This window comes from Geotrypetes seraphini, chromosome 14 (assembly GCF_902459505.1).
Source record: "Geotrypetes seraphini chromosome 14, aGeoSer1.1, whole genome shotgun sequence".
Classification (NCBI taxonomy): Eukaryota; Metazoa; Chordata; class Amphibia; order Gymnophiona; family Dermophiidae; genus Geotrypetes; species Geotrypetes seraphini.
In genome coordinates, this window is record NC_047097.1 from 5,737,689 (window position 1) to 5,959,073 (window position 221,385).

The following is a 221,385-nucleotide window of genomic DNA, read 5'->3' on the forward strand; positions in this document are numbered from 1 at the left end:
TGGCAAGAGAGCTTACTCTATATATTGGAGTAATTACCTTTTATCAATCATACTTTGCAGCCAAAAATTAAAGTGTATGGTGCCCCATATCATTAATCTGTTCTCCGATTTCTTCATTGTATATAAAAACAAGACCAGCTTTAATAATCCCAGTACAGCACTAGGATAGTTTGTATATGGAAGCATGGAGCTGATCTAGGTGCAGCCCTATCCCATCACTGCTCTGATGCACAGGACAGCCATCATTCAGTTTAATAAAATGCTGAGGCCTTTTATATTCTTCCCTGAAACCTAGCCCTTCACTTCTCCCTCACCGCAAGGAGCTAAAAAATGGCAACTTCCACAATCAGGATAAGGATACAAGTGCAGCTGACCCCTTTCCTATTGGCTTTATGGCCTCCATGTACCTCTCCTCCGCTAAAGAGCATGAAGTGCTATATTTTCCCTTACATGTTTAACTTCTTTTGTTCATTAGCTTAAGCGCTTTGCCCCCTGGTTTTTCCTGATGCTTAATTAGCCTTAGTACTATTGGCTTGCTGCAGATCTTAGCAGCAACAGGTGACTGCACCATTGGCCATTGCCTACATCAAATCTCAGACCAGGTCCTTTCAGTGAGGGAGCAGCTCTCAGGATAGCTTGAGCTAGGGAACATAGCTAGAGCAAAGTGAATGTACATACCATGTGCCAACAGGCTAATAGGAATGGGCAAGGATGCACAGGGAACCTGCGCCCTATAAAGTGTTTAGCGCTGTCAGCTTGGGGGGCTGTGCTAATAAAAACGCTAGCACAAAGTGATGCCTTTTTGGAAGACTTGGCAGTGGTGACGGCACCAACAGGGCCTCCCATCAGTGGTTTCTCCCGTTCTATTGTTTAAGGGCAATTCGGGATTTCTGCCCTGTTGGGGGGCGATCGATATTTCAGGAGTGGACACACCAAGGCTGCCGATCTATGGTACAATTGCTGGCTTTATCGGAGGATTCCTTTCCCTCATTTCAGCAGATCCAGGCGATGTGGGCCATTCCCCATAAGTATCTTCCTTCAGCTTCAACATTACTGGACAACTGCCTGACAGGCCTTTGTGTGTGTGTGTGGGGTGGGGGTGGGGATGTGGTTGGGACTCTGGGCCCCTGGACCAGATCTTTGCAGCTACCCCACCTGTGCTCAATTGGCTATCCAACTGGTATGGTGTTTTGCGGCTTTCTTCCCGAGTCCCTGGGATGTGCAAATTCTGGGAGGGGGATTTGGGCCAGAGCCTCTCTGATCCCCAGTCCAATAGAAGCTAGATCTATCTTTAAGTTATGCATTTTTATTTTTTTAATATTTCATGTACTGGCTTCAATTTATGACAATTTTATTGTGCTACACTTCAGATCAATTGATGCTTTTTTCTGCCTTTTCATATCAAGCAGCCCTCACATGGAATTCCTTAATAGACTTAGTAGATAAAGACAGGTTGTTCACCCTCTCCAAGGTAGAGAGAACGAGACGGCATTCTCTAAAGTTAAAAGGGGATAGATTCCATACAAACGTAAGGAAGCCAGAGAGTGGTAAAAATCTGGAAAGCTCTTCCGGAGGCTGTTAGAGGGGAAAACACACTCCAGGGATTCAAGACAAGGTTAGACAAGTTCCTGCTGAACCAGAACATATGCAAGTAAGACTAGACTCAATCAGGGTACTGGTCTTTGACCTAAGGGCCGCTGCATGAGCGGACCACTGGTCTGACCCAGCAGTGGCAATTCTTATGTTCTTAATATGACATGAACCTAACTATCTTCCTCTTTTACAAAGTCCGATAGTGCAGGCCGCTGTGGTTAACTGCCCCATAGCCCATAGGGATTTAAAAGGGTTTGGGGCTTTTTGCCACGCAGCTTTGTAGAACAGGGGGTATGTAAAGTTTTGAGAAAAAAAAACTGGTCTTTTTAAATAAATTTTCTTAATTTAACGTCTAAGATTTAAATATTATAACCTCCTCAGTATAGATAGCAGTGGATTTGCCAATAGGCATTTATTACACCACATGTTGCAACACTATAGTACCTTAGTTATGGACTTCTAACTTTAAGGTAGCCTGTTGAAATGACAGCAGCACCACATAGCCGTTTCATTCTGACCATACAAGGTGGCAGAATCATCATCATTATTATTTAAGGTTTTTTTTAACCCCCTTGTCACAAAAAGATTCACCCAAAGGGGTTTACAATTCATTGAATAGTAATCAGGTAATTCAGTATTTTCCCCATCTGTCCTGGCAGTGGTGCCTGGGGCACTGGAGAGTTAAGTGACTTGCTCAGAGTCATAAGGAACAGGCTGGGGTTGAACATGTCATCTCAGGATGCTGAGGCACCAGCTCTAACCACTAGGCCACCTCCACAACCGCATGGGATAGGAGTTTGCTGTTCATATGCTTAAGAGCACTGGGTGGATAGATCTTTCTAACATGTAATTTAGACTGCACTTTGCTAATTAAATGCTATGGCAATTTTATTATTTAACAGAAATTATTAGATTTAGACAAACCAGCCCTACATATGAGTGGGAGGGCATGGTTTGGGTTTTTTTTTCTAAGTGTATGCTTATGCAGAACACCTATTATATATGCTTAGTTCTACGACTCACAGCAAACTGTAACGAAAGAGGAAACTAGGAACTTTCTCTTCCACACATATCACTGCAGGTGGGGAATGAATGGTTCACCGTTCCTTCAGCTAAATTACGTGTCACTGAAATCTATATAGAACCATAAGCCTCACATCCTTCCCCAGGTCTTGAAAGAAAATAAAATCTAGTATTTCGTGTAGAGATTTCCCAAATTCAATCGATTCTATTTTCAGCAAATGTTCATACACATTAGCACAAGCAGTGCCAATGGAAAAGGACTAGATGGTAAATGAATAATTCTCATATGAACATAGACAGTTCTTTTAGGCTAATATTGGAAAATACTGGCTGTTAACACAATATAAAGTAGGAGCCCCAAGTCAGAATTATGGCTCAAGCTGCAGCATACTATGCTATGGCAAAGTATGTTTGAAGCTCTTGTGCAAATTCCACCCAAGACAAAGGCCAGTTTCTAGCACACTAGGCCAGAGCTAGAGCCAGGTGCACAGAAGAATCATTCACTGGAATACTTAAGTGTGTTTACTGTTTAACCTGGTTTCAGTTTTCAGAGTTTAGCCACTTAAGTAATTGAAAGCGAGATTCATAAAATTAGCCCTTCTGAAAACTGACAGGTCCGAGGTCCTAAATTTAAACTTAGGATACTCAAAAGAGTCTGGCTATAAGAGAGGAAATCTAGGCAAGTGAACTGTAGACCTAAATTTAGAGGATCATCATCTGAGAACTTTGGTGTCTAAATGGAGTGTTAGTTATCAGATGTCCGGTTTTACCTAGACACGTCCTGCTTTTAGAGGAATGTCTGGAAGGATTTAGAAAACCTGGCACTTTGTCCAGGCTTTGGATGGCCTTGGCTTTGCCAGAGCTTGGGGCCACGTCTGGAGACCTCCAAGCATGCATGGATGCAACATATGCTTGGAAGCATTCCAAACATGGCCCCAAGCTCCAGGAAGAAGAGATGAGGTTTCTGTGGGGGCAGGGCTGGGTGGGGGTCACATGTCCTCTTTTTCCATCAAAAGTATGGCAACCCTACTTTTATGGCAGGTGTTCTCCATGGGCAAGTCCTGTCCTCCCATCTGGGTGACAATGTGAGACTGAACCCATGCAAGAAAAAGCTTCTTTAGCTTAGAAAAATATAACTCAAGAGCACTAACCTTATATGTGAAAAGGTAACAATAGATATTACACCAGGCTCACCAATACACCACCTAATTAGAAATCAGAACAGGTCTGCAATAAGATCTCTACATTGATTACACTTTTTGTATCATTTGTCTTTGAAAATGATCTCAATTTGGTTCTTAAACATTTTTTTCATAATTCACAGACATTGTTCTGTAGTCAGATTTGGATTTACCCTGATGTAACAAAATCTACACAAGATAGAAGGAAACTGCTCCTAGCTTTAAGCGAGGAGACTAGTGGCCTCTTTTACAAAGCCACGCTAGCGGCTGCCACGCGGCAACAGCCCCGAAGCCGTTTAAATCTCTATATGGGCTTTGGGGCCACTAATACGGCTTTGTAAGAGGCCGTAGGTCTTTGGGAACCTCATTTTTGTTAGCTCACCCATGTAAATGTGCTGTAAAATATGTAGGGTTGAAATATGTTTAAAAAAAACCCAACACATTTAAAGACCTTCCTAGATATAAAGACGACCTCCAGAGTTAAAGAGCCATCTAATAATATGTGATATTTTATTGTAGCTTGTTGAATCAGTCTATTGCTTATTCCTGTATTTCTTAATATTCTTCTGTGGATTAAATAAACCCCGTTGTTTTTAATTGAGGTCTAAGAATTAGTAGACATTTTTCTCCTTTTTTCAAGGAAAAGTTACTTATTTCTTGTTTTATCCATGTTACTGAATCAAGTTTAAATGCTTATAAATTTATTAAACTTATCAATAAGAGATATCTACATTGAAACTACCATACATGCTGGCAAAATTCTGTATCTTGGTCACATATGCAAAACAGAGATCCTCAACAAATATGAAACAAAGGACCACAGATTACTAATAGAGATACAAAGCCAAAGAACTGGAGACTTCCAAGAAGTCAGGCTCTGCCTGTATAGAAATACTACACATCCCAATTGTAACATTAGTGAAAAAGAAACCAAAATGTAAGAAATCAGAGTTGCACACCTCCCAAAGATGACATTCTAAATGAATACATTTTGAATAAAATACTTTTCTAGTTTGGTCTCTGAGCATTTATTTTTATCACTTGATTTTAGCCCCTTTTCTAAATTTTTTCTGCTCTTTCTGCGGTCTCCTGTCCATTTGACTTTTCTTGTGTCATTGTCCCCCATCTATCTTCCTTCTGCTTCCATATCCATCTGGATCAGCATCTCCCCTGTGGTTCCTTTCACTATCCTCTTCTTATAGTCAAGCATCTCCCATCTGTGTCCCTACTCCCTATCTTGCTGTCCTTCATCTGCCTTTATCCCTTCTCCTATAATCAGCATTGTCACTCTGTGCCCTTATCTTCATCTCCTGATGTCCAGCATGGTTTCTGTATTCCCATTTTCTCTCCATCCAGCACTCTGTCCCTCTGTTCCTGCCCCTATTTTCTCTCCATACAAAGTATCTCTTCTCTGCCTCCTTTATCCCACCCCTCTCTTCCCTTCCTTTTCTCTCAGCCAGTATATCTTGCCTCCCAACTCTCCCATCCAAATCTGGTCTCTCTCTACCATCCAGCATCTTTCCCTTCCCTTGTCTGGTCTCTGCTTCAATCTCCCTCATTCTGGGTCCAGGACCTCTTCCCATCTCTCATCTTCCTGCATTTAGCAGGACTTCTCTCTGTTTATCTTATTTTTTTCCCTTGGGTCCAGCAGCACCGCTGTCAATTCCTCCCTTCCCCAAATCCAGCAGACCCTTCTTGTCCCTCCCCTCCAGGTCCAGTAGTACACTCCCTGTCCATCCATTCCACCTCCTCCCCCCCCCCTAGGTTCCAATAGCACCTCTCCCTGTCCATCCCTTCTAACTCACCCCCCTGGATCCAACAGCACTTCTCCCTGTTTATCCCTCCCACCTCAGTCCAGCAGACACTTCTCCTTCCTCCTAAACCCCCCTCCACTAGGGTCCAGCAGCACGTCTCCTTGTCTATCTCTTCTAGGTTCAAAAGCACATCCCCTCCTTCATCCTGGATCCAGCAAACACTTCCTGTCCATCCCTTCCTGGGTCCAACAGCACCTCTCCTGGGTCATGCAACACATCTCAATCCTCCTGGATCTAGAGCCCACCTCTCCCCTTTATTCCTCCTCATGAAGTCCATTCTATCCTCGATCATTGTTGGTAGTAGACCACAACAATTAAAACAGGCTTTTTTTGGGCCTAACCCATGCAGAAAACAGGAAGTGACATCAAAAGAGGTGGTTCACATCACAGGGAAGGCCCCAAAGCAACCTGTTTTAATTGCTGCAATATTACTATTGGCAGCGATCAAGGTTAGGAGAATGGACTGAAGAGGGGAGGGAGTGAAGGAGAGTGAGAAATACCAGCATGTGGAGTGGGTCTTAACACTAACAGCCCAGGACAGTGGTCAGAAAGATCAGGCTTCAGGTTGGTCAAACGTTTGATTTGATTCAGTTGTTTAAGGCTAATATGGAACTGAGTAATTAGGTATATTTATGTGACATTTTGATCTGAGTTTCATGTGTATTGGCCTAATATATGACTACGTAGGTTCCATTTGTAATCCATGGAAGCACACAAAGCAACACGATGTGCCCCACGAAGACGTAGATCAAAGAAAAACAAGTGGGGAAACTAGTGATGCTTTCAAACACAAACTTTTATTAAAAGCATAGATTCAGTTCTGTAAGTTTAAAAAAAAAAAAGACTCAAAGCTGCAGGCATTTCAGTACAGAAAACTGTACCTTCTTCAGAGTTTGTGACTACTCCGCAGATGATTTTTCAATAAAACATGGTTGGGTTTCTTAAGTTTGTTTACTCAAGATGAAATTAAACAGACAGCAAAGCAATTGAAAAGCAAGTGGTGCTGGAGCAGATCAGTATGCTGTTTGGGAACCTATCATGTGCCTATTTTCCTGTATCCCAAGTCATCTAGCATTATGGCAAATGGAGATCCATAGCTGATATTCAAATCTGCAGTCAATTGAGACACAGTTATTGTTCGGTCTTCTATAATCAAGGCAGCCACCTGGTCAATGTGCTCTTGTGCGAGTGATGTTGATGGGTGACCATAATGACCTTTATCAGTTACACCTGTTCTTCCCGCTTTAAACCTTTTACCCACTCATAAACCTTTTGTTGATTCTTGGTGCTATGTCCATACTAAATTAATATCCGACAATGAATTTCTACAGGTTTCACTCTGCCCAAAGAAAATGCACTACTGCACGTTGTTTTTCGATGGTGCAATCTTGCTGCCACACAACTAAAGGCTGGTGTGCTATCCAACAAGCAATGTATGAGTACATATGTTGCATTTTGCTAGCTTTTTGATTCACCCTTGTAAATCAATAGTATCATTCGAGCAGGGACCGTCTCCTTCATGACTCTGTACAGTGCTGCGTACATCTAGTAGTGCTCTAGAAATAGTAGTAGTATAGTAAGAAATAAGGGAGAGAGGGGAATAACTACAATCTACTAGAGAATAGAAAGGATAGTGTCTGTATTGCAGATCAATCAACAGTCATAGCAAATGCGATGAAACCTATAGGAATTGAATGAGCTTTGTTGCATTTGCCATATGGGAAACACTACCACAGCTTTGTAAAAGGGATCAAGATAGCTCACATACATGCAGGACTGACAAATAATTTGAATAAATTATTATTACTGCAGTAGGGATGCTTCTAGGCAGCTTCACAAGAAGAAAACCTGAGGACCCCCATTGATGTGGAGTGTTGCACATGCAAGGCAGTACCCTAGACAAAAAATTTTCAGAAGTTAGGCTCTATTGGATAACTTCATCCAGATGTCAGTATTTGACATCTTACTTGCCCGTACCTTAAAGTCTGCTGATAGCCCAATAAACTATTTATCAAATTATGCTATTACTACCAGATGCACCACTATCATGAACCATTCTGACTTTTTTTCTGCAAACAAAAAGAGCATAGGGAAACAACAAAATGGAAACCAATAAACAGCATATTGACTGCCAGCATTTTACTTTTTTAAATATTTTATTATGTAATATTTCATGGCACTAGCAAGAGTAATACAAATACTCCATTCTTGATCCCCTGTACCACATCCTGAAAAATATACATTTTTTTATTTATACATATATATTAATAATGCCCCCTCCCCAGAAACCCACCACCTAATTGGTTTTTTTTTTTTCTTTAAAGCAATTAACTATTTCTTTAAGAAAATATATATGGAAATTAAATGAAAAATATACAGTTAGAAGAGGTGGTGATGGATGGGTAACTTGATGAGGCTAATCTTTCTCCTTTTTGGTTTAAAATCACTAAAGGTTTGGCAGTAGGCTATGTGACTAGGGTGTTAAAAGGCAAGAGGTACAGTGTATAAAAAAGGCAGGAGGAGGATGCTCTGGTTTGCTTGGTTCAGTTAGGAGATGGCCTTTGCTTCTGGAAGGAATGCTTCCCAATATTTCACTAGCTGCAGAGAAAAAGAAGAGGAGGGTAAGTATATAATACATTCATATTAAAAAGATCAAAGTGAGTTATATAAAAACAATTCGACTTTTCCTAAGATACAGTTGATGTAGAAGCTCTGTTATATAATAAGTACAAACACAAAAAAACTAAAACAGTAAACCAATTTACAAAGTCTACGTAAAAAATACATATATGGTATTTAAAATTAGCAAATGATACCTGGCTTCTCACTCAAAACTGGCAAACACACTTTCTATATTAAAAGAAACAGTCTCAAACTTTACAAGAAATATCTGCAAAAATTTACTCCAATATTCCTGCAAGTACTACTACTTCCATACCGGAGAAGCACTCACTTGACATCCTTTTTCTTAAACCCTGTAGAGTAAAACAGGCAAATGGATTTCCTGATTGTAATGGAAGGCAGAGACTATTTTTGGTAAGGACAGAACCGTGCATAACAAAAACCCTGCTTCCATAATCTTAAGGAATGGTTCCCTACAGCACAAAGCCTGCAACTTGGAGACTGTCTCATCAACGTAATCACCACCAGAAACACCATCTTAACTGCAAGATCCAGAAGGGAAGCCTCTCATAAGGGCTCATATGGAGCTTTACTGAGACCTTGCAATAAGGTGATAAAATTTCAGGATGGGCCTGAGAGACACACTGAAGGGCAAAACCAAAGAGCCCCTTTAATGAACCAGCAACATCTGGGGGAGAGGCCAGAGAGCCTCTTTCCTGAGCTTGGAAACAGTAAAGGCCTGCTATCTGCACTTTCAGCGATCCAACCAACCAACCAACTGGCTCTTCTGAAGTCCCTCTTGCAAAAAGTAAGAAAATAAGGCGGCAGCCGGTCCACTAGATCCACCATGTGACAAAACAAAGAATCATACCAAACGAAAAGTTTTTATTAAAAAAATTCCCAGAACACAGGAATGTGCCTGATGTGACCACATGTCACTCAAATGGCTGGGTAAGTTTTTATTTATTTTTTTATATACATATTATGTTTGCTTTAAGTTGTAGAAAGCATAAATGAAATTTATATCTATCTCCAATGTCTTATTATTTGAAATTATATATTATCACAGGTTTTGGAATGATATTTCATTATTAATGTCTTATTTTATGAATTGCTTTTATTTGTTGTCTTTTTAATTTTAATTTGCCATTGAAACAACCATATAAGCAAAACATGGCCATGTTTCTTGGAGTATTTTTTTTTTTTTTTTTTTAATTTTTTATTTAGATGGAGTATTTTTAATAAAGACCTCTTGCAAAAAGTCCAGGATTATTGAAATCGGAGCTTATAAGGGCTCGACATCATCCACAGTATAACAGTGCTGAAAGGACTTTCAGGCCTTAGCATAGGCTGCCACCATTGACAGCTTCTTAGCTCTAAGAAGATTGGTGACGACCATGTCTGAGCAACTTTTACTTGTCAGGGAAGCCTGTTCAAAAACCATGCTGTAAGCCCAAAGAGTTCTGGATTCTCTATAGAGACTGGTCTCAGAGTGTGAAGATCCACTTGGACTGTCAATCTAAGGCCTTCATCCCTCTGGGGCTAACTAGGTCCACATACCATGGTCTGCAGGGCCAATCGGATGCCACTAAGGACTACCAAACCCAGATGACTCGCAATATTGTGGATGACTCGACCTAGCATGGGCCACGGGGAAACATGTACAAGAGCCCTTTCTCTGGCCACGGTTGGACTAACACGTCCAACTCTGTGCTTCCAGGGTCGTATCTGTTTGTAAAAGCGAGTCGCCTTTGTGTTTACTGCTGAATGGAGACAGGCATCTGTCAAATTGAGAGAGGCAAGAAATTCCCCTGGCACCACTGCTGCTATGACCAACTGAACAGTCTCCATGCGAAAGTGCAGCATCGACTGTCTTGAGGTCTCAAAAAGGCCTCTAGTCATCTGAGCTTCTCTTTGGCATGATGAAAATCCAATAGCACTGTTGCCCAGACTCTGAGGGATCTCTCCAGCCAATCTACAAAAAAAAAAAAAAAAAAGGCTGGAAGGGAGGCATAGAACTCTAATTTCTAACCTTCTCAAACAACTTCTAGGATATAACAATCTTTGACACTCTAAGCCCAGACCGACCAATAGGCAGACAGCTTGCCCCCTATCTTGGGGGGGTGCTTTGCCCTTGTCCTTGTGCTTTCTTGGATTCTGGAAAGGGGTGAGAGCCAGAGGCTTTTAAAAAAAATATTCTTTATTTATTTTTAAAACTTACAAGTGCAACAGCATATAACATCAATTTATATTTAAATATATCACTTAATATCCTATTAAAATTTAATTCAGATCTCAGACCCTCCCTCCCCCATATACAATGACTTTCATCAAACATAAAAAGACATATAATAACCCTCCCCTCTCCACATTATTTGCACTTATAAGAAAACCAAAATACCCCTCCACCTTGAATGTGCATATTTAATGGAAAAAATGATATTCATTCATTACAATATTTGAGAGAGCCAGAGGCTTACTGTCTCCTGCCTTCACTGAACCTCATGACCCCCAAAAGGGCCTCTGTGCTGCTTGGCCTTCCACATATGAACTGAATCTTGGAGAACCTGGACCCTGAGCCATCTGGGGTCTACTGTCTTGACAAGGTCTTAGGGAAACAGTCCGTAACACTGGCAATCAGGTCCATTCAGACCCTTGCCAAATAGCATCTGCCCCTGAAAAGGGAGCCTGCTCAGTGTGGCTTTAGAGGCTGCATCTCCTGCCCACTGTGTGATCTAGAACATCCACCAGGCAGAAATAGCATAGGCCGACATCTTGCTCATGACTCAAGTGAATTATATAGCAGATGCTTTGATATCAAAGATAGGAGCATTTGGGGGTCTTCCTCCTCGAGACAGTCGGGTGTGGTAAGCATGTGTTACAAAGGAAGTTGCGGCTGCCGCCTTAATCCCTAAGACCAAAGCTTCATATTCTCTCAGGACCACATTCACTTTATGGTCCCAACATCACACCTCCTTCACTAGGCAAGGAGGTTCGTTTGGTGAACTGCACTACCAGCAAATCCACCTTTGGTTGAACAAATAGCTGCTGGAAATCCATGGCCATTGGCTTAGACAGTCTTAGCCACTCACAGGGACCCTTCTGGTGACTCCCAGTAATCCGTGACCAGCTTGTGATGTCTGGATGTGAGGGAAATGTGGTTAGAGTAACTGAACCACTCATAACTGATCATTGTGATGAGGGGGCTGGTGTAACTTCCAGCTTCAATTCTCACAACGAAGTAGATATAATGCCTGAGAGCTCAGTGGCTTTGAACAGCCAGTGCACCGTGAGGTCTTCCCCCTGGTTCAGGGCCACTACCGATTCTCAATTGCTGTTCTCATGCCGAGAACCAGTTTGCCAGAGAAACTGTATCCTGGGCCAATAATGGCATAGAAACTTGACTTTCCATCCTCCCAGTCAATGTCAGACTGAACCTCCTGGTACAGCTCTGTGTCCTTACCTGGTCAGTGCGCACGCTGAGATGATATCTCCTGTGCACCACCTCCATCATGCTTGGGACAGACATGGAGGACCCTCGGCTGATCAAATAGGCATTCCATATAAAGCTCACAAAATCCAGGCTGAAGCCTTATACTGGGGGTCTTGTTGACCCTGGCAGGGAAACCCTGCAGGTCCTCTTGGGCTCCACAGCAACCACAAGCCTGTGCTTATCCAATGCACTTGTGGTGGGCTCTGGAAATGGTCTCTTCCCTTGCAATCATGCTTCCTGCAGATCCCCAGCGCTGGAGACCCAGAGGTGGCTGAGCCCAAGGCTCCTGTCCCTCCCCCGCTGCACGTGGGACATGGATGCTCAAGGCCTGAAGGGTCCATCCCTACTAAAACCCGGAATTTCTTTGGGGCACACCACTGTGCTCTGGCACACAGTTTGAGAGACACTGGTCTGATCAGACAAACAGGACATTTTGCATATGAACTTAAATCTGCATTACAATTCAGGTAACTTGAAAAAATAAGGTTCACTCACCTGATGCTGTGAATTTAACAGCGTCTCAAGATACTTAATTATGTGGTTTCTAAAGTCCTTGGTCTTATCTTTCTGCAAAGAAACCCCCCATATAAACATAACATTTGTAAACATAACTTCACAGAAATGAGTAACAGGAAAAAAAAAGGGTCATATACATTTGTACCACTGGATTGCTATTATCAAATCCCTAGTTGGTGATTTTACTGTGGAAGGGGAATCTTCCTATTTTTTAATCCTCGAATTGATCCTGAATATACACCCACATAATGAGTAGTGGGGTATGCTCCTTCCCTCACACCAATCCTCACACACTCCCTACCCATTTACCTAGGCTGCCTCCTTTTCTGACTGCCTTTAGTTTGGTAGTCTGAACAGCAGTGCTAGCTAGTCTCAAGGTTATACAGCACCTCATGATTTAATATGCCAGTCTGAAACAGTCTAGGAAGAACTGGGGGAATGGGAAAAATGGGAAAGGAAAAGCTTTAGGATATTTTGACTCTTTTGGATCTGTAGCAGCAGATGTGGCATTGCTGCTGTTGTGTTCTAACTTCATAGCATTCCAGCACCCATCCTTGAGCAAGTGCCAGTTGTTTCATATCTTGGTCAGCAGCTGCATTTTGGGGTTCTGACAACATTTTATTTACTTTCACACCAATGTTGGGTCTTGTCTATTACTCCATTTGACAGAAAGCAGGAAAATCTGTTTACCAGTCACATCTAGTTCAATTTGCTATACCACCAATATAAAACCAAGGTTAAAATCTAAGCAGATCTAAGCAGTTTACAATATAATAAAAATGTAGGAAGGGATAAATACTAATAGACTAGCAACTACAGATATCATCGAAACATGAGAAAAAGAATAAGGAAAGATAATAAAGTCGAGGGCAAGGAAAAGAAACATGGGGTTTATTAGGGTACAATGTTCTTATGCAGTGATAAGTTCATTCATTGTGACTGAAAAACATGAAGTTTTAAACAATGTACCTGCTAGTTTGGAAGGACAACTGATAGGGAAAAGTTAAACCAGAAATTAATCTTGTGCTTCGCAACATTAACGCTAGAGAGAGGTCAACAATTTAAAAATAAAATTGTGCGTTAGGTTAAGATAGAAGGAATATGAGGAAGAAACCAACACAAAAATGGCCGAGTCTTATCAAAAAACAGAAAAATGACAGAGGAACTAAAGAACACAAGGTATCCAGAAACACGTAAGAGGCAGGCAATAGAGAAACTATGCTGGAGTATTGAAGATTTACCTCAAACCGCATCACTTCTTTGCGTACTGTTGCAGAAATTCGTTCAAAGTCCCTTTCGTACTGTGTTACTCGAGACTCCCACTAAACAAGAGGAAAAGTACAGTTAGGTTTCAGATTAAATTCTCACACAGGTTAAATCTTATGTGAAGATATCCTGCTGTCCCAATAGTCATGGATTCAAATAGTCTTACCTTACACTTTACGAATGGAATTTTTACATAATTTGTTACACACTGTAACTGTACTGTCATAGCAGCAAAATTCTTAGTGTTACACTGTATGTAGAAAATGCCACGAAAAGCAATAAAAGAATAATTTTCCCTTCATATCTCTTTAAGTATTTGTGGGGAGTATCTACCAAATCCTTTTTATGCCTCTTGATAGTGAGAATTATACTGAGCACTGGAAAAATATAGGTTTAATTATATTACCATATCACCTAAAAAAAGCGCTATTATATAAACGTGTTAAACTTTTAGAGTTCATTATCTCCCCTTCACATTACTGCTTCAGAGAAGACCAATGTTTAAAAATTTGCTTGTCCGAGTATAACTGATATTTTTCATGCTGTGACCAAGGACATAAAATCAGATAACCATGAAAGACAGAGAAAAGATATAAAGCAACAGAAAGGGGACATGTGAAAGTAGGCCCTGGGCAAATTTGGAAGTTTTAGGAAGCTGACAATTTTCATTGGACCAACATAAAAAGACAAGAAAGTGCATGAGCTTTGAAGACCAGACAATACTGTTGACGTTAGATCGATCCATCTGAAAACCACATTGCACCACCCTCTGAAGAAGCATCTTCTTGACACACTCTCTCTCTCAAGGTATAGGGAACAAGGATACACATACACACCTGCAGGTTTTTTAAATGCTAAGACCCTTACAGGACCTGGGATCTTGTTTGAAAGGCATTATGCAGAGTTTACAAATTTAATATATTATAAAACTTTTAGACTTTATAGCTTTCTATAAAACCATTTTTGTTTTTTTTTAAATCTAGTTTCTCTCCTCTGTTCATCAATATAATTTGAGATCACAGTTTACCTGGTTAATTCAGGCCTACTCTTTTTTGAATTGTATTTTATTAGCATTTTGCAAACAAAAACAAAAAAAACCAACAAACCTACTGCAACAGTCCTTGCTGGAATGATCTGGTATATAAGATGGAAATTAGATTAGATTAACATCTCTCTTGATTTTCTTTTTTTTTTTTTTAAATATTCTGGACACTTGTTGCCCTACTATTCCTTAGCTGAGAAACAAAAATTTGCACATTCAAGAATAAGAGAGATTTTAAGAACAACAGGGTAAGGTATGGCAGAAAAACGAAATTCTGCTTCGAATCTTACTAAAAAGGATGTTGGGAAAGTATCCATGCCAAAAGATGTCAAATAGATTTTACTCTAGGGGTTATCCACAGAGATGTATAGTACAAGGATATCACAAGGCTGTTATGAAACAAGTAGAACACTCTTAAGACAGAAACCATTAAAAAAAACTCCAAATATTGTTTGCATGCTACGGTTTTCAATTGCATCATCAGATCTCATTGGCATATTCTTGAAAATCATGAATGCTTTTAAAATAACAATCTGGTTGTTGCATATTCATGATATAGAAATTTCAAAGAGAAAATTATACCATTAACATTATCTGAGACTGATGACCAACGACAAGACGAATCTCTGATGGAACACCACAGTTGTGGTAGATGCAGTGTATGTTCTCTTACCGAGTACAACAGTATTCACTTATTCTCAGACTTCCAAACAATACCCTCTATGACAATAATTCAGAATGCAATATCAGCAACATTATTTATTTGATTCAATATCCGTGCCCTCTGGTTTATGTTGGAAAGACCAAAAATGGATAATCAAAACCTGGATTATTGAACACCAAAGATGCATTAACAGAAATATTATTTTATTTATTTATTTATTCAATTTTCTATACCGTTCTCCCAGAGGAGCTCAGAACGGTTTACATGAAATTATTCAGGTACTTAAGCATTTTTCCCTGTCTGTCCAGGTGGGCTCACAATCTTTATAATGTACCTGGAGCAATGGGGGGGGGGGATTAAGTGACTTACCCAGGGTCACAAGGAGCAGCGTGGGTTTGAACCCACAAACTCAGGGTGCTGAGGCTGTAGCTTTTAATCACTGCGCCACACTCTCCTTATTATTATTATAATATTACTAGTGCACCCTTGGTTAAACATTGAAATAAAGTGGGACACCAAACTGGAGAACCTTGTTTAATAACCTTAAAGACCAAAAAGGAAGAGGAGGGGACATGGATCTTATTCTTTCACAAGAACAACAAAGAGTAATTTTTTAAATGAAGTCTGTGGCACCTTTTGGTCTCAATTTGGAGGAGAATTGGAGCACCTTCCTTTAGAGCTAGATCTCATATACTAGCACATTTCAGTATATATGTTGGGATTTTATCAGTGTTTACTTATTGAGACTTAATACATCCTTTTCTTATGTTTATACTGTACTTTACTACACAAATTTTATTTCATAAAATTAATTATATTTTCTACTTAATCATGTAATTTATACATTTCAACTTTAGCATACATGCAGTATTTTGTTGCTCCCCACTTGTGTTGTGTTCTCCACAATACATCTCGTAATAGTAGGGTTGCCAGACTTGGCATTTTGTTATTTTTACTATTTTTCTAGTGGAACTTATTTTGTTTCTTTTCTACTGTTTGTCAATCTCAAGCCTTTCAGAGGATTCATAGTGGTAGGATCTCCCTGTTCTATCATCATTCTTGCTCTCTCTCTTCTAGTTTACTTTTAAGCCATCTGAGATAGTGCTTGTTCTAGATCATAGCATTGGTATGCATTTTTAGTCCTTAGCTACTAATATGGCTTTTATATTACACGCTGTTAGAAATGGTTTCCGTTATGGCACACACCATTTTAGATAGATATTAATTTTACAAATTAGTTTATTCATGGTTTTTGTTATAGCACATACTGTTTTAGATTGATATTAACATTCGAGTTTGTGTATTTGTCTTTTGATCTGAGTACAGTATATTAATGGTATGTTTTATATTCAAGATATATACAGTATATTTAATTTTTTTTAAAAAGAAATGGATGTATCACATTTTTATTTGTAGACTCCCGATGAAGACACATTGGGCTCCTTTTACGAAACCGCATTAGCAGCTTTATCGCATGCACATTTTTAGCACGTGCTAACCCCTGCGCTAGCCGAAAAACTTCTGCCTGCTCAAGAGGAGGCGGTAGCGGCTAGCGCGCGTTTAAACTGCTAACGCGGCTTCGTAAAAGGAGCCCATTGTTTCTGTGTCAAAATACTGGCCGTGTCGAGCTAAGCTATAACACTATAAGCTATGTGATTCTCTGGTAAAGATTGTATATTCCCAAAGAAGGACTATCTTTTAGTTCTCACTTTTTTCTACTTGTGCATTTACCGTATGGGGTATGACTGCCATGTTTCCATGAGTTCAGTTAGTAACATAGTAAATTATGGCAGATAATAAAGACCTGAATGGTCTATCCAGTCTGCCCTGTAATCACATGTCCTCCTTTTGAGGATATGCCCTGGGGTCCGGATAGCTTTTCAAAACCCAGCACTTTGTCCAGGTTTTGAAAAGCTTTTGACATCGGGATGTATTAAGTGAATGTGTGGATGTAACGCTGTGGCGTCGCATGTGCAGATGCCGTCCCTATGCATGAACAGGTTAAGGGGGGTGGGGCTGGGGGCGGGACAGGACAGAACTGGGCGGGCCTGGGGCATGGCCATGGGTCTGGATTTTCCTTCGGGAAAATCTGGTAATCCTAAGCCTCCAAACCATCTACTTTGCTGGATTCATACTGTGAAAGTTTGCTCATTCATATTCTAATTAACATCCCACACTTTTTTGAATTCCATCAGTTTTCCTCTCCACTACCTCCCTCAGGAGGGCATATCAGGCATCCATCACCTTCGCCATGAAAAAGAATTTCCTAACGTTACTCTTAAGTCTACCACCCCTCAACCTCAATTTAAGTCCTCTAGTTTTACCAATTTTCCTTTTGCGAAAAAAATTTGGTCCTATATTAATGCCTTTCAAATATTTAAAGGTCTGTATATCACATCCCCCCTATCCCTTCTCTCCTCCATAGTATACATGTTGAGATCTTCTAGTTGCTTCTTGTACTTCTTTTGGTTCAAAACCCCTTCCATTTTCATCGCTTTCCTCTGAACCGCTTTAAGTCTTTTTATATCCTTGGCTAGATCGGGCCTTCACCCTACCCTGCCCTTCACCCTACCTTAAGGGTCAGGGGAGACTTGTTGTTTTCGCATAAACCTACCCAAAGCATGAAAGAATAGTCATGAGTGTGCGGCAAATCCTTGCTGGGTGTTCTTTGCTCTTAGTAACTTAATCTCTTTGCATAATCTAAATTAGCATTATTATTTATGTGCATTTTCTGTGTTATTGTGTTCATCTATGAATATCTACCTATCTATGCCTATAATTAAGCTGTGCCTTGCTTTTCCTGTATTCAGGCAAGTTCGTTTTCTGTAGTAAAGAACCACATAATAAAGACAATTGCTTTTAGCACAGTATGGTCATTGTCAATAAACGAATAGACAAGCTAAAACTTGTTTACCTGGGATCATTTTATGTTAGTGCTATGAGAATAAAATAAACCCCTAGATATACAAGATTTTATTATCAGTAATTGCATAGCCCTAATCATCCTACAGCACTACCATGCAGGCCACAGATGAATCCTGAGTGAGGTGAGGATTCATGGTCATTGCAACCACAAAACCAATGGATCTACAAGAAAAAAAGTGGGAGGCAACCTGTACAGAACAATAGCTGCAACCCTAAAAGGCACCTGTACTACTCTAATAGTCTAGGTCAGTGTTCTTCAACCACCGGCCAGCACGTGCATCAGGCTCAAAACAGTGTTCTTCCACCACCGGTCCACGGTGCGATCGATGTGGCGTTATCTTCGAGCCAGCTCCCTCTTCCTAACTGATTCAGTGCACAAAACCACGGGCAGTGGCTCCTACGGGCATCCTGCGCCTGAACCGGAGGCCTTCTCTCTGATGTTGCAACGTCAGAGGGAAGGCTTCCAGATGAGGCACGGGACGTGCAAAGTGCAATTAGTACTATTAAGGGGGCGGGGTCTGGGGTGGAGATTGGGTAGAGATGGGCGGGGTCTGGCCCATGACTTCAACCGCCGGTCCACGGACCGATGCCGGTCCACAGAATAATTCTTTTATTTCTGACAGTCCATAGGTGTAAAAAGGTTGAAAAAAACTGGTCTAGGTGACAGACACAAGGAAGAAATTTAAGTATTGATTTTGTATTCAATAAGAGAATTTGCATGTGCTTATAAACAAATGGACAAATTGCTGCAGGGCAAACTGGCTGCATCCTTTTGCTCTATCTGCTATCATTTACTATTCACATCCAGTGGCTAGGGTCAGGGCACATGATTATAGGATTTCAGGAAGGAATCTTAGTTCATACCCCCTACCTCCCTACCCAGGGTTGCTGCTTCAATGTCCAGAATAGTTATGCAGGGCAGGTGAGCCAATGAAAACTCTTGGTGACAGATCCCAGCTATGGTTCCAAATGAATGGGAAGAAAACCATTCTCCATCATAAAGTGCTTACCTCTGAAATCTCATCCTTGGCCTGCTGCAGCTTGTCAGGTTTGTTGGCCCACAGTAGCCTGCCTTCATTTTCCCGTTTCTTCTGCAGTATAGTCTGGCCATCCTGCCAACGCTGCCAAGTCTTCATACGTTGATCGAAGGCAGCCTGCCAGCAACAGAGCAGAAAGACTAGTCAACAAAAAAACATCAGTCCCTTACATTTAGAATATTTTTAAATCTAGTTTTGCACTTAACATGGAAGAAAGCTCATGTTTCAGGTACCAGTTGCACAACTCATACAGCTGTTACAATTTAGGATGGACATTTAAAGAAGTGACACCACATTTCTTTAAACAGTATTTCTTGCTCTGTGGACATCTCTATGACCAAAGCTTTAATGAAAATGTCAAAAGAAAAACACTCTTATTCCGAATGATGAATGCAGTGCTCCACTTTTAATCTTTAAACATATTTGTAAAATTTAATTTTACTAAAATACTAAATACTACAAACCACCAAAATGACAAACCTTTCTATTGCTGGAGGGTTGTTTTTTTTTTTTTTTTTTTTGGGGGGGGGGGAGGTAGGCAAACAGGGCAGTTGCCCTGGGACCCTGTGTGCTGGCATGTCCTCCCCCTTCCCTCTACCCCTTTCTTGTGTTCCCCTTACTTTCCTGGTCTAACTTTAAAACGTACTTATGCTTCACAGAGGGTTGCCAGAGCTGCAGCAATTCCTAAGGGCTGCCTATGGCCTCTGCTGTATATGCCTTCAGCTGCAGGCAGCCCTTAGGAATCGCTACAGCACTGGCAACCCTCTACAAAGCACAAGTATATTTTAAAATTATACCAAGAAGGTGAGGGGGACATACTTAATCCTGGGATAAGGAAGACAATGGCTACTGCTGCTGAGCAGCCAGTGCTGGCCATAAGGAGTAGAGTTGAGGAATGGTTCTGGAGATGACTTTCCTCTAGTGATCACCCTTAGAACTTGCAAAAATTCCCAGTGCCACTGCCTTGTAAAAATAAAATGGCAAGTGTTTTAAAAAATCCCTGAGATACGAGGAAAGCTTAAATGATCTATGATCTTCTTCCTCAGACAATTGGGAGTCATTTACCACGCACTTTTATGAATCTATCAAACCATTCTGGGCAATCCCTGGAGTCAGATGAGGCAGGCTATAAATGGAAGATTAGGTTCTCACCTTTGGTAATCATCTTTCTGTTAGTCCCTGATGAAGTCAATACAATAGGTGTTTTATCTCATCCCACAAACCAGGTCTTGTAGAAAACCACACACTTTTTTCCTCTGCCCCTCCCACATGGCTGAGGAGCACAAAGCCCCCTACAGTTCAATCCAAAAGCAAATGAATAACACTGGAACAAAGCATACACACAAAGGGGGAGCATGAGGAACTTTCCAGCCACACAAAAGCATTCTGTTTTGCTCTGCAATATGTAAGAAAACAATTAACAGACAAGATGAAAAACAGGCAACATGATGGCAAAACACATGGAACCAAACTGCTGTGTGCAATGAGCACCAACTGGAACCAAGCCAGTTATAAAGATTCCCCAAAGGGCCCATCTGCTGGCTGAAAGATATTTAGACCAGAAAGGAGAAACATCCAAGGCAGAAGATACAGAGAAACAGTAGATAGAGGGCGAGTCTTATTGACTGTCAGGGACTAACAGAAAGATTACCAAAGGTAAGAACCTAACCTTCCATTCTGTTAAGTCCCCTTCATAGTCAATAGCAATGGCAATGTCTAGGATGGACAGAAGACTATATCCCAATTTGTATTTTATTGAATTTTTATATATAGTGAGGGACAAGCCTCAGATTATGGAGCAGATCTCCCCATAATGGGGTTTCTTCAATAGAAAGAAAACCAATCTTCTCTTGCTCCTCGTAATATCACCAGCTTTGTCCCAACCTCCCTGCCAAATTAATTAATGTTTAATATTATAATCTATTACCTACACTTAAAAACTATTTAATTACTGTCTAACTTTATTTCCCAGCCCTAGAGGACCCAGAGGCAGCAAAGCCTGAAACATTTGCCCCTCCCTTTGCATGCTGCAGCACATGGACACTCCTACGCTGGTAGTCCGGCACAATCCACATATGAATTAGATAGATTAGGGGCTGAAGAGTTCATCCCTATCGATTTTAAGCAAAATAGAGGGGTTTTGAGGCAGAAAAAAAGACTTTGAAAAAAAGATTGATAAAATCTAAAGATGGCCGCCAACAGGAAAAATTGCACCAAAAATGGCCCGGGGAGATAAATTGAAAAAATATATATAAAAAAAGAGAGAGATTAAAATAGGGTTTTGGAGGTGGGAGATCTAAACCCTACCACCAAAAACATTCTGGAGACCTCCCCCCATTTCTCCCTTAGCCTATAATGGAACTGTACCGTACTAACAAGTCTGTGAAGTGCCATGCCTGTCAACATTTTCACAGCAGCTGAAGTGGGAAAGAAATTTCTGCCTCAAAGTTTCTCCAAATGGTCCAATCTGCCAATTGGGCTGCTAATTGGATGGACCCCGACCAAAACCTCTGTCCACTTCAAACCTCACCACACGACCAGGGGCAGGAAAATGCAACCTGCACCCTAATACCCTGAGAGCTCTTATTCAGGGCACATACAGCCTGTGCTTAAGCCTCTGACAGTCAGATGGTAAGCTCGCTCCCAAAGGGATGAACCCCAAGCTTTGATGATGGCACACAGCAGGCTGGCTCCACAAGTGAACCCGATGCTTGCCCTGTAAAGCTGCAGTCTGTGGAAACTGCTTCCTTTCTCGGGAAAAGAACCCATCCAAAAGGGGTCTTCAAGGCACTGAAGCCACCGAGAAAAAAAGACAAACTTTTGTGTTGGGGAAGGGGGAAGGGGGAAGGGGAAAGGGTTAGGGGATGGGGATTCTGGAAGGGGAACTGAAATGTTTGTAACATGGGAGAACTAAGAGTAAAGTCTCCCATGGATCACAGAATAATTTGGAAAAGTATTGAGTTGTTCTGTTTGTATCAGTTGTGTTTGCTTTTAATAAACAGAGATTTACATATAAAAGATAAGCTTAAGCGAGAAAATAAGGAAAAGTAGCAGAGCAGACCAGAAGCACTTTTGCATGGTTCACTTGCTGAAATAAAAACTGTAGGGGGCTCTGTGTTCCTCGGCCATGTGGAAGGGACAGAGGAAAAAAGTGTGTGGCAGGGCAGGATTTTCAAAAACCCACAGTGACGGTCTGCTACCACAGCCATTTTGATACCTAATCTAAAAACCAGAGACATTCTTAAAAAATTGTGCATGCAAATAAGATTGGCGGACAGCAGCAAAGATTTCCTACATTTGCACAGAAAAATACCGTAAAAACCTCTCCTGCTGCACTATTGGACGAATGGAAGGGAGAGGAGGGGAGAAGCAATGTTGACTTTTTTTCAATCGCACATAAAACATGCATTTCTCTCTAAAAAACTACTATAATTCAGGTAAAGCTTGTAATTTGTTTTTAATGCAAAATTTAATCAAGACCCACAGTCAGAAACACACAAGACAAGGGTATCATACAAACACTCAACAAGAAATGCTGGCTTCTAACAAGTGCGCATGAAACATGCCTTTCTCTCCAAAAACTACTATAATTCAGGTAAAGCTTGTCATTTGTTTTTAATGTAAAATTTAATCAAGACCCACGCACTCAAGAGGAAACATTGATTTTCAACAAGCGCGCATGAAACATGCCCGTCTCTCCCAAAAACTCAAAAGAAGCGTGATTTTACTATCCTCCACTAAAAATATATAGATACACTTTTTTTTTTCCCATTAGCCACAGTCAAAACACAAGTGCTGGCACTCTAACAGCACCCCTGAACCAGTCGCTGCTTTTTGTTGCCAAAAGCAGATTCTGCTCTTCAAAAATGCCTCGGCAATTTTTAAGAATCCACTTGAGGGCTCATTTCAATGTTAAAGAGCCCATTTGCATGCCATTGCCAGAGACTGCTAGAAACCTCACTAACCTCAGATAATCTGCCGCTAAAATGTGTGCAGGCTAAACCGCCGGAAAACTGCTTAGCGACTGCGTTAAAGTTTTGAGAATCTTGCCCCCAGTTCGTGGGTTGAGATAAACACCTATTGTATAGACTCTGGAGGGGACATAACAGAATGCAATATAACACCTTATCTTAAATGTTTACATAGTGTAAATTCAGATGTTCATTTTCCAGCTACGTAACTAGAGGTCCTTTGCTAGAATAGAAAATTAGTGTTCACTTGTTTTCAGAGAGCAGCTACTACTAGTCTCCTTTCTGGTGAATCAAATACGTTTGCACAGCTGAGTTATCACAGAAAATGTATAAAAACAGAACGGAAGAGCCAAAGCAATCAAGCAGAGAGGTATTATGAACACATTTTTTTTTTTGCCTCAGTGGAGGTGTTTTGTTCATTAAAATCTATTATCAATATTAAAACCTTAGTGATGCCTTGAATATCATCTAACACAGGGGTAGGGAACTCCGGTCCTCAAGAGCTGTATTCCAGTCAGGTTTTTGAATTTCCCCAATGAATATGCATGAGATCTATTTGCATGAACTGCTTTCAATGCATATTCATTGGGGAAAACCTGAAAACCAACTGGAATACGGCTCTCAAGGACCGGAGTTCTCTACCCCTGATCTAACAGTAAGCTCACCACCTCACCCGGACAGTAGAGAGAAGACGAATGTAATCTGCTAGCAATTCTGCTAGGAAAAAGAAGTCACTGTTAGCCTGTTCCTGGTGCAGCTGTTCAATCTTCTCTTCTAGCTCAGCCAACTGGGAAAGAGCTCTGGATAGGGCAGTGTTGTCTTCAGAGCTCCCCAACATGGCCAAGCTTTTTGCAAACAGTGCTGTATTTACCGCCAGTTCTAAGGAAGACAGAATAATGGTTCAATTCATCAAGATCATTCTCTAGAAAGTCGTCAATATATAGGACCCAGATAACAATCTACTGGAAAACCTTTGATAATTGAAGCCAATCACCGATTTATGCAGGTAAGCAGTGTATTAATGGCATGTCTATTTAATGGACAGCAACATTATATATTCATCTACTGAAACATTCTGTAGGAGCATGCATAGCTTTATCAGGAGGAAAGTTAATTCAAGTAGTGTTAGAGCTTAAAAAAATTTGCATCTAACATTGCACTGTTGGGCATTCTAGATGGACCATGCAGGTCTTTATCTGCCGTCATTTACTATGTTACTTATGTATTCAGATGTAGAAGTCTACTATGCTATATTTTATTCTGCACTAGGATCAGTAGAGAATGCTGCCACAGAAAAAGGCCTACTAGTTTCACTCCCAGATGCAGTCAGCTAGTGCCCGACTCAGCCTCAGAGGAAGAGCAAAGATGATGTACAAGGCCATACAATGTTATTTGCTCCCAGTTAAATTCTCAGCTGAACACTAGTATTATATTTTTTGTTTTCATTTTAAGCAAATGACCAGGGGAATCGAAGTTTAGGTTCTTACCTGGATAATCTTCTTTCTGTTAATCTTCTCAGGAGTCCTTACGTTAGGTTTTTCATAACATTAGGTGTTCAACCCAAACCTGTGATCCGGGTATTGCAGAAGTGTGATAATCACAGCTTTCAGCACCTCCCACATTGTTAGTGAAGTATAGTGCCCCCTTCAGTTTTGTCTCAAAGCAAAATCAATCACCACTGGAATAAAACACAAAAGAAGGGATATGGGGGAACTTCCCCGCCAACATTATACAGTTATGTTCTGCTGCTTATAAAAGAACAATTAGTAATAAACATTCAAACATGCAAAGCATAGCAGCAATAATAAATCAACCAGCTGTATGCAACAAGCATTAACATCAAAAGAAACCAGAGGCAGAATAAAGCATTTATATAAACAGGACAATCTTATATGAGGCCAGCTGGCTCGCAGGAGAAGAATTCCAGGCCTGGAAAAGCAGGAATAATTGAGGAAAACAGAGGGCGGGCTGTACAGGCTCCTGAGATTAACAGAAAGAAGATTATCCAGCTAAGAACCTAATCTTCCATTCTGTTACATCTCCTCAGGAGTCCGTATGTTAGGTGATGTACCAAAGCAATGGCAACGTCTAGGGTGGAACAGATGTGCCTGCAACACCGAGATTCCAAAGGAGGTGACCACTTGAGCCGCCACATACACTCTGTAAAACCTCATGAAAGGTGGAGTGTGCACTGAGAGAAACCAGCAGTAGCTTAACACAGGTGATGTATGTGGAAAAAAAAGGCCATGTAAATCTATCTGGAAATAGAAGCCTTAGATGAAAGCCTTACAAGCCTGGACTGACTTGTGAGCACTAACAGATGGTCAGAGATGAAAATTATTGGTCTTTTCCAAAAAAAAAAAAAAAAGAAAGACAACTCTTCGCACATCCAGCTTCTGTAATACCCTATTCCTGCTTATTCTAACCAGTGGGTTGAAAAGCAGGTAGACGAACCTCCTGGCTGACGTGGAAGTCGGAAATAAATTTCAAAAGAAAAAAAGGAACAGCACAGATTACACCTGCCTTCATGATCCTAGAAAGTTTTACAAGACAACATGTAATTCCGAAATATATCTCGCAGAGACTGTTGTCACCAGGAACAGTCTTGACTTAAAAGGGACGAGTCTTACTACAGCTCTGTATGAGCCTTTGAAAGTTCCTTCAAAACTGTGTTGAGTTTCAGCATCGGAAAGGGATGATGAAGTAGGGGGTCTCAATCGAAGTGCACCTCATAAAAATCTGGTTACATCCAGATAAGCTGTAAGTGAAACCGAACAACTGTGTGCCTGGATACGAGAGACTCGCCACTTGATCCTTGAGGGAAGCAACCGCAAACCCCTTCTCCAGACCTGCTTGCAGAAAAGCCAGGACTACCGGAATAGGAGCTCACAGTGGTTCCATCTGGTCTCTTTCACATCATTGTTGAAAAGCCTTTCAAGCTTTGGCATAAGCCGCAATAGTAGCGGGCCTTTTAGCCCACAAAAATGTGGTAATGACCATGTCTGAAAAGCCTCTTTGTACTAGGGCCTTGCGCTCAACAGCCATGTCGTAAGACCAAAGTGCTGAGGATTCTCCATGAGAATGGCCCTTGACTGAGAAAACCACAATGAAGAAAGAGCTCAAGGCCCCTATCTCACTGAAGACCTACCAGGCCTGCATACTACAGACAGCAAAAGTTGTGATTCTGTGGACGACCTGGCCCATCATGGGCCAAGGTGGGAAGACAAAGAAGATCCTGGCTTGGTCAGGGCTGAACTAGCATGTCCAGTCATAAGCTTCCTGGTTCTACAAAGCGGCAGACTTTCAAGTTCTGATCTGAAGCCGTCAAGGCTATCACTGGTCTGGCCCCAGCAACACACAATGAGCTGGAATGCCCTTTGACATAGGGACCAATCCCTTGGATCTAGGACTTAACAACTGAAAGTCCAACTTGAACATTTTCCACTTTGGCCACATGGGCAGTAGAAAGAACCTGAAGGTACATTCCCTCCCACTGGAAGAGCATCTGTGCTTCAATGTAAGGGAATACTTCTGGTAGCCCTCTGCCTGTTCACATAAAGTACTGTCATTGCAGCATTGGAAAACACCTGTACTAAATTTCCCTTTAGAGCCTTTTCTGGAATTTTTTTTAACACTAGCTGAATGGTCCAAAGCTCTAGACTATTTATGTTAAATCTGTTTTTATTGATAGATGGGGGGAGGCGAGGGGGCTGTTGCCAATCCAAAGAAAAAAGCTGCAAACTGGAAATGCTCCTGAAGAACATGAAATCTCAGATACATCATGTTTCCCGGAAAGATGGGAATAAGTAGATATCTGTTTGTCAAATCCAGCAATGCTAGGAATTCTCCTGGAGCCACTGCCGCAATGACCGAACAGTCTGTTTCCATGTGGAAATGTGGGATCTTCAGAAATGCATTAACTGCCTTGAGATTCAAGCTGGGCCTCCTGTCCTCTGTCCCATTCTTGGACACAATGAATAAGAAGTGTCTACCCGGGCCCGATTCATCATCAGGGACCAGTTCTATGGCGTGAATGTCAACAAGTTGCTGATGTGGGGTTCAGACATTGGCCTCCTTTTCCAGCTCTTATAGAACATAGGTCTGAAGAAAGCATCTCAAAACTGTTTCCTTAAGACCATGGTCACCCTACGATCCTGCGCATCCATTAGTATCACTCCTCCTTCACTAGGAAGGTCTGTGTGCCTGTGGACTGGAGCCACCGTAGAATCCGTTTTTGGCTGATCAAACAGTTGATGAAACTCTGGGGCCATGCGTTAAAGCCTGGACGTAGCTTTTGCCACCTTTAGAGTCTTCTGGTGTCTCCCACTGCTCTATGACTAAAGCAGTGATTTCCAGGATGCACTGGAAAAAAGGAGGTCCGAGTATTGGAACGGCTCATGACTGCACACTGAGACGAGGAAAATTGTACTTGTAGTTTCAATTCCTTAACTGCAGCCGCAATAAAATGGTGGACTGAGACTTGCTTAAACAGTCGGCGTATCGAGGGCCACAAAAGCATCCTGCTGGATGGAACCAAAAGTGGAACCAGAGTCATCTAGGACTGATCCAGAGCCCTGAGATAAAGGATACATGGAATCCGACTGCCTACTCAGCCAGTCTGGGTCATAGTGGTCCCTGGCACTGGGAACCAGTTCACTTGCCCCTGGAAGTGAAGACACTCCCTGAAAACACTGTGGCGTGCTCTAACTGTGCAGCACGACATGGGTCCATTGAAAACGTTCTCCATTTGAGATTGACAAATTCTGGGGAGGACCCTTGCACAGGGGCAAAAAACCGACCCCTGATGGACCTCTGGCGTGATGTTTGTGGGTTCCATGGACTCTACACGCCTGTGCTTTGCACTGTCGCCAGTTTCGAGGGTTGAGCAGGATTTTCTCTTCATCTCCTGGACCCAGGATGGTTCTCTAGCCCTGGAAGACACAGATGGGGCTGAGCCTGAAGCTCCAACCCACTCCTCACATGTGCCATGGCACGCAGTAGATGCTTCTCTGCTGGCAATCCAGTGCAAATGACATGAATTCATGTTAGCACATCCTGAGGAGTCCATCCCTGTTGATTTTTTTGTAAAAATTGAGGGGTTTTGAGGCATATAATGGCTTCAGAAAAAAAGATCATTTAAAATCCAAGATGGCCACCACCAGAAAATTTGGGTGGCAACTTTATTGAAAATCAAAACACATGAAAATAGGGGCTTTGGAGGAAGGAGACCTGAATTCTACCCTCAGAAACCCTCAAAAATGACTTCAGACCCCTTCCCTCATTTTCCCATAGGAAATAATGGGGGTTGTATGTAACAGTTCTGTGCAGTGCCTGCCCGTCAGCTTTCCCTGCACTTGAAGTGGATGGAAAGGACTTTCTGCCTCAGAAAACTTCTCCAAAATGACTCCAAACTTTTAAATCTTCAGGCTGCCAGTCAGATTACTCTGATCAAGATCTCCTCCCCACAAAACCTCAAAGCTTACGGGGGTGGCAAATATGCAGCCAGCACCCTGATACTCCAAGGGTTCTTACTCAGGGCACCCATAACCTGCACTCAAGCCACTGAGAAATTCAGAAGGTGAGCCAGCTCCCACAGAAACAGACTCAGAGTTCTGAAGTCTCACAGCAGGCTGGCTCCCCAGGTTCACCTAAAGGCTTGTCCTGCAGAGCTGCAATCGGGTCTCATAGAACTTGCATCCTTTCCGAGGCAGAGAACCTTTAAGTAAGGGGTCTTAGGGCACCAAAGCCACTGAGAAAGTGAACTTTCAATGAAAAAAAGAAAAATTAAGCAAAGCAGAACAAACACACCGCTGCACGGTTCAATGGAAAAGGAAAAATTGAAGGAGGCAATATATTCCTCTTACAACGTGGGAGGTGCTGAAAGCTGCAAATCTCACACTTCTGCAAGACCCGGTTTGTGAGTTTGGTTTGAATACCTAATGTATGAAAAACCTAATGCACGGCTGCCTGAGATGTAACAAATTACGTTTCAAGTCATCTTCCTCTTAACTGTAAATTCCTATTTTTTAAGGTTTATATGTTAAATTTTAAGTTAAACAATACAACAATGAGAATAGCAGTGCAAATGACATGAAGGGGCATAATCGAAAGGGACGTCCAAGTCCGTTTTCATCTAGGCCGCAAGTCGTCCAAAGTAAAAAACAGCCTAGGACACATTTTCGAAAAATACATCCAAAATTTTTTTTGTTTCAAAAATCGTATAACTATACGTCCTGCTGATCTGATTGTCCAAGTCGCTAAATCGTCCATCTTTATACCACATTTTCGTCCAAGTCAAAAACGCCTAGAACAAGCCCTGTTGGACGTGGGAGGGGTCTGCAAAGTGATGGACTGAACACCCAGACATGCCACCTAAATAGTGGGGTACCTTACAAGGCACTGCTGTGAACTTCACAAAAAGGATGCCATGTCTTCTCCTCACTACAGCTCCCTTATAGGTTATGGTGAGCCCCCCCAAACCACCTCCAGAATCCCCCAAGACCCACTTATCTACCACCCTAATAGCCCTTATGGCTGCAGGAGCCACTTATATGCCAGTACAAAAGGGTTTTGGGGGTGTATAGGGGAGTGCACATGTTTAAGTATCAATGCAGTGATTACAGGGGCTTATGGGCATGGGTCCTCCTCTCTATAGGTCCCTAACCCCTCCCAAGACAACTTAAGCCGTCTCTGTGCTGGAATAGGCTTTCCTATGCCAGGCGCCCAGGTAATGATGGTCTGGAGGCTGAATTTTAAAGGTGTGATTAATATTTTTATGGGGGGGTGTCGGTGATCACTGGGGTAGTGTGCGGGTGTTTGTTTTATGTGTTTGCAGTGCTTATCTGGTGACTTTAGGTGGGTTTTTGTGACTTAGACCATGTTTTAAATGGTCTAAGTCACAACATCCAAATTCCGTTGATCGTTGGCTGTATAACTTTCGGTTATACATGCTGTACAACTAAGTCTAAGTCAGCCCACGTCCCACCCAACTCCCACCCTCGACACTCATAAGAACATAAGAACATAAGAACTGCCATCTCCGGATCAGACCTTCGGTCCATCAAGTCCGGCGATCCGCACACGCGGAGGCCCCGCCAGGTGTACACCTGGCGTAATTTATAGTCCACCATATCTTTATATGCCTCTCTTAAGGAGATATGCATCTAGTTTGCTCTTGAAGCCTAGGACGGTCGATTCCGCAATAATCTCCTCTGGGAGGGCATTCCAGGTGTCACTCCTCCCGAAACGCCCTGTTTAGCTTTGGTCGTTCAGCGGTACTATGTAGGCCTAGGTCACAAACTGCTTCAAACTTCACGGTATAGCGGTATATAAGAAATAAATTATTATTATTTAGAAATACGTCAAAAACCAGTTTTTATTATCGGCACTTGGACGTATTTGGGAAATGTTCATCTAATTGCCGACTTAGGCCGGTTTTTGGACATTTTTCTCTTTCGATTATGAGCCCCATACTATTTATTTAATTTGTTTTTAAATCCTGTTCTCCCCAATGAGTTCAGAACAGGTTAACATATATAATACATGATTAAAATGAGTTACAGTTTGACATAATTTAATACATTGTGTTCATCCTAACTTGATATTCAGTGGATCTAGTTCAACTGTGTTCCTTCAGTGCATTATTAATCCTTGGATCCCAATATCCTTCCCCATCCCATTCACACAGGGTAATCAGGTTACCAACAAGGACAAATTCCGATTTTGCAGTAAGCAAGTTCTGCTGCTTTCAGGAGCTCTGTTAAACCCCAGCTGGCAGCTGACTGCTAAAGCACTTGCTGGTATTTTATGGAGTACCTGTATTGTTCCCAGCCTTACTAAATCACAGGAACAAAAATCCCTGGCTACTCCCAAACAGATCATACACATGAGACTGTCACATTAACCATGCTATTAATCAGGACAGCTCAGTAAAACAGATCTGTATCAACATTATCTATGTATGGAGGCACTCAAACTAGTGGTTCAAGCAATAGTTCAAGCTTGTTCCCAAGGATTCCTATCTGGTAGTACTTTTAGGATATACCCAAATATGCATTAAATATTTGCTTTCACTGCAGGTCTCACATACATATTCATTTTGGATATACAGAAAAAAAATCTGACATTTTAGAGGTCCCCAAGGACCAGACTGTGAATGACTGCTAGAAGATAGCTGTCTTCACCTCTTAAGCATTAAACACACAGTATTAGATTATGGGGAATATTACCTTTTCTATGATTGACCAATGTTTCTACCACAGCATGTAATTTTCTAAGCTGCTGTTCCTCACATTCTACTTCCTGAAGTTTTTCCTCAAACCACTGAAATTGAGAAACACAAAATGGTATGAAAATGGATAAGCATCATCATATCCCCTCTTAAAATAAGAAATCAAGAATTGCGGCACATGAAGCATATATAAGCTGGCATTTAAAATTGGTAGTCTGCTTTTAACCACTAAAAATATAGTGCTCAAAATACTCAAAAAGAATACTAATAAGCAAAAGAGGAAAACTGGACATCATCATCTTACAATGTCAGATTCATTCATCTTGATGGTCATCTTACTGACGGCATCAGTGGCTTTGCTGAACATCTTGAGAAGCCCGGCTCCACTAAGTGTCTGAGTTCCCACTGCACGTGGCAACTAGAGGAAAGGGGGGGGGAGGAAAAAGGTACAAAGATTATATCTATAGTTTGCCTTGTACCATTCAGGCACACACATTTCCCTTAGGAATTATCAAGATTATCTAAGCGGTTTACAATCAGGTACTCAAGCATTTTCTCTATCTGTCCTGGAGGGCTTACAATCTATCTAATGTACCTGGGGCAATGGAGGACTGAGTGATTTACCCAATGTTACAAGGAACACAAGATTTGAACCCACAACTTCAGGTTGCTGAGGCTGTAGCTCTAACCACCAAGCCACTCCTTCTCTATTAAAGGTTATAAAATATTGTTTTGTATATAAAATACTTCTGATTACATTTAAAGTATTTATCACAGACGAAGCACCATACCTTGTATGTTTGCTGAGTCCGTACATAACTGGTAGGAATTTAAGATCTATGAATAAGCAATTGCTTGTAATTCCATCGTACAAAGAAATTGTTCATGAACACGCCAGAGAAGCAATATTTTCTGTCAATGGCCCATAGTATTGGAATTCCATGCCTTTAACACTTAAATCAATAACTTCCATTGACAAGTAAGGAAAATCTTTTTTTTTTTTTTTTTAAATAATTCTTTATTCATTTTAACACTTCCAATAAGTGAAAACAGTTTGCAAAATAAACACTTAATAATCTTACATGACATTAACAAAGTAATATCCCTCCCTCCCTCCCTACCCCATATAATCAATCAAATTATCCATTAGTTCTTAGAAGTATAAGTATCATATAACAAATAAATCCTGCCTATATAACAATCATTTTGAAATCATAAAAACAGTAAACAGAACCTTCACCCCCTCTCAAATCTTTAAGAAAGATTATTTCATTTAAACCCTTTTGTTCCCTCCCTCCCCTTGGATATGTAAAGTAATACGTAAAATAAATTTAAACTATAATAATTCTAGAAAAGACATCAATGGGCCCCATATTAAATTTGAAATTTTTTGTATTCCCTGTCAGATCAGCATTCATTTTCTCAAATTTATAAATTAAGCATAAGTTTGCCCATCAAAATGTGAAATTAAGTCGATCCCAATTTTTCCAATTTCTTGTGATTAATTGTATCGCTGTTCCCGTCATAATTTTTTTTAAAAAGTTTTCTTTTATATTTATCTAGGGGATCTTTTACATATAACAGTGTGCCACAAATCACAACTTCATAGGTCAAAGGGATCACAACTTCTAAAATATTATTTATATGTCCCCAAATTGACTTCCAAAAAATTTGAATCATAGGGCAATAAAACAGTAAGTGATCCAATGTTCCCATGTCAAGATAACAGTGCCAGCATCTATTTGACCTTGAATTATCTAATTTATTCAATTTAACCGGGGTCCAAAAAGAACGATGTAACAAAAAGAACCAAGTTTGTTTCATAGATGCTGATGCTGTACATCTCAACCTCCAAGACCAAATCCGTGGCCATCGAGATACAGAAATGTACTGTTTAATCTCGACACTCCAAATGTCTCTAAGTAAGAAAAATCTGAAAACATATTTTCTCTGCATTTTCTCAGGTTTAATGGATAGTGCTGCTGGCATCATGGAAAACAGAAGATAGTCCCCCAATGTTATTTTCCTCTCCCTCTTTTGCTATAAATTATTGTATTTCTGTCTCCTGAACCTTGATTTTAAATGTTATGTTGGTCTATTGTTTTTAGAATGTATCATTATAATTTGTTTTAGATTGTAAGCCACCCTGAAGGTCCCTCCACCCCCCCAAGGGCGGGGTAGAAAATTTTAAATAAATTTGGAAACTTGGAAATAAAGCATCTTTTTAAACTGGACTAAAAATACATTTTTTGACTAGGGAGAGGAATCAAGAGCTGAAGGGCAGAAAACTGCCTCTTCCCACAAAAAGTGGGAAGAGACACACACAACCTAATGCCCGAGGCCACTACACAATTTGATACAAGTCAGTCATCTGAAAAACAAAGGACTGAATGGAGGGCTGTAACAAGTTTAGCTTAAAATGCTCTGAGAATACATATCTACATAGAGAGATGGTGCTTTGCACACTATTTTCTATCCTGACCATCCAAAGATCTGAGCATCTTACAAAGTTACATAAACATACATCATAGACAAGAATGAGCTTGCTGAAATAAGGCTGTTTTTAAATGTTTTGGAAATCTAAAAGCTAATGCATTCCCATAAAGCACAGTTACTTACCGTAACAGGTGTTATCCAGGGACAGCAGGCAGATATTCTTGACTGATGGGTGACAGCACCGACGGAGCCCCGGTACGGACAATTTTAGAGTGATTGCACTTGATCTTGAATAAGGCTCTTTAAGTAAAAGGAAAAATGAAAAGCATAATTTCCTGATCTATTAGCCAACATAGCATTTTGATATAATCTTTTGCCGAATTTATCCATGGCCTTTCCTTCTCTGCCAGGAGAGACTGAAGCGTATACACTAGCTCCTGCAGATTTCTTAAGAGTGGATTCCACTAAAAGAGACTCGTGTGGAAGTTGAGGCTTGTCGAAGCCAGGAATGGGGATGACTTTGTACAAGGAGTCCAATTTGCGAGGAGCTCCTGGGATAGTCAGAGGCGTCTCCAGATTTTTATAAAAAGTCTCTCTCAAGATATCGTGGAGAGGCAGTTTGAGAAATTCCCTTGGAGGCTGGTCAAAGTCCAGTGCATCAAGGAACGCTTTGGATTTTTTGGACTTAGCCTCCAAGGGAATAGAAAGAGATTCACACATCTCTTTTAAGAAAGAGGTGAAAGAAGAAGAATCCGGCTTAGAGGAGGGATCTGGGACAGACAGATCCTCTTCACCAGACGAACACTCATCCTCAGAGAGAAGAGGTTCTTCGGAGTTACCCCACAGATCAGGATCCCTAATTTGTGATCTGCGATCCCGAGACTCCAGTGTGGAGGGTTCCAGGTGTCGGATTTTGTGAACCGACTTACCCGACCTCAAAGAAGCGGTACCGGGAGATGTTAAAGGCTGTATCGGAGCCGAAGTTTGGACAGCCTGATGTAGAGCTCTCGGTTCCGGTGCCAGAACTGGCATGGAGACCGAGGAAGCAGAATGTACCGGTACCGACAAAGTGGACGTGGACAATAGAGGCTGCTCCACTGTCGGTACCGGCAGCTCAGACCGGACCGGGACTGGAAGGTTCGGTGCCAATAGAGCAGGAAGGAGCTGTTGCAACTGCTCTTTAAGTTGCACCTGTAGGACGGCAGCAATTCGCTCGTCCAGCGAAGGCCCCGGTACCGCTTTTTTCTTCTGCAGTACCTGCGGTGCTGCTCGATGCCCTGAGGATGAGGAGCCCGAGGTCGAGGGACTCACCTCAATAGGGGCGGAGTGCTTCCGCGGGCGCCTCGAGGTCGGCAGGACTGGGCTCGCTGCTACAGAGACCGGAGGACGCTCCAGCGGGGAAGGCTTCTTAGCCGGCTTACCTGATGGTTGCGACGCCGGTGCGGTGTCACGCAGTGTCGAAGAGGTGGGTGCCGACTGAGACGGGGCCGATGTCGGTGTCGATGCCGCAGGATCAGACATATCGGCACCAAACAATCATTGTTGAATCTGACGGTTTTTCAAAGTCCGTTTTTTCAATGTGGCACAGCGGGTGCAGGTGGAAGCCCGATGATCTGGACCCAGGCACTGTAAGCACCAGTTGTGCGGGTCAGTCAGGGAAATGGGCCGTGCACACCGCTGGCACTTCTTAAACCCGGGCTGGGGGGGCATGAAAGTAAAAACGGCTTCTGCCAAATCGAAGGCCGAGGCCTCGATGGTGGCAACAGGCCCCGCCGGGGCGAACCGAAAAAATCAAAGTTTGTTGTTTTTTTTTTTTTTGAAAAACGAGAAAGAATAAAAGAAAAAAAGGAAATAATATTTCCTCACAGGGTTTATGCGAGCGGGAAGGATACAAAAAAATCTTTTCAACAGCCATTGAAAAGGACGCGTCTTCTTAGCTCCGCGGAAACTAAGAAACTGGGGACCGCGCGCCTCAGTCGGGCAGGAAGGCACTTGCGCGTGCGCGGTGCGGCCTGCTAGAACTTTCCAAGTTCTTAAGAGTGCAATCACTCTAAAATTGTCCTTACCGGGGCTCCGTCGGTGCCGTCACCCATCAGTCAAGAATATGCTGCCTGCTTGTCCTGGGATAAAGATAGTACTGAAACAGTGAACAAAAAATTTCTATATTCATCCAGTCTGATGTGCTTGAAGTAGGTACTTTCAAGAGGAGCTGACTCCTGGATCTTAGGGAACAGGTAGGAGTGTACATCTTTAATAAGATAGCAAGGCAAGATGTTTTAACAGAAAGCACTTTGAAAATCAAAACAGTACTTTAAAACTGATCCAACAATATACTGTACAGCCAGCATAATTGGTTTAAAAAAAACTACATAGATGTCCGAGGAAAAAACATTTTAAAATTCAAGAAAAATTCTACTGTACAGTATTCTGAAAGAATAAAGGTCTTCCAACAAATCCATGAAGGATTTATATGTCAGAGTTAGTCATATCAACCAAAGGACAGATTCTAGACAATAATGGTACCCAGGCAAAAGGTCATTATCTTGTGTTCCTTCTTAAGTGCTTGCAGGCTCACACTGATTAAGGGTGGACTGGTACCCCTACTAGATTAGTACATGGTCAGTGTGTTCTTCATTGCAAGGTCTGGACACTAGTGGCTCTCTAACTCGCTTTCAATACATATATCCTCTACCTTGCTCAGACGTTAATGCTGGCACTGCCTCCAGAGCAACAACTGTTTTCCTTCCTGTGTGGCTCTCACCGAGTTTGAGATATACATATAGTACAGTCTACAAACTTCCACACTATTATTGCAAAGACTGTGCAAACAGTGAAGGTTAGATACCATGTGGATCAATCTTACGAACAGCTGCCCTAGAGTCAATGCCTGCAGCAAGAGTCTAGGAAAGGTCAAAGGGCATTAAACTGTGTGGGTGGGGAATGCAACTTGGAGGGAATGGGGACAGGACGATAAATGACTAGGAAATTATGTTGGTAGGAGTTGAATCTGGTTGAGATAGGGCTGGGAAAAATTATATTTAGAAGAGAGTATTGACGGAAATTTGGACTGGAAGAGAAATGATAAACTGAGGGAAAAAGAGTGAGTCTGCAGAATCAAACTTCATTTTTATTTACCATCCATTGTTCTGAGCATTTGGACCAATTACATCATTAAAGAGGGAACCCCTACCCCCTTATTCATAGGGCTCTGGGACTCATCCACTTTACCTAAAACTGGCCCTGGCTCACATTGAAGTCTCTTGCCAATATTTATTTATTCAATATTTTAGCCCATCTGGAGCCAGAAGGCCTTGAGCATGCGCAGATGCTCAAGGCCCAGTCGGAGAAGAGGCACGATCTTTGGGCACCGGCACCTCCTGTGGGTTGGTGCTGCGTGCCGGTGCCACATTGGAGGGTAAGCTTTCAGTTTGGGCGGGTGTTCATGAGGGGGGGGGGGGCGATGCCAGTTCACAGGGGGGGAGAGAAGATGTGGAAGCGTATCAGTGGCCTTGGGGGTGGGGAGGGAAGAGGAATGAATCAAGCGAGTTTTCCTTACTTTCTATGGGGAAACTCGCTTTGATATACGAGTAAATTGGTTTACGAGCATGCTTCTGGAACGAATTATGCTCGTAAACCAAGGTTCCACTGTACTCACTCGAGGAACGTAGAGAGAGAGGAGACATGATTGAGACGTTTAATATATCACAGGCCGTATCAAGGTGGAAGATGATATCTTCTTTCTTAAAGGACCATCGGCCACAAGAGGGCATCCGCTGAAAATCAGAGGAGGGAAATTTCATGGCGACACCAGGAAGTATTTCTTCACCGAGAGGGTGGTTGATCATTGGAACAAACTTCCACTGCAGGTGATTCAGGCAACCAGCGTGCCAGATTTTAAAAGTAAATGGATACACATAGAAACATAGAAGATGACGGCAGAAAAGGGCTACAGCCCATCAAGTCTGCCCACTCTGCTTACCCACCCCCTGTCTATGCCCTAATGACCCAATTTCCTTATCTTGACCCTCGTAGGGATCCCACATGGGTATCCCATTTATTCTTAAAGTCTGGCACGCTGTCTGCCTCGATCACCTGCACTGGAAGCTTGTTCCAATGATCAACCACTCTCTCTGTGAAGAAATACTTTCTGGTGTCGCCATGAAATTTTCTGCCCCTGAGTTTGAGCGGGTGCCCTCTTGTGGCCGAGGGTCCCTTGAGAAAGAAAATATTATCTTCCACTTCAACACGTCCCGTGAGGTACTTAAATGTTTCGATCATGTCTCCCCTCTTCCTACGTTCCTCAAGAGTGTAGAGCTGCAATTTGTTCAGTCTCTCTTCGTACGAGAGACCCTTGAGCCCCGAGATCATCCTGGTGGCCGTCCGTTGAACCGATTCAATTCTGCGCACATCTTTACTGTAATGTGGCCTCCAGAATTGCACACAGTACTCCAGATGAGGTCTCACCATGGCCCTGTACAACGGCATTATGACTTCAGGCTTTCGGCTGACGAAACTTCTATTGATACAACCCAATATCTGCCTTGCCTTAGATGAAGCCTTCTCCACTTGATTGGCAGTTTTCATGTCTGCACTGATGATTACTCCTAAATCTCGTTCTGCTGAAGTCCTAGTTAAAGTTTCTCCGTTCAAGAAGTACGTCCTGCATGGATTTCCGCTTCCGAGGTGCATGACCTTACATTTCTTAGCATTGAAACCTAGCTGCCAGGTTGAGGACCAACTTTCCAATGTAAGCAGGTCCTGCGCCATATAATTCTGTAAACTGCATTCACTTACTATATTACATAGTTTGGCGTCATCGGCGAATAGTGTTATTTTACCTTGAAGCCCTTGAGTCAGATCCCCTATGAATATGTTGAAAAGGAGTGGACCCAGGACCGAGCCCTGCGGCACTCCACTGGTCACCTCCGATGTTTTAGAGAGGGTACCATTAACCACCACCCTCTGAAGTCTGCCACTCAGCCAATCATTGACCCATGCAGTTAGTGTCTCTCCTAACCCCATCGATTCCATCTTGCTTAGCAGCCTGCGGTGTGGGACACTGTCAAAAGCTTTCCTGAAGTCCAGGTACACGACGTCCAAAGACTCTCCCAAGTCCAACTTTCTTGTTACCCAGTCAAAGAAGCTGATGAGATTGGATTGGGAGGACCTACCCTTGGTGAATCCATGCTGACTGGGATCCCGAAGATTCCCTTCATTCAAGATCGTGTCCAATTTGCTTTTAATTAGTGTTTCCATGAGTTTGCACACTATTGATGTGAGATTCACCGGTCTATAATTCGCAGCCTCTGCCCTGCAACCCTTTTTATGCAGAGGAACGACATTAGCTAATTTCCAGTCCAGGGGAACTTTCCCCTTACTTAGGGAGAGATTGAATAGCTCAGCCAACGGTTTCGCCAGGACATCGCTCAATTCTCTGAGCATTCTTGGGTGCAAATTGTCTGGTCCCATGGCTTTGTTCACCTTGAGTCTTGCCAGTTCACTGTAAACTTCACCTGGTGTGAACTCAAAATTCTGAAACGGGTCTTCTGTGCTTTGTGTTGCCTTCAACTGGGGACCGTGTCCCGGTCCTTCACAGGTGAAGACTGAGCAGAAGTATTCATTCAGTAGTTCGGCTTTATCGGAATCTGCTTCCACGTAACTTCTGTCCGGTCTTCTAAGGCGTACTATCCCGCCTGTGTTCCTTTTTCTGTCACTAATATACCTGAAGAAGGATTTGTCCCCCTTTTTAATGTTTTTTGCCAGAATTTCTTCCACTCTAAGTTTTGCCTCCCTAACTGCCATTTTGACCGCTGTAGACCTGGTCCTATATTCTACTTTTGCCTCTCTTTTCTCCGTGCGCTTGTAGGAGAGAAACACTTTTTTCTTCTCCTTAATGAGGTGCGAGATCTCCGCGGTGAACCATTGGGGTTTATTGTTTCTTTGTCGTTTATTTACTGATTTTATGAAGCGGCTAGTTGCTTCATGTATGGTTGATTTCAGTGTTAACCACTTAGCTTCTACATCATCGGTCTCCGCTTGGTCCTGCAGCGTCTGATGGACGAAATCTCCCATGCGTGCGAAGTCTGTGCCCCGGAAATTGAGTACCTTTGTTTTCGTGTTTGATCTAGGGAAGCCTTTCCTAAGGTTGAACCATACTATATTGTGGTCGCTGGAGGCTAGCGTATCTCCTACTGAGACCTCTGAAACGCTTTCCCCGTTGGTGAGTACCAGGTCGAGGATCGCCTGGGCCCTAGTGGGCTCCGTTACCATTTGTTTGAGACGTGCTCCCTTTATGGAGGTTAAGAGCCTCCTGCTACAGCTGGTTGTCGCTGAAAATGAGTTCCAGTCTGCATCAGGCATATTGAAGTCCCCTAGCAGTACAGCTTCTCCTCGTAGAGTGATATTCTCTATGTCTCTATGATCTCACATGTGAGATCTCTAGAGGGGTAAAGTCGAGGGGGTGGGTAATTAGAGTGGGCAGACTTGATGGGCTATGGCCCTTTTCTGCCGTCATTTTTCTATGTTTCTATGTTTGATTTCTTCATTCAGTTCTTTATGGTTTACATTTACAGACAGTTGTTAACATTTTATTTATTTTCTATCCCATGCTCCCCAATGAGCTCAGAACGGATTACAGGTATAACATACATAATAGACAGTTAACATGTTACAATTTGCCATAGTTACAATACAAGTTTTTCAATACAGGTTTTTATCCTAACTCGACACATACTAGAGATTTTTTCTTACATTTATTTTCTCCCTAAATCATTCTGACCATTATGTTCTTATTTTTTAAACCAATAGGAGGAAATATTTTTTTCACTCAGAGAATAGTTGAGCTCTGGAACGCATTGCCAGAGGTTGTGGTAAAAGCAGAAAGCATAGCTGGTCTTAAGAAGGGTATGGACAATTTCCTGGAGGAAAAGTCCATTGTCTGTTATTGAGAAACACATGGAGCAAGCCACTGCTTGACCTGGATCAGTAGTATGGAATGTTGCTACTCTTTGGGTTTTATGCCAGATACTAGTGACCTGGATTGGCCACTATGAGAACGGGCTACTAGGCTTGATGGACCATTGGACTGACCTAGTAAGGTTATTCTTATGTTCTTATGACTAATATAAACCCCCCACACTACACACATTATAAGTTAAATTGAAATATGTATAATGTAATGTAAAGCAAGAACATGCAGGGCTACACCAAGGAGAAAGAAATTATGGACTCTTCCTGGAGAAACTCAAGCTCCAACTGAACCTGTCATTGCATACTCCTGTACCAACTCTAACCAGAAGCGTCCTTGGCATCCACAATAAGAAATGGTCATGATTAGAGATCTTTTCATAAAAATAATTTTCTCCTTCTCATGTCCCATATCACTTTCAGCATTAACATGCTCTCAGAGCATTTCACCTTGGTTAGCTCCAAGACAGTTGACATTCTTTAAAAATTTGGCTTCCAAGGTGCCTCTTCCTGTAGTATTTCCTAAAGTGTACTTGGCTTCTGAAACAAACAAAAAAGTATGTGTCTCTTCAGATACACTCAAAAAAGATTTCAATACAAACCTCCTCTTTTTCAAAGAACTCCCTCACATCAGGATCTTGGAGCAGGGTAGGATGCTTGACAACCCTCTGAAGGTATCTGCAGATAAAAATGCAATACATAAGCTTATTCAGATTTATACACATCACACCTGTTATTACACAGTATGATAGTATATCTTTTACAGCATATATATGAATTATTCATTACAAAGTAGTAAACTATGTCAAGCACACATGACTTAAGTTTCATTAGTTCAGCAAGTTATTTCATTGGGGGATGCATATGTTATACATGAAACCATAACACACAGCTGTTAGAATCCCCTGACATGTATTGAAAATTTGGAACGTATAGCAAGGATAGGTTGCAAAAAACAGCTATGTTTTGGCATTTTCCAGGTTCTTGTGGCCTGGACAGGCCATCTGTTAGACTTAGCATGGCTTTTCTTATTTTCTTAAATTTACTGGGGGGAGCGTTTGTTCTTTGCTCACATGGCCCTTGTGGCCTTGCCAGCTGGCTTGCTGGGCAGGGAGGCTACTATTCACCGTAAGTGGATTCCGGTGGGCCTTCGTAAGTTAGGCCAGCTTTGGGAAAATATGGCTATGTGTCCCTTTCAGAATTTACAAGAGGAATTTGGATTGGAGGATAGGGATTCTTTTTTGTATACGCGCTTGTGCATTTTTTCTCTCTCGCTGGGCTTTTTGGGGGCTATCATTGGGAGAGACCTACCTGGAGCAAGATGTCGGGGCTGGAGCAGGGAGGAGGTGAGTTTCCCGGTTGTACCGAGCTTAGTTGAAAAGAGAATCCCCTTTTGATCCCTATAAGGCTTGATGTGAGCAGGACCTTCCGGGGGGGAGGGGGGAGCGCAGCTTTCCTTGTTGAGATTCTATCTATAAGCGGTTATTTAAACCAAAATTGTCCATTAATTATATAGACAATGGCTATAAAATGTACTACAGGTGGTACTATACCCCTGAGCGACTTGTCTCCATTTTCCATGTGGGGATTGATCGTTGTTGGCGCCATTGTGGAGACTTTATGCACATATGTTGGACATGTCCGGGAGTGCACTTGTATTGGCAGCAGGTGGGTTGTTTTTTGGTTAAGATTTTACATGGAATGTTGATGGAATGTTGTTTACTAAATGTGGGAGTGCCTGGCTTCATTCTGAGCAGAAATTGGCGGCCTGTGTTTTTATGGCGGCCCGCCTTGCTTTGGCAGTGTTGGCGCACTCCCAAGATGCCTCCACTTTTCACAGTTTATTCTTGTCTGGACTATTTACAGTAGATGTCTAAACTGTACTCAATACTCTTGTGAATTATACTAAGATCTGGGAACCCTATGTACAATGGAGGAAGCACTCTACTTAATTTTGTTTTTGTTTGTATTATTTTGAGGAGGGGGAAGGGTGTTTGGAGGGAGGGGGGGTTCTGTGGGGTTTATGGATTGGTTATTGTAGCTCTTATCTGTATTGCTATGTGCATTGTTTCTTTTTTTGGTTTATTGTATTTGCTTGCATTTCTTCTGAAAACTTTAATAAACATATTATACAAAAAAAAAGTTATTTGGGGGAGGAGCACAAATACCTACATAAACATACACTGATCTCAAAAAATTTCATTAAAAACAGGCACGGTCTGATGAGGACCTGCCAACACGGTTTCAGCAAAGGCAGATCTTGTTTGACAAACTTGCTGCACTTCGAGGGAGTAAACAGGCAGATAGACAAGGGCGATCCAGTCGACATTGTATATCTGGATTTTCAGAAGGCGTTTGACAAGGTTCCACATGAATGACTACTTTGGAAAATTGCGAGCCATGGAATCGAGGGTGAAATACTCACATGGATTAAAAACTAGCTGGAGTATAGGAAACAGAGAGTGGGGGGTAAATGGACAATACTCTGACTAGGGCTCGGTGCTTGGGCCTGGGCTCTTTAACATCTTTATAAACAATCTGGACACTGGTACAATGAGTGAGGTGATTAAATTTTCGGACGATACAAGTATTCAGAGTAGTGAAGACACAGGGGAATTGTGAAAATCTGCAACGTGACATAATCAAGCTCGAGAAATGGGCATCGACATGGCAAATGAGGTTCTACGTGGATAATTGTAAAGTGATGCATGTCGGTAACAAAAATCTCATGCACAAATACAGGATGTCCGGGGCGGTGCTTGGAGAAACTTCCCAGGAAAGACACTTGAGAGTTCTGATCGACAAGTCGATGAAGCCAACCGCACAATGTGCAGCGGCAGCAAAAAGGGCGAACAGAATGCTAGGAATGATAAAGAAGGGGATCACGAACAGATCGGAGAAGGTTATCATGCCGCTGTACCAGGCTATACATGAAGCACACAGTACTACTCGAAAGGGTCCAGAGAAGAGCAACTAAAATGGTTAATGGGCTGGAGGAGTTGCCATACAGTAAGAGATTGGAGAAACTGGGCCTCTTCTCCCTTGAAAAGAGGAAACAGAGGGGACATGATCAAAACATTCAAAATACTGAAGGGAATAGACTTAGCAGATAAAGACAGGTTATTCACCCTCTCCAAGGTATGGAGAACGAGAGGGCACTCTCTAAAAAGTTGAAAGGGGATAGATTCTGTACAAACATAAGGAAGTTCTTCTTCACCCAGAGAGTGGTAGAAAACTGGAATGCTATAGGGGAAAACACCCTCCAGGGATTCAAGACAAAGTTGGACAAGTTCCTGCTAAACTGGAACATACGCAGGTGAGGCTGGACTCATTTAGAGCACTGGTCTTTGACCTGGGGGCCACTGCGTGAGCAGACTGCTGGGCATGATGGACCACTGGTGTGACCCAGCAGCGGCAATTCCTATGTCCTTATGGCATACAAAAGCAAGTCTCTTTCAGCAAGTATACTTACTAGAGAATGACATGGGGGAAAATTTGTCCCTGTCCCTGCAAGCTCGGTCCCCATTCCCATGAGCTCAGTTTCCACAAACCGTCTGATCTCATCTGCATAAGCCTCAAATAGTTATGATTTTATATTGAATACAAATACAGAGCAAAGATCAACAAAACCTCTATCTCCCCTCCCCTATCAAGAAACTTGAAGCAGCCAAATTACAGAATGCTACACAGAAAAATCATGCTAACAGAATACCACAGTCACACATGACAGGAATAGTGTTAGGGGAGTGTCCTAAGCCAGCTGGAAGCTAAAGAAACACAGCCTGGGCTTTGTAGTCCCCAGTTATGTCTAACAGCAGTGTTCAGTTATGTCTAACACCAGCTCTAGCAGGATACATATTTTAAATCCGATATATTCTAATCGCAAAATAGAAAATAAAATTCTTTCTACCTTTTGTTTCTTGTCATTTTATTCTTCAAATCATGTTAGTCTCAGGCACTGGTCTATGTTTTGTCTTCTCGTAACTCACTTGCCAGGGTCTCCTGACCATTTGACATTTCTTCTCTTTCTCCATGCTCACCGTCCATCTTCTCTCTCTTATGTATCATTCCCCATGTTCAGCATCTCCCTTCTCTCTGTCTTCTATACGTCCCTTTCTAGCATTTCCCCTGTGCTCATCTCTCTGCCTTCATCACTTCACCATTCTATGATTCCCAACTCCTGTGTACAGTATCACACCTCTTTATCCCTATGCTCCCCCCCTGTTCAGCATCTTTCTTCTGCATTATTCTCCCCCATGTCTAGCTATCTTATGTGTCCATATACACTCCCATATCTAGCATTACCCCTGTGTCCATATATCACCCCCATGCAGCATTCCCCTTTTTGTCCTTGTCCCTATGCTCTCATCCATGCCCACCATCTCCCCTCTTTTTATATATCTCTGTGTCCAGCTTCTCCCCTTACTCCAATGTGTCTCTCACCAGAAGTTACTGTTAGGATTCTTCAAACCTCTAGACCAGGGGTCCCCAAAGTCCCTCCTTCAGGGCCGAATCCAGTTGGGTTTTCAGGATTTCCCCAATGAATATGCATTGAAAGCAGTGCATGCACATAGATCTCATGCATATTCATTGGGGAAATCCTGAAAACCCGACTGGATTCGTCCCTCAAAGAGGGACTTTGGGGACCCCTGCTCTAGACAATCTCCAAATTCCTCTGCCTCATTATGTGTTCAGATCCTGGCGCAGATAACTGATCTGTGTTACAAAGATGACCCCTGCTGATGCAGAATTGGTACTGCTTGCCCTGGATCAATAGCTTGGAATATTGCTACTCCTTGGATTTTGGCCAGATACTGGTGACCTGGATTGGCCACCGTGAGAACAGGCTGCTGGGCTTGATGGACCATTGGTCTGACCCAGTAAGGCTATTCTTATGTACTGAATAGCTCTCGAAAGGAAAAGAGAGAGAGGAAAATGAGTTTGTCCTGTTCATGGAGATAGAATATTTTGTTTAATAGTGGATTATTTTCACTTTTGCTCATCACCACACAGGAAGCAAACTGGGGAAGTTCAGATGTAGGGCTGACAAGCTTCAAAGCTCAATCTCGTACTATATTAAAGCTAACAACAGCAGCAATGTTGCTATAGTAAAATAACAGCTCAACAACTACATGCCACTAACAGTGGCTACTGCATCAAAAATGAAAAACCATTAGTCCTTGTGGGTTATCAATAAGACATAAGGCACCTCAGTAAACGTGATTTTGACTAGAAGGCTCCGTTTCAAAGTTTTACGGCTTGTCTAATATATATTCACGAAATATCACCACAAATGCTGCACGTGAGTTGAGAAAATTAAAAAGCTTCACATCAGAGAAGGAGGTTATAGCACTGTCTAAAATTATCTTATGTGCGAACAGTACAGAGGCATCTCTCTACTAATTTGTGTTTTTACATATGACAAGTCAAACACCTAAAATATTATTGCTTTTCATCCGTGAAAGCAGATTTCATTTCTATTAAGAGCCTGAATTCCAGCAAAAATGGCTTAAGATTCAGAACATAAAAATAGCCAATATTCCATGCTACTGATCCAGGGCAAGCAGTGGTTTCCACCATGTCTTTCTCAATAACGAACTATGGACTTTTCCTCCAGGAAACTGTCCAAACCTCTCTTAAAACCAGTTAAGCTATCCGCTCTTACCACAACCTCTGGCAATGTGTTCCAGAGCTTAACTATTCAAGTTAAAAAAAAAAAAAAAAAAATTTCTTCCTACTGGTTTTAAAAGTATTTCCCTGTAACTTCATCACATATCCCCTAGTCTTTGTAATTTTTGACAGAGTGAAAAATTGTTCCACTTGTACCCGTTCTACTCCACTCAGGATTTTGTAGACTTCAATCATATCTCCCCTCAGCCGTCTCAAAGCTAAAGAGCCCTAACCTTTTTAGTCTTTCCTCATATGAGAGGAGTTCCATCCCCTTTATCATCTTGGTTGCTCTTCTTTGAACCTTTTCTAGCAGCACTATATCTTTCTTGAGATCAGGAAAGCAGAATTGAACACAATAGTCCAGATAAGGTCACATCATGGAGCGATACAGGGGCATTATATAACAAGTGCATTATAACATTCTTAGTCTTGTTAACCATCCCTTTTTTAACAATTCCTAGCATCCTGTTTGCTTTTTTGGCCGCCACCACACATTGGGCGGAAGGTTTCATCGTATTGTCTACAATGACACCCAGATCCTTTTCTTGGTTGCTAACTCCCAGGGTGGACCGCTAGCATCTGTTAACTGTTATTAGGGTTATTCTTCCCCATGTGTATCACTTTGCATTTGTCCACATAAAATTTCATCTGACACTTGGATGCCCAGTCTTCAAATTTCCTAAGGTCTGCCTGCAATTTTTCACAATCCGCATGCGTTTTAACAACTTTGAACAGTTTAGTTTATATTTTTGTTCAGAGAGCCACAGCAACAAAAATTTTACTTCTTGAATGCCACAAACTCCTTTTAAGGTACAAGTAATATATAGTTGGCAGAGTGGTTTGCTCTTACCTTTCTAAGGCAGCTCGCCTCTTCTCTAGAAACTCAGCTGAGGAGGAGTCTTCTTTTCCCACCTTTACTTTAGTCATGCCTTGTAGAAAGGGAAAAAGCAAATCTTACTAGGGTCATAAAGTGCTTGAACCATAGTGGGCCTGGACATCTCTCAAGACTGTACAAAATATTCACAATAAAAATGCATAACTAACCACCTATATTCTAAAAATTCATCTTGGGAAGGTTCTGAAACAAGGATGCCAGTTTGAAGCGCTCAGAACTCTTAAAATGGAATACTGAATAAATGGCACCTGCAGGACTATCTGAGTTGTCTTCTGGCCACAAAATGTTAGTGGTGATCAGTGTTCCCGCTAAGCTGCGCTGGCGTGCGCTGGCGCACAAAATATTACATCGCAGCGCACAAGTTTCTCGTCACAGCGCACGGCGTACGGCAGATGGCAGGGCGGCGAGAGGAGAATCGGGCGAGTTGGCTCATAACTTGCTGGCGCCCGATATTTTTAGCTCACAGCGAAAAAAGTTTGCTCACAACACCCGCCCGCTTAGAGGGAGCACAGGTGGTGATTACAAGGGCTCCTGTGGTAATTGATTTTATGTGGTGGTGTTTTAATGGCCATGCACTAACAGTGACAGTACATGGCCTTTAAAATAAAAATGGAAAATCTGGCCATTTTACTGCTACAGTAAAAATGGCTTTAGTGCACCAGGGAAAACTTGCAAACCTTCATAAAGGTGCACTAGGGTCACTTTCTACCACAGTTTAGTAAAAGGACCTGTAAGTCTGCAAAACAATCCTGGAAAACTTATGCTTTAAGTCACAGCCTTAAAGTGTTTGTAACAGGAAGAGAGAGAGGTAGCTGCTTCCCCCCCCTTTGCTGCATGCAACCTTCCCTATGATTTTGTACTTTTAGAGGGCATGTATTTTTGATGGCGCAGCAATAAAATGGCTGTTTATCCTACCAATACAGGAACATTAACCAGATCTTATTCCATGCACATTGCACTGAATACACCTCAGTTTGGGGGAACCTTTCCAGCTTTGTATTTGACCGGGTGCTAAAACTTTAGAGGTTACACCCACTCATTTGGTGCCTGCTTGTCTGCTTCCAAGCCAGGCCAAATGCACCAGTTAACATGAACTGCTGCAACTTTACCTGAAGTGTACCACATTTTTTCCCTATATGTAATGGAAGCAAGTGAAGGGAGTGTAATCACTTCAGACACCCCCAAAGTCCAAATCCGATAGTACTCAAGGACAGTGGGAAGAAGTCTGGGAAGAGGCCATGTGGTTAATAGCTCTTCCAGGCATCACCTGATATTAGACCCATTGGTGTGGGAACTTGGTCTCAAAGTCTGTTCCCAAAGGGAGAGAGAAATTAGCCCCACAGGACTATTGACCACAGCATCCCCCAGACTATACTCCACTAGGAATCTGGGTCTACAGCCTATGTAACCTATTTATAGCTGCCGTACCAGGTCATTATTTGCTGGAACTAGAGAAATACTAATAGCTGAAGGCACCATTGGCCCCTCTGTATGTAATTCAGCTCTCAGCTGTTTTCCTCTGGCACCATCTGCTGGCAGGGAGACAATCCATTTATCTAGACTGGTCTGGTGTTAGTCTCTCAATCATTAGGTCTTTCTTCCAAAAGAAAGCCACAGTACAAAATTAAAACAAGAGTTCAGTACATTACTAAACATACAAGTCAAAGTCATATTGGACAGAAAATATTTATACAGAAATCCGATTCAAGAGGCTTCCTGAAGAACAGTGGATGAGGAATGCAAGAAATAAGGTATACTAACCTATTAAACTTTTTTCTGGTGGTGGCGGGACAATTAATCCATTCAGCGAGTGCTTCTCTGACAACTTCTCATAGAGACCCAAGAAGTCACTGAACCTCCTCTTGACACAAAGCTGTTTACTTCGGAACATTGGTAAGCTAGTCTAGGATGGGAAGAAGAAAACTTATTTTATGAAGTAATAAACTATCACTGAAGTGCATGGCAAATTTCTTGCCAATTCATACATCTGAATATGTGCCCAAGACTGCTAGCTAACTTTAGTGGGCCATGGTGGTAATTATCAGTAATTACTTATTCACTTCAGTGCAGCTGTCAAAAGGTATCAGTATGACATGATCACCTTAACCTGCACCTTACTGAGAGCAAGGACTGAACAAGTATAGCGAACTCCTCTTCAGAGAATGAACACAATATACTTGCCACATGATGTGGAAGCATGAAATGAGGTACAATCTAGTTAACTTGATACTCAGTTTGTTTTGGGATAAATTTTATCACAAAAAAAAAAAAAAATAGCGAGGACTTGAGGGAGGGAAAAAGGTGAGAGGTGGGAAGAATGAGGTTATTGTTAATGGAATAGAAAAAAAAAAAAAGTTTGCCTCGACTTCAGCTCAATCTTGCCAAAATTCTGATTGTGAAAGGAACTATCACTGTTCAGTCTGTTATAATTTGCTGGAAGTCTAAAAAGTATTAAATAAAACATCTCAGAACACTTACATTTCCATGTACAAATTACCAAATGTCAACTGCCTCCCTAAATAGATAGGTTTTAAAATCATTTCTGAAAACTAAGACATCACTGTACTCTTCCAATCTCCTGAAGCAGAGCATTTCAAGGAGTAGGCCCTCCCATCAAAATAGAAAATTCCAGGAGTATTTTACACAAAGCATACCTCACGTTGTGTGATGACATGAATAAATACTAATGAGCCCATTTAAGGGTCTGCTTAGACACACTATCCAGCATCAAATATTGAGAGGCCAATCCAGAATTAACTTGAAACACCACTACATTAAATATAATCTGTTTCTATAAAGAAAGCCAATGTAAACTTATCAAAGACGGCATAAAATGATCTCTACGGCTTGTAGCCATGTAGCATTCTGTGCCATCTGTAAGACCTTCAAAGAACACTGGCAAGTCACTCAATCCTCCACAACCCCAGGTACTTTAGCTAGATTGTGAGCCCACCAGGACAGATAGGGAAAATGCTTGAGTACCTGATTGTAAAACCGCTTAGATAACCTTGATAGGCGGTATATAAAAACCTAAGAAACTTGAAACTTAATAAACTTGGAGAAGACAAACATTACCTTACAGTAATCTAATACCAATGCTTGTACCATGGTACAAGAGTCAAAATATTTTAGCTTTCAAGAAAAGTAACCTGAACTATTAATTTAATGTCAGCCTTTACAAGACAGGCCAGCTGCTAACACAAAACTTTGCACCTCATTTCTACACTTAGGGCCCCTTTTACAAATCTTAGTATCGAGGTTACAACCCCATATAAAACAACCATAAAAATAAAAAACAACACACTTAAAATATCTTTACACATGCGTAAGAATTCCTTTTATAGATTTTTTTTAATTTATTTATTTATTCAATTTTCTATACCGTTCTCCCAAGGGAGCTCAGAACGGTTTACATGAATTTATTCAGGTATTCAAGCATATTTCCCATCTGTCCCGGTGGGCTCACAATTTAGCTAATGTACCTGGGTCAATGGGGGGATTAAGTGACTTGCCCAGGGTCACAAGGAGCAGCGTGGGTTTGAACCCACAACCTTAGGGTGCTGAGGCTGCAGCTTTAACCACTGCACCACACACTCCCCCTACCCATGGTTTTAACTTGTGGGTTTAAAGCGTGTTCTGTTCCATAATCTGGCTGCAAACAAATTCAAATCATTCCTTTTAAAATGTCCACTCGTATGGCCAGCAAGTAAACTGCAGCCACTTCGCCCCCCCCCCCCCCTTTCTTTTGAGCTCACTTGTGTGAAGAGCAAGTGCATGCGCAAATTGCATCTATAACCAACAAGGATACTCTGCGCTGTAGGGTGTGCATCCGATCATAGTAACATAGTAGATGACGGCAGATAAAGACCCGAATGGTCCATCCAGTCTGCCCAACCTGATTCAATTTAAAAATTTTTTTTTTTTTTTTTTTTTTTTCTTTTGCATTTTTCATTTGCATGCAGAATCTATTGTGAATCAGTCGCTCGGCAAAACTCGGCCAAGAATCGCCCAACAACGATCCAGATTGGCGAGTTTAGTGAATCGGGGCCTTGGCTGCGCTGGGTTACACTATTGGGCTTTCTAAAAGGGGCTCTTAGTGTGCTTACCATTAGGACGAAACGTTTCAGAGGATGCGACAGCGCAGTCTGGGAAATGGAGATATATATAAATAAAGAGATGGTACACTACAAGTATGAAAACAAACTAGCTTTACTGAAATACAGTACCCCTGTACTGTATCACTCAAGGTGAACTTTTTGTCAGATCAGCCACTGGAGAGGGAAAGGCTTGCAGCTCCAGAATGGCAATAGAAGACAAAGATGTTGATGCAAGTGGGCATGATCAACCTCTGGTGCATGAGTTGAGACTGACAGGTCAACTTCTGACACATCAGCCTCTGGAGAGGGACAGGCGTGCAGCTCCAGAACAACAGTATCTGTAGAAGATAGAGATGTCAGCGCTGTTAGGTCAACTTCAGCCTGATCAGTCTCTAGCACATTAAGTCGAGGCTGGCAAGTTGACCTCAGTCACCTCAACCTCTGGCACGTGAGTCTTGTGACTGGACTGAAAAAACTGTCAGCCTTGTCTGCTTGGTTTTCCTTCTTAAATTCTTAAGTGTCTCAGTGTAAGGGGCAAATGCAGAGCTTGTCAAGACGCTTGAATTTTAAACTGTGCTCCAGCACGGGATCACATTCCTCCATGTCACTGAACAGTTTTTCTAATATTGATGCCCATTCTGCTATTTTTGCCAATGTGAGAGGCATGATTTTTGGAATGTTTTGATGCCTCGCCATCATCACTGTCCGATGCCTTGTCACACCATCTCATCCAGATCTTCATTGCTGGGCTCTTAACACACTTCTAAAATTTCTTCCACATGTTCATGTGTCCTCAAAGCTTTCTCTGCTGATTTTTCTAGTACAGCACAATGGTTTCCACATTTCTATTTGTATTCTCTGCAACACCTTCAAAGCCCTCAAAGTTTGTTACCCAGGTCTGGCCAAACTTTTTTTCAACAATTGTTCAAAGTAGCCTATATGCCATCCCAGACTATGCCAACATAAGTCTATTACACTGTGTATTGTCACCATCTTCTAGTAATCAAATATGGTGGTTTCCTGTCAGTATCTACAGCTTCACAGGCTTTGCTATACAGCACTGTGTGTATCTGGTAGCACTATAGAAATAAATTATTGTACAGCTCTCAGATATAGTGGCTCTTGAAAGCCTTTATTATTCCTTGATCAAGGTGCTGGATGAGGGATGTTGTGTTAGAAGCATGAAGAGAACTTCAACATCCAGGTGTGCATTTTCCAGGTCTTGCCAACAGTGTACTGCTGCATTATCCAAAATCAACAATACCTAAAATGCAAGATTTTGATGGTGGAGATAATGTTCAATTTCTGGAACGAAACACTTGTTGAACCAATGCCAGAATAATGCGGACATCAACCAAGCTTTGTAGTTACCGGATGCTAAGGTCCACCTTGGGGATTAATACCCAAGAAAAGGATCTGGGTGTCATCGTAGATAATACGATGAAATCTTCCGCCCAAGGTATAGTGGCAGCGGCCAAAAAAGCAAACAGATGCTAGCAATTACTAAAAAAGGGATGGTTAACAAGACTAAGAATGTTATAATGCCCCTCTAACACTCCATGGTACGACCTCATCTGGAGTATTGCGTTCAATTCTGGTCTCCTTATCTCAAGAAAGATATAGTGGTGCTAGAAAAGGTTCAAAGAAGAGCGACCAAGATGGTAAAGGGGATGGAACTCCTCTCCTATGAGGAAAGACTAAAACGGTTAGGGCTCTTCAGCTTGGAAAAAAGACGGCTGAGGGGAGATATGATTGAAATCTACAAAATCCTGAGTGGAGTAGAATGGGTACAAGTGGATCGATTTTTCACTGCGTCAAAAATTACAAAGACTAGGGGACACTCGAAGTTACAGGGAAATACTTTTAAAACCAATAGGAGGAAATTTTTTTTCACTCGGAGAATAGTTAAGCTCTGGAAACATTGCCAGAGGATGTGGTAAGAACAAATAACGTAGCTGGTTTTAAGAAAGGTTTGGACAAGTTCCTGGAGAAAAAGTCCATAGTCTGTTATTGAGAAAGACATGGGGGAAGCCACTGCTTGCCCTGTATCAGTAACATGGAATATTGCTACTCTTTCAGTTTTGGCCAGGTACTAGTGACCTGGATTGGCCACCGTGAGAACAGGCTACTGGGCTTGATGGACCATTGGTCTGACCCAGTAAGGCTATTCTTTTGTTCTTATGTGCCATCTGCAGTGAACTGTGTGGTGTGTAATTTGTTATAGTGTATTTTTTAAGTGTTTTGTATGATAAATGTAAATCTTTTATTTTGTATGTTAATGTGTAACTCGCCCTGGATAAAGGCGGGTGAGAAATAAACAAACAAACTGGCATACAGTTCAGGATCTTTAAGTGCACAAAGATTTTGGCCTCTGTGGACTATAAAAGAGGTTTGCATTTGAAATTACCCTTGGCATTGGCACACAGTAGCAGAGTGAAGCGATCTTTAAACGACTTGAATCCTGAAGATTTTGCTACCATTTTCATTATATATGTTCATTTTCCAGTCTTCTTATGAAACAAGCCAGTCTTATCCACATTGAAGACCTATTCTGGCACATACCCCTTTTCTTCAAGTACTCGGCAGGTAAGTTTTAAATTCTTCAGCAGCTTCATTGTCAGCTGAACCTGCCTCCTCGGAAAGGCTTACTATTTTAGTACACATCATTTTTTTTAAACGCACTAGCCAACCTGAACTTGCAGAAAAGGGTTTCACGTTTTCCTACCCCTGGGTGATGTCTGTAAAATGTCTCTGGTTTTCATCCTGACAACAATGCTGTCCAGTGTACTTTTTCTCTTTCACCAACTGCGCTATCCACAAATTTATAGCACTTATGAGGGAGAAGTTGAAAACATTGTTTTCTCATTAACTTGATTTTATTTTTAGGATAGTTATATATAAGGTTATAACTATTATGAAGGTGATTTAGCCTATTTTATTTTTCTGTTTTTTAAATGTTGACAGTTTTTTTTGTTTGTTTTAAACTTTAGCCGTTATATTTTATAAACCATTTGAATTATGTGATCAGTAAAATGGTATATAAATGTGAATAAATTAAAAGTAATTTTGGCATTCCCTCACTGTGTATATTAAATGCTCAAAAGCATTTGATTCTAGAAAGATGGAAGAGGGCTACTATAATTCAAAGACTTACCTGAGTGGATACTTGATAAGCTACATATGCGTTCATACCCTCCCCTGTGGGGAAAATGAGAGAAAAACAAGATAAGTCCTGTCAGTATGTACAGTATATAGAGATCAACATGTAGAGATAGGAGCAAACTTTTTTAAAATGGTGTTACTATAGGGGTAATTTTATAAAAACATTTTTGTTTTGTACACATGCACAACCCCCCCCTCTCCCCCAGATATAAAAGTTATATAGGGATCTATTTATTAAACATTTTTTTTTTGCAAAGACACAAACACACACCTTAGTAAATAGGTCTCATAGTTCGTTATGTAACAGTTGCACAATAGCAAGAGAAGAGAAAAATAAATTCCCTCACAAAACTTCCCTAATGAGATCTTAGAAATATACTGCCAGGTTAGCTGGGACACTGGTTTGTGAATTAATTTACAAATTGCAAAAACTGGCCAAGGGGTCATGTGTTTTTATAGTACCTGTGACATCTCTATATAGCAGGGTCTCTCTCAAACAGTGTGCCATGTCACTGTGGTGGGCCCTGAAGATATTCCTGGTGTGCCACGAGAGATTTCAGAATTTGATTTGAATTTTAAAAAATTACCTTCATAAATATACACTAGAATAGATGACATGCATAAGCAAAAGCTTGTCAATGTTGAGTGTCTCTCCGCGTAAGGATACAACCACCCATACAACCATCATTTTTTGATGTGATTGGTCCTTGAAAACTAATGGCAAGTAATTTGATTTTTTTATGCAGTATGAGTAGTTATCCTAACTTGAACAGCAAATCAATCAAAGCTTTGTTACTATTTGGATCTTATCTTTGCGAACTTGGATTTTCAACACTAATAGAAATTAAATTTAAAAAAAAAAATAAAAATGAACAACTGCAGATGGTGTTTGATGAAATGTGTGTTTGTTGACTACTGGGCCACGTTTTGAGTTCATTTGCACTCATAAACAAGCACATCTACTTCAGTTTCACTGTTGTTACAATTACCCATACATAGGGGTCCTTTAACTAAGGCGTGCTAGCCATTTTAGCGCATGTTAAATATTAGCGTGACCTAAACACGTGTCCATTATAGTCTATGGACTCAGCGTTTAGTGCACTCTAAAACGGCTAGCCTTAGTAAAAGGACCCCATAGTTTAAAGAGCTTTAAATAAATAACTCTCAAATTTAATTTTTTGTTGTTTTTGCAATTTTATAATTTCAATTATAATGTGCCACAAAAAACGTTTTCTCTGTTAAGTGTATCAGAGTTAAAAAAAAAGTTTGAGATACACTGCTATGAGAGATATTTGCTGATGTCATTTTGAATGGCAGCTGATGGAGGGGAGAAGAAAGAACTTTCAGCTTGGCCAGTCCCCTCAAGATAATGCCAGCAAAATGCTGGCATTTTCCCCAACATCTTGCACTGTTCACTGCAAACTGCTTTATTTCTATAGTAATGTGCTTTACATGCATTTGCATTTTTTACACCCCCTAAGGTACCTTGGACTGGTGTGCATTATGGAAATATGAACACATGTATTAGGGTGATAACATCTTAATAACTAAACCCTTAGATGGATCTTTCAATATTCACCATGTCCCAAAACCTCATGTTGCAATAAAAGCTTCCTCCTTCTCTGGGTTATTTTTACATAAAAGTCAGAAAAACACTATATGCCCGGACCTTTAACTAAAAATGCTGTTTAGGAAAAAATGACCGCATCACAAATTCTTATTCTCCAGTCTCCAGAGCTGAACATAGTACTTTAAGTGCTTCTACATAAATCTCTGCTAAGACCTCATTATCTCTTTTTTCCTGCTAGTCATTCCTCTGCCTAAGCATTCTTTTGACTTTGGCCACAATCACCTCTCAAGTCCCACTCATTTTTCATGCACAGAAGTATTTTACCTCTTACACTAGATAGCTTCCCTTCAGTTTTTGTGGCCCAAATGCATGACCTTGCATTTATAGCATTAAATCTTAGCTGACAAATTCTAGACTATTCTTTATGTTTCACTTTAAGTCTTCTCAGATAATCCACACCAGAGACGTCTATCTTATTTTGGTATCATCCACAAAGAGGCAAACTTTACTACACAGTCATTCTGCAATAGGGCTTACATTGCAACAGGGTCATCTACATCTGGCATATTGAAATTACCTATTAGTAGTACTTCCCCTTTCATAGTTATCATTGTAAATGTCTTCAATTAAATATTTGTCCACTTGTTCTATCTTTCATGGAGGTCCGTGTTTTAACACCAATGTATATAGAGACTTTTCATTTCTTCTTTTTAAATAAACGCAGTGCGCCATCTCCCAAGTCTTGCAATTGTGTTGCTCTAATATCTTTACCACCACTCCTCCTCGTTTTCTTCCTCCTCTGACTTTCTAAAGAAATTATAGCGCAATTTAACTATATCCCATTCATTGCTCTTCACAAACCATGTCTCCACTGCCACTAAATCCAAATCAGCCTCTTCCATCAGTGTCTCTGGATCCAAAACCTTATCTCACATACTACAGATATTAGTATATACAGCTTTCTAGATGTATACTTCCCCCCTCCCCCCATATTTCTGTAGAGAAGGGTTGTCTAATGTCAGTCCTCGAGGGCCACAATCCAGTCAGGTTTTCAGAATTTCCCCAATGAATTTGCATGAGCTCTATATGTATGCACTGTTTCCATTGCATACAAATAGATCTCATGTATATTTATTTGGGAAATCCTGAAAACCTGACCTGGCGAGGGCAGAGACTAGATGCCCCTGCTGTAGAGGAATTTAACATTACTTCTCTGAGGGATTTTACTTATCTATGGACTTTGTGCATCCATTCCCAATGATCCTAGATTGAAACCCTCTTTACTGATTAACCCCTTCACCTCTTCTTTGATAAATAGACACAAGTCTCTACTCAGTAGCTCTTGGAAAATCATCTTAAACTTCAAGAACATTTCAGCTTCCTGGACCTTATTCATGCACTCATGCATTCATGCCAAGGAGGTGAGCCTCTCTGCTTGAGCCTTTTATTCTGGATAGGCACAACAGACCACTACCTGCACATCTATCTGCCTCACCCTCTCTCCAAGAGTCTAACAAGGATGAGACAAATCAGATAGACAACAGGCTTCATGCCAAAAACTCTCCTTTGTCTGATCTTGGCACCAAGCAGACAGCATACTCTTGAGGACATTGTGTCCAGTTGGTAGATGGATGCATTTGTACTCCTCAGAAGGTAATCAACAACCACCACAACCCTTTTCTTCATATTGGTCTAATCCAACTTCTCTGAAGGGGTTTTGAGCTCCAGCTTCTCCTGTTCCTGGGATGTTCTTTCCTCCTTCACCTCTAGGGCTGAACTAAAGAATTGGTATGAAAGGGAAATTAGAGTTTTGCTCAAAGAGGACAAAGACACAGTCACTAGAATGAACTTTCTTCCCCTCTGCTGGAGGATGAAATGCTTCTCGAGGTTATCGTTGATGTTATTTCTCATTATGCATTCTTCTCAGCTTCACCACCTCCTCTCTGTTCTTCCACTTTTTCTATGAGGGATTCAACCCACAGACATCTTGTACATGAAAACAATCCTTTGCCTTGGATTATGTTTGCTGTCTGGACAGAGGCAGAAGTTGTAATTGGGGGGAGGAGAGGGAATGACATGGTGACATGGTGTTTCCCAGCCATTGTTCAGTTGTAGATTACCATCTCTTCAAAGAAAAAACAACCGACTAAAGTTCCTATCTTTTGCTCAGCTGCCCTGTAAGTCTTGTTTTGTATGATTTGTGTAAAAGTACCCAGAAATATAATTGTTCTCTTTTTTTTTTAATAAAAGGAAATAAACTAAAATTTGACCAGATAATATTCCCTTCCAACCAACACTTCTAACTAATTTAGTTCAGCTGACAAGTGGGTCTATACAGCAAGATGGGGTGGGGAAGGGAGAATAAACATTTCAGAAGTGCTGAGAATTTAGAGTATAAATTAGGTTACCTCCTCCTTTGAACTGGGATGTTAAAAAAGGGAGGTGCCTTAGAGCAAGCAGATATGCATTTTAAAAAATTCTTCTAATAAAGTAACAGAAAATAATCCCACAGCTAACAGCAATATAATATTGAAAAACAATATTTTTAAACATTTCAACAGCCAGTAACAAATTACCTCAAGTTATGTGTTTCTCAGGAATATTTTTCATAGTTTAGTATCTTTATTGAATATAAGAATTGTCACTGCTGGGTCAGACCAGTGGTCCATCGTGCCCAGCAGTCCGCTCACGCGGCGGCCCTTAGGTCAAAGACCTGTGTCCTAACTGAGACTAGCCTTACCTGCGTATGTTCTGGTTCAGCAGGAACTTGTCTAACTTTGTCTTGAATCTCTGGAGGGCGTTTTCCCCTATAACAGCCTCTGGAAGAGTGTTCTAGTTTTCTACCACTCTCTGGGTGAAGAAGAACTTCCTTACATTTATACGGAATATATTCCCTTTTAACTTTAGAGAGTGCCCTCTCGTTCTCTCTACCTTGGAGAGGGTGAACAACCTGTCTTTATCTACCTTCTGTGATATGTATTATCTTCTGTTATATGTATTATCTTCTGTGATATGTATTATCTTCTGTGATATGTATTATCTTCTGTGAAATTGAAGTACCATTATCCTTTACTGTTCCTGTAACTTACCCTTATCCTGAAATGTAATTCTACTGGAACTGCCCAGATAATTTCTATATTGTAATCCGCCTAGAACCGCAAGGCACAGGCGGAATAGAAATCCGTAATGTAATGTAATGTAATGTAATGTACTAAGTCTATTCCCTTCATTATCTTGAATGTTTCGATCATGTCCCTTCTCAGTCTCCTCTTTTCAAGAAAGAAGAGGCCCAGTTTCTCTAATCTCTCACTGTACAGCAACTCCTCCAGCCCCTTAACCATTTTAGTTGCTCTTCTCTGGACCCTTTCAAGTAGTACCATGTCCTTCTTCATGTGCGGCGACCAGTGCTGGATGCAGTATTCCAGGTGAGGGCGTACCATGGCTTGGTACAGCGGCATGATAACCTTCTCTGATCTGTTCTTGATCCCCTTCTTGATCACTCCTAGCATTCCGTTTGCCCTTTTCGTCGCCACCACACATTGCACGGACAGCTTCATTGACTTGTCGACCAGTACTTCCAAGTCTCTTTCCTGGGGGGTCTCTCCAAGTACTGCACTGGACATCCTGTATTTGTGTATAAGATTTTTGTTACTGACATGCATCACCTTATACTTCAGGTTAAACCTCATTTGCCATGTCAAGGCCCATTTCTCAAGCGTGTTTATGTCACGCTGCAGGTCTAAAAACACACTCAAGAAATGGGCAGCGACAGGGCAAATGAAGTTTAACTTGGATAAGTGTAAGGTGATGCATATCAGTAACAAAAATCTTATATATGAATACAGATGTCCGGTGAAGTACTTGGAGACCCCCCCCAGAAAAGCTTTTATCATCACATTAAAAATTTGTGCCAAAAACTGCACTCTGAATCTTTATTACATTGCTTTTTAACACTTTCATCAAATAATATACAATGTTTTCCCTCCTACCCCTTCCACAACCCCCTTGGGGTTGTATTTTTTTTTTTTTTTGGGGGGGGGGGTTAAGTCTTAGGAATGCTGTGAAGAATTTATATATCATGGAAACACATTTTTGGTATTTTGTATGTAAAAAAAAAAATAAAAAAAGACAATACCAGAAGCTGTTATAACTTTTGGTGTTTCTGCATGCAGCATCCTGCACCACTGCCGCCATTCCATCATCCCCTGCTATTACAGATTTAATAAAAAGAGGCATGGCATTCCTAAACAACCACTCACCAATTTTTTCAGGATCAGTGACTCTGATTAACAATTCAAACTGATCTTCCTGTTCCTCCTCTTCCAACTATAAAGAAAGAGGAGACATGAACAATTTCACTTGTGCAAATAGTTTAGTTTAGGATAGAAAGATACCAAAAGGCACAGAACCAGAAAATGTATACTCTTAGGTTCATCCACCACTTTCCCTATTGTAACAGTGTTTAAATCAGTTGTTTCCAAATTTCTGGGGTTTGGAAATATAATAATTATAACAACTAGTGCTTTTAAGCCCGTTACATTAACAGGTGCTAGAATAGATGTGTAGAATTTTAGCACAATGTGTGTGGGGGGTGAGGTTATTAATCTAAAAATAAAATCATTCATCACCTTTGTTTGGTGATTTTATCTTTCTAGTTTCTCAGTCCCTGACTCTGGGGTTCATAGACAACGGCGCGAAAGACAAAGGTGCGCCCGGACAATTGAGTGCAGCGCGCGCCACCGTGCCGCTCTAAATTACAGTTTTTAGGGGCTCCGACGGGGGGTTTTGTTGGGGAACCCCCCCAGTTTACTTAATAGACATCGCGCCAGCGTTATGGGGGGTTGTGACCCTCCACATTTTACTGTAAACTGAACTTTTTCCCTAAAAACAGGGAAAAAGTGAAGTTTTCAGTAAAATGGGGGGGGTTACAACCCCCCACAACACCCCCACAATGCGGCGCGATGTCTAAGTAAAGTGGGGGGGTTCCCCCCCACGCCCCCCCCCGTCAGAGCGCTAAAAACAGTAATTTAGAGCGGTGCAGCGGCGTGCGCTGCGCTCAATTGTCTGGGCACGCCTTTGTCCCGGCGCGCTTTTGACCTGACACCGACTCTGGTGCTGCTTCTCTATACATGCAGCACATTTCTGTGCTGTCAACTTTGGCCTCCTCTCTGCTCATTATTTCTTTTTTTTCTCCTCCTTCACTTCCTGCTCTTTACCAATATTTTGCATTAAACTTTCTTCCATTTTTCTTCCTCCATCTCAAATCTATCTAGTTTTCATCTATTCCATTCCCTTCTCCTCCATTTTATGTGCACTCTCTCTCTTTTCTTACCTTCCCCTCTTCTCCATGAGCATCATCTCCTCTATTCCAGCATCTTTTCATGCACTTCTGACTCTTCAACCCCACCCCATCCACGTACTCTGTCTCTCCTACCTGTCCTCCAAATGCCTGCTTCTCCACGCTGCTCAGTGGTTAAATTGCACTGTCTCAGTTTAGTTTTCAGCCCATGGCGCCATGGAGCGTTTGGAGTTGGGCCTCGCCCATTCTCGGCTGCCATTGGACAGCGTGCTCTGCGCGACACTCCAGGTTGGCCTTCTATTGGTCGCGGCTGCTGCCTGTTTTTTTCAAGCCTTCCATGCGCCTATATTGTACTGCGCATGCGGAGGCACGGCGCTAAGGGTTTTATTAGTATAGATAATTTATTTATAACCTGCAACACCTTAACAGTTCAGAGTGGTTTACAACAAAGAGAATCTGCCAGACATAGATGAAATACAAATGGAATTATATAACTTGCATGGTTGAGGTTTTTTTTACCCCAAATTGTCATACGAAAAAGATTTCACAGGTTTCCTTAAACAGTTAGTAAGGGAAAGAATTCACAAATAGAGGTTTCTCAAACAAATTTGTCATACAAATAAGATTTCATACAGTGAAGCTTATTGCAGATATCCCTTTAATAAAGGGGGGGGGGGGTTATTTGCTAAATGGTCATATTGCTTCTATTTTTATTGTTTTGTGGACTCCTGATGAAGGCTTCTGCCAAAACACTGCCTACGTTGAGTTCCAGATCTGTGTATTTTTACAATAAAAAGCTGTTAAACTTGAATCCCATATTTGTTTGCCTAGTGTTCCTCCACTGTACTTTGATGCTGTTTGCTGTGCTTTGTGGGATTCTTTTGGTTTTTTACTTTGCTTTTGGAGAGTAATTCCATAAAATCGTTATTCATTAGTTTATTATAGTTTTAGTTATGCAGACGACATCACCATTCTCATACCTTTTGATCAACCTAAAATCACCATAATAGACACACTACACCGAACACTAGAAACAGTAGTGACTTGGATAGAAGATCACAAACTGAAACTCAATCCAGACAAAACAAAATTCATCCTCCTCAAAAATAACAAAACCCCAACTATAACCAACATAGAAACCAACTCACACTGGCTCTCAATCCAGGAAAGAATACTATTCAAATTCTACTGCATACTGTTTAAAACTATAAACAGAGACAGTCCAACCTACTTGAACAACTGACTCATCCAAACTACTTCAACCAGACATAGAAAAAAAAACCCAAAAAAAACACCCCCCCCATTCACCCACCCTCCAATCAAAGAAGTTAAAGGGAAAAAAACTTTACAACAGCCTCTTAGCCACTCAAGCAACAAAACTAGATAACCAAATCTCCAATCTACTGATGGCAACCACAGACTATAAGATAATCAGAAAAGAAATAAAAACCATACTCTTCAAGAAATCACTGAAAAAGTCTTAACATCTCGAATACTTTCCCTCTTCCAGATCCCCTGATACTACCTGATCCATTCTTTACCTTCTCTAGACACGACCAATGATCCTCTTTTGTAACACACGTAGTATAAATCTTTTGTAATCTGTCTTGAACTGCAAGGTAATGGCGGAATAGAAATCTCTAATGTAATGTAATGTTTTATGTCAGATATGTTATTACTGTTCTTATTCATTCTATATACTCTAAAACTTTGGTTGAATTAAATGGTATATAAAGTTAATAAACCAAATCAAACCACATCAGACTCTCACCTCTTCATAACTCTTCTGCTGTGATTTTGAAGATGAGCTCACTGGAGCAACAAGGAGTGGGGTGGTCTTGGACACATTAGTTGATTCCTTTTTCTGGTTGTTTTGTGTGTGGTCAACAGATAACTCTACAGTGGATTCTGTAAAAACAAACAAACACAGAAACACCCAAAAAGAGGAAAACAAATTAGGATATTTAGTCCACAATATTTGAGAAAATCAACAGGAAAATGAAACTCAAATGAAATAATCATACAACAATAGAGAAAGCGGCAATATTCTGCTTTACATAAAGCTGGTGGAGCAAGTTATACATCATTTGTTAAAAAGGCTCCTCCTTCTCTTGATTCAATTAAACTTTAACAGCTGTTTGGGTTCAAAAAAACAGAAAGTTCTTAGTCTGATAAGTGACAAAACATTTTGCTGGAAATTTTAACAAAAAAGTTCCACCCAAGGCTAGGATTCTTGGCCTTAATGCCAAAAGTTTCTTTCTCTGCCTCTGGGATTTTTGAGCCATTATCAGGAAATATATGAATTTTTGCCCCACAAAACTGATCATTTAAATGCTGAAAATACAAATGCAAAATATATTCCCTGTCACTTTCCAAAGCTAATGTAACTAACAGGGTTCTCCTGTCAGATACCACCTCCAATGAGCTTTCCAAGAAGGTTGTTAAATCCACATCCACCGCTTCATCTCCTTGTATCTCATTAGGGGTAGAAGCACCCACAGGGCTTTTTAACTGTACGTAATTAACTCTAACTATAGGAGGTAAATTATCAGATGGAATACACAATATTTCTTTAAAATATTTTCTAACCATCTTAATAGGAGATATCACAGGAGATTTAGGAAAACTCAAGTCTCAGATTATTCTTCCTTAGCTGCTTTTCAAAGCTCTCCATTTTCCTAGCCATATAAGTTCTTTCTTTTAGCAATGCAAATTCTGTTTGTTTCATTTCAGAGAGCTTTGTTTCCTGTTTCTCTACTTTTTCTTTTAGTTGAGCAATATCCAAGCCCTGTTGCTTAACTTCGGAAAAGACAGTCACATAATCAGTAGATAATGCAGAAAAAGTTAATTTGAAATTGGCATCCATAACAGATATAGCTTGCCATAGTGCCTCCATGTCAACTTTTGCAGGTTTCTCCAACACACCAAATTGTATGGTGGTCCCTCTTGAAGCACCTCTCACCTCGTGCGGGGTGTTTGCTGAACTTTTCCCTGCTCTCCCTCTACAATCGGGGCCCGAGCTGAGAAGCAAAGATTCCGCTCGGGATGCCAACGCCTCCAGCTCTCCTTCCGGGTTGGGGTGGTATTATCTGCTGCTCAGGGCTCAATAACGCCCTTTTCGCAAGCACAGGTTCACCCGATGAAGCTGGGCTCTCCCCCAAGATAGGTTGTGCAGATTCACCTGATCAGGAAATCGCCTCATCTATCATTGTCTGGATTAACTACTACTGGTTTATCATTGCTGGAGGGTCAACACAGGGTGTTACCTTTCTCTTCCCCATATCCTCAGGTAGGGGAAGGCTGCTCCGCGGTTCCATCACGGCTCTTTGATTTTCCCTCTAGAGAATCTTTCATAATTATTATATCTTAACATTGGGTGACATGGTTCAATCAATATCTCTTGTAGAAAATCCAAAATCATTTCAGTAATCATCCCAAGAAGGGAAAACAGTCTTACAAGACTGGGAAGTATTTTATTTATTCTTTCAGTGTATTCACCTTTTACCTTCCTCTTCTAAATATTACTCCCCCCCCCCGAAACAAGGGATGCAAAGAGATTTATACAAAAGCAAGCTCAGTCTTTGGAGGTATTCTAATCCAAGCTAAAAGTCTACTTCTTCAAAGCTGTGTTTAGATCCTAACCCTACCAACTTGTAAAAGCACCATAATTGTGGTCATCCCCCCTTGTAGTCCACTACCCTCTCTTCCTCTTCAGCCCTGGTATTTCCTGGCATGAGCTGAGAACACCATTTCTGTCATTAGATTGTAAGCACTTTCGAGCAGTGACCATCTCTTGTATGTTTAATGTACAGCTGTGTGTGTGTCTGGTACCGCTATAGCAATAAATAGTTGTAGTAGTAACATGTGTATGTTATTGTTATTTTGATGCTTTGTTTTTTAATTTATTTATATCAGTAAGCCATCATATTTGTAGATAGGTGACTTAAGAAAATTTTAAATAAATTACATGTCATAAGAATAGCCTTACTGGGTCAGACCAATGATCCATCAAGCACATTAGCCCATCCTCCCAGTGGCCAATCCAGGTCACCAGTACCTGATCAAAATCTCAAAAAAGTAGCAACATTCCATGCTACCAATCCAGGTCAAACAGTGGCTTCCTCCATGTCTCTCTCAATAACAGACTATGAACTTTTCCTCCAGGAAATTGTCCAAACATGTCTTAAAACCAGTTATGCTATCCGCTCTTAATACAACCTTTGGCAATGCGTTCCAGAGCTTAACTATTTTCCAAGTGAAAAAATATTTCCTCCTATTGGTTTAAAAGTATTTCCCTGTAACTTCATTGAATGTCCCCTAGTCCTTGCAATTTTTTACAGTGTGAAAAATCGATCCATTTGCACCTGTTCTACTCCACTTAGGATTTTGTAGACTTCAATCATATCTCCCCCTCAGCCGTCTCTTTTCCAAGCCGAAGAGCCCTAACTTTTTCAGTCTTTCCTCATACGAGAGGAGTTCCATCCCCTTTATCATCTTGGTTGCGCTTCTTTGAACCTTTTCTAGTGCCTCTATCTATCTATCTATATCTTTCTTGAGATAAGGAGACCAGAATTGAATGCAAGACTCCAGGTGAGGTCGCACCATTGAGCGATACAGAGGCATTATAACATTCTTAGTCTTGTTAACCATCCCTAGCATATTGTTTGCTTTTTTGGCTGCCACTGCACATTGGGCAGAAGGTTTCATTATATTGTCTACATTGATACCCAAATCCTTTTCGGGTGCTAACCCCCAAGGTGGACCCTAGCATCCGGTTAACTGATTTGGGCTATTGTTCCCAGTGTGCAAAACTTTGCATTTGTCCACATTAAATTTCATCTGCCACTTCCATTTCCTAAGGTCTGCCTGCAATTTTTCACAATCTGCATGCATTTTAACAACTTTGAACAGTTTAGTATCATCTGCAAATGTAATCACCTCTCTCATCATTCCAATTTCCTGATCATTTATAAATAAGTTAAATAGCACCTGTCCCAGTACAGATCCCTGCAGCACTCCACCATTTACTCTCCTCCATTGAGAAAAATTCCTAATCCACAGCTGTACTTTGCCACTTATCCCATAACTCTTTAATTTTCTCAGGTGCCTCTCATGAGGAATTTTGTCAAAAGCCTACTGAAAATCAAGATACACTACATCAATCATCTTACCTTTATCCACATCTTCAAAGAAGTCAAGCAAATTTGTGAGGCAAGATCTCTCTCGGCTGAACCCATGCTGACTCTGTCCCATTAACTAAATTTCTTCCCCCAACTCTGAAAGCTTTAGAAAAAATTTTTCATGGCATCAACATTAAAGGCTCTAAACTTGAACCCATCCCTCCATTTTTTCTGAAACGTCATTTCACTGTCTTCGGGCCTTATATTTTACAAATTATTCAAGCTAGTCTGTTTACAGCTAGAATTCCTCTTGATTGGAAACATTCTATCACATTTCCAATCATCAAAGACCCTAAAAATAATTTCGACAATTGTTCCAATTACAGACCAATAGCAAATCTCCCTTTTCTGTGTAAATTAACGGAAAAAATCGTATTTCAACAACTGACTGATTTCGTCGACAAAACACACGTACTTCATCCGAATCAAACCGGTTTTCGCATAAACCATTCCACAGAGTACTCTTTACTCGGTCTCACAACATCCATAAATTACTATCTTGATCACCACAAATCCGTTCTTCTTGTCTCATTAGATCTCGCTTCAGCATTTGACACAATTGACCATCACCTTTTACTACAACGTCTTTTTTCTATAGGTATAGCTGACCAAGCCTTCGAATGGTTTCAATCCTATTTTTCTGATCGAGCCGTAACAGTTCAATTTAATAATTCAAAATCAAAACCCTTTCATTCAAACTTTGGTATCCCTCAAGGTTCCATCTTATCTCCACTATTATTTAATATCTATCTGTCCCCACTCCTGACTCTCTGCCAATCGATTGGGTTCACAGTATATGCTTACGCCGATGATCTCCAACTATTGCACCCAATCGAACCAACTAATCATTCCGAGATTCAGCTAATCAATAATAAATTAAGCAAAGTTCACGATTGGTTAAATTCTAACAAGCTTTCATTAAGCATCTCAAAAACTAATACTCTTCTATTCCCCGGTAAAGAGGGAGCTCAATTAATCTCTCCAATTATTATCGATAATACACCACTCATAACAACCTCAACTATAAAAATCTTAGGGGTCCTTATAGACAATAAGCTTACTTTCCGTCCACAAATAAGTGCTCTGGTTAAAAACTGTTTTTACAAACTAAGAATGATTCGATCATTGGCCCCTCTTCTTGACACCAGTTCTCTCAACATTTTGATTCACTCACTCATAATTTCAAAAATAGACTATTGCAATTCGCTTTTAAAAGGTATATATCACAAAGACTTGAAACGTCTGCAGCTAATTCAAAATACGGCCATCAAGATAATTTCCAGAGCAACAAAGTACGACCATGTTACCCCTCTGCTAAAAGACGCCCACTGGTTACCAATTTCACATAGGATAACGTATAAAATAGCCCTTTTGACATTCAAAACTATGCAGACTAATTCCCCAGCCTTCATAGATAGAGTATTGATTCCCTATGATCCACCGAGATCTTTAAGATCCATATCCCAATCTAATCTTATTATCCCCTCCTTAAAAATAATTGGCACACGCCGAACCTCCATTTTCTCTATAACAGCTCCTATGATTTGGAACGCTCTTCCGCTTTATTTAAAAACGGAAAAAACTTTAAAAACGTTCAAAAGTAACTTAAAATGTTTCCTTTTTAAAGATGCTTTTAACTGAAGTTTTATTATTCTTTTTACTCCTGCCCTTTTGTCTTTACCTTAAATGTCTCTCTCATTTACTATAGCAATTGTATTTCTTCCCTCTTTCCTTCATGTGTCTTCTGTTTGTTCGTCCTTAATAACCTAGTTTGTGTCGTAGTTTATCTTATAGTTCTTTTTTGAAAGTATGTTTTAATTGTAACTCTGTTTGTTGAAATGTCATTTTATGCTTTGTACAACGCTTTGCAGAATCGATAAAGCGTTTAATCAAAAAACTAATTAAACAATAAACAATAAACAGTCTGTCTACGTGTTCCACAATCTTGTTTTTTATAATTGTTTCCACCATATTGCCTGGCACTGAAGTCAGGCTTACTAGTCTGTAACTTCCTGGATCTCCCCTGGAACCCTTTTAAAAAATCAGCATAACATTGGTCACCCTCCAATCTTCAGCTACTTCAGACAATTTTAGCAAAAGGATACAGATCACTAACAGCAGGTCAGCAATTGCATGTTTGAGTTATTTTAGTACCCTGGGATGTATACCATCTGGTCAAGGTGATTTATCATTTTTTAACTTGACGATTTGGCTTAGTGCATCTTCCAGATTCACTAAGATTTCTTTCAGTTCATCATCACCACCCTTGTAAACCATTTCCGGTTCAGGTAGATCTCTTACATCTTCTTTTGTACAGACCGAAGCAAAGAATTCATTCAGTCTCTCCACTATGGCCTTATCCTCCCTGAGCGCTCCTTTTGCTCTTTGATCATCAATCGGTCCCACAGATTCCCTCACAGGTTTTCTGCTTCTGATGTACCTAAAAAAATTATGTGTTTTTGCTTCTTTGTCATGTTTCTCTTTATATTCTTTCTAAGCTTTATCAGTGCTTTGCATCTAACTTGCTAGTGCTTGTGTCTCTTATTTTCTTCATTCAGATCCTTTTTCCATTCTTTAAAGGATTTTTTTTGGCTCTAATAGCCTCTTTCACTTCACCTTGTAACCATGCTAGCTCTCGCTTCCTCTTCTTTCCACATTTGTTAATATGTGGAATAAAAGTAGTACAAACATTAAGGTTTGAAAAAGTGTTTGGAATGGATTACTTTAGAGACATGCTAATTGTTCAGTATTACATTTTATGCAACATTATCCAAGTAGACTTACCTGCAAATAGGTCCCGTTCCTCATCTAAGTGTAGGCCATTCTCTTTGGAAATGATCAAAGGAGGGCATTTGCTCTTCAATTGTGTAGGTTTGCTCTGAAAGGAAAATAAAGGATTTAGTTTTGGTTACAAAGTTCATATACAAAGACTAAATGAAACAAGCCATTTAATTGAATTCCTATGGTTACAAGTCCACTTAACCAAGAAAAAAGTTCAAAGTAACAGAAGAAAAAATATAAAACTTATCAGTGACGCAGCAGAGGAAAGGCCCCAGCAGGGTGAGCAACCCGTTCAGAACGATGCCACTATCGCTTTAGGAAGCTTTAAGAGGTATATCAAGTCTCACCTGGGGAAGGGGGGGTTGGTCCCTCAAATCGGTGAATCTGATTTTATCAGACAACAAATCGATTCACCAAAGTGAATTGGTAAAAATTGGGCAGCACTAATGTGTGCTACTGTTGGACACACCATATTTTTACAAGTGATAGGAAAAGGGGGGGGGGGGGCTTTACTCTCCTCCCTCCTGTGAATAGTTTTCATAGTACTATCAACAGGATCCAAAAATTCTCTTCCTCATTTTTCAACTTCTCTTTCACTCCACTATCCTTCCCCCAATCCTTCTGTGTATAATAATTTTTTTTTATTCTTACCGCTTGCCATCAAGCTCCCTCCAATTCTTCCCCCAGCCTTGAATCCGCTTCTGCCTTTCTCAATTTCTCTTGCTTCTTTTCCCAGCATTTTTCTTGCCTCTTCCTTGCTTTCCCATAGCATCTACTGCATGATCTCACTCTAGCATTTGCCCACTGCTTCTGTTCTTCCCCCTCCTTCAGCATTTACCGTACTCCTTTCCCCAGATACCCTCTTCCCTCAACCCTTTCAACATATCCTCTCCTGCACACACGGGGGGGGGGGGGGGGAATGGCTCACCAGAAGGAAAAATTATGTTCTTACCTGTTAATTTTCTTTCCCTTAGACGCAGCAGATGAATCCAGAGACCAATGGGATAGCCCACATCTACCAGCAGGCGGAGATAGAGAAACTGATTACCAGGTGGTCCTATTGGCTGGCACTCCTCCTGTTTATCCAGTATAGCTCCTTGCCCAAGCATCCGTAACCATCAATAGGCATAGCATATAAAAAAACTTCCTTCCCATAACAAATCTCAAAATGCAATAATACAGAAAACAACCCGCCATAATAACAAACTGCGAAAGTTGCAAAATAGAAAACCGAGACACAATAACCAGAAAGGGTGGGGCTCTGGATTCATCTGCTGCGTCTAAGGGAAAAAAAAATTAACAGGTAAGAACATAATTTTTCCTTCCCTAGCAACAGCAGCAGATGAATCCAGAGACCAATGGGAAGTAGCTTAGCAATCCTCAATCTGGGTGGGAAGCAAACGCTGCCTCCGCAACAACCAAAGCACAAAACACCCCTACCGCAAGCGCCCCCACATCCAAACAGAAATGCAGAGAGAAAGCACTCTCGGAAGACCAAGTAGCCGCGAGACAAATCTCCTCCAAGGAAAAAACCTCTGGGCCGAACCCAAGAAGTAGCCATCGCTCCGGTGGAATGGTCATGAAGTTCTTTCGCCAACCGCTTCCCTGCCAGCAAGCAAGCATAAAGAATGTCCTCCTGGACCCATCGAGCGATGGAGGCTTCGGACGCCGCCATACATTTGAGGCATCCCTTGAAGAATACAAAAAGGAGATATAGACAACTAAAAGTCGTTAGAAACCGAGCTCGCGGAGAATGCAACGTACGTACCAAAAAATGCAGTGAATAAAAGCACTGCTCCCAAGTTCTCCTCCCAGGAAGAAGAAAGGAAAAGTGAGCGTGACATAAAAGAAAGGATGACACCCCCCTAGAAGGAAATAGTGATACCATCCGAACTGATACCCCATATTTCGGAAATCAGAAATAGGAATCCCCACTGAACAAGGCCTGCAACATAGAAAACCGCAGAGCTGAAGCCATGGCAACAAGAAACCCCGTGTTCAACGGCACAGCCCTTCAGAGTCCCAAAAGACAAGGATGACATGAAGCCTTCGGTAAACTGAGAAGAAGTACGTGAAGATTGTACTCCAAACCGTGCTTTCCAAGAGGTGCATGAATATACCGCACTCTGTGTAGGAACTGAACCACATGAAGCTGAGAAGTAAGCGAAGAGCAATATACCTAGCCCTCGTAACAAGCCAAGAATGGCACTAGAAGCTGAAGGGAATTGAACGCTAAGCCCTCGGCAATACACTCGTGCCCAAAAAGGAACTCTGGAGTGGTTCAAACGCTAAGAAGCACCCAAGAAAGGAAAAACCTCCAAAAGGAAGCAGAAGCCACAGGAGAAGACGTCCGTAGCACCTGGATAAAAAAAGAAACAACCTGCTTCGCATAACCCTTACACGTCAGCCAAGATCTTTCCAAAAAGCTAGGTCGTAATACTAAAGTAGTACAAATATCCATGTAGATCGGACCCTAGGCAAGCAAAGCCGGAGATACCAGGAAACTTCTTAGTCCGGCTGTCGAAAGACTCATCAAATCCGCATAGTAAGGATGGCGCCGCCAATCCAGAGATTCTACAAATACTGTGCCCGGAAGGCGAACTAGAGATGGCAAATCCAAGCCATCATCAGCCAGTGGAAAACACTGAAAAGGAGAAGGCAGAGGCAAAAAAGGAGCCACGCAGCAACCCCCTCTAACTCCCACTCCCTGGGCCCGCCGAAGAAGCTAGGAAGCTTAGAATTGAGAGACAAGGCCATGAAGTCTAGTTCCAGGAAATCTCACGTCCATAAAAAGAGCTAGAACGCCTGAGCCACAAATCTCAACATCCAGGATGCAGAAGATTACACAATTACTAACATGCACACTTTCCCAAGCGCACACAGCGCTGTACACTGTAACATACAAGAAATGGGCCATGCTCAGATTCTGCGGAGAGAAAGTCTAGCCAAACTCGCATCCTGATCCATAAAAGGATCTGCCAACAGAAGATGAAGATGAGAGTACACCCATTGAAGCAGAACAACTTCACCTGCCAACTGAGTACAACACCTACTGCCCAAGCTGTAGAGAAATACCCCCATCCTAATACTGACCAAAAGGACCCTCAACGGCATTCCGGAAGAATGATCTGAAACTCCAGAAAGGTAGCCTGACCCTGCTCAAGAGTAGAAGAATGAACAAGTACTGAGTCGCCTTTGAAGACCAGACTCCTGGAGCTGAGGATAGAAGCCATCGAGCCCCCCAACCCGACAGCCAGGAATGGTCGGTGGTCATGAGCTTGTCCAGCAAAGACCGAGGCATGCCTTGAAAAGAGAAATCTCGCTGAGCCACCAAACAGTGATGCAGGAGGAGCATACCAAATAATTGGAGCCCTGAGACACCGGGAACCACCGGAACCAAAGCGACTGCAGTAGCGTTAGAAGGGGAAAGCAAGCCGAAGTTCCCACTGGAGTCAGAAATATGGATCCTAGAACCTGTACAGAATCCCATACTCTCGGTCATGGGAAACGAAGAAGAATGCCAATCTGAGACCGAGACCCCACGCCCAAGTCTCCGGAAAGAAACGCATGTCTCTCCTATATGAATAAAAACATCATCCCGATATACCTATAAATAGTACAGGAGAAAAGAGCGCTGCAAATTTGAAGATGCATGTGTAAAGAACTGAGGAAAGGAAACCACCCTTTTCGTGTCAGTCAAATGGCTCGACTGGAAGTCGTCCGAATCAAGCAGGCAGTCAAGAAGAAATTAGACGAATCACCTGGTAGCACCAAAACGGTACCACCGCCCACATCATCTAAAACGTTCGTGAATCCTTGGGTAGGCGAAATGGCATGTGCTAAAACCGAAAGCGCCACTCCAAGAGAGGCATGCAAACCTAGTGCCGATTCAGAGTCCATAGAGAAAATGTAAATATACTCCCAGGTAATGTGTAACCCTGAGAAACTAATGCAGCAGAATGGGATCCAGCCTGCCCAATGCCCCCATCTTGGCCACCATGCAGTAAGTGGTTCCCTAAGAACTACAAGAACCGTCCTGAGGACCAGTAACACTTCAAAGAGAAACACAAAACAGAGAGACTCCATGAACGAACTGGAAACCTGAGGAGGATGCAAAGGTGCAAGCATCCTGAAAAATGTGCACAGCCCCCTGACCTGACAGCATAGCGACTACTCCCTCATGAGAAAGCCTGACAAGGTCTTGGAAGAAGTCAAGATCCCCTCAGAATGAAGTGCAAAAGATCAGTAAATGGCAGGATGAGCACTGTAGGAACTGGAAGAAGAAAGAAATTCTCCTAGGTAAAAAATCAAGGTTCGTAATGTAACCCATGAAAACAGTACTAACTCCATGCAACGTGAGCGAAATACGCATGGCCTTTAAAGGGAATACGTACTAGATGCAATCAAGATGCTGTATCTACCGCCCTTTGGAAAACAACAGCAACTTAACAGGTATTAGACAAAAGCGTCGTGACCTGCCCATATGACAGCTCCCTGTCCACGAGAAAGCTGAAAGAGCTGACAGCGGAAGAAATGACCCCCACAAAGTGCAGCAGCGGTCATAAAACGTGCTGGAGGACAATCACAATTTCAGCAAAGAAGAAAGGAACACTCCTGAAAACCAAGACGGAAGACTGAAAAACAATAGGAAACTGCGGAAGCCTGCAGTAACTTAAACTGCATGCAAGGTGCTCCAAAAACCAACCGCCCCCAAAGGGCAACCTTGTTTGGGCGTTTTTGGTTTGTTTTGTTTTTCACAGTAACCAAGGCAGCTCATGCCCCTAGAACCGCTCCATAGGGACATAAAGCAGTACCGCAGCACTACCAGACACACGCAGCACTGCCCATAGGCAGAAAGATCAGGGAAACCGCCACACACACACACGGTCCCACTAGTCAGGGACCCCTAGAGAGAGAAAGAACCACCCGAATGAAACGCAGGCACTCCCTGGCCCCCCCCCCCACACACACACACTTCGCTGTGCCGCCTACCAACCCATTCTGGAGAAGAACTGAGTACAGGCGACCAACCCAGGGCAGAATCACATGTGAAAGTGCCTGGAGATAGAACAAAGCAGGCCCAAGAACAAAAGGCCGCCGCTCTGCAAGAGAAGCTGGGGGAACACACATACACACCAAACTTGACCACTGCAACATTGAACAAAGCTGTGGCAGCTGCACCGACTCAGATGACCTCGTAAAGAGATAAGTCACGGCACGCTCCGAGACAGCCAGCTACACAACACAACCCTCTGAACGATGCGGTGCAGGAGACTCAAGCGAGCAACAGTTTCGCACCAAAATAGGCCGGCACTGAAAACAGCACTGCAGAAAACAGTCCCGGAGGCCCGCGCTGACATAGCAACACACAGCCAAGGCTCACCGTGAAAAAAATACACCCCGGGGGAGGAAACGTATGAAAGGCGGTTGGGTCTCAACAGCGTTGGAGAACCCCCGAAACCACATGCCTCCACAAAGCCCCGGCTTCCGGATAGTCTCAGAAGAACACATCGGGAGCCTTCCTCACCACCCCGAGAGCCGCGCAAACATGCAGCGCCCCAAGGCAACACCGGGAGCTGTCCAAGTACGCGCCACCCCCCCCCGGCCGCTATGCTGTTGAGCAGAGTGAGCCCCAGAAACCGACAAACGCAGCAGTACCATCGCCAGGGAAGGAAAGGAAGCTCGCACCCCAAATGCGCGGGAAAGCACAGGCTCCATCAATTGAGAGTAGCCCTTCACAGATGCAACCCCGAGAAATCCAATTCCACCGCGCCAAAAAGAAAAACTCAGCGCTTAACAAAATAAGCATCCCGCAGTTCAAACACCAGAAGAAGCAAACACATACTCACAACCTCGTGATTAGTGTCAGCAGAAGCCCAAATGCCATTGCCGAGCATGTGCAGGGCAGAAAAGTAGCTGCAGTGTCCCCCCCCTTTTTTTTTTTTTATAAGGGAAAGAAGAAAAAGAAGGGAACTAAGGTAGACCCTCTATCAATGGAGGGAGGGTGAGGCAGGGACCTGGGGGGGGCCCAGGTGTAAACCCCTAAAGCCGGCACCGTTCAGCCGGACACCCCTGTCTCACTGAAGAGAAAATCTCAACAGGAGAAACAGAATCAAAATCTCACTGAAGAGAAAACCTCAACAGGAGAAAATAAGATGCCAGTCACAGCTAGAATCCAGGAGCTAGTTGAATAGCGACCGTCCCCTGCTGGGAGATAGAGCATACTGGATAAACAGGAGGAGTGCCAGCCAATAGGATCACCTGTTAATCAGTTTCTCTATCTCCACCTGCTGGTAGATGTGGGCTATCCCATTGGTCTCTGGATTCATCTGCTGCTGTTGCTAGGGAATGGTAATTGGAACCCCCGCACACTTAATGAGCTTACTATCCCTGGACCTGCTACTGTTTCATGGTTACATTTCCTGCTGGAATTCATCTCATTGCTATGTGTTGGCACTACAAGATTATTCAAAACCCACAGCCTATGTTTCCTTTGTGTTGATATTTCACAATGCACATCACAAGATCAGCACAAAGAAATGGACTGTAAAATTTTGAACAAGCTTTCAGTGCCAACCCATAGCAGCAGCAGCAGGATAAACTCCACTAACTTGTCTGCTTTCTCTACACAGTTGTGTGCAACCTGAGATGCAATTTTAATGGCTACCTAAGCAATGCTTTGACCAGGGGCCAGACTTAAAAACCTTCACTTGTAACAACTTCATGTACAACTTTCTTCTTTCCCCAAAAATTGTATGGGCTGTTCAGTTAGCTGTTCAAATTCTTATGATAGAAAGCGTCATACAAAAAGCTGATCAGATTGGTAATGGAGAATACACGCTTACACTTCAAACTGAAGAGATTAATCTGTCACACAACGGAATAAATAGTTTTAAAGTCTTAGAAGTAGGTAGATGATATTTTTATGGTAACATTTAACAGCCAAGGCAATTCTGTATATTGTAGATAGTATACTGGATTCTGGTTTAAATTTTTTCTTTTTTAAAACAGACTGCTGATTGTTTTCTTATTAGTGGAAGTGTACCACAGCTCCCAAAGATTTTGAAGTTCTGAGAAATCACTTAAGATAATGGCAGGCTATGGTGTATGCACACTAGAGAGTGACACAGGGACAAATTTCTCCCCATCCCTGCGGGAACTAATTTTGCCATCCCTGTCCCATTCCTGCAAGCTCTGTCCTCATCTGCACAAGCCTCAAACACTTTAAAATCATAAGTGTTTGAGGCTTGTGCGGTTAAGGCAGAGCTTATAGGAATGGGGCAGGGACAGCAACAAAACTCACGGGGATGGGGAAATTGAGTTCCTGTGGTAACTGGAACAAATTTGACCCTGTGTCATTCTCTCTAATACACACCTCTCAGACTTGTAGCTGAACATTCCCTAGACTTCAGGTATTTCCTTGAGGCCTTTATTTTAATGGAACTAAGCTTATTTTTTTGTTTTTTTAAAAATTTAATTTAGAACAAGATCTTCTCCAACTGACCTTTTGCCTCCTCTGCTTTCCTTGAGCACGTCTTAAAAAGCTATTAACTAGAGCAGAAATACAGCCAGACAGTAAATCCAATAACACAAAAATACCAAGTTCTCCTCCATTTGTTTTTCTTTATTCTAAAATATTGCTTACTACCAGTAATTCACTTTTTTTTTTTTAAGAACCAGGGCCATTATGTCAAAAGCAAATCATGATCATTCATTTTAATACAGTATAAAGCAATCCCATTGCTCAACTACTTTCTACACTGCATGTAGACTGCTCATGATAGCTTTCTGCATTGGCCCCATAATGATCAATCTAAAAAAAAATCTATCCAGGTATCTATGTTAAAAAAGTTATTTCACTTAGATATGTAGTCACAAAATGTTATCACCACCTACAACTTATTTGTTGTCCTTTGCTTCCTAAAGATTTGGAAAAACATCAAAAGCTGAGTCACTAAGACAAGCCTCTGAATCATTTTGTACTTACATCATTTAAATGACTTGTCTTAGCTCGAGGATGCCATTTCATTCATCTCAAGCAATTTTAAGTTCAAGTGCTAATTAATCTCCCCAGCCCTTTTTGTAGCTTGAAGAAATGCATTCCTGTTTCCTAATAGGAAGTTTTGGAGAGTGTGGTGCAGTGGTTTCAGCTATAACCTCAGCACCCTGAGGGTGTGGATTCAAACACGCGCTGCTCCTTGTGACCCTGGGCAAGTCACTTAATCCCCTCATTGGCCCAGGTGCATTACATAAATTGTGAGCCTGCCAGGACAGACAGGAAAAAATGCTTGAGTACCTGATTAAATTCATGTAAACCGTTCTGAGCTCTCTTGGGAGAACAGTATAGAAAACTGAATAAAGATGTCTATGTGGCACCCTTTTTATGAAATTCACAGCAGTACCCTGTAAGGTGCCCCACTGCTTTGTTGCCATGTCTGGGTGGCCGGTCCATCATATTGCTGGCCCCTCCCATGTCCAAAAGGTTTTGTTCTGGGCGTTTAGGACTTGGACGAATATTTGGATGAGAATGTGGTATAAAGATAGACTTACTGGCAGCCTGGACGATCAAACGCCTGGATGTACAGATGGGTGATTTTTGAAAAAAGTATACTTTAGACATTTTTCAAGAATGGACATTTGGGCCCTGCCGACTTTGGATGACTAGAATCCATATGACCAAATTGGACCTAGATGTAGTTTTTGGTTATGGCCCTCCACGTGTCCCATATTAAATGCTCCCTGGATCTTACTTTCGCTAGATGGCTTCCTTTACTTAAAATTTTTGAGAAGCAAGCTATAATGTCTTCAACCATATTATTTTTTTATCTTCCCATTATCTGATATGCTCATAGCCTCAGGGACTATGGGTGTGTTGTCTTCAAATAAAATATAACTTGCCAGGAACTTCCTTTGCATTATTATATTCAGGTTGTTTCTGGGATTCCGTGAAATCTCAAGTTTGCCTGTTCTCTAGCTTTTTTGCTAGTTCTGCTTAGACGATACTGAATGTAATCATTTTCACATCAAAATTTACTAATACTGAGTGTTGCTCATCTAGGTTCAGCACTGCCTCCTCTACTTGGGAACCCAATTTCTTAATCTCAGTTCAAAAATCTGTTGCCAGTGTGTTTAATTCACTTCAAATTGACCCCAGAACAGAGCAAATTTCCTGCATCCAAAGATGCATCTTGCCAAGTGGCTCTGAAGCTACTCTCAGTGAGATTTCCAGTTTTCCCAGAAGAATCACCACAGAGATCCACTGTCTATCCAGTTTAGCGGATGCCATTTTGGATTCTGGAGGAGATGAAGACTTCGATAAATGAAAAGCAAATTCTTGCAAATGTATACAGGTCCCTACTCTGCAGCCAAAGGTAGCACTTACTTTGCTATAGGTGGTCTAACTTTTGTTAAATACACCGTTTAAGCTGATTAAAGCCAGGTCAGCACAGAGCTTCTGTTCCAAGCAGCCAGCCCTGATGCCGACGCTTTCTCCCCCTACTGCAGTCTTTTCTAGTCACATCATGAAATAGTTTGCAATAGAGGTGAAGACCTCATAACAGCTGTATTAAATTGTTTTTTCTAGTTATTTCATTTTCAGATCATCACAAAGAAGAGACTTGTGGCCGACACCATCTCAATGAATGGTTCCAGACAGCCATGTATAACTGACAGCTGATGTACAATTGGGAATAATAGTTTACAGATCTTAGCGGAAGCTAAAATAAAGTTTTAGCAATATACGAACTTCCATTCTAGTACTCCCATAGTGCGTGTCTTTACTTTAGTAATACTGAAACTCGAGAGTCATGCTTCCAATCAGCTTTAATAGAGGAAAGAGGCTCATTATCTAAAAATAAAGTTTTAATACTAAAGAAACTTGCATAACACCTAATCCAATAGGCTGGCTTTTTCAGTACTGTTTCTCAAAAAAAAAAAAAAATTATTATTTTTTTTTATTATTATTCAATTTTCTATACCGTTCCCAGAACAGTTTACATGCATTTATTCAGGTACTCAAGCAGTTTTCCCTCTCTGTCCCGGCGGGCTCACAATCTATCTAACGTACCTGGGGCAAGGGGGGATTAAGTGACTTGCTCAGGGTCACAAGGAGCAGCGTGGATTTGAGCCAAGTATCTATCTCGGTTCTACCCGGCGGGCTCACAATCTATCTAACGTACCTGGGGCAAGGAGGGATTAAGTGACTTGCTCAGGGTCACAAGGAGCAGCGTGGATTTGAGCCAAGTATATCTATCTCGGTTCTAAATGTTAGCAACCTTTCACATGCACACAAAATGTAACAGAACACCCACTTTCAGCTTACACTTAGGAGCTTCACTTCTGTCTATAAACCCTACTTAACAAACAGAGGAAATTGTCATCTTTTGTCATACTGTATTTATATACCATCTTTTTCAAATAAAAACATGATCCAAAACATTGAAGCTCCTGTATCTTACATTATTAGATATTGCAATATCCTAAAGCAAGATTCCAGCATTGTTGATGGACAAGCACTCAAGATGCATTTGCAATTAATTTGCAATTAAAAGGGCTGAGAAGGTATCGACTACCTAGAAGTCTATCAGAGAAGGGTTTGCTGTTAACTCTCTTCATTTTGCTTTCAAAATGCTCAGTTTTTCTTTACCACTAAGGGGCCTTTTTAGTAAAGTATGGTAAGAAGTAAACTTGTGAATTAGCATATGTTACCTCATTATCATCACAGAACACACTTTCCGCATGCTGCCACAACTACAGATACACTTTTTGCCTCTTAATTACGAGGGGGGTGTCAAAGGCTGCTAATACACAGTAAAGGTTTTTTCTATGCAGTAACTGCATAATAAATTTGGACACTTAAGGCCCGATTCTGGAAACGGCATCCTGATTTTAGGTGGGGGTAGGTGCCCTACTGCTAACGGGCCAATCAGGACACACTTTAAAAGATAAAATAAAAATCCGTGTGGCAAAGGACGCCTACAATGTAGGCATCTAGGTTTATAGACACCTAAGGCCAGCGGAGGCGTGGCTTATGCTGGAAGTGGCCTTAGGCTTCTGTAGGCATGAGTCAGATGCCTTAAATGTACACCTGTAAAACGCTTGCCTACATTTAAGGTATCTATCAAAAAAAAACCCAGATACGATTGTGGACATGGTCCTTGAGAACAGGGGTAATCCCGGAGGACTGGAAGATAGCGAATGTTACACCGATCTTCAAAAAAGGATCGAGAGGCGACCCAGGAAACTACAGACCGGTGAGCTTAACCTCTGTTCCGGGGAAGATGGCCGAATCACTGATCAGGGAAGGTATAAATGAGCATATAGAAAAAAATAATCTGATGAGATCGAGCCAGCATGGTTTCTGTAAAGGCCGATCATGCCAGACAAATCTACTGCAGTTCTTTGAGGGGATAAATAAGCAATTGGACCAAGGTGACCCAGTAGACATTATATATCTAGATTTCCAAAAAGCCTTCGACAAGGTGCCCCATGAACGCTTACTGAAGAAACTGTGGAGCCACGGGGTGGAAGGGGACGTGCACAGATGGATCAAAAATTGGCTGGCGGACAGGAAACAGAGGGTAGGAGTAAAGGGGCACTACTCTGACTGGATAGGGGTCACAAGTGGTGTTCCGCAAGGGTCAGTGCTGGGACCACTGCTGTTCAATATATTTATTAATGATCTAGAAATGGGGACAAAGTGCGAAGTTATCAAGTTCGCGGATGACACAAAACTCTCCAGCAGGGTCAGAACTGTTGAGGAATGCAAAGAACTGCAGAGCGACCTGAACAAACTGAGTTGAGTGGGCAAAAAAATGGCAGATGAACTTCAATGTGGAGAAATGTAAGGTCTTGCACATAGGGAAAGGGAACTCCATGTACAGCTATACGATGGGAGGGAGGGTACTCGGGGAAAGCAGACAAGAAAAAGATCTGGGGGTATTGGTGGATAACACAATGAAGCAGGCGGCACAATGTGCAGCGGCCTCAAAAAAAGCGAACAGAATGTTGGGCATTATCAAAAAAGGTATCACTACCAGAACGAAGGAAGTTATCCTGCCACTGTATCGAGCAATGGTGCGCCCACATCTGGAATACTGCGTCCAATACTGGTCGCCATACCTCAGGAAGGACATGGCAATACTCGAGAGGGTCCAGAGGAGGGCAACGAGGATGATAAAGGGTATGGAGAACCTTTCATATGCCGAACGGTTAGACAGGCTGGGGCTCTTTACCCTGGAGAAGCGGAGACTGAGAGGGGACATGATAGAGACTTATAAAATAATGAAAGGCATAGAGAAGGTGGAGAGGGACAGATTCTTTAGACTAGCAAGGACAACTAAAACAAGAGGTCATTCAGAAAAACTGAGAGGAGACAGATTCATAACGAATGCAAGGAAGTTCTTCTTCACTCAGAGGGTGGTGGACACCTGGAACGCGCTTCCCAGAGAGGTGATAAGACAGAGTACAATTCTGGGGTTCAAAAAGGGACTGGATGACTTCCTGGAAGCAAAGAGGATTACAGGGTACAGATAGAGTTACCTTACAGGACATTGAGCGAATAGGGTATGGATATTTTAGGTTAGGTAGGGAACACTTCCAGGTCATGGACCTGGGGGGCCGCCGCGGGAGCGGACTGCCGGGCACGATGGACCCCTGGTCTGACCCAGCAGAGGCAATGCTTATGTTCTTATAAGACAAACCTTTCTATATTTGGAAAACTGAAAAGGTATTATCTTAGATCTAACATTTTCTGACTGTCGCTCCTGTTACGTTAGCACAAAAGGCTGTACCTTCTGTTTGCTCTGTTTCAGTGCAGTCTCTCACACACCTAAGCAAGGGTTCATTTTAGTAAAGCTTAGCACGTACTACAGACATTAGCCTGTGGTAAGTACAACATAGCCCACACGTATAAAAGAGAATGTGCAGCACTTACCACAGGCTAATATTTAAAAAGGCTCCCAAATGCACTATGTACCTTTTGATATCTAGAAAAATGTCAGGACCCTCAGCCACTAACTAGAAAGTCACTTCATATTAAACACAATCAACGCAAAACAAAAATTAAAAAAAGGAGGGGAAGAGAAGCAGAAACTTCCTCATACCACATTCTTCAGCAATAGATCCACTGTTATTTTACCAGAGTTGGCAACTCAACTACTCAACACAACTCTTGCAACGATTCCAGTACCAAACAGAGGTCAAACATACAAGTTCTAAAAAAAATGTTTTTATTGGATTAAATACACTTCATTTGTTGCATCAGCACAAAACTGGCTCTGTACTGTCTTGAGCAACATAGTTCTCAAAATCTAATCCATGCAAAATGTGAAATAGCAGAAAATAACCATGTATACAATTTATTTGCAGATCTCTAGTTTTGAAAAGTTTTTAAAGCTGTTCTTTTAGAACAGCATAAATGTACACATCGGCATCACACTTCAGAAGTCTAAACAAACTCGCCTCTATCATTTTAAACCCACTTCAGACACATAACATCAGGTATGTAATTACCGATTTTCCCTTCTACACTCAGATACTTGTCAGTCTTAAGGAAGTCTAATTGTTTTACAGCAAACCCATATTGTGATGTTCAGTACTGTATTAAAAACAAGGCGTTTCTTTGCCGTTTAAAGGACTACTGTGAAAACTAAACATACATTAAACTGAAAAACAAAAATTGCCCCCTTTGGGCATCGATATTACTGTATTTCCCCAAATATAAGATCGATCCCGAAAATAAGCCCTAGCAATGATTTTTAAAGATGCTCCTAATATAAGCCTTACCCCAAAAATAAGCCCTAGTTAAGATCAGCGACGCAGCGGAGGGAAGGCCCCTGCGGGGAAGGCTACAAAGCAGTCTGTTCAGAGCGCTGCCGCCGCCACCGTTTTTAGATGCCTCATAGATATGGTATGTCAGTCTCACAGTGGGAGGGTCAGTGGGGTTCTGCGGTAGAGAATGACACGGTGACAAAATTCATCACCATCCCCGCAGGAAACCATCTTCATGTCATTCTTTAAGGAGAGAGAGAAGAATCAGAGTATGAATGGCCACAACCACTGAACCGCAAGCTTTGCTTTGAAGAATGCTGGTGTAGAAGGACTGAGGTTGAAACAGACACTACAGAATGACAGTCTCTGGTATCCAGAGCAGATATTGTGATGTCATAATGCCTTATTCCACCAGTGCCTAAGAGCCAATCACATCAGTGATGTCACAATGGCTTCATTATCCTTGGCTCACATAAGAATCAGAGTATGAATGGCCACAACCACTGACCCGCAAGCTTTGCTTTGAAGAATGCTGGTGTAGAAGGACAGAGGTTAAAATAGACACTAAAATATGACATGGGATTATTTCCCGTGGTTATCCGCAGGGACGGGGACGATGATGAATTTTGTCACCGTGTCATTCTCTATTCTGCGGCACAGGGGGATGGGTGAGAGGGAGGAAAGATGTTGCACTTGGTGGGGGGGGGGGAGGGAGAAAGGAAAGAGGAAGAATGGGAGGGGAGGAGAGGAAGGGAGAGATGATTATTGTACATGAAAAAAAAATAAAAATAAAAAAGACATCCCCCGAAAATAAGCCCTAATGCATTTTTTTGGAGCCAAAATTAATATAAGACCCGGTCTTATTTTCGGGGGGGAAACACGGAAGTAACGCTAGTTTCTTTTCCTGCATGCGACAGTTTTGCAACATCTTTCCCCAAACGAAGACCGTTCAGTGGCTCCCGATAAATCGTAAATGCCAACATGCTAGAAGAGCAGGAGCCGGGCTAGGGTTCCAGCGTCTCCTCAGAGCGGCCCTGGAGGATGTTGCCCGGGCTCCAGGGACGCGCGAACAGTTAGCCAAGGCAAGGACAGGGAGGCGGCGGCAGAAGGTTATTCAGAAACGGGGGGGGGGGGGCAGCCAATGTTTACCCTGCTCCCGCGAGCCCACCCCTGCCCCGAGACCAAGTTACCGCGCTCAGCCTGGCCCCGGGGCCTCCAACCCTCCGCCCGAGCTCCGGGGACTCACGCAGCCGGTGAAGATATCCGCTCCCTCCGCGTCGCTGTCCCCTCTTCCCCCCGGCTCCTCCTCGGCCTCGGGGAAGGGCGGAGGAAGCCGCTCCAAGCTGTCACAGTCGGCCGCCATCTTTCCGTCTCGCCCACCCCCCCTACCGCGGGGCAGAGTGAGCGCGACGACCCCTCCCACGCCGCAACAAGCAGAAACTTTATTGAGAGCACAGCAAGCGAGGCGACAGCGACCCCTGCTGCACGCTCGCTGCAGCGCCAGCGGCCCGAAAACAGTGAAGGAGGCGCCCTAGATGAACCTTCAGGCCCCTTGCCTGCAGCTCCCCTACATTTTACAAGATTTCTACTACTGACTGAAAAGGTATGACGGGATATAAATAAAGCTTTATTATTATTATTACTATTTATCACTTATATAACTCTGAAAGGCGCGCTGCACATTTTGACATTTAATAGACGGTCCCTGCTCCGAAGAGCTTACAATCTAGCTTGGACAGACAGACAAGACAGTGTGAGAGACACCCGTGTAGAGAGGTACAGTGCTGAGTATCATTTGAAAGCAGAGAATCTTATGCAAGTTTAGGAAAGGAAGAGGATATTTGGACAGGAACTGCACTTGAACCTTTGTGCTAAATGGTCTGTGAATTGGGGTTGGGTGCCCTCCTGCCGTGATCGCTGGGGGGAGGGGAGACTTGCAGCCGTAGCCGCGGTCACTATGCTAATCACGGCAGGGAGATCTTTGCCGCGATTAGGTACAGCGGCCGCGTCTAATTACCATATAGGCTAACATTGTAAGCATTTAAAGTACATGTCGTGTTTGTTTTTGCATTGCTAGCCCCAGGGGTGGTGGAAGATTAGTGATTGAAAAACTGTATGAAAAATAACTATTTTAAATTTAGTGATCAAAATGTGTCAGTTTTGAGAATTTATATTAATTAATTTTTTCTCTGCGTGTTTTGTTTTTGTATAGTTATTAACTAATATTTAACTAAGTTTTAAAGTTTTAAAGTTTTAAAGAATGTTTCCTTTATACGTAAATAAAGAAAAGTGAATGGGATTGCAGTGGCGGTGACGGGGCGGTGAATGGGGTGGCAGTGGCGGTGACGGGGCGGTGAAGAGGATGGTGAGACGGGGACGGGGCGGTGACGGGGATGGTGAGACGGGGACGGGGCGGTGACGGGGATGGTGAGATGGGGACGGGGCGGTGACGGGGACCAATTTTTTCACCGTGTCATTCTCTACTGTGAAACAACAGGAATACCACCATGGTCTGAGAAGGGCCTGGCACCAGAGTTTGTTTGCACCACGCAGATGATGGTTCTGGAATGTTTTCAGACTTCTTTTGACATGACACCATGATTATGTTCTTTCACGACAGGATTTTTGCTTGAGGAAATGGAGGCAGCATCCAAAAGAGGAGGACCTAGGCAGGGAAATAACTTGCTTGCAACTCGCAGGGAGTTCAGATTTGGAACAGGAGAGTAATTAAAGATAAAATACAATTGCCGACCTGCTGGACTGCATACAGCTTCTGCACTGAATAAAAACATCATTCGCAACTATGAGAAACCTAAGACAAATTCGAAAAGTCTTCGAGAGGAAACAATTCCAACTTTTGGTAAAATCTCTTATCCTTGGACTAATAGACTACTGCAACATACTATACTTCCCTTGCCCAGCGACCATGATAAAGCAACTACAAACAATACAAAATACAGCCCTAATACTTATCTATTCCCTGAAAAAATACGACCACATCACAGAGGTATACCACGACTCACACTGAGAGAACACTTCAAATTCTATTGCCTACTATTCAAAGCTATAAACAGAGACAGCCCAACCTACTGGAACAACCAACTAACTCAATCCACCTCAACCAGACACAGGAGAACCCACTCACTATTCACACACCTGCCAACCAAAAATGTCAAATGAAGAAAACTATATGACAACCTAATGGCCACCAGAGCAGCAAAGCTAGACAGACAAATCACCAATCTGCTGTCTTCGACCACAGACTACAAAACCTTCAAAAAAGAAACTAAAACTCTACTCTTCAAAAAATACATAAAACCTATTTAACACGACCAGCTCTTTCCCAAGCTCCACCTACCACACTATCTACTCCTATCAAATCTAAAATGTTCAAATTACCCAACATGTATTACCTAACTTCACCAAAAGTACATAAGGGCTGCTGCCAAAGCCACAATTCTTACATAGGGTTAAATAAAAGAGATTTATAATGGATCTCAAGCGCTCACAGTTGTACTGCCACTAGAACACATCCCGGTGTATAACTTTCATGTGAGCTATCATCGGTCCTTTAAACTCTTTTATTATTAATATATCAAATTCTTTTTTTGTCTTTTCTTCTTTTAATCTCTATTTTTTACTGTAATTGTTATAATGATCGCCTAGTATCGTTATAATAATAGTACTTAACTCGAGAGTAGATTTACTACCCGATCATATCTCCATATCTCGACCGTTCCGCTCTCTTCTACGAATAACAGAGCTTTGGCAGCAGCCCTTATGTACTTTTGGTGATAAGAGTGTGGAGTGAAGGAGTGTTTTATTTTACCTAACTTCACGACAATTCTTATGTAATCCGCCTTGAACCGCAAGGTAATGGCGGAATAGAAATCACTAATGTAATGTAATATTCTTTTCTTCATTTTTAGAAACCTCTCCTCTGTCTCCCAGAATTCATAGAGCTGGTAGAGATGATTGTTCTTGACTGTTGGATACGTCCATCTGGCGTTAGTTCTAGCCGCGTAGCGTGAGTTTAGCGTGCGCTAAAATGCGTGCGCTAAAAACGCTAACACATTTTGCAGAAAGCCTTTTTTTTCCCACATTACGTGCGCGTTAGCACTTATTGCAGTCTAGTCAAAGGGCCCCTAAGAAAATAATAAACCTAATGAGAAATAATAAAAACGGTGTCAGGAAAGGAGAAGACTCCAGTGGAAATACTGAGAGAGCACCGCTATGGCATCTGGATGGCAGTGCAACATAAAACTGTGGAGACTGGTGCTTATGGAAAGAACTCTGTGTGCCCATAACCATACAGGATTTTATTTCTTTCATTAAGTGTATTGCAAACTGTGTGCCACGGCAAGATTCCAGGTGTACCACAAGAGGCATGTCCTGTAGGAACCAGCGCCGCTCCTTCTCTCCACGCCCCCCCCTGCTGGCGTAGTAATTTCAGGGTTAGCAAGTTCAGGACACCATCTGGAGGGCCTCCACACATCGCATCGACATCTGCATATGCCCAGGGGCCCTCCAGACGCGGCCCTGAGTTTAGTGCGCCGGGGCTTGAAAAAGTTTGTGAGACACTGATTTATTAGGTCTTATTTACCACCTTTTTGAAGAAATTCCCCCCTAGAGGGTGCACAGCAAGATCCTGGCACTGTTGGATGGCAGCGCACACATGTGTCTGATTCAGTTCTGCATGTTGGAAGAGAAGCCTATATTTTATAAAATGTGAACATAGGTGCCTATTCTCTGCCCCCAGGAATGCCAAGATCAAAGGCTCATCTTGTGTCTAGAAATTGTGTGTGTGTTTTTATTTGGCCCCAGTTTTATGGAATAGTTTGCCATTGGAGTTAAGAGTCTTTAATAAATTCTAAATCATTATATAGATTTATATATATATATACCTATATATATATATATACTACTGCTACTACTACTACTTATATAATAATAATAATAATTTTATTTCTTATATACCGCTATACCCTAAGTTCGAAGCAGTTTACAGTGAAGTCGTGTCTAGAGGGAGTACAGTTTTAACAGAGGGATACAGGATAATACAAAGTGAGCAGGTACTGGGTGGTTACAATGGTATAATGGTTATAATGGTGAAAGGTGTACACAGCACTGTACATTTTGACATTTCTAGATGGTCCCTGCTCGGAAGAGCTTACAATCTAACTTGAACAGACAGCCATGACATATAGGATTGGGGATGCAGAACCCAAGGTGAGAGGAGTTAGGAGTTGAAAGCACTCTCAGAGGTGGGCTTTTAACTGGGCCTTGAACACTGCTAGAGACGGAGACCACCGTAGGGATTTGGGCAGCTTGTTCCAAGCATACGGTGCAGCAAGGCAGAAGGGGCGGAGTATGGAGTTGGCAGTTGAAGAGAAGGGCACAGATAGGAGGGACTTACCAGCTGAGCAGAGCTCATGCAGGGGGGAGAGGGGGCGGGGATCATAGGGGGAGATAAGTGAAGAGAGATAGTGAGGGGCAACTGAGTGAATGCATTTGTAGGTCAGTTAGAGGAGTTTAAATTGTATTCGGAAACAGATGGGAAGCCAATGAAGTGACTTTAGGAGAGGGGTAACATGAGCAAAGCGGCTCTCCCGGAATATATATAGATTGTATAGATATATTATAAAGTATGCATGAGTTATGTTATTCTATATAGATTTGTGAGTGATTTTTTTCTTCTTTCTTTCCGTTCCTATTTTTAATGGATTTCTTTTCATTATTTTAACTGGATTGTTTTGTTAACCGCTTTGATCCTAACTGGCAGTATATAAAGAATTTTAATAAACATGCACATGGATGCTCCGGCAATTTTATGAGTTGACTTTGCTTCATAACATGCTGTTTTACACACTGAAGCTCCTTGTAGAACTAATCCCTAAATCCTAATGTGGCAATATTTAGGGCTCCTTTTACGAAGGTGCGTTAGGGCCTTAACGCGCGGAATAGCGTGCACTAAAATGCCACGCGCGCTAGCCGCTACCGCCTCCTCTTGAGCAGGCAGTAGTTTTTCCGGTGCGTGCGCTAAAAACGCTAGCGCACCTTAGTAAAAGGAGCCCTTAGAAACATAGAAACTGACGGCAGAAAAGGGCCATGGCCCATCTAGTCTGCCCACACTAATGACCCACCCCCTAACTAGTATTCATTAACTGGGTTCTGAATGGATCTTGATAGAAATTAACTGGGTAGTGCCACCAAATATGCTACCTGACCATCGTGACACTACCAGGTTAGAGCTGGAGCAACCCGAGGGCAGAGGCAGGAGTTACCCGGGCATCATCGCTATTCAGCAGCGATACCCAGACAGCTTATCTGGTTAATTTAGGACATCAAACAATGTCACCCAGACAACTCCTGATAGCTTCCCCAGACCAAGATTGTCACTGCCGATACCCAGAGAGCGGTCAACACTGAAGATCTGGATCTAATTTAGCCAGTGGCAGCCAGTGTTTAAAAAAAACACTAACCATTACCAGCTGAATACTGACCTCCAAAATATTTCCATGTTACAGGCAACACCCTCCTTACACTACTCCTCCCCAAGGGGGCTTCAGTGTTCATCCAGCCAAAGCTCATAGAATAACATATTTTGCCAAGTTACATCTGATCACAACAATCTGTTCATTTAATTTCTGTCATCGAAGGTGCTGCCAAGCTGTTGCTTTAATGACCTGAGCAGCTTAGGTTGAACCCGGATGTTCGTGTGACAGGAAGGAAATTTCGCAAAGCTGCTGAACCAGAAGGCTGAAGTTTGGAGTAAGGAGAGCTGCTTCTAGATTGTGTAATCGCACTGCAAAACATGGAAGCAAACACTGAGGAACAGAAATATGTTGAGTGCACAGTAGTACTAAATATTATATCATCTGCAGCAGATTTCTCACTTCACTCTGAGCTCTAAGGAGACAGCTGTATGTGATTGTGAAGGCAGTCACCGCTTTCCCTGTGCTATTTGTTTCTACAGATTTCAGTGTTACCAGGCTCATTAATATGTGCATTCATCTAAGAACATAAGAATAGCCTTACTGGGTCAGATCAATGGTCCATCAAGCCCAGTAGCCCGTTCTCACGGTGGCCAATTCAGGTCACTAGTACCTGGCCAAACCCAGGTCTCAAGTTTCAAGTTTATAAAAAATTTGATAGAACGCTAATCAGTAAAAAATTTAAAAAGGGGTCCAGTTAACAAACTATTAATGACATAACTTTACTTACATGAGACAATAGGATAGTGGGGAGAAATACAATTTGAAAGAAAGAGAGAACAATTAAGGATAATAACATGGGGAAAGGGAGAAATCAATTTAAGTGTGTAAAATGCACTAGGAAAGTCGCATAGATCAATTAACAGTCATATGCATCTTTAAATAAGAAGCTTTTGAGGCCCCCCTTGAATTTATCTAAATTCTGTTCAGACCTTAAATATGATGGTAACAAATTCTATATTGTTGGGGCTATCGTTGCAAAAGAAGAAGCCCTACGGGTACTAATGATTTTTAGGGATGGGACATGAAGAAGATGCTGTGATGCAGATCTTAAGGTCTCAAATTCTGCTTCCCAGGTTGTTGAAAAATCATGAGTCACAAACAATTGGGTCTAAGCCAGCACAGGAGGAGGAAGTGATCTGGTTCACTTCCTCCTCTACTGCCCGTGTCTGCACTGAATTCTGCACAGCATGTGCAGAATCTATGCGTCGTGAGGGGGTGAGGAATTATGCCAGGAGCAGTTGCTATTGAAATAGCTCTTTGATAGGCTTCCTTTTGTACAAGAGACCCAAGTTGTTAAGAGACACTATGGAGGTAATTCTGTAAAGTTCATCTAAAGTTAAGTGTATGCCCTAAGTGCAAATTCTATCACGGCAATTGCGCACATTCTTGCCGTTATAGAATACTGGCGTAGGTCAGCAGTTACCTAACATTTACACTAATTCAATGACTGATTTATGGTTTATTTATAAATGTCCTATACTGCTTCATTTAACACAGGCAAGTCAACGTGGTGTACAGTACTAACAGTAAGAGAAGAAAGGAACTCCAGATAATTAAAAGGAAAGAATTTCATTGATTCAGAGATACATCTAAAATTCCAATAGAAAATTAAATCAAAAACTTTAAAAAAAAAACCCAATTAAAATACTCAAAATTCTCAAAAATTATGTATTTACAAATTCTACACCTTCAGCCAACTAATCAAACCCCTGTCGGTTGTCCAAAAGCAGAAGTGAAAAATTGGGCTTTCAAAGAGATCTTAAAAGTCTAATATGTTTATTTGCACCTAACCACTGTCAGTTAGGCTTGTGACGGATGATATTCTGTAATCTTAGCACTCACCCATGCTCCTCCTGCATCCACACTCCCCCAGCAGTTGTATGCTAAGGTTGTATGTAGAATACTGATTTAAGTGCAATTAAGTGCATAACTGCAAAACAATGCCAACTAGCACCAGATTAACTCCAATTAAGAACTTAAGAGTTGCCATACTGGGACAGAACAAAGGTCCATCAAGCCCAGTATTCTGATTCCAACAGTGGTCAACCCAGGTCACAAGTACTTGGCAAGATCCCAAGAAGAAAAACAGATTTTATTCTGCTTATCCTAGGAATGAGCAGTTGACTTCCCCAAGCCATCGTAATAATGTTTTCAAGTTTCAAGTTTTTATTGGTATTTGATGGATCGCTTATTTAATTTACTAAGCGATGTACAATTTAATAAATCAAAACAAACAAACAGGGAGTGCTGACGAACAAAATAACTTCAAAGTTATTGGGTAAAACTTACATGAGTCGTGAGGAAAAGGGGGGAAAAGTTACAATTCTGAGATAGAGAAGAAGAAAAACAGTGATGGGAAGAACAAAAGGTAGGGCGAATTTGATTTAAAACTTGAGACGTCATATTATTGGATGGAAGGTAAAAGATTGAATGCGTCTTTAAAAAGGTGAGTTTTAAAAATTTTTTTAAATGATGATAAGTCTTTTTCTTCTCTGATATACTGTGGTAAAAAATTCCACAGTTGAGAAGCCATAATCGAGAACATGTCGTGTCTTCTGATGCCTATGATTTTCAGAGATGGAATGGAAAGAAGGTTATGAGAAGTCGAACGGAGAAACCAAGAGGAGTTATACAGTATTAGCATCCTAGTGATAAATTGAGGCTCATTAAATCTCAGAGATTTAAAAACTAAGAATAATATTTTAAAAGTGATGCGATGGCTGATTGGGAGCCAATGGGAATTAATCAATAAGGGCATAACGTGATCATATTTTTTAGCATTGTGGATCAGTTTAACGGCCATATTTTGTATTAATTGGAGCCTTCTTTTTTCTTTTTGTGAAATGTTAAGTAGAAGAGAATTACAATAGTCAATTTTGGATATTACCAGAGAATGAATTAAAATGTTTATGGATTTAGGCTCAAGGAATTTAGTTAATGAGCGTATCAGGCGTAATTTAAAAAAACATGATTTAACTACATTGCTAATATGGTCATGATATGTGAGTTTATCGTCGATGATGACACCTAAGATTTTTAAAGAAGGTACCAGTTCTAAGTTAATGGTATTAAGGGAAAAAGGAGTGCTAAGAATTGTGTCCTTTTTCCATGTGAAAAGCATCGATTTTGTTTTTTTGTTGTTTAGTGCTAATTTATTGGAATTAAGCCAATTTTTTATAATATTAAGTTTCTTATTGATAGCTCTAATGTCTTCTTTATTTTCTGGGTCTAGAGGATGAAGGAGCTGGATGTCGTCCGCATATGCAAAAGGTGTAAAGCCTATTGATTGAGCTATACTTAAAAGTGGGGAGAGGAAGATGTTAAAGAGAAGAGGGGACAAGATAGAACCTTGGGGGATACCATAGGTTAGAGAATAGGATTTTGATATTTCGTCATTGAATCTAACTATAGAAGAGCGGTTAGAAAGAAATGAAACAAACCAATTTAGAACTTGGTCCTCGATACCCAAAGATTCCAATCATTTGAGTAATAAATCATGATCGATTGTGTCAAAGGCCGCAGATAGATCCAGTGAGAATAGAACTACTGATTTATGGTGGTCCTGGTAGTAATGAATGTTATTTATCAACCCTATCACTGAATACTCAGTGTTATGAAATTTCCGAAAACCGGTCTGGTTTGGGTGGAGGGCGTTTGTGGATTCAATGAAATCTGAGAGCTGGTCAAAAACCAGTCTTTCAGTTAATTTGGCGAGGAAAGGTATGTTGGCGATGGGACGATAATTGGAGATTTCATCTGGACTAATTTTATGATCTTTCAGTATTGGGGTTATAGTGGCCGTTTTCCATGACGGGGGACAGAAGCAGTAAGTAGGCTTTTTTGAACGAAGGAATGAATGACCGGACCAAAGCAGGAGAAGAACTTTTTGAGATAAAATGGAGGAATGATTTCCGATCGTGAACCTTTTAAATTGATTTTCTGAAATAGGGATTTTAATTCGTTGATGATAGGAATTTTGAAATTAGTGCATTTGGCTGTAGATATGAATTCTGGTTTGCTATTATTTGCGAAATTATCTATTGGCTTATGGACTTCTTTTAGGAAACTATCCAAACCTCTTTAAAACCCTGCTAAGCTAACTGCTTTCACTATACTGCTTTGGCGGTATAATAGTGAGGAGTTATCCTTGATAAAGCTCTATAGCAAAACATGTTGGTGTTATAATCCCCTGCCAGAGACCACATGACTAAAGCTAAGTAATATGCTTCTAATTTAACGTTTAAGTCTTAAATAATTTTATTAATACACTAATACACAAAAGTTAAGAAAATCGCAAAAAAACATTTAGGAATAGTGATCCAATGACGAATTGACACGTAAAGCTTGGAGCAATGAGATTGTTTTGAGCTCCAAGTGGTGCCGCTGAGGATCGTGAAAGAATTTACATAATACATAAGGGCATTGAGGTGATAGCTAAGTCTTGTCTACTCTTTGAGATAGTCTTTATTGACTGAGTACCCTTGTGAAGTGTATGGAGTGTGCTATTACAGAAATTTATAGAATTGAGTCATAAGCGTGAAAATGGGCACACAAGATCATAGAATTAGTGTCTGACAGGGACAGATTTTTCAAATTACGGGGAACCACAAGTACAAGGGGGCACTCAGAGAAATTGAAAGGGGAAAGGTTTAGAACAAACGCCAGGAAGTTCTTTTTCACTCAGAGGGTGGTGGATATATGGAACGTGCTACCGGAGGATGTGATAAGCAGGAGCACGCTACAGGGCTTCAAAGAGGGTCTAGACAGGTACCTGGAGGACAAAGGGATTGAGGGGTACAGATAGGAGTAGAGGTAGGTAATAGGGATAGGATTAGAGGCAGTTACAAAATTAGTCAGGGACACTGTTCAGGCAATTAGGCCTGATGGGCCGCCGCGAGAGCGGACCGCTGGGCAGGATGGACCTCTGGTCTGACTCAGCGGAGGCAACTTCTTATGTTCTTATGACTCAAGTCTAAGAGAGCTTGACAGCCTTTCCAGGCTATAAAAGCCATTTTCTAATCTTAAAGTAATGTTAGCCCTTTCCCGCAAAAAAAAAACCCCTCCTAACACTAGTGTAAGTACAGTGGGACTAAGCGGAATTTATTAAATGCTGCAAGGCAGGACCTAAAAATTTAAATGTGTACCTTACCTCACCCGACATTCTTTAATCAGGTATCTGTTGACATCCATTACCAGAAGCTGTGGGGTTATAACCATAGGCTGTGGAGTCTCTTTCTGATTAATTTCTGCAGATGTGTCTCTTGCATCTGCTGATTCACTGTTCCATTCTCTGTGATGCTCTCCATTGGTCAAGGTATTTATCAAGAAAGAAGTACCGCTGACATACATACTGCTACCAGCCCAAAGGTTTGAGACTTCCTGTCATTAAGAGAGTTCAAAAAAAATCTCATCTTCATAACAGATACAGATGCAGAGATTTGCTAAACTTTTCACACTCTTGTAAGTTTTACATGTTCAGATGCCTAAAAAATACCATTTAAAAGACCATCGAAACAAGTCTTTCACTGATCTACACAAAACCAAAGAAAATTGACCCCAAAAAGTCCATAGAAAAAAATAAGGAGAAGCAAAAAGACGGAAAGGCTTCAAGGTCAGTGGCAGATGGTCCAGACCAGGGGTAAACAATTCCAGTCCGCTTGATCCACAGGCAGGTCAGGTTTTCAGGATATCCACAATGAATATAAATGAGATGGATTTGCATGCACTGCCTCCTTGAGATGCAAATCTATCTCATACATATTTATTGTGCATATCCTGAAAACCTGACCTGCCTGTGGCTCTCAAGGACCAGAACTGCCTACCCCTGGTCTAGACAAATTGCTTTCACTGCCCTCTACAGAGAAATACATGTTTTAAGGTGTGTGTGTGGTGGGGGGGATTCAGAGACAGGGAGACATGCCAGGCAGGGCTCCTAAGAGCCCATGTTCCTGTGTGGCTGCTCCATTACTTATGCTTAAGGCTGGCTCGGTCTCCCATGCAGAAACAGCAAGTGACATCAGTAGAGAGACCAAAGGTAGTCCATCCCAAAGCTGGAGATTCACTACTGTTATGCTAGAGAATGCTGGAGATTTTTCTCCTGGGCTCCAGGCTGGTGGGGGGGGGGGGGGTGATGCCAGATCAGCTGAGCATGAAGGTGAGATGCTGCAGTGCAATTAATTTTATTAGCCATGATTAATTGTGTTTTTTAAAATCAGGATTAATAAAATGTTACACTAACTGCAATTAACATGGAACCCTAATATTTATACCTGCCTTGGAAAAGGTGTAAGTTTGTGCAAGAGGGAATAGTTCTAAGATCCTATTTTGTAAAAGCACACAGTTGCCTATGTTTTCTTCATATAGGAATGTGTTGAAAATTTTTATAGGTGTCCTGTTAAGAAATTATCCTATACAAGATAAATAGAGTCAACCTGTGCCCAGTTACAGTATTTGAGCTGATTCTAATACTTCTGAATGAAAAATCAAACTGTTTCTGTTGTATGAAGTCAGTTTGAAGCAAAGGTCTAAACAGGCCACAGACAGATTTCCCAGAGGAACCCTGAGATAAAGGTACAGATTGGAGGATTGCTATACGAAAATTTCACTTTGTTTGAATATCCCTTGGAGCACTGCCAGGTCTATCATTGTCCCTCCAGAATCAGTAGCCATGAGCTAAGAAAAATGCTAAGGAAGTTATCAATGTGGGCTATCATTAAGAAGGGTTATTTTACTATTGCCCAAGTTATTAGTAACTAGATCTCATTGCATAATATGAGACATGTGCTACAATAGCATGGGTTAGTGGTAAAATAATCCATATTAATGGTAGCCTTTGTTGATAACCTACATTCCTTAATCAAGAAATATTTTCAGCTGGACCAATTTAGGCTTATAAATTTTAATCTCTTTTGCTGTTCAAATTAGATTATTGTAAACTCGGTTATATTGGAATTTCTAAACAACTATTAAAAGATTGCAGACAATGCATAATACTGTAGTACATTTGAATTACTCATGAAATAAAAATGAGAGTATTACAGGACATTATGTTAAGTTTCATTGGCCCCTGTGGAAGTCTGCCTGTTTCCTTTATAAGATTTTACAGGGAGAGTTACCAGATCTTCCGGAACTAAAATCCGGACCCATTGCAACTACATTTAAGTTCTACTAATTCTTCATTAAACCATGGCGAATAGTGTTTTTTTCCTTTTAATTCTCATTTCCCTAAGTGGCACAACCTTATTTAACACGTTTTCAATTGATCTATTCCAGTCATCAATTGTTACATATTGTGTATGTTGTTATGTAAATTGCCTAAGTTTTTAGACGGTATAAAAATTTTTTAAAAAAATAATCTAATCTGGGATATATGCATCGTGCTATGCCTACAAAGGTTCAAGGAGACTTACGGTATAGATTATGGAGAACAGTTACGTACAGTGCAAGGAAGCTTAGACATACAGTACAAGGATGCACTAGAGATACATTAAGACCTCTGGGATTCTTTGAGGTAGAGATTGTTGTACCATGCAGTTAAAGAGGTAGTTTGGTACAACTCAGCGGTACTGCAGGAAGTACATTAAATGAAGATTTAGGGGAGGAATAAATATAGCAAGAGAGTTAATATGGTTTAATGAAAGATGTCATGAAAAAGATAAAAACAGAAAATTAAAATAAAAAACCCCCACCAACATAATAATACATCATAAAAGATATTCTTGAGTAACATATCCCCTCTTTTACTAAGGCACGCTAATCTATTTAGCGCTGAATCGGTTAGCATGCCTTAGTAAAAGGACCCCATAGTTTGCAAACTTAAAAAAAAAAAAAATGAGTAAGAATATGATTGAACAATATGACTAGATACTTTTTTCTACAGTTTTGGAGCCTAATTCGCTGAAAAGTTATCAAACATTTTAAGTCTCTTTCTACCCTAGTCAAGAGAAAAGCAACTGGGGAAAAACCTTTAAAGTCTCCTATGAACAATAGAAAACTGAAAATGAGAGAGCATACAAATTGGGCACTAACCCTAGTTAGGCCACTCCATTGACCTGTACAAATCTGGGTGTTTGTGTTTTATACCTGTGTGGAATGTGGATGGGTTGACACTGTATGGGTCACTGGAGAACCTTTCAGACGAGCATTGATTCTTTCAGAATGTAATTGCGGACATCTGAACATAAAGCAGAAAAGACTCATCATACAGGGACCTGATACTCACTTGCAATGACAGAAGCTGATTAACCTTAAATCATACCAGTGATTAGACTTCTGCTCAGTCCATATCCTGACACTAAACACCCCGAGTTTACCGGATGCCCTTTGCTGAATATTTGCAAATCATCAAGCACTGCCAGTTTTGTTCATTAGATGAAGAAGGAGGGTATTGGTAAGTGGGTCAGTTGGCTGGAGCCTTGGCACCACAAGAGGCCCCCATTGGCAGAGCTATGTGAGGTAGAGCGTTATGGTGCTTGGCACTGACTGGGCCCAATCATAGTTCCTGTCTGGAGTCCTGTGTATGCAACAGTGGCCCTGTTCCAATTGTAATCATGCCTGCACTTAGGCATCCCCAGCCACTAGTCCATTAAACACACTGGACTGCTAAGAGGTGGGGGGGGGGGGGGAGGGGGGTTTGGCTTTTTTTTGTTGTTGTTTTTTTCTAGATAAACCAAATTTACAAATGTACTATATTTGTGACATCTCAGTAGTAACACCTGTCTACAAAGCCCCTAATGGCAGGCCTGTTTTTTCCCATTAAGCACCTTGGGTCAGAAGTGCTCTGCCCCTTTATGTTCAAAACAGTTTTATTATGAACGTGAGAAAAAACAAAAGCAAGAAACAGAAGAAGAACAAAGTAATCAACATCCAACAACATTCAATGTTCAGAAACAGTACAAAGAGCACATACCAACCCTCACCCCTCAACCCCACTCCCAAAACAATAATCCCCCCGGGGGTCCCCCACCAGCAAATACATAAACGACCAAAAGGTCTCCCAAACACCAAAGGCCCGTAATTCTCTGCCTCTTTAATGGGCTGGTGTGAGCTGAGGGAGGATCACTTAGAGGAAGTAGGAGATGTCGTTGACTATGGCAGGTCTTTGAAGTCCGGGACCTCATCTCTTGCCACAGTTTCTGAAAGTCTCTGATCCCCCCCTCACCAATTTTGTGCCCACAAGCATTGCAGAACTAAACCCAATCTTGCTACATGGTGACGACACTGGTAGATTTCACTGCACCGAGGAGGCTGTCGCCTATTTTCTATCAGAAAATTAAATTTGGAATCCATTATGCAGGCTCTGAATTCCACTCCTAGAAGTCATTGTGCATGATGGCTGCAACTCTTTCTCTTTGCAGCTGTGAATGCTATATCCCGCAGTATTTGTAGCCATCCAAGCAAAAGTCTTGGGGGCTCTTCTCTCTGGAAAAGAGGAGGCTCAGGGGGGATATGATAGAGACCTTCAAAATACTTAGGGGCATAGAGAGGGTGGACAGGGACAGGTTCTTCAGACTAAAAGGGACGACAGGTACGAGGGGGCACTCAGAGAAACTGAAGGGAGATAGGTTCAAATCAAATGCAAGGAAGTTTTTCTTCACCCAAAGGGTCGTGGACAAATGGAATGCGCTCCCGGAGGAAGTGATCCGGCAGAGTACAGTACAGGGATTCAAACAGGGATTGGACAGATTCCTGAGGGAAAAGGGGATTGTGGGGTACTGAGGGAGGTGCTGGGGTGTTGCATAAGTATATACAGCTCACCAGGTCGTGCAGGTGCAAGGCCGGAGGGTTAGGGCATTGATGGGAAGATAGGACTTCGATGAGAAACCTAGGGGGCAAGGGGGCCCCTTCTGGTGATTAAGGCAGGTCATGACCTGTTGGGCCGCCGCGGGGGCGGACTGCTGGGCGGGATGGACCTCTGGTCTGACCCGGCAGAGGCACTGCTTATGTTCTTATGTTCTTATCTGGGAAAGAAATCCAGGTCTCATGAACAGCAGCACCATCAAGCCACCCTGCTTTTAATTTTGTCAGTAGCCCTGCCAAACTGCTCACATATCATCAAATAATCTCTAATCCTGCTGGTAAGTACGAATGTGAGAAGAACGGACACGCTCTGAATTCACAACACATTACCCCTGAGTGTCGAAAACTAAGAGGATCTAAAGTGAATGCCAAGTCTGGATAATGTACTACTCTTGCCTCTACAGTGCAACTGCTGTTCCTGACTATTGATAGTAGGAAGAAATAGCTTGATACCTTTCAGGCCATGACAGCAGGGGTTTTATGAGAAATATCCCAGACTGCCCTCTATTTGTCTCATAAGAACATATGAATAGCCTTACTTGGTCAGACCAATGGTCCATCAAGCCCAGTAGTCCATTCTCACGGTGGCCAATCCAGGTCACTAGTACCTGGCCAAAACCCAAAAAGTAGCAACATTCCATGCTACCGATATGGGGCAAGCAGATGCTTCCCCCATGTCTTAATAACAGACTATGGACTTTTCCTCCAGGAATTTGTCCAAACATTTCTTAAAACCAGCTATGCTATCCGCTTTTACCACAACCTCTGGCGCGCTCTAGTGCTTAACTGTTCTGAGTGAGAAAATATTTCCTCCTATTCGTTTTAAAAGTATTTCCCTGTAACTTCATCGAGTGTCCCCCTAGTCTTTATAATTTTTGACGGCATGAAAAACTGATCCATTTGTACCTGTTCTACTCCACTCAGGATTATGTAGACTTCAATCATATCTCCCCTCAGCTGTCTCTTTTCCAAGCTGAAGAGCCCTAACCTTTTTAGTCCTTTCTCATACACAAGAGGAACTCCATCCCCTTTATCATCTTGGTCGCTCTTCTTTGATCCTTTTCTAGCGCCGCTATATCTTTCTTGAGATAAGGAGACTAGAATTGAACGCAATACTCCAGGTGAGGTCGCACCATGGAGCGATACAAGGGCATTATAACATTCTTAGTCTTGTTAACCATCCCTTTTTAAAATAATTCCCAGCATCTTGTTTGCTTTTTTGACCTCCACCACATATTGGGCGGAAGGTTTAATCATATTGTCTACAATGACACCAAGATCCCCTTCTTGGGCTCTAACCCCCAATGCTCTTATGAAGAAGTAGCTTGATACCTTTCAGGCCATGACAGCAGGGGTTTTATGAGAAATATCCCAGACTGGCCCTCTATTTGTCTCAGTTTGTCTTCAAGTGATACTGCCAGCTTGAGCCTGTTCTGTGAGTCCTGCAACCTCTCCTTCTTCCAGCGCTGAAATGTCTAAAGGGGATAAACAAACAAGGAGATGGAATGGAATTGAGACAGAGACCAACGACCACTTGGAAGTTAATACTAAAGGAGTTTTTTCTGAGATTGGACATTGTAAACCTGAAAACCATATTCCTTATTACATTTCTACCAGTGATGAGAATGAATAGTTCAAGATGTTCATTAACTAAACTGTTGAAGACTGGGACACTGCACTGAACATAATGTATACTTCAATTGATTGTTACATGATCATTTGCAATTGTTCAGTAAAAAAAAAATATATATTAAATATATAAATAAATAAAAGGAGGCCTATATTGGAAGCAATTCCTCCATTTTGGTGTGCCAATTCAGAGTGCTAGGCCAAAATTCCTTTATAGAATATTAGTGTAAGTTGACATGAACACATGTAAGGTGTGACCATTTATGCTATGTCAATAGCAGGTGAAAATGGGCATGCCTATATGTGTCACATGATACACACAACTGCTGGTATTCTTGAAAACATGCCCATGGCCTATCCATGCTCCAACCTCATACATAACTACCAATTATTGGCACCCATGACACATGTATGTCTAGGCGTGAGCTGAGGGAAGATCACTTAGAGGAAGTAGGAGATGTCGTTGCCTATGGCAGGTCTTTGAAGTCCAGGACCTCGCCTCTTGCTATACATAAGACTTGGTCAACCTGTCCTGGTTCAACAGGGTGAAGCAAGAAACCAAAATACCTGTTATCTTCTCAGAATTTTTAATTTTTCAACCCTGCTGGTTACGCTTTCAATATTTAGCATTTCAGGAGCATACATAGAGCAGGGCATTGACACAAAGTTGTTAAATCGCAAGAGGACCTTGTAAGACTGGGCATCAAAACACCAGATGATGTTTAAAGTGAGCAAGTGCAGAGTGATGCATTTTGGAAAGAGAAACTCAAACTATAGCTACGTGATGCTGGGTTCTATGTTAGGAGTTACTCTCCAGGGAAAAGATCTAGGCGTCATCGTTGAGGATACATTGAAAGCCTCAGTTCCATGTGCAGTGGCAGCTAAGAAAGCAAATAGAATATTAGGAATTATCAAGAAAGGAATGGAAAACAAAGATGAAAATGTTCACTGTGAGACTTAACTTGTTTATTTGCTGATACTGTCATTTCTCTGGGTGAGAGACAGCAGTCTTATGAATGATCTTAGATAGTATTTTGTTTGCTCAAGGATGGCTGCTGTTTGCAATGTCGTGGGAAATGTCAAATGCCATATTCTATGTTGCATATAATAAACTCCAAAGTGCCTAATTTCTAATTGATCTTTTTTTCAGATAATACCTTTCTAAGTACCTCTATGGTCTTCAGTTCCAGCCAACCACCAGCCAAATTATTTGAAGGCTTGTTTCTCTTTCTGGCTTTTATTCATCATGGGACCTTAGTTTTTTTTATAGTGCTTGTGCTCTATATTCTATGTTTTGTGCAAATCGATAAACTTTTCTTATACAACTTTAAAACTTTTGTACTTAGCTTTAGCTATTTCTTCATTCTTTTTTTAAACCTCAGGAAGGACCTTAAGGTTCAACCAATTTCACCCGAAGGCTATGTAAAGAACACACGTCGGGATGCTGTGGAGCAAAACAAAAAGGGGGGACCCATTCTTGAAAAAGCCTTCGGGCGAAATTGGTTGAACCTTAAGGTCCTTCCCGAGGTTTAAAAAAAGAATGAAGAAATAGCTAAAGCTAAGTACAAAAGTTTTAAAGTTGTATAAGAAAAGTTTATCGATTTGCACAAAACATAGAATATAGAGAACAAGCACTATAAAAAAAAACTAAGGTCTGATGATGAATAAAAGCCAGAAAGAGAACCAAGCCGTCAAATAATTTGGCTGGTGGTTGGCTGGAACTGAAGACCATAGAGGCACTTAGAAATGTATTATCTGAAAAAAAGATAACTTAGAAATTAGGCACTTTGAAGTTTATTATATGCCATTGTGGATTGATGGTGTATATTACATAGACAACGTCATAAACAACATTGGGCTATTTTAATACATCATATTCTATGTTGCTGCATGTTGTTAAGACCCATAAATGAGCAAAAAAAAAAACCCAACAAAATTTCAAGTGGTTTTTGTTTGCCCATAATAGTGCACATGGTTTCAAAAAAGTGCGCCTATTTGGGAAAAGGGCACAGTCTTTCCGAAAGAATGCAAACTTTTTTTCCAAATACAGCACCAATCATCACACGTGTGCGAACTGTTGTGCAAGTGCACGCTATCAGGAAAAGAGTGTGTCAAACGAATGACCAAACAAGCAGTTTAAAGAAACATTCCCATAAACAGCACAGGAAATGACATGTAATGAACATTTCCTGGCTGCCCGACCCTAAGGATGGCACTTGATCCATTTGTACCTGCTGCTTCACTCTTTGGAATTTGTGCAGTATTTGTTCCAGTTCTGGCTCGGAAAGGCTCTGCTTCTGCAAATTCTTTTCTACCCCTTTGATGGCGATGTGCTGGACGTAACCTTTGACCAGAGAGATCAGGCTGCCTCGTCTGAGCCATCGATAGCTGTCCATTGCCAGGCTAGCATCCTGTGAAGTGCCACATGGTTGTAAATGCCTAGTTCCTGCACAGTGATGAGAGACTCTGACTCTTACAATTCATTGGCAGATTCCTAACATGTCTTGGTACGTTGCTGCCTCATCGCTTTCAGGCTGAAGGCTAGAGAATGATATGGGGACACATTTTTCTCCATCCCCTGCGGGAACTAATTTTCCTGTCCCGTCCCCACAAGTTCTTTTCTTGTCCTTGCCCCATTCCTGTAAGCTCTGTCCTCATCTGCAGAAGCCTCAAACACTGAAATCTTAAGTAGCAACATTCTAGAGCTCAGGCTGTGATGTCATAATGCCTCATTCCACCAATGCCTAAGCTCCGTCCTCATCTGCAGAAGCTTCAAACACTTTAAAATCATAAGAAGCAACATTCTAGAGCTCAGGTTGTGATGTCATAATGCCTCATTCCACCAATGCCTAAGCTCCATCCTCATCTGCACAAACACTTTAAAATCATAAGAAGCAACATTCTAGAGCTCAGATTGTGATGTCTAACCTGCTGATGACCACATCAGACTATAAGACATTCAGAAAAGAAATAAAAACAATACTTTTTAAGAAATTCCTAAATCAGCCCTAACTTCACCTACTATTAACAACGCCAAAATAGACAAAAATCTACCCTCACTACACCAGCAATAACAACTATGCTACTAATGTAACCTCCATTTACACACTTCCTGTAAACTGTATTTATCCTTGCCCGAAATTATCTATTTACCACCCTAATTTATCATCGGTTCCTCCATTGTAACCCAGTTTATAAATCTTTTGTAAGCCGCCTTGAACCGCAAGGTAAGGGCGGAATAGAAATCCCTAATGTAATGTAATGTAATAATGCCTCATTCCACCAATGCCTAAGCTCTGTCCTCATCTGCAGAAGCCTCAAACACTTTAAAATCATAAGTGTTCGAGGCTTATGCGATTAAGGCAGAGCTTATAGGAATGGGGCAGGGACAGGGAGAGTGACAAACTTTGTGGGGACAGGGAAATTGAGTTCCTATGGGGACAAATTCTCTACAATAGTATAACCACCTCTGCAGTTGATTTGATCTCCAATAGATATAGGTTTGCAGACAAAGTGGATAACCCGCAGACTGTCTTATCTCAGCAAAATCTAAGGAGCACTGTTTATCAGGAAATACAGACTGTTTTTAAGAAATTGGACCATGCACTCTGAGCTGCAGATTTACAAACTAAATCACAATCACAAAGAGTCAGCACATAGGTATATATCTGTCGCACCTGTTTTTACTGAGGCAGCTTGGGGCTGATTCTATAAAGGGTACCTAAAATTAGGTGCCTAACCTAATTGGCAAAATACCATTAATAGCATCAATAATTGGGGAAAAAAATTTAATTAGGTTATAGGTGCCTATTTGATTCTATAAAAGATAGGCGTCTATTGCATGGGCTTAGCAGCACCTAACACCCAAGTGGGCATTTCGGGGGAGGGGGGGCTAAGGCGTCGCTAAACATGATTCACCAAAAACTTAGGCGCCTGAAATCTATGCCTTTAAAACCCTCACCTACATTTCAGGCGCCCAACCACCATTCTGTAAACAACACCTAGGTGTGGTTGAAACGCGTTTGGTGCCATTTTTCTAGGCGCTCGCTGATTTAGGCGCTGTTTATAGCATCAGTCCCCTTGTGCCTATGTTTATAAAACCCATACCCAATTTTCAATCACGTTGCAGGCAAACTCGTACTAGTGCCTATGGAATTTCAGACCACCAACCGAGTAGCATAACTCGCTGGGGTTCAAGCCCTCATTCTTCCCAATATGGCAAAAGCTTGTTTTTATTATTATGAATATTTGATTTTCTTTATTTCATAATTTATATAAGTTGAGGAGCAGATAAATAAATAACTTAGCTTTTCAGCATAGTTCTCCCCTCTACTAACACGTTTCGGTTTAACTTTATCAAGGTCGGGGGAAGCTGAATGTCACAATATCTCATTCAGCTTCTCAGACCTTGATAAAGTTAAAGCGAAACCCGTTGGTAGAGGGGAGAACTCTGCTGAAATGCTGAAAAGCTAAGGGCTCCTTTTACAAAGCCGCGCTAGGGCCTTAACGAGCGGAATAGCACGTGCTAAATTGCCGCATGCACTAGCCGCTACCGCCTCCTTTTGAGCAGGCGTTAGATTTTCAGCTAGCGTGCACTATAGCGTGCGCTAATCCGGTGCATGCACTAAAACGCTTTGTAAAAGGAGCCCTAAGTTATTTATTTATCAGCTCCTTAAACTTATATAAATTTATAAATTATGAAATAAAGAAAATCAAATGAACAGACAGGGAAAAATGCTTGAGTACCTGAATAAACTCATGTAAACCGTTCTGAGCTCTCCTGGGAGAACGGTATAGAAAATTGAATAAATAAATAAATAAATAAAATATTCATAATAATAGAAACAAGCTTTTGCCAAATTGGGAAGAATGAGGAATTGAACCCCAGTGAGTTATGCTACTCGGGGGGGGGGGGGGGGGGGAGGGTGTCTGAAATCCCATAGGCACTGGTATGAGTTTGCTTGCAACGTGATTGAAAATTGGTTATGGGTTATACTGACTTGAACATAATTAATTAATTATGTTCAAGTCAGTATAATTAATAAATTAATTAAGAGAGTATGATTTTAAAACATACTGAAAACTAACCTGGGCAAAGTTATACCTACTCCAAGGCAGAAGAAACCGCATATGAGCATATGAGGAATCAGGGCATATACTATGGGGCTCATAATCGAAAAAGAAAAATGTCTAAAAACCAGACTAAATCGGCACTTGGACGATCAGTGAGACAAGTCGGCCACGATTTTCGGAAAAAAAAAAAAATGTTGGACGTATTTTTCGAAAATGGACCTTTCCCAAGTCCGACTGTGGGCGACTTGCGACTTAGGCCCAAAACGGACTTAGATGTTTCTTTTGATTATGTCCCTCTATGTGTATTTTATAAAAAGTGCTGATCTTGTCCTCTGTCTGCCCCTGTAATTACATACTCGTACATGCATAAAGGCCTAGATTTGCTAACATGTGCTGCTGCATTAGTCTACTACTACTACTACTTATTATTTCTATAGCGCTACCAGACGCAAGCAGCGCTGTACATTAAACACGCAAGAAACAGTCTCTGCTCGATAGAGCTTACAATCTAATTATGACAGACAAAAAGGGTGAATCGATTTTATACACGCTACTCAGGTAGGGAATTGCAAAGGGAATGATGTGTTGGATAGGGTAGGGGGACTATAAGGGGGAATGCCAAACAGATATGGGTGCTTTATAAGTGGGTTGAGTTGGGTTAGGACAGGAGTGGGCAACTCCGGTCCTCGAGGGCCGGAATGCAGTCGGCTTTTCAGGATTTCCCCAATGGATATGCATGAGATCTATTTGCCTGCACTGCTTTCAGTGCATATTCATTGGGAAAATTCTGAAAACCCGACTGGATTCCGGCCCTCGAGGACTGGAGTTGCCCACCCCTGGGTTAGGACAAACTGATCTTCAAAAAAATTGGGCTTTCAGCATGGATTTGAATACCGCCAGAGATGGCGCCTGACTTACTGAGCCAGGCAGTTTGTTCCAGGCATATGGCACAGCAAAGTAGATGGGACGGAGTTGGGAGCTGGCAGTAGAAGAGAAGGGTACAGATAAGAGATTTACCTGATGAACAGAGTTCCCAGGGCAGAGTATAGGGAGAGATATTGAGGAGCTGCAGAGTGAATATTAGTCTGTTATTAGCAAAGAGATCCATTGCATAAAATGAGACCCTCATTTATTTATTTATTTGATTCATGAATTCAATTAGTTTTATATCCCATCTTCTCCAACGAGCTCAGAATGGGTTACAGGTTAACATACATAAAATTAAGAGGGGATTGGAGGGTTTTTTGAGGGTTTTTTTTGTTCAAGGGGATGGGAATTATTGAGGTGGATGTGTGGTTCAAAATTTGATGATATTCCTATAGTTTTTTTACAGTCCTTGTCAACGTTCTTGTTTTGCTATGTACTTTTCAACTGTTTGCATGGTTGCATTTTTGTATCATCAATAAAAACTGTTCGAATCTAATATACATAAAATTAGTCAAGATAGGTTATAGGTTGACATACATATACTACAGTTAATTTACCCCCCCCCCTTTAAAAAAAAATCAAACAATAGATTTTTAGCGCCGGCAGGCACGCTGAATGCTCTGTGCTGTTCTTACGGTCATAGAATTCCGGTGCTAAAAACCTCTTGTGTGGTTTTGTAAAAGGGGGAGGTTATACTAAAATAACATATACTGTACAGAGTAATTTAGATCCATGTATATTTAGTATACATTTGTTTGAGAGGGACTGACTGAGAGTCATTTAGACCAGAGGAGGTAGAGTATGCATGCGTGTGTGTGTGGAGGGGGGGGTGTTTGATGTCTTGTATTCGATTTAACAATGCTGAGGGACAGAAGGAGCGGGGGGAGTTGAAGGGAGCGACCTGGAGGTATTTAAGGTATTTGCAGACATGTTTCCTCCTAGGAGCGGAGCGACCTGTTTGGGATGCATGGGGGAAGCTTAGCTGAAATGTAGTCGGGCACCATGGTACGCTAGCACCAAGCCCTTACAGATGCAGCGCTAGGTTATGGGTAGTCAGGGGACTGAAGCTAGGGCTTGGAAGACAGATTGCTAAAGAACTTCAATGCCCACAATTCTAATTGATGCATTTTGTACAAGTTGGAGATGATGTAGTTTCTTTGCTGTCAGTCCGTTGAATCGTATGTTGCAGTAGTCCAGATGGGAGAGGACAAAAGCATAGAGTAGTTGGGCAAAGTCAGGTTTGGAGAAGTAGTTTTTTATTTTCCGGAGTTGTCAAAGATAGTAGAATAAAGATGAGACCACTTGAGAGATGCGGTTGGAAAGTAATAGGTTTGAATCAAGAAGTATCCCTAGGTTGCGTACATGGTCCTTTGCAATTATGGTGGTTGATTCCCAAAGAAGAGAGGGCCAGGTGTAGGAGCAGAATGTCTGCATTTATTACCATTTTCTGTTAATAAAAGAGGGACCAACTATGGTACAAATTACTACAGACCTGTTTATTACGGAGCAAATAATATTGACGGGTCATGAAAGTAGTAGCCTACAGCAGGAGTCTTTGACGCAATTGCTCTAAGAAGTTAACACTTCACACTGAGTCTACCGTGTTTCCCCGAAAATAAGACAGTGTCATATTAATTTTGTGTCCAAAAAACACACTAGGACTTACTTTCAGGGATGTCTTATTTTTTTCATGTACAACAATCATCTCTCCCTTCCTCTCCTCCACCCCAATTCTTCCTCTTTCCTTTCTCCCCCACCCCCGCCATGTGCAGCATCTTTCTATCCCTCCTTCCCATTGTGCAGCAGAACCCCACCGACCCTCCCACCTTGAGACTGACATACCTCCGTTCTGAGGCCTACTAAAGCAGTAGTTGCTGAATTGATGAGTCTGATTTTTTTCGGAAAATCAGGCAGCACTAGTATGAAAGATGGAGTCAGGGAATGTTAGGGACATTCGGGGGAGGGGGGCTTCAGGGGTCAATCTTAACTAAGGCTTATTTTTGGGGTGGGGCTTATATTAGGAGCATCTTTAAAAATCATGCTAGGGCTTATTTTCGGGATAGGTAGCTGTGTTGCTGCTCACACAGACAGTCAAGGAAAGAGGACCATAGCATAGTATGTTCAGGGGCAGAGCAGGAGTTGCATATAAGAGGGGGGGGGGGTCTCTGAAGCACTGCTCACCTGATACAAGTCTCTGGGCACCCTGCCAGTGCTCACACCTTGTTCCAGCACCCGACGGTTGTGCTTCTCATCGAGATATGTGAATAGAATCCCTGGTGGTCTATCCGTGATATGAGGACCAAGCTTCAAAGCAGACCTTAGCTCATTCTTCTCTCTCCTTTTCTGCTCTCTAGTAACCTATTGAAAACCCACAGAGATTATGTAATGAGAGGGTGAAATTAGGATGCAAATTTTATGATTTTTATTGGTGTGTCTCCCTTCTAAAGAGAAAGAGTTCCATAGTCCACCCAGGCAGTCTCATGGATTAGGGATCTGACTCATATATTCACACTTTCAAACTCATATCAACAATTTCGATGTGCTTTAAAAATGCATCTTTTTATAGCATCTTTTGGAAGTTAGTTACTGGATGTTTATTCATTTGTATTGCCCTTTTTAAAAACAATTCTTTATTCATTTTAACACTTTCATTAAGTGAAAACAGTAAAGAAGACAATTTGCACAATAAACAACACTTAATATTCTTACATGACTTTTAACAGAGTAATATCCCTCCCTACCCCATATTATCAATCAAATTATCCATTGGTTCTTAGAAGTTATAATAAGTACCCTATAACAAATATGTCCTACCTATATAATAAAATCCTGCAACAGTGAAAAATTATTCCACTGTCTCACCACACCTCATTCAAAGAGCTTCCTTATTCAATTTTTAGGTCCTCAGCGGGCCACCACACACTCAAAATTTTTTCATTGTGCGAGGCTTTATGCTCCTATTCGTCATTGGACTTTATAGAAAATACGTTTTAAATATGTGAATGCTAAAGGTACTTAGCTTAAAGTTTTGACGCTAGCCGGGAGGGTAGAAACATCCGTCACCAACATGTTTCGCCCATATTACTTAAGGGCTTTGTCAAGGCACCCTCTCCCTAGATAGAAATAAAACTAAGTGTCACAACTACCATAAAGCATATGAATAATACAGAATAAAATGCTAACCAAACTCTCTTACCGTTCTCAACTATTATGTTTCCACCATCGCGTCTCCGACGAAATGGCGGTCACGCTCATAGTAAACCTATTTATACGTCACCCAGATGTCAACGTCCCAAGAAATCAGGGACGTCAGGGGTTGACATCAAAAGTTTTTTACAATACCTCTATACACAGTTGTTTTTTACTATATATGTTATATTCTTTTATAAAGGATAACAATCAGAACCCCTATAAACATCTCATATTAGAGAAGCCCACTCCAACTCATTATTCAGTCCATAAGGGACCACTGTGTTAAGGCGGTAAATCCACCGTTGTTCAATGTAATTTAGTCTAGCCTCCCAGTCCCCTTCCATTTGTTGTTCAGATATATGCTCAATAACCCTCCATTTAATTTGTTGGATCTCATGACCCTTATCTAGCCAATGTTGAACTATTGGGGCTTGTATTGCCCTTGTGGTGATACGGGATTTATGTTCGTTCAGACGCACACTGATGGTTCTTTTGGTGCGTCCTACATATACAAGATTGCAGGGGCATACAATAATATATACCACCCTCATTGTTTTACAGGTTGTATCAGCCTTAGCTCTCACCATATAACCTGAGCAGGGGTCTGTCCATTGGGGTCCTTCGAGTGTCGAATCACACCATTGGCAATGTTGGCACTTAGTGTGTCCAGTCCCTACCCTACTATCATATTGATTTTCTAACTTCTTGAGGGCTTGGCCAATAGTCTGGCCCCTTCAATATGAAAATAGGGGGAATTCTGTAAACCCTTGGTGAAGGTTCAGTATGTGCCAGTATTGTTTTATATAGGAAATCAATACTCCTGAAGCTCTAGAAAAAGGAAGCACACATACTAATCCTTCCTCCTCTTGTATCCGGGGCCATATAATAATACCTATATAATAAACATTAATAAACCTTTAGAAACTGTTAACAGAACCTTCACCCCCTCCCAAATCCTCAAGAAAGATAAGATTTCATTTAAGATCTTTTATTCCCACCCACCCCCATCCCCTGGATATGTAAATTAATACGTCAATAAAATCAAACTATAATAATTCTACAAAAGACATCAATGGGCCCCATATTAATTTGAAATTTTTTGTGTTCCCTGACAGATCAGCATTCATTTTCTCAAATTTATAGATTAAACATAAATTTGCCCACCAGAATGTAAAGTTAAGTCGGTTCCAATTTTTCCAATTTCGTGTGATCAATTGTATAGCTGTACCCGTCATCATTAAAAAAAAAGTCTTCTTTTATATTTATCTAAGAGATCCGTTCCATATAACAGTGTGCCACAAATCACAACTTCATAAGTCAAAGGGATCGCAACTTCTAGAATATTATTTATATGTCCCCAAATTGACTTCCAAAAAATTTGAATCAGAGAGCAATAAAACAATAAGTGATCCAATGTTCCCATGTCCAGATGACAGTAATTTTCTTAAGGTTATTGATAGTGGAACATGTTAGTTCCTTCTCCTCTCTTTGTGTAGTGGTCTCTACCCCCGATTACAGTTTTGATCTTGGGGTTTGGGAGTTTTTCTAGTTCTTCAGTTTCAGATGACAGTACCAGCATCCACTTGACCTTGAATTATCTAACTTATTCAATCTAACCGGGATCCAAAAAGAACGATGTAACAAAAAGAACCAGGTTTGTTTCATAGATTCCGACGCTCTACATCTCATCCTCCAAGACCAAATTCATGGCCATGGAGATACAGAAATGTACTGTTTAATTTCAACACTCCAAATGATCCCTTAGATAAATATAAAAGAAGACATTTTTTAAATTATGACGGGTACAGCTATACAATTGATCACATGAAATTGGAAAAATTGGAACCGACTTAACTTTACATTCTGGTGGGCAAATTTATGTTTAATCTATAAATTTGAGAAAATGAATGCTGATCTGTCAGGGAACACAAAAAATTTCAAATTAATATGGGGCCCATTGATGTCTTTTGTAGAATTATTATAGTTTGATTTTATTGACGTATTAATTTACATATCCAGGGGATGGGGGGTGGGTGGGAATAAAAGATCTTAAATGAAATCTTATCTATCTTGAGGATTTGGGAAAGGGGTGAAGGTTCTGTTAACAGTTTCTAAAGGTTTATTAATGTTTATTATATAGGTAGGACATATTTGTTATAGGGTACTTATTATAACTTCTAAGAACCAATGGATAATTTGATTGATAATACGGGGTAGGGAGGGAGGGATATTACTCTGTTAAAAATCATGTAAGAATATTAAGTGTTGTTTATCGTGCAAATTGTCTTCTTTGCTGTTTTCACTTATTGAAAGTGTTAAAATGAATAAAGAATTAAAAAAAAAAAAACCCCAATTGTCAACACTTTTCCACCATTGTTCTCTGCACGTGTCTTGGACTTTGATGTTTCTGTACTTACCAGTGGGGCCCAGAAGCTGCTCTGTTCAACTTTTTCATTCTGATCCTGGGACAGAGCTCTAGAATAGACATAAAAGCAGAAAGTTCCCTTCAGTCTAAAGTACCTGTGGTGTTAATATAGGCAGTGCATGGGGATGCCATGGGTGTCTTGCTTAATGATGAATGCATGGCATGGCGCACTTAGGTGTGCCCTCTGTCGCTTGCCATTGAGTTGACATAAGTGCCTGCACCTATATTTTGGTATGCCAATGCAGCTTTCTGCCTGGATTCTCTAACAGCTTCAGCACACCTCTGGTGCCAAATTTATGGCACTTTTGCTCTCTCTGAAGATGTGAACTGAGAGCAATGAAGTTAATTGTCTGATGGTATTAGGAGTTTAGAAGAAAGTTTTTTTAACTTTTCACATTTGGGGGGAGGGGACAAGCACATATTAAGGACCCGATTTGGAAGCCGCGTCGCACTTTGATTGGAGGGCCAAGCATTTCGGATAAGTGGTTTTCACTTTTTGAACTGTAGAAACTCTGACTTTGTTTGCTATTAACATTAGGTGGGAACACAACTGTGCAATGATGGTTCCCCTCGTTTCCAATATCTGGTCCAAAGTTTTCACTTATGACCTGGGTGGAGGTGCACTAAGCGCATTGTACAAAACAAATTTTGGCATTGTTTGTTGCACTGCTTGTGGATTTAAAGTTTTAAATGATATATTTGATGACTATAACGTTATTACTATACTCAGCATTTGGAGGATATAATTTGCCAAATTTATGGCACCACCTACAGCTTTTCCTATCAGAAAAGAACTTTGTGAATCAAGCTGTAAGTGCTCTGTATTCCCCCAGACATCTATTTAAGCAAGGTTCAAGTTAACTAGGACCAGATGGACTGGTGCGTGAGGATCTAAGGTGACATAGACATAGACATAGAGTATGACGGCAGAAGAGGGCCGGCGGCCCAACAAGTCTGCCCACTCAAGAACCCTCCCTCTAAGGTGCTTCGTTATTAATGTCTATGAGAGGAAAGACCATCGATAAGACAGATACTTGTACCCCGTGTGACTGGCAGTTGCTTGCATTTCGACTCCAGCATTTTCTGTCATCACTTCCTCTAGCTTTGGTGGTACTCCATTTTTATAGGTTATTTCTTCAAGTAACCTGTTAAACACTTAAAGAACACATTTGGTGTTACTGAGCAATGTTTTGGAGGGGGTTCTAGTGTCATAACATCCTAAAACATACAAAAATTACCAGTTTGTAACTTTAGCTCTTAGTCTTTCATATTCATAGAAAGATTTAAGAAATGTCATTCTTAACAATATTATTGGGACAGTATGCTCTATTCTATCTGTCAAACAGTTTTATTTCACCACTGGTTTGTGTAGATATAAATTATTGGGTGCTATCTCTTCCTGTGGAAATAACAGCCTTTTTACTAAAATGCAATGAGTGTGATTTAGCGTGCACTGTTGGCACACATCCTTGGTAACAGTTACATCATTAACATGACAGTGCATGCTGAGTTGCGTGTTGGAAATGACTTACATGAGGGATGTGGACTGATCCTTGCATGTGACACATGGAAACTTAGGGCCTCTTCTATCAAACTGCGCTAGCAGTTTTTAGCACGGAGAGCCGCACTGAAAGTCCCGCGCTGCTCCCGACGCTCATAGGAACTCTATGAGTTTCAGGAGCAGCGCGGGCCATTCAGCGCAGCTCACCGCGCTACAAACTGCTAGCACAGTTTGATAGAAGAGGCCCTTACTGTGTGCATTCACCAACAGAAATAGTGTGGGTGCATGTACCACCTCCTAATTATAAGATAAGAACAGGGAAATTCTATAGCTGGGCACTTCCATTTGGGTGTCCTGAGAGCACCATTAGGAACCTATTCCTTCATGCAGTGGTCTCCAATGTGTGCTCCCCCCGCCCCCCCCCCAAAGCCCTCCAGTGTGGCCCTCAAACAGCTGGCTGAAATGTTCCTCAAGTAATGCAAATTCATTAAGTTCAATCTTACCTGCTCGGATAATGCATTAAGGGCTAAATTCTAAACATGGCACCCATAAAAATCGCTGCTTTAAAAAGTGCTGTTCTAAAAGCCACGCTAACAGTTAGGCACGGTTTATAGAATATTACTTATGCCTGGGAAATGCAATTAAATGTAGATACAACCATTTGCACCAATTTAAGGCACAGACGCCCACGACTCACCCATGATCCACCCATTTCCGCGTCTCCGTTTTTGAACCATGTGCGGATCCTACACCTAAATTTACACACGTAGTCTGTAATTGATTTTAATGATCACCAATAATTGATTGTTAAAATGCCAATTATCAGCGCCAATTAGCTTGTTAGTCAATTAAATTGCATGCACAATTTGGGGACATAAGAAATTTTTAGCACTTTTTATGGAATTAAGGTGTAAATGTCTAAAAAAAAAGTATTGCCGTAAGCCAGGCGTGAACGAAGTCAACATAGGGCAGGTGTTGGATCCACTATGGCTGCCCCCTTTTATCAAGCTGCATTAGGGTATTTTTATCGCCTGCTATGAGCGTCAGAGCTTTTACTGCCACAGCTGGCAATAAAAAAAACCTTAAAGCAGCTTGATAAAAGGAGGGCCAAAATAACATATCACAAAAGTAAAAATAATGGTTTGCTCTAGACCAGTGATTCCCAACCCTGTCCTGGAGGAACACCAGGCCAATCGGGTTTTCAGGCTAGCCCTAATGAATATGCATGAGAGAGATTTGCATATGATGGAAGTGATAGGCATGCAAATTTGCTTCATGCATATTCATTAGGGCAGTGATTCCCAACCCTGTCCTGGAGGAACACCAGGCCAATCGGGTTTTCAGGCTAGCCCTAATGAATATGCATGAGAGAGATTTGCATATGATGGAAGTGATAGGCATGCAAATTTGCTTCATGCATATTCATTAGGGCAGTGATTCCCAACCCTGTCCTGGAGGAACACCAGGCCAATCGGGTTTTCAGGCTAGCCCTAATGAATATGCATGAGAGAGATTTGCATATGATGGAAGTGATAGGCATGCAAATTTGCTTCATGCATATTCATTAGGGCAGTGATTCCCAAACCTGTCCTGGAGGAACACCAGACCAATTGGGTTTTCAGGCTAGCCCTAATGAATATGCATGAGAGAGATTTGCATATGATGGAAGTGATAGGCATGCAAATTTGCTTCATGCATATTCATTAGGGCAGTGATTCCCAAACCTGTCCTGGAGGAACACCAGACCAATTGGGTTTTCAGGCTAGCCCTAATGAATATGCATGAGAGAGATTTGCATATGATGGAAGTGATAGGCATGCAAATTTGCTTCATGCATATTCATTAGGGCTAGCCTGAAAACCCAATTGGCCTGGTGTTCCTCCAGGACAGGGTTGGGAACCACTGCTCTAGAAAATACCAAGCACATGAACTAATTTGTTAAAACAATCTGCTACAGAGATGCTGACCTGCAAAAAGAAAATTCAAAGGGGGCCTTGGTTTGTCTTTGAAAGAATCCATAAGTTCTATAAATTCACAAGTAGTTACTATCTTGAAAAAATATGAACAATTTTCCATGGATTAAATATTTTTTTAGCAATTAATTCTAACCTAATCTAAAGGGTCTTTTTATCAAGGCGCGGTAGGGGTATAACCGCCTGCCGCGCTAGTCGCTAATGCCTTCATTAACCAGACGATAGTTTTTTTGCTTGCCGCAGGGGTTAACGCGTGATGAAATGTCCACGCTAACCCCGCTAGCGCAGCTTGATAAAAGGAGCCCTAAACCTTTGTTGACCACTTATTCTACAAAAAAAGGTCTTAAGCAGTTTACAACTAAGAAAGCAAAAATCGAAACGTCTTTGGGAATTAAACGACATCACAGGAAAAAAAAAAAAAGCAATATAGAAATTTAAACAGCCAAAAACTTTTGAAAAAGAAAAGTCATGTTTCCTTCGAAATAAAAGATAAATTCTATGAGTGATGGTAGGATAGTAGCCAATTTGACTGCTGTTATATTTTATACCAGTCAGATTGGAAAATTGTATAAGTAGCTATAGTTGATGAAGAGAAGAAAAGGAATACAAGTTGGGGGTGGGGCTAGTCCATTTTCCTAATGGCTAATGATCTGTGGATAGTTCAAGATGTTAACACAAGAAAATACTAGAGAGAGCCATGAGCTTATGGAGAAAGAACCAGAGAGACTGAATGGGTTTCCATCAATTCCTCACCTGCTGCGGCATTACTCAGCAGTTGGAGACTCTGAGCTATTTCTGTCCTACTGATTCCCTCAGGTGAGGCCAAAATCACTTCAGGTACAGCAGCAAATGAGCCATCCAAGAGCTCAGCCAGTGAATAAAGGCCTGCAGAAATGAAATCTCAGTTTATATGCATTTCAATACCCTTCGTGCACTACTCTCTCCTTGCTGTTTGTAACTCTATGATCAACTGGATATGTAACCACTTGTAATCTCTGTTTAACTAATGTGAACCGCCTAGAACTCTTCGGGGTATGGTGGTATACAAAAATAAAGTTATTATTATTATTATTGTTCTTGTTCTCATCATCGAGTATCATGCAACTGTTGTAAGAAATTAGCATTCGGTACAGTTATTTCTCATTTTTCAACTCAACAGGTCCTGTGCTCTCAGAATGACAGTCACTCCCCAACCAGGGGCAATCTGAGGGGGATCTGGGCCCCAGCCACACCCAGTAAAGCTCCTGGGCCTCGCCCCTGCATGCTGCAGCTCCTGGCCCTCCCAGACAATAAGGTTTCTCTCTTTCTTCCCTTACCTCTACCGCCCCCAGTCCATCATTTCACTCTCACCCCTCCCCAGATACATAACTTCTTTCTTTCTTCCCCGGCCCCCAGTCTATCTTAAACAGTGTCTTCCTGAAGCAATTCAGAGATGCTGCTGGCAGCCTGCCCGGAGCCTCTCTTCTGCCGCAAACCATCCCTGCGTAAACCAGATGTTGTGTCAGAGGGGTGCCAGTGGTTCACATCAGAAGAGAGGCACATTTGGTATGGATGTGACTGATACAGGGGAGAATAGTGTGGCAGGATGATGCCATGGAATCCTACAGATGTGATGGTTGTAGCTGGGAGATCAATGGAGGTGTCTATGTAACAATATTTGTATGTCATCAAGTGATAAGTACAGTATAACTGCTGCCTGATGTCTAATGATGAAAAACAGTCACAGTACTATTAGCTAATAAGAAATGCTGAATTTTAAAACATTAACAAACTGCAGAATTGTGTTTCTTTTATACATATTTACGCAAGGTTTATGGTTTATTGATTTATAATCTGCCGGGACTAAGGCAGAGAACATCATATACCTACATAATCATATTTAAACACAATAAAAATGCAAGTATTCAAACGCAGAGTGGTGTCATCAAAGGCTGCGAGAGCTGGTACTCAGACATGGTGTCCCTGAAACTAGCCCTGGTCGAACCATTTCATGAGGTTTACTGTTCTACAGAGTAACTTCAATTACCAAAACGCCGAACTGCTTGAAAAATCAGCTAAGTGCTTTTTTTCCAAGTTTATTACATCTTATACGGAGAAGGCTGTGATTGCTTTAGAGCTCCACACTGTAAAATTTCTACATATGTTTTCTCTAAATCAGTGGTTCCCAAACCTGTCCTGGGGGGACCCCCAGCCAGTCAGGTTTTCAAAATATCCCTAATGAATATGCATGAGAGAGATTTGCATACCTGTCACTTCCATTAGATGCAAATCTCTCTCATGCATATTCATTAGAGATATCTTGAAAACCTGACTGGCTGGGGGTCCCCCAGGACAGGTTTGGGAACCACTGCTCTAAATTGCTCCTTAAATAAGTCAAATAAGTTCATCTTTATTTAAAAATATAGAGAGTTTTCGTGCACTCTTCAATATTCACATTTAATTAATGCACACGTACGTACCCTATGATGGTGTGCGGCTTTAGGCGAGTTAATTGACTTGCTTATTTAGCCATTCATAGAAGCGTTGGAATGGCGACTCTTGCCGGTTCCTGATGCTTACTTTCCCACACCGAGGGTGCGTTTCACTTAATTTATCATATATTTGGCTTAAGGGGGCAATCTAGTGATTTATGTGGTTACTCTGGGCTGGCCTATTGGCGTAGCTGCTTTCATCAGTGACTGTGAAGCTAGAATAGGGCAGGGCTGAATTTCTAGCACAGACACGCAATCTCACCGAACAGCAGCGCAGCATTAATGCCGATAAAGCACCAAACAGAAAGCTCTAAAAATAGTTAATTCATTCCATAGCTTTGCTTCTTCATTGAATGACTGAAAAGCCCTTAAAATCTTATTGCTATGAGCACATTTGGATGACTGAGTTGTAAACACGTAATAAGGTTTTGTGAATTGATCATGTACCTTGATTCATAACACCATTCCTGATGGATCCTAAGAATGCTGTAATACCCTTGGAAATCTCTTGGAGCCCTTCAACAAGTGGCATCTTGGAAAAGCCTCCATGATGTTGGTTTGTGCCATTCTCAGGTGTAACACATGGACCTTCTGGAGCACCTGTTCGTTGTGACATAAAGATGATCCTTACATCAGTGTTCCTCTAGCCAGTTCTGGGGTGCAACACCCCCCCCCTCCGGCCAGTCTAGTTTTAAGAAGATCCACAATGAATATGCATGAGATAAATCTGCATTCACTGGCTCAATTGCATGCACATTTGCCTCATGCATATTTACTGTGGCTACTCTCCAGGACGGGCTTGAGAAATACTGCCTTACATTTCTCGCTTGTGCTTGGAAAAGGAATGGATTCTACAATGGATGGATGGATGGATTCTACAATGGATGGATGGATGGATGGATTCTACAGTGGATGGTTTCTACAATGATATCCTGTAAGCTTATCGCACATGCAGACTGATTAAAGGGACTTTATCAAGGTTGGTTTAACAGGAAAGACAGTTTTGAGGAAAAAATCTTAGGCCTGATAGTCAGCCTATGGCAATCGATGATTTTTAAAGGTCAAATCTGGGCACTGGCATTGAATACATGGGTCTTATCTGGCCACCAGAAGCCATCCAAGTGCCAGATGATATTTAGGCCGGTACTACTACTATTAATTATTTCTAGAGTGCTACCAGACATACGCAGCACCTAACAGAGTCACGAAGGAGACAGTCCCTTCTCGAATGAGCTCACAATCTAATCAATCAATACATTCAAAAAGAATGCCAGGGTAGGGGTTACAGTTAGCAGGGGATAGTTAAACTGCTGGCCAGGGTGATGAGCAGAGGGCAGTGGGGAGTAGGGTTATGAGTGAGCAATCTCAAAAAGGTAGATTTTCAGCCTACTTTTGAACAAGAGAAGGGGCGTGACGCATGGACTCAGGTAGTCTATTCTAGGCATATAGGGCAGCGAGATGAAAGGAACAAAGTCTGGGATTGGCAGTAGAGGAGAAGGGTATAGATAAAAGCATCTTATCTGAGGATGGAGTTCTAGGTGAGGTGTATAAGGAGAGACAAGAGAGGAGAGATACTGAGGGGCTACAGAATGAACACAATAAGCCGGTACCCAGATAACTACCAGGAGTTAGTCCTTTTTGCTGCCAAGTGCTTACCTGGTTAGTGGATTCAAAATCACTACTAACCAGGTAAACCCTTGTTTCGTTCAGACTCCAAACTGGACTGTCCTGGAGCTAACTGGATAGTGCCAAGGTGATCTCCAGCACTATTTGGTTATGTACTGCAAAAAATCTGGGGATTAACCAGTCAATACTATTTAACTGGACAGGAGCTTTATTTTCACTATTAAACCCTGGTTTAAATTTTTAAAAAACTTTTCAAATTTTTCTTGAAATATTGTTGACAGGTGAGGAGTAGAAGAGGTAGAGGAAAGGGGGAAGAATAGAAGGAGGAAAGAAGAAAGGATAACTATCCTTGGAGTGAGGAGAAATAGGGAAGGAGGGAGGCAGAAAAGGTGGGGGAAACATAAAGAAAAAGTCTAGAGGGACGGGAGAGTATCTAGATGGGGTACAAGAGGTAAGGAAAGATAGAGAAAACCTAGAGTATGTTAAGGAAATACAAGACACCATAAGTCCTACAATGGCATTTAGTAAACTTTAAAATACATAACTCATGAGTGCAATTTAAATTATTTGTTCTACGGTCTTCAGTTCCAGCCAACCACCAGCCAAACTATTTGAAGGCTATAGTTTGGATGGTGGTTGGCTGGAACTGAAGACCGTAGAACAAATAATTTACTAACTACAAAATTGCACTCATGAGTTATGTATTTTAAAGTTTACTAAATACCTTTGTGGGACCTATGGTGTATATCATACTGACAGCTTCATAAACAACATTGGGCTATTATAACATATGAAAGGAAATACAAGAAGCAGGGAAAGGCGGGGTAAGTACAGAGAAAGCCTAGAGGGAAATGGAAGTATCTAGAAGTACAAGAAGAAGGAGAACGTGGAGTTACTACCTAGAAGTAGAGGAAAAGGCACAGTAAAGGGGGAAAAGAAAATTTCTGTTTGTTATTATAAACTATGGGCTCCTTTTACGAAGGTGCACTAGCGGTTTTAGCGCGTGCTAACCCCATGCTGCACGGAAAATACTAACGCCAGCTCTATGGAGGCGTTAGCATCTAGTGTGCATGCTAAAACCGCTAGCGCACCTTCGTAAAAGGAGCCCTATGTGGCATGTATGAGAATATTTTGTAAAACAGTTGGGGAAGGGATGTCATATTTCACTTTGTTCTCCCTCTGACTCCAATTCTCTGAGTTCATCAGCCTTCTCCAAGTAGGAGGAGAAATACCAGTTCATGAAGTCTATAGTAAAGAAATGGGTTTTGATATATGTTTTTGTTTATTAAAATTTGGTATCTCGGAATTTACAGCAGATCAACGCAGCTTACAAAACAGAATAAAATTTGTTAAAACAAGAAAAGAAGTCTTTGATCCTCCAATGCTGTCATCTTAGTTTGTATTTTTTTCTTTAAATATATTTCTTTTCTTGGGTCTAAAATATTGTGGAATAAATAATCAAATATTTTTTCCTGAGATATGTCACCGAGAGAGTGGTTGATCCTTGGAACGAGCTCCCGGTGCAGGTGATCGAGGCAAACAGCGTGCAAGAATTTAAGAGCAAATGGGATGCCCATGTGGGATCCCTTAGAGGGTTAAGCCAAGGGAACCTGTCACCAGGAGTGGGATCCCTAGGATAGTAGACTTGGGGGTGGGTCAGTAGAGTGGGCAGACCTGATGGGCTATGGCCCTTATCTGCCGTCATCTTCTATGTTTCTATATTATTATTTAGGGTATACCATTATGAATCTGAATTCAAGAATTGTATGCTTGTCTTTAATTTGTAAACTTATAAAATAAAAAATAAAAAAACAAACAAGAAAATAACACCATTATAAATGGCCTAATCTAAATATTGAAGAGAGAAAAAAAAAATCTTTTTTGTTGTGGTTTCGTGAATAAAGTCCTCTCATGTCCACTGACATGATTGCTTTGGAAAAGTACAATTAAAATGGTTTTCATATTATATACAGGAAATTATTTTGTACGAGGACAATAGAGGGTTAGGTAATGTGACCATTAATTTTTTTCATCAAAACGGGACATCTATTAATTTTCAGTCCCACCCCCAATCCTGCCGTAGCCCTGCCCCCAATCCCATCCTAGCCTTGCACCCAATCCCGCCCCAAATTTCTTCCATTCATTTTTCATGTACACATAATATCTTATTAATCCATAATGGTAAACCATAAAATTTTAAAAAACCCACAAAGCACACTGTATGCAGAGAAAATGTTAGTTAGTTATATTTGGGGGGTTTTCAAAGATGTCAAGACAGATGACTTAAAATATGCAATGTCACCTCAGTAACTATAGAAAAATAGACAAATATAGTGCAAAATATAGACAGTAGATATAAATTCTCAAAACTGACACATTTTGATCACTAAATTGAAAATAAAATCATTTTTCCTACCTTTGTTGTCTGGTGATTTCATGAGTCTCTGGTTGCACTTCCTTCTGACTGTTCATCCAATATTTCTTTCTTTCTTATTTATCCAACATTTCTTTCATAATCCAGCCCCATCCCCTTTGGGTCCAGGTCTCTCTCTCTTTTCCCTCTGTTACCCTCCCCAGATCCAGTGTCAGTTCTTCTTTGTACCTTTGTTCCAGGTCTCCCTCCTCTGTTATGATCTTGCATCTCTCTGCTCTTCCTCAAGGTCTCTCCCCCTCTGTCTGCACCTCGCATAGTCCTGCATCTGCCTCCTGTCTTTCCCCTTTGGTCCAGGCCTTTCTTTCTCTAGTCTTTCTTCTACTTACAACCCCCCCTTTCTCTGTCTCTTTCTCTCCTTCCTTGCTTCCTCCTTCCTATGTTCCCCTCACTGCCCTCCAACCTTTATTCCACTCCCCTCCCCCGAAGCCAGCCAGCCAGCCTACCTCCCTGCCGCGCCAAAGCTAGCCTGCCTGTCTGCCTCTCTCCCTCCAGTGCCAAAGCCTGGCCTACCACCTATTCAAACCCACCCCCCAGACTGGCTCCTGCTGCTGCTTCCTGCCCACTGCTGCTGCAACTGAAGGAAAGGAAGGTCTAGGCACTGGCCCACAAGCCTTCTTCCCGACGTCAATTCTGACATAGGAGAGGAAGTTCCAGGCCAGCCTGCAGGCAGCGGGCGGGAAGCAGCAGTGGGCGGCAGCGGCGGCAAACTGGTGGGGGGGGGTTGGTTGAATTGGCAGTAGGCCAGGCTTCGGTGCTGGAGGGAGGCAGACAGGCAGGTTGGCTTTGGCGCGGCAGGGAGGGAGGGGAAGCGATCGCCTGTCCCATTGTCTCTATGCACAGCTTCGGGATGCTGTCTCTGAAATGGGACATTTTGGTGTCCCGAAGCTATGCATGGGGACAACAGGACAGGGGATCTAAAAACAGGGCAGTCCTGTTCACAACGGGACGTTAGGTCACATTAGGGTTAGGTGACTTGTCCAGAGTCACCAGGAGCTGCAGAGGGACTTGAAGCCATGTCTGCCTGTTCTCAGGGCACTAAGTTAGTCCTCTACTCCAACAGAGGAGTAACACCTTCAGTAGGGATAGCTTTAGGTAAACAGAGCCAACTCTAGCTGAAAGTGCTGTAGACTTTCTGTGTAGGTATTTTTTTCATTCTTGGAAAGGGTTGGTGAACTCGGTAGGATATGTTTGATTTTATTCCTTCATTCTGCATGCTATTGCCACACCATGGAGCCAGAAGGAGATTAACGTGCGATAAGTGATCCAATCATTCTGAGAGTTTGTACTCGACTGGATTCAGTTGTGTTCAAACTGATATCTTTAGTTTTATGATGAAAAGAAATGGACCTTTCTCTTCTGTGACTCTGCTTGAATGTTTTTCTTTCAATGTTTTTTTTTTACAGAAAGATGTGTATGTCGATTCAGAGCACTGTACCCATCATATCTCCTTTAAGCCACATTGAGAAGACGTGTTCCTAAGGGTGTATTTATAGATCAGTTCTTGGAGCATGTTTATTTACATTTATATAGCTCTTCTATTTAAAAATTGGAAGGTTACAATAAAACAAAGTATTATACACACATTACAATACTATAAAAACCCAACCCAACCTTCTTTTATATAACAATTCCTTATAATTACGATCCTTACCATACAGCTTGCTTAGTTGAAACCCGACCATCCCATTCTTTAGCCTATTCAGGCTCTGACTGATACTGTGCCAGCTCAATTAACTGAATATATTTATTTGTTTATAAAACCAGGTTTTTATAACTTGCTGTTAATGCAGTTAATCTTGGCACAACTTCAGATCTTCCAGTAGGAAGTTCCACTATGCCAAAGCAATAACAGAAAAACCCCTTTTCCTTTCTCATATCTACCAGAACCCAAAATTTCTCTAACCACTTTCCTGCAGAATGAAGTTGGCATGTTGGCACATAGCCCTCTACTTTATCTTGTAAGTAAATAGGTTCAACCTGTTTCATGGACCATCTATAAAGGGTGCCAAGATGCAGCATGCTGCGTGCCACTTCTATAATGGCATCTGGGTGTTAGTTGACGTTAATATGCCAACATTTGGAAATGCTCACTTACTAGAGAATAACCAACAATGGCAGTATATGTTAAATGCTTTCTTTATCCAGCCAATAGTTTTTATGTTGTCCAAGCTAATAAATTCTGGATAAATTAAGTTTTTATAATCCTCTTGAATCTCAAGGAAGCCTCAGCCCCACCACTCCTCCGCTGTATTATCTCATAACTGCGGGAAGCATTATGTGCCTCATCATTGGCCGTCCATGTTATTAAGTTCAAAGTGTTTTTTACGTGGTTTTAATGTTGTTCAATAAATAAGGAATAAATATCCACTATATAAATGCATAAATGTAAAATGCTTAGTACTTAGCTTAGCTTAGCTTCATGTTCAGCCAAACCTGGGAGTCTGACCCGACATGTTTCGCTCCAAGAGAGCTGTATCAAGGGTCTCCCGAGGTTGCCGCTGTCATCCGACTCAATTTCCAATGTATGAGAAAGACATACATTCTCATACATTGGAAATTGAGTCGGATGACAGCGGCAACCTCGGGAGACCCTTGATACAGCTCTCTTGGAGCGAAAAATCAAAAATTAGAATGGAATGTTTTCTTTTGATTTTTCTGTCAGTTTTTGATATTTTTCTTTTCAGGATCGCACGCGGGGTCCGATAGACAGTTTCATTTTTCCTCTTATGTATGAAAAGTTATGAGAGGATTATTGTTTTCTGCTTAAAGAATATTTTTCTCAGACCGCGCTACCCTCCTCCTTTGTCAGCAGCTTAGTCGGCTGTTTTACTGCACAGGCACTTTCCGGGGTGTGACGTCACTCCCCGGGAGTTCTTAACCCGGTACAGTCATGGTGCAGCCATCTTTTTGATCAGATGAGACGTTACGGCGTCCTGCTTAAAGGTATGTCATAGTGGCTTCTGAAGATTGTCTTGAAGTCTTGCTTTATGTCCAGTATTCTGATGTATTTTTCTTTTCTGGCTTTAGTTTTGATCGGACTTTTGATCCACCCTGAGGCAGCAAGTTAGTGAAACGCTGGCCATCGTCGGTGTACCGATCAATGAGATAAGTAGAAAGTTTTTTTCTTCTATCAAGCATAGACAGCCCTGCTTACAGTTTTTTCATTTGGGAGTACAACGGAGGTTTTTGCCAGTGAGGTTATCACCCGACCACCTTTATCCACCATTGTGGTGGTGGGAGGGCCTTTATCTGAGGCTTTTCCTCCAGTTCAATCTGAACTTTCTCCTTGGAACTGAAGCAGCACTGCCTACATTCTTTATATGACATTACCATATCTTTATTCTTGGGAAAGTGTGTTTCGCCATATTATTGATTTTTCACAGATCCGAGTATCTTGTGCTATTCTCTATCACTTACGCCATGTCAATAGCAGCTGTAAGTGGATGCAAGTAAATGGAGATATTTAGCATGTAACTTACAGTATTTTGTAAATTATGTGCATAAATGCTGAACCCATCCATGCCAAGTGTATGCTTCATCCATGCCATGTCCATGCTCCTTCCATGTGTATACCCTTTGCATTTACACATTTGAGTTGTGCGTTAAAATTATAGAATACTGCTTAGCTTCTGACCAGCAGGCTTGTGCATAACTACTTATAATCTATAAAATTACGTGCGCACTCAGTAAATAAATGTAGGTTGCAGGTTATAGAATCAACTGTTCCAACATAATTCTTCAAAAACCCCTTGGACACTGGACCATAATCTGCCAAATCCCTTTTCAGCAATGGTTGTAGTTCAGTCTTGTTCAGAGAATCCAGAATGTGCCCTCATTCAATTAAGCATTTATGATTTTGTCCCTGATTTATCTATTAACAGATCTCTTAACCCTTTAAACTTACTTGCTCCACTTCATCACTGACGCTGAAACCGTGGATTGAAGACAAAGTTTTATTTTATTTTTCTTTCCAGCTTATGATTTATCTTTAATCTTATCTATTGTTTTGCCTTTTGTCTTTGTTTTGTTCTATTTTTCCAGAATTCTACTGTTCAACGGCTCCCCCTTCTGCTTCTATTCCTTTCTCTCCTCTCTTCTACCTTCCAAAGTATTTAGATCAATGCTGTCTTGTTAAAATGTTTATTTTATTTTTATTTTTCCTCTAACTCTACTTTTCACTTCTCTATTACCCTCCAGGTACTTTAGTTAGATTGTGAGCCTTCGGGACAGTAAGGGAATTTTTCAAGTACCTTTCCTATTTCTAATCTTAATGTATATTTTCTGTAAACCGCTTAGAACCTAACGGATGGAGCGGTATAGAAGAAATAAATTACATTACATTACATTACATTAATCAACCATAGTACATAGGGTGAAACTTAACCAATGCTTCTTCTACCACCTTCCCATCTCTCATTGAAAATTGCTCTCAAATAACTAATCCCTGTTCCTGAAGTCCACCTCATCTCCTGGATAATTCCTCACTGAAGGAACATCAGCAGCTTGTCTTGAACATACCTGTCTTGGGATGGGGTCTGTCCTCCAACTGGGATATTGAAATGTGGATGCCTTCATTAGTGCTGGGGATTGGTATAATTTCTGAAGAATCTCTCACTTCACATTCAGCAGTAGAGGGCTTAGAAATAAAAGCATGAGAAAGGTGAATGAATGTTAATTTTACAGTCCTGTGAGTGTGGAATCCATGATCTTGAGCATTGTCTAAAATCTTTCAGACGATTCTCCTTTAAAGTAGCTGTGCTAGAACTTCTTGGAATGTTACACGTAATTGCTTTGTGATGTCACTGAAATAAACGATATAGGGTTTTTATTTACACCACTTGTTGAGCAAAACCAGCATAGGTGAAAGAAGACATGAGAGTGCACAATAACCAACCCCTCCATCTCTCTCTCTCCCCCCTCCTTTAAGCCAACAGGTGGTGGTAAATTGGTTTTGACAGATAGATAGTGTGACCCAGTCCCTAAATTTGGGTCAGGTCCTTAGTGAAGGAATCAGTGTGGTCCATATTTTTGTGCTACTCGATGTGCTATTCAGCAGGGGAAATATTTGTCTATGTAGAGTGATGTATTAAAAGGAAAGGGTATTGTGAGTTGGGTTTTCCCACTGGGAGGTGACCAACGGTTGAATGATAGGTCTCCTATCCTTTGAGTGTCATAGTAACATTTTAGATGATGGCAGATAAAGACCCAAATGGTCCATCTAGTCTGCCCAACCTGATTCAATCTAAAAATTTGTTGGTTTATTTCTTCTTCTTAGCTATTTCTGGGCAAGAATCCAAAGCTCTGCCCAGTACTGCTCTTAGGTTCCAACTACTGAAGTCTTCGTCAAAGCTCACTCCAGTCCATCTTCACCCTCCCAGCCATTAAAGTCCTCCCCAGCACATCCTCCCCCAAACGGCCATATACAGACACAGACCGTGCAAGTCTGCCCAGTACTGGCCTTAGTTCTTCAATATTTACTATTATTTTCTGATTCTAGATCCTCTGTGTTCAACCGGGACTTCTGCATACAGGAAAAAATGTGCTTGGGGTTTTATCTCCTTTCTTCCCAGAAAAGAATGCAGAAGAGAACTGACAAAAGTAGTTTACCAGGTTGCAAGGCACAAGTCTATGAGGTGCCTTCCAAAAGTAATGTACCTTGGAATCTAACAAAGGCGAAATCTTGGAAGTAAGTGGGAAAACCTTGCAATGGAGTCATGCTTAGTTTTGGGATGACTTACCAGCCAAGAGCCCCTGGTTTCAGGGAACCTGTACTTGAGAGGGAAGTGAGGGTACAGGATTCTTCCAAGATCCCCAAAAGATTAAAAGTCTGGAGAAGATAATGATAGGAATTCAAGAACCTGATTGGAGGCCAAGGAAAAGTAAGAAGTATGATCCACTGGGTACAAAGTCCTGAGTGCAGAAAAGGAGGAGGAGAAACCGACTGAGTTCCTAGTTTTGTACTATCCTGCTTGTGTGCTCATTTGCTGTGAAGGTAACAGCGTGATTCTTTATTGACTCACCCAGTAAATATTTTTTTTGTTTGTTCATACACAGTTAAGAGTAGACAATAGCTTCTTTCAGGGCAGTGATTCCTCTTCGGTTTGTTCTACATGTACCATGACAGTAATGAACCTCGCTCCTAAGCCAAGGTATGTGAATTATGATCCTACTCTTTCAAATTGACTACTAATACTCACCATAGTACTAGTACTTGATTTACACCAAAGAGTTTCCTTCTAGAATTCATAAGATACAGTATACAGGGCCGGATTCTGCATACAGTGCCTACATAGGCAGCCACCTAAAAAATCGCCACTGATCACGTGCCAGTTACACCCAGGTACCATTTGCAGAATTGCGGCTCTAGTTAAACAAAAGCACCAGTAATGTAGGCCAGGGTTTTGAAGGCCCACATTCCCGGTGCCTATATTTGACATGACTAGCATCTACAGAGGTTGGCCACTGGATTGACTACTGTTGGATTGGCCACTGTTGGCTTGATGGACCTTTGGTCTGCCCCAACATAGCAACTCTTATGTTCTTATATTAGCCCCACTCCGTGGGTGACAGTAGAGATAAAAGTAGGAAATTAGGCTTAAAAATGCAGACGTCCAAAAAAACAGCATAAATCAGCACATGGGCATTTTAATACCCCCAAAAAACCAAGTGCTGATTTTTTAAACTAATTTTTTAGATGTCTTGCAGAGCATTCACCCTCCAGGATGTCTAAATGTTAAAGGGGGCATGCAAGAGGCATGTTTTGGGTGGGATTTGAGTGGGCTTAGTGCTTGGACTTCTTGCTGGGATAATCAAATCTTTTACAAGATGTTCAGGGCATCATTTAGATGTTCAGTTAGACCTGCTTTAAAAGTGAATAGGGGTCAAAAAGGTACCCAAACTGACCAAATGACCACTGGAGAGATGAAAGTATGGCCTCTCCACATTTCCCCAGTGGTCACTGACCTCCTCCAACCCCCTAAGTACCTGGCATGATTCCAAAGCATAAAATAGATCTTATCCTGCTTATCCTAGGAACACGCAGTAGATTTCCCTCAGTCATCTTGATAATGGCTTATGGGCTTTTGTTTTAAGAAATTTATCCAACCCTGCCAAACTAACTGCTTTCACCACATTCTCCAGCAACAAATTCCAGAGTTTAATTACACATTGGGTAAATAAATATTTTTTACAATACTTAGAAATATGAGCAGAAAATTAGCAGTAGAGGGTGGATTTTTATGCCAATCACTGGAAGAGGGAGCCTTGAAAGATCATTTAATTTTTCTATTTGGCCCCTTTATGACTGCTGAGGCTTTCCTCACCCTCTGTTTTCTGCCTCTGCTGTTTATAAACGTGCTCTGCAATTAAAGGAACCAATTAAGTATTTTGAATTATTGAAACTTTGAGTAATGAGAGGGTTTTTAAAAAGTTCTCTATAGGGGGGAGGTTGGGGGGAGGGTTCTGGTGTGTGTGTGTGTGTAGGAGGGTTGGTTTCTGTGGGTCTTCATGAAGGGCTGGCATGAAAGACCTGATTGTTTCTGCTATTCCTCTTGTTAGTGGTTGTGACTTATATTTATTTATCTGAAAAATTTAATAAAAATGATTTAAAAAAAAAAAAAAGTTCTCTATAGTAGGTAAGCTCTATTTGAATTTTTATGCATGTAGTTTGATTTAATCTACTACCCCCTATTTCTGCATTTTTATTCCCTATCTCTAAGACCATATCTGTTTATAGCAACTGAAATTCCAGGGGAGCACCTTTTCGATAAAAGCATCTGGACACTCTGATTCTATTATAGAACCCACATTGACATGCCTAAATGTAGGTGTGACAGTTTACCCCAGGTCAATGGCAGGTGTAAATAGGCATGTCTAAGTGTGCCAGGCAACAAGGTAACTTAAAGTATTCTCTCAGTTGGATGTGTAAGTTAGAGACATGCTCTGCTACTTGGAAACAAAATCCAGAGAAGAAACTTCACGACGAGAGAGTCAGGACTTTCCCCCCCCCAAAAAAGGAGAATGTTAGGAGTAAAGTATAGTATAGCTCCTTGTGACCCTGGGCAAGTCACTTAACACGCCACTGTATGTGTCGCTTTTCTGTACACATAACATCACACATCCAGTTACAGAATCGCCTTTATAGATTGTAGGTAGACAAGTTAATGAGTCTCGAATTTTTGGGAAAAGTACTTGGATCGCTCTTTGGAAGAAGTGTGCCTTTGTGGAGGTAACTGTGTGCTTGCTGACAGAAGACAGTGGAAGACAGAGACTAGGGCCTTGGAAAGTAGAGGGCAACTGAAATCTGGGTTCTTGATTTGGACTGAAACAGAATCACTGGCGAAATTTGCCATTCAGTTTTGGATGAAAACAAAACTCAAACCAAACATGATGCTCCCCCTGACAAAAGGTGGGTGCTCCTGGGCTGCCCCCACCCCAGCATAGAGCAGGTCCTCTCAGGAAGCGCCCCCCCCCCCCCCGCGGGTCTTCCTAGGCGCCCACCCCCCGAAGAGGGCAGATTCTCCCAGGCCGGTCAGCCACCTGCTCCCTGACCTCAATTCCTCTGCCCTGCCACCACCAAAGATTGCTCCTACCCATGCAAATTCCAGTCACAAAATGGCTGCCAGGATTTCCCATGGGAGTCTTGCAAGGCTGCTCCAGAAGATCCCAGGAGCAATTTCAGTTGAGAACATAAGAATAGCATTACGGGATCAGACCAATGGTCCATCAAGCCCAATAGCCTGTTCTTACGGTGGCCAATCCAGATCCCTAGTACCAGAGGGGGCAAGATTGAATGTGAATAGCTCTTGCCTAGAAGATGCCATTAGACGACCAGGGCATATATAGGTAGGCCTAGAAAGGGCCTTTGGGAGGTCGGAGGCCAGAGGGATTGTTGTTGGGGGTTGGCTGGCTCCTGATGGAGGAGTGGCATCCAGCCTCAGCAGACTTGCTTTGGCATTTGTGGGGGTGGGAATGGGGTGGGGGCAGTGGCAGTGGCAGGGGCAGGGGCAGGCAGTAAGTGGTAGTAGTGGGGAGAGTTTTGGTTGAAACTAAAGCTTGACCGAACCCGGATTTGGTTTTATTGCCGAAAGTGAAACCGAAATTCAGCTGCCCTTTATTGGAAAGGTTCTTCTTCCTCCCCCGCCTTCAGGACCCCATCCACGGATATAAGGAGAGGTTTGGTTTCTCTCTCTACCCCCTTCAAACTGTCAGACCATAAAGTTGTCTTCTCTGCAATACCTACCTTATTTCTCTTAGCTCAGTTTGCTCTTCAGTATCTAGTTCATGAAAAATGTACTTTAGTTATACAGCATGGAAGAAACAGGTTAAGAAATGTAAGAGCTGTGCAAGAGGAAGTCATAGCCACAAATGGATGTAGGAATACCATTTCCTTGTGCATATAGTACAACTTTTGGAGTTCCTCCAGGGCAAAGGCAGCCTTCCTTTCAGCCACAGCCTGCGCTCTCATCAGGTTCTGGATCTGCTGCAACAGCTCCTGCTTCTCCTGTCACAGAAGCAAACAGAGAGCAGTAAATCAGTGGATGCACAGCTTGGGGGGAATTCTCTAAAGGTTATTGCAGCTTTGAATAGCAATTATTTTTATGTACTAGCCTGGCCTCCGCCTGCTTTCCAGATTCAAAAAGGATAAATAAAGCCCACAGCAAATATACACATATATAGTATTTTGAGAGGAATTTTTCCTCAAAGGATTAGTCAAGAGCCACACAAGTAATACATAAGAGAAGGCATTTCATGCTGAAACCGCATTAATGGGTTTTCATTCCCTGAAATTACAAGCGTATTCTTATAATGCAGGTGCCTTAAATTCATTCACTCTAGCTGGACAATTCTATAAATTGGCACCTCACATTAGGCCAGTGTTTCCCAAGTCGATCCTGGAGTACCCTCTTGCCAGTTGGGTTTTAGGATATCTACAATGAATATGCATAAACTTGATTTACATACAATGGAGGAAGCATGCAAAAGAATCTCAAGAATAGTCATTGTGGACATCCTGAAAACCAGACTAGCAAGGGATACTCCAGGATCAAAGAAACATAGAAACAGAGTATGACGGCAGTAAAGGGCTAGCGGCCCAACAAGTCGGCCCACTCAAGAACCCTCCCTCCCTTGAGAAACCATCTTTTAAGCATAACTCTGTAGCAACCCCACCTGCCTGTCCCATCGACTCTTCAAGTTGAGCACGCTACTGGCCTCGACCACCTGTCATGGAAGACCATTTCATCAATCAATCACCCTTTTGGTGAAGAAGTATTTCCTGGTGTCACTATGAAATCTTCCCCCCTTAAGTTTTAGCGGATGCCCTATTGTCACTGTGGGACCCTTAAGAAAAAAGATTTCTTCCTCTACTTCAGTGCAGCCCGTGATGTATTTGAATGTTTCTATCATGTTTCTCCTTTCTCTGCACTCCTCGAGAGAATATAAGTTCAATCTAATCAGACGTTCTTCATATGGGATATCTTTAAGTCCTGAGACCGTTCTAGTGGCCATTCTCTGGATCGACTCCATTCTCTTCACATCCTTTTGATAATGTGGCCTCCAAAACTGGACACAGTACTCGAGGTGAGGTCTCACCATGGATCTGTATAACAGCAGTATGACTTCAGGCTTTCGGCTGATAAAGCTCCTTCTGATGCAACCCAGCATTTGTCTAACCTTTGCTGAAATTTTCTCCACCTGATTGGCAGCCTTCATATCTTCCCGGATGAGTACTTCCAAGTCCCTTTCTGCAGTAGTTCTTGTTAAGTTTTCACCATTCAAGGTGTATGTTCTGCATGGATTTCCGCTTCCAAGATGCATTACTTTACATTTTTTGGCATTAAAGTTCAGTTGCCAAGTACTGGACCATTGTTCCAGTAAAAGTAGGTCCTGCTCCATAGTGTTGGGCCTGGTTGCGCTGTCAGGTTCTGTTGACCTGCCCACAATGTTGCATAGTTTAGCATCATCGGCAAATAATTGTAATTTTGCCTTGAAGTCCCTGAGTCAGATCCCTTACAAAGATATTAAATAGCATTGGGCCCAAGACCGAGCCCTGTGACACTCCACTGGTCACTTTCGACATTTTTGAGGGAATACCATTTACCATTACCCTTGAAGTCTTCTGCTAAGCCAGTCTTTTACCCATGCTGTCAGTGTTTCTCCTAGTCCTAATGAGTTCATCTTGTTCAATAACCTGCGGTATGGGAGACTGCCAAAAGCCTTACTGAAGTCTAAATAAATGATGTCCAGGGACTCCCCCCCATCCAGTTTTTTTGTTACCCAGTCAAAGAAGCTTATCAGATTGGATTGACAAGACTTTCCCTTCGTAAAGCCATGCTGGTGGGGATCCCTTAATCTTTCATCATCCAGAATTGTGTCCAATCTGTTTTTAATCAACGTTTCCATGAGTTTACTCACTATTGATGTGAGACTCACCGGTCTATAATTTTTGGCCTCTAACCTGCATCCCTTTTTGTGGAGCGGGATAACGTTGGCAGTTTTCAGTTCAGGGGTACTCTTCCCTTGCTTAGGGAAAGATTGAAGAGCTCTGCTAACGGTTCTGCCAGGACATCTTTCAATTCTCGAAGTACTCTAGGGTGTAGACTATCTGGGCCCATAGCTTTGTTTACTTTTAGTTTTGATAGCTTGTGGTAGACGTCGCACTCAGTAAATTCCATGTCCCGGAATGGGTCCTCCGAGTTCCCCTTTATCTGTAGCTGGGGACCGTATCCTGGCGCTTCGCAGGTGAAGACTGAGTAGAAGTAGTTATTGAGTAGTTCTGCTTTGTCTGTGTCTGAGTCTGTAAAGTTGCCGTCAGGTTTCTTTAGGCGCCCAATACCGCTTGTGTTCTTCTTCCTGTCGCTAACATATTTGAGAAAGGATTTCTCCCTTTCTTTACCTGCCTAGCTATGTTTTCTTCCATCTAGAGTTTGGCCTCTCTGACTTGTTTTTTAACTTCTCTAGATTTTGCCAGATAAGTTTCTTTAGCTGCCGGTTGTTGTGATTGTTTGTAGGTAACGAAAGCTTTCTTCTTGTGCTTTACTAGTTCTGAGATCTCCGCGGAGAACCACTGAGGTCTATTGGGAAGCACTGGTATAGATACCCCAATGCCATGTGCTTTGTGCCAATTCTATAATGGCATCTTGGCGTCAACGACAGACATGAGGGAAGCCACTGCTTGCCCTGAGATCTTTGAGTTTCTGCCAGGTACTTGTGACCTAGATTGGCCAATGCTGGAAACAGGTTACTAGTCTAGATGGACCATTGGTCTGACCCAGTAAGGCTATATTTTTATTCTTACAGTATGTAATGTACAGTATGTAATGTACACACACATAAACAGGCATGTAAATACACATGCATACAAAGATATGTGCATATACACACACATAGATATTACACTCAGAAAAAGATGTGCTTGCTTTAGCCCCCATCACCCTAACATGACACAACTGACCATGTCTTTTCACAGCTAGCCCTCAAATTTTAGCAGAAATATACAAACAGTCATTCCCAGGAATATGGTTAAGCTGGGGGATTGGTAATGGCTTTGTGAACATGGGGCTGATTCTGGCTTTTGAAGGATCTCTCTTGCATTACTTGCTGAGGCTTTGGACTCTGAAGTAGTAACACCTACCAGTTCCCCCTGAGCCTCCAGCTCCCTGATATGCTTTTTCAGCCGAGCGATGCTCTCGTGGCTTTCCTCTTTGACTGCAGCTAATTCTGCCAGTAGCTGCAACAAAACATATTCTGTTAGTGAGGTCAAGACTTTTAAGTTCTGCCTTAGCCTGTTTGTTCCTTATTGATTGTATATATTGAAACAGAACCATCAGTGAACCGGGTGGCTGTTCTTTATGTGAGAAGTATGCCAATATTTGCATAAGTACCTGCTGTACAAAACCATGATCAGAAAAGGAGGAAGAAACTGTCATAAATTATATTCTGTCCTACTAACACTTTGAACATATTATACCATAGGTTACTTATAACTTCTGCCGAACAGTGGAAGTAAAATGATGGTGGATGGTGAGCCATATCCATAGCTGCTTTGACCAAGGGACCTTTCTTTTTCTCTTCTCATAGCTCTCATTCTTCTCTTTTCTGGACTGCCCAGTGTCAAAATATGAGCATAGAGTGTAGGTCTTTCCATTCGTACACACTAAAACAGTTGCCACCTTTGGCTGGGCGCATTGATGGGATACTCAGTGCTTTGAGAGCTTGGGGTATGCCCATACTGGATTTCATTTTCTCCTGTTAGAGCTATAGACTGTCTCTTTCTATCTGGTTTTCTCACAAGCTCGGGGCTCTTTGAGGCTGGTCTGAGGAATCAATGGAGAAGTCAGAACTGCATATCTTTGCAAGAAACAGTGAAAATGGCAGCAAATAAAGACCATATGCCAGTTAATAAGCTTGGTAATCATTTCCTCTCCCTCAGAGATCCACTGTGCATGTCCTGCACTTTCTTGAATTCATATACATAACATAAAATTCAAAACATATTCAAAACATAAAAGAACAAGAGGGCATTCGGAAAAATTGGAAGGGGATAGATTCAAAACAAATGCTAGGAAGTTTTTCTTTACTCAGCGGGTGGTGGATACCTGGAATGCGCTTCCAGAGGACTTAATAGGGCAGAGTACGGTACTGGGGTTTAAGAAAGGATTGGACAATTTCCTGTTGGAAAAGGGGATAGAGGGGTATAGATAGAGGATTACTGCACAGGTCCTGGACCTGTTGGGCCGCCGCGTGAGCGGACTGCTGGGCACGATGGACCTCGGGTCTGACCCGGCAGAGGCATTGCTTATGTTCTTATGTTCTTATAAATCTGGGAGCAGCCGAGCTAGTGTTGACGTTATATTTATTCCTTCCAGATCCTGAGATGACTTGTTCTGAAGGTGGGGTTTAGTGGCCAGAGTCCAAACTTATCTCTCCAAGAAACCCCAAGTGTGTGCACTGCCAATAACCAAGCCTGCCAGTAGCTCCTTTGGATTGTCTCCATTATTCACATGGAAAATCACTTCAGTGACAAGAGTAGGTAAATCAAACAAGTGAAACATTTTATTTGAAGAAAGTGAAAAATGTAGAATCATCTGCCTGGGGGGATGCTACTTACTAGAGAGTCTGCTTTTTGGCATGTGTCTTGGATGCTCCGTTCTGTTGTCTCTTTGACACAGGAGGACTTACTATCCTGCTCTGTGGCAGTCACAGTATCTGAAACATGGAGATCAGCTTCCTGTTCCACGTCTGCTGGAGTTGTCCTTTCTGTGATCAGGGGCTCACCCTCTTGTGGAGTAAGAGCAGCGCCCCCTTTATGCTCCTGAGACAAGTCGGCACTTCCAAAACTACCTGCAGAGGAGGAAAATGGAGAACAAAGGAGACAACTTGATAGTCTTCACCGTGAAATCAGCAGGAGCACATTTTTACACTGCAATATGTACGCTTTAAACCACTGGAAACATGAGTTGCAGTATGTTGATCTCCACACCATCCAGGGACACAGTCACATCATCCCTCTCATCCCATCATGCACCCTATGTGACCCTCCAGCTATCTGGAACCCATGCATAGTGCTTCCTGCTGCTTCCTCCTCTGCATGATGGTGGTGGGGGGTGGGGGAGACAGCTGTTGGCACACACAGCTAGTTCTCTTTGCACTTTTCATAAAGATTATGTAAAATGGTGTGGTAGCCATGTTAGTCCACTTTTAATGGTAGTATATAGAAATAAAACAAAACATAAAGGAAATACTGTAAAGTAATATCCTTTTTATTGAACTTAATGCATTTTTATTAGCTTTCAAAGGTACCCTTTCTTCTTCAGATCAAAAATAATCAAATATATAGGGGTCCTTTTATTAAGGAATGCTAACCAATTTAATGCTCACTAAATGCTAAGACGCCCATTGAATATAATATATGCCTTAGCATTTAGCGCACCTTAATAAAAGAACCCCTAATATATAAGTGAAATATAAAAGCATTGCAATGGCAAAGGAAGAAGGTGGGGGTGGGTAATTTGAGAAAACAGGATGAGCTGGTTGGGTGAGAGACGGGGAAATATGGATAGGTGATAAGGTGACAAAGCAGTATAATTTTATGGTTTGTAATGTGATAGAAAACCCAGATCTTTGTTAAGTCCTGTCTGGTAGCTGCCAAAACATGTTATCTTTTAGCCAGTCCACAACAGGACACTGGTATGTATCCCAGAACTTTTTAATATCCTCATGGACTTAGAACAACCCTGGTATGTTTAATGCAATGCTCCTTTTAATTACCGTATCTTGAAAGGCCTATCTTATCTAGAAAAGTGCTAGAATAAATCAAATGATGTACTTGCAAGTCAGCTTGAAAACCAGAGCCCTTTTCAAGAGCTTCATAGCCTGCTGCAGTTAGTCTCGTACAGAAGTTAGGTACCTTCACAGCTTGGTGGCATTTCCATCTCCTCGTTGGCTTCTTCTTGGCCACTGTCATGTTGGATCTGTAGCTGAAGTGAAGGAGAAGGTGTGCTACCCAATGAAAGATCGCTTAACCTGATCAGTTGAAGTTCCTCCAAGCTGCTATCTTGTTCAGACAGAAGCACCATCATCTCCGACGAGTCTTGATCAGATGGAGGGGTATAGGACAGGGGAGTAACGGGCCTGGAAGTAGGAAAATTAGGGGAGCAAAGCCTAGTGGGGGACTAAGGTAGCGGATAGCAGATTGAGAAATGCAGAACAAGTCAAAGGATAGTAATAGAAGGTACGTTTAGGAGAAGACATAAGTTCAGCATTAGATAAGGAATCAAACAATAAGCAGCTGTTGAGCAAAAGTAACTTTACATTTTATTCAGTTTGCAACTAATGCAGATAAAGGGGGTAGGTAGAAATGAGAGCTTGAAAAAATCAGGTCTGAATAAAGCATGAAAATATCAGTGTAGCATCTGTACCATATAAAATGTGGAAACCGATTGTCTACCAGGTGTTACTGAATATCTATGGCACATGAAAAGCAGGGATCAGTCTATCTTTAGGCCAGGAGGCAACACAAAATTCATGTCCCTCAGTTAATGAAATAATAATGAGAAGGAAATGAAGCATTCTAGGAGAATCCTCCAGAGGCAAAAACACACGCCAATATGAACAGTGAAAGTCAAGTGCTAGGAAACCACACAATCCAAGCAAAACAGTCTATCTAAGCACACAGATGGACAGATACATAACCAACCTGAATAACTGAGGTTATCCCCCGTGGACCCATTTTCAAAAGATTTAGGCCTCTATTTACTAACATTTATGAGTGCAATAACAGTATTATCATATGTCACTTGTCACAAACCCATTACTAAGCATTAGTAAATAGAAGCCTTAGCTAAAATCAGATGAAACTTCTGCCCTCTATCTCTTTCCTAAACCTGAGTTAATAAAATCACTATTTGCCAGATTTGCCAGATAATTGTAACCAGATAAAAAAGGGACAGGATGTATCTACAGTGAACTTTTTTTTTTTAAATTTAACTGGGTAGTCTGATATTTAGTACTACATGGAGAGAGTGCAGAGATGAGCAACGAAGCTAATAAATGGTATGGAGAACTTGGAATATGAGGAACAACTTAAGAAACTGGGACTGTTCTCCCTTGAGAAGAGGAGACTGCGAGGGGATATGATTGAGACTTTCAAAATACTGAAAGGAATCGACAAAATAGAGCAGGAAAAAAAATTATTTATATTGTCCAACGTGACACGGGACAAGAGGATATGGACTGAAGCTAAGGGGGGACAAGTCCAGGACAAATGTCAGGAAGTTCTGCTTCACGCAGCGAGTGGTGGACACCTGGAATGCTCTCCCGGAGGAGGTTATTACAGAATCCACCGTTCTAGGATTTAAAAGCAAATTAGATGCACACACATCTCCTTACGAGGGGAATAGAGGGATATGGGTGACTAAAACTACATCAGGTGTACACCTGACTGGGCCTCCGCGAGTGCGGATCACCGGACTCGATGGACCTTAGGTCTGATACGGAGATGGCAGTTCTTATGTTCTTATGTACTTGGCTCAGTTTCTGTGGAAAGCTCAATCCACACAAAAGTTTGCAGGTGGATTGAAACTGATATTTAGCAGCACGTTTAGCTGAATATCCATGTAGACTGAGATAAGCAAGGAAGATGTTATCTTTGCTACTCAATGACACTTGAAAATTTTCCCTGATGTGTTCTGCAAAGGGCTTGAGAAGAGACTGAGGAGTATCACCCTTCCCCAGACAGCAATTTGCCCTAGTCCTACTTACTGTGATACATATCTGCAGCTTGAGGCTAGGCAATTCCGGTCCTCGAGAGCTGGATCCAGGTCAGGTTTTCAGGATATCCACAATAAATATGCATGAGATAGATTTGCATCTCAAGGAGGCAGTGCATGCAAATCCATCTCATACATATTAATTGTGGATATCCTGAAAACCTGACCTGGATCCAGCTCTTGAGGACTGGAATTGCCTACCCCTGGGCTAGGCAACGGGCAATGATTTTTAATGATCAAGAAGACATAACGGGAAATACTTTGCTACAAGAGAAGGACAGAGCAGAGTCCAGCAACCAGTGTTCAGAGGTCCAGCCACATTTCTGCTGGCAAGGGTGGTGCATCAATCTGAATTCAAGAAAGCTTGGGATAAATACATTGGATCTCTAAGGGAAATGAGGGGGATAGTAGATAGGGAGGGGGATTGGGATTGGGCCTTGCATACTGCCTTTTTGTAGTTTTACAACCACACTCAAAGTGGTTTACGTACAGGTACTTCAAGCATTTTCCCTATCTGTACCAGTGGGAGATTTAGGTGACTTGCCCAGGGTTACAGGGAGCAGTGCGGGGTTTGAACCCACAACCTCAGGGTGCCGAGGCTGTAGCTCTGACCACTGTGCCACACACTGCTCACTCTTCTTTTGAAACCAAAAAATGCTGTTATTTATTTAGTCAATTTTCTATACCGTTCTCCCAGCGGAGCTCATCTTTTACCCGAGATTTACAAAGATCTGCAATGGATAAAGGAGGAGGTTTGAGATATGATTTTTAATGTGATATGGGTATATATGCATTTAACACAAAAACAAAACTTCAAGTGCTTACAGAAAATAAAGAAAAAACAATTTGAGACTTTTGACACTGTATTTCCACACAGAGTTGTTTCATGGCAGTCCAAATGAATCCAATCCAGCACAGCCAATGTTTCATGGCAATACCACCACTGCATTAGAGCAAATAAGAATCAGCTGCTGAACATCAGCAGAATGAAGCATCAGCATGTATCATTTCTCCCTCCCCTCCACCCCTATGTCCATTTCTCCCTCTCACCACTCTCATCCCTCCTGCAAAATATTTCCTTCCCCTCAACCCCACTCGCAAATATTCATATTATGCTCTTTATTGCTTCAACAGGTCAGTGGCAATTCCTACAGTTGCCTGCCGCTAACCCAGAAGCCTCTCCTCTGTCACACTCCACCCAGGTAGAAACAGGAAGTTCTGACAGAGGGCAGGACATGGCAGAGGAGAGGATTCCAGGTTAGTGGCAGGCAGCTGTAGGAATCACTGCCGCTAACCCGTTGAAGCATGAGAAGTGTGGGAGATGAGGTGACTGTGAGAGCTCAAAGCAGGAGGTAAAATAATTGTCAGGGGCAATGGTGATGGCAGCTCCATGAATGAATTGAATGTGCCTATCGTTCTAGGAAGAGCTGCAGCCATGTGGTCGAAGAGCTGCAGCCATGTGGTCAAAGAGCTGTATGTGGCAATTAAGAAAAAACACTTATTACCCAGGAAAAAAAATTGTTGCATAGTGAATGAAGCCAGTGGCAATAGATAGAGGAATACTAAGGTGCATAAAAAGAGGAAAAATAATGCCTCCATTTACGGTGATTGATTGGAAGCCAGTGTGAATTGATCAGAAAAGGAATAACATGATCGTATTTTTTACCGTTATGAATGAGTTTGACGGCTGTGTTCTGTATCTGAAGGCGCTTCTTTTCTTTTTGTGTGATGTTTATTAATAATGAATTGCAGTAATCAAGTTTAGCGATAATTAGGGAATGGATTAGAATGTTTAATGATTTTGGCTCGAGAAACTTAGAGATCGAGCGAATCATGCGTAACCTATAGAAGCAAAATTTGACGGTGTTCATGATAGGAGAATTTATCGTCAATAATGACACCCAGTATTTTTAAAGATGTTACTAAATCCAGATGAATGTTATCAAGATGTTCTTGATCATATAAACCCAGAGTTGTCCCTGGAAGACAAGATTACCAGACAGAAACTGACCTATTTTGGACATGTGATGAGGGCAAATTCATTAGAAAAGGAGGTAAAAGGAAGCAGGGGAGGCCAAAGGCTCGATGACAGGATAACATCAAGAATGACACGGGAATGAACATCAAGCAATTAAAAGAAGCCGTGGAAAACAGGGAAGCATGGCGAGGACAGGCCTACAGAGTATCCAAGGGTTGGACACAATTGAATGGATAGCAGTAGAGTAGTAGTCAGCCATAATCCTAGTGCTATTTGTATGACTTTCAAGATAAGAATAATCATAAATCAATTTCCTGTAATATTTGCACTGACAAGGTCACCTGTCATTTCTGTTACATTGAACAATCATTTGCTAGTCACTGACCGTGTCACATCTGTGGACATCTTGCTCTGAGAACATGCCATCTCCTCTTAATTCCTCCCGGAGTCCAGGTCCCTCTAGCTCCTCATGTTGTCTTCTATCACTGTCATCACCACCACCTCCATCGCTCTCTGCTTCTCCAGCCATGGAGTCTATTTCCCACTCAGAGACGGTAGTGCTGGGTGGGCTGAGGTCACTCCACTGCGAGACCATGCAGAGAATACAATTAAAATTAGGGCTTCTGTTCTTGGGTGTTCATACATTGTACAATTTAGGTGTTTAGGGATTCTTTGAGAGTCAAGTCAAATTTTTTTTTTTTTTTAAATTTCAAGACTTTGCTATGCTGCTGGTCACACAAAACACTAGTACCAGTTGCAGCAGTCAACATTGTCTTAAAACGCTGGCTGCCGTGGCTAAATTATCCAGGGACATTCAGCACCGCTATCCAGATATTGAATGGTGCTGAATATTGTGGAAGGGCAGCAAGTGCCACGAATATCTGCACAGCTGTGGTATTCAAATAGCTACCTAGGGGTCCTTTTATCAAGCTGCAGTAGGGGTTTAACGCGCGTTAAACTGCCTGCCACGCTAGCCGCTAATGCCTGCATTGAGCAGGCGTTAGTTTTATAGCCGGCCGCGGGGGTTAGCGCGTGATAAAATGTCCGACGTGCTAACTCCGCTAGCGCGGTTTGATAAAAAGGAGCCCCTAGGTAACGTTAAGGCAGTAATTTCTCTGCCCTATCTTTACCCGGATAGAAGTATGAATATTGCTGCTCTCTGGATTTCTTCCTCTTCTCATACTTTGCACTTTGCTAACTGTGATCCGGGCCCCCATGCACCAAGGGTCATTTATTTATTTAAAAACTTAATGTACCGCCTGGAGTCACAGCGGTTTCCAAATAAACACGCATAGATCAAAAACCAATACAAAGCATTCTTCAAAATAATAACACATGGGAAAACAAAGCCTACAAATTCTTCGGTAATATATTTAAAAAAGTGTTACAAATATACCCAAACAACATTAGGAAAGGCAGATCAAAAGTATGCGTCTACAAACAGCTTGGTTTTCAACATTTCCTTAAAGTTGTAGTGGTCGGCATATAATCTTAGTTGCCCGGTAAGCTTGTTCCAATATGATATTCCAGCAGTGGAAAACATTTGAAGTTGAGTTGCCGCATACCAGTGCTACCAATTTCATTTTCCCCTCAGAGCGTAATGCCCTCAGAGGTTTATAAATCTCCCAGAGATTGAAACCAAAGTGGTACAGTATGATTATACTATTTGATGTACCAGTGATAACACTTTAAATTGGATTCTTTGCACAATCGGTAGCCAGAGCAAATTTTTTAATGTTGGGGTTATATGGGCTGTCCTTATCACCCCACTAATAACCCTAGCTACAGAATTCATAAGCACCTGCCCCTAAACAGCTACCAAAAAATATAAACTAAATGAAAACTAGGGGAGAGTGGGCCCCCTACTGCTGTGGGCTCACAAGCCTTGTCCCTGTTGTCCCAATGGTCAGTCCACCCCTGCTTCCCTGGAGTTATCTGGATAGTGCCACAGTGGTCTAGAAAGATGTTCAGTGGCACTGTTCACGTACTGGTGTTGAAAATGCACAGATAGCTCCGATCAGCAAAATTATCTATATAATGGCAGTTGTCATTTGGAAATTTTATTTATTTATTTATTCCATCCTCCCATGAAGCCCAGAATGTGTTGCAGAAATTTATTTTAAAATTTATATACCGCATACAACTATGCGGTTTCCATACCACATACATAAAATCTTGTTTCCCTCCGATCAGTGGTGTACCAAGGGGGGGTGTTCCACCCTGGGTGCACGCCCAAAGGGGGTGCACAGCTGGCCACCGTCCACTGTTCTCCCTAGAGTGCGGCTCGCGGCTCGTTTAGAGCAGGGGTGCCAAACCTGCTTCCCTTCCCTTCTTACTGCTGCTTTCGGGGAATAGGCCGGCGCCATGTTCTTTGATCTCCCTGCTTCTCTTCCCTGCGGGGCCGACCAACTTTTGTCACCTGACATCAATTCTGACATTGAGAGGATATTCTGGCTAGCCAATCGCTGCCTGGCTACCCGGAACGTCCTTTCCGACATTAGAATTGATGTTGGGCAGCGAGAGTTGGTTGGCCCCGTGGGGAAGAGAAGTAGGGAGATCTCGGCCTGTTCCCGATGGCGGCAGTGGCAGCGGCAGCAGCTTATTCCCCAGCGACGGTGGCATGGGGGAGGGCAGGAAGGAAGAAAGAAAGGGGGGGGACAGGGAGCCAGAAACAAAGAAAGGGGGCAAGGAGAAACAAAGAAAAAAATGGGGCACGGAATCAGAGAAAGACAGACATAGAGAAAGAAAGGGGCATGGAGAGAGAAAGAAAGAAGGGGGCAGGGTGAAACAAATAAAAAGTTGGGGGAGGGAATGAGATCTGGAAGAGAGGAAGCATACAGGAGGCTGAAAGAAGGGAAGAAATATTGGATGCACAATAAGAAGAATAAAGTGCAACCAGAGACTGATGAAATTACCAAACAAAGGTAGGAAAAATGATTTTATTTTCAATTTAGTGATCAAAATTTGTCCGTTTTGAGAATTTATATCTGCTGTCTATATATTGCACTATGGCCCCCTTTTACTAAACCGCAATAACGTTTTTTAGCACAGGGAGCCTATGAGCGTCGAGAGCAGCGTGGGGCATTCAGTGCAGCTCCCTGCGCTAAAAAACAGTATTGCGGTTTAGTAAAAAGGGAGGGTTTATATTTGTCTATTTTTGTATAGTTGTTACTGAGGTGACATTGCATAAAGTCATCTGCCTTGACCTCTTTGAAAACCCGCGGAATATAAATGATAATTAACATTTTCTCTGCGTACAGTGTGCTTTGTGTTTTTAAAATTTAATTGTTGGTAGATCATTTTGACTTGGCCACGAAGGTAAGGGGGAGGGAGGGAAGGTAAGGGGGAGGGAGGGCGGGGTGCTGCTGAAAGACATCTAGTAATCCTTGCAGGCTTGACTGTGCAGGGAATTAATTTTGTAAAATCATGTTTTGTTATGTGACTGGCATTATTTAGACTTTAATTTCTATGAATGAATAGAATGAAAATGATATAAAACTACTTGCTTGTTTTTATGTGCGTGCGCTGAAGGAAAGTGGAGAGAGAGTAGGCAGAGGACGCTGAAGGGAAATAGGGAAGAGAGAGTGGGGAGAAGACACTGATTTATAAATTGACAATTGTACAGAATATTGTTTCTTTTTATACCTTAATATAATAAGTTCAATATAAAACAATTCAAGGCTTATGTGGATGGAATCAGGTGGTTTGCGGGGATGGGGACCAAGCTTACGGGGATTAGTCCAATAAAATGGTATTTTCTTATTTCTCATTATTTGTTTTATTTTTATTTGTTAATTTGTAAAGTGGTGATTGTTATATATCAGTTTTTTTCAAATTTACATCTACTGTCTTTATATTTTGCACAGTATTAGAGGACATGTGTTACTGTTTTTGTGGTGTTGCATTGTTTGCAGAGTCTGGTTTCTTGGCGGTTCAGTTTAACTTTTGTCTACATATTTCTATTTTTAGTTTGTGATTATTCCATATTGGGCGAGGGTGTATCTATGTTCTGTGTATATGAAAAGAACATAGTTTTCAGTTGGCATTGACTGCAGGATCAATTGACTGTGCGGGATCTGGCTTGTTTAGTTTTACAATGTATGTGTTGGTGTTCTAGTGCTCACTGCAGTGTTTAAGATGCTGCCTTTTCCTAGGTACACTCTTGTTGTGCAATATGTGGATTGTTACTAAAAATAATATTTTTCATATAGATGGGGGGGTGTCAAAAAATGATAGGTCCCGGGTGTCACATATGCTAGGTACGCCACTGCCTCCGATTATCACATATAACATAGACATGTCTAAACAACATTGTTAATCGTCCTGTTATAATAAGGATAGAGCACAAATTCAATCAATTCAGAAATACAAGCAAGCTTTAAATCATACATTGATGTCAGAAAAATTCTAAAAGACGATAAACAACTGAAATATACCTTAGCATAAAAAGGTATTGGCAAATAATTGAGTTTTCAGCATTTTCTTAAAATTCATCCTCCCCATACAAAACCACAAACAATAATAATAAAGGAAAAAAAGCCCCATAATCTGAAATAAACTATAATCAAATTATCAAACCTAAAGAGTGGTAGAAAACTGGAACGCTCTTCTGGAGTCTGTTATAGGGGAAAACACCCTCCAGGGTTTCAAGACAAAGTTGGACAAGTTCATGCTAAACTGGTGAGACTGGACTCATTTGGAGCACTGGTCTTGACCTTGGGGCCGCCATTGGTCTGACCCAGCAGCGGCGATTCTTATGTTCTTAAGTATAACACAAATCCAATAAGTTTAAAGTAAAATCGCAAAATGTAAAACAAAAAATTTCACACCACCTTATAAAATAGCTGCAATTCATGTAAAGTCTAAACAAATCTAAGCTGCTTTTAAACATCCAAGCCAGTGGTTTTGTGGTGCACGTGCCAGCCACCACTGGGTACCTTTTTGGGTAGATTTAAATGATGTATGTACATTTGTGTGGCTGAGGAGGCATCAGTGCAGAAGAGGGCTAAAGCTGAGTGGCAGATCCAAGGTAGATAAGATGAGTGGTGAGGGAGGACTGGGGAAGTGAGCATCTGCAGTGTTAAGTTGAAGCTCGGCTGCATTTGCTTTAAGGCTCAATTCCTGAGTATCTCATGGAGTCTTTTATTGTTACAAGTTCTAAACATCTTAGAAAATCGCATCCACTGTTTTCATTCCCCTCAGTTAAGGGATGTAAATACAAGAAATTTCAGGAACGACTGCTATCTTTTCAGGCAGCCTCATGGACTAGGGATTTAACTCATATATTTACATTTCTGATTTCATACCAACAATTTCATTGTGCCTTAAAAACGTATCTTTTTAGGGAATCTTTTGGAAGTTAGAATCTGGAGCCTTAATCATTTACATTACTGATTTTTGTGAACCGCATAGAACTTAATGGTATTTGCGGTATACAAGTGAGTTTTATGTTATGTTATTTATCCCGTAAGCATCAAGGGGTCAACATTCAGCTGTTGGGCGGTGAGCATTTTGCTCATCACCAACCGCGCTATTCCCAGATATTCAAAGCATGCTTCGGCTTTGAATATCCTCTTCTTTTGAAGCTGGCTAACACATAGCCACTTAAGTTGATATTCAGCACTTAAATGGCCATGGATTACTGTAGAAAAATAGGACAGGCTTTTATACAGTAAACCTGGCTGCTTAAGTGCTGAATACCAGAACTTAGGCAACCCAGTGCTGACTCCACCCTGGTCACGCCCCCCCAACCTAACCAGCTTTGATCGAGGCACTAACCCCAATATTCAGTGGCATTTAGCCAGCTAGCTCCGACCAAGCAATTGAACTGGTCAGCAGCTGGCTAAATTGCTTTGAATATCGCCCAGTGCCGTAGCAAGGGAGGATAGTGCCCAGAATGGTAGCACCCTGCATTGCTGCACCGTGTGCTCCCCCCCCCCCCCCACTCTTTCCAACACTTGAGCGACCCCCCTCGCCCCCTGTGTACCTCTTCAAATGTTCGCTAGCACAAGCAACATCTTTTGACATAACATAACTCATGTCATTTCTATACCATATAACCAGTAAGTTAATTACGGTTAACAAATATTAAAAAAGACAATACAGATTAGGAAGATTTGATAAATTAACAAACAGATATGCCTTCGGTTGCCTTCGAAAATGATGATAAGACTCAGAGCTCAATAACGGATGAATTCCTGAAGAAAAAAGGGATAGAAGGTTATAGAGATCACTATACAGGTCCTGGACCTGATAGGCCGCCACGTGAGCAGACTGCTGGGCAGGATGGACCCATCAGAGGCACTGCTTATATTCTTATGTTAACTCCTTATCCCAGCAAGCCGCCTGGTAAGAAAGCAAACAATGAAGATGTTTTTTATAACGACAACCTTTGATTGATGGAGCATTAAAGAGACTGTGTGAACTATGTGGACATTTAGATTGAGCAAAGGAAAATAATTTGGATAGATAAATCGGTTCTGTACCAAAAAAGCACTTTATAACAAAAACAACCAAATTTAAATTTGACTCGAGCCTCCATTGGAAGCCAACACAATTCTCGATAATAAGGGCTCACGTGACAGCAGAAGGGAGCCAAGGCTGGCACGAGCAGCAGGTGGAAGATGCTGCTCGCACCAGCGAACGTTTTAAAGAGGTACACGGAGGGGGCCAGAGAGGAGGAGAGGCATTGGCACCCCTTGCAAAGATGGTGCCCAGGGCGGTCCGCCCCCTGCCCCCCCTTACTGCGTCACTGATATCGGCCCCTAGTTTACCATTTTTGCACCCAGCTCGAAACCTAAAATCAGAAGCCTGAGCTCAAATATGCATCTAGGTTGCATCTGTGAACCGGACGGGGTCAGTTTCTCATGGCTTTTATGATCGCAGCGTTTTGGAAACCGCTCTACATTCGGTCCTGTCAAGAATGGCTCATTCTGCTTTTGACTTTATTATTACTGCCCTACGTGGTAGATTCCAAAAGGGAGGGAAAGAGGAGACGGAGAAACATTAAATCGACAGTAGTCGGCTAATTCGAGGTACAGGGTGCTCAAATCACTTGCTTACAGTCACAAGTCAGTGGCAGAATGGAGAGTAAAATTCAGGAGTCCAGGACGCTGGATCACAGTTACATGTTCTTAGTCTTACAAGGGTAGTTTTAGCTTCATACAATAAATTCCCCTTCCAGCAATGCCACCATCACCACTGTAAAAGAACACCAGATGTCTAGAAACATAGAAAATGACGGCAGAAAAGGGCCATGGCCCATCTAGTCTGCCCACTAATGACCCATCCCCTAACTACCTCCATGAAGAGATCCCACATGCCAATCCCATCTTTTCTTAAAATCTGGCACGCTGCTTGCCTCAATTACCTGTTGTGGAAGATTATTCCAGCGATCAACCTGTAAAATTATATTTGGGGAAACGCTATTCGTAGCTGAAAAGACGGATAAATAGTTCATTACATACGTTTTTCAAAGTGACAGATGTATTGGTGAACTTCAGTGTTACCTGGGTTGCTGTCTCTCTCTTGAGTTCCTCCTTTTCTGTCAGGATTTCTTCCAGCTCGGCAATTCGGGAAGCCTGCCACTTGCCCTCAGCTTCCTGCAGTGACCTCTGCATGTCATACTCTTGCTGGTAAGTGGCCAGGAGATTCTATACAGATACAAAGGGAAGTGGAGGACATACAACCAAGTTTGTTAGAGATTTGATAAACGTCTATCAAATGCTAAGCGTTTCACAACAATAAAAAATAATGGAGAAGGCAAATTAAAACAACAAGATTAAAATTACAAAAACATGGACAAACACAGAATGAAACATACAGCAAATGAGAAGGAGAGGGAGGAGAACTACAATAAGTACAGGAAAGAGAAGATAAATGGAAAACAATAGTAGGGCAAAGGGAGAAAACTGCAAGGGAGAACTTAACCAAGCCATCCTTTCAGGGCTGAACTAACCATTAGGCAGAATACACAATCTCCTAGAGCAGTGCTTCTCATGTCAGTACTGGAGTACCCCCTAGCCAGTCAGGTTTTCGGGATATCCACAATGAATCTGCATGTCCTCTCACTAAAAATTATTGGTACTCGCCATGCCTCCATCTTTGTCATGGCACCCACAACCTGGAACTCCCTCCCATCATATATCAGAGCAGAACAAAATATATGATAAATTCAAGGGTAGTTTAAAATGCTTCCTTTTTAAAGACACCTACGACTAATTTATCCTTCCTGCTATCTTATCATCTCTTTACCTGTACCACCCTCCTCCTTCCCCCTTGTTTTTTTACCTTTTTTGTTTTTTCTTTAGAAAATTGTAGCTCTCCCTCCTCTCCTTTTTTTTTTTTTTTTTAATTCTTTATTCATTTTCAAAATTACATTAAGTGTTAAATATATTCATTCACAGTAACAATAAATATATCACTTATAAACAATCATTGGTACATTACATAAATTTATCCTTTTCCCTTTCCCATCCCTCCCAACCTCCTCTCCTCTTGTTTTGCTAACCTTTCCTACGTCAAGTTTGTTTGGTCTTTGTTAGGTCCAGTCTGTTATTTGGTGTTAGTATCCCCTTTCATATGTTATTTTAATGCACAACGCTTCGTATTTTATAATTAGCTTTTTTTTTTTTTTTTTTAGTTCAATAAATTTTATTCAGTATTTTAAAAAATACAAGGAGCAATTCAAATACATAAAAGTAGTATAACATTTTGCATTAATATACAGTTAATTATAAAGGCCCATATTATTAAGAAAAGCTCAGAGTTGTTTTTGGATTTGTTTGTGGTGATGTATGACAATAGAAAGTGAAATAGGACAAAGTAAAAATTGAAAGAGAGAGGAAAAAAGAAGAGAGAAAAAAAAAAATATATATATATATATATAATTTTTAAAGAGAGGAGAAGACAGGAGTGTCTACATAGTAGAATGTACATATGAATCTAAAAATGACCAGGGTGATTTTTTGTTTTTCCAATTCATGGATTTATGGAGTGAAATTTTATTTTCATATGCATATGATTCAAATCTGTGGTACATACATAGAGAGTTCCACCAAAAAGTATAATCTAATAACGAAGATGATTTCCAATTTTTCAGAATATGCATGAGAGCAGTCACAAACATGGTATCAATAAGTTTAGGAGGACAATTTGATTGCGTGAAACAGGGGTGTTGAGATCGAAGGATTATAATGTCCATAGAAATCTCTTCTGAGCAGTTGGTGATAGATTGTATGGTATTCCAGATTTTGGACCAAAAAGAACGGACCAGAGTACAATGGAAGAACATATGATCAAGAGTTCCTTCCTCTTTCAAACAGTTCCAGTAGATAGAATCTTGTTTTAATTTGGCTTTCCACATACGAAATGGGGTCCATATTGCATTCCACATTACAAAGAGCATTGACTGTGAAACTCTAGAAGATAAAAGTGGGCGATTTGTTGAAGACCAAAAGAGTTCCCAGTCAATGTCAGAAAGTGGAATGGTTATTATATTATCCCAGTGTTTCATAGCATGATATGAGAAAGTGAAGGATTGGTCTCTTAGAATATTATAAAAAAAATAATTATAATTAGCTTTTAATCAAATTTTAATAAACTATGAAAGAAATTTGCGTATAATGGAGGCAGTGTATGCAAAGCAAGTTCATGCAGATTCACTGTGGATATCCTGAAAACCTGATGGCAAGGGGGTACTCAGGGACCGACTTGAGAAACACTATCCTAGAGCAGCAGTTTGAGGGGTGGCAAAAAAAAAACAAAAAAAAAACAGCTGCAACCAAATCAATCGATAAGTTTTGACCATCACACAAACTCAGAGCGATCACCTCAGAGAGAGTAGAACATTTTAAATAAATGACTTTTGGGAATTATCCTCATATATGTGTGAGCACCTATATGTACATCTTTCTATTTATTTATTTAGATAAACTTTTGATCTATTTAATATTTTAAAATATATGTCCCAAAATTCAAAAGATTTATGCTCCTAGCCTTGAGAGATATACTTACAAATTGGCCTTTCTGTAAATTTACTAGGGATGAGTGCATACATTTTTACTCATTAAATTCGTAGTTTAGGAGCATAAAAAGTGGGTCGCAACGGGGGCAATTTCAGGGCAATTTAACTTCTTGAGCTTAGCACTGGGCTCATAAATCTGTGCAAAAGAATGGCGGCAATGGCATAGTAAAGGCGGTCCGCCCTGGGCATCATCTTGCTAAGGGCACGGCACACCTCTTCTCTGCACCCTGCTCCTCTCCTTGCTGCGTGCCCCTTGCTTTCCCCTGTACCTTTTTTTACTTCCCCGGTGCGAGGTTGCTGCTTGTGTTGGCATCGGCCATTGGCTCTCTCTCTGACGTCACTTCAGGTTTAAAGTTTCTTAAAAGTTTGTTGTACATGCAATGTCAAGTACAGTGGTACCTCGGTTTATGAGTGTACCTGTTTGCGAGTGTTTTGCAAGACGAGCAAAACATTTGCAAAATCGGCACCTCGGAAACCAAGCTTGGCTCGATTTACAAGCGCCCCCCCCCTGCGATCCGGCACCCTCCCCCCGCCGCAATTGGGCACCCCCCACCGCGATTGGGCAACCCCCTGCCGCTTCTTACCGTCTTCTGGGCCTGGGCACCGGCATATCCTGTGCGTTGGTGCCGGTGCCTGAAGGTCGGCCTCCTCTTCCTGCTGGGCCTTGAGCATCTGCGCATGCTCAAGGCCTGCGAGTTCACGTCGGAGAGAACGTGAATTCGCAGGCCTTGAGCATGCGCAGATGCTCAAGGCTCAGCAGGAAGAGGAGGCCGATCTTCGGGCACCGGCACCAACGCACAGGACATGCCAGTGCCGGTGCCCAGGCCCAGAAGACGGTAAGAAGCGGTGGGGGGGGGGGTGCCGGATCACGGGGGGGGGGGTGCCGAATCACGGGGGGAGTGGTACCGGATAGCGGGGGGGAGGGTGCCGGATCGCAGGGGGGGGCCTTCGGGGGTCCAATGCCGGTTCTCGGGGGGAGGGGGGAAATGTATCAAAGCGAGTTTCCATTATTTCCTATGGGGAAACTCGCTTTGATAAACGAGCATTTTGGATTACGAGCATGCTCCTGGAACGGATTATGCTCGTAATCCAAGGTACCACTGTACTTCAATGCGTATAACAGTTTAAAATTAGGAGACAAAAAATAGAACAATTTTATACAAATAAATGTACAATGTATACATACAAATAATTATTGATACAAAAGGAAAGAGGGGTGAACTACAATCTTTTAAAGAAGATAAAGATACATTTAGGGAAAAAACATCCGGAGGGTAATGAAGAATAATTTTGAAAACATGGCTAAGCCTAGAGGAGAGGGTAGGGAAAATTATGACCTATACATAAGGTCTGATTAAAATTAGGTATTTGAGCATAAGGATTAATGATAGATGAATTGTCCTATCTATGTCTCAAATGCGGGACCCGCGCCTTGGAAGTGACGTCAAAGGGCGAGCCGACACCGACATGGACTTGCTGCTCACGCCGGAGAAGTTAAAAAGCTATGGGGAAAGGGAAGGGGGCACGTCTAAATTTATGAGCATAACTTTTACACATCGAATTTAGATTAATTTTTAGCTGAAAAGTTATATTCCTAGGTTTGGCTGAAAATGATGCACAAATTTTGGAGCTCAGCATTTTCTGAAAATTGTCCAACTACTGTAGAGTCTCGATTATCCGACTTAATCAGGGGCCAGCAGGTTGTTGGAAAACTGAAAAGTCAGATAATATGAAGACTCGCACTGCATTGCATCCTTCCACTCCCCCATCCTCCCCTCGCCACACTCAGCACAGCCTCCTTGCTCCTGGTCATCCCCCCCCCCCTCCAAGTGCCTCCCCAGCCACCTGATTAATGTTGATCCCCGCAGGTCTACCCTAAAAACCCAAGTGTTCCAGCAGTGAGGTCAGGGCAGGAGCGATCTCAGTTGATCCTGCCCATGCCCGCTCTGCTTTCAAAATGGCTGCCGTGACCTCTGGTGGCAAAGGTGATAATTGGTGCCAATGAGCAATAAGCTATAATTGGCAACAATTAACACTGACACATGTAACTACACTTATTTGGTATTCTATCAGATGAAAGGGAGTGTGGACTTGGGGGGGAGTATATGCAGGCCGAGGGTGAGCCAGGCACTTATAAGCATGGGTTATAGAATACTAACATTTATACTCCTACCTGCCTAGAGTTAGGTATGAGCATTTACACCAGCTACTGAGCTAGCACAAGTGCTCGCACTACAAACTTATATTAGCATTCTATACTGACAGTTGAGCATATAAATGCCATTATAGAATTTGGGCCTGATTCTATAAACTGCGCTTATCTTCTAGGCAGCTCCTTTAACCATTAGGCCACTCCTCACTGCAAAAATACCCCCAAAGCCCCTGAAAGTGGTTGTGTGCAAGCAGTTATCATATGGTAACTCTCAGATTTAGTGCTTAATGTGGTTCAATAGAGAGCCCTCTAAGGACTCCTTTTACAAAGGTGCGCTAGTGTTTTTATTAGCACGCGCTATAGTGTGCGCTAGCCGAAAAATTACCACCTGCTTAAAAGGAGGCGGTAGCGGCTAGCGCGCGGGGCAGTTTAGCACGTGCTATTCTGCGCGTTAAGGCCCTAACGCACCTTTGTAAAAGAAGCCCTAAGTGTTTTGCTCATAATTTATCTGTTTTGCGCACCCTGTTGAGAGCTTTTGACTAATCTGCAGCCTATTACCTTTGTGCTCTGTAGCTGGTCTTGTAAGTGCTGACTCTCCAACCCCTTCATCTCATTCTGTCTTAACAGTTCCTTCAGCTTCTTGTCTTTAGAATCCAGATCTTCAAGAATAGAAAGATATATATTTTATCATATTAAATATATAATAATATTTTTATTATATTAAATATATAATAATCAATACAGGTTGTACAGGATGCATTTTTTTTTAAAGTTTCTTATCAGCATCATAACATCTAAAATGGGCAGATTAGTTATGTTGATGGTTTTTATATGCTGACATTTTCTGTTTCTGTAGAAAAATAAAGACAAACATTTGTTTGAAGCACATTTGCATGGTGACCCGTCAAATAAGTACAGAACAATTGCGCGCAGGGGTAAGTGCGCATCCCCAATAATTGTACGTACGGACAAGTACACACATGGACAATTGCGGCGGTGGATACTATTTTGTGTTTTTGAGGGGGGAAACCCCCCACTACACTTTAAATATTCACTTGCTATCTAGTGTTAGGGGAAGGTTTATATCATGATTATGGGAACCCCAATCATGATATAAAACCTTACCCTAGCACGAAGACCCTGATTTGCTGAGACTCCTCAGGCCCCGTCCCTTGGGAGGGGCCTGAGGAGTCTCAGCAAATCAGGGCCTTCCAGATTCACGGGCCGCACTTGTCCATGCACGTAATTGTCGGGGCACACACTTGTCCCTGCGCACAATTGTCGGCCCGCATTTGTCAGAGCGCAATTGCCCTGCACTCATTTGTCGGTGTACCCATTTGCATAGGCAGCAGTTTGCCTGGTGTGAAGAAACTAATCTAATGGTTAGTGCACCAGGCTCCCTATCTAGAGGTAACATAGTAACATAGTAAATGATGGCAGATAAAGGCCTGAATGGTCTATCCAGTCTGTCCAACCATACATGCTCCATAAATTAACCATTTAATTTAAATGGTTCTTTTTTGTAGATATTTCTGGGCCAGAAACCCAGAGCTCCAGCCCATCTTAACCATCCCAGCCATCGAAGCCCTCTCCAGCCCATCCTCAACTGAATCTCCATATATGGGACACAGACCGCGCAAGTCTGCCCAGTACTGGCCTTAGTTCCTTCAATATATACTCATTATTTTCTGATTAGAATGCTGGGTTCATAGCCAAGTACTACTCCTTGTGATTTTGGGTTATTTATTTATTTCAAAAACTTATATTCTGCTTAAAACCTAAGTGAACCACAGCAACAACATACACAATCAATGTATAACAAACACAGCCATATCTTCCAGCTGCCAGTCACAGACAAGTCAAATCTACAAAAAGGCTTTCACGAACAGATGAGTCTTCAACATTTTCTTAAAACAATCCCAAGTTGCTAAATAGTCTACGAGCCCCTGATAAGGTGCTCCACAAACGTGAACCAGGAAAAGAAACCATAGAGGACTGAGTAGCCGTATACTTCACTTCCCTCTGTATCTGTACCTGGGAATAACTAAGACCAGGTGCAAGGCATTGCAGGTGGTTCAGAATGCCACAGCCAGATTGATAACTGGAACATCAAGGTATGAGCATATTATTCCATATCTCCAACAATTGCATTGGTTGCCAGTTGTGTTTCAAATTCAATACAAAGCAATTATGTTATGTCATCAATTTCTATATGGTACGATGTCTGAAATTTTTAAGAATATGATGTCTCGTTATCAACCACAAAGACCCCTGCATTCCGAAAGTGCCGTATTGCTGAAAACAAAGGCTAACCCTAAATATGTGGAAACAAATGCCATGACTTTCACAAGTGCAGGAGTCAAGCTATGGAATGGCCTAGTTGGCCAAATTCGAAAATGTGGAGAGAGGAATTCATTTAGGAAAATGTTAAAGACTCAACTATTTGTAGATGCATTTCTTTGAGCAATTGATTTTATGTAAGACTGAATTTGTCTGTTTTTATTTTGCATAGATTCTTAATATTTTATGTATGTAACTCCTTGTAAACCATTTTGGAAGTAAATGATATTGAAATTTTGAAAATCAATCAATCAATCAATCTCAACAGACAACCTCATGGCAGATTCAGATCGTAAACATCTACAAGGTACATATTTTGCCAGCCTTTGAGTCAGATACCAAGAGAATTGACCATACACAATTAGACGAACAATTCTTTATACTATTCTTTATAGAGGTTGAAACGAGAACAAATGTGAAGGCACAGAGGAAATTTAAGAGAAGAGCAAGAAAGAGCAGAGACGGGATTGAAGCTGAAATGCAAACTTGATTCCTAGGGCAAGAGTAGGGGCATCTACCTTCCCTTATAGAACAGGCACACTGTTACAGAAGTGCCCTTCAAATGCCCTCACCAATCTGGAAGGGGTCCAGTGATTTCACCTGAGAAGTGCAGCGCACAGAAGCATAAACCACTCGTGGCATGTCACCATGCTTCTCGGTCTCTACTCCATTCCATTCTTCTGGGAAACTGGAAGTGCATTCTTTCCACATAACTGTTTTAGTTGCACCACCAAAAAGCAATATGTCAAGAATCTAACAAACAATATATGTGCTAGGTGCCTCATTTCTCCCCAGCCCAGGTCATGCTTAACAATTCCTTGCCTTCCTACCTTTCTGGGCTTGCAGGAGTTTAATTGTGAGCTGGGCAATATCCTCTTTGGCCTGTTCTATGGCTTTCTCCATTTTTTTGCGGCTCCTGCAGAACACCAATGAAATGTTCTTTTTAGCCTTGGTTCAGTAACAGAGATTTCATGGATTGGACTGAATGTCCCTTTCTTAGAATTTTGCAATGGCTGGATTTAGCTCCACCAATATTTGGGTGGAGGTAGATCCTTGGTGGGGGCATCAGACTTTTCCACTTTTCAAAGCTGGTGCACGATTTGGGAAGGAGGCTTCGGCTGGCATGTTTGCCTTAGGAAATGCCTAGGGTCTGAACAGAGGTGTTACAATGCAGTGCCGGAGGGCTGCAAACCATAGGCACAACACTGATGATTTTACAGATTAAACGTGAGAAAGTTTATTGTAGCATACACTGCAGTGAGCCATAGCCTCTCTCATATATACCACCCTATACCTTTTCCCAACATGGGTGGGTGTCACAGCTTTGGATACATTGCTGATCAGCTCTACTAGGCTAGACATTGCTAACTGATTCTCAGGATCTCCCTTATAAATATGCATGACATATATTTGCATGTACTATCTCTAACATATGCAAATATATATCATGAATACCGAGTAGGAATATCCTGACAACCCGACTGGTTTGTGACCCTCTAGGACTGCAGTCTGGTAGCTCTGGTCTAGAATGTCATACTTTTTCTTGGTTTTCCTTCCCAGCTCCTGTCTTCCAGCATCAGTGCACTTTGTGGTAGAATTTCCAACGTCCAGCAACAATACAATGATGCTGTCAGTGAACTGATACATGAAACATTAAAAGGGTCGCGCACAGAAATAAAGATATAAGTAGGAGCAGACAGATTCAGTCCTCATCTATTTGTACCCATACGTAGCTGGGCCATCCCTCTATGCAAGACAACACAGCAATGTATTCTGCTGTTTTATTTCCCAAATAAATGTTGACCACTCATTCAACTAAACCAGTGGTCTCAAACATGCGGAGATACGTGCGGGCCACCATGTACTATTTTGAGGCCCTCAGCATATTTATCATAATCACAAAAGTAAAATATAACAGTTTCTTGATCATATGTCTCTTTAGCTATAAATTACAATATTATTATTAAGACTTAGCTAAAAGGAAAGATTTATAAACGATAAGGAGTTTTATCTCATGCTAAATTGTCATTTCTTTAATAAGACATTAACTATTTTTTTTCTGAGACCCTCCAAGTACCTACAAATCCAAAATATGGCTTTGAAAAGGGTTTGAGTTTGAGACCACTGAACTAAACTAATTCAGTTTAAGACAGGCTGAAATCCCTCTCCCCTCTCACCTCTTCAAAGCCAGCAGTAATATTGCAGCCCATTAAAATTTGGCAAAAAAAAAAAAAAAAAGGAGACAGTCCCTTGAGTTTAATTAACACCGCTTTTTAGCCTAGAGAAACAGGGTTTGCCTTCACCAAAGGGAGAAAGTTACTGCCAGTGCTTCCGCTTTCAAAGCATGGCCACCACTACTGCTCCCTCTGGCAAGCAGGGTCTGCAGGACACAATCTGTTGCACAAGAAAGACCCATCTTTTTTGGCTCGAAACAGAGCAAAAGGTGGCCCATTTATTTCATGCAATACACTTACGTACTTGTCATTCAGAGGCTTTCTGTAAACAAAGGAAACAAAATAAGTGAAAATTAGCACCATTGTTGTAGCTTCCAGAATTGATATAAGTTCTAGAGTTCCCTCTCTTTATTCATGCTTGTTGGACAGCTGCAATTTACTGGAAGTACACTGAGTAAAGCATAACCAGTTCTCCCACAAACTGTGCTAGCTCTACTGGAGGTTCAGCACCAGAAAGTCCACCCTCCTGCAACTTCGGACCCAGAAAAATCAGCAGAGGAAGAAGCCACTCTCTCCTCCGCCTGCTGGTCCTTTGCCTCATTGCAGAAAACCAGGAGGGCCCAGAAGAATCAGAAAAAAAAAATGAAAGAGTTGCATCTCTGCACAGACTAGCAACTGGCCATTGTCTTGATGAATATACATTGCACATTTATTTAAATTATGAGATACCTGACCATAAAAAGATGCTCCAAAAAACCCAACATAAATAATGTTAGAAACATACACACAAAATACTAGCGATACAGCAAGCCACTTACATAAAAATATAAAACAATACACCACAAAATAAAATCATAAACAAACACAAAATAGGTGAAACAATCACTATATAGATCTTACTGCAAAAAAGCTTCCTGAAATAATCAGATTTTACAAGCCTTTAGATAAACAAGATAGCAAAGACCAGATCTTAGCTTCTTCAGAGCTTTATACAGGCAGTCCCCAAGTTACAGATGCCTGACTTAAGTACGACTCGTACTTAAGAACGTAGCTGCAGCTTCACTGAGCAGAATTTCCAGTGTCATAGACTCCTACATTTCTCCTGCAGCGGATTCAGGAATGATTCATGGCCACATTAAGAACAGTGTGTGGTTGTGCCTGCTGTACCTTAGAGGGAACACTGGACTAGGGGCAGTTGGCCCTTTTGTCAGCTGGGAGCAGAGATAAGCAGCGAGAATCTTACAATCTACAAGTTCTGAGTTCCATACAAATCCGACTTAAGAACAGCTTTAAAAACTTAACTCGTTCTTAACCCGGGGACTGCCCGTATATCATTCATGCATTCACAGACACAGCACTGGTGATTTTACAGAAGGAACTCGAGAAAATATATTGTAACATGCACTGCAATGAACGACAACCTCTCACACCCCCTCCCCCACCCTGTACCTTTTCCCGGCAGAGGTGGGGGTCATAGCATTGTTCACGTAGCTGATTAGCTCCTTGTGCAGCTCCAATAGGCGGGACATTGCTGCCTCTGCAGAGCTCACTGCTGCTTTTACCTGTCGGGGCAGATCAGATCCATTAATGAAATACAGCACATGTCAATTGCCTAACCATGCACAGGAAGAGGGAAATAGGACACCTAAGTTAGGGGTCCTTTTACTAAGGCGCACTGGCTGATTGAGCGCGTGCTAAATATTAGCGTTTAGTGCGCTCAATCGGCTAGCTTGCCTTGGTAAAAGAGGGGGTTAATAGGAAAGGAAGGTGCCTATTTCTAAAGGCAACTGTGAGTCTTTATAGGTGCAGATATTTAAAGGAAACTGCATGAAAAATGAGGTGTGAGCAACATCACTATTACTACTACTATGTATCATTTCTGCGTATGCCTTTCAGTGCTATAGAAATGATGCATACCGTATTACCCCGAAAATAAGACAATGTCGTATATTAATTTGGGGTCCGCAAAACGCATTAGGGCTTATTTTCAGTGCATGTCTTATTTTTTTCATGTACAATAATCATCTCTCCCTTCCTCTCCTCCACCCCATTTCTCCCTCTTTCCTTTCTCCCCCACCCCCATGTGCAGCATCTTTCCTCCCCTCTCACCTATCCCCTTGTGCAGCATCTTTCTATCCCTCCCTCCCAGCCCCCTGTGCAGCAGAACCCCACCAACCCTCCCACCATGAGACTGACATACCTCTGCTCCGAGGCCTCCTAAAGCAGCAGGAGTGGGGGTTGCTGAATCACTGAATCCAATTTTTTTTTGGCAAATCAGGTAGCACTAGTGTCAGGGATTGAGTCAGGGAGGGTCGGGGACATTCGGGGGGGGGGGCTTCTGGGGTCGATATTAACTAGGACTTATTTTCAGGATAGGTCTTATTTTCAGGGAAACAGGGTAGTAGTAGTAATAGTTTGTGATGTAGTAAGGGGGGGGGGAAGTCCGCATCAGGCGCCGTCTTGGTGAGGGTACAGCACCCCTCCTCTTCTCTGCCCCCTCTGCTCCTTCCCACTCCTCCCCATCGCGCTCGTGCCTTCCCCCCTCCCCCACGTATCTTTACCTCTTCGCTGACGCGAGCAGCAACTCCAACCTGCTGCTCGCGCCAGCATCGGCTCTCCCTCCGACGTCACTTCCTAGGAACTGACCTCAGAGGGAGAGCCAACGCTGACGCAGGCAGCAAGTTGGTGATGCTGCTCACACCGGGGAAGCTAAAAGAGGCACGGGGTAGAAAAGGGGTATGCGCATATGGCAGGGTGGGTGGGGAAGGAGCGAGGGTGTGGAGAAGAGGATGGGGGAGGGGCACCACCGCCCCAGGCGCCTCTCCCCCTCGCTATGCCACTGGTAGTAGCATTGTAGCTCACACCTCATTTTTCAATGGATCAAGGTAAGTTATTTTCCTGTTCCTGAGAGGCTAATAGTCGAAGTTTGAACCTGTGGCATTGGAAGGTTAAGTGACAGATCACAAGGGGCTGCAGTTGCATTTGAACCCTGATTCTCAGACCATTATTCTAACCATTATGCTACTCCTCCTTTCAAGGGGCAGATGCAATGTTAGCACTTAAAGCATGCATTTATTTGATAAAGTACACCATAGACCCCATACAACGCTGATGTTGGGGGATCCAAGATATTTCACTGCATTATAAGTGAATCTATGTTATATGGGGGGGGGGGGGGGGAGGTCCAAAGCAATAAATAATAGCAAAAAGAAAAAAAAAAAGAGGTCTGCCCCTTGACCACTTGCCTGGGAACTCGTTGGTCAGTCAAGTCTCTCTTGTCTGTTCTCTTTTCCACTACTGCAAACTCCTGACTCTGTCCCTTCTGCTTTGCTGCGCCGTATGCCTGGAGCAACCTGCCTGACTCAGTACGTTGGGGGGTCTGTCTCTGGTGGTATTCAAATCCAGGCTAAAATCCCATTTTTTTCGAAGCTGCATTTAAATCTTAACCACACCAACTTGTAAATCACCATATTTGTCTATCATTCCCTCTATAGTCCCCAACTCTCTTTACCTCTTCATCCCTTTGAATTTTCCCTACATGAACTGCAAATATTTATTCACTATTTTTGTCCAGTGTGTCTGTCATAATTAGACTGTAAGCTCTTTTGAGCAGGGACTATCTCTTGTGTGTTTAATGTACAGCATTGCATGCGTCTGGTAGCGCTTTAGAAATAATAAATAAATAGTAGTAGTTGCAAGCGGTCCCATATTAAATCAATTATGTAGGGTCCATCGTATACTCACAAAAATTATGACTCCTTCCTTGAGCAGGCCTACTCTACAAATACGCACCTAAATGTAGGCATGACCTAAATTTATGAGGCCTTTATGCACATTAATCAGTATTTCATGTGCACAAAAAAGTTTATAAAATTGAAGAGCAACACAAGTAACAGCAAGAGTGAAGGGAACAGAAAATGACAAATAAAGGAAGGTCATAGCTGTGTGGCTTCCTGAACATTTCATAAGTGTCTCTGTGATATTGCAGGACCTGGACAGCTACATTATCCATCTCCATGTGGAAGTCCTCCGTCTGGGTGATGCTCTCCTCCTCCAGCTTTGCGTAGTATGTGAAAAACTGAAGGAAAAATGCAAACAGAACTCAAAATAAGACTTATCATGAGGACTAAGCACGTGCCAGGTCTGGACTATGTTCATCATTTATTATGGCAGGTGAGGCATCTCACCAAGAGCCCTATTGTACTGCAGTGTCCATCAATTTGGTTAGAACTTTCTAAGATGTTTTGGGAGACTTCAGATCCCTTTTAATCCCACAGTCCCCATCAGATCTCAGAATGTCATCAGAACAGACGCTTTCCTGTTCTCCATCCAACTCTGAAATCAACCTTTGTTGTGCTCAGGAAACAACTATTGGCATGAAGGTTTCTGGCTGCAGAGGACAGTGACAGGCATAGAAATGCCTCCTACATAGGCATTAGGGTAACTTTTGCATCCTAAGGTCAAATACTTTAGGCACCATACCACAAATCTTCAAAAAACAACCAACCAACAATAATAACAAAACTATCTGTATGCTTTTGTATTGTCTAAAATGACCATCATTACTGTAAATCATGTCCATCATGGGTATTATCATCAGTCCAACATGATGTTTCCTAAAATTGTCTATATTACTTTGTGTTTCTTGGAATTCATAGATGACAAAATAGCCAAATATTCTCACAGATTCTCTTCCTTGTCTCATGCTTTTATCTTGACTAGATTGTAAACTTCATTGAGTAGGAAATCTACTACTTATTCTTAGGATAAGCAGCATAGAATCTGTTTTGCTACTTGAGATCCAGCTAGGTACTTGGGACCACTGTTGAAAACAGGATGCTGGGCTTGATGGACCTTCGCTCTGTCCTAGTTCAGAAATTCTTATGTTCATATGTGAGCCAAGTATAGGACAATCAAGCCATTGTGACATCACTGATGAGTTTGGCTTTTAGGCATTGGTGGGATGAGGCATTATGACATCACAATCTCAGCTCTGGAACGTTGCTATTCTCTGGGTTTCTGCCAGGTACTTGGGACCTGGGTTGGCCACTGTTGGAAACAGGATGCTGGGCTTGATGGACCTTCAGTCTGTCCCAGTATGGCAATTCTTATGTTCTTATGTACCATTTGGCTCCAAAAAAAGGAGGATAGATTGAGACATCTGGATTTTACTTCCATTATGGAAGTAAAAACCCGGATGTCTCAATCCGTCCTCCTTTCTCTGGAGCCAAATGGTAACCCTAGCAGGGACTGTCCTTTACTGCTTCTGTTCCACCTTCTGATAAGCATTACTGGGAACAGGAAACTTGTATTCACACAGTCTTACATGCATTTACAGCTCTGTGTTTTTCTGTACTAAAAAAGCTTCTATTTTATAACAGCAGTAAAACATATTGGGGCAGTTCCATAAAGTTGCACCGAGGGCCCAATCTATAACAGAATTAAGGCGCGACTAACCCATTAAAGAATGGTAGTGCAAAGCCGCTTTGGTGGCGCTGAAATTTAGGCGTGACAGCTTACACCATTTCAATGGCAGGCGTAAGCTGTCACGCCTAACTGCACCTTGCAAAGCGTTCATCTAATACTATTCTATAAAGCACAGGCATTGCTAGGTATAACGTCCACTAGTGCTGCCCAAAATCAATGCATTGAGGAGCGTAGACCCTGCCATCATCCCAAGAAGTTTTAGAAATGCAATGTCTGACCTCCTGCAGCTGTGAGAGAATGGTTTTTCGCTTCCCACAGGTCTCCTGGTACCCCACAATGAAGACAGTAAGCTGCTGATTGTACTTCTTCCTCTTCGCCTTGTCACTCAGGATGGAGTTCAGCTGGTCCTGGAGAGGAAAGCGAGGTCAGATTTAAGACTGAATGATCCTAGAAACCTCATTCTAAGGCCTCTCAGCCCTATCAAATCTTTCTAACACCACGCAGACAAATGCATCCACTATGATTTCTGAAGCCAAAGGAAGACCTTTAGAGAACTGTGTTTGGCAAGTATAAAGTTTTTGGACATAGTTATAGGCTAGATGCATGGAACAGTCTCCCAGAAGAGGTGGTGGAGACAGAGACTGTGTCTGAATTCAAAAGGGCCTGGGATAGGCACGTGGAATCTCTTGGAGACTAGATGGACCATTTGGCCTTTATCTGCCATCATGTTTCTATGTTTCTAGAGGTACTACAGGGTCTTGCCATTTTTTGTATTTTCTTTTCTTTTTATGTATTTGCAATATTTGTTATCAACCTTGAACCTACTATGGTGTGGCAAAAAGCATTTTAGTATACATAGTACGGTATAGTACCTATGGGAACGAAACCTTTAGTAGGTCAGGCTCTATTCTTAAAAATAAAACAGTGAGGATCTGATTACATTGGAGGAAACTCACTACAGATACCTTTTCTACGGCGGCCACAGAACCTGTGGGACTGCCCTACCAACCAAAAGCCCACCCTACTGGTGCTCGACTATTGACTTGTCTTGACTCTCTACCATTCTGAGACTCTCTCATGTAGCCCAGCAATCATAGCACCAACCCTCTGGTAGAAAGGCATGAACTGCACTTCTGTCTAGAATGTCACATGATGGCACTCTCATCCAGTCAGTATGTGTTGCCCTTAGCTATGACCTCCAAGGTATCCCTGCCCCAGCCAACCCAAAGAACAGGCTTGGGAATTAAACCTAGGGCTTCTACATAGCAGCCTCCTAGACTAATATTGGGTCAACTGACCAGCTCCAAATCGAGGTTTTTTCACATGTATATCAATTTAGAAAGACCATCATTTAACTTACCACATCATCTATAATCTCCATGCCTGGTTGCTGCCCTTCAACTATTAGGCTAGTCTGTTCAAAGACCTGAATCATCTGAGTACAAGAAAAATACAGAAAATCAACCAATTAATCACTGTGAAACCATTGTTGAAGAAATGTATAAAAAGGAGAATCCAAACCAGAGATCATTCAAGGCATCAAAATTCAATTTTGCCAGCTTTGTGGTGCAGTGGGCCTGTTACATGAAGAAGTTCTGTTTAGATTATATGGAGCAGCATTTTAGAAAAGATATACAAATTGGAATTGAGATGTTCAGGTCAAGATGTCTCAAGTTCCACAAGTGTATTAGATCAGGATATATGATATGGAGCCTGTTCTAAAAAAACAAGAGGAAATGGCTGTTATATGACAGGTATAACACCCTTCAAACATTTAGCAATCCTCAGAAACACCACTTTGTGTTCAATAAATTTTCATTACACAAAAGCTTTATGTGTTGCATCGTCATTGGATCAATGGTTGTTAATAGATCTTTTTAGGCATTGGTGGAATATTTTTATTATTTTATTTATGTTTTTTGTCTTTAAATATAAATATTTATTTTACTTCAAAAGGTATCATTCATTACTGTAATAAGTATTAGCTAGTGGTCTAAGTCAGGGACACTATTTCACCGACATTCTCAAGGTGAAGTCCCTCATAGTATTGTCGCCTTCCTCATAGACCACTATCTTCTAGGCCACTGTAGAGTTCAGGTATGATGACAATGGCAGCCCAGCTGTATTCTGGGTAGTGTGATGTACATATAGAGTAGACTCTCTGTTAACCGGAACTCAAGCAACCAAAACTCATCAACCAGCGGGGGGAATAATAATCAAAGAAATACTGTAATACTTTAAATAAAAATGAAAATAAAATCAATTTCTGGTGGGAATTTAAGAGTTGGCACACCACACCTGAGTAAATCTATGTTTTGCCTACCACATGTCTGGTAGTTTGTCTGGAACAGTTTATAGTATGGCATAGTATGGGGTATAATATTAGTTAGGCCAGTGTATTGCAAACTGTGTGCCTCCTGAGATTCCAGGTGTGCCATGGCACACTGGGGAGGACGAGAGGTGCTGGCGCTGGCTGACTGCCTACAGAACCTCTCCTTCTCTTTGGCCCTCTTCCCTGCTGGCAACCCCACTGGCGTCTCAGGGCCCGTCTGAAAGGCCTTTGCGCATGCGCAGATGTCAACGTGATGACATCATCATACATGCATGTAATGTCATCATGGCATAGTCTGAGCACTTCTGGGTGCCTCGAACCGCAGATACTACCTTTAGAGAGCTGCGGCTCAAGAAAGTTTGCAGGACACTGAGTTAGACCTACTTTTCATAGTAACTCTCAAGCAACCTTATCAATCCCCATCGGTGCCAGTTAACTGAGCGGGTACTGTATGTCTGTTCAAGCAATATATGTCATTTTTTCATACCTGATCAACCCTTTTTCTGATTGCTTCCATCTCCTCCTTGGTCTCTTCAGCTCTTCGTGCCATCCTGGAGTGCATGTGGGCAGCAATCACTGCCAGTGCAGGTTCATCCCCACGGTGGCAGCTGGCTACAATGGGCTCCATAACATACAGTCTGTCTAGGAAGTTGGATGGTCACACAGTAATCTGAGAACTGGAATAGTGGGGGGTGGGAATCAGTTCTTGGACCCAAATCTGATGATCACTTCTTCTCCCTGCTTTCACTACACCACAGTATCCATTAATCTATTTTTCAGCAGCTTTCATTTGAAGGTATTTAGTATTCTAATTATGACTGCTTCTCTTAGTGAAAATACACTAAAACCTTGGTTTGCAAGCATAATTTGTTCAGAAACATAGTAACATAGTAGATGACAGCAGATAAAGACCCGAATGGTCCATCCAGTCTGCCCAACCTGATTCATTTTAAATTTTTTAATTTTTTTCTTAGCTATTTCTGGGCAAGAATCCAAAGCTCTACCCGTTACTGTGCTTGGGTTCCAACTGCAGAAATCTCTGTTAAAACCTACTCCAGCCCATCTACACTCTCCCAGCCCATCCCCCACCAAACGGCCATACACAGACACAGACCGTGCAAGTCTGCCCAGTACTGGCCTTAGTTCAATATTTAATATTATTTTTGGATTCTAAATCCTCTGTGTTCATCCCACGCTTCTTTGACCTCAGTCACAGTTTTACTCTCCACCACCTCTCTCGGGAGCGCATTCCAGGCATCCACCACCCTCTCCATAAAGTAGAATTTCCTAACATTGCCTTTGAATCTACCACCCCTCAACCTCAAATTATGTCCTCTGGTTTTACCATTTTCCTTTCTCTGGAAAAGATTTTGTTCTACGTTAATATCCTTCAAGTATTTGAACGTCTGAATCATATCTCCCCTGTCTCTCCTTTCCTCTAGGGTATACATATTCAGGGCTTCCAGTCTCTCCTCATATGTCTTCTGGCGCAAGCCTCCTATCATTTTCATCGCCCTCCTCTGGACCGCCTCCAGTCTTCTTACGTCTTTCACCAGATACGGTCTCCAAAACTGAACACAATACTCCAAGTGGGGCCTTACCAATGACCTGTACAGGGGCATCAACACCTTCTTCCTTCTACTGACTACGCCTCTCTTTATACAGCCCAGCATCCTTCTGGCAGCAGCCACTGCCTTGTCACACTGTTTTTTCGCCTTTAGATCTTCGGACACTATCACCCCAAGGTCCCTCTCCCCGTCCGTGCATATCAGCTTCTCACCTCCCAGCATATGCGGTTCCTTACGATTATTAATCCCCAAATGCATTACTCTGCATTTCTTTGCATTGAATTTTAGTTGCCAGGCATTAGACCATTCCTCTAACTTTTGCAGATCCTTTCTCATATTTTCCACTCCCTCTTCGGTGTCTACTCTGTTACAAATCTTGGTATCATCTGCAAGGCATATTTTTCCTTCTAACCCTTCAGCAATGTCACTCACAAACATATTGAACAGGATTGGCCCCAGCACCGAACCCTGAGGGACTCCACTACTCACCTTTCCTTCCTCCGAGCGACTTCCATTAACCACCACCCTCTAGCGTCTGTCCCACAGCCAGTTTCTAACCCAGTTCACCACCATGTTGTAATCCAAAACACTCGTATATCAAAGCAAATTTCCCCATAAGAAATAATGGAAACTCAGACGATTCATTCCACAATCCAAAAACTTGAATCCAAAATACTGTATGCACTCATAATGCAAGACCTTGCTCATTTAGAACAGTCATTATACTCCCGCAGTGTCAGAGAGAAGAACCATCGGTTCAGTTGTGATGATGTGACGGCTGTATACTGTATGTACTCATATTGCAAGACCTTGCTTGTTTATCAAGTTAAAATTTAATAAAATGTTTTGCTTGCAAAACAAATGCATACCAAGTTACTTGCGATCCAAGGTTTTACTGTATTCCATCAGTTCAGTGTTCTTTGAGTGATGGACCCTTTCTTTTTCTGATGGTGACGATGGTACCTTTTCTCCCTCACCTGGAGAGGATGCCTGCTTGTGTATTTGCTCCTGTTGGGTTTTCTATGAGATCTCTAAACAGTACACAGGGTTATCAAGTACTGTTCTATTGAGAACGCATGGTACCTGTCCAGTCTTGTGCTTTATTTCAAATGTATCCATATTAAATCTCATCTGCCTTTTTGTCTCTATTCAGCAGTAACCATATAGAGTCCTCCATGGCAGAAAGCAGAGCTTGATAAAGATCCTATTCAATTCCTACGAATACTTATTGTACAAATGTACAACTACAATCAATCTGAGTGGATATTTCATGTTTTATGTAGCACTTTTTCAATGTAATTTAGTTTCACAACTATGTTCTGCCTTTAAAACATCACGCTTGGTTATAAATGTGTCTCCTGCCCTGCTACAGCTTAGAAAAGGATCAAATGACAAAACTAGCATAGGAGCTGTACAGCAAAGAACACTGCCAGCCAGAGTCTTACCTTGCTGTCCGTCTCTGCACAGCCAGTCATGGAAGACAGGCAGATCACAATGCAGCTGGGATGATTTTTCCAGGCTGCTGCCTGCAATGGTGGTTACTATAAACAGGTGTATAGTAACTGTACAACTTTGTAACTTTTTTTTTCCTCACTGGTGAGAACACACCTTCAAAGCTTTAGCTAAGGAAACAGTAAACTTTGACCTAACTTCTGTACCTTCAAGGTTTCCATTAAATCAGTGGTCTCAAACTGTTGGCCCTGGGGCCACATGCGGCCCGCCAGGTACTATTTTGAGGCCCTCGGTATGTTTATCATAATCACAAAAGTAAAATAAAACATTTTCTTGATCATATGTCTCTTTAGCTATAAATTACAATATTATTATAAAGGCTTAGCCAAAAGGAAAGATTTCTAAACTATAAAGTTTACCTCATGCAAAATTGTCATTTCTTTCATAAGACATTAACTATTTTTTCTGCGGCCCTCCAAGTACCTACAAATCCAAAATGCAGACCTGCAAAGGGTTTGAGTTGGAGACCATTGCATTAGATAGAACAGGCAGCTACAAGGAGCACCACTGCTACAGGGGAGGCGGGCTTAATAGGAATAAAGCCAACCGAGTGCACCTGAGGTTGAGACCCTCCTGGCCACAGAGAGCAGATCACTGTCACTTTAACGTTCTGCCAACTGTGACACTGGGGGTATGGGGCGCTTTTCCTGCTTATTGCATATGTGGGATGTTGACCCTGCACCAATGAATGAATACACCTTTTCACCAGTGATGACTCAGAAAGTGGCATGGCTATCTTGTTTAAAATAGCCTCAAATTGTAACTGATTTCTCAAACATCAAACACCTAAAGGAGGTGGGTGTCATCTCTGGACACAATGCACTTTGTATAAGAACATATGCACTAACAGTTGATGTCTTGAAGTTCTTGCCTTTTCAGGGGACATTTCTATTAAAGGAAGGGACTTCCAATTAACCGCTCAGTTTGGTTTTAGATATACCAGCTAAAGTAAATCTCAAAAGGGGATTAAATCACTGACAGGGGACAGAAGGCTTTTAGAATGTTGTATTATACAGATTAAGATTATGAGGGTAATTTTATATCAAAACAGTTAGGCAGGGAATCAAAAGCACGTATGCTGCATACCTGTTACATATTATGGGAACTCATGCACCCTGGAAATGGTGGGAAAGTTGATTGTGGCTTCCCTGCAGAGTTTGAGGGATCCCGAGCCCCCCTGTCTATCTGAATGAGAATGTTTCTTTGAAAAATCCACAGACGGAAGACTTGAAGAGCATAAAAAACTGCTTGGAGCTCTAAATGATTGCTTTACAGGGACTTTTGGTTTGTTGATCACTGGTAGCCAAAAGTCCCTGCATATCAATCATTTAGAGCTCCGAGAAGCTTTTTATGCTGGGGCCATTTCCCTATCAATATTTTACCTAACACAGCATCAGCAATTGCAGAGCTTAGGGACATAGATCCCCCTCAAAAAAAAAAGTGTTCTGCTGCACCTGGGTTTTTATATCTGTTCATGCTAGAATCTTCAACTTTAAACTGGGAGGGTGTAAATCTTTCCAATCAATTTGTCATTTTAACTCTAGACCAGGAGTAGGGAACTCCAGTTCTCGAGAGCTGTATTCCAGTCGGGTTTTCAAGATTTCCCCAATGAATATGCATTGAAAGCAGTGCATGCAAATAGATCTCATGCATATTCATTGAGGAAATCCTGAAAACCCGACTGGAATACAGCTCTTGAGGACCGGAGTTCCTTACCCCTGTTCTAGAATTTTGGAGGATCTGGGTTTGATAGATCAGTGGTTCCCAACCCTGTCCTGGAGGACCACCAGGCCAATCGGGTTTTCAGGATTGCCCTAATGAATATGCATGGAGCAGATTTGCATATGTCACTTCCATTATATGCAAATCTCTCTCATGCATATTCATTAGGCGATCCTGAAAACCCGATTGGCCTGGTGGTCCTCCAGGATAGGGTTGGGAACCACTGTGATAGGTTACCAAGACAAAAGACAGAGCCCGATTTAAGGTGTTGATGCCCATAGGCAGAACTGAGGAGCAATGGTGAAGGGACCTTTCCCTCTGAAATAATTCAGAACAGCCCTAAAGCAAAATAAATCAAGACCTATTTGACCAGCGTATTTTGTTCCTTCAAAATCAGGCACCCTAGGCCAGTGATTCCCAACCCTGTCCTGGAGGAACACAGGCCAATCGGGTTTTCAGGCTAGCCCTAATGAATATGCATGAGAGAGATTTGCATATGATGGAAGTGATAGGCATGCAAATTTGCTTCATGCATATTCATTAGGGCTATCCTGAAAACCCAATTGGCCTGGTGTTCCTCCAGGACAGGGTTGGGAACCACTGCCCTAGGCCATGTTTCTCAAGTCAGTTGTGGAATCTCTCCTTGCCAGCCAGTCAGGTTTTCAGGATATCCACAATGAATATGCATAAGAGTGATATGCATACACTGCCTCCAATGTATGCAAATCCCTTTCAGGCATATTCATTGTGGATATGGGCTCACAATCTACATTTCATACCTGGGGCAAGAGGGGTTAATTGATTTGCCTAGGGTCAGGACAGGATTAATTCACCGAGGGCCCCTAGGCACACAAGTACACTGGGCCTCCCTGCCCCGCCCCACCCCACCATATGCCCAGGCGGAAACAGGAAGCTGCATCAGAGGGAAGCTTTGGGCAAGCAGCACCGCTTGCAAAATTACAGTTCCCATTGCTTGCTTGTCTTACTTTCCGTCAATGGCGGAGGGGAGGGCTGCATTGCTGATTGATGCTGGAGGGGCCCATCACCATTTGTAAAAAACAATGTTGACGCCCTCCTTCATTGGGCCCCCCTGACCATTTTGAGCCCTAGGCACATGCCTACTGGGTCTATTGGTTATTCCTGCCCTGCCTAGGGTCACAGGGAGCTGTAGTGCTCATTGCACCTAACCATTATTCCTCTATTCATCTTGATCGCAGCAGGAGGTGTTTTTCTAGTATGTCTTCAGGGCAGGAACCAACCCTTAATAACCTTTTTTAGCTTCAAGATGGCAGCAGGAAATCATTTGTAGTGTTCCAGCACTGTTTTAAAACTCACCCCCCCCCCTCCCTTATCCTGGCTAGGCTGTCGTGTTTTGAACCAAATTGTTCAAAAGTAGGACAGATCACTGGAAGAGAGAGGGAAGGCTCGTTTATACAATTCAGTGCTGCTGCCTAGATCACAGCTATCATTGTTGCTTTCTGTCAGATTCTCACACCAGTTCTGCAGGATCGGAGGAATTTTGTGAGAAGAGCCAGATTTTGCAGCCCTTCCCATCGTTGATGAATTGCTAGCAGCTGAGGGCCCTAGAGAGAAATGTCTTATACAAAGTGTAAAGAATAAGGACAAAAAACAGGCTGCATAATCAGTGGCAGAAGTTCAAATTAAGAGGCCCAAAGCAAGATATTGAAAATGGCCCCTAGATGTGGCCTAAATGAAAGGCTATAAGTGATCACCCTCTACTTGGGTGGGATCTACACCTCAACAGGCAATTTCATTATCCTTATAAATGAACTTAGGAGCCCTTTTACTAAAGCTTAGTGTGCACTAACTACTGTGCATCCTATTTTATACATATGGGCTACATCAGACATGGGCAACTCCGGTCCTCAAGGGCCAGAATCCAATCAGGTTTTCAGGATTTCCCCAAAGAATATGCATGCACTGCTTTCAATGCATATTCATTGGGGAAATCCTGAAGACCGGAGTTGCCCACCCCTGGGCTACATGGTACTTAGCACAGACTATTATTGTGAGCCCACTGGGACAGATAGGGAAAAAACTTGAAGTACCTGTATGTAAACTGTTTTGATTGTAAAAACTACAAAAAGGCAGTATACAAATTCCAATCCCTTTCCCTTAAGTCCGGTGCCATTGCTCTGTGGATTATTGGAAGGGCTCATTAATTAAGTATGAACTACTGCTCAAATGTCTCAAACAAAGCCTAGGATCTCATTCTCCATCCTGAAAGATTTCCAGTTTTGATGGGCTAATCTTGCATTCATACCCATCCAATTTATTATTGCTCTCAAACTGATTGAATTATTTAATAGCCTCATCATAATCCCAACCCAGACAAATTATACTGTTTGAACCTGTTTTACATGATAGCATTTGATAAATCAGCAGTATCAATGGATCTTGGGTTGGAAAGCGAAATGATTAATTCTAGTTTTATTTGCCTCTCTGGAACAGCCAAGTCTCTTATTTGTGTCTCTTGTAGCCTAAGAAACAGAGGCTAAAGTAAATAGGAACCTGAAGTTAAGGAAGAAAGATTATATATTATATATATATATTTAGTTCACACCTTTTCATTGGTTGAGGTGAGTTATTCAGAGAGGCTATTTTCCCAGCTCCATGGGGCTTACAGTCTGTTTATATGAGTACTTAAGATCTAAATTGTAAGGCAAGAATCCAGGTAAACATATCTGGCTATAGGTGCTAAAGAAAATGCATACCTGCTCAGCAAATCTGAAGTGGTTGGGTACAATGGCCTGGATTGACAGCTTCTGGTAACAATAACACCTAGTGACTAGTTACCCATGTACATTTTCATATTCTGCTATTCAAAATATTCATTTTAGAATGTATTATAAGGATGAGTTCTTTCACTGATCTACACAACATACTCTGTACTTTTAATATGAAAGAACAATTATACAAATATTCAAAAGAAATCAAGAATAAGAAAACTATAAGTCTTGACTGTATGTCTTTATTTATTCAATTTTCTATACTGTTCCCCCAGGGGAGCTCAGAACAGTTTACATGAATTTATTCAGGTACTCAAGATACTCAGGTATCTTTTCTACAAAAGGTAGAAAAGATAACAGCAAAAGCTAAACAAATACTTGGGTACATAGGGAGAGAAATGGCCAGCAGGAAAAAGGAAACGATAATACCTCTATATGTTTCTCTGGCGAGATCCCATTTAACGTACTACGTGGTCATCTGTGTATAAAGGTTGCCCACTTCTGGTATAGTAGATCACACAAATGGATAGGCTTAGACTATATTGCCTGTTACCATTTTCTGCTTCTATGTAAATCCAAATAAATAATAGTCTACCAAATTTTGCCCATTTTCTTGGCAGAATAGCTCAAACTTTCACATAACTTTCCCTTTTATTTTGATATCGTATGTATTAGTTACTTAATTGATTTAAACTTTGTATAGGAATGTTTGTATTTGTCATTTTAATTTGCTTAGATTTATGTCTGTGTGATTTGTTACCCATATTTGGCTATTTTAGCAATTGTACATCGCCTAGAACTTGGAATAGGCTTTTAATCAAATTATATAATAAACTTGGCTGGGGCTCATCTGCAAACTGCAGTCTAAGGGCCTGAATGGCCCGTGCTGCTCCCAACGCTGAGTTCCTATGAGCATCGGGAGCAGCGCTAGCCATTCAGCGCAGCTCTCTGTGCTAAAAACTGCTAGCACAGTTTGATAGAAGAGGCTTTAAGTCTTGTCCTAGACTATTGGATTCAGGTCTAGACTTTGCTTCTTGCTGAACATCTCTTGGTGCTTTATGTTTAGGATCATTGTTCTGCTGAAAGATGAATTTTGTCCCTTGTTTCAGATCTATGGTAGACTGGAAGAAACTTTCCCTTAGGATTTGCCTGTACTTTTTACAATCCCACCCTCCATCTTTATTATGTAAACCACTCTGTAGTGATTGCAGTAAAGGCAGTATATTAAATTAAAATAAGCCATAATCTGCAAAAGCCTCCTTGTTTCTACAAAGCATTCCTATAATATGATGCGACCAGCTTGCTTTAGGGTAGGGATGGTGTTAGGGTGATATGTTTGTCATGTAACATTGAGACCAAAAAGACCGTTGCCTGAGGATATGGTCAAGATTAATTGCATAACAGAGTCTAAAATAAATTCCTGTTAGAGAAATGCATAAATTTTAATCAGGTAGATCCAGAAAAATGGTTATCCCTGGAAATAAGCTAGAAGAATTAGAATGACTTTTTGATCTTCAGGTCCTTGTAATCTGGACTGACCAGTCTGAAAACAGATTACTGGGGGTTCAATGGAACTTTGTCCAAATCAGCATGGCATCTTGTGTTATCAGATCAGATCTTGTGTTACTATTTTCTGCTTCTATGTAAATCCAAATAAATAATAGTCTATCTTCTCTCATGTAATATATGTAGGATAGGACTGGGACTTGTATACTGCTTTTTTTATGGTTACACATTCAAGGTAGTTTATTTACATATACGCGAGTTCTTATTTTGTACCTGGGGCAATGGAGGATTAGGTGATTTGACCAAGGTAACAGGAGTAGTGCTGAGATTTGATCTACCACTAGGCCACTCCTTTTCTCCTATACACGGTTCCCCTAAGTCAGGGATCTTAAAGTCCCTTCTTGAGGGCCGCAATCCAGTCGAGTTTTCAGGATTTCCCCAATGAATATGCACTGAAAGCAGTGCATGCACAAAGATCTCATGCATATTCATTGGGGAAATCCTGAATACACAACTAGATTGCAACCCTCAAGGAGGGACTTTGAGACCCCTGCCCTAAGTGGTTCTTTGCACATCATGTGGCTATAACTGAATGGCAGTAGGTAAACTTAAAACAAACTAGAGAAAATATTTCTTCACTTAAATGTAAAACTCTGGAATTTGCCAGAGAATGTGGTGAAAGCAGTTAGGAAAGTAAACCAAACTTTTTAAAACCCTGCTTAGCTAACTTGGGGAAATCCACTGCTAGGATGAGCACCATAAAATCTGTATTACTGCTTTAGAATCTTGGCAGGTACTTGTGATCTGGATTAGCCATTGTTTGAATCAAGACACAGCTTGATGGATTGGTTTGTCCCAGTATGGCAACTCTTATTTTATTAACTATCTTTTCATGAAGGGATCATTCACCCAAAGCAGTTTACAGTACATTGAATAGTAAAGCAGGTACTCTAAGTATTTCCCTATCTGTCCTGGCACGCTCAGTCTTAATTGTGGTACCTGGGGCATTGGAGTGCTAAGTGACTTGCCCAGAGTCACAAGGAGCAGACTAAGATTGAACTCACAACCTCATGGTGCCGAGGCAGCCGTTCTAACCACCGGGCCATCCCTCTTAGTTATGGGTCTTGTTAAGACAGTTTTTGGAAATAGAGCTAATTTAAATTTGTCATGACAAAGGATATAGACATATGAAAGAAAGCATGAATTCTCTTTTTTTTAATCACTTTATAATTACTCTTCACTAACCTGATGAAAACATTCTTGAAAAGCATCAGATACATTGAGTCCAATAAAAAATTATTACATACAATTTGACTGTCAACTCTGGTTTCCACCTATCCAAGCAAACATAGCAATCATAATTCTTTTTTGTTTTTTTACATTGGCATGTGCATAGTATGTTCTCTAGATTAGTGAAACAAACTCCTGCTCTGATACATTTTCAATTGTATTCAGATAGCAGAACTTGAAAAATGTGCAAGACTGTACCAAACTATTAACTGAAGGATCTAGAGAATCCTGGTGCATTGGGCCCAGATGAAGACTATCACTGCACTAACTGCCTGAGTAAGATGGGAACGAATAATGTATGGAGAATGGTTTGAGTGGCTAGAAAATGAAGGCTCTTGGCACTGCATCCTAGCTCCTTCCTTCCCCAACAGAGCTGGAAACCCAAAGAAGCTTCACCTCCTCCCCCCCCTTGATCCTGTCCAAAATAAAAACAAAAATAGCATCCACAGAAGATAAATTGGGTTAAATATGCAGACTTATATGTTCATATTCCCAGGACAGTAGGGAATCCACAAAGAAAACAAATCAGACTTGGATATGGAGTGATATCTGTAAATGTTCAAAGTTCCTGTAGCTGACGTACATTCTCAGGTCAAATAAATTGGCCAATGGTCAAATTTCCAGAGCATCCACAATGAATTTTCATTAGAAATTTGCATGCACTTCCTCCATTGAATATCCTGAAAACTCAATGTACTGGAGGGCAGCAGGACAGATTCACAAACCACTGTACTTTAAGCAATTGTTCTTGCTGTTAAATCAGTAGTGAAAAACTTAGGTATATTTCTTGATCCATACCTTTGGAGTCCTTTTTATAAAAGTTATGTCCCCTTGGTCTTTTTTCCCACTAAGGGGCAGATTCTGAAAACTAAAACGTGCTTGCTAATCCAGTTCCAGCTGGTTTAGTATGCATGTATTTTAGCGGCGGATTATTAAAATGGCTTACCATGGTCTTTTCTGAGTTTTCAAACAGTCTCCAAAACTGCCATGCAAATGTAGTATAATGAGGTCATTAATATTAAAATGAGCACTTCGAACGATTCTCTATAAATCGCTGAGTGATTCCCTAATCTCGCTGTGCCACATTTGCTGTCAAAATTTGCTGACAGGTCTGAGCTGTTGCCTTACTTTCTGATCAGTGCCCGAGCACTGATTGGCTCAAGCACTGACAGAAAAGCAAAGCTTGACAGCTAAAACCTGTCAGATAATTTTGCTGCTGTCAAGCAATCACCACCCCCCAGGCAGCAGGAGAGATGCCCACTCCCTCTGCCAAGCAATGCTCACCCCTTGTTTACGATGGCTGGCTAGAGGGATGCCTACTTCCTCTGGCCAGCAGGCCCGCTTCTTTAAAATGGTATGTGCCAGGGACGGACCTAGGCTCTGATTGGCCCAAGTTGTTTAAGGCCCCTCCTATTTCATGACGGAATACTGTCAAGTATGTGCTTGCTTAATTAATAGTACATTAAATATTTTGCATAGGACTAGGCCCAGAAAAAAACTGTACATTCAAAGGTATCAGTAAGAGCAAATGGAGTCTACTTTGTCTTTCAGACCAGTAAATTGTACAATTTTTTTTTCAGGATCTTCCTAATGAATAAGCTCATGAGAGAATCTGTTTGCAACCCATGAAGACCATCAGTAAGCTAGAGGCTAGTTTCACGGCCAACAATTAGAAATTGCGCTTTTAGGTTAGGCACATGGCAGATGCCAATGTAAATGTGGCACACAAGTACATTTCTTTGTAAGCATCTCAAAATTCCTGAGCTAAAGAAATGGGAGAAAAACGATGGGAAAATATATTCACAAGCTTTTACCAACTTTTTTGAAGCAAGTTAGGACCTGTACATAAAACAGTTTTAACACAGGACTCCTGACAGTGAGCATTCATATCCATATGAAAACAGAGATATTAAGAAATGTCCTGCATTTTGTCCTAAATGATCAAAATGTATCAGGTGCAGGCAGTACCCAAAATACAACTAGAAACAAGTGAGAAGGCAAGTGTGGGTTTTATAGCCAAGTTTATTGAACACAGTATAGTACAAGGTGACTTCAAACACCTCCCCTGGGCGTTTTAAAGTTCATTCCCACAGTTGGCTGTGTGACCTGCAGGTTGGACAGGCTGCCAAAGTCCTGAAATAAAGCATAAGGCGTGTTAAAAGCCATAGGTGCTGCACACCCTACTTTGGCACATACTGACTGAGAACAGCAATAAGGAAATCAGACTATTATGAACATATTCTTAATTAACCTATTTCTTTTACAGCAGCGCTTTTTGTCCCAGAGCTCAGACTCTGGCTCTAAATGCAGCAGATTTGGGTTTGAGTCATAGGAACCATCTTTTCAAAGTAAATGGAGGTGCTAAACCCAATGGAAATTATCCCTCTCTAGATATAGTCAAGGAATTTGCTCAAGCATCTCCAGCATCCACATAGCCAATGTGGCTGGCAGGCTTGGATTCACTTGACAGCAGTTATACAGCAGCACTAAGAAAAGAATCATCGGATTTTCCTCTACCACCAGGGACCAGTAACAGTTATACTATCAGAGCTGGATATTTCAATTAGATAAAAATGGAGGGAGAGGAGGAAACAAGAATACAGTCAAACCTCGGTTTGCGAGTGTTTTGCAAGACGAGCAAAACATTCTTGCAAAACGTGTCTCACAAACCGAGTGTTGACTTGATTTGCGAGCATCCCCCCGATAACTAGCATCGCCCCCTCCCCCCCGCACGAACCGGTACCCCCCCCGCCCGAACAACTTGAACTTATCACCCCCTCCCCCCTGGTCTGGCACCGGCACGCAGCCCATAGGATGAACTGGTGCCACTAGAAGATCTTCCTGCCTCTGCCGGCTTTGAGCATGCATCTGCGCATGCTCAAGGCCTTCTAATTTTCCCTCTCGCCGAGATTCTCGGAGATCTCACTTACCGAAGTAGCAGTGCTGAAAACAGGCTGCTCGCAGCCAGCCCTGGAAGGGCCTTTCCTCTGTCGCATTGGAAGTGATGCATCAGAAAGGCCCTACTGGGGGCTGGCCACAAGCAGCCTGTTTTCAACACTGCTACTTCGGTATGTGAGGGAGGTCCCAGAGGCCAGACTGGCACAGGGGGAGGGCAGACCACGAGGTGAAGATAGACAAAAAGTGTGTGTCTGCTGACCGGCTGTCACTGCTGCTTTAGGTAAGTGAGGGAGGGGGAAGGTTTCACAGCTCAGGACCACTGCTTGCTTTGGGGCTGGAGAGAAGAGGGGTTTATGGCCCAGGTCTGCTGTCAGGACGATTGGGGTTTTTTTTTGCCAGTTGGGTGAGAGTGCCAGTTGCTTGAATATCAGTTAATCGGGATTCTACTGTACCAAGTACTCCTCATTCCTTTCTGTACAGTGCTGCATATAGCTAATTAAGAATAAGGACTACACAAAAGAATTAAATCTTCAGCAAAAGCTGCCTGCCCTCCAAAAACCTCTAGACACCAGATTAAGCAGCAGCATAGAACCCAAACAGACCACCCAAAATAGGAAAAAAAAAGGTACAGTTACAGCTAGACAACAGTGAGAATTTGATTTGTATCTGCTCTAGCCATAGAAGAATCTGAGGACTTTTATACTTATGCATGCCATGACAAGAAAACAAATTTAATGGAAAAAACAATGGCTTGCATTTGAAAAATTGAGAAGCCTGAAAACTGCAGAACCTGTGACGCATTAAAAAACAGATAAGGCACCAGCATGAAACTGGACTGGAATGTCCATGATTAATCTCAGGGTACACAGAACTACACATACCAGCAGCTTCAGCATCTCCTTGGTGTCTGGATCAACTTCAATGATCTCCTGGTCCAGGGCAGAGACCTATATATTAGGAAAGGGAAAAGGAGAAGTTAAATCAGAAACTATTCTCTTTATCTGAGATGCCAAAGAGACAATCAATCAGAGAAGAAGCTAAGGAGAAATGATGGTCAGGAGAGGGAAAAAAAATGGAACAAAATGAACTGTAGTTCCACTGGGTTCATTTCTTAGCCTTGTTTACATCTCAAAAATGGCAGGGTAAAAAAATCACGACACCTATCATCTTTACTGTCCATTCTAACATAGTCCCTAAACCCCTGAAATTATCCAATCAAGCAAATTTGTCCCCATCCACGCAGGAACTCAATTTCCCTATCCATGCAAGTTTTGTTGCTATCCCTGTGCCATTCCTGTAAGCTCTGCCTTAACCGCACAAGCCTTGAACACATGATTTTAAATGTTTGAGGCTTGTGCAGATGAAGACAAAGGTTGCAGGAATGGGGCAGAGACAGGAAAAGAACTCGCCGGGACAAGAAAATGAGATCTCGTGGGGAAAAAAAATTTGTCCCCATGTCATTCTCCATTTGGCAGATGGTCAGCCTTGGAGAGGAAACAATAGAGAGGGGTACGGGGACACTCCTCAAAAACATGTCTGTTCTGCTTACATCATTAAACATGTAACAGATAAACAAAATGTAAACCAATTTGCAATACATAAGGTGAGAAAACAAGCAAGTCACCAACTTCAGCGCAACCTGCACTAAAAGTGTGGGGGATTTTATAGATACCCCCTAGCTTCTTCAATGTGGCAATCGTACTCTCTATCCTTGTCAAGGCTGTACAAAGGAAAGAAATAAGATGTTCAGATACCCCGGCACCTTTGAGGCAGTAAGCAGACAAACAAAAATTTGATGGGGCAGGCTTCAGGAATGGAATGTCTGTCTACCAGAAAGAAGTTTACCAAGGTAAGAACCTAATCTTTCCTTCTGGTGCGACAGACACTCCATTTCTGAACCTGTGAGATGTATCAAAGCAGCCCCCTGAGTTTAGAGTGGGACAGTTGAGTGTGCTGTCAAATCTATTTGAAAAGAAAAACGAGCAGAAATGACCAGCTCCTATCATCTTGCTTGCAGAAAGACAACTGAGGAATTGGAGGTCAGCCCAGAAGGATGGGAGGCGAAACAAAAGAATGCTAATGAAACTCCCTATAAGAATTTTCATAAGAGAAGATTGGAATGGAGTGTGTGCCATACCAGAAATAATAATAAAAAGCAGAGTAGATGGAAAAAAAAAAAAAATGGACACCTTCTCTTGATTGCAGAAGGAAAAAAAAACAACCTGTGGAGGGCAGTTCTTGGTGATGCAAGGAGGCGGAGTTGAAAATGTAAGATGATACCTTCTGCATCCTTCCTGGATGAAGATACACGACCCACAAGTTTGGGACTCATGTGCTTTTTGCACTGGAATTGCAATTAGCTTGTACTAATTGTGATGTGTGCACACTAATTACAATGTGTTGTGAATAACATGCATTGCTCACATGCACACAGTAACCACCAGCATAGGGTTAACCACTCTCCCAGCTGCTTGTTAAGTACAGTGAATTTATTTTCTACTTGTCTTAGGTTTTCTAAAAATAATATATACTAAGAGTATATAATAAGTATATAAAAATAATAAGAGTACGTATCTGTATAGATATTTCACAAAAAACAGTTCTCTCCCAATACCAGGTATTAATCCCCAAACTATGAAATAAAAATAGCCCTACCCCCTAAAGATGGAATAATCAGTTTTAAAAAACCTGTCAATTTAAAGTGTGTGCAGGATCCCATCATAGAACGGCTTTTCTCCTGTCCTCCCTATCCCGAGACCGTGTTTTCTCTGTGTCACAAGCCATTTGCCAAGGCCAAGTTTGTCTGTGCTTGCTTGGTTGATTTTGGACACCCAAGTACCCTCGGATGAGGGGCAGAGATAGCCTAAACGAACTTATTTATTTATTCATTATTTAGAGTTTCACTTTTAGCACACCTGTTTGTGCTTTAATTATTTAAGATATAATTCTCACACAGGTTAGCCCAGGGATGTTTCACAGATAATACCCTTTTGGGTGTATGACTGTGTCAGCTCTAGGGCGTGTCCCCACTGCAGGCTGTGTGACTGAGGGCTACCCCTTCACTTAAAAAAATTTAGGAATACTTAGGGTAGTTGCTCATTAGGGCTTTCTCTTCCCTTCACTCCGTGTTTTGGGTCAGGAGAGACTTATTTTTTCTCGGATACAAGCCATTTGCCAGCATTTTCCAGGGAATTAGGATTCATGTAACATAGTAAATAATGGCTGCCCATTAATGTGTCTGAAGTTATCTGCTGCTCCATGTGGGTTACATCCATTTATACTCTTTTTTGGGGATGTACCTGCTTGCTCTGTTAACGTTACATGTATGTTTTGCTCAAGATTCCATCCTCTTATTATATACGGAACTGCTGTATTTATCCTAAATGGTTTCTTAACACTGTCACTGTTTTGTAAGATAAATCAGCTGTTAAATTTCAGAATTCTTTCTGTTACGAGGGGCCTTAGTAGGAAAAAAAAGTAAAAAAAAACTTTTGTACGTCTATACACTTCATCCACTTTTCCTTTAACCCCTTGAAAATAATTATTCTGTCTGACCTTCAAACAGCAACAGAAAATAATTCTGTTTGATGTCAAAGCTTTCTTGACGTCTTGAAAAACGCTGTCCACAGAAAGATTTCTTCAAAACCCGGAACAGGAAACAATCCGAGTGAGTCATGTCAGGAATGTAGAGTAGATGGCTCAGCTACTGAAATCCACATTCTTGAATGGCGCCTACGACTGTTGTGACATTTGTGCCAGCATGCCTGCTGTGAGTTTTCCTCATCTTTTCTCCTTGATTGACTCCCACAAAGTGATCATTGTGTTGGCGTAACTCTCCCGTTATGGTTGTCTTATGTGGCATGAACTCCAGAAGCAAAAGTCCTTTATCATCCCAGAAGAGAGTTGCCATGACATTGTCTGCAAATTTTTCTGTCTCGATCTTTTTTGAGGTGGGGGATGACTTGTGCTTCCACTGCATTGACTTCATTTTAAACTCAGGATCTCTGTGATAGACCCAAGTCTCATCTCCAGTCACCAAACAATGAAAAAAATCCACTTGGTCTTCACGGAGCATCTCCAAATTCTCCTGAAAGCACTGGAGCCTTGTGGCCTTCTAACATGGCATCAGCATTCTTGGAACAAATCTTGCACTAATCCTGGACATGTCCAACTTTTCATGAATTATTTTCTAAACTGTACCCACTGAGATGCCAATTTCTTCAGCTATTCGGGAAACCTTAATTCATCTACCTGACAAAATTAAATCTTCGACTTTCTTCCACAGGCTGTCCAGTGAGGGTCATCTTCAATGGACTCTCTACCCCACTTAAACTGCTTGCTCAAAAATTTTACTTTGTAGGATGATGGGACAGACTCACCATAAACTGCAGTCATGTATTCAATAATCTCCTTTGGCTTTTTCCCTTCTTTTGTGAGAACTTTTATCGCTAAACAGTGCTCCAAATCTAGCAATTTCTTACTTGATTCACACAAGGACTCTCCTGAAATCCTGTCTCTTGGAATGTTAGACTCACACTGAGTGTGCATTAGTAACCTTGAGACATGTCACAACTTACATAGACTTCTTTCAATACACTTGCTATTTTCTTTCATAATCAGGTAGACAATGCCCCTTGTAACAGCTATCAGGTATGAACCAGCCACCCTTAGGTTGGAAGGAATCTGTGTTCCAGAAAGAGCTATGTACACACTTGAGCACAGAAACCTTTAAAAAAAATAAATGGATCATCAAAATGGAATGTTTGAAAGTTACAGGGTTTGGCAGGGATGGAGATGAACCCCACAAACACGGGAAAAACTTTCAAAGATTTCTCTCCCTGCAGTATCAATGACCAGGCCACAGACAGAACAATGATCACTTTCGAATGCAGGTACATCTGTTATAATTATCTTTTCTGCTTGCCAAATTGACCCCAAAACGAGTAACAGCAGGAACAAAAGGGTAGTTTATCTCAAGATCATGTGCAAGGCTGGAAAATTTTTAGGCATCAAGTCAACTAAAACTCAGAGCTGGAGATCAGCTAAGCCAAAGGAAAAGAAGATACTGAAAGGGATTGGAACTTGATAACCGCCTTTTTATAGCTATTACAACTACACTCAAAGGGGTTTACATACAGGTACTTCAAGCATTTTCCCTATCTGTGGCCTCACAATCTATCTAACGTACCTGGGGTGGTGGAAGATTAAGTGACTTGCCTAGGGTCACAGGGAGAAGTGTGGGGTTTGAACCCACAACCTCGGGGTGCTAAGGCTGTAGTGTTTTGATAGGAAATGTGAGGAGTACAGAGAGCAAAAAGTGAACAGAAAAGAAATATATAAAAAGGCATAATAAAAATGTTTTCTTGCCTCTATTTTGGCTAGCCTTTATATTATCCCATCTGTGGGCCTGTGTGACCAGCTCAGCTATGTCAGAGATTCTGCATTACCACAGTCCACACCCCAGCACAAAGTTCTTAGAGAAGACATGTAAAATCTTGCACCAGATATCAATAAACCCCAAAATAAATAAATCCTTTGAAGTTTCATATATTCTACTATAGTGGCTCATAAAAGGGTCATTGTGCTTTCAGTTTCAAAAGCCCTGCAACAGGGCAGAAGTAAGAGGCATCCCATGCTACATGTAAGAGACTCTTACCTCTGGGACGTAGTTATCCCGTCTCTCTCGTTCTTCTTCCTGCAGTTTGATGGAGATGCCTCTGACTGGGCCTCTCTGGATACGTTTCATCAGATGAGTAACATAGCTATATACAGAGATGCAAACATGGTCATATAAACAATCATTGTCTTCAAGACTAACACTACTAAAGATCTTGTCCAAATTCAATGAAACAAATTTACTAAAATACTACAAAATTAATTCTCTTATAAATATTTTAAGAAATTATATCCTCCTACTTTTTCTAAGAGTCTGGGACCTTAATATCTGAAACTACTTTCCATATTAGTAAATATATCCAATGAAGAATTGCAGCACTTGGCCTATATAATTCAATGTTTGAAAGATACAGGGTTTGGCAAGGACAAAGACAGAACCTTGCAAACACGGGAAAAACTTCCAAAGATTTCTCTCCCTGCAGTATCAATGACCAGGCCACAAGAAGAACCGTGATCACTTTCGAATGCAGGTACACAATGAGCCTAGTCTAGCCTAGAGCCCCACCACCACTACTAATAAAACCCCTGTGTCTTTACTAGTAAAACCAGCTCTTTCTACATGCACTCAAACCTTGGTATCAATATGGGCTGCTCCGCTGTAATAGTTTGGCAGCTCTAATATTCATTTAATGCTCTTGATTTCACCCTGCTACACATAATATAGAAATCTGAAATTACTCTGCACTAAAAACTGCGACTGATTAAATTATACTTTTTGGTGGGAATCTCTGCCACACTTTTAAAATGGACTTTCACAAGAAAAATATATATATATAATGTCAAGTGGAACATGAACAGTACTGCTTAGGTTTAAATGTGATGTGCCATTAAAAAATGGAGGAAAAAGCCTCAGACTGGAACCCTCCCACCTCCACAAAGGTTAGGCGATAACCTCACTGGCAAAAAACCTCCATTGCACTCCCAAACGTAAAAACCTTAAACAGGGCTGTTAGTGCTGAACAATAGGAGAAATAACTTTCAACTTATCTTCTGTTGATCAGTACACCGACCGTGGCTAGCGTTTCACAAGTCTGCTGCCTCAGGGTGTAACGTATCCGATCAAACTTCAATTGGGACGCCTAGACGCATCTCCTACACTGGCCACTGTCGGTGTACCGGTCAACAGAAGATAAGTTGAAAGTTATTTCTCCTATTGTTCAGCACTAACAGCCCTGTTTAAGGTTTTTACGTTTGGGAGTGCAATGGAGGTTTTTTGCCAGTGAGGTTATTGCCTAACCACCTGTTAACCACCTTTGTGGAGGTGGGAGGGTTCCAGTCTGAGGCTTTTTCCTCCATTTTTAATGGCACATCACATTTAAACCTAAACAGTACTGTTCATGTTCCACTTGACATTATATATATATTTTTCTTGTGAAAGTGTATTTTGGATATTACTTAGTTTTTCACAAAATCTGAGTTTCTTCAGCTACACTTTTAAAATGGAACATATGGTGGCCATACAAACTCTAAATCTAGTACTTTAGATGACCACTTATTATGGAATGACACTATTCAACTTTTACTAGACAAAGTAGCTCCGTTTCAAACTAAATATATTTCAGCTAGAAATTGTTCTAATCCATGGTTTACTGCAGAACTTACATTAATTAAAAAACAAATGAGAGACTGGATCTAGATCCAAGATGGCTGCCGCTTGCTGCTGCTGAGTAGACGCGTACGAGTGTCTCGCTTACCTTTGGAAACATGCCTAAGAGAAGGGGAAGAAGCGTCAGTGGTGCCTCCCGACGCTCGGAGACCCCTCTGCCTGCAGTGGATGCCATTTTTAGGCGTCTTTTGAGTGAGCAGGTTTCGTCGGGGAATCGCCCGCTGGGAGCACCGGCAGAGAGTAGTGCCGCGGCGAACTCCCTTGGGCTAGAAGTCTCTCTGAGCCCTGACGTAAGGTCACCGCCCCTGCAGCCGTTGCCGCTGGGAGCAAGCTCACCGCGAGAGGAGAGCACGCCGGAGGAGGAAGTGTTTTCCTCTCGAGAGGCCAGCATGTCGGAGGGCTTGCAATTGAAGACAGCTGAAAGTGAGTTACTCCTTTTAGAAAAACCGGCGGTAGGAACAATTCCAGCTAAAGGGGATCAAGGCTCCAGAGAGGTAAAACAGCCGAGTGAACACTTATTAATGACACAACCAATTTTTGTTTCTCCTGTTAGACCTTCTGAAGTCACTCTAGACTCTCTCTGGGACTTAGTGTCCAATTTTGGAAATGCCCTTAACTTACAGGTAAAAAATTTGGACAAAGAAATACAAATCCAGAAAGAAGAGATAAAAACTTTAAAGGAAGAGACTGTATCACTGAAATTAGATATCCAAGAAGAAAAGAAGAACTTAAAAACAATTAGGAGTAACCAAGATTTATTTGTTAAAGACAATACGATTATGCAGAGAAAATTGGAAGCTTTAGATAACAATATTCGGATTAATAATTTGCGATTAATTAATTTTCCTAAAGTATTGCTGCCCGAACAATTTGTCACAGAGACTTCATCACTGCTATCTGCAAAATGCACACAATTTCATCTTCCTTCTCTTGAAGAACTTAAATCTTTGATCAAAACAATTAACACTAAGGGTATGCAAAATGAGTCTATCCCACCATTTATCCTTAAACATCATTTCGACTTTTTCGGACCATTAATACTTTTTTTGATTAATGAAAGTCTACAGTACAGTATTATGCCATTGGTTTGGAAAACTTCCATTATTCATCCCATTGTTAAAGACCACAAAATAAGTATCGAAGAGAAATCAAATTATAGGCCAATTGCAAATATCCCGTTTCTTGCAAAAATAACAGAGAAAATTGTTTTTAATCAAATATCAAACTTTATAGAACAAACAAATATTCTACACCCTAACCAAACAGGTTTCCGGCAACACCATTCTACCGAACATTCCCTGATAGGTATGACATCTTCAATACTCTACCACTTGGATCACCATTCTTCTGTTCTTCTGATTTCACTTGACCTTTCTGCAGCTTTTGACACAGTTGATCATAATCTTTTATTGAACAAATTACAATCCATAGGCATCTCTGAGCAGGTCCTTCTTTGGTTTAGATCCTACTTTCACAATCGAACCTCTATAGTTTCCTTTAATGATTCCACTTCCTCGAGTTTTTCCGTCTCCTATGGCATTCCACAAGGTTCTATTCTGTCTCCTCTCCTGTTTAATATTTTTCTTTCTCCTCTTATGACTCTTTGTCAATCTATCGGCTTCTCAGTATTTGCTTATGCTGATGACATACAACTTTTACATCCTCTTGACCCTAACAGTCCATCGGAAATTGCTGCTATCAATGAGAAACTTAACCAGATTCATCTATGGCTTGACAATAATAGACTGTCTTTAAACATTAATAAAACTAACGCTTTACTTTTCCCCTGAAAAGATAATCATAAAATTGCGGTTCCCATTAATATCCAAGGGGTTGAGCTCAAACAAATAAACAAGATTCGGATTTTAGGTGTCATTTTAGATGAAAATCTAACCTATCATGACCACGTCAGTTACGTGGTTAAGGCTACTTTTTACAGACTACGTCAAATACGATCTATCTCAAAATTCCTTTGTCCTAAATCATTAAATATACTAATTCATTCATTGATTATTTCGAAAATTGACTATTGTAATGCTTTATTCAAGGGAATGGCTCAAAAAGAAATTAGAAGATTGCAGATTATCCAAAATGCTTCCATTAAATTAATTATGGGGGCCAAGAAGTTCGATCATGTCTCTCCATTACTCCAAAAGGCACATTGGCTCCCAGTTGCACACCGAATCTTATATAAGTTATCCTTACTCACATTTAAATCGTTACTATACAAAACCCCAGCTTTTATTTACAAAGCTTTAATTCCATATACTTCTCCTAAAATTTTAAGATCTAATGAACAACTTTTATTGGTCATTCCTACTCTTAAAATCATAAATACTCGAAGACAATACATTTTTACTGTTACGGCACCACAGACTTGGAATTCACTCCCACTTTATTTAAGAGAGGAGAAGAATTTGGATAAATTCAAGAGCCAACTTAAGAGCTTTCTTTTTAAAGATGCTTTCAATATCTAATTGAAACGTCAATTGCTCTTTCTATCTGCTCTCTATTTATTCTTTTGTGCATTTTTATTTCCAATAATTTATTTGTTTTCCCATTCCTTTTGGATTTTACCTTTAATCGTTTTCTCTTTCCTATCATAAATTGTATTTCTTCCCCTTCTACCCCATTGTTTTCCTTGTTATAGTTTTAATTACCTTGTTTTAATGATTTTTATATTGTTGTTAATGTTTACCTCTTATTTTTTGTACATTTTAGAAATTTATGTTATTATTTGTACATCGCTTAGTAATTGTGATAGGCGATTAATCAAATATCTAATAAACTTGAAACTTGAAGTTAATAGATATTTGTGAGCCATTGACAAAATTCTATAAGGAGTGATTGTTTTTTGTTTTTTTTTAAATAAATCTTTATTCATTTGTAGATGGGTGTGATTGTTGATTTTTCCCTTTTGATAATACACGTCCAGGGTTGGTAGGTTGGAGGGGGGGGTGGGAAGATTTTTTTTTTAAAAATTTGAATGCAAATTTTTGGATAAGTAGAAGGGGGGATGATATATGTATTTGTCATAGAATATAATTCTGAGTGAATTAGTGTAAATGACTGTATAATATGTTGCACTTATTTTTAGCTTTAAAATAAATAAAGATTAAAAAAAAAAGTTTTCAAGTAGAGGATGCCACATTAGCTGTTGGCAAATGGTTTGTAGTACAACCAAAAGATTTTTTCTTAGATGGCTTAAAGTTAGAACAACAAAGTCTTAAGTGTGTGGAGCTCAGTAGTGAATATGTAAATCATTTTTCTCAATCCTGTAAATTGTTTTATTTACAAAGCTAAGGACTTAACATCCCCTCACATAGGCTGAACTTGATAGTATCAACAGAATCCAAGAGCTAGATCACCCTACCAAGCACTTTACTATAAATGTTTCTGGTAGAAAGCTAAGCTTGACAGGAAAAAAACCAAAAATATTTTTCTATAGATTAACTAGTGAACTGGCTACTCAAATGTCCAAAATTAGCTTCAAAGGGACACTGAAGTTAAAGTAAAAGTTTTGGCTTTAAACTCTGAACGCAAAAAAGTAGGGCTGCATTTTGATTAAAATTTCTAATCATGATTAAATCACACAAAGGTATTTTATTTTCCACTGCTGCTCCCTGTGACTCTGGACAAGTCATTTAATCCCCCATTGTCCCAGGTACAAAATATATATAATATGTAAAACACCTTGATTTTAACCACAGTAGACAGTATAATATATCCTATTCCCATTCTCTTCATGCCTTTATTTTAACCACAAAAGACAGTATAGTATATCCTATTCCCTTCTCTTCAAGGCTGATAACCAACCTCCCTCCTTTCACTCTGGCTTATTCCTCCTTCTCCAACATTACTTCCTGTTTCTGTAAGAATGGGACAGGTCAGAGGGAAAGCATCAGACAAGGCCACAGGCAACATACATGCAACGCTGCTGTTGCCTCTGGTAACCAACAGAAGACCACTTTTAAGGCAGACCAGCACCAGGGGGCCAGATCACACCAAGAACAGGGAGGGGGAGAGGGCAGAAGAGATATTTAGAGGAGAAAGAAGGCGCTGCAATGTAACTTATTTTTCAAAACTGTGATTAATATTTAATACATTAATCGCAAAGATAATTGTGATTAAGTTGCTCCCCTACGAAAAAAGCTATTTTTCCTATTCCACACATTTTAGCTTTTAATGATATGGTTTACTAAGGTCCTAATACTTTCAGAAAAAAAATTTCTTAAAAAAAGGTGTGGTCAGTCCAGTGGCATAAGCCCTGCACTTCCCTGGACTAGCTTTCATACCCTGGGTCAGATGGGGCTAAGGACACAGTGGAGGGAAGTGGAGGTATCATAGATCACTTGGTGGCCAGATTTGGACTGTTGGTGAATGGCTCCCCACTTCAGGATGATTGCTATAACTAGACTAGAAGAGTATTAAAATAAATTTAATTTAATACTAGAAGAGTATTAAAATAAATTTCCTGCATGGCAGCGGGACTTGGGTAGGGAATTGGGGGACAATTTCTTGTTAAAATCCCTGAACCGAACTGCGGGTTTGGTACATAGTGCTGAGTTACGGGAATGTCACTTTCGAACGGTCCTGCGGACCTATGCTTCCCAGAGTCAGGCTTACCATATGGGTTGCATTGATACTCAGTTATGCCTCCGCTGCAAGGTGGAGATAAATTCTTATTTTCATGGTATTTGGAGTTGTGAGGGGATTCAGACCTTCTGGACGGAAATGGCCTCCTTTTTACAGGGCTTGTTACGGACCCCTGTGCTGGTATCCGTGCAGTCTATGCTGTTTGCCCATTTTTCATTCTTATATATGTACAATTCTTATAAAAAATTATTTCTTAGTAAATGTTTTATTTTGGGGAAGAAATGTATCTTGTGTTGCTGGCTGTCTTCTGAACCACCTTCATTCTGGTACTGGAGGAATCGCCTTCATGAACTTATGGGTTGGGAGGCCCGTTTGGCTCGTCTTTCTCGACGCCGGAGCAGAGACTTTGTTCACACTTGGACTCCATATTTGAACATTTTGACTCCTGAGAGTCGTAGTCGGGTCTTGAATAGACTCCATCTCTGAAACAGTGCTACTCGGTGTCTATGCTGTTCCCTGCTTACGAGTTTTTCTGTAACTGTGGGGGGATGGGGAGGGGTGGGTGGGGGGTAGGGGCTTCTTTGTCGGGGGGTGGGGGTATGGTGGGTCCGGGGAGGACATAAGAGTCCAGTCCTCCGCGGGTGTTTGATGAAAATGTATCCCATGGTTGTTACAGCTGTTGCATTTACTGTTGCTTAATAAAATAGATTTGAACATAAAATAAATTTCCTGAGTAACTGAATGAAAGCTCACGTTGCCAGGATCCCAGCCCTAGTTCCATATGAGCTAGAAGAAAAAGAGGACCAGTAATCATAACCTTCAGCAACTGTTTCCACCTTTCTATCAACGGGGCTTGTTACTACTTACAAGAAACCTCTAAAAACTATGGCTATATATGTTACACAGTACACCCATATCATTGATACACAAGAATCATCAAATACCCATTAACCCAAAAAGAATTATTTCAGTAAGAACAAGCTGTCCCTTACCCAGCGATTTTGTTGCGCAGTTTCTTGCTAGGGATGATAGCGATCTCCTCACAAACACGCTTGTTGGTGTGGAAGTCATTTCCTAGCCGGGTGTAGTACTTTTCTATGATGACCCGGGCGGCCTTTTTCACAGTCTTTGTCCTCACACGTCCCTAAAAACAGTAGAAGAAACAAAAAAGTATATTCAATAACCATCATTTCCCTTAATATAGTTAAATGCAAGACTGTTACAAACGCAACAGAACAAATAAATAGTTAACACAAAACTCTAGTCAGAAAAAGATTAGGTTCTTACTTCAATAATCTTATGTGGTTAGTGGTCCTGAATGCTAGGGTTTTGCATTTGAACCTGGAAGTTGACTGCAGAATGCTGTCAATCATCTTTTGAACTCAGCCTCTTTCCCAAGGAGCTGCTCCTGCTCTTCAGTCTGAACAAAAGCAATCAAGAAGCACTGCAACGACAGACATAACCAGGAGGGAAACGGGAGAAAAATCCCTGACACTACAATTCAGTTGTCTCTGTAACAAACATATCCATTAACATTATAGGTCATTCCATGCCAAGTTGTCCAATATTAAAAATCATCTCCACTTGACCTCCTCCAAATTGAATAAAATTTTGTATGAATGTTCCCTGTAGCCTTAAATGAAACCATGTAAATTTTTTCAGCTTCAGAAAAGACTCCTGACTGTGCTTGGAAGCGAGATGCCTCGAATGCCTTGAGCGATGCCTCAATTGAGGTTCAGGAGACTGTGTCCCAGGAGGAGACGAAGAGTCACTGGATGATAAGCGGCGAGACTTTAGAGGCTTGCCTTGAGGTGCTTCAAAAGGGGGTCAGACTGCAGCTCAGGCTGGCTCGTAGGAAGCAGGGTCAAGGTCGGGAGGAGCTGAGCCATGACCGAGGAAATCGAACATAGGCACTGAGACAAAGGGATCAGATCTCGAAGGTGCAGCAGTGCGCTCCAAAGAGAGCAACCTCGAGGATGAGTATTCCCTATGTTTGGAGGCACACTTAGCTGGAGGTCCCGAAGAGGCTGGCAGGACCGTAGGCACGGCCTGGGATGCCTGAGACTCTGGAGGCTTCTTAGGAAGGGTACCTGAAGGAGAAAGAGAGACTTACCTACACAAGAAGACTTCATAGGAACTGCAGGCGAGGCCTTCGAGACCGAAGGTGTCGAGGTCGAGGCCTTGGTAGAGGCAGTCGCGGGTGTCGGGGTCGATATCTTGGAAGTCGAGGCCGACCCCGAAGCCGAGGTCGAGACCCTTTCAGCAGACTGTTCCATCGTGCCAAATAGTTGGAGAAGTTTAGCACGGCGTCTGCGAAGGGCTTGAGGTTGAAGGATAGCACAGGGACAATGTTCGGGACCCAGGCAAGCGATGCACCAACGATGAGGGTCGGTGAGTAAAAGTACCTTGCTGCACTGGCTACACTTTTTGAAATCGGTAAGAGGCCGGGACATAGAAAAAAGGAAAGCTGAATGAGGTTCAGTGGCCAGGCCTAGGCCGAAAGAAACCATAAAATTATTATTATTTTTTTTAAGAACAGGAGAACAAAGACACTCGGGCACAGCGACTGAGAAAAACAGCAAAGCCGCGGTGCGAGAAGGCAATGAAGTAGCTGCAGAGCTGAAGTGAAGAGGACTTCTCGGCTCTGCGGAAAACGCTGAACTGAGGTACCTCACAGGAGACCCGTGCCCTGACTCGGGCGGGAAGGCACTCGCGTATGCGCAGTGCAGCACTCATAAGCTCTTACAAAGATCTTCAAGCAAGTCTGCTTGCGAGGCTATCCGCTGCGGGGCTCTGTCGGTGACATCACCCACCTCTTGAGAATATGCTGTTTGCTTGTCCTGGGATAATGGCAAATTTGTCTATTAACTACAGCTCAACAAAGCCTCCAAGAGAATTGAAATTTTTAGGATTAATACAATGATATACACAATAAAGATTGTAAGTGAGACCCACTGGAACAACTCCAAAATAACAAACAAACAAAAAAAATCCCCACTGTTTCAAAGGATAAGGTGTAGAGAAGGGGGAGGAAAAGGATCTCAGAAATCTGCTTGGTGACAGGGAATAAACCTCAGCCAAGTCTGACAAGGTTCCACGTTTCATTCATTGATGCTGAAAAACCTCCCCCTTCGTTTTTTATTCAATTTTTAAAATATTTATTATGATTCATTCTTCCTTTTAATATTAATTTTTATAAAATCTTCTCCACCAAATCTTCTCTTAAAACTATATCTGTTGGAATTACTGTTCAATCTATCTTTAATTTACTTAACTCAAATGCTGCAGGCAACATTTCAGATAAGTAAATTTGAAGATACATTGAACAGTAATTGGAAACAAAGATATAATTACACAAAGAAATATTAGTGCTTTATTCAAATTTTGGCCATTTTTGGGTGCAAATATCTCAACAGTACATCGTCCGTTTAAAAAAATTTTTTTATAATTACTTGAAAGAGCATCTTTTTAGCTACAAAAGCCATTCTATTTCAAAATTTGACCTGGATTTGCATTTAGCCAGGTCTCAAATGCATGCATTATTCACATGCAGTAGTAAACAAAAGGGGTTCTTTGGCACACCATTGTGCAATATGCAAATGAGCTAGAGGTGTGAAATTGCATGGTGCAGCTAAACTTGTTGTGCTTGCTACGCTAACTCAGGTTACAATATCCACTTTCACATACTCTTGTAAATGGCCCATCAAAATGGGCATTTAGTTGTTGGCGATTCACTGTAAGTTCAATACATTCACTTGAACTGTGCTCTTCCTTTCATAGTCCATGTGTGTTCCCCTTTATGCTTTACTTCAATTCTGGCTCAGGACTTCAGAATTTGAGTCTCTGCATAATTAGTGACTGCTTGCAGCATGCCATTGTTACAGTTCTTGCCCGTTTGAAAGCTTTAATTGCCTTTATGAACCAACTTATTCCTGGAATCAAAAATGTGCACTATTAGCGATGGATCTGCAACACAATACAAAAATTACAAAATATTTTGCTAATCTTTGCTGCCATTACAAAGACACTGAAATTTCTGCTGAATTGAATTTTTTTGGTACTAGCCATGGAAAAATCACCATGTGATGGTATTGGAGGAAGTGTAAAATGACTTGCTGAACATGCTAGCTTGCAGCGGCCTCTGGAAAATCAGATCTTGACTTCAAACGATCTGTTTAGCTTTTGTGAAGAAAATATTACTGGGGTCAAATTCTTATTCATCTCAAAGGAAGACATTAAGAAATTAAGGCCTATTCAGGAATTCAGGTTTGAGAATAGCTATACAGTACTGGAACTCAGAAAAATCGCCAGTTTAAACCAATTGATGAAATCAAAATTTGTGCCAGCAGAGTATCAGGAAATATAACATTTTTAATTGCCGATGTCACTAAAGCTGATAATCCTCCTTCATTTATTCAACTTGTCAACCTGCAGCCTGGCCAATATGTTGCTTGCATGTATGACAAATATTGGTGGATTGGAAATCTCTCTGAAATCTCCCCAGAACACAATGATGCCTTAATTAACTTTTTGCATTCACAAGGTCCTGCTCCATCTTTTCATTGGCCCATTAAAAAAGAAGTCGTGTGGGATTCAGAGGAACATATTTTTTATGGTTCTTGAAGCTCCAATGACAACCTCAACAGGAAGGCAATACAGCTATTCATGAACTGTGTTGTCCAATATTGACAACAAATTCAAGGCATTCAAAGCTAGCTACATGATGAGCAGTATTTGAAGTGATTGTGTAGCATAATTTGTCTTTGAAATTGTTACTTTTATCCAAACCATACTTTCTTTTATCACATTAATTTTTCATCCTAATAAAAATGTAGTTATTAGAAAATCACAAATTTCCAATTCAAAGTTTCTCTCATTATTCCACTGCCTCTCCATATCTCCCACATATTTTAACATTAAACACAGGTTGAAACCTTGGTGTACTTTCAGACTTATTTTAAGATATTAGAAATAGCAGGTCAAAAATGTGGCTTGGTGAGTTTAGTAGCCAAAAAACTGCTCTTTCAAATGGTGCAATAAAGAGAGAGATTGGAGATGTACAGTTGTGATATACAGTCATGTAAAAAAAATTAGGATACCCCATGAAATATTCAGATGTCTCAGTAGAGCTCTGTACGAGTCCTTATGGGAGACTTTCATTCTGGGTCTTACAGTCGAGATATGGCTAAAATAACTGCAGTGAGACGTTTCTTGTAGCCATCTACTAGTCTCCGACATCGGCCTGCGGAAAGTTTGGCCCACTCCTCAATGCAGAATTCTTTCAGCTGTGAGATGTTTGAGGGGTTTCTTGCATGTACAGCCGTTTCAAATCACCCCACACCATCTCAATGGGATTAAGATCAGGGTTTTGACTCGGCCACTCCAGGACTCTCCATTTCTTAGTTTTCAGCCGGTTGAGCAACTATCCTTTCCACGACCTGCACCCAAAGTTGATGCTTTAGCACTATCTTCCATGGAATGGAAAAAGTAGCCCCAATAATGAGGCCCCTAACTTTGGAAGAAGTTGCGATCCAGTTCTAAGACTTTACACATGTTTATTGCATGTCCTATTATACTTCTACTAAAAATTTCATCAACTTCTGAGATGGTCAGGTGGGGAGGCCTAGACCACTTGACATGGAATGAATGACCCTTAAATAACATTCCGGTAACTAATCAAAACAAGTACAAAACAAAAACAAGTCTCATATAGGGCTTGTAGCTGCTATCAAGCACACTTAAACCATACTGTACATTCTTGAGTGTTTTCCTTTTTTTTTTTTTTCATATCCTCTCAGTTCATCCAAGAGAGAATTCTCCAAATTTGGTCTAATCTTAAGGCAGGCGAAACCCACTGACAGAATGGGGCTTCAGGACTACTAAACATATCTACAAGAAAGAAGATTGAGGTAAGAACCTAATCTAGTGCAATATGTCTAGTGGACCTGAACACTAGGGACATACCAAAGCAGTCCCCAGAGTTTATAGAGTGGTACTGCTGAGCCTGCCTTCAAAACAAAGGACCCCAAAGCGTCATCTTTCCTGGCTGCTACATCCACCCTATAGAACCTGGTAAAAGCATAAGGAGTAGACCAAGAAGTTGCTCTACAGATTTCCTCGGGTGAAACCCTTCAAGTCTCCACCTATGAGGTAGCAACTCCTTTAGTGGAGTGCACTTTCAATGCGATCAGAGGCTGCTTACTGCAGCTCACATATGTGGAAGAAATGGCCATTTTAATCCATCTGGAAATCGAGGCTTTAGACACTAGTCTCCCTTTCTTGGCATGGCTGATCAGAACAAAAAAGTGATCTGATACATGAAACTCATTGGTAACTTCAAGATACTGGAGAAGCACTTGCTTGACATCCAGCTTAGACCCTTTTAGGATGAAAAGTGGGCAAATTAATTTCCTGATTAACGTTGAAGGAAGAGACTACTTTTGGTAAGAAGGACAGAACTGTACGCAAGGAAAGCCCTACTTCCGTAAATTTAAAGCACGGTTCCCTGCAGGACAGAGCTTGTAACTCAGAAACTCATCTTGCCAAAATAATCGCCAACATATCTCGACTGTAAGACCCAGAAGGAAAGTCTTCCATAAGGACTCATACAGAGCTCTACTGAGACCTTGTAATATGGTGTTAAGAAGGGAAAGGAAGACACACCTGAGGCGGTGTTCTCCCCAGCGCCTTTCAGCCGGGCGCCCCGCCCGGCTAGATTAGGTGAGCGCCTGGCTGTCATTTTGGCTGCAAATTCGCCTCCGTCTGACTTTTTTTTTTTTTTTTAAAGCGCCAAAAAAAGGGTTTTCAGCTTTACTTTTTAAAACAATTTTCCTACTGCTGGTCGATTTTTACAGTCGCAGTTGGAGGCAGGGGCTGCAGGCTCATTATGACCCAGTGCACAAACAGGAAGAACCCCGACGTCGTGTTTACTTTTGTTCTGCAGCTTATCGCACAAGACGCTCCTGCACAAAGCGAAACCAATCGGAAAGAGGAGAGGCGGAAGCTTGCAGCTGCGTGCTTCAGTAACTGCTGCTGGCTAACGGAGGGAGAAGGTACCGAAGAGAAATGAAGTAGGTCCGAGAAATAGATTCGCTACAGGCTAAGGCGGGAGATAGGGCAGGGAGGAAAGCTTACAATTTGGTGTTCTTGCTTGCTTCGGGTCTTCCTCGCTGCCGGGTCCTGCCTACTTTCTGTTTCCATGAAGGCAGGACCCAGCAGCGAGGAAGGCCCGAAGCAAGGAAGAGCTCCAAGTTGTAAGCTTACCTCCGTCGCTGACCTATCTCCTGCCTTAGCCTGTAGCGAATCTGCCGACCGAGGCGGGGGGGGGGAAGATGTGGGAGAGAAATGCTGTTACTGCTGCACCCAATTAGGGGGGAGAGAAATGCTGCTGCTGCACCCAATGGGGGGGAGAGGAAGACCAGGGAGAGGAGAGGAAAGAGATGCCAAGACCATAGGAGGGAGGGAAAAGAAAGGAGATACCAGACTATTGGGGGGGGGGAGAAGGAGACAGATGCCAGACCAGGGGAAAGGAAGGAAGGAGGGAGAGAAAGGAAGGAGTGGAGATTACAAGATAATGGAGGGGGTAGGGGAGAGGAGTGAAATGCCAGGGCATGGGGGAGGGAAGGGAAACTAAGGAGACAAATGCCAGACCAGAGGGAAAGGAAAGAAAGGTGCCAGAGCAAGGAAGCAGAGGGAGACATAGGAGAGGAGAGAGATTCTAGGGCATGAGGGGAGGGATGGGAAGAGAAATGCTGCTGCAACATCCAATTGGGGAAGGGGGAGAGGAAGAGAAGTGCTGCTGCTGCACACAATTGGGGAGAGAGAGGGGAGAGGGAAGACCAGGGAAGGGAGAGGAGAGGAAAGAGATGCCAAGACCATAGGAGGGAGGGAAAGGAAAGGAGCTACCAGACCATGGAGGGGGGAGAGATGTCAGGGCATATGGGGGGAGGGGGAGGAGATGCCAGACCAGGTGAAAGGAAGGAGAGAAAGGAAGGAGAAGAGATGCCAGATAATGGAGTGGAAGGGGGAAATGGAAGGAGAGGAGAGAGATGCCAGGGCATGGGGGGAGAGAAGGGGATAGAGGTGCTAGAGCATAGGGGAAGTGGTGGAGACAAAAAAAATGGAGAGGGGGGGAAGCTGAAATGGAGAGAAAGGGCACAGGAGTACAAAGGCACAAAGTACAAAGGTCACAGAGTACAAAGGAGAGAAAGGGCAAAGGATATACAGTTTATTGGGACATAGAAAGAGGGAAGATGCCATATGGAACAGAGAGAGGGCGGACACTGGATGGAAAGGGCAGAGAGGGTGGACAGTGGATGCAAGGGGGAGAGAGAGAGGGCAGAGTTTGGGTGGAAGGGGCAAAGAGAGAGGACAGATGTTGCATGGAAGGGAGCGAGGACAACTGCTGAATAGAAAGAAGAGAGTGAAGAGAAGATGATTAAAGCAGAAACGACAAAAGGTGGAAAAAAAATTTGTTGTTGCTTTATGTAGAATCAAGTAGTATTGTAACTGTATTGATTAAAGTTTATCAATAGAAAATGGAAATAAGGCAGTTTTTTGGGGACTAAACCCCTTTCCTCAGGTCAGGACAGGATACCATAACAGCAGTATACTGTACTGTCTTGAAGAAAGATTTGGCCTCTGAAAGCTAATTACTACTAATTGAAAAATGGATTAGTCCAATAAAATTGTATTTTCTTATTTCTCTCTTCCCTGTTTTATTTATATTTGTTAATTTGTAAAGTGGTGATTGTTATGTAGCAGTTTTTTCAAATTTACATCTACTGTCTTTATATTTTGCACAGTATTAGGGTACGTGTCACTGTTTCTGTGGTGTTGCATTGTATGCAGAGTCTGGTTTATTGGCGTTTCAGTTTAACTTTTGTCTACATATTTATATTTTTAGTTTGTGATTATTCCATATTAGGCGAGGGTGCATCTCTGTTCTGTGTGTATGAAAAGGACATGGCTTTCTGTTAGCAATGACTGTACAGGATCAATTGACTGTGCAGGATCTGGCTTGTTTAGTTTTACAATGCATGTGTTGGTGTTCTAGTGCTCACTGCAGTGTTTAAGATGCTGCCTTTTCCTAGGTGCACCCTTGTTGTGTAACTCATGGATTATTACTAAAAATAACTTTTTTATATAGAGGAGGGGGTTATTAAAAAATGATCAGCACTGGCTGTCATATATACTAGGTACGCCACTGGATTTAATGATCCTATGCTAACTTTACTGTTGATGTAGGTGTTGTCGTCCCCCCACACACACTATAATTACATTACATTACATTACATTAGGGATTTCTATTCCGCCTTTACCTTGCGGTTCAAGGCGGATTACAAAAGGTTAATTTAAAAGAACAGAGTTACAGTGATTAGCTAGAGAGGTAAGTTGTAGATCTTATAAACATTTAACGGGTTGTTGAGGGTGAGGTGGTTTGTAAAAGAATTAGTAGGTGAATTAAATTAAAGCTGTATTAACATCAAACAGCTTTCAAATGACATTATAAGCAAATAAAAATAAAATATTTTTAATACATTGCTAATTATTACCTGTATTTTTACCTAAACTGTTTTGCCTAGCTCTCACTTTGATTTTTATCTGCTACTTTTTTATTTTGCTGTAGTGCGATAAAACAGGTCTCCTTCAAATTATGTGGAAGAGGTTTGGAAGTGGGGATCACATCTATTTCATATCCTCAGTGAGACCTCAGGAAGGAATATAGTGATCAAAATATTATTAGAGGTGCTGTAGAGATGTTTCTTGTATGACTGGATGAGCTATATTTATCTTTTTTTTTTAGTTGTTTAAATTCATGCAGAAATAAATGGCTAGATTGAACCTAATGATTTCATTAACGCATTTCCCTTTTTTAAATCTGTATACCAGCGGTCTCAAACACGCGGCCGCGGGGCACATGCGGCCCCCCAGGGACTATTTTGCGGCCCGCAATCTGTCCTTGCCTAAAGCAGGGGTCCCCAATCTGCTTCCCTTCCCCACTGCCCAACCCCAAGCCACTGCAATCGGGGAACAGGTCAGCGCCCGAGGTCTTAGCTCTCCCTATATATCTTCCCCAGCTCGGAGCCAACCAATTCTCGCCACCCAACGTTCAATTCTAATGTTGGGGAAGAAGTTCTGGGCCAGCCAATTGCTGCCTGGCTGGCCTGGAAGTTCCTCCCCGACGTTAGAATTGACGTCGGGTGGCGTGAATTGGTTGGCCCGCGCTGTAGAAGATATGCAGGGAGAGTTAAGACCTCGGCACTGGCCTGTTCCCCGATTGTGGTGGCGGCGGCCTGTTCCCCGATTGTGGTGGCGGCAGCTTGTTCCCCAATTGCGGTGGTGGCGGCCTGTTCCCCGATTGTGGCAGTGGCAGCTTGTTCCCCGATTGCGGCCTGTTACCTGATTGCGGCGGTGGCGGCCTGTTCCCCAATGGTGGTGGCTTGGGGGGGGGGGGGACAGAGAGACAGAAAGAAAGAAGGGAAACGGGACACATACAGAAAGGGGCATGGAGAGAGAAAGGGCGGGCATGGAGAAAGAAAAAAAGAAAGAAAGGGGGCACGGAGAGAGAGAGAGAGAGAAAGACAGACAGACATATAGAAAGAATGGGGGCATGGATAGAGAGAGAAAGAAAGAAGGGGGCAGGGTGAAAGAAATAAAAAGTTGGGGGAGGGAAGGAGACAGATGCCAGACCAGGGGAAAGGAAGGAAGGAGGGATGGAGATAAAGGAAAGAAAGAGATGCAGACCATGGAAATAGGGACAGAAGAGATAGATAGAAGGGAAGACATGGAAACATAGATTTTGAAAAGAAAGCAGAAAAATTGAATATTAAGTTAATGCCAAAGATGGATGCAAGGCAGAAAGTGAAGACGGAGAGAAAAACAGTCAAAGGACAAGACCATGGAAACATAGTTAAATGGACAGAAAAATAAAGCCGATGCACAAAAGGGAGAAAGAAAGTCCAACGTAGTAAACAACAGCAACCAAAAAACAACGAACAGACTGCAGATAATGTACAAGATGCAGGCGTTGTTTATTAGTAAATGCAGTAACATATACAACCTTATAGCCAACCAAGGGACCCGACACGGTCCGTGTTTCGGATAACACGCCTTCCTCAGGGGTCCATGGTGGTTAAGGTATAAAGCAAACTGCATAAAAGATAACAAACACACGCCAATCACGATCAAATGGCATTGTGTAAGACTTGCTTGACCCCATTTGATCGTGATTGGCGTGTGTTTGTTATCTTTTATGCAGTTTGCTTTATACCTTAACCATCATGGACCCGTGAGGAAGGCGTGTTATCCGAAACACGCACCGTGTAGGGTCCCTTGGTTGGCTATAAGGTTGTATATGTTACTGCATTTACTAATAAACAGCGCCTGCATCTTTGTACATTATCTGCAGTCTGTTCGTTGTTTTCAGAAAAATAAAGTCACCAGACAACAAAGGTAGGGAAAATGATTTTATTTTCCATATAGTGATTGAAATGTGTCAGTTTTGAGAAAGGAAAGATATTAAACTTTAAATGTGAGGACTGCAGAAAAAATAAGGTACTTGGAGGACCACAGAAAAAAATAGTTAATGACAATTTTGCATAAGGTAAAACTCTTTATAGTTTATAAATCTTTCCTTTAAAGGAAAGATTTATAAACTATAAAGAGTTTTACCTCATGCAAAGTTGTAATTTCTTTAATAAGACATTAACTATTTTTTCTGTGGCCCTCCAAGTACCTACAAATCCAAAATGTGGCCCCACTAAGGGTTTGAGTTTGAGACCACTGCTCTATACCATTTGAAAGAGGGTGAATATCTAATTATTCACTTCTAGAATTGGATACTTCTTAAATTTAGTAAAAATATTCTGGCACAAGTGTCAAACCTTAAAAAAAGGAAGCAATAGTGAACATTGGAAAATAATAATTAATAAAAATAGTGCACATTTAGGGCTCCTTTTACAAAGGTGCGCTAGTGTTTTTAGTGCACACACCGGATTAGCGTATGCTATCTGAAAAACTACCGCCTGCTTAAGAGGCGGTAGCGGCTACATGCGCGGCAATTTAGCGCACGCTATTCCACGCATTAAGGTGCTAACGCATCTTTGTAAAAGGAGCCCTTAATTTTCCCCACCATCAAATTTCCCTGTCTCGCCCACCCCACCCAGCTACTTTTTCATGCCACCCGGCTGGAAAAAATTTCTGGGGAGAACACTGTGAGGGCACAACTGAAGAGCCCCTTTAATGAACTGGGCGCTATATGGGTGAAAGGCCAGAGAGCCCCTTTCCTCCGAGTTTGGAAAGAAGCCTGCTATCTGCACCTTCAGTGATTCGACTCAGATCCTTCTGAAGTCCAGAACTACCAAAATTGGAGCTCGTAAAGGCTGGGGGTTGTTTGAAGTGGTTACAAAATCAAGTTCTATGTCCCCCTTCTGCACCTCTTTGTAGATTCTCCGGCCAGCTGGAGAGAGCCCTCAGAGTCCAGGCAATGGTGCAGAGGCTCCTGGATCTCTGTGCCATACAGCCTGCAGTGCTGAAAGGACTTCCAGGCCTTGGCATAGGCTGCTACCGTCAATAGCTTCTTAACTCTAAGCAGAGTTGAAATGACCATTTCTGAGTAACCCTTGCTCTTCAGGGCTGCCTGATCCATGCCATAAGCCCAAAGTGTTCCAGATCTTTGATAGGGACCGGTGGTGCCTGAGTGAAAAGATCCACCTGGCCTGGATTCTGAGGCCCTGCCCCTCTGGAGGCAAACTAGGACCATATACCAGGTCTGCGGGGCTAACTTGGCGTCACCTGTCTACCAAGCCGAGATGACTTGCAATTCTGCAGATGATTTGCCCTAGCATGGACAATTGGGGGGGGGAGGGGGAGAAAACGTACAAGAACCCTTTCTCCAGCCATGGTTGGACTAATGCATCCACCCCCCCACTTCTGAGGATAATCAGCCTGAACATTCTTCATGTCCGCAATGTTTGTGGCTGACAGAGCCTGCAGATGGGTTTCTTCATGAGATGAGAATCATTTTCTGTTATAACTCCTACACTATGGAATTCTTTACCTCATTATCTTCGCATTGAAAGTTCATTTTTGACAATCAAGTCTCAACTAAAGACACTTTTCTAAGGCATTTTGCTCATAATTTAACAAGTACAAGCAAAAAAAAAAAAAAAGAGTATGATTACATTCTTATCCCACACCTTATGTTTTTATCCCTTTCCATTTTCCTATACACCAGATTTTATTGTAACTAATCCTTTGGTTTAGGGCTTATCTTTTTCCTTCATGTTTTTTGAGATGTTTGCAGAGTTGTATTTGTTAATTTGTATTTGTTCCCTCCCCCTTTATATATTTTTTTATATTGTAAACAGCTTAGATTCTAACTCCGGTTTTATATTTGAGGTATATCAAATAGAGCTTGAGCTTTCTGCGCACTGAAAGAAGAGCTGAACCTCTAAATATAACAGGGCTCTCCTGATGCCTCCTTGTCATTTGATGTAAGCCACTGCTGTCACATTGTCCAAGAATACCCTGACACTTTGAGACACCCCCACTTCCCCCTTATTTTTCCCATAGGCTATAATAGCCTTACTCACTGTGCCATGAGGTGCCTGCCTGCCTGAGTTCAGAAGTGCAGCTAGAACAAATGGTGAACTCTGCCTTACAAGCTCACACTATGAATTTGGCCTTCAGGCTGCCAATCGGACCGATGTCAGACTGAGCCTCAATCCCCAGAAACTCTCACCACTAAGGTGGGAGGAACACACAGCTAGTCCATTATTAATGCCGGCCAAGCCAGGAAGGAGCCAAACAGCCTGTACGCAAGTTCCTGATAAATCAGGGATGCAAACAGCTACTCAGGGATCGGCTCCCGAGTTCCAAAAATATTACAGCAGATTGGCTAGCCAGGTGTTCATGAGGGCTGATCATGCTAGCAGCAGACTTCTGCTGTGCAAGTCTACGTCTTCTCCCAGACAGAGATCCTATCATGAGGAAACCTCTAGGCACCAAGCCTCCAACTTGAAACAGGAAAAAACTGAAAATAACATAACCATAAAGCAGATTAGAAACATATCTGAGTAACTTGTTTGCAGAAGAAAAACAGGAGGCAAGAGCAAGTCTGCCGGGAAGGAAGCAGAATTCAAAGACAAGAGATATTCTGCAAGCAACTTGCATGTTCAGATGCATAACCCTAGCACTCAAGTCTACTAGACGCACTGCATTAAAACAAAACATATTAATTAACAAAGTAGAACATTCATGTACATTTTTGTCTGATTTAGCTGTATTAGGGGTAGTTTAAGATAATATGTTGTGAACCTGGTTCTGGTTATTTGTAAATAGGGCTTCTTTTGTAAATTTAGGTATTAATTTCCAGCTAAATAGGGGCTCTGAAGTAAAAAAAACATAAATCAGTGTTTATGTTTTTCACATTACAGTATTTTCTGATGAAATCAAATGTGTGTCACTTAGGAGCAATTTATGCAGAAAAAGCACACAAGCTGGACAGAGGATACAAAATAAGCCAGATAAGGAGTGAAAGAGTACTAGGGAAGGTGGTGTTTATCTAACTAGCTATTATAGGGGCCCAAGCTGCATCAGGTACTAAAAGGACTAATGCAGGATGAGCTAGAGCAGTGCTCTTCAACCACCTGTCCACAAAAATTTCCTGCCGGTTTGTGAAGAATTAGTGTCCCCTGTAAGCGCATGTCCGTCTTCCTTCCAGCTTGACTTCTCCTTATCTTCAGCGCCAGCTGCACTTGCTTGCTGGGACAGCGCACAGTGGCTCTTGCACGCTGCACATGGCTGACCCAGAACCGGGTCAGCAGCATGCAAGAGCCAAAATTGTTGGGGATGAGTGTGTAAATGAGAGGGAAAGATGGTGCACATGGGGAAAGGAAGAAAGGAAAATTGTTGGGCATAGAGAGAGAGGAGTGAGGAAGAGATACATGGGGAAGAGAAGGATGAGAGGAAAAAATGTTGGATATGGTGGTGGAGAGGGAGCAAAGGGACAAATTGAAGGGATTGCAAGGGGGAGGAATGTAGGACATAGTGATGAGGGAGAGGTGTGGCATGGTGCTGACAAGGGGTGACAGGAGGAGAAATGTTGGGCATGGGGATGGTGGGCAATTGTGAAAAATGCAGCACATGATCTGGAGGATGAGAGGGAAAAATGTTGGATATGGCAGTAGAGGGAGTGGGAGAGATGCACCATGGATCTCTTTCCCCACTCCCTGTACACAGGATGGAGACAGGAACCGAGTTCGCGGGGACTGAATTGCGGGGATGGGGCGGAGACGGGAGTTTTTATTTCAGTCTTAGTAGTTTGCCAGTCCACAAAATAATTATTTTATTTCCGCTGGTCCATAGGTGTACAAAGGGAACACTGAGCTAGAGTGTTATCTCTGCATGTACTAAGTGTGCGGTAATCTTTTTTTTTTTAATTTGTTGGGAGTGGGCATGCGGAGGCAGAAGATAGCATACTAGTTGTTGGCACATCATGCCTAACATGACAACCATGCTAGCACATGACAAACTGTCTAGCACATCCATAAACATGGGAATTCTTAGCACCTCCCACACAGGAGAAAGTAAGCACTATTGCAGTAATTTTTTAAATGGCCACATGCTAACGTTACCAAACACAACAAAAAACTGGACACTATAAAGTGTTTTAAAACCTTAAACTGACATAGGTGCTCAGAACCAGTAAAGGTGGTAAGAAAATCACAAACAGGGACAAGCCCCTAAATGCGCTTTCCAGTGTCTATCATTGCACCAACTTTTGTTGTCAGGAGAAGGTGTGATAATATAAAAAACATGTGAAATGCTAACGTTAACATTAGTGTATGGCCAGAAATAAAACAAACAGGAAAAAGTCATTTTTGACAGCCGTGCTTAGTGCAGGTGAAAGACAACATAAGAATGTAGTAAGCCCATTTATTAATGAAGCTTAATAGGCATCCTTAATTTTTTTGCATCAGTGTTAATTGATAATCGCTGAAAAACATAACCTAAAATCAAAAGCCCTAATTATAAAGTAGCATTCTGACAACCTACTAAACAATCTGTTATACCAACAAAATATACACAATTCACATAAAAATTCTCCACAATGAACGTCTCCTCACAACCATACTTTAAAAGGGCAGCTTCTCTAACAACAATACACTTATCAAGCTACGCTGCCGAGCAGCACAAACTAAATGCCGAAACACAAGTGCAGCTTGATAAGAGGGAGTAAATGAAGACAACTCTGTAAAAGAAACAAAAGTCAAATACCAGGAAAATGATGTCCTCTCTAACACCAGAGTCTGTAACAGCTCATCAATGCTCGCTCAATCCCTTTGTTTCGGTTATTTAAATGCCACAACCTCTAAGTCATTAAGAAAAACAACAGGCTTTCTATAACTAAAAGTTTAGGCTTTTTCTTAATTTTCTATTACCTACCTATGACAGTAGAAACCACCTCACTCATTTTCAGAGTACAGTAGTCTCAGTTAACTAGGACTCACACCCAACTGGCAAAAAAAATTGCCGGAAGGGAAAAAAAAAGTGTCCCTTGAAGCACCAGTGGTCCTGAACCACAACCCTCTTCCCTCAAGCCCTGAAGAACTATAAGCAGCTGCAATCTTGAGCTGCAAACCCCACCTCCCAACCCAAAGCACCAGCGCGGTAGCATCCTGACTCGCAAAGCCCTCCTCCCTCAAGCCCTGAATTGGCGAAAGCAGGCAGCGGTCCTGAGCTGCGAACTCCCTCGTGCTCTCTCTCTTCCTTACCTGAAGCGCAGCAGTCAGCAGGAGGCAGCCTCAAAACAGGCTGCTCACGGCCAGCCCCAGCAGGCATTAGTGGAAAGGCCCTGCCTGGGCTGGCCGTGAGCAGCCTGTTTTGAGGCTTCCCCCTGCTGACCGCTGCACTTTGGGTAAGGAAGAGAGAATGAGGGAGCGAGGGGGTTCACAGTTCAGGACCGCCACCTGCTTCTGCCACTTTGGGGCTTGAGGGAGGAGGACTTTGCGGCTCAGGACCACTGCCACACTGGTGCTTTGGGGGCGGGAATCGAGAATGTGTCAGACAAGATTTCTAACACACTCAATCAGAAAAAGTTATCCAGTATCCACCAATCCCTGTAGGTGCCGGATAACGGAGATTTTACTAGCTCCTGAGGGGTCTTGGGCATTTGAGTTTCCACAATCCTCATGAGATACCACTGACAAGAAAAACGGCCACAACCTAAATAGCTCACGTTCACCACAAACTTATTTAATTCTTACAATAGTAAACGAGTACTATCCATTTGGACTAGTTGCTCCTGCAACAACAGTGTCTCTCTGTTGAGAGCAGATTAGGTACAATATCCCTAGTAGTTGGTGTTTGTTAAAAATTGCCATGTTGTGTGAGGTGTAGTGGGATGTAAGTTGTATACATGTGGTAGCAGGCTAAACATGCGGTAACAGGCTGTAAATGCAAGCTGTACAAGCAGTCCATAGCTATTATACAGGCTATACATGCAGTCTATACTGTCTATACAGGCTAAACATGCGATAACAGGTTGTACATGTGGTATACAGGCTATACATGCAGTCCATAGCTGTTATACAGGTTATATATGCAGTCTATACTGTCTGTACAGGCTAAACATGCGATAACAGGTTGTACATGTGGTATACAGGCTATACATGCAGTCCATAGCTGTTATACAGGTTATATATGCAGGCTATACATGCAGTCTATACAGGCTAAACATGCGGTAGCAGGCTATACATGCAGTCCATACATTGGGCACTAGAAAGCTTTCACAACCTCAATAGATTTAAAACACAAAAGCCCCGCTAGATATTATCTTTGTACCATGCTGTTTTGTACTTCCTGCTAATAAAACTGATTCAAAGTAAACACAAAAGCCCCTTTGCAAGCACAGAGCAAAACTCCCAAACAAAAAAACTGCCATATCCACACACACACTCGGCTCACATAGCTTTCTAATTACCGATTCGTCAGAAGTTTAAAACTAAAGCACCGACCCCCCCCCCCCCCCCCCCCCGCTTCCCGTCCTTTAATTCGGAGGTGGAAATAACCAGGACTGTAAAGGATGCAACTGACGATACTGTACGCCCTTACTAGGAGCAGCTACAAGCACACGCTGGCCTCAGCGTCAGGATTAAAACCAATTCCAAACAAGACAAGGCCCGACATGCCATAAACAGCCTCCGGACACCTCCCAAACAACGAAAGGCAGCCTGAGCCAGTAGAAAGAGGCACCTCGGCAAACAAACCCTGAAATAGCCGCTCACGAACGGGGACTAAGCCCGCCCCACCTGGCCTCTCACAGGACCCGGTGCCCCGATCCGCTTCTTCCTACCCTCCCCGCGGTGGGGCATCAACCAGAGAAACCCGTCACCGAACCTTCCCAAAGCCCCGCATCCAGCCGAGCAGCGGCCCCGAACTTTCGACAGAACGAGAGACCGGATACTGTGTCCGCGCCAGAAACGACGAGGGAGGATGGCAACGGATTTAAAGAATGAGAAAATCATGAAACCCACCATGTTGGACAAGGCCGGTGGAAGAGAGCAAAGGATTCTGGGAGGGACGATATAAAGCTGCGCCCGTAATATCACTGGCTGCGAACGGCGAGAGAGCGGACAGCAGTCCTTTCTATTAGGGACACCTAGCGGCTAGGAGGGTAAATGCGGCCAACCACTTTCTCCTGGAAAGCGAATAAATTTACTCTGCTCATACAAGTATCATACAGAAAGCCCCAATTGGTCTGTCTTTTCCCTTCACGCCTAAAGAGCAAGAAAAGCAGTATGGGCACACATTAAAATTTAGAATCCAAGAAAGCAAAATAAAATTTATAGCTTAAAAATAATTTTAGTTCTCATTTTCTGTAATAAGCAAAAGGGTATGTTCATATTAACTTGTTATCTTCATGAAATAATAATAATAACTTTATTTTTCTACTAGTCTTTAAGCCGGTTACATTAACGGGTGCTAGAATAGATGTGTCTGTCTGTCTGTCTGTACTTGAGGGAGTACAAAGAAGAGCAACCAAACTGATAAAGGGAATGGAAAATCTCCCATATACCGATAGATTGAAGCAGTTGGGACTTTTCTCCCTGGAGAAGCGAAGACTTAGAGGAGACATGATAGAAACCTTCAAGATCCTGAAGGGCATAGAAAAAGTAGACAGGGACAGATTTTTCAAATTAAGGGGCACCACAAGTACAAGGGGGCATTGGGGGAAATTGAAAGGGGACAGGTTTAGAACAAACGCTGGGAAGTACTTTTTCACTCGGAGGGTGGTAGATACATGGAACGCGCTTCCAGAGGCTGTTGTAGACAAGAAAACACTAAATGGTTTCAAAGAAGGTTTGGATAGATTCCTAGAAGAAAAAGGGATTGGAGGGTATAGATAGGTATAGACCATTGCTCAGGCAATGGGCCTGATGGGCCGCCGCGGGAGCGGACCGCTGAGCAGGATGGACCTATGGTCTGCCTCAGCGGAGGCAACTTCTTATGTTCTTATGTTCTCTCTCCTTGGCCGCTGTCTGTATCCTTCTGTCTTCCCCCCCCCCCCCCCGAGCAAAGCTGTCTGCCCCCAGGACACACCTCCTCCCCCAAAGCAGGCCCCTTTCCCTCTCCCTGTCTCTCCATGGCCCTCTTCTGTCTTTCCCCCCCCCCCCCCCGAGCAAAGCTGTCTGTCCCCAGCACACCTTCCCCCAAAGCAGCCCCCTTTCCCTCTCCCTATCCCCAGGGCTCCCGGTATTGATTCCCTTCTTACCCTCCCAACATCCAGGCGTCTTCTGGCCTGCTCCTCTTCACCAAAGCAGCCTGCGATCGTGGTGGCCGGCTTTAGTGAACCTCGCAGGCTGCTCTCCTTTGACGCTCCCTCTGACGCGATCCCATGCGTCAGAGGGAACGTGCAACTGAAGCTGGAGAGCGGCCTGCGAGGTTCTTTAAAGCCGGCCACGATCGCAGGCTGCCCTGAAGAGGAGGATCAGCGGCGGCAGCGGCGAGTGAGGGCGGGAGGTGACACGGCGACTCCTTCTTCTGCACGGAGGTGGAGAGCGGCTTGCGAGGTTCGCTACAGCGGCTGGCGAACCTCAGCAGGCCGCTTTGAAGAGGAGCGGGAGGGAGGAGTCGCTGGTGTCTTCTGCACAATCACGCGCAGGCGCCATGAGGACTGGCACAGAAGCACACCTCACGGCACCAGCGCTCACAAATTTTCAAGAGCGCATGCGCCTCTAGCATTTTATTATTATTGATACCGCCATAGTCAAACTGACTTCTAGGCAGTTCACATAGAAAGAAGGCTGGATAATCGGCAAATTACAAAATGCAAGAAGGATGTTACATAATAAATTGGAGAAACATGAGAGAAGAAAGATGTTACATAATACATTGGGGTTATAAGGGGAAAGAATACCTGAGAGAGGTCATCTGATTAGGCAAGGAATTTGTCAAATAGAGCTGCTTTAATTGATTTTCAGAATGTGTTGTAGGTCTGTCTGGCTTTATTTATGTGGTTTCTCAGCCAGGATTGTTGTCTGTTTGCTTGGAACATGAAGGTTCTGTCTAGGAAGGATTTGTATTTGCAGTCTGTGATCTTTGGGTATGCAAAGATGTTTTTGTTTCTGGTTGTTCATGTGGGGTTGTGTAGAGTGAAGTGTGTTTGCAGGTAGGAAGGTGCTAGGCCCCAGACTTGTTTGAAACAGATACATGCAAATTTGAACAGTATTCATGCCTCCACTGGTAGCCAGTGCAATTTTTTGTAATAGGGGCTAATGTGGTCTTTTTTTCTCAGTCCGAAGATCAAATGAACTGCAGTGTTTTACACGAATCTTAATTTTTGTACTGTTTTTTTGGGGATACCCAGCTAGGCGATGTTGCAGTAATCTAGGGTAGATAGGATCAGCGACTGCACCAGTAATCTAAAGGATGTTGTATCAAAGTATTTTTTAATAGTCCTTAGCTTCCACAGCGTGTAAAAGCATTTCTTCACCAGTCGGTTTGTGTGGTCAGCCATGGTTAAGTGAGTAGAGTGATACCCAGTATTTTTATGGTTTGGAGATTGGATATTCATGGCCATTTATTTTTAACAATGTTTTCGTTATTTTGTCATTGAGGCTTGCCAAAAATACTTTTGTTTTCTCTGTGTTTAGTTTTAGTTTGAAGCTGGTGGTCCATTTTTCGATTTCTATCATTGTGTGTGAGAGGTTATCTATAGTTTCATTTGTGATGTCATTTAAGGGGATTAGGATGGATATATCATCTGCGTATATATAGTGCTTTAAGTTTAATTTTTGTAGTAGGTGACCTAAGGATGCGAGGTAGATGTTGAATAATGTGGGTGATAGAGGGGAGCCTTGGGGCACCCCTGATGGGTTTTTCCATGGGTTGGAGTAATTTCTGTTGCTGGTTATTCGGTAGGATCTGTTTGTTAGGAATTCTTGTAACCATTTCATTACCTTTCCCGAGATTCCTATTGCGTCAAGGCACAGTAGCATGATTTCGTGGTCTACTAGTCAAACGCACTGCTAAGGTCAAGTTGAAGAATCAATGCACTTTTGCCTTTGCTGAAAAGATCATAGAGGTGGTTTAGGATGGAAGCTATGACAGTTTCCGTGCTGTATCCTTTCCTGAAGCCTGATTGGTGTTCACTGAGGGTGTTAAATTTGTCTAGGTAGTCTGTTAGTTGTAGGTTGACCAAGCCTTCCTGTAGCTTTGTGAAAAGGGGAATGCTTGCTATGGGTCTGTAATTGGATGTTAGTGCTGTTGAGGTTTTTTGATCTTTGGTGATAGGAGTAATCAGTATGTGTCCCATATCCTTGTTTAATGTTCCGTTTGTAAGGGCAGTTGTTAACCATGTGAATAATTCCATTTTGAAGTCGGGGGGGGGGAGGGGGGGCAACTGTCATGATTTTAGGGGAGCATTCATCAAGTAGGCAGTTAGATTTGGTGTAGTTGTTGAATAAACTTAGGAACTAGTGCCAGTTTGGGAATTCAAAGTGATCCCAATTCATGTCTGCTCTGGGATCCTGATCATGGGGCTCAAGGTATTGAAGTGTATTGGTTGTTGGTGTGAGTAGAGTAGTTCTTAGGTCAGTGATTTTATTTTTTTTTTTAAGTTAGCTAGGGTTTGAGCGAATGGGGTACTCTCATTGTCCTTTTTCAGGATTCGTGTTGTATCTGTTAACGTTTTTACTAATTTGAATAATTCTTTACTGTTTATTTTTGTTGAACTAATTTTTTGTGCATAGTGCTTTGTGCATTTTTCTTTGATTAGATTTTTGTATATTTTCATTTTTGTTTCCAGTTTGTCTTGTCTATTTCTTTTTTTTTTTGCCAGATTCTTTCCAATTTTCTTAGTTCCCATTTGTTGGTTAGTAGTTCTGAGTCGAACCATTCGTTTGGTGGTCTATCTTTCTTTTTGTATGTTTGGTATGGGGCTATTTGGTCTAAGAGGTCTTTACTGAGCTTTTCCCATCTTGTTGGGACTCCCTGTATTTCGTTGGTTGTGGGACGTAGCTCATAGTGAGCCCATAATTCTGTTGGGTTTATGGTACCACAACTGGTTATTGTTTTTGCGTTTTTACTTTTGTATTTCAGTTGTGAACTCTTTTTTTGCCAATGTAGGTTGAAATTGCCAATATAGTGGTCTGACCAGATGCATTTTTTCCAGGTCCCTGTGTAGTATTGTAGTTTTGGATCAAGGGTTTCTTTTTGAGAGAAAGTAACTAGGTCTAGTTTGTGTCCTTTTTCATGGGTTATCTCTGTGTCTGGAATTGGAAAATAGAGTGACATTAGGAAGCTGGCAATTTCGGTTACTTCTGGCTTTTCCTTTTGTTTTAGGTGTATGTTTATGCCCCCCAGAAGTAGATTGTATGATCCTTTTAGGGTATTTACGGTTAGGAATTCAAAGAATTCATAGCTGGCGTTTGACCATTTTTTGGGTGGGATATAAAATAGAGTAGTAGTCAGTGATTCTTCTAATTGGGTGTTAGTGATTTTGCAAGTTAGAATTTCTAGGTTTTCTGATGTTTTGGAGTCTGTCTTAATGTAGTTAAAGGGTTCTTTTAATATAAGTGCTAGGCCGCTTCGTTTTTGCCAGCTTCTTAATAGTGGGAGTATTTTGTATCCCTGTGGTAGAATTTCTTTCATGATAATGTCTGTGTCAGAGACCATCCATGTTTCTGTAAGAAATAGGAAATCTGGCTTTGTTTGCAATATCCAGTCGTTTATTATGTGTGCTTTGTTTCTCACGGAGCAGGTATTTAGATAGTATCCCGTAATGTTTTCATAGCTGATTGGGGTGGGAGTTTCAGAATATATTAACTTTTTTAGGTTTCTGTTTTTGGTCTGGTTCCTGTATGGTTTGGGTTTGGTGTTGATCACTGGGATTTGAAGTGGGCCTTGTTCTGGATAGGTTTTTAGGAGTTGGTGGGAGTTTGCTGGTTTGGATGGTTTGGCTGGTCTGTGCAGGAGGGACAGTTGTGAAGAGGTTGATGGGATTTATCTTCATTGGCCCAGAATCTAGAGCAGATTAGGTACAGTATCCATAGTAGTAGTTGGTGTTTGTTAAAAATTTCCATGTTGTGTGAGGTGTAGTGGGATGTAAGTTGTATCACGTAGTAATGGGCAGTACAGGCTATACATGCAGTCTATACAAGCTTTACATGCAGTCTATAGCTATTATACAGGCTATATATGCAGGCTATAGATGTAGTCTATACTGTCTATACAGGCAACAGGTTATACATGCGGTAACCAGGCTATACATGCAGTCTATAGCTGTTATAGAGGCTATACATACTGTCTATACAGGCTAAACATGCGGTAGCAGGCTATACATGTGGTAACAGGTTGTACATGTAGTCTATACAATCCATACATGTTATGCAGACTATACAAGCTTTACGTGCAGTCTACACATGCGGTAGCAAGGTATACATGTAGGCTATAATTATAGATTATACAGGCAGTTGCTGGTTATCCCTGCACACTGTTCCCTTGATTCAATTTGTATGGTTTTGCCGACCGGGGGGGGGGGGGGGGGGGCAGAGCTGGCTCGCATGCCCGGCTGGAAGGGGGGCAGTTTCAGTGGAGGAGCTGGTCCCGATCTCAAAATCGCTGCTGATTGCAGCCTGTGGGAGCCCAAACAGCTCTGTGGAGGAGTTGGATCAGAGTTGCTGAACGCTGCCAACTGCAGGTTCAGTTGATAAGTGAATCAGGAACAAAGAGCTTATCATCCTATAAAATCAGCAGTATTTTTCTTAAGACCTTAGATCTATAAAATACTGAGGGCCAGATGCACAAAAATTGTCATTAAAAATCCTCTGGGGTACAGTGGGGCCAATTAATTGTCCAATTTGAAAATGGCACTTTGTAATCTTTGAAAAAAGCGATTTTATCAAATACAAAAATACCAAATATTCAAACAATTTTTGACCTCTAGCATTACTCACACTTCAGGAAAAGGTTGGGTTCGTGAGGGGACACTTTAGGGAGAATCAACAAAAACACCCCTCCCTCATCCTTCCAGCCCTGATTAACTGGTTAAGGCTAGGACAGCTTTTCTGGTAATATCAACACTATCTAGTTAAACTGGATTACTGTTCACTATGATTTTTAAGCAAACAGCAGCTATTATTTGAGGAATAGGACTAGCTTTCTTTTTTAATAGTTTATGGCCAAATTCCTGTATCCTGGTATATATTATTGTCTTTTTTATATTAAGAAACTATAACTGAGGTTGCAGCATCAACTGTCCGCATGAGTACACATGACTTCACACAAGTTCTGATCTTAGCTCTGCCAAACACAAGATTTGGATCTTAGCTCTGCCAAACACAAATTGTCATATCACCTTTTCAGAGCTAGAGTTACTAACTTATGCCACATGACATTATGTTATAGACTAGGACCTAGTTGCTAATATTATATTATCACAGTAGTGCTTATTGTTATTTGCATCTGGGATTTCACCTCTCATGCAAGTCCAATTCTAAAAATTGGCCAAGGTTCTGTATCCAGAAATGGCTGAAGTGAAGCACCCAGGCATCATGGAGAGATCTGTCCTAAAATGTTAATCTCCTTTGTCCTTTTAAAAAGCTGGCCTTAGGAAAACTCAATACTGTACCTTGCTCCTGTACTTCCAGAAGTCTGCTCTGTCCTTTCTCTTGCAGGTACATGTTGGCTGTTGGGAAAATGAGTTGGTATGCTTAATATATGCCACTAAGGACTAGTTAAAATGAACTTTTTCTTGGAACCAGGCATACCAGATTGATCATGAGCATGGCTGGGGGAGAAGGAGTGATAACTGTTGAATGCTGGTCATGGATGTTCTCGATGGTCTGGTCCATTCTATTTGCAATAATGATGTTTGTCATTGAGGTGATTTAGATGCTTTATGCAAGTTTAAATTTTGTTGTATTTTAGGGTTTGGCCAGTTTTTTTGGCTTTAACGAGGTTTGTTATTGATGCGATGTGTATGTCATATGCAATTTGGGGTTTTTTTGTACTTAAGTGTGTAATTTGTTTCATAGTGTGGTTTTTGATGCGATTTGTTATGTAAATGTGTAACTAGCCCTGGATAAGGGTGGGGAATAAATAAACAATCATGTAAACAGCTCCCTAAATTGTAATTTTCCTGGAAATGTCCAGTTATCTTCTTTTGTAATCTGCCTAGAACTGCAAGGTACTGGCGGAATAGAAGTCTGTAATGTAATGCTCTTTTCACATTACCAGCAAGTAAACTAAAGTGACACTTTTATTCCAACATAAAATATTCCAACATAATAGCCTACCCCTTTCAGCTCATTAATAAAGTATAAAAGTAGAGGGTTTTTCTCCATTGATCCTAGCTGCTACTGCTGCTTCGAGTGTAATTTACTCAAACATTTTGAGAAATATGATCCCTTTTATTCTAACAGGGAGGATGACACGTACCCTAACACTCATTTATGGGTTCAGCTTAGAATCCAAATATCAGAATTCTGGGCAAAGTGCAATTCTTTTTTCATGTATCCTTACTAGAGTTTGCTTTGTACCTAACCAAGCAGAGTGGAATAATAGAAACAAGGGTTCATGTGTGTCTTATACATGGCTAATTCACAATTAAGGATCATTTCCTGAAATGTTTCTGGTATTATTTCCACCATAAAAAAGGAAAAAGATTCTGCAGCAACCTAAGTCTCATAAATGTCTAATAGCTTGTCTACAAGAAACTACTTTCTGATCATGAACATAAACTCATTAAATTGACCCACAATTGGTTAGGGGAGGTTACTATGCACCCTCTGAAGTTGCTGTATTGATTCATGAAAAGTTGAAAGGTGTAGTTAAAGATCAGGCAGAATTTTGTTATTAACTAATACAGGGCAAGAGGTTTAACTTATTCATTAGGGGCATTAAATAATATGACCATACTTTTTAAAAAAAATTACATTATGTTCCCTTGATCTGGATGTCCCACCAATAGTGGCAGGTGATTTAATTTTGATATATCATGAAGGTGGGGTGTCTAAAATGAGTAAATTAAGAGGGATTTCAGGATTTGCAATAAGCTTTGAATCTGAGAGCCATGGCATTTGCTAAGTTTATATTTTATTAATTTGTATTGTATTAGAAGCAAAACAGAGGCAGATGTTCAGATTAGAGCATATTTACATTTGTCTGGATTACTACTACTATTAATGATTTCTATAGCGCTACCAGACGCACGCAGTGCTGTACAGTCAAAGAGTAAGAAAACAGTCCCTGCTCATAAGAGCTTTCAATCTAAACAGGCAAGACAAACAAGATGTCATGGATACAGTTAAGGGGAACAGTTAATCAGCTGGCCGGGTTGGAGGGCAGAGGAGTAGGGTTAAGGATTGAAAGCTATATCAAAAAGGTGGGTTTTCAGTCTGCTTTTAAATAAGGGAAAGGGCTTGATGGACAAACTCGGGTAATTTATTCCAGGCATAGGGGGCAGCTAGATGAAAGGAACGAAGTCTGGAATTGGCAGTGGAGAAAGGTAACATTAGGAGTGACTTATCTCCTACCCAAGCAACAGGAACCAACATGCAAAAAAGCCACCCTAGATGACCTCAGAAAGAGGATTACCAGTCCTGTTTGAAACTGTTCTTACAACTTCATTCCCCTATAAAGGGAAAAGAAATTCAAATGGCAATCAAGGCAGCAAGAGACTTTATAGACGCTGGGCTGGACAACTTTACACCAGAATTCTATAAAATATTACAGCTACAACGTGGTGTGACATTTGCAGCTTATTATAATTCAGCTTGTTCTCAGGGGTCATTTTCTTGACATGCTAATGAGGCCAAGATTACATTAATACCTAAGCCTGGTAAACCTTCCCATCAACTAGTCCTATTAACCAATTTATTATTAATGTTGATTTAAAGATAATCTTGCTAAAATCTGAGTAAAAATTTCCCAACATTAATAGGTCTTTAATAAGTAGGATTTGTTAAGGATTGACAATCAGTATTCAATGTGCATTTAGATTTTATTAGTTATGTCTCATTGTTAGAAAAGATCTTAGGTTTACTGCTGAGCTTACGATGTTGCAAAAACATTTGATCAAGTATCTTGGTCATTTTTGAGATTTTATATCATAGTGTTATAAAGGGTTGGTTTTCCCATGCATTGCAAGTGTTACAAATTAATCCACAGGCTTCAATTTGATTAAATGGTATGTCAACCCCATTTTTTTTTTTTCAATGGGGCATACATCAGAGTGTCCCTTATCCTTGTTTGTTATATTAGAACCCCCTGGCGTGGGATGCTTCATTTTAGGGTGTGTGTGTAGAACAGCAGTAATATTAGCAGCAAAAGCCAATATTTTTATTATGTTAATGCTCTCAGATCTGTAGATGTCATTACCAAGATAATGATCTAACATACTTTTAGTTTAGCAGCTTTATAAGTTTGGATGCAAGATTATCTGTGCCACTCCAATATCACCATAAATACTTGGCACACTTTTCCCTAAATTTAGACTTATGAAGAGTTAGCTACAAAATTGAAAGCAGACTGGTCCTGTGAGATATTGGGAAAGCATTTGAAACTTATTTCATTTTATCTCTTTCTTCCCAGAGAGCTCAGAATAGGTTACAGCCCAACATACATAAAATAAAGAAATTAGGTTACAGGTTAACAAACTGGGTTGCAGGTTAATATACATAAATTTTGATTTAAAGGAAGAAAGGACAAAATGTTATTTTGAGGGAGCTACAATATTAATTTTTACTGAGACTTTATATTTCACCTTATCAAGCATGTAAGATGACAATTCAAGAACATGCTAACTGCTACTCTTCCTGAGGATTCTATCAGCTGGTTCAACACAAGGGCATGAAGCAACTGCTTTAAGACCCACCCACTGGTGGTCACTTGTGACAAGGAGAAAAAGTGCACCAGGTTCTGGAGGAACTGTGCGTTCTCTTTCATCTCTCCTAATTGCTTCTCTTCCTGGGGATTTATTTTTTTCCAAGATGGCACCTGGTTAGGTTGTGGTGCCTCTTGCCCTTTGTTTTATTTTCTATTATTCTTGCATCCTTTTACTCAATTTTTTTTAACTATCCTAGGCTATTTTGTTTCTTTAACTTGGTCCCAATTGAATGATCTTTACTCGATCATTTTTTTTCTTTCTAACTGGACCTCCCTTGCCTGGCTGTTAATGGCAGAAATCTGCAGATATGTACAAGATGCAGGCAAAATTTATTGTGACAAATATAAATATATAAAAACCTTTTTACCAAACAATGGACCCGACACAGTCCGTGTTTCGGACAAACCTTCGTCGGTTTGTTTGTTCCTGGTTGGTTTTTTCTGCAGACAAGGTTGGACCTTTCCTCCCTTTTATTTGCTCAATGGCAGAAATCTTCCATCTTACTCACCTGGTGTGATGGTGTCCGTCTGTCTGTCTGGTGGTATGGGTGATCGGTGTGCAATATTCAGCATACCGTGGTGCGTATCAGGAGTTTCATCTGGTTTCTGTTGGTCTTCCCTGCTGCTGGTGGCTGCTCGTTGGATGCACATCAGGCCCTGCCCTTCATGCTGGGGTGGAATTTGATTTAGCAGTAGCTCATTGGTCTGGTTCCGGTGTCGGGTATCAGGTGCTGCAGTGTCAGCTGGCTGGTACAGATGCCAGTGGAGAGTTTGCTGTTCATCCATGATCTGGCCCTTCTGCCGACAGCCATGGTGCATGGCCTTGCCTGGCTTTTTCAGCTTGGAGTTGCCTCCTACATTGGTGACTCAGCTTTGCACAGAACAGAGATGTGGTGCTTTACTAGATTGGACTGATGCTATGATTTTTTGCACACTGGATTTTATTTTATTTCTCTGCCAGCTTTATTTTTTTCTTTTGCCTTTGATATTGTTTTCTAGTCTCCTATATATTTTATACATTTATGCATACATTATACATTTCATACTCTCAGGCACTTTAGTTCAGATTGCGAAGGCACTTTAGTTCAGATTGCGAGCCTATTTAGGACAGAGGGAAGTTCTATGTGCCTTCAATACTATATATACAAATGGTTTTAAGCAGAATATAAATGTTAAAAATTCTATTATATGTGTTTTTATGTAATCCACGCAGAACTGTGGATGCAGCAGGTAATAAATCAAACAAGTTATCTGGGTCTAAATGCTCACAATAGTAAGTAGGTTTAGGGCATATGTTTTGGCCATGTCCAGTATTCCTGTTCTTTTGGTCTGTCTTATGTGCTCGTGTCTGAAATGCATTCATGGTGAGTCTAACTTCATCCAGGGATACTATTTGATAACCCATCTATAGTTCATCCTTTAC

The 221,385-nt window shown here is 41.7% G+C and overlaps 3 protein-coding genes and 2 non-coding genes across 8 annotated transcripts; all 5 read right to left on the reverse strand.

Annotated features, from left to right (window-relative positions):
- Positions 1–7,653: 7,653 nt before the first annotated feature.
- SNX1 (sorting nexin 1) lies at positions 7,654–84,633 on the reverse strand. Its single transcript, XM_033919470.1, has 15 exons — positions 84,450–84,633; positions 69,437–69,530; positions 63,244–63,380; positions 60,433–60,499; positions 54,596–54,639; positions 49,106–49,247; positions 47,300–47,378; positions 41,382–41,457; positions 31,682–31,795; positions 31,376–31,469; positions 23,821–24,026; positions 19,150–19,293; positions 13,484–13,564; positions 12,222–12,293; positions 7,654–8,209 (listed from the first exon to the last, which is right to left on the reverse strand). Exons 1-15 carry the CDS (start codon positions 84,564–84,566, stop codon positions 8,159–8,161), a joined length of 1,518 nt encoding a protein of 505 aa, XP_033775361.1. The 5' UTR covers positions 84,567–84,633; the 3' UTR covers positions 7,654–8,158.
- Positions 84,634–89,233: 4,600 nt separating this feature from the next.
- On the reverse strand, positions 89,234–169,556 carry LOC117347950. 3 transcript variants are annotated; one of them, XM_033919467.1, is made up of 26 exons: positions 169,460–169,556; positions 166,934–167,123; positions 165,475–165,549; positions 164,393–164,521; positions 162,679–162,765; positions 160,137–160,249; positions 158,992–159,009; positions 157,344–157,429; positions 154,732–154,832; positions 149,506–149,649; positions 142,383–142,580; positions 138,159–138,423; positions 136,860–137,092; positions 135,384–135,479; positions 132,132–132,251; positions 127,268–127,385; positions 119,137–119,289; positions 116,972–117,103; positions 113,785–113,899; positions 112,737–112,794; positions 109,309–109,485; positions 103,359–103,538; positions 100,831–100,973; positions 97,783–97,873; positions 94,850–95,079; positions 89,234–90,008 (listed from the first exon to the last, which is right to left on the reverse strand). In XM_033919467.1, the coding sequence occupies exons 2-26, from the start codon at positions 167,072–167,074 to the stop codon at positions 89,882–89,884; spliced, it is 3,330 nt and encodes a 1,109-aa protein (XP_033775358.1). In that variant the 5' UTR covers positions 167,075–167,123; positions 169,460–169,556; the 3' UTR covers positions 89,234–89,881. The 3 variants fall into 3 exon arrangements, with proteins under 3 accessions (XP_033775358.1, XP_033775359.1, XP_033775360.1); XM_033919468.1 differs by lacking the exon at positions 103,359–103,538; XM_033919469.1 differs by lacking the exons at positions 157,344–157,429; positions 162,679–162,765; positions 164,393–164,521; ... (1 more) ...; positions 166,934–167,123; positions 169,460–169,556 and having other exon boundaries at positions 160,137–160,637.
- Positions 169,557–178,796: 9,240 nt separating this feature from the next.
- On the reverse strand, positions 178,797–210,233 carry LOC117348379 (40S ribosomal protein S17). 2 transcript variants are annotated; one of them, XM_033920450.1, is made up of 5 exons: positions 210,110–210,233; positions 192,563–192,714; positions 185,349–185,454; positions 180,574–180,639; positions 178,797–178,927 (listed from the first exon to the last, which is right to left on the reverse strand). In XM_033920450.1, the coding sequence occupies exons 1-5, from the start codon at positions 210,110–210,112 to the stop codon at positions 178,847–178,849; spliced, it is 408 nt and encodes a 135-aa protein (XP_033776341.1). In that variant the 5' UTR covers positions 210,113–210,233; the 3' UTR covers positions 178,797–178,846. The 2 variants fall into 2 exon arrangements, with proteins under 2 accessions (XP_033776341.1, XP_033776340.1); XM_033920449.1 differs by lacking the exon at positions 210,110–210,233 and adding an exon at positions 209,885–209,962.
- On the reverse strand, positions 184,453–184,586 carry LOC117348718. The gene has a single exon (XR_004537039.1). It is a non-coding gene; the product is annotated as a small nucleolar RNA SNORA71 (small nucleolar RNA).
- LOC117348719 lies at positions 185,706–185,840 on the reverse strand. Its single transcript, XR_004537040.1, has one exon. It is a non-coding gene; the product is annotated as a small nucleolar RNA SNORA71 (small nucleolar RNA).
- Positions 210,234–221,385: the final 11,152 nt, after the last annotated feature.

Excerpts from the sequence above, each read along its gene's own strand:
- LOC117348379 (XM_033920449.1), bottom strand. The coding sequence starts at position 209,947 with ATGCCCCACCGCGGGGAGGGTAGGAAGAAGCGGATCGGGGCACCGGGT. Across the intron at positions 192,715-209,884 it reads CGGGTCCTGTGAGAGGCCAG|GGACGTGTGAGGACAAAGAC; the intron begins GTGGGGCGGGCT and ends TACTGTTTTTAG. Across the intron at positions 178,928-180,573 it reads AGGAGATGCTGAAGCTGCTG|GACTTTGGCAGCCTGTCCAA; the intron begins GTATGTGTAGTT and ends GCTTTATTTCAG.
- LOC117347950 (XM_033919467.1), bottom strand. The coding sequence starts at position 167,074 with ATGGAGCCCATTGTAGCCAGCTGCCACCGTGGGGATGAACCTGCACTG. Across the intron at positions 160,250-162,678 it reads TGGATAATGTAGCTGTCCAG|GTAAAAGCAGCAGTGAGCTC; the intron begins GTCCTGCAATAT and ends CTGCCCCGACAG. Across the intron at positions 138,424-142,382 it reads ATGTCCACAGATGTGACACG|TCCCCCACTAGGCTTTGCTC; the intron begins GTCAGTGACTAG and ends CCGCTACCTTAG.
- SNX1 (XM_033919470.1), bottom strand. The coding sequence starts at position 84,566 with ATGGCGGCCGACTGTGACAGCTTGGAGCGGCTTCCTCCGCCCTTCCCC. Across the intron at positions 49,248-54,595 it reads CTTATCAAGTATCCACTCAG|ACTAGCTTACCAATGTTCCG; the intron begins GTAAGTCTTTGA and ends TTCCCATCCTAG. Across the intron at positions 12,294-13,483 it reads AAGAAGTGATGCGGTTTGAG|AAAGATAAGACCAAGGACTT; the intron begins GTAAATCTTCAA and ends GTTTCTTTGCAG.